The following is a 288,358-nucleotide window of genomic DNA, read 5'->3' on the forward strand; positions in this document are numbered from 1 at the left end:
ACTTGGCTTAAATGTTTGTAGAGCAGATGCCTGAATTCATTGCAGAGGCTGGCATATGCCTTCTGTCCTTAGGCCTGCAGGCTAAAGCAGGTGACTGAGATGTATGGCATGACGGTGTGGCAGAGCTGCAGTTTCCCCTGTGGTGCTCAGAGGAGGCAGAAGTTGCCCCTGCAGTGCTGCTCCCAGCCTGCTCTGCCCTGGATCTGCCTCCTGCTGGTTCCTCTCACTGTGCTGAGGGTCAGCAAGGGAATGAGTAGCTCTGCTGCCTTCCTTTTTTCTGTCCAAGTACTTCTGTTAACCAAGAAAATGACGTTTTACATTATTATGCTATTTTTATTCCTGTTTTCCTCCTCCAAGAAAAGCTATGATAATGAGCAACATTAATGCAGGGATAGCATGTCATCAAAGGGATGCAACAGCAACACACCCCTGCAAAACCAGTTGTGTGGTGCTGGGCACTGCTATTACAAATTCATCCATCACCATTGCACTCACAAAGTGTGATAACTGGCATGCAGTAGTTATTTTTCCAATTGTTGTAAAAAAGAACCTCCTAGAATTTGGCCTCTATTTTTATTATAATTTAATTAATACTTTAAACATTTATTTGTTAATAATCCAGTTGTTTTTTATCTGGAACAATATAGTCAATCCCATGAATTTTTATTGCACTTCGTTTTAATTAGGACTGCAGAATAATTCTGCAATTTCAGTTCAGCAGTTGACAAAAACTAATTACACCAAATATGTTAATTTTGGTGCCTAGGATACATATCCTGTGTTATTATAGGAAACTGAGACACCTCCTCCTTTGCTTAATGAACCAATAGAAAACTGTTTTTCAGTCAAAATTGCTTTGTAAATTTAAATAAAACTAGCTACTCTTTTAAATTGACCAGAACCATGATTTCTAGTGTTTTAGCTCTATATCTTCTGTCTCCTTTAGTTAAGTAACTATTATTGTAAGAATATCTCATTGTGATATTATTTCTCATTTCTAAAGAACAGTCTTGCCACATGGGAAGGACAATTAAAAACATTGTTATGGACATTTTAGTGCTTATTCTTCAAATCCTAGTCTTTGGAGGCTCACCATTCATATATAACTGCCTCATAAAATTACTTTTGTATAAGAATAAACATCTGTAATAACATACAGAAGAAGATTTACATGTAAAATAAAAACTTTTCACCTTCTAAAGCAGACTTTAGAAGGTGAAAACCTGCACTTTCATTATCTGCTTTGTCATTGACAGAGGGAGGTTGTAGTCATGCAGTTATTACAATACAGACGTGCAGCATTCACAACAATGACATTATAAAATAGCAATGTGCACAGACATAAAAGCAAAGGTTTTCATGGCAGTGTTGTAAAATGAAGCTATATTTCTTATTAAGTACAGATTTTGTCTTTTGAATTGTACACTGCAAAAACCACATAGAAGTTTCATGGAATAATTACTTCCAGATTATCTGTTTGGTTCTGCTTTTTTGTGTTTGCTGTGCATTCATTTTAAAGCAAGTGTTTTAAATTGCTCCTTACCTTCCAAGACAGAAACATGGCTTAGCATCAGCTCTCTCCTCTAAGGACCTCCACTTTAATACTTCTGCAGTTGGTGTTTTTGTTGTGGTTCCTCATATAAAATGTTAGAGGACAGCAGTGGGTTACTTTGTTCCTTTGTTCCTTTGTTTTTTTAAAGAATGGGTTTGATAATATAATTTTAGACTTTGACTATTTTTGGCGAGAGTCAGTTGGGCTGGATCAATTCAACCTTGTACCAGCAGCTTCATTCAACAGTCTTCATGAGCACAAATTCTCTGCTGGGCTATTTGGGTTTTTTTCCCTCTAAATAGCTGCATGCATTTTGCTAATTTGTAAATAAAATTATACATAGGTATTAAGTATTTCTAAGATTACAATTTAAAGATGCACCAAGCATTACTTAGTTATTGTTGGATTAAAAAAAAAAAACTTTAAAAACGCTCTTCCTCTCATTCATAGTGCTCTTTATTCTTTTTTTATTTCCTGCAGAATTTCAATGATTTTATAAAATTTGATGATGTGACAGGTCTTGCCAACAGCAAGTATTTATCGTATAAAAAATGTCCAAAAGCATTTAATTGCTTTAAAGTGAAACATGTTTTTTCTCTTCATAAAAGCAGCCTTTCTGAAGTATAGATTTCAGCAAACTCACCTTTTTAGCTGGAGCTCCCCTCAAGATCTTAAGGGCAAAGGTTGTGTTACCAGAGTGGCCTCAGGCACATGCCAGGTCACCAGAGCACATCTCTGTACCAGTCCCTAGGTCAGCAGGAGACCTCAGTGCCGGAGCTCGGGGACTGCCGTGTCCTCGGGCAACTTGGTATCCTTAAACTGTGTGACGTGGGGCTGACACCAGCCTCCAAAAGCCACTCATGACCTTCATTCATTAAAACCACATACAAATTTCTGTTTGTCAGTTTATGCTCTGTCACACCTGTAAAAAGGCCAATGTTTAACCTGAGAACTCATTTCTGACAGGGCTGATCCACTTTTGGCAGGAGCAATGAATATACCACAGAAGACTGCCTGCAAAAAGGCCAATATGTTTGGAGGGACATATCCTTCCCTTTCAAGTGTGGCTTCCAGCTGAGTTGTGCTCTGGGCTGGTGAAGTGCAGAAAATTACAACATTCTTGCAAGCTGATTCTTGCCTAAAATCTGATGTTTCCATGTCCAGCCACCTGGCAGCAAGTGACAGTATCCAGATCTTGAGGAGATTCTCTGCCAACTGCAGATGTGGTGTACCAGCTGCACCAAATCCATGGTGATTCACAGGAAGGTCAGAGCCACAACGGACATTCATGAAGCCTGGGATGCAGCATTCCACAGGGGAGAAATGCAGTTCTCCTCACCTCTGCAAGCAAACCACTCAATCCCTGCTTGATTGTACTTGGAGTCTCTTACACATTGCTGTCTTTAGAATTTATTTTGTGGCTTTATCTTCAGACATTTCAGATGTTTCTTTACTGCTTAATATCCCTTGTAGGGAGTTTTAATAAACAATATGGACAAAGATTACATCATCCTTTGACTGCAAGTACAGTGTCAGTTTGAGTGCACTCTCAGCAAAAGTTTTCTGGACTACTAATCTGAAAATATTTAATTTGATTATATGGTCTTTTATGTCTTCCTTTATTAGAGGAACTTTCTGTTTTTGCTAGCAGCTCAGTAGGACATAGCTGCCTCCCAGTTTCATCCCAATACAGATATTTCTGATTTTTTCATGTTATACTTAGGCATGTTAGCAGGAGCATCACCTATATATAAGGCTCAGTTTTTCTTAGTCCTTGGACAGTTATAATATGCTGGCTTACATCTCATTCTGTTGGCCAGTGGGACTTCACAGGTTTCTCCTTTTCTAAGTTATCACCTGAGGATTTTGGGTTGGATTTTATAGCGTCCCTTTTGACTGCTTTATTTTTCCTACATTTTATCTTAACAAGAATATCTGTTCAGCTGTTATAAAGTTTTGGAAGTATGTTTGTGGAATGATGGCTTTTTTGGCATTCACTGGGAAATCTTCAAAGAGTTCCTAGATTTTGTTAAAACTGCCACTTGCACTTTAATATCCTTTCATAATTAATTGCTTCAATAACAACATTAAGGAACTGCTTTCACTGTAATTGTCTCTTTGTAATAGCTCTGAAATGATAGTCCCTGTTTCTTTTCTGTGGTGCAAATTTCTCTTGCCTGTCCATCACAGCTGACATTCAGGAAGTGGTCATTTGTTCTGGATTGTAACAAAAAATGCTTCATAGTGGAATCAGTGTCCTCTGTCCACCCTGCCAACAACGTCTTTTATATATGATCTATGTTAGCCTGGGGAAGGGAAAAACTAATTGAACTCAAAGGTCAATTGATATTTTTATGTCTGCCCTATTCTGAAGTTATAGCTGTTTCATAAATGTCTAGGAAGTTGCCTAAAGGTTGACTAGAAGGGTGACATAGTTACTGAAAGCCTCAGAAGTTTTTTATATACAGTTGTAAAATAGACTTTGAAGCTTAAAAATATAACTCAATAGGTATAACCACAGGTATCTGTATATATTGAACACAGGGCTCTGATCCTGAAATTACTTCTTAATCTGGTTAAAATTTAGAACCACATCATGCCCTTGCTGTGTTAACCTTCAGTGAATGCTCAAGTACTGATTTCAGCTGGGTTCTTATACCCAATTCACACTATTACTGAAAGCTCTTCAGCACAGTTATCTGTGTAAGTGGTTATAGGACAGGACCATTTTTTAGCAATTTCTGATTTTAGGTAATTTGAATAAAACTTAAGCTGATGTTTTCAGAGATGCTTGGGGCAAAACCACCTAACTCTAGGGAACAAATTAAAGATGGCTTCTTGTCTTAGGTCCTCTCATCAACTTCATGTGTAATTTTTATCCTGGGTGATTAAATTTTTATAGCATTAATTATACAATTTAGAAATTATGTGGAAGAATATAAAAAACATTTAGCAAAACCTCCTTTTCCCAGTTGGGTAGGTAATAGTTTATTTACAGCACAATGGGAGATCAATGTTTTTTTTGACAGAATTCCAAGTTCATAACAGCTACATTTACAGTAACTTTTAAAAGGCCTTACTTCAGTTGCAATTGTCATCACTGGACTTCAAACCTCTTATCATCTAAAGTCTTTTCAGTATAGCAAGGAATGGTAATATATTTCTCATAAGCAATGTTTTAGCTTGTCCAGCTTAACTGGAATCCTGATGGTAGAGTCACATATTCAGCATGAAATTTTATATAGACTTGATGAGATGTAGCAGTAAACGGAGCGATGCTTGTATCCTGAAATGAAAGACAAGAAAAATTAAAAGCCTTATAGAACATCAAGATCCTTTGGCAGAGAGAGTCAGAGAGTTACAACTGAGGCACAAATTGGATCACAGATTGACAGTTATCTCAGTAACTGTTCTAGTTACTGTTGTTGTGTTTCTCCCTCAGGATATTGCAAATATTAAAAACACAAATACAACGAAGTATGGAGCAAGCTTGTTTGATGCCTCCCACTAGATGTCACTGTACGGTCTGAGTTGGAAGGCTTCTGAGGCACCACACGCCTTTTGCCTTCACTTCCACTCATCTGTATGGAATTCATGTCAGAATTAGGGAAACGGTCCTGTACATGAAAGAGTAAAAACTCCTTTTAAGCACTTCTGTGGTCACAGAGGGAAGGCACTACGTACCGTTCCACAGTAGGGCCCGGCGGGGGGATGGCTGGCGTCTGGCCCATTGTAGAGGATCAGATAGTTGCTGCTGCAGTCCCCTGGGTCATCGATGCTGATGAAATCAAAGTTCACTGTGACAATTCGTCCCTGGGGCACGGTAATGGCCCACTCGCAGTCAGTGTGGTTGTGGTAAGTCGCCGGGTACCTGGGGCTGGCAAACGAGCCGGTGGTGCCGTATAATGTTCCGCCGCATCCTGGAAGCAGACGCTGTTAATTGGCCTGGAAGGCTTCGTTTCACAAGGTAATACATGACGTGATACATTAGTACAATATCACTCTGAAAACCAGAGAGACCAGGAGCTGGGACAACTAACATGGCTAAGAACACTAATAAGGAATAAAACTGAGGCTCTAGCTTCAGCAGCCTAAGAATATGCAACAGGCATTAGACCACCACTGAATATTAAAACCAACACCACCCCTCCCAAATTCTTTGAAACAGGAACTGAAGTTTAAGTCTGTGCCTCAGTTCAGTTCCCAGCTACTCAACTGGAGCTGAATTCACTGTGACTGTTCTTTGGCATGAAAAGTAGTGAATCCTCATGGGATAGAAAAATACAGAGAACAACTCAGAGAAATTAGGCATATTAAGTAAATCAAAGTCCATTTATACCAAAATTCAGTCTTCAACAGTGGGCAGAAGCATATGACCTAGGAAAAATGCAAGTTTATAGAAGAAGAATGTGTAGGCCATGATCCAGATGACCCTCACAGTCTCCAAGAATTTTCAGCTTACAGCTCCCAGAGATGGCACCTTTCTATTTAATAATGTTTATCAGGTGAAATTGTGTGGCCCTTGAATCCATGTAAATTTGTAGCATGCTGTGGGAAGGGGCTCCACAGTTTAACTGCATACTGTATCAAGAACTGTTTTGTCTCGTTTGTTATGAACGTACGAGCTCCTGGCTTTATATGACAATTGCTAGTTCTTCTACGGGAAAAGTCAAAGAACAGTTGATCACTATTTATCATCCAATATCACTCAATTTTACAGACTTCAGTAGATTCTTAACCAGATTAAAAAGTCTCAACATACCTCATACAGAAGCCACTTTTAATGTTGAGCCCTTTGTTATTTCTGATTTTTTATAAGAAGAAGAGACCGGAACTGTGCACATCATTCAATTTGTGTGTAAACTATAGATTTATACAGTGGCTGTCTATTTCTTTTCTCTTCCTTTCCCAACAATTTCTATCATTATGCCAGTCTATTTGACTCTTAGTATACTTTTGTTTTCATGAAACTACTTTACTCCTAAGATCTTGTTGTTGACTACTGAAAATCAACTCAGTGCCCGTATTTTTGTAAGTAAGGTTAGGATTGTTTTTTTTTTTTACCACATTCTTTATTGACACTTTCCTACACTGAGCTTTCTCTGCCTTTCCATCACTGGATGACTCAGTACTGTATGGTTATTCTGCAGTACTTCTCATCTGAGCTTTCCTACCTCTAGTAACTCAGTGCCATGAAGAAACTATACCCAGCTGTTCACCATTTCATAAGCCATTCATGAATGTGTCCATGATATAGTCACTACACAGCATTATAGGTAGTTTATTTTCATGGGGTAGCTTCCTGTCCTCTTCAGGCTTGGCTGTGCCTAGCTCCTCTGGCATATCACAAGTGGACTACTGGAGCAAGCTGAGTCACCACCAGCACCACCACTCTCTGGATCCCAAGGTAGATGTTCCTGGTATTTTCCAGCCTCTCACTGAAAGAAGATCTTTATCTTAAGTGGACTAAATCATCTGAGGTTCTAAAGTCAACATCAGGAGAGGGAATTGCTTCCATCTCGTAAAACGCCTTGCCCCAGTGGCCTTGAGGAGCAGCTACCTCTCTCTAGTGACTGAATAATGTGGACTGTGGGCTCTAGGGAAGGTATAAAGTGGTGATGAGGAAGGATCCAAAAAGAGCTGAATTCCACATTGCTGCATTTCCCTTCTATCTAGCATTATTTTGTAGCTACAGTCTTACCAGTTGATGATGAAGTCCAAGTAATTTCATATCCATCATGAACCACTGAAAAATCGCTCTTGAAACGAAGGTAGACAACATGGTTTTGGGAGAAGATGGGACTGGGCACAGTGTTTCCACAGAACCTGCCAAGTAGTGGTGATTGCGCATCACTCCCATTTCTGACCTTCAGGGAACACAAAAAATACTGTCAACATTAAATTGCTATGCAGTTATACACCAGCACAATTATTCATGGATACAAACACAGCACAAACTAGGTAGTAACTTGCATGCATACTATAGCTGTCATTTTAATACTGCTATATTTCCTACCACACATTCTTGTGTAGAAGGAAAAAGAGGCCATTAACTGGTCTGAGTTTTATAAGTAATTGCACAGAACAAGCATCATCAGAAACAGGCAGCTGAATGTTATAGTGTGTATATGTCCTAACTGAAAAAATTACTTGACCAGTAGCTAAGATGTTCTTATGCAATTCAAGCCTATGTTCATGTTTTGCTTTTCATAAGAAATATTAATATTCCAGATGAAAATATTAGTTTTTTACCCTGCAGATTGCTCTTTTCCCCTGCTCTTTTCCCCTGTCACATTAAGACACAGATCATATTACATAGCTCAGATTTAATCTGATTTTTTTTTCTGCACTCCAATAATACAGGTGCTTAGATCCATTTCTTGAGACAGTAAAGAGGATATGAAAATAGAGGTAAATAATGATTTTGCCACAGACATCTGATTTTTGTCATCTGACCAGAGAACAGGGAAACGTGCAAGAATGAGGATTGTGTAGGAGGAAGATACACTTTTCACTGACACAAAGTATTTTGCAAGTTTCTTACAGCTGTCACTATAGTTTGGTTTCTGTTTTGTTGGGTTTTGGGTTTTTTTTTTAATTGCTTTTCTAGGAAAAAAATCTTTCTTGAGAAACATGTCAAGCAGATGGAATCTGATCAACAAAATCACTGATGCAACAAAACCACTCAGATATATGGCTTTCTGTTCATTCATGGATGTTAGTATCAAACACAAACTATTCCAGATGACTCTGTTAACTGGGTAACCTCAACAAGAGCTAGGTAAGGATAGGTTAGCTGATAATGAAACTATTTATTCACTGGGTTTGGACTTTCTAGGGTGTATTGTTTAGCTTCTTGCTATAACATCTAAGCACATTTCACCATAAAACTCTGACAATAATTAGTCCCTAATTCAGCCAGTTCAACTCAGACTTAATCCAAACTTGATCCAAACATACTAATATCCTTTGAACTTAGCAGTTTTTTACATAGGCTCACAAAATATATATACTTGCATGATACCTCTAGGAAATCATGTGAACAGTGGATGCTGTCTTCCAAACTGAAAGCGTGGAAAAAGAGAGATATTTTGTGATTTGGGGGAGCTCGAAGAATGATAGAACAATCCATATTATTGGGGTGAAGACCAGGCCAGCCAGGGCTCTTCAGGTAACCAAATGTCTGATTATACTCTCTGCTACAACCTTGAGACAGAAAACCAGAGACATGTAAGGATTTCAGCTCTCTGTATTGCATTTCAGTGTATGAAATAAACAAAGAGAATAGTAGGTAGATTTTTTGGGGCATTTCTTCAAGCTTACCTGTAGCTTGATAGGAAAATCTGACTCCATTGTTAATCATATATTCATCTGACTTGAAAGTCACAATGGCAGTACGATCATAAGAATAAAACTCAGGGACTGGAAAAGCTTCAGTGCCACAGAATCTATGGACTGACCCTTGGCTCTGCTGGAATTTAATACATCACAAGTTACTTAATGATATAATTCAGTTTTATATGTACTGAACTTAAGGTAAATAAATCTCTCAACACTTTCTATACCAATTATGAAATTGCATTTCAAATTTCTCCTGGAAATCACTTAATAATATCTCAACATTTCATGTTGAATTATTATTAGGAACAAATAGAATATAAGAGCTATTCTCATGCCAAAATAAGATAGTATGAAAGAAACCTTAGAATATTGGGGTTTTTTTCTTGTGTTTTTAACACTCTTCCTGGTATGAGTATTCATTTTTATTATGGTTCTTGGATGAGAGGAAGCACAATGAAAACTTGCTGTGGGACAGTTTTTTCTGTCTGCTTGGTTTGGCAGCACTGATACTTGATTCACCTGTGAAAAACTGTGTAACACTTGCCCAGGTCTAACTCCATGTGTGCACAGAGTGCTTCTGAGAGCTCTGTGTACAGTTATCACATGTTAATTGGGGCTCAGTCAGTAATGCTTTGGATGTGCCCCTCACAGAGGATCAACAATGAATATATTACCAAATAGTAGGTTTCTTCTCTCTTTCCAAGGAGTGAAGGGAGCTGAATGGGAATAGGAATGGTATCTCCTGTAAATTCCTTACTGTTGGTGAATCGTGGAGCTCTAGGTAGTTCTGAGAGCAGTCCTGGCTGGAATGGAGGTGGAAGGCCTCTACCACCACCCTGACTTGCTGTTGTGGAGGGGCATCAATGATCCAAGAGCAGAGAGTAAATGGTGGATATTCATTTGGAAAATTAGGAGATGTTGCAGTAAGGGATGTAGAAGTTGCATTATAGATTCCTCCACACAGGCCTGTGTAAAACAGTAACAAATGCATCACAGAGTGAAAACTGGGTAAAACTATTTTTGGAGTAAAACACAAATGGAGTTGAGTTTTGGATGGTATAATTTGTATTTGCCTTTGAGTGTCTAGAAGGAAAACAAAAAGCAAAATACATGCTAGTGGAATCAATATATGTCATCATACTCAAATAAATGTTTGTTTCCTATTTATTAACAATCTGTGAGCATTCCTGTTTAGTACTCTCAGACTGACAACCTCCTCCCAACCAGCTCATACCAAAGAGAATTGTACTGGGGTCAGGCTGTTTTTAGCTTGCCTAAAGATGCTGTGCTACTGATTATCCTTGCCCTTTCCTGAGACTTATGTCTAGAACAAATTTTGAGGTGGTATTTAAATAAGAATTTCCATAAAAGAGTTATAACTATGTATATGCATACATATATATGTATACTTACGATCTACTGCGGTGTAGGTGGCATTGAAACCCCTCCTTTCCACATAATTGTCTGTGATAAATTTCACTGTCAAGAAATTACGTGTAGAAATAAAAGGAGCTGGCACTGCAGATCCACAGAATGTGCCAACTAAATTGGCATTTTCATTATCTCCATCATAAATCTGAAAGAAGTAAAATATATAAGCTACCAATAGTTTAGGCACAACAAACAAATAAAGGGAAATAAAAGTCTCTGTCCTCTCCTTACATTACAATTTTGTTTACTTGAAAGTGCAGTGTGTTCTCTTGTGCTTTAACAGGATGTTCTTGATTACCATAATTATTCACTGCCGTATTAACTAATTCTGTTGGACAGGGTAAATCTGATTATGGAACATTCTGGTCCTGTCTCAGGAAATCTATCAAAAAATTATTACATTTTAATTTAGCACTCTCATTTCTTTATTATATGTAATCTCAAAGTGCTTTTCAGTGAGAAGATTGATTTTATTCATCAAAATGTGGAATGAATTCCTTGTTTCATTGAGTATATCCAATGTTCAGCAGGATCTATAACATTCCTTGGTGGAGTTTGTTTAGCAGCATTCTGCTATCTGATGGTTTGTATGCTTATCTCCAAGAAAATAGCTTCTATAGGTGAGCACTGAGCGCCAAGACTTGATAAAAAAAAAAAAAAAAAGGGAAAAATTCTATTAATTGTAGTCCTTTCAAGCAATTGTGCATGTATATGCATAATTTCCCTCTGTCTATGTCACTCCTCTCCAGAAGTTATCAAAAATAATTCACCCTTCCTCACTGCTTTGTCCTCAGTTTTTAATTTTTGATTTCTCTTTAGTTGTTCTGCTCAACTTTAACCTGATACTCTGAAGTTTTACTTTACACCTATTTGAGTTTTTTTTTGTTTCTATTCTGTGAAATAAATACTCATTAAATGAGCAGTCTAAGACCAGAAGTGTGTGTAATGTTAAAACTCTTACTGGTTTCCAGAAAGGCAGAATGACATCTGGTGTAGTAATCTAACCCAATGAAAAAATTTAATTATATTAAGGAATTTAATTTCTTCTTAGGATCATTTTCTATTAATTAAGTTAGCCTCATGGAGAAGGCAATGGATTGTATCTCACTGATATTTTCTTCTTAACATACTGAGCTGTCTTACTTTGACATAATCATATCGGCACATCCAAGCAGATTGTGCTTCAAGTTCAAATAAAGTGAAGGTGAGGTTGATCCGTTTGTTTTCAGGTGCAGTTATGATCCATACACATTCCAGATTTTTCTCATATTTTCTGGTCTCATTGGAGACTGGAGGGCCAAAGGTAGAAGCTGAAGAAGCTGAAGTTGACAAGTAACCACCACAGCCATTCTGAGATCCTGTTGAAGAAGCAGAAGCTTTTTAACAGCAATTCCTGGCATTTATTTAATCTCTAACTCTTTAATGTTAAGCCAGGAGCTTTTTATCTGTGCTACAGTATTTTACCATCCTGTCTTGCAAGGACTATCTGAGTGATTAAAAGATTTTCAACACAAAGAGAGACATGAATCACAATTAGATTTCATAGAATGAATTAAGAATGGCTCATGTCTTTTGTTGAATATAAAAACAGTATTTACTTTGAAAGTTTAGCAATAGAAGTTTTTAAAAGGGACTGTAAGAAGACAGAGGGCAGCAATGAAACAGAAAAGCGTTGGTCTGAGGGCCTTTGAACGGGATCCTTGCTGGCTGCTGAGAATATTTAGTCAGTAGGGGGCACTGAGCTGTTGGCTTTGAAAATGTGATATAAAATCAAGTTGATTCTTTTGGCAATACAGCCACATCCTAGAGGGATTGAATTTGGCAGCCTGACACTGTATTCACGAATCTAGCTAAAAGGGACTTCTGGAAGTGTTTTGCTTGGTGGGAACTTACAGCCCCTCTGAAATGCAGGCTGCTTTTCATTTGGTTCCCACAGACAGGGCTAAGTCCTTGACTTATTTACTGTGAAATTTTGAACTCAATAAAGTCAGTCACATTGAAAGAAATTACTTTTGGGGAAAAGCAGTTATTTATCACGTTGAATTCCCAACAAGCAAAAAACACATTATCTATCAGGCATGGGGTTTTTTTGGTTTTTTTTTGGTTTTTTTTTGGTTTTTTTTGTTTTTTTTTTTTTTTTTTTTTTTTTTTTTTTTTTTTTTTTGTTTGGTTTTTTTTTGTTTGTTTGTTTTTTTTTTTTGTTTGTTTGTTTTTTTTTTTTTTTTGTTTTTTTTTTGTTTTTTTTTTTGTTTTTTTTTGTTTTTTTTTTTTTTTTTTTTTTTTTTTTTTTTTTGAGTAGTTTGATTTCCAGAGGCTGGACTGGGCTAGTAAATGTGATCATCAATTCATTTTTTTCCTGCCCCAATCTCTATGAGCTCTCCTGGCCACTTATTTAACTCTGGAATTTAAATCCAATATTGTTTTACTCTTGCTTTGGGGTTAGAAGAAGGAGTTTTTGTAAACTGCACAGAGCAGAGGAGTAACTGCAAGCCTGTTGTCTCCTGCAGCAAATCAATTTATGAGCATTCAATAACAAATGAAGCTACAGCTGTGGCTAAGCAACACAAGAAGAGTTTCAGAATTTCATTTGTGTGTGTAAAATACACCTATCTGGCACATTCAGTGACTTCACCTTGACATGTTGATACATTTCCAGACATATAAAACTATGCCTTACTTGAGCTACAGTATTACAAAAGATCATGCTGGTGAGAAATCAGCACCCAAGCATCAGGATTGCATCAGTAACCCAGGGCTTGCGAGACTGTAGTGGTTAAAGCAGAGTGACTAAGGCTGAAAGTTACCCTGCTCTACCAACCAAAGCCAGAAATACCCCACCCTGCAAAGCAATTTGCTTAAAAACAAAATCCTCATAACATTAGATTTCAGATCCTTTATAGTTAAAAAACGAACAGAAGAGACTAATTACAAAGTCAAAAAGTCAGAAATTAATAGAGTATAGTCCAGTTTTGTGGGCATTTAATGAAGTCAGAAACTTGGAAAAGTGTTAGCATTCATTCCAGTGCCACTGCAGAAGGCGAGAACAACAGCAGGGGAAATGTGAGCAATAAATCACATTCTCACAAATAGTCTGGGAAGGAGGAAAATATCAGCCAGGAGGGTGCCTGGGCCCAAGGAGTGCAGTTTTCCTATATTTTAATTTGTATTCACCCTTCTGCGTGATTTATTCTATTCCTCTGAAACAATGTTATTGGGGCTGTCCCCTGCAAACAATTAAACACAACATTAAGCATATAAACGTCAATCCAACATCATAGTCTGACCATCCAGTCCTGCAATGTTGAGTCTGGACTGAATATATGGGTCAGACACTGACAAAGCTCCCCTTCCCTTTTTCAAGGGTAAAATTGCAGAGATGCCAGTCAGACCATAGCAACATGAGTCAGGGAATTGCCACAGACCCATGCAACAAGAAGGCTCTCAGTGCTTCAGAAGCATCCTTTTTTTGAATATTAAATGTCTGTACTTTTGCAGTAGTGAAATTCACTGCTAACTGTGCAGCCATAAAGACAGCTCTAATATAAAGACAAAAAATACATGTGGGTAAGCTCTGAGTGTACAGCATATGAAAAGGACCTGACAGAGAGAGAAGCAGGCCAAATTCCCATTATCAGAAAATTAATTCCAGCTAGTATAGTATAACCAGCAATATCATCTAAGGAGAGATAAATAACTGCAAATGTGATTTATACATAAAAAAAGGTGAAGTTTCACCTTTTTTTATGTATAAATCACATTTGCAGTTATTTTATGTATTTTTATGTATCCCAGCTGAGCAGGCTGTATCCCCAGCCTGCTCAGCTGGGATACAGTCAGATGCTTACAGGACAGTACATTGTAAAGAACAGCTAAACTGGAGGCTGACCAGATATCAACTAAACCTACATCAAGCCAAATAAAGAGGAGTCCTTTTTGAAAAATCCATCTTGGTGCTTTTCAGTGCTCATTAAAGTTACATCGGATTGCAGGCTCTAGAAGTTACCCAATAGTGAAACTATGTAGATGAAGGGAACACCCACAAGTAAATGAAGAACCAGCTGCTTAACAGGGGGGAACTAAGAGAAACACTATCAGTGCATTTTAGCCAGGACACAACACATTGCTTTAAAAATCAGCACCACTTCTGAACAGAAGGCCAAAGAGTAGCCTGCAGGTCATTTTTAAAGGAAAGATATTCATCCAGCCTGCAGGTCATTATTAAAGGAAATATATTCATCACTGGCTAACATAGCCAAAACCAAATGCAGCTAAAATCTAGGCAAAATCTGGGAATGAGAAGTCTGTTAAGTTGTAGAATAGACTCTTAGATATTAAAAGCTAAACTTGATTAAGAGAATGAGAAATGTATCTTATAGAACAATTTGTATGTCAGCAAATGGAGCAACTACATGGCTGTTTTGTTTCAGTCTTTGCTTTCTTATTTGAAATAAAAATCATAAGGCCATCATAAATCAGATGGCAATCTTGTTCTCATAAACTGCTTGCCAGAGAATGCAAATTATCAGAACTAGGGCACACACTGTCATCCCTAATTGCTTTTGGTGGGAAGCATTAGTGAAACTAAAAGGCTACAGGACTATTCAGAAAAGAAGGAATTGAAGGTTCCCTGTGGCAAATAAAAATCATTACAGCAGAGACCAAGCACATGTTTCTCTGTTAAGAGTTATGCCCTCTAGATATGGAATGAAGATGAAGATAAATCTTTGAAGCTTCCTGCCTTTGAAGTACAGCCAGGGGAAGGGTTCATTTATACAGGTATGGGTGCAATGAAAGGGTAAGTTACTGAATAGTTTGAAATCTATCAGAATCAACTACACCACTGACATTTCAAAAGACAACAAAGCAATTTTGGTGTCTTTCCCTTCTTTTACGAATGAGCACCCTAAACAACTACTAGAAGGCTGCAAAGTTAAAAAAATTGTCTATTTCTGCTTGACAGTAATGAAAATTCCCTCCAAGACTTCTGACTCTCTTTTGTTTTCACCTAGAAGCATTCCTGGGAACTCTTGACTTCTCTCTGATCTGAACTAAAGATGAGTATAAGCAAAGATTAGTTCAGTTAAGACTAATTATTCTTTCTTGATGGGTCTTATTTCCAGTGCATGGGAGTGGCTGGACTTACTGAGGCTGTAATAATTAGCTCATACCTTGTTTGGATCATGGCTTCAAGCAGTAAGGCTCAGAAGGACAGGGCTGGAGTGAGGAACTTTACTCTTCCGTTTTGTCTCATGCTGATATTGAAGGTTGGTGAACCTTCTCAAGCTGGGCTGTTCCCATGTTTGGCAATCATTGCACCAACGTTGTGATTTTGTGGGGCTGCAGGCCCTGTCCACAGAGCCTCTGAAAGCACAAGGCCCTTTAGAGTCCTTATCTAGCCTTTGTGCAGAAAAGCTTTTTGACTGGTGTGATGGCCTGGCAATGGTACCAGCAGTGACATTTAGGACTGTAAAGCCCCAGTATCCTGCTTTAGCCAGGTTTCACAAATGCAGTCAGATGAAATTTGTATCCTTAAGGTTCTTTGGACTGATACCAAATATAGCAGTTCAGACATTCTCTGTGCCAAGCCTGCAAAACTGTGATTTATGTACTGTCCTATCCATCTCCTTGATGCTTGTCTGGGAGACCAGAGGCTGACATGCAGTCTTGCCTAATTCCAATACTTACTAACAGTGAATTTGTGTTCACATTTGGCACCACAGCTACTTAAGCCTTTGCAGATCTCTCTTGCAAATGCGAAATGTCTCCTCAACTTTTTTTTTGTATGCACCAGAGGACAGATTTTCAGCTGAAGAAGTCAGTCAAGACACTTCATGCCAGCAGAGTTCACCCACAGTTTTGTGAAGCGCCATTAATCTGAATATCCCATCAGCTTTCAACCATTTAGTCACTACAAATATATGTAATTACTGTGTCTGAAAATAAGTTTTCCCCTCAATTTTTCAGATCACACAAAATTTTTATTTTAATGTCTGCTTTTCTTCTTATCTGTCCAATTTGAACATGCAAGCCCTTTCTATTTCTTTTGCTTCTTTTGCTTCACTGAAGATAGTCAAGCACTGTTTGGATGCAACCCTATGCAATGTGCTCTGGGATAACCCTGCTTGATCAGGGAGGTTGAAGCAGATGACCCACTGTGGTCCCTTCCAACCTTGCCCATTCTGTGACCCTGTGATTAATTAACTGACATTTCTGAGAGACATTTGTAGACTATCCCTTAGCTCACCAGTTGTATTCTTTTCAAAGACACCAAAGAGATGTATTTCAACACCACAAATGCTTTCTAAATTTAGTGAGATTTCAAGCTGATGGATATTTGAAACCCAAAATACATTTAGAAACAGTCTGGGAATTGTGATTTATGATCATATATTCTGATCTTGTCACAGATGTTCTTATTTTCCTAGACTATAATAAGATCAAGAAAAGATATGATTAGCCACAATTTATTCACTTATTTTAATACATAAAACTATTCATAAGTTATCCATGACAGTGTAATGAACTGTGTAATACTAATGGGTAATATATTTGGCAAAAATTGAATGAACTGAAAGCCCAAAGAAATTTCTGCCAGAAGATTTGTGACATTCAAACAATTTACTTCTCAGCTAAACAATCTGCAGCACCAGGTTCTGAGTTCAGGTTGTATACCTTGAGATACACCCCTGGAAACCAGTCCTAAATGGGATGTGAAATCTCTGCAAGTCACTGCTGCTTTTCCAAAGGCATGAGAAAATACAACAGCATTCACATGCCACAGTCAAGGACACATTCTTCTAAGATCTAAGATTTTTTTTTTTTTCTTTTTTTTGGTGCAGGAAGAAAAATTGGCAGGATTCAGCTGTGCTGAATGTTATGTGCTTTCCACACAACAGGCCATAACTGCTGCTGTCAGTGCAGGTGACTGGTCCCACCTACAGCAGGTACCAACATTAACTACATAAATCAGTGCAATGAACTATTTCTGGTGGTATGAGAATTTAAATATGACTCACAAAAGGACACCTACCCCTGGCCTATGCAACAGAATATCCAAAACAATATTTTCCACTTTATATTGTTCATTCAGAATTGCAAGGGCTTTTTCAGCAATTCTGAACAACCGAAAAAGACTCTGCAACAACTGTGCATGCTGAACACTGCTGGAAAAGTGCACCTAGAAACCAAACACAGAGGAAGCCGTAGTTTCAGTTTACAGGACAGAACATGAACTACAACAAAATGAGGCAATTATTTTTTGTTGATACAACAAAATAGCATAAAAATGCTTTGAAAACTCTACTGGATCAATTTTTTTTAAAAAGTAGACTGTAATTTCATTAAGGGAGAGCATAACAGTAAACCTGTTAGTGCCAGGCTTTTAGTGTATTCAATTCCACACAGGAAGTAATTCAATACACAGTAAATAGAATAAGAGAAGGCAGATACCTCTGGGTGATTTATCAGGTAAATTACAAATCATCTTATCAAGAAGAAAAGCATGTAGATTATAAACTATTTCTATTATATGCAAACTAGATTATTTATGTAAATTACCTATGAATGCCCTTTTCTGGTATATCAGGGAAGATTAATTTTTTCCAACCATTTTTCTTCTAAACTCTACTTGCTTATGATTATTTTTCTCATGTAAAATGATTAATATTCATTCAAAAGAAAGTATGATTTGTATAAAAAGAATGGAGAGATCCTAGAGGGAAAAATTGAACAAACTGAGGACAATGTAGAGGACGGAGTGTTTCAGGAATTAACATTCCAACAGCCTAATGGTTGCCAAAGGTTTAGGAGACATTTCTCCTGCCATAGAGCCAGCAACACTAGTCTTCTCATTGTGGCTGCCCTATTTTTCTTGCCTATCTATATCCACTGGGTTTTCTTCGTCTTGTGTTTAAATCATAATCTTTTTGTGGCATTAGATTGTAGCTTTATTCTGCCTGTGCAGTGCCTTCTGCAGTGGAATTGTGGCCCATGAGCTTATAAGCCCTAAAATAATGCAAACAAGGGATCACAATGATATTTATCCAGTACACAATGCTCATCTTTCACAATGCATAAACTTGGATTTCTCCTGCATGCTCACAAAAGATAGTAGAAAAAGGGAGGGGAAAATCAAGCAGAATTTAGGGCAGTAGAGAAAAAGCAGGCAATCTTCCCTTCTCCACCCCACCTTCTACACTGTCTCAACTGTTGCAAGTTCTACCTGTATTATGTGAAAAAAGCTCAGGAAGAGCCTTCTGACTCAACTCACTTATCTAACCATGTGCAACGCTTTGCTTCTTGTACATTCATGTGAATTCCATAGAAAGCCTCAGTGAGCCGCTCTGCATTTCAGAAGACCCCTCCATCCTACTCTGATGATTTAGAGACACTTTTCATTACTGGCACAGCAGAGCTATATGTACATCAGCTGAGAGCTTCCAAGGAGAAATTACTTCCTGTTAATGAGGTCATAGCTACATCACCCAACAGGGATTTCTGACACCTTAAATCAAGAAAAAAACCCAAATCTTTATGTCTTTTTCGCTTTTGTATCATATGCCTCAGGGGATCACATATTCAGATGAGAGGGTCACCCCATTACTGAATGGGAATAGGCAGAAGCTCCATTTGTCACCAAAGTGCTATTTGTGCTATTACAGCAGGGATGGCAGAGGTATGTGCAGGCTCTGTCCCTGCCAGCCAGGGTCAGCTAAAAAACTCAGATCTTCCCTTAGAGCTTAAGAGATAATCAGGAGATCTTTAGCCAAGTCACAAGCTCAGTACATGCCGATCTCATTCTTTGGGGAGAGATCTTAGCTTTCCTCCCTTTACAGAGACATCTCATATAACCAAATGCCTTAAGCTGATATTGATTTCTACCTTCTCATCCTTTTATTGATTGTCTGGAGGAGCACATGCTCACTGTGGAAAGAGTTATAATTCTCATTTTACAGACTGAAAAGAAAGGCAGAAAAAAGGTCAGTGGTAACTAAGGTGAGAGAAGTCTATCTTTCCACAAATCTAACACTTGGAGCAGGCTGGTATCTTCCAACCATGCCAGCTCTCCAGCTCTGCCTGAGAGTATGTCCAAGTGATTCCAAAAATGAGGCTGATAAGTGTCCAAACTTAGCAGCAGAAATAGTGAAAAGATAAACCCTCTGAACCACATCATAAGGGCCATATGTTCCCCTGCCTCAAGCACACCATCTCATGGAGCTATGACAAAGAATGCTGCATGTGAATTGGGCATTTTGTATTACATAGTGTATGGAATAGCACAGGGAAAGAAAAGATATTTTACAAGAAAAATGACATTGCTAAATGGCCAAATTAACACTATTTTAGACTTTCTTTTAGTGTCCTTTTTCTGTCTAGTGGGGGGACCTTGAATATTCTGTTGGAGTCAGGATCAGTGATGGAAACTAATTGTTTTGATAAAATCAGGGAAGGTTTTCTACAGAAATGTCAGGGTTTAACTCTTGGAGTGCCTGGATAATCCTAGACATAGGCAGTATTCCTCAAACAGCCCGATCAGGAAAGAAATTGGAAGAAAGGAACTAGTTTAGTTTACTACAAACAGAAACAGTACATTGTTTCTCTCCAATACATAATCAGGGTCACTCACAACACGAAACAGAGAGCAGTAATTACATTATCCAGTTGTGTTTCCCTGGGGCAACTAGAGAATAATGTGCTCGTTGTCATCCAACAGAGAATGAGGTTTCTTGTTTCCCTGCAGATACCATCTTCCTCATTCAAGAGATTTATCATTATGAATTGTCATCTGATTGCATTTTTACTCTTACAAAACCACATGGGTTTTATCTTTTAACAGACATGAGGGAGCTTCTCTAAAGCACCCTGTAGAATAACAGGCTTTTAGATCTTCATGGTTTTATTCTCTTTTATTTGAACCATAATCTCAGACCTCATAGTACAAAGATGTGTCATAGATTTTCCTGGCTCTGTATTTTAGGCAAGCCAAGCTGGAAACATTTATAGGATGTGACTCATGTTTTCCTTTTGTAATATGCTTTTCTCCTTTTTGGCTATTCTGTGTTATCATGGGACTGCCAAGATCCTTGCTAATGGCTGTGTGGTTTAGTCCCTGTGCCTTGCTTCCCACAATGAAGAGAGAAGACCTACCATTAAGCATCTCACCACCACAGGCTCTTTGTCACACAACCCATACCTCCACATGGGCATCTTTTATAACTTGCAACTCATAGCTCATAGCGCCTGAGGTACCCATGCAACATCTTAACCTTGTTTTCCTTGGGAGCCTCCAGAAATGTCCTTCCAAACATCTAAGAGATGTCAAAGTTTGTTCATAAAAGGCTTCTCCTCACTCTAGGAAATTATCAGGCATGGTACTGACTTGAAGAGCTTGGCTTGTATTCTGCTGTGTGCAGCAAGCTGCACAAATAAATCTAATGTCAGTGGCTAAAAAATTGATTAAATGCCAAGAGGAAGAGGAAAAGCTTGGGGAGTTCCTGATGATCTCACCCTGGAAATACTAACCCAGGCTGCAGGGGATCTATAATAACTGATACTTCAGCGTTTAAAGACAGCAGCGTGTGAAGCAGCATTAAGTTACCTGGAATACCATTCACAAGACTTAAAGACCATTCACAAGGTCTTAAGCATTTTTGTAGCAATTACTTTGAGTGAAGCAAAGGAAGAGTTAATAATAGTAATAACTATGAGGTTCTGTGGGAATATTTTTCTTGGCAAAGCCTGTAGAAGCAGTTATTTTCCTTATCTGTAAGTACTTTCTCAGACTATCAAATGAGAAAGTCACTGGCGAGGGATAGGGAGGGGATTCAGTGACTCAGCAGAAGACTATGTTTGTTCTGCCACAAAGGCCTTTCATTCTGGTCTGTCTGAGAGCCAGCTTTGCAAACCAGACAATTACTTCTTTCTAGACCACAAAAGACATGGAGTTAATTATACAGGAAAGTAGTAGAGATGACATGAAATCAATTTGCATGTAATAATAATAATTGTTTCTTACCATCCCTAAACAATTCAGATAAGGAGATAAAAATGTCCTTTTAAACTTTGATCTTTAAAGTAGAGTACTGAATTTAAATGGTTTTTTAAGGTAATAATCAAACTCTACCCCTTATTCTTGCATCCATCAAAACAAAAGGCATCCAGTGCCTTTGTACTGTGATCCCATTTATTTTATAGCCAGTTAATCAGGATGATCCTACAAATCAGTAGAAATCAGCACAGTGGTGCCTGGTGTGGAACCACAATCTTAACTGACCTCAACACTTTAGTTCTTTAGAAAGTGTGAGGGAAATGGAAAGGAAATAAAAAGTGAGCATAGATTGAAAGGAAGCCTCTTTAGCACACCACCAACATTTGACTACAGAAGAATAAGAATTCAAAGGTGTTGCTGTATTTCTGCCAAAAGAGAGGTCTTTTGGTGCTGCTAGGCTTTCAGTCACCCAAGAAACACCTTTACCTTCAGAGAGGCAGGGAAAGGGTAGCAAAGAATGAAGGGGATCAGTTCAGAACCAGACTGGAATGCAGGGGTCCCATAAGCCTAGTATTTAGCTTAGTTCACTCAATTTTCACAAAATCAGAAACATTCTTCTGCTTCACTCACCCCTGGAGAGGGAGGTCACAACTGCTCCTCGCCAAAAGAAATTACTTACCAGCAGATTAGGAATCTGATAATACACATACCTAAGGCTTCTCTGAAGGATGCTTTCCATCCCCTGTCTGCTCCATAGAAGTCAGTGCTAAACACCAGGAACAGGTTATTACTGGAGCTCTTAATATTTGGAGGCAATTCTGAGCCACAGAATTTCCCAAGGAGAGGAGCATGAGTATCTGAGCCATCATACATGGCCACATAATCTTTGTAGCAGGAGGGAGATATTTCAAGCTGGAAGCTGTTGAATCTGTAAAACACAGTTGGAGGCTCAGGTATCGCATTTTCAGTTCTTTTGCTGTGCTACGTGTGTTTTAGTGCTTGAGGAAAGGTCCAAGTACTTGCAGCAGTCAAAGCCATATACAGGCCAAACATGTCTCTTCAGAAATAAACCAAGCAACTATTAAATGCATGGCAAAAGCCAACAAGCCTCAAAGAAACTGGGTCCCTCACCCACTGGGCCTCTTGCAAGGCAAGCTGTCAGCACACCTCAGCTTTCCATGCAGCAGGAGGTCTCCCCTGTGCAAACACACCCTCTCTCACTTCTGCAATTTCTCAGGCTGCAATTTCCTTGGGCATGTGAGTGGCCTAAAAAATGCAGGTGCAGAGTGCAGGCCAGTGAGTCTTCCTCTTAGCTGGGAAATGTTCTCCTAATTCACAATCACAAGATGGAAGAACGGATCAGTTTTTAATTTCTCAGTGGCAAGATTTTGTGGCAATAATCTCCCTCTCTTAGGCAAGACAGCATACACTCAGAAATACACTATTTTTGGGTGGGTATTATTACTTTGACTATTAAATTATTACTACCCTTCTAAAAGGATTATTATTTTTCTGGTATAAACTATTCAAAGACTGACAGAATTCAACTAAAAAGCATGAGCTGCATTTTTACAATTTCTTAGTGTTATTGGTAACCAAAGTGGGAACTTAAAATTGTGATTTTGTTTCCTAACAAGTTAAGAAGAAAGATGGAAGGGAGCCTGAGGCTGATAAAAAGTGACTTCAGCAACCATCTCTTATTTCAGTTTGGCTTTGACCTTGGAAAAGGGGAGTCAGAGAAAATATTGTCAATAATTGCTGCTTTAATTGGAATCAGAGACCTCCCTGTTCCCTTACTGACAAACTGAACTTGGATTACTTACTTCAGGACCACTACTTTGTCATCTCCAACTGTGATGTGGTATGAGCAGTTCATGTTGTTGTGATAATCAAGATGTGAATGGCCTGGACTGCTGATAACACCATTAGAGCCATTGAAAATGCCACCACAAGCTGTAGAGGAAACAGAAAAAAGAGTGATTAGTTTCTGAGTACTAGTTTGGCCCTAATTCTCGTATTTATTTCAGGAGTTTACATGCAAGGAAAGAAAGACCCTTGATAAATTTCGAGGCATCCATTTTCTAGGCATCATTGTCATGCCTAGAACTGTTAAATGTGAGATTGTCAGGCTGTGCTCTGCAGTGGAAGACTAATCAGCATTGCAGTAACAGGTTCTTACTAATCCATACCAAATGGCACTGGCACTGTGCAGGAAAAGACTGAGACTGATTTCAAATGTCCTGCAGTAGGTCCAGGGAGCAGCAGGGAGGGATGGGTGCCTCATGCAGAAGCAGGAGTGAGAATATCTCTGCACTCATTCTATCTTGCCAAGAGAAACCTGGCTGATATGTGTGCAAAGACATTCCTTCATCCAGATCCTGGCCCCATGGAAACCTCTAATTAGCCACAACTGCACTCATAACCCTATCTCTGAAATTTCTGGTACAAATATATGCAGAGCCTCATCATCTGTCAACACCCTGTCAGAGCAGGAGCATTGCTGTAGCATTTGCTCTGCACAGAAACACATAGAGGAGCCTCCAGGTATCACTAATCCTGTTCCCCACTTCACCCTGGGCTGGGACTCACCAGCACTGTGGGGTGGCTAAGCTGGAGGATGGAATATTTGCTTTCTGCAACTCTAAACTCAAGGCACTGCTTGGCTTCTCAGGGTTTCTCACCATGGATGCAAATGAGGCCAGGATGTGGCTAATGTTTGTTCCCAGCTTCAGTGCTTCAGGGAACAAAACCTCTAATCTCCATTGTTAGCTTCAGCCTTCACTTTATAATCTTAAATTTAGGAGAAAAAAAAAAGTTTCCCCAAGTCTCCCTGCATCCTGTTGATAAGCTTCTGAACTGTGAGCCACACGCAGTTTTTCGTATTTTAAAGAGGATGCCAAAGCCCAGGCCACCACCTTAACAAAGACAGTCCCATACAGGGTGCTGCTGGATGCAGAGCCCCTGATGACTCAGGCTGGCAGCCTGGAGAACTGGCAGATAAAGGATAGGAGTTTGGAAGATAAAGAATCAGCATTATTCTACACTAGGAGGGGGGAGTCTTTTTTATTTTTTTTTGCAGCAAACAATGCAGCTATGAGGAAGAGGAATGTTAATTGGCAGAATCTGCTTTGTATACAACAACAAGCTAATAAAGCTCCAGTTATCCTTCTCAAATGTCAGAAGTCACAAGTCAGATAGCAGCAACTGACTTGAGTGAGTTATGGAGGTCTTTTCCATGAGTAACAGCACATTGTCATTTCTCAGTGCCAGTCTCTCTTTCTTATCTGTAGCAGACTATTCATTTCACATAAAGAATTTAGCTTTATGCTTTTGTGCTGTGGCTTTGAACATGAGGAATGCATTAAGGGAAACACCAAAGTTAAACTCACACTTTTCTTTGCAGTTAGAAAATTATGCTTTCAAATGTCAAACTGGTCTCTACCAGTTAAACCTAGAAAATATTAAAATTTGTTTTGCAAATAAAATCAATATTCTGGGATATTTGTGTAGATGTAAATTCTAAACTCAGTTGAAAATTTCTTTTTTGAATTCAAATTTCCTCTTTAAAACATAAGAGATCTCTTTTGAATGACAAAAGAGTTTTGGTGAAATAGTTATTATAAATAAAAATACATCTATATCCCAAGTTTTATTTACATTCATTCCTGGCACTGCAAGAGTGTCTACAATTGGAGGCATGTCAGTTTACCTGTTCTGTTTCCCATATTGTATAATGTAATTTTTGTATATCTGAAAATTAGACCTGAGAATTCTCCTGTGATAAAATCTTTTAAAATTAATCAATTAAAGTAATGTTTCTCCTTAAACAATGCAAACAACAAACAACCAACCAGCCAAAACCTTCCAAAAATGGTTGCATTTCTTTTCTACAGAAAGGGAAAATATTTCGGTTCCTGACAGTCCCATGGAAAGTCTAGGAATGAGAATCGTGAGGTAATACATCATTCAGGGTGTTAATACACACCAAACAGTGCCATGTCCTGGTCCTGAGAACTGTTATAAGCAAATGAAGTGGGAAAATGTACCATCTACACCCATTGAGGTATTCCCAAAATGAGGTACAGCTTGGCCACACAGAGCCATTATCCAGAATATTTCTCCCACCTCAAATACTGAACAGGGTATGCTCACCAATTGCTCTGTATCTGGCCTGGAATCCAAAGCCCACAATGTGGGAGTCGGTGTAAAAGTTGAGCAGCATGGGTCCAAAGACGCTGACTGGGGCAGGGAGCTCATTGCCACAGAGGGTGATGAGACGATGTGCGGCCGTGCTCTTCCCACTGAAAATGCTCACTCCATCATAAAGACAAATTCTGCTCAGGAGTGCTGGGGCTGCAGGGACACAGAGGGCAGAAGTGTTAGCAGCATATTTTACATGTGATTTACTGAGCACCAACTATATAGACCTAATCCAGGAGAAGAATTAAATTTTATATTACTTTCCATTTCCAGGGATCTTAGGATTTCCTTTGCTTGCTGAGGAAGCAAAGGTCAATTTTTAGCATGCAGTAAAACTGAGGCAGAAAAAGGCAAAGAGACCTTGTGTGTAAGACATCAGATTTGTCTCATTCAACACATCCTATGATCTGGAAAAGGCTCCAGGCCCCTTGAAATGTGGGAGTTCACAGCTGAGTGAGCACTATGAAGAGGTAAGAAGACCCAAAAAAAGCATGGATGTCCTCTGCAGATAAAAGCAATGCACTTTTTGTTACAAGCAACTAGCTACCTGGAATTTCTTTCCCCTAATGCAGAATTCAGCATTCAGTGCAGGGAATTTTAAACCATTTAGAGTGAGATTTTTGAAAAATCAAAAAGTAGTTCATACACCAGAAAGTTTCAGAGCTGACTTATTTCTTCCTGATTTTCCTCAAACTTTGGACTACCTAAACTCAGTGTCTTCAGCCTGGCTCAAGGAAAAGTCAAAAGGAAATTTGATCTTGCAGTGATTTCTAAAGGAATCTGTTTTGGGGGAAAACCAGTGCGGATATTAGGCTGAGTGGACAAAAAAGGAACACAGATATAGGGAGTTCAGCATTCTATTAATTTTTTTTCCCACTGTTTTAAGCTTCTCATTTGCAATCAGGTTTTCTGGAGGAATGAGCTGTTTTCTGCCCTACCTTCAGGACTTTCTAATCACCTCACTGTTTGCAAACAGATTTGACTAGGGTGAAAGATCTCAAAAATATGTAAGTCATATTAGTTTCAAATTAGTTTTCATTAGAGTGACAGAAAATGATGAGTTGAAAGGGACCCACCCAGATCATCAAGTCCAACTCCTGGTCCTGCACAGTACCTTCTCCAAGAGTCACACCATGTGCCTGAGAGCATTGTCCAAACACTTCTTGATCAGGCTTGGTATTGTGACCACTTCCCTGGGCAGCCAGTGTCCAACCACCCTCTGGGGGAAGAACCTTTTCCTAATATCCAGCCTAAACCCTACCTGGCACATCATCTCTGGAGGTTTAATTTTAAAAATTTCTTCTGTCTCAATGAAGACAATGTATGCTAAAATGCTTTGCAATTATGTCAGTACAGAAATATGACATGGTGCTTGTCTGACTCTAGTAAAAGTAACTAAGCTGATAACAACCAGCCACATCAGATAGCTGATTATTCTGTTAATAAAATAATTGATTAAAAACATTCTTCATTTCCTATACTGTTTTGGAATATTTGATAACATGATAATTTTTTAAAATAATTAACATGAAAATTCAAATAAAACAAAAAGAAATTGAGATGAGTATTTTCAAGATGAGAAAGATTTAAGAAAGCAACCTAGGTAATTTTCTGAAAATACCAGAGAACGGCATGAAGTGAAACTAATTTCTCAGCAAAGCCAAGGTTCCTAATATTTTTCACAAGTTGATTTGCAATGCTGCATTGGAAAAAATAAGATGGTTGACAAAAGATTGTGAAAAAAAGCCTTAATTTCTAGTTTTGAATCCTTATTGTTTGGGCCAATATGATTTATGACTCAAAAATTCTGGCAAGACTAGTCATTGTTTGATCTGTGTCCTGTACCTCGTTCTCTTGTTTACACTTTCCTTAATTTCTCACCAATCCAAATGGATTATTCTGTAAACATTCCCCAGATCCAGATTCTTCTCATGTCATACTTTCAGCCTCTACACATACTCAGCACATCATCCACAATTCTTCTCTGTGGTTTTATTTCCTCTAATCACATAATCTTAGATCTTTTCTAGACCAGTTTCTGTCCCTTACACTACAATGAAATTGCTTTCATGAGTCTCCAGAGATCTGTTCTTAGCCAGATGTCAGACCAACATCCTCTTTGAGCTGACAGGCATTTTCCACATAGTCAGCACTGTTTTTCTTCATAAAACTTTGTCTACTACGAACATTTGCTTATCCTTCTGGTATTACTGTATCCTCTGTTCTGATTCATCCATGAAGATTCAATGAGTATCTTCTGTCCTGCCCTCCTTATCTCCACATTAGCTCTGTATAATCTCATTTCTGAGGACAGATGCAACTGCTCTCTCTGTGTTGGTGACCCCACAATTTTCCAGTTTCTATCTTTAAGATAAACTCTTTCCTATCCTTCCACTGTACCATTCATTCCTCTAGCCTTGACAATATTTCTTCCATATACTTCTGGAGAGATCATTTATTTGGCCTGACATTGTGAACATATCCCTGTTTCTTTGAACTGCTGCCTGCATTTGCTTTCAAGGCCCTTTGTTATCTATCTGTGCACTATTTATCATCTCTTGGCACCATTCAGCATTGATACATTGACCCAAAGTTCACATGATAAGAGCCTCAGTTGTCCTTACATTACATTATTGTCCATAAAATCATTTGTTTGATATGATGCTGGCACAAAAACCTTGACCAAATCTGGGCCCCTGACTATGTGATCACTAATATCAATGTTCTCTTTCTAACTCTCTGTCTTTAGCCATAGATTCTGTTTCATTTAGCATTGAGGCAAAACCTGTCTTTTTGTTTAAAGGGTGTAAAACTTAAAATAATGGGTCTTTTTTTCCCAATAGCAGATTCTGATATAAATGGCAATACAATTAGGAATTACTAAAGTAGAAGTATTACCTAGAAACATATCACTGTGCAATATATCAACCAGCTCTGTAGCACAAGATATTGTTTTGAAAGCAAGGAAGTAAAATTCTTTCTCATATGTATTCTATTTCAAAATAATCTATTGCTAAACTTGTCTATTTTCTGAATTGCCTAGTAACAGTTGAGAAAGCAGATAGAGCAGACTCCAAAGCAAAGCTGTGACCCTATCCCAGATTGCAAAATTGCAGACAAGTTTTTTTAAAAAGGAGAAATAAACAAGTTATTAAAACATTCTAGATCAATGTGGTATAAACATAAAGCAGTTGTCTTGTATGGACAGAGTATAAATATTACAGAATTCTAAAAGCAGATACTGCAGGAAGCCTACATCCATTTTCCCTATTTTCCCATTATTTGGGTCTCTGACTTTATTGTGTGTTATACTCACACTTGAAGAGTACTACAGCCACTTAATAATACATTACTGTCCTAAAGCAGAATTTGTCAGGATGTTCACCTGAATAAATCTAATGGACAAGAAATTGAATGTGATTAATTACTTCTTAGACACTAAGTTCAACAATAAAGACAAATAAGGGTTTTCTACTAATTCTAATGTGTGATTTTTATACACTTTTGATCCAAGGAGGGAGGGCATATTGAAGACATTTATCACTGAAGAAGCTGGGCTGGGATAACAAACTCACTCTTATTTGTTAGGTTCTTTATAAAATAACCAAACACAACAATGCAAGTAGTAGTATAAGAAGCAAATGGCAGCTTATGCAACTTCCTGAAACTGGCAAATCAAAAGAGAGGTTCCATGACCATATTCAATTTGGCACAGGAATAAACACCCTGAACACTGTGAGGAAACCACAGAAGCTAAGCCAAACTCCATTCATGGGGTTAATCTTGCCTATGTTTTCCTGCCCAGATCTCAAGTATCTTGTGTAAGCTATTGTTTATGGCTTCCTGCAATAGTCAATACGTAAAAAGAATGAGAGAGGTTTCCAGAAAGTAACTCACTCCACCTGCACAATATTGTTGGTTCTGAGTTTATCTCCACCACTAGAAGATAAATCTGGGTGAATGTCTAAATTAGATATTTTCAGGCACTCAAAGTGAGGTTAAAATTGTTCTACCTACCAAGAAGCAGACAGTTTAAATTTTGATCACAACATCAACAAATGCAGTTTCCCCAAGTTCTCTCTTGCTCTACTTGTTGCTATATTTAGTGCTTAATACATATTTAATACTTAGTGCATGCATGTCATGTTCATTTGTTCCAGATACTGACATTGTGTCACTGCTGTGGGTTACCAGCCTCAGTCATTCTTTACAATCAGAAGAGGCTTCTCATCATAACTACTATTATGTTTTCAGAGGCAGAGATCTGTGACTAACCCATTAAGTCATTCCATTTTGTAGCACTGTGTCACTGCACTATAGACTATTAACTTCTGCCTTCTAATTTTCTGGAGTAGATAGCTCAATCTCAAGTCAATGAGATATGCATACTTTACAGGCATTATTTTAAATATTTCATTTCTCTACCTAAAAACTATAGGAAAAAATTAGATTTTTTTTTTGAGAGGTCAAATAGTTAATAAATTATATTAATTAGACATGCATTACATTATTTAGACTTTAAAACCCAATCTAGAACATCTGTAATAGCATGGTTAAAATTTTAAAGCAACAATCTAAGTAGGTGCAATGTTTCCTTGCATATGGAATAGCTAGAACTGTTTTTAACAGATGCTGCCAAACATTGTCCTGCCTTTGCAAAAGAACTAATGGAGCTCACACTAGAAACCCTTAATGTTAGATAATTTGCTAAATATATTCAATGTGACTGCTGAGTAATTTTCATTTCTGCAATGATCGTTTTCAAGATGGTGGTTTCAATCTTCTTTACAATTTAAACCCAAGTTATTTTTCATTACCGCGGGGTTGTATTTTAAGATTCTGTGAAAAATATTAGTAACCAACTACTGGAGTGTCATACTTCCTCTTTGCTAACCAGATGTCCACTAGATTATATCCACAGCTCTTTCATGTGACTAAGGACTTTTAGTCGGTGAAGCCTAAGGAAGTCTATAAAAATAAAGGAACAAATTGCCCTGTAAGAAACAGAACATTTTTAGTATTTATTTATATCCACGTTTATTATTATATCTGTGTCACTTATCTCTCTGCTTCAGCCCTCTTGAGAATAAAAGCTTGGATCCATTTATAAATTAACTGAATGCACAGACAGAATGTACTCAAAGAGTTGTCAAAATTGGCACCATGTGATTCAGCCTAATGTTTAGTGTGTTTGCTGAATAACAGTGTCTCCTATGTGAAGAAATTACATAATTACTGTGGTTTATATTTTATTTTAAAAAATTCTTAAAGCAGTGGTTTGTATTAGGGTATGAAAGAAAAATTTCAGATAAAATCACAGTCAAAAAAAATTTTTATCTCAGACCTAAATTAAGTCTGAACCAGAATACTTTTGAATTCAAAACAGTCTAGAAACTTAAAAAGAAAAGAATACTGTTTTCTGTCTTTATTGTTGGGTTTGAAGAAAAATCCAAATCACACAACCCAACTTAGTATCAAATTACTTACTATCTCTTTGACTAGTGACTTCAAGGGCACCAGATTAAGATGGCCTTAAAATATGTGATGCCACTCAAGTAGTTTGGACATACTGGTTCCTCTGTATTATCATGGCATATCCACACATAAAAATATGATCTTATCAAGCTTGAGAAAGCTTTACCATTCACACCAATGCGATCAGGGTACTATACTTATTATTTCTTGGCCAAATGCTGCCAAATTTGATTATCGCAAGAGGGACTTTTGTTACTGGTATATACAGGGTAATCACTTTTATGCATTTCCCACTGTTGTAGTCTTTCACCTAATTTCATATTTCTGTGTTCTTACATCCTTGTAAAACATCTGAGTATATTTATATCTATTTTATCTGTTAAGAAATAGATGCACTGAAAAGCAAAACAGTGGGCCTAAGATCAAAAAGACTGTAAGACTCAGTGGCAAACAAAGAAACAAACAAAAATGCAGGAACAAAGACCCAGATTAACCACAATCACTTTTATATTCCAAGAAACTGATAAATTCCCAAAATCATTTCTGCAATATATTCAACAGGCGAAATCTCTCTTCATTCTTCTGAAAGACTTCAGTCACTCAAAACCTGACCCTGAAAACTATAAATGTTCATCTGTAAAAGATTTTCTGAATGGGCCAGCAACTTGCACCATCAGTGCTTTTCAATGATAGAAGACTTGCATGTTTTCAAGTAAGAAATTACACTTCATAGTGCAGGTTGAAATTATGAAGAAGAAGTTACCTTCCAAGTCAAAAGTCTCAAATTCTAGGATCACCAGTGACTGTGGTCCCTGATCAATAATATAATTGCAGTTCAGGTTGTTATCATACTGACTAGGGTAGTTTGGAGAGACAATAAGACCTTCAGGGCCCGTGAAATTTACTCCACATCCTGCAAACAAATAAATAAAGCACAGTTATAATCCTGGTGATAATACTACCCTGGGTTTGCAGTAAGAAACCAATAATGTACACAAGGACCTCATGTCTCCTGGTGAAAAAAACAGGTAGAGTATCACATACCATGATGGCAAAAGCAGCTCTTACACATACCCAGAGCAGTGTTTTGGGAAGCATAGGGCCATCCCACCTAGAGTGTCACACTCTTGGGTAAGAGTAGCCCATAGGCCCACAGCCCTGACCAGGAGGACACAGCACTGCTGCTCCTGTGGGTGTGGAGCCTGCACATTTCAAAATCCCTTAGTAAATACCAAGGTGTCTGAATTAGAAGGGGTGTTACTGGGGCACAGGGGCCTTATTTGAAAAAGCCCACATTAGTGTAAGTGGTGCCATTCTTGCTTCATGCCTGACATCCAGGAGAATGCAGTCTGCTGTAAGGCCACCTCTGGATTGCTTTGCTGTAGGCAGAGGCAGGAAAGGTTTACCACCCAGAAGTTTTCAGGCACACAGAACAGTTTATTTTCATGGAGCTCATTTGGATCCTAATGACTTGCATGGTGTTTGTTTCTCTTTTTGAAGACAAAAGCTTGAAAGAATGCAGTGCACGGTGAAATGCTGGTAGAAGATTAGGAACCGGCATATGAAGCCTGTGACTGTCTCCACTAAGAGATTGTTAGATGTTACTGACTATGTTAGTGCAAACATTATAAAAACAAAAGTGGTTTCAATTCAGAATTCTGAATGCTTCAATGAAGTTTCCCTCAAAGCACTTAGTTGCTTGCTGGTTTTATCTGAATGCCGTGAAGGGCAAGTGGTTTCCTTTGGCACCATTCTACAAAAAACTCAAGCAACCAACAGCAGCTGAGCAGCGCCTTTTCTACTTCTGGTGGGTTTGACCATCACAAAGCATATACCATGGTTAAACAAATGTCTTTTTAAGAAAATTAAAGTATGAGTTTCCATACAGTTTAACTATGAATTTTTAAGATTTAAAGCCTATTCATACTTTTCAGCACACTGAAAAGGCAAAGGTGGCTGAGAATAACTACAAAATTAGAGCTGCATCTTGGGCAAGTCTGACACTTGAGTTCATTGCACTCAGTATGGAAACTCTTGCTTTACATATCTGGGCAGAAGCTTCAATGCCTTGTTGGACTGGGGTCTGAATTGCTACACACAAGTCAAACTAATCCCAAATGGACTAATTCAGCAGCCATCTGGCTTTAATATTACTTACTGCTTGTGAAGGATGCTGAGAAACCTGGAGCAGGAGCATCCTGAGACTGAAATACTGTAGTTATCACATTGTTTGGAGCAACAACAGGATCAGGAGCTGAGCTTCCGCATCCTGTGGCTAACAAAGCTGCTGCTTCTTCATTATTTCCTCTCCACACCTGGCAAGGACAGATTGGAAATGGTTTAAAGCTTTCAAAGTCTAAGTAGTTTGTGGAACCCAACAGGAATTACATATGCAGTTTTTCTTTCCATAGACTAAGGGTAGGATTCATCTCACAGTGAATCTGAGTGTTCTGAATTGGAGCTAATTACTACAGTCAGTGGAGACAAAAAGGTTCCTCCAAGGGGTGAGTCACAGTGAATAACTTAGGTTGCCAGGGACCACTGAAGTGCATCTGGGGGTCATTTACTTGAAACCTTGCTGGTAACAGAGCAAACATAGATCAGGTCCAGGGGACAAGAGAAAAATATTTTATGCCTATCATTACCTACTTTAATTTCATCTCTGCTTACTTAACTCCATACAACATATGAATATGCATATCTGTGTATACAAATAATTATTACAGGTAATACTTATGTTATTCAGTAAATAAAAATCAAAGTTGTCATGCTAGGTTAATACATAGGCATCAGATAATACCTAGTGTTGCTAATATTTTTTTAAAATTTATTTTGCATTTACTTTTTCAATGACAAGTATCAAATCAAGTAAAGGGTTACTATAATAACTCTTTCTAATAAAGAAAAAAACCATGATGTTTTAAAGTATTACTTCCATTGTACCAATAGCTAATCAAGCCATTCATCCTAAAAAGCACATGCAAGTTTAGGTAGGTATTTAAGGGAAATCCTCTTCAGGTAATTATTTAAATATCTGCTTGAGGTTCACAGTTTAAGTGCTGAATTTCAAGACAAATGTAAAATGAAACACAGATATAAATGTTTGATGTTTCTAAATATTTAAATATTTTTCTGAATCAGGGTATTTATTGACAGGATTTAAAATGTATGTTTAAATAATGAATTATTTACTCTAATTATAAAATTATTTTTGTTGATGTGTTTGAACAGTTTTTTACTGTAGTTTATACCCAAAAATATATAATATCTGATTTTAAAAATAATGTGTTTGAAGGAAATTGAGTGGAACTAGTACAACCACATGAAACTATGATTTCTCCAAGCAACCATGCCAGAAAAGAAAGGGTTAGCCAAGGGTTAGTTTGTAAGTGTAAGCATATGAATCACCTCATTCATGTGACCAGGTGTGTTTGAGGCAACAAATGCTCAAAGGATTAATTTATACAGTCTATAGCCAAGCCAAGGTTTTGCAAAATCACTATTGATTTTGGATTACTCTCTTTTGGCTGCTCAGTTTGGAATAAATGGAAGGAACTTACATTGTTCTGCAGCTTTGCAGACATATTCATACATTTCAAATTGCACATTGGGAAAAGGAAGTGGACATCAAAAATTTCAGATCTTTCTCTATGAAGAAAATCTCCAATTGACATAGTTCTGCTTATGTCATTCAGGGCAGTTTAGGAATTTAAAATTAAACACTTTTACTGAGTAGCATTAAGACTTTCATATTAGTGAAATGCATTGTAACATTGCATCAATTAATTGCTGGAGCAGGTTATGAAAAGACAAATGTAATCCCTCTGGGGAGTTTTTCACAGCCTTAAAAAATGAGTGCAACTGTAAGTTGGTTGGTATAGATCAGATGTACAGCTGCTCAAGCCTTCCTACAAACAAATTATGTTTGCCCTTTATTTCAAGTGGGAGTTGTATTGCTGGGGAGAAAATGAGCACAAAACCACTGAACATATGCCAAATTCCAGAGAAAAAAATGACACTGAAAAATGCAAGACATGTCCACTCTATTCCATTGCTTTGAAAACAATGGTTCTTGACAACATATTAAAGATCAGATTTCTATCTTTGTTTCTGGAAATTAAAAAAAGAAGTGCAACCTGGACAGTCTAAGTACTTATAAAGGAGTTTGGTAGAATTATAGTGTAAATTTCACAGGTTTTTTTCTTCACTGGAGTAATTGAAAAGAACTTATCTTCATTATTTATTTTCTCATTATTTTCTGATTCTGAAATAATGTATGTCTTTTTGATATTTTTCGGTTTTGAGGATGCATGTAGGCTGGTGGTTCCACCTCCCTGATGGAGGTGCAACCTCAAGAACCAATGAAAATTAAAATTTTATACAGGCCAGTTCACAAAGCACGCAGAAAATTGACTATATGATACAAGGACTTTAGTTTACATTTCCCAGATTTTGAGCCTTGACAGTCCACACCATAACAAATGCAAAACAGGGATCTGAAATCATTATTTTACCTTCACATAACTGGTCTGGCAGCTTCCATTGCTATCTGGGATCTGGAAGTTCCTGTGGAAGTTCACCTCCAAGTGTTTGCTTTCATGTGTAATGATGGTCCATGTGCATCTGCTGTTCATGGGGAAGTTTTGAGGCCAATGAGGGGACTTGATTGTACCATTATCTGAGTGAATGATTCCACCACAGCCTGGAAAAAATAGCAACAGATGGAAGAAATGTTCAAATATTTTTGAGTGGTGTTCAGCTTTGAATGGTTGTTTGCTTCTGTGGCTTCAAAAGTGAGAGAGAAAAGCCCTGATACTCACTGAAACTTCATTTACCCCTCTTGATTTTCTTTCTCCCACCCCTGCAGCAGGGAGGGAGTTACACTCTAGAGGTGTCTCTTTGTACTTCACTTTATTTTCTTCACAAGCTCATTCTTGCCACTTCATAGCCTTTTACAAGGTCCATCTATAAACTCCTGGCAATTTGAAGTGAATATTGCTTTGAAAGAGTGCAGGGGTCAGGAGTACATCTGACACTGCAGGTTCCCCACACTCCACAGCATGCACGTTGTGACAGAGCCATTCAGAAAAGCACTCTAGGGACAAAAAACAGTCTAGTGATATATCCTTTTTTCTTCTCACTCTGCAAAATACAAATATTGCAGTTCCACATGTGAATCTGATCAAGCCACATACATTTACCCAGGGAAAAATGGTGACTTCCCTGGCCTAGGCAGCCCTGTGGATTTCTGTGGAATTATGGGATGGGCTGAAAAACATGCCTTTAAAAATTGCTAACAGATTCATTTGTAAAGGGGGATAGCTGGTCATGGCTCTGTGTCAGCTCATGATTTTACACAGAATAAGTTTAGTTAATTTGAAACATATTTGCAAATACCATGCCAAGAATAATTTATTGGAGCTATGTGTACAGTACTAGCAACCCCTTTTTATTTCAGATACAGTGTCGTAAAAGAATGAACAAAGGGCAAAAAAAAAGTTTTCTAATATCCTAGTTTTTTCCTCTTAATTTAAAAAATACATAATAGCTTTAAAAGGAAGATGTTATTTTTCATTCTTCTCTGTTAGAAATGGCAATTTTGTTTAGAAGGATGTGAAGCCAAGTTTTGGTCACACATACAGAATGCAGACATGGAGATTCTCAGTGAACAAATGAGAAAAAAGCTCAAGAAAGTAAACTAGATATATATGTGAATGAAAACTCTCAGACAGAATACTGTCTATGCACATGGCATGTGTAGGCTAATGTCTGCTACACCATTGAAGAGTGGGCTTCATTACACATGACATCTCAGGGAACAGTGTCAAAAACTTGCTGAAATGACAGTGTATATTCATGCAAGCACAGACTATTGCTGTGTTTAAGAAGACACTCCATCAGCTAACTGGGTGAATACAGCTGCATCATTAGTGGACAGAAAGATGATCAGGATCAGCCAGAAGGTTTGCAGCTGGAGGCGACACTAGGAAGCATATGCCAGCTCTGTACTGAGCTGGCATTTCTGTCAGCTGTAATTTCTGCTGCAATTTCTGCCCTGCCACCATCTGCCACATCTACACTTACCTTTAGTCCTTTAATGACTTCCTGAAGTACACTGCACAAATGGTAAGCTACAGAGTGGTAAAAATTTCAAGAGAAGGAAGGTAGGTTTGAGAAATGTACCATTCAATCCTGTGTGTATACCACTTTCACAAGTGTACCAACATCTCCATCACAGTGCAAGAGTTCTAGGCTGTTGTCACATGTGCTCTTAGAGAAGTTCTGTTTGCCTCTCTGTTTTGGAACTCACTTCTTCCTAGTTTTAAGTGTATAAACCAAATCAAACTGTGGAACAATTGTTATTCATGAAGTGAAATGTCTCATAGTCCTTGACAATAGACACCACCGCTGGGAGCATAATGGTGATGGTTTCAATTTACAGCCATCAAGAAATTGCCAGCAGGAGGTTTAAAAAGTACAAAATCAATCCAAATTTGAATTCATTGTGTAAGATCAGAAAGCACTGGATAAATACTTAATTTTTTTAGAACTGGTTTCTTTCAAGGATCCTGAAGATTATGTCATGCCTTTCTTTTGTTCTTTAATGCAAACTTACCTAAAGATTCTGCTGTCCATGTTGCATAAAAGCCACCTCCTTGAACAGAGTGATCAGAGTTAAAGATGATGACTAGCTTGTTGGAACCAGACCGAATGATCCCAGGTGAGTTGTTTCCACAATACGTTCCTATGACAGGAGAGCCTGGAGAGCCACCATTCAGGATAGTAAGAGAATCCCACTTACAAAGTGCATGATTTTCAATGTGGAAGGCTGTAAAAGTAAGCTGCAACACACAAAGGTGACATTCAGTTGCTAAAACCAGTCATTCTAGGGAAGGGTTTAAAGCAATTCCAGACAGATCCTGTAGCCATTGTGGCACAAAGATTTCTGAGTACACTCAGAAATCTGACCCTCACTTTATGATGCTTTCCTGCAAATATGATTGGAATCTTGCCACTATAAGTAACAGCAGCTACTTAGCTTGAAGACAGAAGTGGAAGAGGAATTCATAGGTTCAAAACTGGCATCAGTGTGTCTTCACCATATTTTGAAACTAAGTATGTGCTTCAAAACGGTGCTGAGTATGTACAGGTGTTAAATCACTTTCCTGCATGCAAAGTTTCTGCTCATGAAATATAACTAGCTATGCAAGCAGAAAGCCTTGGATTCTTTTTTTTTCCTTCCTATTATTTTGAATCAATAATACACTAACAGTTGCTAAAAATAATGTTTATTTCCACCAAAACAGACACAGTTCTGTAGTTCATTCCCATGGGCCTGGATGCACCACATAAACAGACTGGGCTGGACAGGCAGCTCCTGACCCTGTCTACCTCCCACATTGATGCCATTTGTCCTTGGAGAGATATGCTCACACCTGGGATTTCCAGTTCAAACATTTAGATTGCTGTTTCTCTAAACTCCAGGATTTGTTGATGCTGAAATATTGATGTACACTAGTTACTGCCTGGCCCTTTTTCCATCAGTTTTGGATTTTTTAAAGTAAGTTTTAAGAGCAGGATCTTTGTAGAAAAGTATAGCAAACATACAGGATTTTTTCCTGTACCTTTTGTGTATCTTCATTTCCAAAAAAACCTGTCTAAGACTAAATAAAAATTTAGCTGTAATAGTTTAAATTCAGAACTTTGCCAGCAACTGAAACTGGCAGCTTATACTGGAAAAAATTAGTCTGCCTTCACTGAGTATGCTGCTACTCAGTCCTTTTGAAACAGAAATCTGCTTTCATCTGATTAAAATTAGTTCTGCTTTAAACTAGTTTGTGGATTAAATAGAAATCTTGTGTTCTACTAAAATAAGACTGTATTCCCTGAAATACGTACATAGGCAGGGTTCAGAATATCAAGTAGCAGAAGAATTAGGACTGTGGGTTTGCATTTCTAACCTTTGTAGTTGTAAGCAAGGAAAACATGATAGGGAAATTAATGAAAGACATTGCATATGAAAATCTGCAATGTGTTCCCAAAAAACTGCTTTTCAGATATTTTTCTGACCTGAACAATAAATGTCACTGATTATATTTGTGTTTGAAAGAATCAGTCAAATAATTCAGCGAATTAAGTTCTGTACTGCTTGGTCATAAAGGTGCTTAAATTGGTCTGTCAGGAGTTTGACTCAAGAAAGTTGCACATCAGGCAGACTTTTAATACTTATTGGGAAATTGGAGCAACATTTCCTTGATTTAATTTGTACCAGAAATCATATTATGTTCCAGACTAACCAGTAAGACACAAAAGTAACTTTCTAGCGGCATGAAACTTTCCTGCAGAGAAGAAAACTTTCCTGAACTTTCCTTCAGCCTCATGTTTATTCTCATGATAGTGAGAATATCCATGAACATCTAATTAAATTAGTTACTTCAGTTTTGTAAACATAGCAAGTTATTGTTTAAAGAAGTCAGTGCAATGTTTTGAGGTCAAGTAATACTAGGGTTCTTCTGTTTTTCAGGAAGGACAATCTTCAAACATTTTGTTGCGTTTTTTTCATTCCCTCTTTTAGTTAAAATCAATGGGAAGATATTTAATTATTCCACATTTCTGATTTTACAAATTGTCTCAAATCTGTTCCTCAAAACTCAGAAGGTACTTCTCACACTGTCTGCTGTGCATCCAATTGTGACAGGTTACTCACAGTGATGGTTTCGCCTTCAGGGGCTTCCAACACCCAGGAGCAGTGATTCAGACTGCTGTAAGGCTCTGGGTAGTTAGGGCTTGAGATAACTCCCCATTCACCTGACTGTACACCACCACAGGCTGCAGAAAAAAAAGTAACATTTCAATGCATTTTCAGAACACAACACCATAATCAAATGAATGGAAGATTATTCAGCTTGTAATAGTAATAAAATATATTTAGGATGTACTGATGGAGTTAAATATGAACAATTTATCTGGGAAATTCCAAGTTTTAAAATCTTAGTCATTGAATACTGAGGAAAAGGATGCAATGACTTTGAAACTTTGCATTTATTCTGATGCTCAATATATCTCTGCAAAACCTCTGCCAGCTGACACATCTGCCTCTTCCACCTTATCGTGCATTTGTTTATCTCACTCTTAAGCAAACCAGCACCATCCTTGGACCAACACAATGAAGTAAAAAAGTTTCTGATGGGTCTAGATAAGCCCCAAGACTAAATTCAGCTGTGACAGGAAGAGTAGTTGTTCTGGCACATAAATGGCAAAGTGGTGTAATTTGCACTGATGCAGCTTCAAGTAGATTTCAAAATGAGTGCAAAGGTTCAAGCAGCAGAATGCATTTCAGCTCTGCTAGCACTCCAGAGACCTATCTGAAGTAAGTCAAACTTGGCTGGTATTACCTGTTACATCCCCATTCCCAAGAGCAACCAGCTGCTCTGAGTGTTGCAAAATCTCAAATGTGGTTTGGGGAATGCTAACCGTGAGGCAGAAAATAAATCTGAGAGCTCCACTGCTAGCACATGCTTGCTTTAGAAGATATAAATAGCGGTTAGCACAGTGTAACTTTTGAGGACCTCTTTGAGAGTTGATCCCATCACGACTACACTCCACATCACCAAATGACTGGCAACATTCCCCAGAAGTGCCTCAGTCAGCCAAGGCAGCAGTCTTTCCAGCCATTTACCTTCAAAGGTGTAATAGGCCAAGAATCCTTTATCTTCTGTGTTTTCATCACTGACAAATTGTACCCAGACACGGGGGGCAGCTATAACTAGTGGCACAGATGGTGCATCCTGACCACAAAGTCTGGCTATTAGCTCTCCATCAGCATCCCCTAAGCAAAGGAAAAAAAAGAAACAAATAACCACAGCACTTTTTGAGTTCTGAAAGAGCTGCAATATCATAAAGGAATAGTGCAAACATGCAATTCAATCTGTTTTGACATGAAAATGGAGAAGAGCACATATCACACTTAGTAACTGGTTATTTCTTATGGATAGAAGAGGATGTTGCATTCATTGTTGGGATCTAAATCTTGGCAACAAGAAAGTTCTCTCCAAAGCTATATCAGTGACCCTTTTAATAGCCTGGGCTCCTTTTCTCCCCTCCCTGCCATCCTGCACACTTTCATAACAGACATATCAGACACACAAAATCCTCACTGCTCTGCCTCAAAACCACAGACCTTTTGGAGTAGAACAGTGGAAAGAGATGGTCTAAGGACCATATCACATGGACACCTATTGAACCTTTGTTTTTGTAACATCTTCATTAAAGTCAACAGGGACTTTGAGTTTTCTACTGTATAGGGATGTGCACCATCCATGAACTTAATAGTGAGCATCTCTTTCCCAGGGAACTCAACATATTGTTCTCTGTATGGCAAAAAAACCAACCAAAAAACAGCATTTGCTGAAATCTTTGAAGCCTAAAAGGAAAGCATAACACAGGCCACTGTACTTGAGTGACACTGAATGTTTGCTCAAGTTGGTGAGCTTCTATCCATCACATTGATAAAAGCACCAGTTTGTATTTATTACTGATAAATTCTCAGGAGAAAGAAAGTAAGTGAAATAGCGTTCCTCATGACATCCAGGCAATGCCATTCCTAAGTTCATTTCTCTAATAATAGCAGGTTGCTGGTCCTAAAAGTCTCCATTCAAAATCAACTCCTAGCTCTGCACTAAGTGGCTGGCTATTTTTGTGAAGAAGGCAGTAGAGCAAGAGTGGGAAATTTTGGGTGCTCTTCAAAGCCTTTTCAGAGTTATTCCAAATCATGGGTTGGTTGAGTAACTTCACATTTCCATCATATGCAAGGGACACAAGTCACCATTTGAAATGCCTTGAAGCACAAGGAAGAATAGGGACATATAATAAAATTCTATCATGCAAAGTATGCAGGGAAATGGTACAAACTGTCTTGGTAACATGCACTAAAAAATTATATTGAAGTGTACAAGCAGAAAACATTAATGATAAATTGTGTTCAGGAAAAAGTAGTAATAACTACTTTTAGCATTGGTATGTGAAATACATTTTCATTTTTGAACATTTTATGAGGTGCATAACTATGTGACAGATGTCACTCAGGTTACTCAGTCTCTACAGTGTGAAAAGTGATACCGATCATTGCTTTCATGAATGGCCAGCTGGCTGGAGATCTAGGCTGTTGATAAACAAAAAAAGAAAACAGAAATATTGTGCTGTCACATTTCATTCAAACTGAAGGGAATGGTCTGAAAGACAAAATGAAGAGTCTTCCACAAAAGCAAAAAGTTCGGAATATATTTCATTGTAGCAATATGCTCAGCTGTTACCATGTACAATGCACGTGCATGATAATTTCATAACTTAATACCTTACCCTAAATAATTATTTAGAAATACTTATTTTATCTATTTAGCTTAAATATTAGTCATTGAATTACAGTCAATTCTGCATTTAATTTTTTTTATTTGAGTGCCATGAAGTGTGCTGTATGAGCATCACAAAAGAATTTTGCACATTTCAGCTCAATTTGGGGTCTCAGGTAACTTGAAGTAAAATTGGTGTAAGTATGCATCTGCTCTGTCAAGAGTCTTCAACAGCACCTGCCTGAGTTTAGTGGCATTCTGCACTACTGCATCTCAGTGCTCATTAAATGTTACTTGTCAGCATACACAGATGAATGAAGGCATTCTGCTTTTGACACCAGGCTAGCTATGAAATTGGAGGTCCATTAGTAGTGCTGGAATGGAACTGGTATTTAGATGACAAAACTGTAGAACAAAGCAAGACCACACTTTCATCCTTTTTCTTTGATTGCATTGCCTGGAGGCCTGAGGTTCATGATAAAGTGAGGGTAGCAGGAATGGATGAGTAACAAAGCAAATATATTTTACTGTTTCTTTCTCTGAGTTTTTTTTCTATTATTCCCAGCTCCAATGCATACATGGGAGAGAACTGTTAGGCTACAGAGCTATGCAGGGTCTGGCTCTACACAGGACAAACCAATGCTATACAACCAAAAGCTCTTGCTCAAATGAGTGCAAATAAGGATGGGACAGATTCCTGCTCTCACCCTTTTCACATGTTCAGAAAGCATTTCCTGGTAAATTAAAACCTGCTGTCTCTGGGACTCACAGGTACAGCCTTTCCATGAAGACAACAGCTGCAGCTTTCATACTACATTTGGCATTTGCTGAGTGACTTTCATGTGACATTTCCACTTGCTTACTTTTGTGGCTAAAGTTGCTCAAATATGCAGAGATATCACTAGTGCATTAATCCTGTGATTTTTTTTTTCATTTAAAATGCTTTAGTCTGTGTTTTGCAACGTATTCTCACTGGAAATAAGGATTTCTTTATGGAGAGTCATCTTATAGAATACAAAAAATGGACGTGAAGTGGGTTGCAGTCCAGAGGCTATGAATAATTCAAACATTCTTTACTCCTTTCCTGCTGTCCCTGGAGATATTTCAGAACCAGGGAGAGAATGGGGAGTGGATCAAATAAATTATTTTTATTACTTCAAATGCCATCTCTCAAGGTAAATGAAGTGAAATTCCTACTGTCCCTTGTAAAGAGAGAGTCAGGTGAGTATTGCAAACACCAAAACTAGTTATCTCTCCAAGATGTCTATCCAGTTTTCAATTTTCTCCCCTGAAAGAACGTGTGACCAAATCCATGCATCAATTTCTCTGGTGATGAAATCCCACTTCTTCTCATGAATGCAACATGGAAGGCAGGACGTGAACACTCTCAAATGGACAGATTCTACAAGAGCTACTCCCTGCAAATATATATGAATGAGATTTGGCACAAACAGAGGTGGACAACCAGAATCCTGATAGGCTTCATTCATTCTCCTGCTGAACATACAAACCTATTCGTAGCTCTAGGTAGTCAAACTGGCAGTTCTGGTGATGCTCCAAGTGGAAATCCTCAAAAGATATATAAATGGATGAATTATAGTGAGAGGGATTTTCAATGATCCATTCACAGCTCAGGTTACTTGTGTAATTTCTGGTGCCATCATAACCAGGAGAAGAGAAATTCCCACCTGCAAGTGCCATCAGGATTCCACCACAAACTGCAGAAACAAAATATGGTTTATTTAAAAGTAGTAATAATTCTTGCATGAGAAGAATTCTTGCCCCTCTTCATTCAGTTATGCTTATATCAGAAAGCACATACTGATTAGATCAAAACCTTTTCCATCTTCTAACTTTTTTATAATTTACTGTACAAGAGAATTCTTCCCTGTTTCCCTGGAATTTATTGGCAAGCCTTTAAAAACACACATGTAAAGCAAAGAACAATTATTTACAGGATCAAATAAAATATTTCAGCAGTGCTATCAGTATAACAGGCATTATTTAATATTTTGATAAAATCTCACTACAGCTTCATTTCAGTATTGCTCAGACCTACCTCATTATCCAATTCTAGGCTCAAGAGAAAAAAATTTCATGGAAGATATCCTCAATACCATATTAGATGCTTGAGGTGGGAGTTGGAAAATAAGTTCAAAAGGCTCAAGGATGCAGTAGTAAGGCTCTGCCAGCTGCCTCCTCTCTGGAGGCTGAGCTTGCAGAAGTAGGTTAGCTGCACTCTTTCACAAGCTACAGTAAATTAATTACCCCCCTGAGTAATAAGGAAGCACTTGAATTATTCAATTTATCTATAGCACTATGCTTTTTGAAACTTTTAATGGAATAAGGCCACTTCAGACCATCTCTTACTCAAGACTCTGTACAAAAAAATAAAACAGTAGGGACAGCAGGGACTGTGATCCATATAAAGGCACATGAAGTCCATTGCTCACAGAGATTCTCCTTTTTTTTCCAAGTTCTTTCAGCTAATTAAAGATAAATACCTAGTCCACCCCAGAGGTGAAAGAGAAAAAAGGTAACAGAGATTTGTTATCTGTTTAGGTAATTTTCTTTATATGTGCCAGTACTCTAGCTATGAAATGACTTACCAGAGATCAATCACTTAAGTCAAAAACATACACTACCTGCATCTTCACTAGAGGTATATGAGACACTGAAGCCTCTGGCTGCACGGGACATATCTGTCACCAAAATGACTTTCATTGTGTTTCCAGTGGATTTCACCTCAGTGCCTGGATTTACCTCCCCACACAGCTTGGCCAGCCGGGGAGAGTTTTGCTCAAGGCCATTGTAAACCTGTGGAGATAAAATAAACTCTTATGACACCAATATACAGTCTTATGAGCATCTCCTGTATCATTTAAGAATGTTTACACTCTTTAATACAAAATTCACTGATGCCCCTCACAAGGGGTTAGTTCTCAAATCTACCCAAACCTTGCAAAAAACTTTCATTGCCTTGAGTGGATGAGGGCTTGAAATAAACATCAAAATAACTTGCTTATTTTGGTGAAATGCAAACACATTCTCTTCCTCTCTCTCTCTCTCCTTTTTCAAACAGAAATTGAAATTTTTTATTGAGAAGTATACTCTGGTTTAGCTCAATATTTATACATTCAATTACTTAATAATGCCAGCTACTGATCATATTAATTTCATTTCAAGTCATCATCTTTTAAAGCCAACATGAGCTTTATCAAAATCTTCTCCAGCATACTGAGTGCTGGTAGGTATTTCTGATTATTTCAAACATTTCACTTTTTGATGATCCAGGGATATTTTGCCCCTTTTCGTTCATACGCCCTTTAGCCTAGGAATTAATTTCCTTCTTTCTACTCTGCAGTGCAAGCAAGGCAGAAATTATGTTTCCCACTGAGACTTGGAATATATTAGAGTACTGAAGGCATAAAAGCCAGCAGGAAAAATTTTCCTTTAAGAGATCATTATCTGGTGAAAAGCCAGCTGCTAAAGGTTTGTCTAAAGCATGTGTGAAGAAAAAAAAGGGAAACATCATCTACAAACCTCAAGGGATGAATGGCTGCTTCAGCCCCCCATGCTTGTACTTGGATTGGCTTCTGATCATCCTGCAGTTAATTCCTGTGTTTGCACTGCTTAGCTGAACAAGTGGGAAGCTAAACTCTACCTCACATTCCTGCAATTTCAGAGGAATCATATTTTTGAGGCATTTATAAACCTGGCCAGGTCCAGGTCTGTGTGCCAGGCTTGAAATTTTTTTCTTTAAATAACCAGAAATCAAAAATAAACATGATAAAGTAACCAATATCTACCTTTTTTTCAAGATGGGGAGTGATATACAAGTAATGTTTCCTGGGGTTTCTCTATCTTTAGTTCAGAGCAGCCATTTGCTATAGTCTCTGTCTTTTTCTATGTTTTGGTTGGGGTTTTTTTTTGGTTTTTTTTGGTTTTTTTTTGTTTTTTTTTTTTTTTTTTTTTTGTTTTTTTTTTTTTTTTTTTTTAAATGAACAGCAAAAAGTAACAATAGCAGTAGATATTTCCTAAGTCAATAAAACCTGGAACTGACTGATGGATTTTGTTTGCCCAGAAAATAGACATTGAAGATGTCTCAAAAACCCAAGAATTTTTTTTTCATAATTGACATAAAGACAACTCCAGCAATTCCTTTAAGCCGTCTACTCTGCCTGGACCACAATTTCAAAATTTACATACCCCAAAACAAGGAGATGATTTTAGATGTTCTGCAGAGATGATTTTCTCTCATTTATCTGCTTTCCCCAGCTTAAATTACGATTTTTCTAAAAACTATATGTAGACCTGTAAGTGACTTTTCAGCTTTATTTCATCCATTAGTTCTTCATAAAGGGATTAGGAAGAGCAGTTTCTGACTCTACACCCAGTACTCACAGCCACATAATCTGATGAGCAGCTCCAGTGCTCTTCAGTTTTCATGTCATTAAAGGTTAGGATCACACGTCGGCCTTCTTCCACTGTGATCCTCCATTCACACACTCGGTTATGTGGGTACAGGTTGGGATAGTTGGGTGAAGTAAATGTTCCAACAGATGCAGTAAGATCCCCACCACATTCTGAAATATCCAAATATTGGTACACTTCTCAGAGTAAAGCATTGCTTACAGAATTGTAGCCAAAAAAAAAAAAAAAAATCAATACTGTGAGAAAAAGAGATCCTGAGAGGTTGATTTGATTGCCCTACCCTGTCCATATGTTACCCTGTCTAAACAGCCAAGTTTCTGCCAGTCTTTATCACTAAGTCATAAAAGCAGCTGAGTATTAACTCACCATAGCAACTCCTTTTAGTCTAATTGTTAATATTTCCTTCTCTGAAGAGCTCATCCCAGGCTTCAGAAGCCTGGGAGACCCAGAGGCTTTGATGCCATAAGATACAAGCCTCATTGTGGCAAGACTGAGACATTTCTGACTTTCAGAGTACTGAGCAGAGCTAGACAGAACAAGCAGAGTCATAGAGTGGCTAATGATGGAGGATGTATTTTTCCTATTCTGATTAACAGAGGTAGAGAAAAAGCTTTTAGGTATTTTAGGCAACACTTTTCACTACAGTTATTTTTTGCTTTTCCTATCTTTGTTATGAATATCAAACTGTGCTGTAAGGGAGGAACACTGAAGGTCTTGGATGTGCACAGAGTGCATTTTTTCTGAAACTTATGGTAGAATTTTAACAGCTTACTCTCAGTTTCCTTTTAAAATAGAGAGATATTGTTTAATGATATGTAGTGGAAGTCCCTTTCCTCACACTCACAGATTCTGCAGGATAGTCAGATCTCTGCATCCACCTGCATTAAACTTTTTGGTATTAGAGTTTCTCTTCTAAGTTTGCATAATAAGATCCTAGGCGTGGAATAACATTCTTTTGGAGTTTGTTTCCCCCTCTGTTTTATTTCAGAATCAAATATGAAGAAAGCTTTCAGCTTAACTTTTAAATGAGCTGGAAGAAGTTAAGAAGGGTTGACAGGACACTTTTCAACATTACTATTGCAAAGAATTTCTAAAAAAGTAACCATATTTTGGTAGTACAAGCATTGCATGGACATTGAAGACTGTGAAATAAGTGTGAAGCAGGAGTAGGTCTCAGTCCTGATTAGAGCAGCTCTTTGAAGTCATTGTGCTCAGGAAAAAGGGGCAATGAGCATAAATTGAAACACATCAAATTTCACCTGAACATATAACACTTTTTCCTGTGAGGGTCATTGAATACCAGAATAAGCTGATGTTTCTTATTAAGAGGGATATGGGGAGGGTATGTTAGGACATCCCTTGACTGACTGTTGAAGAAAAAAGTTGTGGAAAAGTGTGCTTCCTTGTGCCACTAATGGCAACATCCATTATAGCAGGAGATTGCTTCCTTCACCAAGATTCAGCTCAGCTACATTTTTGCCAGAGAGCTCTCTATTCATACTTCCCCCAAGTTTAAATTTAAAAGCAAACACCCATCACTTCAAGAATAAGTGATCTACAATATATGCTGTATTACTGCAACTGTGGTCTGTGGTATAAGTTGCTTCCTGAGAGCATATTTCAACCCTACAAATCCAACCTTCGGTACTGGAATCAAAGCGCAGTCTGAATCCCCGGGCATTGACTGATCCATCAGTGACAAACTTGACATAAGCAAAACTGTCAGAGGTGTCCACAGCATCAGGGAGAGTATTGCCACAGTACCTGCCCAACAAATTTCCTGCAAAAATCACATAGAGAAATTCATATCAATATATTATTTATATGTATATTGAAGGGTCACTTTACAGTTTAATTGGACAGGCAGGAGTAAACTAGTGGAATTGAATTATTGCTGGCAAATAGAAGGGGTTTTTTTGCCTTACTTTGGCCATCAAGCAAGGCACACACATACTGCACATTGAAAAAGCTCACATTATACCCAAAGGGAAATGCTTTCAGGAACCTCAGGTGAGGTTTCCTAGTAGTACTAGGGAGGGGAAGACAAACACTGAAATAATTCTCAGACCAGAAGCATTGTATTCTCGGATCTCCACGAAGTCATTTGTGCACTCAGCAGAGCTTTGAATGTCTAGGCCTTCTAGTCTGATGGTAAGATAGTGGCCCCTGGGACCCTGCAGAAACCATTCACACTGCAGGTTGTCTTGATAATGAAGGTCAGGATACCCCGTGCTTTCGATGATTCCAGTTTGTCCTATCACTGTCCCACCACAGGGAGCTGCAAAAGGAAGAATATTATTTGATTGACTAAAGAACGTCACAGAGATGATCTTTCTCCTACATAAGACTTACAGGTAAGGTACAACTGACTTGTTCTCTAACTGTGGTAATAAGACAAGAATTACCTTCCAATTAAAAATCTTCCATGTTCTCAATCTAATTCAATCAGTCCTGGTTGCTGTTATGTTTTATTTTTTTCACACCCCCCGATACCTACACACACCCTGCCATTGCAAACATCCCTTTCTCTCTTTCATATCTCTTATAATTTGAATAAACTCACAGTTTTCAAACTAATTCCTTTCTATGTCCATATTTACCAGAAAAGCTTGCAAAGATGCAACAGGTAAATTAAAAAGAAATGAAACTTTCTAAGTGTGGATCTCAATTTTTTTGTGACAGACAAAAGTTGACTTCTGGTTTAGGTCAACAGTTGTAGTTCAGACTCCCTTTTCCTTTCATCCCTTCCCATTCACTTCTTGTGATGCCTTAGTGAGTAATCACTGAACAGTGTGTAAAACAGCTATTAATTTTTAATTATCTCTCTCTGAACACTCATTTCTCTCCAGTACCTGCAAGCATAAATTTGTAGTAATAAGGCATACAGCAAACATGCTTACAGGCACATGGTTTGATTCTGGGGTTGGTCATACATAGGTCCAGGAGCTGGACCTTGATTATCCTTGTGTTTCCTTTCCAAATCAGGATATTCTATGATTTCATGAAACAAATATTCCCAGGTGGCTTTTTTTAGTGGATTTTGTGTCTGTTAGTTACAATCTTTCCATGGCAGTAACAGTTGTGTTCATACTGTCAGTTCTGTGAGTCATTAGTGCTTTGTTTCAGGATGACTGGCATTCAGCAAAGATGCTGTAAACCTGTTACAGTTAGATGTAAATTATGACTTCATATACTAATAAATATATGTATATATGCAAGCTTCTTCAGTTTTCGCATTCAGAAATATGACAGCACTCTATTTTGGCTTTAGTGTTTCAGATCTAATGCAATGAGCAAAATCTTGTACAAAACAGTATAGTTCACTACTTTGCCTTTGAGAAAATAACAGTCCTAAACTTTCCTATATAAGGGATACTAACTAATGGCTGTTATTCTTTGAAGATTATTGACATTATCAAACTCAAAAGAGTATAGTAATTCTGAATCTGATCAAGGACTATTTTTTCTCAAATTTAATTTTTTTCTAGTGCTTTCTAGCCCTGTTTTTGCAGCTTTAGAACAAGTGACTAAAGTATTTCTTTCCCAGATGGCAAATAATGGTTCTCATAGCTCATTCCTTTTCTAGTCCATTATTATGCTGCCCCTGTTTATCTAGCAGCTTTATTATAGACTGATTTGCATTTACATAGAGAAGCTCCTAATTTGTTCTTCTACTGCCAGTTCTCAGTTGATCTTCACTTTCCCCTTCAGAACCCTGCTCATGAAAGTGACACTAAGTTTGCAGGCTGAAAATCAAACCATGTTACGTGACTTTATCCCCACTGACCTTTTTCCTACTGCTCCTTTGACAGCTGGCTTTGACAAGCGGTTATCCAGTAGTTGTTTCTGCTACTGCTGGTCTATGAGCTCTTTCCTATTAATATTCCCCTAATTTTCAGCTCTTGCTAGATGCAGAACATGGTGATACTCTGATGCCTTAGCTCTAACAGTAACTGAAAGAGGCATGTTCCTGTCAGCCTGTCCCACAGGTCTCATTTAAGCCCTGTTACAAAAGTCTAACACTTGAAACCAAAATCTTCTCTAAAATCATAGAAACTGATAAATGCAAGTATTACCAATGGAGTATTTAGCATTGAATCCCACGCGTGTGGCACTGTTGTCAGACCTGAACCTCAGGTACATGACAGCTCCCGAGGATCTCTGTGAGCCTGGCACCAAACCTCCACAGAGCTTGGCAATGAGGGGGGCACTGGAGTCAGCACCGCTGCGCAGCTCTAGGTAACTGGAAGTGCAGCTGGAACAGGAGACAATTTTCTTTTCAGTGTATGGCAGTAGTGGTTCAAAATCATTCCAGTATATGCACAAAGCCATGAAGATCTAGTGAATTAGATTGGTTTCCATGCAGTGTGACCAGGACAGAATCAACAGGATCATAATCCATTGCAGTTATGTAATAATTGAATCAAAAGAAGTGCTAGAAACATTGAGAATGATTCATGTAAGACTCATTCTATGATCAGATCAGATCTGACAAGAGGAAATTCTGGGTAGGGATATGAACAGCAATAGCAAAGTAGTTGTGATCATCTTAAATGCATTTTTTTGGCAGGGTTCAGATTCAGCAAATATTCCCTATTAGTCTCACTAAGAGGTGTTGAATTAAGGGACAACAAGAAGAGAGATTAGGGGAATAAAAATTCAGTTCTGGGGTCTAATTAGGTGGGCATACAAAGACCCAAAATATCTTAACTATAAGCTTTGCCTTCAGAACGGTGCAGCGTCCTGGAAGCCAGAAAAGACACCTTTGGGATTCTCCATCCTTCACTATTTTTCCTGGACATGGTTTCACAGGCTCACCTTTGCCTTACAGCCCCTATCAATGAAGCTACATCAGCTGGAAAATAACCTTGGTTTATGATCCAGGCAGGGAGTACAAAATGTGTAAACCCTCTGCAAACGAGCTGCCAGGCAATGGAGGAGGGAGGCAAAGTGTCATGGTGGCAATCCATTAGCTTTAAAAGCACCTGAGAGTCCAAATTACTGAAAACCTGAATATGAAAGGACTACAGGGCACAGATTTAACAGAAAGAACCTTTCTATCATGGATGTTTCCACTTTATCTTTCATACTAATTTCGGTTATGCATTGCAATGTGCTAGGAATGTAAACCAGTGACCTGATAGCTTCTGTGATCTCTCAAAAATTTCTTAACCCCATTTGAGTTTAAATAGAGAAGTGTTTGTTCTCTTGGAGGAATTAGAGAAAGTAACAGAGAAGGAAAAATCAGAACGGAGTCTTGAAGAAAAATAGGCAAAACAATGTGGATGTATACTTTGGTGAAGGTTCAATGTAAAACTGATCTTCAAATTGCAGCTCTACTGCATGTCCATTGGGAGCAGTTATGGTCCAGACACAGTCAGCATGTGGAGGGTAATTGCTCGGATAGTTGGGGGAAGATGTATATCCACTGGGGTTGAAATCATTGATATAAATGTTCCCTCCACAGGCTGGGAAAGAAAAGATCACCAGTAAAAAACAACATGAAAAGGAAATAGGTGAGGCATCAAAAATATGACTTATCACTGTATTCCAACACAGTTTCCTTCTGATGTCATATATTCACATCAAAAAACAAATGCATTTTATTGCTTGCTGTGGGAAAGCATTTTAATGCACTAGAATCCTATATTCCTGTGCTCATTCTTACCTAGTCATCCTCATTTCCAAATGTTCAGGCTCCTGAATTGAACTGCTATTACTTCTTCATTGGATTGCTTATAAAACAAGAAAAAACCATGTTTCTTGCCTTGTTCCTATGCCAATTCCCAAGAGGTAGAAAGCCCACAAGTCAGATCCATTAATATTTCTGTCAATCATTCCCAACTTCTACTTTCCAAGAACTGAAATGCCTGAGATAATAATGAATGTGTGAGGAATGCCAGTCAGAGCAAACAGGAAGGTTTGTTCAGGTCCTTTACCTGACAAAAATATCTTTATTTTGACCAGGACCTTTCTGTCCCAAACTCCCTCTACATTCTAGCAATACTGGTTTAACCCTGGGCTTTACCCAGTTTCTAAGAATTGAAGTGGTAGAAATGCTATTGTACAGCTTCACCTATTCCCCTCATGAATTTTCTGAAATAATGCTAATTCTCTGGGGCAGCAGGGAAAATTGGCAGAAATCCAACACTTACAGATTTGAGCTGATTGACAGGTTGCCTTAGTTGTTTAGATATTCTGTTTAACAGGTCTCCAGGTGTGCCAAGTGGTGTCTGTTATGAACACAGTGAGATAACTGCAAAAGCCAAGTTTGTGATTTCCTCCTGGGACCTGGGTCTCTATTTTGTTCATTCTTTCAATGAAGTTAGCTTTGGCAATTCATGTTATTTTCTCAGTTAGGAGTCAAACTTTTGAGAAATGTTGCCACCTTTCTAGACACACTACCCTGAAAAGTTCCTGACTTCATTTAGTGCTTGCACTGGGTACTAAATATTCAAAACAAAGTTCTTGTTTCCAGGAGATTTTCCTTTCCTGTATGAATTTTTAACATCTCTTCCTAAATGTAGATGCTACTTCCCTACTAAAGGGTCTTGGTGTTTGTTTTTGTTTTTTTGTTTTTGTTTTTTTTTAGTCTATGTTTAATATTTCCAGGTTCTGTGACCTGAGCCTGATACTCTTTAAAAAGGAGAAATCTGAGTGTCAGATCAGAAGTCATACAGTACAGGACATTTTTGCAGACATCCGATTTTACCAGGGTTGGGACTTAGAACAAAAATATCCTTGGACAAACTCCAAGTTACATGTGTATAAGTTGCAGAATTTAAGTTTGTTACCTAGACTTACCTAGACTTTTAGCCTCATATTTCAGTTTGAATCCTTGACCCTCATTGCTACTGTCAGAAAAGAAGCGGACAAACAGCTGATTGTCTGTGGTGTACATGATAGAGATGGGGCTGCTTCCACAAAAACGTCCATTCCCTCTTGCAGACACCAAAGGTGGGGCAGCATTATCTAACCCATTCTTCAGCTAAAACAGAAATTGCTGATGTTACTCAAGCAAACAGCCTTGGAATGTAAACTTTGTGCACACACCATCTTAATGCTTCCGGCCACAGGGGAAATTAACTACTGATTAATTAATGCACATTAATAAAAAAGAGTGAAAGAGTGAGATAAATAGAAATATCTTTGGTATTTCTCTTTTGGTGATTGCACCCCATGACATTTTGAGCTGCTCTACTGACACAGAAATCTGTAAGATTCAGTAGCTTTAATAGCTTTGAGGATGTGGTGACCCAGCCAATAACCTCACCTCTATGTAATCTCCAAGGATGCAGGAAGTATCCTCGCTCTTAATCTGGAAAGGCTGTTCAAAATGAACAGCAATGATAGATCCAGTGGCTACCACTACATGCCAGGAACAATTTAGATTAGGAGAATAGTTTTGAGGGTAGTTGGGGGATGTTATCACACCCCTGCTTGTGTGCAAATAGCCTCCACAACCTGAAAAAAAAAAGCGATAAAAGTTGGAGCAAAGAGAAAGGTGTCAAATATTCACCTATTCATTTTGAGAAAAACTCTGTCTCCTAAAAGATGTGATGGGTTAAAATAAATTTTGGAATGAGTATATAAAGAGCTGTGGGGCATACAGCAATGCACATGATGAATGATCTCCCAAATCGCAAGCTTATAGATTTCAAGATGGCACACCAAAATTCCTGACCGTGAAACTGTTCTCAGACTTAGCAGATGAATAAGCAGGCAGCAATGTCAAGGACCTCACACAGCATGAGTTTATCATTACACTGTCTGAAGACATTGCTTCTAGCCATGGACTAAAACACTGCCATCTACTCCAGCTGCCAGTCAGAAAAATTTCCCCAGTCATCACTGTTGCCCTAACATTTTCTTGGTGCCTCAGCCCATTCAGGAATCTGTCATCATTCCTGAGTTCATGTGGGAAGACTGTTGCTGGAAATTGCTGACATTCCTGCTAGAATTTATACAGATTCCTGCATTTGTCTCTTTCTGCTTTGAGTCATTTATTTCTTTCTCTTAGTTGAGCATTCTTTTACCCTTCAGCTGAGCTGTTATAAACTTATGCATAGGCTTTTCTTCCTTCTGAGAAGTGACTGGCCAAGTTGAATCATGCTTTATTGCATTATATTGCTGGGAAAATAGCAAATTTTACCTTTGTAGAGTCAGAAATTTATTAACAGATATTAATGAGAGGTAAATAATTAAATGTGTGTGTAATTAATTAAATTGTAGACAGCTCTTAACAATGCCAGAATCTCTTACCCCATTGCTATCAGCAAGGCAGACATTTATCTGGGGGAGAAGAGAAACGAGTCTTACTTTTGTGATAAGAGGCATTAAACCCAGCTCCAGTGACACTTGCATCTGACGTGAAGTGGATGAGCATTGCGTCTCCAGTTGATCTTATTGGCCCAGGGGGTTCTCGTCCACACAGAGTAGCCAGTACTGGGGAAAGACCATTGTCTCCTGGGATGAAAAGAACACATTAGTGTTAAAACTGAATCAGTCCACATCTGCCTGCCTGTTGCTGTGGCTCACACTTGCAGGAGGGTGCTTTTCAAGACTTTTAACCCCTTACAGATTTAGAAATATTTTTATTGATCACAAAATATTTTGCTAGACTTTGCTAATTTTATTTTAATAAGCAGAATGTCTCAAAATACAGGAAAAGTACTGTTTTAGGGCATGTTTCCATTGCTATCTAGATTGCTTAAGCTCCATGGACAGAGAATTTGAGGTATTTGGACCTTGGGTCTCTACTGCACCCTGTCAGGGTAGGGCAAGACTGGCTTCTCACCATCTTTGATAATAAGTTTGTCGTAGTTGCATGAGCTGTGAGACTCTATGTCTAGTGCCAGGATATTGAATTCCACAGTGGATCCAGGAGCTCTGATAAGCCACATACAGTCCTCAAGATTTCTGTAATTCATTGGCCAGCTTGGTGAGAAGAGGAATGAAGGTGTTTCTTCAGTTGTTACAGACCCTCCACATGCACCTGTCAGGGACAAGAAGACAAAAAAGAAAGCATCCTCTTTTTAAACTGAATACATGTACCTCATGTAATATAAGATGACAGTCCTATAATAAAGCACAATGAGGGCACAGTGTGTGTAGTTACAGTAATGCAGGAATTCTTCAAAGCCAGTTTGGATTGGAAGTATAAAACTTGAAAGTCCTCATCCGTAAGGATGTTCTTGTGCCGCCTGCTGCAACAATGTTGTGACCTATTTCATCTTGAGGAATATCTAACAAAATACCTAAAAGCATCCACCACAGTTTAACATAAGCTATTGTGCTTGTTTCATATCACAATGGCCAATGATTTGGAATGGTTTTTCAAGAGAGGCAATTTTCCATGAAAACATAACAGATGTTTAGATTTAATTAAATGCCTGTGCAAAGAAAAATGATCCTCTAGCAACATGCTTATTTTTAGAACACTATAAATTAGTATATTTAAGAGTCTCTAGAAATTGTTTTTAAAATATAGTAAAATGCTTCATTAAAATATCACTGAAATCTTTCTCTCATTAATAACTTGGGCTTTCTCTAGAGGGGAAGTTTGTTTGGAATTCTTTAAGTAAAGCTGAGTGCATCACTGGCTGTACCACTTGTAGCTGTGGAACTCACTGAAAACCCACCTCTAGCAATGGTCTGTGTAACAGCAGAAGCGTCCACTGCATACCACTCCAAAAGAAAGCCTTTTCCAGACACAGACGAATCTGACTGGAACTGGATTGTCATTGAACTGCCAGAGGATGCAAAAGAGGCAGGGTCTGCACCACAGTATGTTGCAACAAGACGAGAATGAACTGTGGACCCATCATACACCTGCAGAGAGAAGAACAGTGCTGTTCCTCACAGAGCCAGATTTTCATCTGCCCCATACTCAGCAAATTTCCAAGGAGAAAATTACCCTCTTTAAGTGAGTGAGGGATCTTTTAACAAATCCAAGTTAGAGAGAAACCTCTCTTACAAAAAGGAAATAAAATCTCTCTTTCCATTATATGCAGTTAAAAGTGAAGCTTTCACAGAAGAAGGATCTGAATGGGAGTCATCAAATTCATCTCATTCCCTATCACAGGGCTGCTCTTTGGGGACATAGAATGACATCCCAGTTGAAAAAAGTCCAAAGGTACAATTTTTACCCTTGATGGGAAAAAAACCCAACAAACCATGATATGCAGGGGAAAGAAAAGGAATTACTTTTCTTTTTTTCCTTTATCTTTTTTCCACCCACTGAGGAACATATGTATTTTGAATTCTATCAGATAAATATACAGAAATATTTTATTTATTGTATGTATTTATAACCCAAAATCTTGTCTGGTTACAAGAAGTTTCTCCTTTGCCACCTTTCAAGCTTATTTTGTTCTTCTCATCTACCACCCAGTAAAAATGTCCAGTAGAGAAAGCTAGGAATTATTAAATAAACATTAACATTGCATTAATGATCTGATCCTTGAGTCAGATTAAAGGTCAGGCTGATTTATACTCACTAAATGTCTAGCTGGTTTAAGAAACTCATTTTGCATTCAGAGGGACAAAGAAAGGCAGGCTGAGTTAGGAGGAAAAAAATGCTGTTAATATATAACATGAGATGAAAGAAAAAGTTTTATTTCCTTTTTGAACTAATATTACATTTGAACATCAGTAAATTAACAATGAACTGAAAATCTTGAACTAGTACTAACTTTCTCTAATAGAAAAAAAAAAGGACAATTGATTAATTACCTGCTTTAAAAAAATGAAAGCAAGAAGATATTTACCTTATTGAATGGTTATGTTGGCTAAGTTCAGAAAGAAGTTGTATTCTCTATTGTTCATTTTCCTTAGCACCATGAGTGCTGTGTTGAAGATGACTCTGCTTATTGCTACTGGGGGGTTGGACTAGTTAAGCTGAAAAAGGCCCCTTCCAACTCCAAACCATTCCACTGTTACATTTTTTAACCTATCTAGACTGTATTACAGGGGGGTACAGAAAAACAATCAAACTGGAAGAGGCACCTTTCTACCACCAGCAGCCAAATTACTGATGCAGAGATCAAAGAAGGTGCAAGAATTACTCCTTGTAGGATTTAAAAAAAACTTTATTTTTAGAAGCATTGAGCAAATTTCACCAGCATGGAGCTGGAAATTTGCTCCATGCTGAACCAGCATGGAGCAAATTTCAGTCTGGTATCTGACCTGAAATTCTTGAATAGTCATATTCAGGATTGTACCATTGTGGACTTATTTTCAGTAAATCTCAAACTTACAGATTGGAAATATCTGTTAGGGAGCCAAACAGTATGTTGGCTATAACTCTTCCTATAAATAATAATCATTGAAAGGACAACACAGCAAAAACAGTAAGCCACACCCTCAGAAATGCTCTCCATTAATCTTGTAAGTTTCTCTATTTGTCCATTTTATTAAAGTTGATGGCAATAAAATAACTTTTCAGAATGCAATCACCTTTAGATTGTCATACTGGCACCGGTGATGATTTTCAATATCCATCTGCAGGATCCGGCCATGGATAACTTGGGAAGCATTAACGCTTATCCGCCACTGGTAGTTGGAATTGTGAGGATAACTTCTGGGCCACTGTGGGGAGGCTATTTGCCCTCGGTCTCCCACAATGTCATTTCCATACACTGAAAAACAAGAAAGAGACAACGAATGCCTCTAATTCATGTGGAGTAAAAGAAACACTGGGGGCCCATCTGACTTAATTTACTTAGGACTAGACAGTGCTGTCAGGCTCTAAGACATGTCTCAGACAGTTCTAAGATGCACATCTAATTATTACCTTGTTTTGAGAGAGGCAGTGTTCCCTTCCTGAAAGAAATGACCCATTTGAGCCATATGGGTCTACATGTAGGGGAAGCAGGAAAACAGCACACCTGGACTCCTCCCTGACTCTGACTAATTTATGTTCATTTCTACCCAAAAGCATTCAAGAATTTTTTTAAAATGCCTGTGCATGTTCTGATGAAAAATGGTTCTGACTTCACTGAGGTCTGAACTACTGATAATTCATTTTGAAAGGAGTTAAATCTCAAAAGAAGGAAAATTATTAGAAGTTCAGCTTGCATAATCAAAATGGCTGTGGATGTTTAGCTTCAGCAGTCTGTTCATGTAGCAAGTCAGACTGATGTTGGCAGCGATCCCTTTTGGATCTATAAATTGGCATAATTTCCTTTTTTCTAATTCTGCTCCCTGGTTGATGGCATCTAGATCCAAACCAGAAGACTGACACTGTCACACTCAAAAAGCAAAATGGAAAGCTGAGAAAGAAATATTTTTTCCTTAATTTTCCAATTGCCTAATAAATATGTTATATTTCTGGCATGTTTAAGAGTATTCCTTTACATTCAGTAGGTATTTCACAAAATATTTTTTAAATTAATTTACAGACCTTTTAACATCAGCAAATATTTTCTAATAGACTTCAGAGGGCCAAACAATCACTTTTTAGAATAATTTCAGAAGTACTAGGAAAGAACAATAGTTTTCAATCAATTTGCATCTACTTACAGTGAGAGAAGGTGGCCCTGAAGCCAACACCCATGCCTGAGCTGTCCGAGACAAATTTGACCCATAGGATATGTCCAACAGTTGATGTATAATTTGAAGGGAAGGAGCTCCCACAGAACCGTCCTGTCAGCGTGCCTGTGTCGCTCCCTTCACGAATCTCCAGGTAATCCTTGGTACAGTCGCTACTATCCTCCAGCTGAAATGCTCTGTTTCAACAGCAGTAGAAGAGCATTAGCACACACAGAGTGGCACACACTTCAGAGTGTGGCCTGCCAGGCCATTAATCCCACTGTAGATGGGGTATCCTTCTGTAAGGGTTAGGAAAAGGGCAGCAACAAAACCCTCAGCACCTGCCAAGGCCACCAATACAGGGCACTCAATTTCAGCCCCTTATTTTATAATAGAGTTTCAATGTGCAGAGTTACACATTTGAAAGAGTTCTCAAATGCTTTTAAAATTTCTTGGTTCTGCAAGAGCAACCATGAAACTCAGAAAGCCCTGAGATATAATCCAGATTTTTAATATAAATCCAGTGAGTGTTGGGTGCAGAGAATATTTTAGCCCCTTCATATGCATATTATTTCAGCACACTCTGTGGTGAGAAAACAATTGCTGATTTAGTTGCAGTTAACACCTCAGAGGTCAGAAATCCCTTAGTAGTTTCTCCAGAATTGTAAAATATTACTGTTTCTCTGGCCTCCCTGACTTTTGTATATCTGGGTGTGCAAAATAATAACAAGGATGGTTAACAACTCTTCTAAAGTACTTTTTACCCTAGAAAAGGAATGACATATAGTAATTAAATTATAAATTCTTAATTATTGCACCAAGCTGAATGATAAATATATTCTAAAAAATCATCTGTTATTCTAAGTGAATGGCTTTTATACAAACCAATATGGTTTTCAGAAGCAGGCTATGAATATATAGCAAAGATTCCAGAGAGTGCCTCTAATAACCAATGCCTCAAGTATTCATGCTTTCTGATACTCTGGTAACAACTTCTCCCTTTCAGATTTGAATATAGCCATATGTGTTCAGCATGTCATGCTGTGAAATGGTTCCAACCACTCATCTGGATATATTTCAGAACAATTTAAAGCTAGCCCTCACATTGCAAGATAGACATTGAGGAAAATTAATGCCTCATGCCAACAAAACTTAATAACCCCCTATCATTAAATTAAATTGAAAAATAGTGCTTTCTAACACAATTACTCCACAATTTCTGGTATTTTCAGCTTGCCTTTCAGCTATTTGTAACTGAAGATAAAGAATTAACATCTATTCAGTGTCATTTTAAATAAGGGAATGTATGTTCTACTGAAAGTTTCTGCTTCACACCAGAATTTTGGGTTGTTTCTGAAAAGTTACTGCTTATTTTGTGACACTTTGGAAAATGTTCTCAGGCTTTTGGAAAACATTTTGGAAAATGTTTTCAGGCTGTAGTGCTTCTTCTCTGCTTCAGTGAGTAGTGGAGGAATAGAATGCCCTTTTTACTGCATTAGTGAATCAGCACATGCCTAACAAGTTGTGTCTTATGCAGTCAGTGTGTTACCAGGAAAATTTTTCTTTTGTTCTGATTAATGGCAAATGCAGGTTTCAGAGTTAGTTTTCTTTTCCTGCTCATTCTTCGTAAGCTTTGCTAAAGGTCAGTGCTCTCTTTCTTGGCAGCAGCCACTGTTTGATGCCCAGAAACAAGGAAGCTCAGAAATCTGCCTCACGGGTAAAGAACAACCTAACAACCCTAGTAAAGGGCTCCTCATAATTCTCCACATGACTTTCTTTTCAGAAGTGTTCAAAGGAAAGTAAGTTTGCTAAAGGGAAAACAAAATTCTACCACATATTCTTCTGATTTCTGTTGTAGCCCCTCTGCTTTAACTGTTGAAGAAATTTTGAAAAATCTAACATCAATTTTAGAATCTCAGAATAGAATCATAGAAAGTTTTGAGTTGGAAGGGACCTTAAAGATCATGTAATTTCAAATCCTCTGCCATGGACAGGAACACCTTCCACTAGACCAGATTGCCCAGAGTCCCATCCATTTTGGCCTTTGCCAGGTTTGGGGCATGCACAACTTCTCTGGGCTATGTGTTCCAGTGCCTCACCACACTCACAGTGCAGAATTTATTTCTAACATCTAATCCAAACCTGTCCATTAGCAGTTTGAAGCTATTGCCTCTTGTCCTGTCACTGCAATTCCTCATGAAGAGTCCCTCTCCATCTTCCCTGTATGCCCCCTTCAGATACTGGAAGGTTACTAAGAGGTCTCCACACAGCCTTCTCTTCTCTTCTCTTCTCCAGCCTGAACTTTCTCAGCCCATCTTCACAAGGGAGGTGCTCCAGTCCCCTTTTCAGCTTTGTGGCTTCCATGTCTTTCTTTAACTGGGGGCAACACAACCATATGCAGTGCTCCAGGTGGGACCTCATAAGAGCAGAAGACAGGGGCAGAATCCTCCCCTGACCTGCTGACCACACTCCGTTTGATGCAGCCCAGGATTCCTTTGGCTTTCTGGGCTGTGAGTGCACACTGCTGGCTCATGTTGAGTTTTTCATCAACCGTCACCCCCATGTCCTTCTCAATAGGGCTGTTCTCAATCACTTCTCTGCCCAATCTGTGGGCATATCTGGTACTGCCCTGACCCAAGTTTAGGATCTGGCACTCGACTTCGTTGAATTTCATGAGGTTTACCTCAGCCTACTTTATAAATGTGTCCAGATCCCTCCAGAGGCATAATCCTACAATGTGTGGGATATCTAGGCCCTTTATATTAATCAGCTATATAACGAACACTAAAATGAATCTTTACATTGTAGGAATTTCCTTTGTAAAGAAAAGGCAGAGTGATGCTAAATTTCCTCTTCTTGTTTATAAGTGAGTAAGAACTGGCTTCTTCACCATCTCACGCTGCTCAAATAATAAACCACCTATTTATATAATGCTGAATATGCGTTAACAGAAGCAATGACTAAGACAGGGAAACACTGATTGCAAGCTGCCACTAACCCCTGCTGTGTTCTCTTTCCAAGTTACTCTAAAAATATGTTTCAGCTTTATCATTGAGTAATTACATTTCCTAACAAACACAGAGCATCCTTCCTTCAGGTCTGCTAAAGGCTGAATAATGACCCCTGGCAATGCATTTACATGAAGGACAGCTGGAGCCGGTTGCCAGGGGAGCTGATGATTGTCCAGACACACTCGCTGTTGGGCGGATATGGCTCGGGATAGCCAGGGCTGTTGAAAGCTCCTCTGTCCATGTGGAAAGTACCCCCGCAGGCTGCAACAAGAAAGAGATGGCAGAGGCTTGGAAAAGATAGCATAAACAAAAAACCAACAAAAAAACTCATGACAGAGACAGAGCACTTGCTAATCAAGAAAGCATTTCTCCTTGTCTCTTTGTTCTTTAGCTTGTTGATGTACTTGCTGAGACCTCGGCCAAAAAGAGGAAGGGCAACAGGGGAGGTTCAAAAATCGAATGGCAGAGAGAAAAAGAGGTAAAGGATCTGTTCTTTTTCTTAAAAGTCAGTGGCATAAGGAAGTAGCACCTCTGTATGGACTTACATGATGACGATGCAGCATAGGTGGCATGGAAACCCCTGGCAGTAATAGCGTTGTTGGAGATGAAATTCACCACCAAGGCATTACCAAAAGAAGTGATAGGATGTGGCATAGTAGTGCCACAGTAACGGCCTAAAAGAGAGCAGAACAGAGAGAGAAAAAGACAAGTGTTCAGCATGTAATTCCTACTGCTAATTTAACATTTGGAATTAACGCCTGACAAGCAGGAGTAATGCTTGTTGCTTGCAACTTTAGTTGTCAATTCAATCTACATAAAAAAGTAGTATTTATGCACAAAACTCAACTCCTGTGGCATTTTCTTTTTTCAGAAAAAGGACCTCCTGCACTCCAGACATCCTGGTCTCTGGCTATTCGTTTATTGAGTTCCCTCAAAAAAAATGAAAAAAATGAGGAATTACTGCCTAATTGGAAATGAACCCCAAGAAAACCTATCAAATATATATGACAGCAGTTTCCATTTCACTCAACTGGAAAAATAAGACCATATCTCCTGTAATGGATTGTAACACGGGGATTAGGAATATGAGTCATGATCTTCCAAAAAGGCATCTGCCAGTAAAAAGAAAGATAGCAGTTCGTATCATAGAACCATGGAATACTTTGGGTTGGAAGGAACCTTTAAAGGTCATCTAGTCCAACCACCCTGCAATGAGCCGGGACATCTTCAACTAGATTTTGTAGCTCAGAACCTCATCCAGCCTGACCTTGAATGTTTTCAGGGCATTTACCAACTCTCTGGACAACTTGTTGCAGTATTTCACCACCCTCATAGGAAAAAATGTTTTCTTTATATCTAGTTGAAATCTTTTAGCTTATAACCATGCAATCTCAATATGCCTTTCTAAAATGTTTTTCCCCATCTTTCTTACATGTCCCTTTTAAGTACTAAAATATCCTTTTGGCAAGTGAAAGCCAAGGATAGGAGACACAAAATTAATTCTGCTCCTAGTTACAAACCATTTAAACTGACTGCAGCCCCACTCCCAACAAAGGAGCATGTGCAAAAGTAAAGTAAGGGAGAACATAATAAGATAGCAATATTCTGAATTTTCCAGAAAGTAATTAGAGGCAGCCCTAGGGATACAAGGAGATTTGGGACCACCCTGTGACCAGGGCAGGGAATTTTGTTGCTTCAGGCTGCTCCTGGCACTTGAAGGGGATGGTACGCTCCAGAGAAGTCAGAAGAAAGCTATCGCAAACTCAGGAAAGAGCAGAAGAATTAGGATTTCCTTGGCTAGAGAAAAACCCATTTTCTGCTCCTAGAAGTCTTCAGCTTCCTTTCCTGTGTTTAGCAAGGACTGTGCTTATTTGCTGTGCTTGTGAGTTATGTTATGTTTTTGTGCAGTTAACTGGAAACTTGGTTAAACTGAATTGCTTGGTTCCCAATATTGTTCCTCTGACGAGGAAGGAAAAGGCAGCTGGAGTCAACACCAAACTGCAGGTTAGTAGGAGCACAGTCAGAGCCTGGGAGGACTCTGCCATTCACACTGAAGACTTATTCTCCATTCTCAATTTCCTCTGGCCAGAGAGGCCAAGGAGATTCTGTTATCAAATAAAATCCATGGAGCAGGAGACCATGAATAGAAAACCTTCTCCTGCTTACCTTGGGTGTAGTTCTATATATATGAAATACATGAGGGAAAGGTACAATACCTTGAAGAGGAGCCTCATAGTTATTCCCATCCAAAATCTCCACAAAATCTGTTGTACAGTTTTGTCCATTTTTTTCAATATCAAAGTCAGTGAATGAAAGTGTGACATGGTTGACTGGCAAAAGCAAAGAGTAAAAATTTAGGAAGAGGTTAGCAATTTCACAGAGAACTATTCACATGTAAACAAATGTTCTTTTTTTCCCCTGAAGTCAATCAGTTCCCATAAAGCATATCTGAAGTAGGTTTTTTTTCATTATATATTGAATTAATTTGATTTAAATGCATTAACCTTTAGTGCAAAGGTCCTGGTAAATCCCTTCAGTACCTTTCAGTACTTTCTAGTTCAATCAACATTAGAAGAAGAGGATTTAGCATATACACATGGATCTAAGTTTCCTTGTTTCTGAACAACTTCATTTTATACTGGAAAAAATAGCAAATAAAACATGGAAAATCTACAGACTTTCAGAAACAAAACTTATTTTGACACACCCATGACCTGCTGTCCCTTTGCAATCTATACCATAGATCTGAACAAATGTGCCCTGCTCCAGGCTTAGAGAGAGCCGCTTCTTTCATCATATTGCAACATTCCATATTCATCAATTGGACTGGTCAAAGGATCATTAACTACCCTCAGCTGTACTTGTACAGAATTGGATTTTCCACACTCTTGGACTGCAGGCTATATCATGAAAAAGAGGATTTCTGATTCAGGATATTTTTGACTCTCCTATTACTCTTGCTTGTCTGATATAAACAAAGGTGAAGTCACAGCTGGCAGAAGAGAGGCTGTCCTTGACACCAATCTGGGACAGTAGCTATTATTGGCCTTAGGGTTCCATGCAGTTTGAGTGGGTCAGAAAGAGTCTCATGATTTAGATGATAACTAAGTTTTCTCCCACACTGACCAAACTGAATTTGACACAAATATTTAGCTTCTCCCTGGGCCCCTCTTAATTGGCTTGAATAAGCTGAAATGACAGCCACGGAGCCCAGGCTGCATTCAGCAGGGTGCCCTGACTGGCATTCAGCTGCAGACGCATGCTCCACACTCCTTTGTGTCCCGCCTGGTCAATCAATTACAGCTATCAATGCAGGTCCTCAGGATACACAGCAAAAAGGAAAAACACAGTGGGTGGCCAGAGCAGGAGACTTGTTGGCCTTCCGAGTAAAAGCAGAGCAGGATCTCTTCTGTGGCCGGCCATTGGATAAATCTATCAGATTTATCCAATGGCAATGCAATTTATGTGTGCTATTTATTTATGTAATGCCATAAATAAATAGCATTACATACAGCGTAATGAAACCACGTGCAGCTGTAACGTGAGGCATGGGGTGGTCCTCTGGTAAGTGGAGAAAGTCACTGCTTCTCACACAGCATTCTTATGGTCTCTCATACTCATTTAATTCAGGAGAGAGCAGTCATGTATGGATTTTCAATATGAATCCAGGGAAAGTTTGTCTTTTAATATAAATGTTGTATAGGTTATGAACAGCTCAGATGATGTCCTTTTCATGGACATCCTATTTGTGCAAGTAACTATGCCTAAAAAAGAATTGCTTATCTCCTGATTTATGTTTTGATATTTTCTTGGCAAACTGATATTTGTTTTATAAACTAGCAAAATAAACTTATAAATATGATTGAAACATTCTAGGATTTTAACAACAATGTCTAAATATAATATGTACAACTGAAGTAGAATAGTTGCTATTTAAAACTGGAATACCAGGACACTATTATGAGATTTAATATATACAAATTATATTTAGGAATCTTATACAATGTAAAGGTAATAGAAGGTAGTAAAGGTAGTAGCAGTATCTGATGGAAAATATTTGGTGTTTTATGATCAATCATAAATCTGTGTAAAATTATTAATAGCTAAGAGTGTATCTATGCACATAACAACAGTTTTTTGGGTTTTTTTCTATTTGAAATTGAAATTTCTGTGTACCTTTTCTTATTATTCAATCTAATTTTTTAAATGTTAACAGCACAGATTTCATATAACACAACTCCAGGTTGAAAACTCCAGACCAAAATAAGGTCAGCTAAATACAAGTGCTTTAATTATTTGTAAACCCTTAGATTTTCTCACAAATTAATCCAACTTCACATAGTATTCAACACCTCATTTATAATTGTAACACTTGGGTCACAGTAAATTGGCTAAGATGACAAAGCTGTGAATTGTTTTCCTCACTATGCACTTAATCTTTTACAGTGAAATCTGACTTGTGACAGATTGGGAGAGCCACACTCACAGCTACCAGGATGCAGAACTTCCTAAAGAAATAAAGGAGGAATTTTGCATTGTTATTACAGAAAAGAAGATGAGGATGTTAGTCATCCCAACTAACTATAAAAGATGTTTTTACTTACATGGTTCCTGAGCCTGAATAATCCAGCTGCAGTTCTGATTGTTTGGGTACTTGGCAGGATACAGAGGAGAGGAAATTGCTGCCCCAACTGAATCTGACTCTATGAAACTTCCACATGCTTTAGAATGAAACACAAAAACATAGATACATATATAAATATTTATATATACAAATCACCTTGCTTAGATTCTGTAGTGAAAATGAATGCATAAAGTGTAACAAGGTACATCAGCTTGAAATGAGGATAAAATTTGCAATAGTATTTAATCAGAGGAAGAGACTTAAGGATTAGTTCCCAGCACTGGCTGCACTTTCTTGGCCACATGCCATGCTGCACCTGGCTGACCATCTGCAAGAAGCCAGAGTGACTTTAAACCTGATAGTTTTCATCTCTTCATAGCCCAAAGAGACACTTTGGGGCCAAAACAACTTGGTTTAAGGGTAATGCAATACACCCATTTCTCTGGTTCTTTGTTTATGTTGGCAGCTAGGAAGAAAAACATCATAAGTAACTGTTCACAACTTTCCAGCACCCAAGGGTGGCTCCACATTGCATTGGCAGGATCTTCTTGTGAGCTGTGTCAGCAAAGCTTCATTTGTGTGAGGTGTTGCACACACTAGAGCTTGACTGACTGCAGAACTTTGGCTGACAGTGCTAAGTGCTGCCATGCCTCATCTCTAAGCTCAATGAGCTCATAAACTGCCCAGGTCAGAGTTTAACACATGCCTGCTTTAAACTGCAGGGTGAGGAGGTGAGTACCGAAGAGTGAGGCTCATTTATTGTGCTGTGCTGCTTAAAACACCAAACAAAAGATGGGACTTCGTTAACTGAGTTTTCTCAGGAAGAGGGAAGCTGGGTTGACAACATCTTAGGCAGGGAGCACTCACTCACCAGACAAGGTTTGTGCAGTATTGAATCTAGTAAATGCATTCTGAGAAAGATGAACAGTTTAGGCTCTCACAGCTGTTAGCCAGAAATACCTAATTAGGTACCTAACTAGTACCTCAGTAACTGGGGTTTTTAAAGTTTTTGTTGAAAAATAAAAAAAATCCTAATTTTCTTTATAATTTTTCACAATATTTTCAAGAAAGAAACATTTCTGGGAATATAGTGAAAAGAATCCTGAGATGAAAATGAGAGAAAATGATTTTCTCTGCAAAAATTAAGTGTCTGTATCTTGGGGGAAAATTGCTTCCCAAATTATTGAGAAAAAGTAAAAGCAAATCACCAGGTATCAAATAGTATGTAACTTCATGAAAAAAGTCTGCCCAGTTGGCGTCATTTTTCATTAAAAAGGAAACCATGTAAAATACCAATTAGTCTACCACAAATTGGATAGTTGATGTTTGGCAGGGTATGCAAGCATGAATCCACGGACTTCATCAACAGCACCACACAGAACTCTTTTATAGCTTTTCAGATTCATGCGCATGGATGGACATACAAAATGTTATTTTGTCACTAGGTCTGTGGAAACTGCCAGTTGCACATTTTTCTCAGGACAGTTATGGACAGCTAACCCTCAAGGGAGGAAGAATAAGAGGTAGCTAATATGTGCTACCTATAGCCTTGCTATAAAGAGTATGGTTTCTTTTTTCCCAATTGAAGAATCTAAGTTGATCCTCGGACTTTAAAGTCTTTTATCTATAATTTGGAAAAATTTGTTCCTGGTAAAGATACACACTGGTGTGCTGCATGAGTAGAAATGACACTTTCCATTATCAGCTGTGCTAAAAGACTGTGGTGCTGAGATAAATATGCATTAATGTAAATGATGAAATTACCTTCCGTGAAGCGAGCACTGAAGCCCCTGTGCTGGATGCTTGTATCAGAGTGCAGTCTGATGTACATCAGGTTCTTGGAGGATGTGATAGGAGGAGGATGCTCTGTTCCACAGAGTTTTTTAAGAAGTGGTGCTTCATTGTTAGGACCATCAAATACCTATTATGGAAAGATCAAATTAAATATTTGGTTTCAATGGGAATAGTGAGAAGACTTTAATTTCATTCCCTCTCTTATGTTTCATAAATTTTGATCATTATGTAGTCCTGCTATGGGCTGTGCAAACAAACTGTATATTGCCTATCTTAAGTGGCAATTTCCAAAAAATGCATATATTTCAAGATGAAGCTACTGTGACCCTTGTAACTAAATGCAAACAAAATGCCCCAAGTACATCTTCTTTCATGTGTATTGGGTATTGAAGCAACACTCATTTAACAATCCAGATGTCCCCATATATTTGCTGGTTTTTGCTAATGGCTACCATGAGCTCCTGTGCAGCTTTCATTCAGTTACACCCTACATCTTGCCCCAGTAAATATTTATAAACTGGCCCTAACATGCAACGGGTGCATCAGTGACTCTGGATAAAAGGTCACTAGGATTTTAGATCCAGCATCAAAGATCGGAGTCCTATAGCTATGTTTTATAAAAGCTTCAGAGTGCTGAATTACACACAAAGACATGAAGTGCTATTTAAGCAAAGGGTAAAGAAAAGTTTTAAAAAAACCAAAAAAGGAGGAAGAAAGTAGAAATGTTTACAAAACTTCACTTTTAATTTTACCACAAAAGGCTTCCTTCTCTTTTTTTTCCCCATACAGCTGATAATTTTGTTTCCTTCCTGTTTCACAATCAGGAAGAGAAGGACAGAGAAGTTATAACCAATGAGTCCATAATTTAAGCAACATCAAAATTTTGACAAGAGAAAGTACAGAGAGAGAAGAATGGCCAGAGTCTCAGTCCCTCATTAATCATTCCTAGCACTCCTGCAGAAGTGATTTGTTGCTGCTGTGTTTGGAGCCATGGGGCAGTCTCAGAAGTGCCTGCCTTGAACAGTACAGAGCACTGGAGCTCCCCACACAGTTGCATGCATGACCACAGAGGAGGAGCCTTTTGGCTGCAACAGCAGTTGAATTCAGTTCCTGTTTCAGCATTAACATCCTGCCCTGCCATAGGCACATCATTTAATATAACGGAGAAAAATATGGATTAAAATATGCATAGGAGCACCCAAAAATGGAGCCAGGAGGCTGAAAGCTATATAAAAGCTATACAAATGCCACCAGATTAGAAGACATGTACTTTTTATTGAGAATATCTTCCTTTACTTCAAAATGCCTCACATTCTAGCAAGTCTGTGCAAGGCAGCACCAATGAATTAGAAATTTTTAACTAGACTGTGTAACACAATGCAATGTTTCTGCCTCCAGTATTGAAAGGCTTTTGAACAGACTAGTGAAAAAACCAAAAATCCAGCAGCTGAGAGAAAGATGACCTGTCTCAAATAAACCTCAGAGCTAAGAAACAAGGGACAAAACTCCTGCTTAATCCCCTGACATACCCTACATAGTCAATGCTGTACTCATGAATTAAACATTTGCCTGTGATTCTGTGAACACTAGCTAGCTGTGTGGGATCTTGTGATGGAGCATTAAGTCTGCAACGCCTGTTAAAATGAGTACCTGGTAAAGACACCCAAAAACATCCATCCATTCAACCTTTTCTTCTCTCTTGGCAGCCTGCCACAATCACCCTCTAATACACAGTGTGCAGTGTTTATTCTTCCTCCGCACATATATTCTGTATATAAATCAGATGGCCTGGAGTTAAAAACCACAAAACCATGGAATGTGGGGGCAAAAAATAACCCTTAGGAATTAAAGCAGTGTCTTTCCCAGACAGTGGTGAGAGGATTTTATCTAAGAAGAAGCATTGCATTGACAGGGCATAGAGAGAGGGCCTGACTACTCCTGGTAAAATGCTGGCTTTGATCTGCGTGCTGCTTCCCAGCTAAGGATACAACCAGGAGGATTTCAGGCTTGCAGTTAGATCAGAAACCACAATATTCACACACTAGATCGGGAAAGAGTTGAGTCTCTGCAGTTTCACAAATTTATTTTAAAAACTTTTGAGATATGCATTTTTGTGGCTGCAGGGCTAAGGAAAAACAATGCATCTGCTTACTTAAAAGCCAAGTTTTCAGTTGCATTGTGCATAGCAGCAATTCCCTTTCCACAGTGAACATAACTGAGTGACTCATTGCCTTCTTCTTCAAATGTGTCCTGAATTATGCACATACACATGACAAAAAGATGTCAATTTTTGTTTTCTGAGCCAAAAAACCTCCACATATTTCTGACTGTTCTCTCTTGAAAGATCCTCTTTGCCAGCACCTGGAATAAATGAGTTCATTCCTCCTCTCTATCTCCCAGAAGCTTACATTTCTATATTCCTGTGTTTTACTTGTCATACTGCAACAGGAAAGAAAAAAAAAAACCAAACCATTTACTTAATCAAACTCACTGGACAGAATAAGCTATTTCTCACTCCCCTTTTCAGGACCTTGTGCTACTGCCTTCTGAACCATGTTCTCCTTCAGTCTCCAAACACTTGAAACTCTTGCTGACCTGAGCTCCTGGCATAGCATCAGAAACATTATTGGCTAAGCACAGTCCAAAAATGCAGCAATTGATGCATTCATAATTTCTTTCTGTCCATTTTCCTTCAAATAAACATTTTTTTTGAATCACACTCTCCCAACAGAAGTACACAGGGGTGGGTACACAGAGACGAATTGAAAATTTACTCAAGTATGGTGACAATGACAACAAAAAACTCTTCTCAAAGATCTTATGCTTTCTACATAATACAACTGAGTTAGACTTGAGATTAGAGAAAGGCTAGACACCCTCATTTAACAGATGAAGAAATGGTCATCTGTTCTCAGAACAAATAAGAAAGAAAACTGAGATGCAGAAGCAGAGGACTCAACTAAATTTAGAAAACTAAACTAATTAAATATGTGCTCTCTGCACTCCCTCCATTGGCTCTAGAGGGAGCTCAGGGCAGTTATCCCATGATTTACCATCACAGGCTCAGAATACATTTGGCTGAACCTAGATCTGTGCTCAGATTCACATGTGAAATCACTGAGCTGAACAGAAAAATGCACCAGGCTTTATGGAGTTGCAGCTAAGCCAAGAAGCAGCAGACAGAAGTATTTTCCCCCCTCCCACTTTGCTCACATAACACACGTGCAATGGAAAACCTTAGAGGAAAAAATATATTTTCATGTGTTCCCCATAGAAAGGAATTTATGGGAGAAATATTTGAAAAAAAATTCTTGAGTCATAATGCAGGGAAAAATGAGTGGATCTAGAGGGGGGAGGGTGAAGGAAAAGACCATTGGTACACTCGAGGGTGGAGGGAAGCCCAAGAGAACTCACAGAGCAAATAAAATCCCTACAGATAAGTAAAAATTCAAGAAACAGAAAAGGGTGGAACCTCTGTGCTACTCATACATGGTAGTTGTTCCTCTATTAGGGAGAGAAAAACAACCCACCTGCTTCCTTAGCTGCCTGTATTTTCCATTTACACAGCTTTTGGAATGCAATTCCTACACCATTCACAGTCAGACATCTACTTACATTTTCCAGCCATTCTCTGTCCCCTCACTCTGTTCTCCTACGTGTGAGGCATATAGCAAGTCTCGAAACAAGGTGAACACAAATCACATTTAGGTGTTGGTAACAAGTGATTCTCCTATTATTGGCAAACCAGGAATGAAAGAAACCTTATTTACTCCTTTCTCTCCCTGCTGGTTCCCTTACATGAGCACTGAAAAACTCTACCTCATACACCAAGGCCTCAGACCCCTTTATTATCTCTTGGCTTCAAACCAGCATTCCCCCTCATGAATTTTCAAACCACACTCTACTATGTGGGCAGTGATTGATTTCTGCATCAAATTTGAATCTCCCATTGTGTTTGCATAGCTGGGGCTAATGGGCAACTCCCTTCTTCAGGACCCCCAAAAACCCAAAAAGCAGAAGAAAACAACAGATACTCCTATAGCTTTGGAGGACAAGGGGTGTCACTGCACATGGTCTGCAGACTCTGTTCACACAAAGAGCTCTGGCACAGCCACCTCCTCTGGCCACTGAGGGAATGACTCTTCTCAATGATTCAAAACTCAGTGTCCTATCCAGCCTGTAAAGGTAATGGGAGACTTGTGCTTGTGACAAGGGACTCATGGAACTGAGCAATCCATAAAGAGTTAAGATACATACAAGCATCCCTTGGCATCAGGTCTAGAAGAGAAATTGTAACATCAGGCCTTTTCAGAATTTAGCCCTCAGTTTGTGACTGGTTTGCTTGCATTAATACAAATACAACCATCTCAGATAGACTGTGTTTCTGTCAGGCATTTTGACTTTCTACTCCTGTGTCATAGCACAGATTTGAAAGCTCTTTTTCAAAGATCCCCTGATGTAGCTAATAATTTAAATTAAAAGACATAACCACATTTCCTTATGCTTTATAACCAGAAGGAAAAAAAAAAAAAAAGGAACAGTCATTGTACAAAGACGCTTTGTGGGCAAATGAAATCTTCAGTTCTGCTCAGAAAATGGGGACACATTTCCTTTTTTTCTAGTTCAGTACAAAAAAGCTTTACGAGGCAATGTTGTTAAAACCAATGCTGTTTTCAAAAGAATCTCAGCTCCTGCCAAATTGAGTTCTTTGTGAATGACAGTTTATCAAGGAGAGGAAAGCTGGATTTTGGGCTACAGTCACTGTGCTTTATCTGACTAGTACTGATCACACATGCCTTTGTGCTGAGTGAAGTGCAATCTGACATCGAGGGCCAAGATTTCATGTCCCTGCTCCCAAAAGACCAAGAGGAGACTTGGAGAGTTTTTCATTGTTGTGCACTGATTGAGCAGCAATTTGAGTTTCTGTGACACCAACAAAAGTTCACAAACCAGAAGCAATGTGAAGCTTTAAAGAGAGCAGTGGGTCTAATGAAGCAATTAAACAGACAGCTGCAGAGCACCTGAATAAACAGTGCATACATAAAGAAAATCAGCCAGCAACAATTCCCTCTGGATGCAGACTCCCTCTCTCTTGAGTTTGTAGCAGAGTGTGGGCAATCTGCTATATGTGTCAGCAGTTCATCCTATGGCTTGGAGCAAGCTGTGGTAAACTGCACTATAAATGGGAAAGGGTGTCATCATAACAGTTATCTATGTATGAGGTTATTTTGCAAGCATTTCATCAGACTAATTAAGGAAAATTTGAAATTTCTTTTGTTACTTACTTCAACATTGTCATAGTTACATGAATGGTGATTTTCAATGTCAAAATCCGTGAAATTCAATAGGACTCTGTGGCTGCTGTCAACTTGGATAACCCAGGAACAATCAGTGTTGTTATTATAAGGTTGAGGATAGTTTGGAGAATGGATTTCCCCACTGGTAGCTTGGAAAATACCACCACAGCCTGAAAAAGACATAATCAGTTTTAATCACAAGCTCTTTTCTTTCATACTTAGTGAGAATCCAGCCCTATTTTTAGGGCTATTTATGAACACCTCCTTCTTTATATTTCCTACATTAAGGTTTGTAGAGATGAGTGCTACAACAGTTGAAGTGTGCAACAAAAATCAATGGAAATTCCTTTTAGGAAAGTATAACATCATTATAATTGAATATGTAACAACACTGTTCAGAGTAATGTAGCCTCAAACTGGCAGTAGATGTTGTAAAAGCTGAAGCATTAGTGCTGGTATTCCTCTATCCTAGATACTGTAAAAGCAATCCAAAATACTGTTCATATGAATGCCAGGGACCTGGCATACTGAGAAAGCAATAACTAGGCCTAGATGAGCATAGGGTGAGAAAATGAGTTTACTGAGAGAGCTGGGAGCTCCTCATTGCTCATGAGCAGTGCAGCAATTGCAAACCTCACATTTTTACTTCTCTACCCATGAAGTTGAGGGCTTCCTGAGGACTCCACCCTCAGGTACTTCTGGTCAGAACAGATCTGGTGCTTGTAAATATCTAAATAGCCTTGAATGATGAATTCTGTGTGGGATATACCAGGGATTTCAACAGGACTAACACAAACAAAGTTTTACATCTTAAAAAGAGATGGAGGAGGGAAAAAGAAATACAAGGATAAAAAAACTATATGTTATTGCATTCTGGTGAGTGGGTATTTTAGAGGCTAGAGGAGGTTGGAGTACAGCAGGCAAGACATTGTAAGGGATAAGAAAGCTTCAGGGGGCCTAAGTAGAAAAAATAAGCTGCCAGATCTCAAAAGGGGATTAATTCAAAGGACTATTGTAGACTCCTTTTATTAAGAAAAAAATCTTGTTCCTTTCTCATAAAACTTGTGAGAGAGGAGAAGTATAAACCTTGACAAACTAATGAAGCAGTATGCTTAATCAACCAAAACGGCAAGATTTAAAATTTGTCTGTCATCACTTTTCATTGCAATTATTTTCCAATAATTGGCTTTTTTATAAGAACTCCCACATAGAGACATGGTTGAGTCTTTTAAGCATATCTCTTCTTTTAGTGGTCACCAGTAAGGCTATGAACAAATAATCACACTGGGGATAAACGTTATAGAGGTCAAGTATTTACTAATCACTCCAAATATTTTTGGGGTCCAGTCCACTGAGTTCTTCAAGCTAGTGTTCTCAGCTATTTTTCACCAATTTTTACCATTTAAAACCCAAAGCACCATTCAGTGAATAAAAGACTCTGTATGGGTAAGTGGGTGGGAAGAAGTGGTAGTATGCAAAATCCTTTGTTCATTGCAGGAATGTCTTCATTAATTATGCAGGGAAGAAACTGAAACAAAATACATTACTAGGCCTAGATTTCAGATAATTAGACAATTTTTAACTCTGTGTGGTTTTCAGCATCTCTTAGTGTTACCAAATTCAGTACCACCCAAATTCTCTTTCATCTTTCAGCCCTTTGCTGTTTGACTACTTTGAATGCTTGCATCACTGATCTTCAATTCTCAGACTTCCTGAACTTCTCCTGATGTTAATCAGTATACTCACCACCTGGATTTTCTTGCCAGGAGGCATTAAAACCTTTCCCTGTCCCTGCTGCATCTGTCTCAAAACGGACAATGGCTGAATTGCCAGTGGTGGAGACTCGCAGTGGGTTCTGTGCTGATCTTGAAACACACAGCTGGGCCAGCCTTGGAGAGAGGAAATCTGGACCACCAAATACCTAGAAGTGGAAGAAATATTGTCAAAGTTTTCCAAAGAGAGTACCTGTCACAGAGAGTACATGAGAACTGTTTAGTTTTTAGGAGGAAAAAAACAATCTATAAGTATTGAAAAGGATTTAACATTTTAAAATATAAAGCAGCTAATAGAGTCTTTTTCTCTGCAGAATTTGTTGGTACCTGAACCACCTGTAGTACAAACCAAGTTTAAAATTCTAGATGATTTGTAAACAGCCTTGCATTAAATAGAATTTTATGTTTGGGGACTTGGCCAGATTCTTCTTCCCTTTCTCTCCAGAATTAGCACCTTTTTTTTTTCTTTTTTTTTTTATGCTTGTGCAAAAAAACTGCTTCTTTTTGCAGGAACCTGTGCTGACGATTTGTGATGATTTGCACCACTGATATCTAGAAGCATAGTTAAAAATTATTTTTAAACTGGGGACAGATTTCATAATTCCTTCTGATAAAACAAAAAGCATTGCAACTTTATTTACTCCAAGGGCAGCATAAATATCCAAAATACTGGATTTGGGTCAAGTAAGCTGCATTTTAATGATGTTCTTTGGAAGCAAGGATATATAGCATATGTATTTGCCACAAAAGATGGGTTTTGGCCTTTAAGAGTAATTGTTTCCTACTCAGAAGAGTGTGCCTCAGGCAGTCATAAACCAGACAACCACCACTCCCTTAAGCATCAGCAGTATTATGTACTTACAATGCATTTTTAAACCAAGTGAAGTGAATTATGTGGCAGTGCTGAAGCCCTGTTAACCCTGTTTCTCATTTTCAGAAGGGATGTAGGATTATAGTTTGAACTCGTTTGTAACTGCTGGAACTGGCTCACCTTCCCTAGTCTTCCCTCTCAAAGCTGAAGAAAACACACATGCTCAGGGCAATTTCCAATTGACAATGTGATTTTGGTGCCTAAAGCCCTCAATGATTGGATTTTCTTGGTTCATCATGCTAATGAAATGGCACCTGATACTAACAGTCTGCCACCTTCACTGTATGTGCCTGGCAGAACTGCAGCTGCAAAAGTCAGCTTGGCAGTAACCTTGGATGTGAAAACTATTAAAGAGATACACCAAATAAAGTGTCCTGCTGTCTTTCAGCAACTGAACAATTAACAGAAAAATTATAATTCTACGCGTATGCTTGTTATTGTGTATAAATCCCAAAATCAAACTAGATAACATCAAGTTCTAACAACAAAAAAACCCCAACAACAAAAGCAAACAAACAAAAACCACCCAAAAGCAGAGAAAAAGAATATAAGGCAACAAATCCCATTCTCCAACAGTAGCACATCATGTCCACTCCAAAAATTAATAGTTTGGTAAACCTAAAAAAAGTTAAAAAAAACCAGTCTATGCATCTTTCTCAGAAAGTGATAGTACTGTTAGAAACAGCTTTATATGTGTCTTTTTTTCCTACGATCACTTCAAGATGAGAGGAAACTCAATATTTTAATAAGCTCTGTCAGACACTTTTAAACCCCAGAAGTAGTTTGGGTTCTCTCCAAGCTAAATATCTGAGCAAGTCTAACAAAGAGCTGAGCTAGTCCCCCCACATTCAGGGCTAAGTGTACTGCATTGTTACACAATTTGATTAATTGTGTGCTCACTAACTACTTAGAGGGCCTGACACTGCTGTGATGTTAGAGATATAAGAGAAATTGGTTTTAACTGGAAAAAAATTTCAGTGACTCCAGGTTAATGTGAGACCTCAGGAACTGAAGCTTGCTTCCCCAGAAGAAATAAGGAATTAATTTTTCTATAAACATCATAGTCAGTTAGATGTTCAAAAGACAGTATTTTGCTTTGGTGGCTGGTAACCCAGGCTTAATAGGTTTAACATTTTTATTTTGACTGAGATAGCACTTTTTTGCATTCTGTAGGGAGGCTGCATGACTTGAATGGATAATGGCTCCTCTGTCCAAACGATCGTCTCAAGGCATTCAAAAGAAGTCAGTATGGATGAAATCACAGCTCAGATTCAGAATCTGTAATGAAGCTGTCAGGGTCTGGGGAAGAAGCCTGTTTGTCTGCTGGAAGCTCAGTGTCTTCAGAATAATCTTGCTGCTTGGCTGCTTGTGAGGCCCAGTGACTGCTGCATTTGTCAGAAGTCTGTTCAAATATGAATTTTAAAATGTGTTTGTGGTACATTCCCTGAGTCAGAGCCACAGCATGAGCTCTAGCAGGAACACACATGCTCTTAATCATCTAAACCAGCCTAGGGAAGCTATGTGGCAAGGAAACAGCAGGAGTTTCTAATATGCATCTAATAAGTCTCATGGACCAGCCTCTCATATCATCCCTGGTGCTCCTGGGGCTGTCTGCCCCATTGGCAAGGGAACCAAACCCAGCTCTGACAGAAACCCTGCTGATTTCTGCAGCATTTCCTCAGAAATTAACTTGGCCCAAGCCAAACACTTCGAATTGACCTATTGGGAAAGAATTAAGGATGGGGGAGAAATACTGATGAAAATCTGAAGTTTGTGGGTCTCCTTTACATTGTTAACTGTTCAGCAACAGCTTCTGCACAGTTTCAAAATAAAAAGCAGTCAGAAGCATGCTCCTTATAGTTATGAGTGTATTTTCTTTTCTCCTTTAGACCAGTTCAATTAATCAGATGCTTTCATAAAGGCTGGAATAAAAACAAGTTTGAGTGTTTCCATGACAAAAAACAATAAAATATTACATTTGGCTACTAAGAGAAAAACCAATAGTTACCACATGAAAAAAAGAAGAGGGAAAAGAAAATGGATGGAAAGAATGAATTCAAGGGTGTGGTTCATAAAGAGTGATAGGATGTCTGAGCTGAAAAAAAATATAAACATCTAGTCTGACCAGATTATCTGATCCCAAGATAAAGTGGTATTGGATCTCATAGCAGGGCTGCAGGACACTGCAATAAAGCCCATGGTTTTAATCTGTTCTTATCATTTGCTTCTGCCCCGTTAGCTCCATTTAATGTTAACAGTCAGCATTCCAGAGTTATGAGCAACAGAAAGCTGTTTTTATGCAGTTGGTCACCCTCATGACACAGATTTTCTGGGAATAACACTGATGCCTGCCCAGATATAACTTCCAGCAAAGAGAGAGCCTGGTTTTGACAGAGAATTAAGAACAGTGGTAATACCTGATGTTTCTTTCTATTTAAATGAGAACACCAGAGCATCTGACTTGGAAGTGAAATAGATTGACAGTCTTTCTTCCTTTTCTGCTCAGGGCTACATCTTGCTGAAGCAGAATATATTTATAGTTTGTAAAAATCTGGTCCATGCTAAAGGAGAAGATGTCATCATTTATCTGTCATAATTTATTCAAAGCAGGCATGGTAATTTTCCTCTATGAATGTAACTTCAATAGAAGCCATTTATAAATTATTTCAATTATTTCATTGTGTCCAAAATAACATCTTCTATTTCCATTAAACAGTTCTAGAAAATACCTTTAAGAACAATTTAAATTTTCTTTCTGAATGTTTATAAAAGGAATAGAATTTCATGGGGAAGAAAAAAAAAGACAGACTGCAACAGTGCCATAAAAGAAACAGGGAGAAAGATTAAAGGAGAATACATCAAACCTTGAGCCATGGGGATAACCTGAGGGTTTCATAAAAAAAAATTAACATAACTATTATTGCACAGTTTTGGTGAAACATATGGCAGTCCTGGGATACTGACATGGAAATGACAGCTTGTTTAAGAGGCATTGTCAAAGGAAAGGGAAGGGAGATGCTGCCTTTTACAAGAACAAGTATGCTTCAGACAAATGTGCAAGGGTGAAATATTCAAGAAGCTATGGTATAAAAATGAAGTTAGCAACAAAGTAGTTGCAATGAGAAATATTTCAGAATTTTCCTAAATTCACTGTCAGGTCAAAGGGATGAAGGTGTTCCTAAGCAAAAGCTAAATGCACCCAGGACAGCAAGTTTTGTGATAGCTGGGAAATATTCATTACAGGACATCTTATTTCAGGTACCAAACTGAATGGGACATGGAGGGACAGCAGACCTCCTTTGGCAGTGATTTTGGCTTCCTATTAAAACCAGAAAATTGTCTGATGTCAAAGAAAGCAGGAAGCAGTGGAACTTGGTACTCAGAGATAAGGGAAATGTGAAATCAGGGGAATAACCATGAGAAAAATTAGACTTCAAACCCCAAAGATACTTAGACAGGATACTTTTGGGAAGATAATGTGAGAGTGAAAGATCTTTGGAACCTTAGTGATCACTGAAACACATGGTATCAAAAGCTCACCAGTAACCTTTTTATTTTAGACCCTGCAAACTTAAATGCATGCGTGGTTTTCTGCTTGGACAGACATAGAAACCACAGGAAAGAAGGTGGCAAGATAAAGCAGCTGCTGAAAATGGCTAGCCATGTTCTTTTTTTTTCCCCACTAAATCTGAGTCATACTTGTTCTGTTCAGACTATGTCAATCATGGTATGAATGATTTTTATAACAAAAGCAAGAAAATATGTACATGGCAAAGTACACAAAGCTCCACTGCGTGCCTGCAGCTTGGCAAGGGAACTCTATGCTGCCACGCAGGACCTTTGATCATCCACTAAGACATGAACCAATTTTCCCCTGTAAGCTGATTTATGTTAGATTATCTGCCAGCAGATCAGAGGCAGGTGTTGGGAACTGGATGAACAAAGATCAGGAGACAAGTAACTCAAAGCATGCCAATTCTGAGGGCAGGAAAGCAGGGGAGTTCAAGCAGCAAGGTGAGCATCTGTGCAGATGAATCAGTATGGTTGGAATGAAGCAAAACACAGCAACTAAGCTGCAAATGCCAAAAAAAGGATACCTGAAACCTAAAGTGAATACCTTGCTCAGGAACACAGAGCAGGAACTGCAGGGTCCTGTTAAATAGTATCTTTAAGCAGTCGGTGTCTGCAACCCACTCAATTGGTTTTATGCCTTCCCAGTCAAAAAGTTCTCAAACAAATGCTTGCCAGCCATCTGTACTCTTGCTGGATCATGATAGCTCCTGAGCAACCATCTGCAGATGTAGGTATTGTCCTTGGACTATTCAAGAAATGGTTATCCACAGCAAATTTAGATTTGGAGGCTGTTTAATGGATTCCTCTGGGCAACAGAGGCATAATGGAAATTTATAGGCAGATTACCTTCAGTCTGGTAATTCTGAGCACAAAGAGCAATGAAGATGCAATGCAACAGACTTCATCAATACCCAAACCAGCCAGTACAGGTCACCTACTCACAGCCTCTGGTGTCAGTAATGTGACATACAGGCATACTTGCCAATGCTTCTGATGGAGAATTCATGGAACAACTTCCTTACACCTAGATCATACAGAAGTTAGAATGTGGGAATGGGAAGCAGAGCATAAGTGTGGGTGCTGGACAGACAGTTGCCTAACTGCATGCTGTATCACATCACCCAGAAGAGAAGAGAGGCTACAGCAGAGTGGTACAAGTTCTCTTAATCTGTCTTTTGCATTCATTACAAAAATATTGACAAAAAGTCACAACAAGTGTACCTCCATTGGTGATCTCAAATGTCTCTAGTGAGAGCAGTTTAGAAAGTCTATAATTCTAAAGTTCTTCCCAAAATTATTTTCTGTCCTTTCTTCCTGTACTGGAAGTCTATTCAACTCTGTTAGTGAGAATGGTCACCTGGTTGCTTACCAACATGAGTGAAAAAATGTCATATATAAAGGGTCATTCAGTCTTATGAATCTGTTAAATGTCAGAACATCCTTAGAGAGGCCCCTTTTCTCCTTTTTCCACCACCCTAAGGTGACTAGGATATTTCCTCTTTTTGGGGTTTTTTTTTGTTGTTTTGTTTGTTTGTTTGTTTGTTTTTTGTTTGTTTGTTTTGTGGGGTTTTTTTTTTTTTTTTTTGAGCTCTTCATAATTTTCATCACTTAGGGTTATAATCTCCCCACATCCTTGGAAGACCCTACACAAGATCTCACCTGAGTTATCCCTCGCAGTGATCCATCATCTTCCTTTACATCAGGAAATTATCTTCATGGTACACATGGTACAGCACCCTACACTTAGTTCTTTTTAAAAGGTGGAGTTTTTAAGACTAAGTTTTTGAAAGCAGTTTTGTCTTTTGTTAGGAAGCATACAGTGCCTAACATCATAACTAATTAAGGTATACAGTCACTAAAGACATAAAAGCAAAAGACAATAAGAACATTATGGCTTCTGTGACAATACCTGTTGAACATAACTGTAGCCTCAGCAGAAACAGGAAATTGTGGTAGAATTGTTTGTTCTGCATCTACAGTTCTTGGAATTATCTGTTCCAGACAGAAATGAATATAACTTGTGTATTTTAGAGGAGTAAAACTAATACTCTTACCTCCAAAACATCAAAGCTGCAGTTTGGGTGATACTCAATGTCGAATTCCTGAATGGTGAGTTGAATGCTGCTACCAGGAGCTGTGTGGATGTACCAGATGCATTCCTTATTGCTTGGGTATGTGCTGGGGAAGCCAGGGCTGTGAAATGAACCAGAAGGGCCAGAGAGCTCTTCTCCACAACCTGACAACAAAGCAAAGCAGTCTGTCAGTGAGGAGGTCTGGAAAAACTCCCTGGCAGCTACGATAAGGACAGGCAGTAGCACCCATTTCATTGACAAATGTGTACTCTGGGCTGGAAGGTCTGCTCTGCCACAGGGAACCCGGGAAGAGAATGGCAAGCTGCAGATGTTTGCACTGCCCGTGCAGGAAGTACTTCACCTCCTGTTTTGATACATTTTGTACCAAACCTCTGCATCTGCTCTGACTGCTGAGACAGAGAAAAAAAGTTGGTTTTTTTTTTTTGTTTTTTTTTTTTATTAGCTTCTAACTTTATCAGTTCAAGAAAGCTAAATCAGATCCATTCTCAGCTCTTACTGACTTCAAATAATGCAAAAGTTATCATAGGGAGGTCTTTCCATTGTAAAAATGCCATTTCCCAGTGCTTTAGAAATCATAAAATTAAAGACAATGCAATTTGCCTCAGCCTACTGAGCATGATTACAAGCTGCCAGATCACAGTGGATAAACCAACTTTCTGACACTTGGTGTGTTTAATGTTCTTTTTTTTTATTCAATTGTAACAGCACAATTGTAAAACAAGCTGTGTTTGAAAGGTTATGTATTTTCTTTTCAGATAAGAAAGTATTGTCCTAACACCACTCCCCACACCCTGGGGTTACTAAGTTCTTACATACTGTGAGCTAGATTGAAGGAAAAAAAAAACAAAACAGTAGCAAAACAATGGATGAAATGCAGGCTCTGGTTTAACACGACAAAGCAGCTGAACATCTGAGAGTGGTTTTATCATTGCATTATGGAGATGTGCAAAGTGCAGCACTAGCCTTTCTTTAATGAATTCCTGGGAAGATGCTATTCCTGACTCAGTCCTCAAGTTCAGGCATTAATAGGGCAGGAAGGCACAGCAGCCCTCCCAGTATCAGGGTAGATTTAGATCAGTTACATTCATAGTGAAACCTTACCTTTACAAAAGCCAGTAGGTGGCTATATACCTGTCACATGCAAAAGAAAGAAAAAGAATTCTGCGTTTGATCTGATTTTGTGTGTGCCACTCTGCCTTCCAGCAGCAATTTTTCTTTGCTCTTTACATTACAAGCCCCCCAAGTGTTTCATTTAGGCACTAATATTTTGCTTACACAGAATTTATAGGGTCACTTGAGCTTTGTAATGCCTACACTCCCATCAATCTCTTTGGCTTCATCTCCAGAGAAAAGGTTCTGTCACATTGCAAAGCCCCAAAATACTTAATAAAACCATCTAACAAACTGTGAGCTCTATATTCCCAGAGGCAAATACTGTGGTATGTCAGAAGTGATAAATAGCATCTGTATCAGAGCCTTTATTTATAGGAGATATTTTATAACATAAACCAAATAAAATACTCCTTTGATCTGCTCAACATATACACACAGATGTGTAAAACTCCTCTAATCTCTATTAAATCTAAGAATAATTTGCAATTTGAATAAGCTGTCTATGGTCATTGCTCTGCTTTACACCATATTTCAGGAAGCTGTAGATCAAGATCTTCAATTAAGTGCAAATATTTTTCTTAATGTCTTTTATGCCAAACTTGTGGCTGCTAAGTCTCAGAAGCATTTGCCATCATTTCTACCATCAAGTCTTTCAGCTTCACACAGAAAATCTGACTTTGGCTTCCTCTTAGTTTGCTATAGGACTTCTAGGACTGCAAAACACAAATCTATGAGGGGAAAGCGCAGCAGGTCTGAAAGGGAGCAAAGCTATAAGAATCTATTTTAAGCTAAAAAAGGAGACATCTAAATACCGATGTGAGGCCATGCCAGCTATGTAACACTGATCTCTCTCAGTCGATCACACAGTATCCACCAGAAAAGCACCTTTTAAACAAAAGAATTCCCACTAATCCAGGTAAACTTTTAAGCTGAAGTTGTCTCACAGGTGAATTGGCACAACCTTAGCTCTTCTCCCTTTTCCCCACCTTGCTGCACATGGAGCAGCCAGAGGTGGCTTGCCCTGCTGTCACAAAGCTACACTGTCAAGCTACTGGGCATCTCAATTTAGGAACTGAAGAAGTTTTTAAGTGTATTTTAAACCAATCTTGCCTTTGATACCTATGGAGAAAAAGGCAGTGCACTTCTTCCCCTGAAGCTGTCAGCACAGGTAAATGTTAAGGCCCCTGAAACATAGATATCCATGATTCATCAGTGAGATGGAGAGGAAGAAAGCTTCAGTGTAAACCACACCCCTTTTTCTCCCAGTGCCATTAGAAGATGGCCTGGTTTTCCTCTAAAGAAAACAGGCTGCTGAGGTTTTACAACTGGAGAAGAAAAGGTGTCATCATTAGGGAAGCCTTACAGTGGAATTTGCAGCCTTTCTTTCCCCTCTGCAGCCAAAATTACACAGCCACTAAGGACAGAGCTCAGGAGGAAAAAGGTGCTTTGCCAGCTTGGGAAACAGAAAGATTTCTCAACAACCAGACTCAATGTCTCGGCTCCTGAGGGGGTGGGAACAGGGATCAGGGGAGTTCAGCAGGCAAAACAAAGCCAATTGCTATTTATCTCAGCTCAAAGAAAGCTGGGAACATTTTAAAACCTAACACGCAGTTATGACTCAGCTTCTGCTTCTAAGGGTTTCCTGATAGCCACAAAAGACATTTTTATTTAAACCTGAAGTGGCTCAGAGGAGAGGAAAGTTTGTGTGTTCTTCTTTGAGGCCCAGACCTTTCTTCCATGCAACCCTTGCAGGTAGCATTCAGATTACTCACACTCCCTCTCCAGAGAGGTTTATATTTCCTCTGAGCTCAATCAGCATTCTCTGGAAGCACATGAGTAAGAAGGTCAAACTGTTTTTAATGTCCCATTTCTTTTCTTCCAACTAAAAATGTTCCCAGAAAACACTTTTTTTTTTTTTTTTTAATGGAATGATTCTTTTAAAGTGCTTCAGTAAAATGGATATAAAGTTTAGGTCTCTGAGATTAATTTCTTATAAAATGCTTGCAAAAAGATCAGAATTACTTGTGTTTATGCCTAAGCACTCACTGATTAATAGCAGAAAAGAGATCACTGGTGTTTGCAAATACGTGAACTTCACACCTGAATTTTTTTGACTGACCAGCATATGCCACAAGAAACCTCCACATCAGAGCAGAAGCACTATCTCTGAACTCTCTGGTCAACTGCCAGGAAGTCTGTGCATGATGTTTCTGTTCTTTATAAGGAGGTAAGAGTCAATTCTGTTACACTTTGCTGAAAATACAGATGCTAGTTGAATTTTTAAATATATATATGTAAATACTTAAGAGATTAAAACATATGTTCCCAATTTAAACTCACTTGCTCACTTGTAGGATTGCTCTACAATGCCAAAACGAGAAAACTCAAATAATGAACTTTTTAAAATGCTTATGAAACTTTGATTACAAAGTTACATGAATACAAACCTTCTCCCAATGTTTGTGTTTGTCTGCAAACATCAAATAAAATTTTGATTCTATTGAAAAACTGGAATTTTTGCTGCTTATAGCAAGGAAGTAAAAAACGTTGATCTTTAGGGATAAACAAAAATGCAGAAGCAAAAGGTAAAAATAGCAGCATTACTTCATCTATCACTGAAATAATAGTGATTAATACCAAGCCATTCTGCTCCTAGTGAAACATCTTTAAAAGTTTTCCTCAGCACAGAAAGATATGGTCTTGCTGTGTGCTGTGAAATGCAGACAGCTGCACTGTGGAAAAGTTGCTTGCAGCTGAACTGCAAGCATACAGCATATGACCAGTTTGTGCCAACCTCCTTGCAGTAATTTTGGACATTCAGCCCTGCAGTTAAACAGACAAAAAAAATTAAGAAAGGGGAGGTACTCTTTTAGTAGTGTAAAGGTCCTGGAATTCCCCTGAAAATGCTGAAAACTACTACCTACTCTGGTGTTAGTTGCTAGGAAATGAGACAACAAACAGAAAACTTAGGAAATATATATTTGGTGGTTTTGCTTTCCTCTGACTAAAATTTACGTATTCATTGAAGATTGTGCAAGCAATGATTTACAGATCTTTCCATATTACTGCCTGTCTGGTTAGCAGATGGTGTTCATTAACCAAAGAAGAATCCCTATTCTCATAAATAATTACAGCTGAACAGAAATGTTGTAATCTGTGGAAAACACTATTATTTGCTAGGTTTTCAGATTTATTCACGGGTGTGTTTTTAGCCACATGTTAGAAAAATCCCATCCATAAAGGTTAAAGGGAACTGGCACTGTTCCTGCAAAACCAAAGTTAGGGAAATGAAAGGAAACAGAGTTTTCCAGTTGTGGTACTCATGGTGAAACTTTTCAGTGAGCGTAAGCTGACTCTAACTGCAAGGAGCATGTACTATAAACATTTGCTTGTACTATAATAATACTTGTGTGAAGTATAATTTGGATTTGATTCTGAAAACTTTTGCTCTCTTGGGTAGGTTTGGTTACAGAATATTATCCAAAGGATGAAGTAGAATAATTTATGTGATAAGGGTTTATCCAAGAGAGTAAAAATTCAAGTGAGATCTGTTTCAGGTTTTTCTCTGCTTTCTGATTTGTTAATAGCAGACCTTGTTCATCCTTAGACTTAATGTGACAGAAAGACACTGAAAAGGAATAGCCATTTTTGGAAACTGAAAAAAATTGCAATTTGTCAAAGATTACACAAGAAATAAACAACAGAGCTATGATTCAGGCTTAGAAAATCTGGACCTCGGTTCCTTGCTGACCTGCAGGGTAATAATCTGTTCAGCAATCCTAATGGATACCTGAAAAATGTCTCCAGTGAATGGCTTCTGCATCTTCATCTAACCTCTGTTTCTGTAGTGCTTCTCTGAAGAACTAACAAATTTTAACGTTTGACCTGACACATATACTGACACTGTGAAACAGAAAGCAGAATCATTGGTGCAAATTGGACTGAGAAATGCTGAAAAGAGACAATCAAGTTTAAAAGGTTTATTGACAATGAAGCAGCCAAATGAGTGAGCTTCCAATGCAATGCAGATTCTATGAAGCAGTGAGGTCCTACATGCACATTGCTTAATAAGGTAAGTGACTGGTGTAGGAAATATGTGTCTCCTCAGATATGACAGTTGTCACTGGTGTAATTTTGCACTGAGAGACCTTTGCCCTCTTAGCCTCCTGATTTTTTTTTTTAGGGAAAGCAATTTGATTGGCATTCCATCTTTACAATATCCAGACTGTTACCACAAGTTTGTTCTTTCTCCAAGGGCCAGTATATGTCCCATATATATTTGTCTATATTAAACTTCCTAAAACAGAGTAAAAGTAGAATAAGCACCTTGCAGATTCAAGCTTTCCATTGGCAAATAATCCTTTTGAGGTCTTGACTGCAGAAGAAAACATTAGCGATTTAGCCAAATAATTTCTAAATCCATCCTCATCAATGAAACTCCCTTAGAGAAACAATGTTATTTCAGAACCAAAATAATTTTTAATTTGACTTCTCTGCACTAGAACTTTCTACCCAAGTTAATATTACATAGGACATTCTTAAGCATAAATAACAGCATTCTCTTAAGATTAGTCTTTGTAAAAGCCTTTAGATTTTCAAATAAACCACTTTTTAAAGTAGGTTTCCTCAGCACATGGGAAGATCAGTTGCAAATGTTTTAAACCATTTTGCTTCATCTGTGGCAGGAGGGGCTATTCAGATCAGCTATCAATGAGGTAAGCTTTTGTTTTTTTTTTGACCACCTCACAACTGTGAAAAAGCTGCTGGGAAGAGTATCTGAAGCAAACTCTATCAGACACATGGAAAACATAAGTGCTGCTTTCTTTACCATCAAAACGTGTGAATGTCTTTGGTATATATCTCATAGAGGCTTCACAACTGCCAGTTAAGGAGCACATGGACAGCCTGAAAAATAGTTCACAGCAGCTTGAACTCTAGAGCACACATTTGTCACTTGAGCAGAAATAAAAGCCCTTCTCTCAGCAATATGTGTAGCTCTGTTATTTTCTTGTCAGGTGAGATGTTACCAGATCTGGATGTAGACTGCCCTAGGAATTTGCCCTCAGGGAAGAAGGGATCCAAATGCTTCACTCTGATATACCCAACTCAAAGGCTGCATCTCCTGATCAGCTCTCCTAGACATGGAGACTTTTTCCAGTAAATTTTTTTTTTATTAACTTGAAAGATTCTCAGAACTGAGAGGTAAATATATTACCCCAGCCACATGGACTTATCTAATTTAGTTACTCGAAGGCTACCAGGCAATGTAGCCACCAAGAGTAAGAGGAATAGCTGTATTTGTGCATGACACCAACAGAGAAAAGAAAAGGAAATTTTTGGAATGAACAAAAAGATGACAACTGTGGCCAGCTCTGGAGGAACTTACACTCACATTGCAAGCTGTCAGAAGTCACAGCTGTGACGTTCTGAGCCAGCAATGACATTCCCCGAGAGCCAGGTCTATCTGACCCCACAGATCCTGGTCTGTGCTCAGACACAGCCCACATTAGCAGTCTGGGCCCCGTGCAGCATCAGGGTGGAGCTCAGTGTACGGGAATTAACAGAAGGGCAGTGCTGTCTGACAGAGAAATGAATGTCAGTGCAGCAAAGGACTGCAGAGGGGTGGGAAAGGAGGGAAAGCACAAGAGTGTTTACCATGCAGGCAGATTCTGGAAAGCTTTGAGAGCTTTAGAAAAGCAAGTTAACCCAGCACCATGGCTACTGTATGGAACTGATGTCATCTGGCTGTGCATAAAAGCCTCAGCTTTTTCTTCTTTTGTGCAGCTCCAGAATGACATCAGCCCACAGCACAAGAAGGTACCTTTGTGCTGGGGCCCTTCCCCTGCTGGCTCCTGCTACACGTCCCACTCCCAGCGTGTGTCCCTCCCCTACCCAGAAACGCTCCCTCATTCTCCCACTGAATGCAAGGCACCTCTGAGCTGGCAGAGGCCCCTGGGAGCCTGCAAGCTCCAGCAGTGTGTGGTAGAGCAAGGAGCTTCCAACCAAACCGTGTTCAGCCGCCTTGCACCTCAGCAACCTGCAGCCCTCTTCATCTGCTTCAAATGCAGTCAAACCTGAATGCTGCTGACTGATGAGACAGACAGGACAACTGGGGAGATTTCATTATTTTCAAGGCTGGAACCCCTTTGGCAGGATGTACAATAGCACACGATTTAACCATGTCACAGTACACAACTGCTGTTAAATAAGCAGAGCAAAAAAAGATGCATGAAGAAACTGCAAACACAGTTTGCTGTTTTACAATCATTAACAGATTTGTTTATAGTTGGCTTGCCTGCTTGTCTGTTTAATAAGGCCTGTGACAGTTTTCATGACATGCAAGAACAAGAGAACAGACACCCCATGCACATCCTGGTCAATGTTATTTCATGCTGAGAAATGGGGCAGGGCAGCTGGAAGTGGATACTACCACAGAAAACAAGTACCACTAAATTAAACTAGAGAGAAGCCTGCATAGAAAACAGAAGTCTACAGAAATGGGGAAAACTGAGGGCTGAATGTTCCCATTAAAAAGCTCAAGTCACTCAGTTACCCATGACAGCATCTATCTCCTGTTCATTACAGAAATTCTGGACACACCCCTCATCCCTGTGCCTACTCCTGGAAATGAAAGCATATTTCACTAATAGCTCTCAATCTCCAGTCAGCTGATCTTTGATGGTGTACATGTGCAGAAATACCCAGTGGGAAAGTATGTGGAGAATTATGAGGAAATGCAATGGATTTAGAATTGCAATGGGTTATTTCCATTTAAATGGCATAGAGCGGCATAAGCTGGAACTCCATTACACATCCAGGGAAGGAAACTTTCCCAGAGGAAACCTGGCTCACTTACCGTCAACATGCCATAGCATCTGGAACCCACTTTTAGCATTCAGTCCATCCGAGTAAAACTCCACATGAAGGCTGGTCCCTGTAGTGCTCCCTGCCAGTGGAAGAGACTGTCCACAGAAGGTGCCTATCAGGTTGGAATGTGCATCAGGCCCATCATAGAGCTGAAATGAAATTTTAAAAAAATGCCAGTAAGTAAAAAGAAGCTCCCCAGTTAATCAGCTTCCCAATGTCTTGGACAGGATTAAAAAAAAAAAAAAAACCAAAAACCACCAACAAAAAAACAGTGACACTTCTCCTACTGGCCACCCTTGAGCCGGGGGAGCATGGAAAGATTTGGGTAAAATGATGAGTAAATACAATGCCAATATGTCTTTAAACCTGGCTGCACACTGTGTGCAGTAGGAAGGGTTTGCTGTTTCTGTTTTGGTGTGTATTGGGGGTTGCTGGGGAAGAAGATAAAGGGCAAGTGGCAATGAACTGAAATAGAAAGAAAAAGAGGATGTCATGGGTCTGATTTGCCCATGCACCTAACACGCTGAGTGCCTCCAAACCCCTTGGTGACAACTCTGTTTACATCTTCATCCCTTTAAGGCTGCAACCAGGTGATATGAGGACTGCCTGGGCTTCTGATGGAGAAAATCAAGCAGTCAACATTATGATGGCCTCCCAGAGTAGTGAGGACAAACTGAAAACCTGAAGTAAATTTTCAAAAACACAAGGAAATTTCATGCATTTATTTATGGTTTCACAATCTCATGCTAAAGCCTTGATTTGGAGGAAAACTGTACTGAGCCATGCTACTGAAATTTGATTTCCTTGTCATATCCTATGTGCCAGTATTTTGACAATCAATGTTCAGTCAGATATAGCAGCCCAAAAACCTTTCTGTTATCTAAACACAGCTGAGGAATCCTCTATCCCACTCTTAAAACATTGCCACTTAAAAAAAAATCCAAAATCAACCAAACAATCAAAACAACAAACTGCTATGGAAATATTTCTGTATTTAAATATTTAAATGATGTCTGAAGGCAGTCATATACTCACAATTAAATGAAAAGGCTTAATACATATTTTGATGGGGTGATAGTAGATGCTTAGAGCTTTTTAACTTTACATTTGCTGTCTCCAGACAGGTTTAAATGGTATTTCAAATTCTAGTTTTTTAATGGTATTTCAAATTCTAGTTTTGGAAGTCTGGAAGTTTTTTTCAAATCCAGCAAATCACACTGAACATACCTCTGTATTCTCACCAAATACCCCATACCCAGTGTCATTTTTCAGGCATGAGGAAAGTAATTTTTGCAAAGCTAGTAAAAATGAAACATTTTTGCTAGAATGCCTTTGGTTTACAATATCAGATGACTGGTTATTTTCAAGTTAGGTCTTGCTTTATTATTTCTATCTTGGTTACTATGATTCTTAAAGTTTAGGAAAACAGCAACCCTTGTCCTTTATTATCACTTTGTGACAGTTCATCTGATCTTTTGTCTTACAAAGCATATCTTCCTAACACAACCCAGCAAATTACTGGCACAGAAACCATGTCTGAACATTCTCATTGTGCATTTTTGGCATGCTTCCTTAGAGAATTTCAACAAAAACTTTTCTCTCATCTGAAGCCATTACCGTAAAGTTGTCTCCATGCAAAGAATAAAATCTATAATCTCTAGAAAAACAGCAAAGGTTTATTTATCTTTGCTCTCCATTCAAATCTCTTTTCCAAGTATCTTTGATTCCACTCAGAATTCTGCTATGTTCAGTCCATATAACTCCTACTACGGAAATACATTTCAGCAAATATTGATTGACCATGCTAGCTACTAATTTTCAGGGATATTTTCTGGCAGACTTGCATATGAGAATAAGTCATTAACCCCCAGGCTTTCTGTTAAAGATGCTGGTCTTGCAGAATCTTCAGAAATCTCGTTACATTTAAAACAGAGTTGGGGCCAAGAAATCAACTTGAATGGTTTCAAATCCTCTAGCAGACAGTCCAGTTGAAATTTGTTTGTTTGTTTGTTTGTTGGTTTTTGTTTTGGTTTGTTTTCATTTGTTTTCGTTTTTTTGGTTTGGTTTTTTTCTTTTTTTAATTAAAAAAAAATTCAGTTGGATTTAGTTCTGCCAGAAGTGAGGGTCAAATTGCAGGAATAATTCTATGATAATATTCCATGGCCTATTTAATGACTGGTGACCATCAGCCTAATGCAGTGAAAAGCTCAAAGCAAGCTCTGTATTGCAAATTGAGAACTATCACTCTACTTGGTATGGTTTCTCTTGCTGAAATCAGAAAAGACTGAAAGTTTCTAATTGCAGAAACATTGCTAGTAGTGATCAGATATGTTTGAAAATAAATATGAAATTGTCCTAAAGATTAGATGGCAATATGTTGAATATCAATCTGTATTGTTTCCACATATAAAATTTGAAGGGCTATCTGATAGACAAATGAACTGTCCCATGCCCAGCATTACAGTTATGACCTTCTTCCAAGCCAGGGTGAGAGCTTTATGCATTATTTCAAGGCATAAGTTCAGAAAAATGAAATCAAGTCAGATCCCAATTAGATTTTTTAATAGTCCTTCCTTTGATAAATTTGTGGTGTATACAACTCATATTTCTGTGGCTTCAAGTAATGGAAATTTTACACCAGAAAAACATGAATGGTGAAGAATGAATCAATGTGGAGATCACTCCGAACAGTAGCTAAAACTATGTCAAGATACATATTTACAATGTGCTGTTAGCTCTATTGATTACAAATGAAAACCCATTCTAAAGAATGATGGACTAAATCATACCTAGAAACTTCCAAATCCAAACAACAACAACAAAAAAGCTTCATGCGTCTCCTGCAATTTGATTCATCAAGAGTGTATTATTTTTATCTAAGACAGAGAATGCCACATTTCTATGTCATTTCCTCTGAAAACAGTCCATCAGTTTTTCTAGTCACAAAGCATGGTTACTATGGCAATCCCTTCATGCCGTGCTGCCCCGTGGGTTTGAGTTCATAGCAGCATTTCACAGAGAATTTGAGTGCCTGGCCAGCTGTAACTCATTGAGAGAGGCAGAACCACGACTGCTAGAATTACAGCTGGGTTTTTTGAGCTGTCTTTCATTTCTAAATGAAGGGAACAGCTGTGTGTTTTCACAGGGCATTTTGAACTTCTCAAACCACCTTTTGCTCTCACACAAACACAGGCAAGGGAAACTGAAGCTGAACACAACTCTCATGAGCCATAATTTCTCTCCTGATATCTGAGATAATGTTTCTTGTGTCAGGTCCTGCTTTGTCAGCTGTGTTATCTTAAACTGCTGCAAATAGAGGGAAGGTTCTTCTGCAGTCTATATGAGACAAGATACTTCTTATGATTGTGCAAGACAATTGGATTTTGGGGCAGTGTATTAGTCACTCCTGCACCATACTGACTCCAGGAACTGGTAATTTGAGTCCCTTCCAGCTCCCCATTGGGAAGAAAGTTCTTGTTCCCTTCTGTGTATATATTGGTTTTATAATCTATTTATTTGTTCAGACCTTTTAGCCTCCACCAGAAAATCCAAGCACTTCATAATGATTTTGGCAGACAATTCAACCAGCAAAACAGGCAAACACCTGCAACACGCTTTCAGATCCTTCGCCTCTCCTTTTTAGGAAAGCAATTTCCCAGCAGCAAGCAGAACGCTGCATTTCACTGGCCTGCACCCCAGCACTGGGTCCAGGAGGGATGGGTTACATTCAAATAAATTATTTGGCATGGCTCAATAATTGTTAGAAGAAACTCCTTACCAGGCTCCCTAGGAGCAAGTGTATAGGTTGACATGAAGGTAAGACAGGGAAGTACCAGCTCTCTAAGGGTGGAATCAAGCTGTGTGACTGCCCCACAGCAAAGCGGCAGCTGAAAACCATCTGCTGTACATTAGAACAGGGTTGGGAAATCAGCTAGCAAAAGCTGCAGGAAAGGTTTGGCTTGGGTAGCTCTCCTGGGGGACACCATGGTCACCAGTATTGCATTTTGGCTCTTCTGACTCTTCAGCCTGGAAAAATGTCACTAACACCAATAATGATGCCCTGGAGGCCACAGCTGTTCGCTTCTCTTTGGAGGAGCAAAGCAAAAGGGCATGACCTGTGTCACAGAAAAGCTCATTACCAGAACTGGAGCAGGAGCTCAAGGACTGAGCTGACTGGAAAATGAGGTTTCCTCTACTTGGAAGAAATAAAGATCTATAAAAAATGGGGGAAATAACCTTGCAATGTGTTCCATTTGGACATACTCGAGGTAGGGACAATTTTCTAGCCGACTGCCTTGTCAAGCTTACTCTGTCTTGCAAAAGTGAGCCTTTTAGACTGGTAGTAAGACTCCATCTGTTCAGTTTTCCTGGCAGAAAACTAGGGGGTAGGGAACAGGGAGGAAGGGGGGGAGGGATTGTTAAGGCAAAATATCAGTGTTCTCCTGAAGAATGTTATTTCTATGAAAAGGCATGGGTTTGTTTTGTTTGTTTTTTTTTTTCACCAGGAAAAACATGCTGCTTATATACACTAGTTAGTAATAACATATAGTCTTGATCAAGAGGTGATAGTCTTCAAAAACAAACTTTCAGTTTTTTATGAGAGGAAAATCTCTTCTATGAATACTGACAGTTCTCTTTCATTGTACTGTACATAATACTGTCATCAGATGTCATGAATTCATCATAATAATGAGCAATTATAGTAATAATTGTCTCCAACTGAGTCTTGAAACAAACTATTTGCTGTCAGAAAACCTTTATGCAGGACCAGCAGTAACAATCCTGGGCTGTATTTGCAGAACTCAGGAAAGGAGGCATTGCCTTGGACCAAACCATCAGAGCCATAAGTGCCCCACCCATGCCCAGAGTCTCTAGGGCAATCTGACACATGCAAGTATCCCTTTCCTCTTAGAAGAGGGAAAGCTGATATGGGATTGTTTGGATCTAAACACCAGAGGCAATGATTACAGGTTTCTGAATAGCTCTTCCTGAAAGGAAATGAAAGGAAAAGAAATTCTGGAAAGGAAATTTTGACGGCATTGCCACAAATGTATTACCAGGGAAAAAAAGAAGCAAAAAACAGACTATATAATCCTCATCCAAGTAACAGAATGCACTCTAAGGAGAGATCACCATTAATGGTTAAAACAAGAATTAACACAAACAAAAATAATTGATTTCCAAGCAACATATTTCCTTCCAGAAGGGCAGAGTGCAAAGTTAAGAACCTGCAGGTCTGTCAGCCAGAGGAAAATCCAAACAAATTAAAGCACCAGGATGTGGCCCAGTGTGCTAGCTGAGCACCACAACGACATTGTTTCACAGAAACAAAAGCAGTTTAAGACTTTGAGTGACTGACTGCATGGAGCCTTGACACTTCTGCACAAACAGGAGAACAAAATAAGGTTATGTTTGTGCTTGGATGATGAGAAGAGTTTGCAATTGTCACTAGAAAAAGGCCCTCCTTAAGAGCTCGTTCTAAATAATATTTCAATATGATTATTTAAATATGTTTATGCCCTATGATGAAAGTTCTTGCTCTGACCACCATACACACCTTTCTTGTCTCGACACAACGACACACTTTCACTAATGAACCATTTTATTCTATAGTACAATGAAATTTGACCTCAGGCATCACTTAGACATGGAGGCATACTAGTTAATATGCTGGGATTTATCTAACATACGGAAATAAATAAATGTCTACTTTTTTAAATAATGAGTCTATGTTTTGCCTTGTAACCTGAGCCTGAAATAATCAGAGCCCTTTGACAATTTTGAGCAATGTTGAAGTCCACATTACATTGGAGTGATTTTTATAAATAGTTTTTAACCTCTTGAATTAGCACGTACTTCCTTCTCAAAGAAAACAAAGACATTTAACTACAGTCATATCTGTCCATTCCTGTCTTTCTAGGGAATGTTTATTTCTTGCCATTACATGAAACCAGTATTTTGTTAGCGATTAATGAATTATAAGAATCTAAGAAATACAGGGTGTATCTTTGGATTAAAATTTAAAATTGTTTTAGATACAGGAGTAGAAAATAATGGCTGCTGAAGAAAGGAATGCCTAGGAGACATCCATCTAGTCAGTACATCCCAAAATCTGCACTCAAAACCTTATTTGTTCAGCATGCCATTCTAAATCTCCAAAGCTCTATGGGGAAGGCACCTCCTCCCAGCCAGCATGCTGTGGTGGACAGAATCCAGATGGGTCCCTAAAGTGTCTCTGCAGCTTTTGCTGACCAAGGGACTGCCTGGGGATCCACGCCTTTGTGGCAGTGGGATTACATTCCTGGTGATGAGGCTGTTGCTATTTTGGTCGAGTGACTGTTGTCCTCAAAGCCGAAATTGAGGCAGTTCCTTTGCAGCAAGAATCGACTCATGGTGGAGGGAACAGGACTGCTTTTAAGCTTGGGACAGTAATATTCCCAAAATTACTCTTCAGCAGAAATCTGTGTGAAAATCTCCCTACAAAGGGAGGAGCTGTGCCTAAGGGGGTGGAGAAGTGTTCCTGCTCTGAAAAACCCAGGGTGGCCTGAGCAGTTTGCAGCACTGCTGATTTGTGCCCAGGGCTCTGCTTCTCTTCCTGTGCTTTGCCAGCCCAGATGAACTGAACTGTAGGTGGAAGGAACATTACACTGACACCATAAAGGGCCAGAGAGGACAGGAAGGGCTCTGGGAATTCCCCCTTATTTGAGAAAATTTGCATCATGCATATCTATGGACACTAGGGAGAGTTGCACCTTGGTGTCAGCAAATGGAGACAGATAAATATTCCTGCCTCTTAGGCTTTCATGCTGGTTCATGGGAATAGTTCAGGGGGTGAACATGACCTTCCATAAAGTCCACTGTGGCTTTTTCTGAGCTGTCTGGGGTCTTCCCTGTGATGAGGGGAATCTTTGACTGATTTAAATGGAGTTTCTCCAGCCACAATATAACTTTTTAATGCAATGCCTGTGCTGAGTGTGATAAGCAGACAGTCTCACAGGTAATGGCCAGGCTTTCCAGCAAAGTCTAGCATACAGAAGAAGAACAGAGGCAACAAGAATCCAGCTGAAACTAGATGAGTCTCAAATACTCTTTCTCCAAGAAGAGGCATGCACACTACCATCATGCGGTGGTATTTCACAGGCATTTCATTGTAGCACGCATTTTTCTGAAGGAACAGGCTAAGTCACATTGCTGTGAGCTGGCAGGGTGTGGAAAATGCCAATTCCATGAAGGTCTGACTCATTTTGAGAGTCCAAAAGAGGAGTCTGTGCTGGCTTCACTTGTGCTTCTTGTCATCTGAGGTTTCTGTAGGCACCAGGCAACACTGTCATCACTACAAATTTAGCTGTTGTGAGGGGTCAGGGGTTTTGTGTGCATTTGTAATTTTGCTTCTATGTAACCATTCAAAGAGCAGAGCCAAAATGTACTTTGATTCTGGCAATGCAGGCAATTAGAAAACCAAAAAATTGGAGTGCTGAGCTGATCCTGTTTAGGGTGGACAGCTTTTTGGCCTGACACTCTCCTTTTAAATATCCAGATCTCTCACTGAAAATCAGTGCATGGGCTAAGATTTCATTGTATACCGATGGTGAAGCCTGGAACAGAAACCTGAGAATTGTCACTTTTATCCTTACAGTCTTACACTGAAGGAATTCTTGTGGAGCCCCATAACCCCCTGAAGGAATTCAGGGATGTGCTGCTGTGCTGCCAGCTTGCATGATAAAATGTTAATGGATACTGCTGCAGCATGGCCAGCAGGCTGTGATTTGATGTCTGGGTACAGGACCTGGGTGGGTCTATTTCATACATCATCTGCTTCTCCAGGGAGACATACTACCAGTGACATTTTGTAAATCAATGCATGGCCATAAGAAAAGCCATTCCCTGTGCTTGAAGAATTCCTGCAGCACTTTAGAAAGACACACTCATAAATAAAATGTAATAATGGTAATCTCCTAATATAGTTTAAGCATATTTACTAATTGCAAGAGGGAGTAAAATAGAAACAGGGTAAGATATTTTTATGATAAGCTAATAAAAAAAGAGAATGACCAGATGAGTGTGAGCGACAATTATCTAATGCAGTATTCCCAGATGGAGAAAAAGGATATTATGGTACATCCCTGGAATGCTACTGTGGTTTAAAAAAGGAGGGAAAAAAGACATATCCTGCTACCACCAGAAGGAAATGAAACAGTTCTCAGGAGCAGATGCTATATTAATTACTGTATTCATTAGATAATATTCCTCATACAATCATGCAATGGTATTTTAACCACTTTGAGCCTAGTTGCTGAAAGGGTCTGGGCTGCTTAAGCACACTGACTGTAAGCAAGCAAGGCAGTGCTCTGGTCCAAAGTGGAACTCTGTCCTGGCGTGCAGCAGAAGAAAGGCATTTGTTGTTATCAGGCAGTTGTTTGCCTCATAGGATGTTCTTTTGCATTAACCCAATGACAATTCCAACACTGACAGTAGATGCACAGACCAAAGGGGTGAAACTTGGACAGAGAGCTCTGAAATTTGTCTTGCTGCCTGACACAATTTTGCTATCTGTTTATCAGGCTGCTGGCATCTTGCAAAAGGCTGGGAAAGGTCTGCTCTTGTCCTGTTTCTGGCTCATAATTTTTTGCAGTAGGTGGGAGGGGGCATGGCCAGGACACAGGGGTTGTTCCGTACCCTGTCATTTCATTGCCAGGGGCAGGGGACAGGGCCAGGAAGAAGGGGCTCCTTCTGTCTAGAAAACCTGGCAGAGGGAGCTGTCTGGTATTGTCTGTTACAGTTTGGGGTCTTTTTTGCCTGTATGAATAATTTCTTTTCATATACCCTCTGTCATTAGTCTTGTTGCTGATACTGTTAATTTTCTTATGTCAACTCTTGATCTTTGCCTTTTGTGCTCCGGTTGGTGGGGGAGAGGGAAGCAGTGCATGGCTTTTGTGGGAGTACTAAATTGGAGAATATCATTCCTAATCCATGACATCTCTGTAATTAATAAAAGCAGATGCTAAACAGACTGGACGTCAAGTGACAGTAGTGCTTTCTCAGCAGAAGAACATAGAGGGGCATTGTCACGGAAGGACAGAATGATCAGTGGTTTTCAAATAATGTTTTTCTTGTATAAGGAAGGAGTATATGTCAGCTCTACAGCAGGACTCCAATCTTCAGGACAAAACTATTATATACTTCCTACTTTGCCTCCCCAGAGATTATGTTCTGCCACACCAAATAAGAAGGTAATTCATCATTAAGGATGGGGAATTAAATATGTGCTTGTTCAGCTAATAATCTGATGCATGTAGAGGAAAGAATGACATTTCTGTGCCATTGCCTGCAGTATCTCACTAGTTACAGCCCCACGACTCCTCTAGAAAGACTACTGTCAGGTTATTTAGCCAAGACACAGCAAGCAATATAAGTTAAAGACCATCCACTCTAATTACAGTTAGTGTAGCATCACCAGTAAACATTCTGCTATTTGATATGTCTTGTATCTTATTATTGTCACTTCTGTACATGTCATTATCAGAAGCAATTAATCTCATATTCTTGCAACTTCACTGCAAAACTCCTTCCAAAATGTCACACATCCTATGAGCATTACTAGTGATGAGCCAACATCCTCTGACAGGACATGAAACACTGCACAGTGCTCATTTGCTGGGTAAGTGCTCATATGACATTCATCCTAGACACTGACATAATAAAACCTGCTTCCCTCCCACATTGCCCCTTCTCAGTTTCTGGCACCTACACACAGAGAATTGCCCCAAAGTCAGAATAACAGAGTTTTTTACTTCCTACTTGACACAAGTATAAATAGTTGTATATGCTAAAGTGGTGGAGATGCAGGTCCTGCCCAGACCAGACAAGCTGGAGTCACTCAATGCTCCCTGCAGAAAGAGAATGCTGCTCACCATGAGTAACACCTGCCAGATGGTGGAATGGTGGCCTAGCTGACAAGAAGCCTCCCATGATCAAAAGAGGAAAGGAAATATGTAACACAATACACAGCTGTCTTCTTATTGTACATATGTGACTGAATTTCAGTCTGGAAGAATCATGCACTGTACTTGTACTTACTCGTACTCACTGGACAGGTGACTATATTTTTCCTGCCCTTAATGTGAAACAGTTATTTGCTCTATGGCATGATAATATCTTTGGTAACTGAAAATCACTAGGAATACCCATGTGTAGAAAATTTTGGTTTTGACATTATACATAGAACTTCTGACTCACATGTGGACTAAGCCAGGTAGCAAATAGCTAATTAACTGTATATATCTGACTGAATTAGTCATGAGGCAAAATGTTCTTTTTATGTGGGTTTGGGTCAGAGTGTCAGCCATAACTAAACACAAAGCTGAGGAACATGCCCTTTTCCAGTATAAAGACTGGGACCAAAAGCATTTTGTTCAGCAAGCAAGGTTCAGCAGTACTCAGGAAAACAGCTTGCTCAGTCTAGTTGTCCCCACCCCACCAAGCACCATCATTTTCCCCTTCAGAATTCAGCAAGATTTCAAAAAAATTAGAGCTTTAGTTTGAGACTATAAAAATATGTCCACATGTCCATAAATCTGTTTCTCACACTAACTTTTAAAAACAGCTTTACTACTTCTGGGGTGTTTTTTGCAACTGCCATTTCTTGACTGTGGTTTGCTAAGGCAGGTCATGCTTCTGCCATAACACCTCTGCAACATTTAGTCTTGTCCTTGCATCATATGCCGCTTTTCCTTACTCCTTCTGCCACTACAGCTGTGATCATCAGCTAATCCAACCTAACAGCTAACTCTTGTCCTTCCTGTCCCCAGCCTCCCAGCAAGTAGGAGGAGATATTGTCACCGAGCCTGCCATCTGCTAGCTGCCACGGAGCAGCATGCTGCTACTGTCCGAGCTGCCACAGAGCTAAGAAGACAAAGTGAGTGTTGCTGTCTGCTCAGGTAAGTGCCTGAGGTGGGAGAGCTGCTGCCACAAACCCTAAACAAGATAGGGGAAGGGACCCTTAAAAGCTCCCAGGGAAAAGAGCGCTTGATCAGCACCAGCAGCCACTCTGGTTCATGAGTGTAGCTACATGCAAAGTGTCTGAGCATCAGGTTCCCATTTCCTTCAAGAAAATGGTGAGGGATTCTGGTCCCTGCATCACCAGCTTAGACCACAGTGAACAGGTTTATGTCTCTGTTATACTCAGCAAGATCATCAGATCTTTCCCCTCTTAGACCTCGCTAAAATAAAGGAATCTCAAAATTGACATGTGGCAGAAAAGTAATTTAGTTTCGCTGAATGACTACGAGGTTTCTTTTAATTATCCTTTTTTTCTTAATTTGCAGCAGTGTCAGACTCCACATGGATTTCAAACAGAAAAGTCCCAAATATCTGCAATCTGCTTCGAAAGTGAACTGTACACTTGTTCCAGATGATTCCCCCTTTCCCCTACACCACAGCACATTCCCAGCCTTGCCAATACGTTCCCCTTTCGCAAGATGCAGGGTGGGAGCAAACACTATTCAATTCCCTGGCTGGTTCAACCTTGTTCTCTTTTTACACTATGGCACATATTTGTGCAGCATGCAACAACCAAATGAGAACATCTTTTCCAAGTGGTATTTCTTAATTTGGAGAAAGATTTGTAAGTAAAGTTACATGAATTGCAAATAAAAGCCTCCTTAACACACTTCCATGACTTTATTTTTCCCTTGTTTTCTCTTTTTTATACCTCCTTCAGTCTGTATTTTCTTTGATTGAAAGCACTGAAAATTGTTAAGCAAAGAGTGCTCCTGTCTCCTTACTCTCTCCAATATGTTTTATTTCTGTTCTTTTAAGTGCTTTGGATCAGATCCTTGCCCCTGGCACTATTCCTCCACCCTTGACTTATGACTACAATAGTGAATCTGGCAAGCTTCTTGCTCCTCACAGGCTGGCTACTGTGTGCAGGGCTCCTGCTTTCCATGGGTCAAGGCTTTAGGCATCTTGAGACTAGCACTGGCCTCTCCACTTGGCTCCAATGTTTCTTTTTCAGCCTCCTCACAAAAACAAACCAGGGCTTAATAGTTAGTTAGCAATACAGTGCTCCCTTGTTTATTTTCTTCGCATGTCTATTCTTTCTTTCCATTCCTGGCCACAATCAGAAGAAAGCTCGAAGAACATCACTTTTACCAATTTTCTACCAATTTTGAGCTGTGAAAGCTGCCATAGTACTGAGGTAGAGGAAGTGAGAGAGGACATCTAGAAGGAACAGATTAGACCATCAACCAGTCTGTTGCTGAACCTTCTGCAATACCTGGGTGTCAATATCCCCAGAAATACAGGTATTATTCCATAGTCCTCTCCCTGGCTGTAAGCAGTCTTCTCTAAGATTTCTCTAAATTACAGTTCCTCTTGTGCAAACTCCTAAGTAGAGCACAGGGGCTGCGTGCGGGCATCCTGTACAAGGGTGAGATCTGAAGGATGAATCAGTCCAGCAAAATTGTAGGCAGGAGATTATATTCCACAGTATAGAGTGATCATGACTACCCTCTATATCCTACAGTACTAAGTACAAAATTTAAAGTAACTTTTCAGCTTTCCTAGAAAATTTTGAGAAAACTTTGTTTTGGTCCTTGATTTTTTTTTTTTTTTTAGTAAATTAAAATAAAGGATACTTGGTTTTAGATTGACTCTATGGTTTCATTTGCCTAAAAATGTCACATTTTGTTTGTGGGTATATTAATTTTCTTTTAGTCCTTTTAAAGATGCAGATGAATTATGTAAAATATGAACAGGAGACACAGGAACTCTCCCTTTAAAAATGTAGACATTTATCAAAGTTTTTGAACATTCCTCATTCCTTCTCAGATAAAAACAAGAGGACAATAATTGGGCTCACTGCCTTTATGCAATTCATTTACTAATCCCAGGATTCCCCCTTCTTTGCATGAAGCTGGAGTCATGACATCTCACTTTGCCAATAAAAGCCAGTGCATCTAATCTAAGGTGGAAGCTAGACTGTAGAAACCTAGGCACCTGCAGAGTGATTCCTCCTCTCAGAGGCACACACCTGTCTTGAGGTAGCAATTCTTCACTCCATACTCATTACTGAGGAAAGAGGGTTAAATAATTTGGATTTAACACTTAAGCTTTAATGGTTAAATTTAGATAGGATAAATTTCCCCTTGCTCTTCTGCAATCTTATTCTTTTTCTTTTTTATTAAAGACTTGATTTTTCATATTTCTAGAATCTGGGCACATACCTTCAAGAAGTCACGATCACAGTCAGATCCATCTTCTAAATCAAAGGCTGTGAAGCTATAGTTGAGGGTGTTCCCCTTGGTGGTTTGGATAGTCCAGTTGCAGTGCTCATTTAATGGGTAATTATTGGGATAATTTAAACTTTCCAATATGCCATGGCTACCATTAACAGTCAACACTTCATGGCAAACTGAAAAAAAAGTGGTTATAGATAACTTTTGTTCAGTGTTATTAAACCATTATCTCAAAAATTACTAATTGAAGTTATTGATAGCATTACAATGTAAGAAATATTTTTTTTCAGATTAGAGAAGCCATGCAGAAAGAGAATGGTGACCTCCTGGAAACATATTGTATATGTTTCAACCAAAACTCCAGCTATTGAAACTTGAATCTTTCAGCATTATTATGACCTTCTTTTCTGACATTTGCAGACCCATCAGTACATATTTTTGAATACACATATTTTTGGGCAGTCTTCTTTAAGTCTAAATACATGGGTAGTCACGAAACACATTTTCTTTTTTTTTTTTTTTTTAACTAATCATAAAATGTACCCTGTCATTTGAAACAATTTGGGGAGGTGCTCAACAAATATTGACTTATCACTAAAAGTGGTTTATTTCAGCTAACTAGGAAAAAATTATGATCCCTGCATAAAACAACCAATGGAAATTACACTATTAGCATTGGGCTTTCTAGCCCCAGGAAAAGCATGTGAAAATGAAATTTTTAAAAAGAAGCCATGATTTTCCTTGTGAGACATTTGATAACATCCTAGCATAAGGACTGGACACTCACCTCGAATAATAAAAGCTTTCCTTGAATTGCAGAAAAAAATGAAAATAAACTGAACTAGATAAAGAACAAAATTACAATTATGGCATTAGGTCAGTGAGTCTCATTTTCCAGTATTCACCTTTCCCTAAAGACAAAAAATATCAGTGTGGGCAATCCCTTGTCTGGAGAAAGCATACAATGTGTATTGGGAGCACAGGCTCCCAAATGTGTAATTAGCGCACTGGCCAGGGGGCAGGGAGCAGACCAGGCTGGTTGGTTTGTGCAGCAAATCTGCAGTGTTTGAACAGCAGAAATAGCTGAGATTCACTTGCATGACTGTTCTATTGTCTGTCACCACAGAGAGTACACCTACCTCCTGCACATTTTTTAAATTCTAACCAAACGATTTAAAGGTCTGTCTTTTCAATATTTCAGAATGCTTGGGATACAGCTGAAGGTCAGGGTCAGGTGGAGTGGAGTGGAGCTTGCCTGAAAAGCTACTCTGAAGCGTATGACTTTTTGAAAGGGCAGGACAAAGAACACTAAAAGGGTTTTGAAGAATGCAAAACGGGTAAAATCTGCTCCCCCCTGCCAAAGGGATTTTATTAGAAACATATCAGGCACAGAGGTGCCTTTGAATGGTAACTTGATACTGTGTTTTCCTTTGCAACATTTTCCAATTAATCATTAAATTTCTTTCATGTACATGTAAATGTATCTGGTATCTAAGCATCCTTATTTTACAACATACTGCCTACATAATCTAGCTTTTGGGCAAGACATTAAAAGCTTTCTCTGATGCATCTTCAGGAATTAAATATGAATGTAAATCACTTTATCTGATAGCTCAGGTTCTACATCTGAGTGCTCTGAAAGTGCTCTTTCTGTTTAATTAATGAAAGGCAGGAGGAACCTTTTCTAATATATCCTCTTGACATTGCAGTCAGAAAAATACATGGCAGTGATATCTGTAAGGAATGAAGGAGCCAAGGCTTCCTCCCTCCTCTAATTACTGCATGTGTCACACATGGAAAAATAGCTTTGGTTTTTTGTAATCCATTTACTATTGTCCAAATCCAAGACAACTTCACATCTATAAACCTACAACAGTCCTTGTCACTTGGGCATGTCATATTTAGAGTACACAAACATGCTTGCAAATCACTTTGTATGTGATGAAATTACATATTTTTCAATGTGCATTTAATTGTTAAAAAATATAAAACATTTAAAGAGAAAAGTAAACACTGGGACTATACTCACATTATGACTGGGAATCAAATAACTTTGTCACGTGTCTTCTTGTGTTTTCTCCAAATATATTCTGATATTATTCTGATATTTCTGGGGTAGTACTATTTTACAGAAGCATGTTTGCAAGAAAAGTATTACCCTTACCACAAGATATTAAAAATGAAACTTTTTAAAATGTTCCCGATAGGCTAATTTATCCCAAGCACCCACAATGATGCAGTCTGGCTGACAGAAACTCAATTATCCTTTGTCATCCTTCCTCAAAAGCAGCTCTAAGATCAGAGAATCTTGCTATATCTGCCTTCTCTTTTAAAAATTCAGGAGTCTGAAGGAGCAGAAGAGCAAGAGCTGTCAAATCTACCCAGTTATGGACTTCCAGCATTTGTTATTCTGAGTAAATCTGGAGTGACATATGCCACTGGTGCAGGTAATAGAAATAGAGCCACCTTACTAGCTTTCTCCTAAGAAGGAGATAATCTCCATCACAGGTAAATGGGCAGATAATTTTTAGGTCTCTGTGTTTTGTAACTGTACCAGAATAGAAAATTTGGGTTGTTGGTATGCTCTACAGATTTTACTGTGCTGATAAATATGTAAGATCATGGGCTGTAAGCACCTTCACAGAAAACATGAGCTGTAGAAACATCTCATCTTCCTTTACTTACCCTGTTTGTATTTGGCTAAGAAACCTCCACCTTGCAGACTGTTGTCTGTCCTTAGTTTTATATACACACTGTCTCCACTGGAATGGATGGTTTGTGGTATCTGATCCCCACAAAATTTACCTAGCTGTCTAGCATTGCTGCTGTTGCCATCATATATCTAAAAAAAAAAAACAAACCAAAAACAAAAAAGAAAATATAATAAAGCTGATGACATTACAAGTCAGATTAATTTGCCCCTGACAAATGTCTGCTTAGGGAAATGTTACTGGGTATACAAGAGGTTAAATTCCATTTCTGCTCAGAGGAAGCCTGGCAGGCATTTCAGAAACAAGCAAAAACAGGAAGCCAGTAACTGAATACTAGTGGGTTTTTAGGGGCTTAGTCACCAAGAGGGGAACACAGCACTCCATTTCAATTTAATTAGAAATATTCAAATAATTTATGCAACAATTCCAATGAAATACCAATGAAATTTGGTATTAACAATATGGTTATTGACAGCTTTGTGCTTTGTTCCACGTAACTTACTAAGAAAGCCTACTAAGGCCTTGGTTCAAAACACAGAAAATTTAAAAGATACAGATATTCTTGTTTTATTTATCAAATTCTTTCTATCTAGACATAAATGCTTTTCTTACCAGCAGCTAAACAAACACTGCCGCCTTGCCTCTCATGGCCCCGTGAGATGAAGGGAGCACATCAACATGGAGGTTTTCTATTCTGAGTCTGTTCACTTAAGACCATTTGAAAACCAAGGCCCTGTGTTTTTCCTGGCCTTTGTACTCAGCATACTCATGTGCCTTGTGTGGAGCAAAGTGTCCCAGGGCACTTACCGCAAGGTAATCAAAGCTGCATTTCGGGTGATGCTCAAGATGGAACTGCTCAAACTGGATTTCAAACGGACTTCCTCGGCTTCCTTTGAGCAGCCAGTAGCACTCTGAATTGTGGTAATATGGCATAGGGTAGTTGGGAGACATGAAGATGCCAGAAGCTGTTGTGAAAGTCCCACCACAACCTGAAAATCACAGAGAAAGCAAAGCAACATTTAACAGCTAGAAGAGGGGAGAATTAAACCTGGTGTGTGCGATTCCCACTGGTGACCTCCTTCACATGCCCTGAAAAAAAGCTTCAGTAATGCCTCAAAAATCTGCATCCAGCCACCAAAGTTGTAAGCAGAAGACAGCCCATAGCAAACAGAAGTATTAACTATCTAATTTGAAGGGTGCTTCTGATAGAGAAGAATTAGAAATTAGAAAGCCCTTTATTAAATTTTTAATTACTGCTTTCCTAAACCTAAGAGAAAATTGAAGCTACTTTATATCTAGGGAATAGTATGCTCTTTTCTGTGGAAAAAAGAAAGCCCAAGGACCAAGAATTATCTTTGTTCTTAACAACATACATACATGTTGTTATACATGTCACTATATAATTAGCATACAGACTTTAGGATATTAGAAGCAGAAAAATTAAGGGGAAAATAGTGAGAAATTAAATAAAAAGATCAAAACCAAGATGTGTAAAATAGTTTATACTTGATGCAGTCATTTTACCTGCTGAGGTACCATCCCACTCTGCTGAAAATCCCTTTCTTGTGCCAAACACGTCACTTACAAACTTTATCCACAGCTTGTTACCATGAGAGATTATAATGGGAGGCAGGTCTGTACCACAGTATTTTCCAAGAGGAGGAGAAGTTTCATAGCCTCCATCTCTAGAATGGTAAAGAAGAAAAACCTTTCATCAAAGAGAGATACCATGAGAAATGCTAGCAAATAAAAAATCTTGTGATTCTTTCCTGCCTGGGAAAGACTAATCCTGGCTCTTCATCTTCAACAAAAATACTCCTACCAAATATTGAGTCTTGCTACTTGCAGAAAAAAGCCCTACCACAACCACCTGCTTGCTGGGTATGTCACTCTCTCATCTCAGCAGCCTGAGTGTGTCAACACAAGCTTGACAAGCTTGAGAAGTGTCTCAGGTAGCCTGTATTCTCTGTATTCTGCAAGGTGACAATCATTGGGGTAATGAAGGTAATCTTCAAATTTGAAGTAGTAATTTTCTCACTCCTCACTCTTTAGCCTGGCGCAAACCTAGATGAGCTGACTTATTTAAAAAAAACATGTTTATTTGCCACCATACAAATGGTAATTCTTTCCTGAATTAATTTCACTGATGTGATGCATGTTTTGTAATATTTTCTTAGTCTTCGGAATTGGTTCTACAACCACTTACTTTCCTGTTTTTAAAATAAGTCATGTTTCCAGCAACATTTTTTTCTTATTGAAATCAGGATTCACAGCTAATGTTCTGTTTTGCCTCCTGCACATGCCTTATGGGAATAAAAAAGAGGGTGACAACCTGCTTATCAATTGCTTCCTTGCCCTGTCTTTAAGCACTTTCACACTACAATCAACCTACAGGTCAGTAGGACAATGACTGATAATTTATACCTATATATGGTGTGATGTTTCTATGATGCTTTTTAAGTGGACAGTAAGACTTTCAAGTGCATATTCACAGGTTTACAGCTGCTTTTGAGAAAAAATTCTACTTGGCCTTTGCCACTCTGTTTTCTTGTCATCCTCCTAGCTTAAACTGCTTGCTGCTGTCTCATGTTACTGGCAGTTGAAGAAATGTGCCAGAACCTCCCCTCAATTGCATCTTGGCCTCTGCAGCTGTGGTCAGATGAACAATTTTCTTAGTTGACTGAATGCAGTCTATCAGAGGACACCTCGGGACAAGAAATGAGAGTGGCACTTCTCCTAAGACTTGTGTAGCTACCCCATTTAACAGGATCAGCTTTGAAGAGGCTTTCTAAAAATCCAGTTATGGCAGTAGCAATGTGCTGAGTTGCACTTAGAATGTTCTGTCCATATCTTAGAACCTGTTTAATGCTGAACTCTTCACAGTGAAAACTGAGTTAGATTTATGCTATAAATAAATGTTTCAGTTCCTAAGGTGAAAAAAGTGAAAAAAATCACTTTTGGGTAACCCCAAATTAAAGTCTTAATTGTTAAAGTAAAGTTAGATTGAATTTAATCTCAGATTGTTTTTCTAAAAAGAAAAAAAAAATGAAATGCTTTACTTAGAAAATATTGAGAAAGCTTTTCAGGTTTTTATTACTTTCTCTGGTTGGCACAGCTGAAAAAACCCAGCTAATTCAGATGGAATTCAGAATCTCAATACTTCAAGTTCAGCAAGCAGATTTTTGTCTGTTTTTAAACAAGATACTATTTACCAAGGAATAACCCATCCAGAATATCCGGTATAACATTCAGGATGAGCTTTATCATGGTTCTCAGTGAGGTAATGGAAACTCTTAGCATGTTCAGACTGAAAAAACACACTGCATTCTTCAGATATGGTCCACCCAGAGAGCTGGCTCACGAGGACAGGAATGGGTGCACCAACACTGCAAACTGTAAATCCATCTGCAGCCACACAGCAGAAAGGATATGCACTTGGTGCTGCTGTACTGTGAGCAGGTAACCTTCCTGCAAATATTCCTTTCTTCTATTTGTCCCTGTCATGTAAAATTTCCTAGAAATCACTAGGTTAGTATCCTAAGTTTAATGGTGATACCAGTACAGAAAAATATAGCAGATTATTTACATGCTCCTCGTGTTATCTCCTAGAGTAGCTGCTGTCTAAAGACCATAAACATAAAATAGAATATAGAATACATAGAATATAGAATACAGAATATAGACTATAGACAAATACAGAATATAGAATACAGAATATAGAATATAGAATATACAATATACAATATAAAATATAGAATAGTTTCGGTTGGAAGGGGCATTAAGGGTCATCTATGCTACCCAACTCTGCAAGGAACAGGGATATCTTCAAATAGATCAGGTTGCTCAGAGCCTCATCCAGCGTGACCTTGAACATTTCTAAGGATAGGGCATTAGCTACTTCTGTGGGCAACCTGTTCCAGTGCCTTACTACCTTCATTATAAAAAGTTTCTTCTAAAAAATCCAAACTCTCTCATCATGTCTTCATATGAGAGTCCTCCAGCCCTCTGATTTTCTTCATTGTCCTCCTTTGAACTTGCTCCAAGAGGTCTTATGCTGGAGGCCCCAGAGCTGGATGCAGCATTCCAGGGGGGGTTTCTCTCACCAGGGCAGAGCAGAGGGGCAGAATCACCACCCTTGGCCTGCTGCCCATGCTGCTTTTGATGCAGCCTAGGATACAGTGGCTTTCTGGGCTGCAAGTGCACATTGCCAGATCCTCTGATTTTTCATCCACCAGCACCCTCACTATTCTCACCTCACCTCTCCCCTGGGCTGCTCTTGATCTGTTCACTCCCCAGCCTGTATTGATACTGAGAGTTGCTCCAAATCAGGAGCAGGACCTTGTACTTGGCATTATTGAAGCTCATGAGTTTCACATGGACCAATTGATCAAGCTTGTCCAGGTCTCTCTGTATGGCATTGTGTCCTTCAGGTGTGTCAGCTGCACCACTCAGCTTGATGTCACTCACAAACTTGCTGAGGATGCACTTGATCCCACTGTCTATGTCATTAATGAAGATGTTAAATAACTCTGATCTCAGAACAGACCCCTGAGGGATCACTTGTCAGAGTTCTCATATGCACATCAAACCATAGACCACTACCCTCTGGTTGTGACAATCCAATCAATTCCTCATCTTCCAAACCATCCACCCATCCAATCTATCTCTCTCCAATTTAGTGACAAGAATATTGTGGGGGACTGTGTCAAAAGCTTTACAGAAGTCCACAGAGATTACATCTGTAGCTGCTCATCCATCTACTGATATAGTCATTCCATCACAGAGGGCCACTGGGCTGGTCAAGAATGCCCTTGGTGAAGTCATGCTGGCTGTCTACAGCCACCTCTTTGTCTTCCATATGCCTTAGCAGAGCTTCTAGGAGGATCTGTTCCATGATATTCCCAGGCACAGAGGTGAGGCAGACAAGTCAGTAGTTCCCAGGGTCCTCTTCCGTATCCTTTTTAAGAATGGGTACAATGGTTTCCCCTTTTCCAGTCACCTGGAACTTCACCTGACTGCCACGACTTTTCAAATATCATGGAGAATATGTCACAAAACAGACAATAAAACTCCTTGTTTATGCACTAAGGAAAACAACCCAAATGCAGGGCATGAGAACATAGTCCACACACTCCACTTCCTCTCAGAACTGGAATTTATCAAGTGGGAAACAGAGCAACAGAGCAGGATGAGGTCAGGAAAAGGTAGCCTTTAAAGCTCTCTGGTAAATCCTTTTCCCACACTGACAGAAAGATGTATAGTTAAGAATAAAGATTCTGAACACGTTTAAGTGGGTTTGGACAATGTACAAATCAGTACTAAGGACAAGAGAAATAATTAGCCTTGCCTGATTTCTACATAATCCTCTGTGCAGCGTTTATTCCCTTCCAAGGCGAAGTCGGTGAAGGTCAGCACGATCTGTCTGTTTATTCCCACTGAGATGGTGTAGATGCACTCAGTCCGGACAGGGTAGTTATTGGGGTAGTTTGGAGATATTAGCACGCCAGTTTCATCAGTGTAGTTGTGCGAGCAAACTTGAAAAATAAAAGAAACAAAGATGAATTAATGTCATATGTCTGCTAAATTAACAGGAAATTTCTATTTTCAACAGGCAGAGGAGCAAACATCCTGTGTTCCTGTGCTTTATAACTCTTCCTGGACACATCTTACTGCTGAATGTCAACAGTATAAACTAAAACCAGGATCCAGCTGTTTCATGGGATTTCTTACATTTGAGTTGATTTGTTCAGTTTTTACCAGAACACTGTGTCTGTAATAAATAGGCAACATAAAAGCAGTTTCACCTGCCTAGGTGGCTCTGTCCTAAAGCCCAAGTAAGCAGAGAATGGAAACTGAAAGGGATGTCTTGCTGAACATGAAAGGCAGGATTCCTGAATTTCTGAAAAGCAGAAACTAAATACAGTTTCAAGCTATGAGGAGAAGCTACATTGTTTTCAAGCATTCCCCACGGTCAAAACTGTTAGAGGGGATTTTATATCTAAACTTCTTTCCCCATTTTCTGGGCTATAAGGGACAATAAGTTAGAAAGTGGTATAATCCCTAGAATTTGAGGACATGAGAGTTTTACTTAAGGTGTTATATTTAAATGAACAACTTTTTGGTTGGTTGGTTGGTTGGTTTTTTGTTTGTTTGTTTGTTTTGTGATCAATGTATGAGCTGGGAAGAAGAAAACTGTGTGAACTAAAGCTGAGGTAGATTCTAAGCAATAATTAAAAAGAAGCTCTTTTCAAAGCACAGACATAAAGTCTAGGAATAAAAATATTTGCTACAAAATAGTATGAAACTCTGTTTGGAAAGAAGAATTGTTGTCTATTAGTTGATTACAGTCAATGAGTAAAGTTTGTGATATGGCTGTAAAAAGGGTAAGAAGAAATGTGAACTGTGCCAGGTGTTTTCAGGCAAAACAGGAAATCCTAATGCCACAAGGCAATGGTGACATGTCACATGGAAAAAATGTGGATAACCATGGGCACTGAGGTTCTGAAAATCAAATGGGAACAAGTAAGACAGAGACTGTGGAGAGAGCAGGAAATTAGCAGACTGGTAATCAAGAGACACCAGAAGAGCTTAACTTGTTTGGCTTAGCAAGTGCAGATAAACATCAAGAAGCATGAAGAAAGGAAAAATAGAACACATTCTCAATGACAGGACAAATTCAGAAGTTAAAAAATGTCCATGAGTACAGATACATAGAAATTAGGAGAAATTTTTATTAGGAAGTTAGTTTCTAGAACAATGATCGAATCAGCATAACAGATGCAGAAAGGAGAAAACAGTCCACTGGTTCTTAAGATACAGTTTGACTAATTTAAGGAGGAGTCCACATTATGTAGCTTTTAGCTAAAAAAGAAAAAAAAAAAGGGCGAGTAAAATAAAATTGTGGACTGAATTTGATGAGCCTGGAAACACATTCTGTTCCTCCATTTCCCCATTTCAGGTCCTACAGGTTGCAAATATAAGAAATTAAATAGTTCCTACCAAATAGGCAGGTTTAGACTAATTATAAATAGAACTGAGAGAGCAAGTAAAATAATAATTTAAGCTGGTTACCACAGTTCTCTGAGATCTGCTTTCCAGCACAGCACAGCTTCAGTGTAGCAATGTTTATGCTTAACTCTTTAATTGCATAACAATTTAGGGGGATGGGATGGAGCTTCAGGCCCTTCATGTCAAAGGTAGGTCATTTCCATGTCTGTTCTCTAGCCAATCTAACTACTAAAACACTTTTGATTTTAATTGTGTATTTTTGATGGTGGGTTTTTTTCATTCTGGGTCCCCTGGAAGGCCTCAGTTGCAAATATTTTCTGTGGGATAAATACTCCCAAAGCTAGCTCCAGACTCATGTTGGGGAGAACAGAGAAATAGGATACAGAAAAAGGTCAATAATTTTCTGCCATTGGCTTGTGCTTTGGTATTGACAAATCAAAAAAGTTTTTGTGCACTAGTTTACCTAAAATCATTATCTATGAAAGTCTTTATTTAGAATTTTAATAATTTATGTGTTCCATCACCAGTATGCTTAAATGTATGCATATAACAAACAGCTTAGTCCTGGTCACCATAAGAGCTTTGTGCTGCTTTGAAAATCCTTATAATGGATTGTTGGCTGTGCTGCCAGCTCCCATGGTGTTTTGTGATATGTAGGGCTTATCATCAAACCCCAGATCCTCAAGTCATGTGTTTTCTTGAGGATGCTGATGAAGGGTTAGAAATCTGACTTAGAAATGTGACCCAAGTTTTCCTAACAGACCACTAGAGAAAAAGCAGTAAAAAATTAAAAAGAAAATGTGTGCATATTTATTTTCTGCTGCTCTTGGAGGGATAGGTGTCTGACTTGTGTATGCGTGATGATTAGAGCTCTTGCAATACTGCCATTACTTACTCTCTCAGAGACTAAGACTACCAGCTTTCAACCTGTAGAATATTAAAACTGGTGTATTAGATAAGAACCCTTACAGTAAAATTAGCACTAGAGAAGCCAATTTTTTTTTTATCAGACCTTTTAATAATTTCCACAGAATTGTCCAGGTTCCCTCCCTCACCAAAGTTTTTCTTCCTGGGAGGAACCCAGACAGAAACTTATATCCCGAGTGTGCTGTTTTGAACTGGATGCTCTGTACTGCATTATATTTCACTCACCAATCTTCTTTATGAGCTCAGGGATAATAAATACAGAAGATGGAACAGTGACTTCCTTATAAATGTTAGACTTCTGGCTACAGTGAAATAAATCCAAGTATAGATGGAATATGCTGGCTGCTATGAGGATTTAGAAAAGCATAGATGAACCCACGTTTTTTGACAGCCAACTCTTTTCTGGTAACTGGATTAATTTATGGTGTTCTACTGTCAGCAGGAGAGCTGGCATTCCCCTTTAGCACTCACCTCACTAACAACATTTGGGGGTGTGCTTGGGCAATAACAGATACTTCCATGAATACTTAGCAAAGTGAGCAGGGGAAAAAAGTACTTTTACTCCTTTGCCAAAGTTCAGAATGCAGTCTAATAGTATATGTGATTATTATATGTCTGGAAAAAACCATGAATTCAGTTTAGTTGGAAGACACTTATTACAGCTCATGAAAAACAGGAGGCAATTGTTGAGGACAATCACACATCTTGCTTTGCCCAGTGTATGAGATTTTGAGAGCTATTCAATCTGCCTTCTGATTTTTGTACTGAATATGTTAGCTTTTCTGGAAAAAATGCCATAAATGGCAGTACCCCACTGTAATAGCCAATAGCAGAGAAAAATGCCAGCTTTTGTACTACTCATTCGTGCAATCACGCATAATGTAGAAAATTATATTCAGATATTTTCCCCCCTAAAGAGATACCAATCAGTTGCCACAATCCTAATTAATCAAAAATCAAGCAATAGTGCAGTAAGTAACATGGCATTTTTCTTTCAATCTCACTGTACCAAAGGAAAACTGAGATCCCTAAATATTCACTCTTTATGTAGTACCATGCATACTTAGGAAAAAAAAAGAAGAAACTATCACAAGAAGTATATGCCTCTCCACAGGCAATGTGAAAGCACATCTGCATTTCAGGGCCTTGTTACTGCTGCTGGCAGATGCAGGGAAGTGAGGAGCTGATTTTTAACTTGGAGGCACACAAAGGTCTTTTGTAGCATGTTAGACCCAAACTCCCTCAAAATACTGGTTATGATGGTTCAAACAGAATCTCTGTCTGCCTTCTGCTGATTTACACCTAAACACTGTGGAGTTGTACTGACATATTTTGGCTTTTATAGGCAGACTAACACCCTGATCAAACACTGCCAAGTTACAGCAGCCTAACAGTTGTCAGGTGCCAGCCAGTTGAGCCTTTTTCCTGAAACTTGGGGTGAGCTGAGCAGTTGCCCAAGACACATTTAGGAACATCAGTTTTATTTTCTGTCTTAGGTCAACCTCATTCAACCATTCTCTGCACATCTCTGCACACACCCATTTGTCAGACATTACTTTCCATTCTCATCCTTGCTTATTCAGCTGAAGACCAGAGCCAGGCATCATACCCTAACAATTGCTGGGTTAAGTCAGGAAGATGGGAATGAAGATCTCAACTTGTTCTCAGCTATCACGGAAGAAGACACAAATCTATATTACACTTTCAGGAACACTTTTAAGTTCATGGATTCACAGATGTTTTTCTCTTTCCTTGTCCTTCTCAAACTCTGGCTTCTCCAAACAGTCATTGTAAGTAACATATAATCTGCAATGAAGCTTTTTAAAACCAGATTACCTATCCTGATAAATAATATTCACAATTCAGGATGATAATAAGGAAAAATTATCTTTCACCAAAGCCAGAGAAAGACCAGGAATAAAAAGTACATCAGGAAGGCAATCTGCTAAAAATTTTGTTATGGTTAACTTTTCCCAGCAGAAAGACTGAAATTAAGCATCTCTAAAAAAATACACAAATTTTTAAACCCCAAACAAACAGAAAATCAATGAACAAACCAACAAAACACACTGCTAAAACCTCAATTCAAAGTAAAACAGATGAATTCCCACTTATTTGTGAAAAAGTTTGAGGGGGAAAAAATAATAGCACTGACTCCACTACTATTCCTATAGGAAAATTGGGGCCTGTGTCTATCAAGACCCTGAACGAAAGTTCCAGGAAGGACTAAAGTCTTTCAAAGACTTTTTTGATATTTTTACATGGGTCATTTGTGATGTGGTTGGCCAAAACTGGCAGAAGAAACCCCTAAATCTACCATAACACTTACATGGCTTTTGTGACATTAATCTATTTGGTAGCTGAGACCTGGACTCTTTGAAACAAATCAAAGTATTACCTTGCATTCCATGTAACCTTCTCTTTTAAATGACAGAAGAATGGCAAACAACTAAGAGTCCAAGGTACCCATAGTTGAAGTGGGTGATACACATTTTAAAATGACTACTATGAGGGCATGTCTGACTGAAGGATTTCCATCTGTATTGCTGCTACATGAGCTATTCACAGCTACTGGCTGGCAGACTGCTAAAACAATTGTTTGCACTTTATGGGCCATGGCTGCATCTTGTGGCATTCAATTTTTTTTTTTTTTTTTTTTTTTTTTTGACAGGAAATATAGCTTTGCCATTTATTCTTTTCAGGCTACTTTTCAAGTATTTAATATATCACAGATAAGCCATGCTAACAAAACCACTGTTTACCAAGATGCATGGAGAAGAAAGTTGGTACCATTATGCATTTAAAAAAATTCACCCCTACATATCCTTCTTTTTTTATCTCCAATTTGTTTGGCAGGGGGAGGAGGGACAATGTTGTCCATGTTCTCAACAGCTCATTCTCTCTGAAATAACTCCAGGCAAAAGACTATTGAAATGTGTAATATGAACCAGAACATCTTTGACAAGTTCTGATATTGGTTATGCTCTAGCTGGCTAAAAAAACACAACTGAAAAATATGAAGAATTCTTATTGCACAAGAAACGTTATTAGAACCATATTTTCTTTAGCAGAGAAAAAAAAAGTCTAAATTAGCAGCAGATGTAAAGAAAAAAAAATTCATAGTTTTAGTATATCTCTCAGACATTATTATGCTTAACAATTTGCTACCTTAGTGTAACTGGATATACATGATATGAAGATCAGACCTAAACATCTCACAGTGGGAAAACTAAACTTTATATGATTGCAGGGAAGTGAGGAGTTGCTTCTCACAGCAAAATCCACATACCCATAGGTATTTGCCTTCTCTCAGACCACAGAAATTTCAAAACACTTTACTCTTAATAAAAATGAATTTTAGCTCTCCAGTATTTATGAAAACTTTATGATACTGCTATGCTTGTACTGGACCAAAAGAAACAAATTTTTGTAAAAAAACCCAAATTATAGTTTCAGCCTCTTTGTAAGTTTATTACTCTCAGTTTCAGCTGCTGTCTCCCACGTTACCATATTTATACAAAATGGAGTGGTTGAAATTAAAAAGTATTTATTCAAGCAATTGTTCCAAGAGTGAGAATAAATTGAGAGTTGGTGCAGATTGGCTGAAGAGTTGCAACGATATTTATGTTCATTAATGGAGAATTTGGATTAAGATATTACATAGCACTCATTTCATATATAAATATTATACAGTTGTTAAAAGAATTTAAGAGATGTGCATTTTAAAGGCATTGTTTGAAAACATTACAGGGACAGCACTGAAGCTGTTGGAACTCCACATGACACATATTGCAGTGCTTTGGATGAAAGATGAGAAAACCAATCACATGGTGGTTGGAGGCGAATACAGGAGAGAGGAGGCAGAACTGTGAAACTGGAGAGCATTGAAATGACAGAAACAGATATGGCTACAACAGCAACAGAAATACAGATTAATGTTGAGTAAATAATACTTTGATCTTGATGGACTCTCAGAAAAGTTGCCAGAAGAATATTTAGGAAGGAACCACCCATGAAACAGTAATCTGAGGTGAGTCAAAAAGAAAAAATATATAAGAATATTTAGGAAGGAATCAATCCACCCATGAAACAGTAATCTGAGGTGAGTTAAAAAGAAAAAATACCAGATTGAAAAGCAATAATTATATTTACAGAAGGTTTAGTTTGCAGTTGCAAACAAAGGCTAAAAAAAGACTTTATAAGGATGAGAAATTCCCAGTTTCTCACTAGTAAGAATTCAGATTTCAAACTACAGAGTTTTCCTGGAAAGATTTTTAAAAGTAGAACTTGTTTTATTGCCTATTACTTTCTAAGAAATAGAAATTACCTCCTTGCAATAGTTCTCATTAAATCTTAATAGTTTGTACTGGCTTTTTGATTTTGATGCCAAATAACTCAAATACAAATGAAGGCAGCTGAGAAAATTGTTTCTTTGGATTTGTTATCTTGTAGTGAATAGAACCACAGTAGCAAAATCTGTTCTGGTCTCACCTACACACATGTTGAGAGACAAAAAAATAGCCAATTTTCCCAAGATGTCACCAAGAAAGCAGTTAGGAATTGGAAAATTTGCTGCTTTTAAACAGGTTTAATAAATTCAAGAATTAGGAAAAATAAAGAAACTAAGAGCAAACAATGAACAGTAGTTTATGGCTGCATAGATGAGCACTGTGAGTTTCTGGTATTCATCTAACAAATCCTTTATAGTCTGCACTCACACACAGAAACCACATATAAACTGGTTAGTGATGGATAACAAACATCCCAGTTACAATGTTCCTACTTTTGCTTTTTTGTTTCCTTGTGCCACTCTGCCTCTTCTGTGGTTTAGTTCTGCTAGGCAGACCCTGTCCCTCTACCTTCCATGCACTAAGTGCCATGTCCAGTCATTTCTTGAACACATCCAGGGATGGTGACTCCACCACCTCGCTGGGCACTCCATTCCAAAGTTTAACCACCCCTTCTGTGAAAAAATTCCTCCTGATGTCCAAAAGAGAAGAGGACAGAGAGAATGAGCAGCCATTCTTCCTTTACCTCACTGATCTAAGTGTTGGCCCTTTAGAAAATACTTAAAGAAGGGATTTAATGCATAACAGGAGCCTTGAACTCTAGTGAAGACAGAAATGTTGCACTGGGTCTAACTCTTGAACTCTAGTGAAGACAGAAATGTTGCACTGGGTTGTAATGACAAAATCTCTTGTGCCTTCAGGTTATTTTTCGGCTTTATCAGATCCTAATTGTCCTTTCCCTACCCACCATCAATATTGAACCTTACAGAGACTAAATTAATTTTTTATGGCACCCAAGAGACTCCCATCCAATTGAGTTGTCCATGATCACTAAGTTTCCTGGATCACACATACTCAGTTCAGAATGGACAAAGAAAATTCAGAAAATACTTTTCCTAAATAATTCATGCAGTTCTGCCATGTCAGCTCTTACTGACTTTTTAAAGAAAGCAACAATGCTGCTTACAGAAATTGCTTTCCACTTTCCTAGGGAGTAAAAAAAGCTTTTGAATAAAGTAGAATGAATAAGAAGGAGTAGAAGAGGCACCAGGAAGTCTTCTGGCAACACAGAAAATAATGTTTCTGTTTCTTGTAGTGGTTATTTACAGTGACAGCTGAAAACATTTAATTTGCATAATGAACAGACTGACATATTACCTTTGGATGCATCCAGGGAGATATAATTAGCTGAGAAACCTTCAGATGCAATGCTGTGATCTGTCATGAAGGACAATGTCATCGTATTGCCACCACTAGTGAGAGATGGTGGAATTGATCTTCCACAATATCTGCAGCAAAAAGATACCCCAAACTGAATGGCAGTAGTTTATAAAGCATCTGTATCACTGGAAGAGAATTCAGCTTTGCTGGGAAGTTTGAATAGCTACACATACACAATTGTCTCCTTTGGATGATACAGATCCCAGGCATATACCCTGTATCGTGGGACTAAATAGCACACTACATGTACAAAGGTACAAATCTGAAGAATAGCAAGATCAGAGAAGAAACTCTGGCTTACATCAATTGTCAAATTCTTATTGAATTTATACTGTGCTGTACCTACAAAATACTCTGCTCTTTTGTAGGAGTCAGAGTGGCTGGCCAAACACTAAGATTGCAAAATGTTCTTCATTATGAGAGTCATTTGCTCCTTATTTTCCAAAATACTACCCTGTCAGCCAACTAACTATTTTCAGTCTATAGCTGCAGCTGGATACTCTTCCCAAGTAATTCAAATGTTCTTGAGTTCTAGGGCAGCAAGAAAACCTTGTGTATACACCAACTGAAGAAGTGATATAAAAGAAAATATTCTTCCTTAAGATAAAATCACATATCAGAAGAAAATGAAAACTAAATCTCATAAAATGCATGTTGTGGTCTAGTTTTTGCAGATATCCAAATGTACAGCCTTTTAAGTAATCTTTCACTTCTGCAAGTCTTTAAAATCCTGTCTTTTCTAGGCAAAGATATGTAAATGCTTTTCAATTTATTTTCCATAAATCAAAATGTTAATGGAACAGGACAAAGCTAGCTATTGAAATCTATCCTTAAAAGAGCTATCCTTTAGACACAACTTAGTTTCTCCCAATATATTATTTATTAAATGTGCTTCTCCTTCCATGGTCAAGCAGCAAGCTGCCCTTGCTATCCTAGCAGAGAAATTGCTGCTATTCTTTCTGTGATGAAAAGAAAATAATCTATACACAAAACTTAAGGAAGCAAATTGAATGTCAAGACCTACAGAGCAGTGCTCACTCCACAGAAACACAGGTCTGTAGGCTAATGGACGTATTTACCTTCCCAATTTTTGCACAGTGTTGTTGTCATATATTTCAAGATAATCCTTTCTGCAGCTATAATCAAATGCCAAGTTAAATGAAGTGAATGTCAGGCGGATAAAGTAGCCGGGTTGAATGTTGATAGTCCAGGTACAGTTAATACCATGTGGGTACACATCTGGATAACCAGGACTTGTAATGGTTCCTGATGGTGCAGTGAGAGTCTCTCCACATACTGCAGAGATTTAAAACATCAGGTTAAATTACATGTTTATAAAAAAACAGTTAGACACTCATAAAATTAGTTAATTTTCTTTCTGAAATTTCATAGTCCTTCTTTCTCGATGCATACTACATGGTAACTGATTCTGAATTTACTTCCCATCACACCATCCTAAAACTTGATTGACAGTTGTTTTCAGTTTGTGGGAAAATTTGCAAAGTCCCAACAGTCTACACAGACAACAGCAAAACAATCCTTACCTGTATCTAATGGCCAGTACTGCGCTCTGAAGCCAAGGTTGGTAAGTGAGGAAGCTCTGAATTTGATATAGAGATTGTTCCGTGTGGATTGCACTCTAGAGGGTACAGCTGTACCACAGTATTTCTCCAAAACAGGAGAGTCTCCATTGTTGCCATCTCTGACCTGAAGAACAGTGTATTCAAAATATCCTACAGAATTTTTTAATACATTCAAATATTAAGCATAAAGTAATTCATAAGAACTATATAAAAGAGATCCTTAGGAAGTCAACTCTACCCTTTCTTCATGTGGCTTCTACTACAGGCACATAAAATATAACCTTATGCCTATCAGAGGAGGAGAGAAAAGATGAGATCTTACACCCTCAGCAGTAAATGGCACAAAAACCTTCCAAACCAGGCCTGTTTAAAGAAACCTGATACTTGTCTTTGATTATCAAAACAGTCATGACATCTGTGGAAAACCAAGAAAACTTTTGGGACCCCTTTATGAACCTGGAAAAGCTTTTGTGACTGCTGGAAGGAGTGCTCACCTGTCAAGAACTTCCACTTAGGTGGAGATGAGTATTAGAAGGAGCTTGCAGATACGTATCTGCTATCCATAGTGCATGTGCATGGCTCCTTACCTCGATGTAGTCCGAATCACAAGTGGTTGTATTTCGAATGTCAAAGTCGGTGAAGTTAAGAATCACTGCTTTGGTAGCTGGCTGGGAGATGATCCACTCACAGGTCTTTGGGTGAGGGGAAATCCTGGGGTAATAAGGTGAATGGATTGTGCCTGCTCCAGACAAGGAACCTCCACAGGCTGCCAAGAGACACCAAGAATCAGTACTTGTGATGAATGATTTCAGGGAAGGTATCATAATGATGATGTATGATATGTATCAAGTAACTATGAAATTAGAAGAAAACTAACCCTAAATTATCTTATTTCAGCAGATTTTACAGATCTCTCAAGTAGTATTAATAACATATTTAAAAGAACAACTTACTGTAGGTATAGCATAAGTATGCTTCTACAGAAGACCAACATGAAAATAAATGGATTTGACTCATTGACTCATTTGTTTCACAGACACAGATAGGCTTGTTGGTGGTTAAGAACTTAAAGACAGGCAAAATGAAAGTAAAAAGATTTAGGCAGAATTGAAGCTATAACATCTTTGGTATGTCAGCATCAAGTGATAAATCATTAGTATCAAATCACAGAATCATTATTATCATATCACAGAATATTCTGTGTTGGAAGGGATCCACAAGGGTTATTGAGTCCAGCTCTTAAATGAATGACCCACATGAGGATCAAACCCACAACCCGCACCATGCTCTAACCATCTGAGGTAATCTCAAGGTCAGAAGCAACAAAGGGCCTGTTTCCAAGCATGCTAGGAGTGCCTACAGCAAACCCACTGCAGACATCTTTTTAAATAAATAAATTGACTCTGTTCTGTTCATTCCTTTCTTTTGAAGTTTGTCTTCAACCTATTATATGAATACTATATCATGGAAATGACTGAAAGTGTCCAAATTACAGGGAAGTTCACTGTGCAAATGACCAGTTCCACTTACCAACTTGATAAATAGCCCTGAAGCTAGTTCTCTGCACAGAAGCATCAGATTTGAATTTGATCCAGAGACCATTGCTGGTAGAAGTGATTGCAGACATGAGTGTATTATGACAGATTTTTCTAATAAGAGGAGACATCTCACTGTCACCATCTCGAACCTAGTCATTATAAAAAGGAAAGTGTTAGATCGTAAAAGCACAAGGATCTGATATCCAGATAAAACTATAATCTCCCAAGAGCTGCCACATAACAAAAGGAGTAGCTGTTTTACATATTTATGAGAGGGGCAAAGAGCCATCACTGTAACTGGCACAAGCACAGGACTTATGAGAGCTCAAAGGAACAATCTGATGATCAGCACAGAAGACATTAACACATGCTGCTGCCACAGGACATTAGGATTAAATGATCTTCTCTATGAACCATGGTTTTAGCACTATTTGGGCTTGTGTTTGCAAAAGTGACACCTTTAGGATGAAAGAGACAGGTAGGGTGCTCACCAGTGATAGCTGTGAAATTTTTGCCAGCACTAATATCTGATGGGGAAAAAAAATGGTATTTTTTATTTTCTTGCTCTGGCCATGAAGTTTCCAGTAATTTTTCAATGGCACTTCTCCAGAACAAGCATCTGCATCCATATATCGATGCAGGCAGACAGCTCACTAACAGGAGATGCAACTCCAAGTTCCTAAAGCAGTAAAGAGGGACACTGACATCTTTTCACTCTTTTAGCTGAAGGGTTTGATGAATGATAATGGCAATGAGTCTACATCACAGAATCCAGCTTTTACCTTCTGCCCTGCCTTTCTACTGACTTCAGTCAATTTGCTAATCAAAGGAGAAATGTATCTTATATATTTCCCTTAAAGTTGATTATAAATCCTGATTATCAAGGGGAGTAGATGGGAAAGTACCTCAAGACTTCAGACCCTGGATCCATATTCCATGAGTAAGAATACCTACATCCAGGGATCCAGGCAGAACCCTGGTATATCTCTGAGGTGCCCATCTCATTTCAAATGGGCAACAACAACCTGAGGTCCAAAAGATGGATCCTCTGCTCTCTGCTCAAGCAAAAAAATGCAATTGTTGTCCCAAAGATTCTCCCCAACACAAAATGCCTCTTTTCTGCTGTAAAAGTGGTGGTAGTTCATGTAGATGGAACTGCTTTTAAATGCATCTACATGCTGTCAAAGACAAAAAATCATTCCAGTGAGTTCACTGGCAAACCAGGGACATTGAGATTTCAGGTCCCCTCTCATCACTAATTCTTTCTTCCTCAGCTGTATTTATCCATGGGCTGGGAGAGAAGGTGAAAGGAACCCTCATGAGTGCCCTGGTGAACTGGCAGTGGCTGGCCCGCTTGCCCAGCTTTGCAGTCTATAGCTGGTGAGATGGCTTTCTCACTAACAGATATTTCCAATTTCCCTGGAATTTGAGTTTAAGGTGACAGAATTATTCTGGATTTATGGCAGAGCAGCTGACATCAGAATCTGTCAGAAATAAATCAGAAATAAATATTCCAAAATATTTAGTAAATCTTTGTAAAGCAGTGAAAACTTCCAGAGTGGTAATTCATAGGAGTTCACATGTTTTTCTTGAGCTGATTCTCCTTACATTTTTTGTTTATATAGTCAACTGAGTAGTGATAAAAATAATAGGTTCTCTAAACCATGTATGTGAGTAATGTCTCCTATTGCCAGCTAGAAGGACAGCATGGAAAAGGGACTGCCTTGACTAGCATCTTACCTCTGCATCATCACGTCACAGTTTTTCTCAAATAAGTTTTATTGTCTCTATTTTCTTATTGCAGATGCCTTCCTTAATAAGCAACTAAACATCCCTCCCTGAGCAAGTGCTCTGAGCTGTGTCTGGTCCCTGTGCAAACTCTACAGATTTCCTGATTTAGCCAGGGAATGGAATAATCCGCACCTCAAAGTGAAAAAAGAGTTGTTGGAGAGTAACTTTTAAAGTAACTTAAACACCCAAAAGTTGTTTCCCTAGATGAACCAGTGGGAGAGTATTTTATAAAAGAACACATGAAAAAATCAGGCCTTAATAACTGAGCACGGTACAGAGTACGGTTTTACTGACTGTCCCAGCCAGAAAATGTCGGTCTGATTTCTCTGCTCTGGGCTGAGCCACAGAGTGAGGGGGCAGGAAGAAGAGGAGGGCAGAAGCACATGGAAACTGAAGGGCTTGTGACTGATCAGAAAACAGTGAGGTAAATGCCTTGCTGAACTAATACAAACCGATGGTGTTCAACAGAAATGGTTTTGTTTTTGTGGCTGCTGTGAATTTAGCTGCTGTTTTGCCAGCAATTAGGCAAGACGAGTAGCAGGCCAAACAAACAAAAGCTGTCTGTTTTCATTAAACACACTTCCCCTCTCATTTCAGAAACTAATTACACTTCATTCCAACCTAGGTCTTTGAATTACAGGAGGAGAGAAGGGAACGATGACAACACAATAACATCTTTTAAAAATAGACCAACAGCATAGAGCTCAGAGGGGCCTGTTCCTCACTGGTCAAGAAGAGATTAAATACAAAACCCAACCTGGGCAGCCACTGAGCTGCATGGCTGGCAGTGCTAGACCCTGCTCTGGGGCCGCAGGGACGGCTCCCACCTGCTTCAGCTGCGGCAGCACCTTCGCAAATCAACCACTGACTGTGCCCAGCTTGTTTTCTTCCGTTTAGCTCTGCACAGCACAGGCACAGTTTTATACAGGCAGCAGTACCCAGCAGCCATCCCACGTGGGATGAGGTGTTTGTGACTGTACAGAGAAATACAGGCTGGGTACGACAGCAGAGGCCTTGAGACATGGCGAGTCGGGGCACGACACAGAGAGCAGGGATGCCGTGATAGAAGGGACAGAGGCCATCAACACTGAGAGCTTGTCAGGCTCTGAGGGCACCACCATGACTCACTGGGGCCAGCCTTGCCTCCACCAGGGCCCTGCACCTGCCACCGTCCAGGAGCCATGTCAGCCCCACAGGGCTCAGTCCCTGCCAGCAAACCTGCAGCCTGGTCAGTCTCCGTCTCCCCACAGCCCGGCCCTGCCTGGCCACGGGCTCTGCTGAGCCAGGTTCTCCCCTGTGGCTCACATCCTGGCCTGCCTCTGCCCCATCCTGTCCCTGCCCAGCCCAGCAGGTGCCCGTGGCCCAGGGCTGTCCTGCTCCCTGGCCATGGCGCTGGGACAGGCACTGCCCTGGCCTGCACCAGCCCTCACCTGTGGCCAGCTCCAGCAGGGCAGACCAGAGCTGGACAAAACTGGGCTTAGGGGTAGAAAAGAAAGTTAATACCATGGTTTTCACGTACTCATGTACTTAAAAGGCACCCTACAGCTGTAAATTTGTATGTAACACAACATTGCAAACCAGAGAAGAGAGAGCTAGAAGTAAAAATCACCTCAAGTGGATCGCACTAAGTACTGACATTAGTATTGCATTATTATTACACTTTTCATACAGAAACATTCCAACTGTACCATTTTGTTTTCTTTGCCAGTTAGATTGAGACTAAGAACAATTCTTGAATTGGACTTGTAAGATTTCAGTTATGGCAACAATAAACTCCCAGCTTTATATATGTATATAGAATCATAGAATCATTAAGATTGGAAAGGACTTCTAAATCTTAGAGTCCAACTGCAAACCGAGCTTGGCCAAGCCCACCACTAAATCATGTCCCTAAGTGCCACTTCTACACATCTTGTAAATACCTCCACGAACTTTCAACCACTTTCCCTAGGAATATGTGTATAAATATTTATATGGTGTGTTTCCTTTCAGTGTCAGATCAAAATCTTCCAGATAACACTTTGACTCCAGAAAATGCTCTATAGCAGCTATGGCATTAATATTTGTTTTTTCTTGCAGTTGGCATTCATTTACCAAATGGATATCAAACTCCCCCTTAATCATGTACAGACTATTAACAATTAATGTTAAGCTAGACAGATTTTCTCATTCTCTTAATCTTTGCTTCCCTCCAAATGCACCATCCTGCTCTTTCAGCCCCTGTGATTTTTGGACCCTAGTAAATTCGTATAGTTGTTTAATTAACACCTATTTCTGCAGTGGTCCTTGGGACAGAAGTTATACATGCTCTTGTACACACATACAATCAAACTCTCATATCAACTGATTAAGGAAATCACCTCTATATAATTTGCTGAACAATCATTATGACTCTCCAGCTCCATATGGGTGAAGTTGAGGAATATTTTTTCATCCCCTGGCTGTCGGATAATGTAAACACATTGACGGTTGTTGATATAAGGGTTTGGCCAGAAAGGAGATGTGATAACTCCTTCACTCTCTGTGAAATTTCCTCCACAGCTTGGATCTGCTATATTAAGAAGAAGAAAACAAATAGAGAGATTATTAAATAGAGTAACTCCTTCTGAGACTGCTTCTGTACAATGTCTGCAAATCAAAAAGAATTACTATATTATTGAAGAGCAAGTGTTAATTACATCTATTCATATGTTATCTCTATCTCAGAGACTTTTAATACTATTTTACCAACTTTTAATCCTGAGTATTTTACTTACCAGGAGATGTTGTGTACACAATATGAAAGCCTTTATCAGTAATTGAGTCATCAGAGTGAAAGTGAATAAATGCATATGGACCAGTGGTTTGGAGTGGGGGTGGAGATCCAGTGCTACAGTATCTACCAAGGACAGGGTCTTGTGGAAGAAGACCATCTCGAATCTAGACAGAATGACAGATCAACATTTAGGATTATTGTATGTGTGCCAGTTGTGAACAATACCAACACTTCTTAAGTTATCTCTGAGGCCCCAGAGGTATTATGGATGGTGGGTGGAGGGAAAGCTCATAGGAAATTTCCTCCAAACACAGAGTAACCAAGAAACAGATTCACCAGCATAGCTGTGATGCTGCTACCAGGAGGAGTATTTTACCGACTTTTAATCCTGAGTATTTTACTTACCAGGAGATGTTGTGTACACAATATGAAAGCCTTTATCAGTAATTGAGTCATCAGAGTGAAAGTGAATAAATGCATATGGACCAGTGGTTTGGAGTGGGGGTGGAGATCCAGTGCTACAGTATCTACCAAGGACAGGGTCTTGTGGAAGAAGACCATCTCGAATCTAGACAGAATGACAGATCAACATTTAGGATTATTGTATGTGTGCCAGTTGTGAACAATACCAACACTTCTTAAGTTATCTCTGAGGCCCCAGAGGTATTATGGATGGTGGGTGGAGGGAAAGCTCATAGGAAATTTCCTCCAAACACAGAGTAACCAAGAAACAGATTCACCAGCATAGCTGTGATGCTGCTACCAGGAGTCATCGAGGGTTTTGTGAAAGGGAAAGTGTCAGGAGATCTACTGTTGAACTGCTTTCTTGAAATCATGTTCTGCATTGCACACAACATGCTGTTCCAAACTGGGTTCTCATTTCCATGAGAAGGTATTGCTGAATTCTGTAAGCATTATGTCACACTCAACAAAAAGCCCTAAGCTCATACATCAAGTTGTGGATGGCTGTGTAAGCTACGATATGATTCTATTAGTCTTAGATCCCTTTCCTGGATAGTTTCCCACAGGCTCATGTATTCTCTGTGGGTTGACATTTAACAAGGAGTTTGGAGACTGAACTTTGTAAGAAAGTGAAAGCTTCCCATCAAGTATTTGGCCTGAATCCCATCCTTTTTTTCACAGGACTTCCACCGACTTCAGTGAAGCAGGTTCTTGTCCCCTTTCTGTCCTATTGTCTCTGATTGTGCATGGATGGCTGGAATATGTAAATAAAAAAGAGCTTTTCAACCTAGGGTTAAATTTTCAAAGAGTCCCCTTCTGTACATACAAAAGTTTCAAAATATCTTGTTTTGCAATAACATATCCACAAAATGTTGTCATAATTCACAATTACACTTTACCTCTAAATAGTCATAATTGCAGCTGTCATGGTGTTCCAGGCTCAATGTGCCAAAAGCAAATGTAATGAGGAGGCCAGGACTGGTTGAGATGGTCCAGAAACAATTTCTGTTTACAGGATAATTACCAGGATATCCTGGAGAGCTTATCGAGCCATAAGTACCTGTCAGCTCACCACCACATTCTAACAGAAAGAGACAGAGAACAACAGAGTATTTATCACCACATGTCGTGTCAGAAGATGAACTGTCCTGTAGTGTCAAAACTACCTACCACTTTGGGGTCAGAATAAATTAAAAAGCAAAGACCAAGCCAAACAAACCAGCAAGTTTCTTCTTCCTTTAAATTTTGCAGTTAATGCTGCAATTTTAAAAGCTGAACTCCAAATATTTCCTGATTTGCACAGTAAAAGAAAGATTGTTACCCAATCATGATGAACATGCCTTAAGAAGAATAATTAGAAGCACTGTGTTTGGATTGGATTTACAAAATTAATCTGGATTTCTGTACTTTGTAAATAGTCTCCATTTTTTATCCTATCACGAGAGTAGTTCCATTAAAAAAAAAAAAAAAGGAAATAGCTAGCTTAATCTCATCTAAAATGCTCTCTTTGGTTTTGGTTTTTGGGTTTTTTTTTCCTTTCCCGAAAGAATTTCCATTAAAAAAAAAAAAAAAAAAAGGAAACAGCTAGCTTAATCTCATCTAAACTGCTCTCTTTGGTTTTGGTTTTTGTTTTTTTTTTTTTTTGTTAGCGCTATTTTTTCCTCCAAAATATCTGCATTCACTTTTCAGTACTCAAAGTATTAATTCAATATTTGTCAATTAGTAATTATCGATCTAATAATGGCAATTGAAAGAAAAAACCCCACCAAAAATCATATTAAAAGCACTTCAAGAAATATTTCTAGAAATAAGGGAATGGCATTTTTTACTTTATGGTTCATTCAAGACACAACCCAATGCACTATTTTGTTTCTAGATAATACACAGAACACTGAAGTGATCTTAATGTTATTTGTGATGATTTGAAATTTATCTCTGGGAATGCATTGCCAGACCATCTGGAACAATCACCCAATTAGCATTACCAAGAATTCAGGCAGAAATGTACAACAAATCACACCAAAAACCTCACACATTCTTTAAAATCCAGTTCCCTATAATCTCTCATGTTTGGAACACTTAGGCTGTTGTAAATTGTCAGTGGCAGAACAAACCATTAACTTGCTTGCTCGAAGTACCAGATATTTCTGTGACAAAAGAGAACTGACTAAATGAATGTTCTCCCCAGAAACACATGCTCTTTGGGGGATTCCTCACAGGAGGTGTAAAGCAACCTTAAAAAACAGCAGAAAGCTATTCACGCAGAGGCCTAGAGCTAGAGTTTGAAAGTATCTTCAAGTGATATATATTTCGGCCTCACTCTCTTGAAAAATACTGTCCTTCTGTTCCTATAGTTTCCTAATCAAAGGAAATAAGTAATTCATTTTACTCTAAAACCATGAAGATGCTTTGCATTTCTTCAACTTACCAGGATCCTGAGATTCCCAATGAACAGTAAAACCTCCAGTAATGGTGTGGTTTGAGTACAACCAAAAATACAGAGAGTTGTGGGAACTGAGAAGCTCTGTAGGACCCGGGAAGCCACAGTATTTTCCGAGCATATGCATTGATACTGAAGGCCCATCATGGATTTGAAGGAATTCAGAGTTACACTGATTACTTGTCTCTAGTTGGAAGAATGGGAAAGTAACACGCAGAATCTAATAGAAGAGAGAAAACAAAATACCTCTTTTCTCCATTCTGAGACACTATCTATACATAAACTTTATAGAGCAGCTATGCAACTGTGAGAATCTATGAGCTTTTATGTCATTTCCAGGACAGAAAAGAATATCAAAGAATCTTAAGGGTCAAAAGGAAAGAAAGAAGATAGACAGATAAGAATTTAGTCAGTGACATTTTCTGGAAAGAGCATTACTTCTATAAACTAATAATTGAGACCATTTGCCTGTGTGTGTTAAATGTGCAAAATATATATATGTGTAAATGTCAAGCCACGTGAAAAGCTTGAAACACAGCATAATATACTTTATTCCAGGTTTCCCTTGGAAGTTTTTTTCATCAGATAATTAGTATTTTTCACCCTTACTATGGTTCAAAGGGTTGTAATGGGAGTTAAAATGTTCAATGATTTTGTTTTGCACAAGTAAAATCAGTGTTTCTAAATCCCATTCTGGATACTTAGTGACATACTTAGTGACATTCAGATTCTTCACTGGTATGCTGTAATATGCTCTGCTGAAGACAGTAGTGGTCCCTAGCTTAAGGCTGAGGACATGTCACATACATACATACATACACATATATATATGTGTGTGTGTGTGTAATGCTGTATAAACCACTGTTAAGCACTGGTTTATAAAATTACTTCATTCCGCAAAATGTCAAAAATACATCAAATATTTAGATCCCAGGTAAGAAATTTAATGCTAAATTATGGAGTAGCACATTTTGTCGTGGTTATTTATATCACAAGTGGCATTGTTAGTTGCAGATCAGAATCAGAATATACATTTATGTGCAACATTAAAAATCAATCCTTTTAAAAAAATCAGATGCTGTTATTACACAAAGGCATTGACAATATGAATTAAGCATTCTACATTTCTGTATTCAGATATCAGAAACATGAAATTGTTTTGGGGTCACAGAATCACAGAACAGTCTGAGCTGGAAGGGACCCAGAAGGATCATCGAGTCAACTTCATAAGTGAAGAGTTGGCCGTGTGGGGATCAACGCCACAGCCTTGGTGTTGTCAGCACCAGGCTCTGACCAACTCACTTAGCTCAGGAGCTACCCATGGAGCCCACCAGAGCAGAGCTTTTCTCATCCATCCATTCTCAGATCACCTTCTAAATCAATGTAGAACATTGTAGCTGGAGTAGGTTAATAAACTATAACTCTCAGCTGCTTAGGAAAAGCTTGGAAAAAGCAAATCATTAGGCTACGGAACCTGAAGGCTTGTAAGGATCTAAAATATATCCTTTTGAAAAACTATTTATTCTGAGGGGATTGGATCACAACATAGGAACATGTAGCATGACAACAGTCATGTTTGCTCTGATAAGCCGAGGGGTCCTACAGACTGAGGGTTTCTTTAACCTGAAGTCTACTTTACCTTGTTGGGAGTAGTTTGAATAACCCAAGCACAGCTGACCCCACTGTTGTACCACTGGCTGTTTGGGTTGTTAGGGTAACTGAAAGTCCCACTCAAGCCTGAGAGGTATCCTCCACAAACTGCAAAAAGAGAGAGAAAATTAAACAGATTTTGTGCTATTACTCTACAGACTAAAACAAAACTTTTTTTTTTTTTTTTTGCATAGCTTTTTCCTCTTAAACATTTAAAACAATGTTGAAAAATACTTCTATAAAAGGATCTTTAGGACTTCCTCTCAAGTGGAATGATATCTCAGAAAAGCATAAATTCCCTGAAAGAAAAAATAGTTATTGGAAAAAGAACAAAGAATGTCAGTTGGAACATGTGGATACTGCCAAAAGATATTGATTCTGTCTCATGATAGCGTCCATAAACTGCTTTGCTTCCAGAAGGATAGCTCCAGATTGAATCTCTAGATTTTCCCCTTCAATGAAATAACATTTTGCATTTTGAAGTTAACATGATGTCAGGTTGTCTTTCTCAGAAGTGCTACACCATAGAAGATATCCTCAGGAGGTTTTATTGTTCTGTTTATTCTTTTTGGTCAGATTTCTGGGCCTGATAATCCCTCTCATGATACACCATGGTCTCTTCTCTCACTGAACCATTCAATGACTGGGAACTGAGAACTCCAAACAGCTACAGAAAAATATGTCTGTAAAGCAGCCAAAATACAATATATATGCAAATATAGCTACAATGTGCACCAAGCACCCGTAGTTTAACATTGAACTGATTCTAAAGAAATAGCTAATTCTCACCAAACTCTTTTGTTTCAAGAAGGGGTAAAAAGAATATAATTTTATCTCAAATGTCTATCTAAAACATCTCACCCTTTTTCAACCCGATTCAAAATGACCATATAAGAAAATGCATTATTTTTTCCTTGATTAAAAACTAAAAGAACGGGTGGTACAGTATGATTCCTTACTACATAAAATCTGGGTTTCTATCCCTTCATTATAAATGGCTAAAAAGAAATTTTCCCCCCTGTGGACTTAATAATAAAATATTAATAATTAATCATGATAAAACATTACTAGTTAGATACTTCAGGAAAATAGAAAAAAGCCTAAAATAGTTCTAAAACAGGGTGGATTTCACAGGTGTTCAGTGGAACTTTTACATACTGTATTACATTAAAATGTAATTTGCTTTCTTCTTAGCAATGTACAATAAAAATGCGCCACTGTTGGCACAGGGACACTGGACCCACTGGAATGCTATCCTGACCTTGATTAATTAAAATTAATGGAAAAAAAAAGTTCTCAAACAAACGGAAGAAATTATATTAGGAGGAAAAGGGAAAACTTTGAAGTTGGTATAAAACTGAGATTCCCCCATTTTCATACCTAACATTTCTTTCATTACATTTCTGTTTGAAAACCTCTTCTGGCTTTTCCTCTTGACTAAGGATATCAGGACCTTTCACTTCATAACAGATGAAATAATATGCACAAAAAAGAAACATCAATATATTCTTTTGTTCTCCTTATACTGGATCCTCTTTCCAACCAGCTTTCCAGACAACTTTCTCGGGAACAGAGATCTGATTTCAGGATGTCTGGCATCTAGCCAAGGCCAGTGGGCCTGCAGATCAACTTTTCATTGTTGCATTCCTACTGCTAAACAAAACAGCGATAAACAAAGCTCATGGAAAACTCTGACTTGGAGGGAATTTGGGTTGGGACCTCTAATCCACCAAACACAGGGCTGTTTTTCACATCATAACTCCATTCTTATTCACATGATAATGGCACCAAGCATCTACTCGCTGAAGCCCGCTGTCCCATTTCCCAGGAGGGCAGGAGGGGGAGGAGTTCAGCTGTACCTTGCTGGGCAGTCTGGCACTGTGGTCCTGTCCAGGCACTGGTGCACTCGCAGGAGTAGCCATTGACCCCATCGGTGCAGGTGCCCCCATTCTGACACGGGTTGCTGATACATTCATCGATGTTCTCTGTACAATTAGGGCCTGTCCAGCCTGCATTGCACAGGCAGAAATAGCCAGAGGTCATTGCCTACAGATATAAAGAAATCAAATAAAACAATGAGCATGAATCACCTAAAGAAATCAATGGAGTCAGCAGAAAGACTGATGTTTACACTTATTTTATGAGGAAATATTGGAGTAAAGAAATAAAACCTTTGAATTTTTTGGCCTTGATGGTTACTGGTGAATACCAAAATAAACATAAAGCCTAATTAGATTATCTATCTTTTTGGATTTTTCTATTAAATTATTTCTTAGCAGGGCTCTTTCAAATTACTTTCTTAAAAATCAAAATCCGTACACTTCTAGCTATTCAGAAAACTGTTTGATCATGCTAGAATCAAGTCAATCATATTACCTAAACCTTATAAATAGCAAGGCAAGATAACTGGTGTATAAGTAATTTCTCACAAGACCTTTCTCCAGGAAGTCTGTGCTGCAGCTATGTGGGCTGTTAACTTTCATTTTCATCCCGAGGAATGTTAAAGGGGAAAAATTTCACCTTTTCAGCTTTTTTCCTTATTCTATATGTCTCTTTTCCATTTCCATTGTTGCAACCCATACTACTTCTCCATATCATCAAGTCTTTCCATATCTGTAACTGTTTTAATTTCGTATGTTCTCTTACCTTCTATCTCTTGTTTTATAGGCACAATCTTTAAAGGTAAAGCAGAACATGGTCCCAGGTACCAGTTACAATCCCATCTTTGATGACAGTGTATTGCATTCTCTATTTGCTTTTCTGTTATCTATTCATGTCCTTTGTGTCCCAAAGAGATTTTCAGTATGATGGAAAAGGGTTTTGATGTGTATTTAGGGCTCTGAATGTCATTTTAGAAGGTGTTTTCTGATCTGCATTGTCTGATATTTAATTGAAAAATTTTATTTCCTCTGTCATTATGCTGGCCAAATATAGCTCTGCAGTTTCTCTATTTTATTAGATGCCTAGGTAATCACATTACTTAAATATCTATGTTATTATCTTCAGGTACTAGCTTGTAGTATTGCCCATTGTTGTATGTGAGAATATATTTAGGGGAAGATGTCATAGCTTTTAACAGAGCAAGGAATGCTGGTAAGAAGTGGAGTGTGAGAGGACCATCACATTTCACACAGAAAATTGAAAAAGCAAGAGGGAATAGACCAAGGAATCATAGAAACATTTAGCTTTGGAAAGACCCTCAAGATCACCAAATCCAGCTGTTAACCTAACACTTCTAAATCCATATCTTATCTCTCATTTTCCCTGTGCCTCCAGGGACAACCAAAATGAGGACATCTGCAGCCTAATGGGGATAAATGGGGAAAAAAAACTCTACTGGAATAAAAGAATTAGCATTTGTGAATATTTCAGCAAAATCACCATCATAAATATCCTCCACAAGAAAAACCCCAGGTCTGCAGAATGGGCTTTCCAGGACACAGCACACCTCACTCAGGAAGCCATAAAAGCCTTCATAGGGTCCATGAGGTTAAATCAAATGTTCGCAGTGCATGAGAATGAATTCATACCACCAATCAGTTCAGGTCCAAAAGACTTGGTTACCATCAGTGCAACCAATTCCTTTGAAACACCCTTTCCATGCTCATATAAACAGCCTGAGACTCCAGGAGTGCTCTCACAAGATCAGACTAGGAACTCATAACTAACTCTGCTGGATATTAACAGTCTGAAGGTCAGCAGAGGTACTGGTTCTGTTATCATGGGTAATTCCTCCATGATCCATGCTGGTAAATTACTTTCTTGTGCCACCAAGAGCAGTTCTCTCCCATCAGCATTCCATTGGCTAGCACGGGCTACCAAACACAATTTCTCATGCCATTGGTGAGTGCCAAGATTGCTACCTCTACTTCACACACAAAGCAATGGCTTGTGTGCCCTGAAACTCACTTTGCTTTCCTCAGGTATATCCTTTGACCTTGCAGTCCCCAATAACTTTGCCTCATTCCCAGCAGTATGTCTGCACTCAGCCTTCAGTCTCACCAAGGCTCCCTGGCTGGTTATAACTACACAGCGCTGTCACTGTGTGTGAGGAGCCCAGCACTTACCAAGCACTGCCCGTTGACACAAGGGTTTTGCAGCTGACAGATATCACTGAGAGGAGAGCACCCATTCGGCCCATATCCACTCCCAGTGAACCCAGATGTGCAGGAACAAAATGGCATGGGCCCTTGGGAGATAAGACAAGATATAGAACATAATTCTGTTACAATGACAATACTAATGTCTGTAAATGTCCTTGACATTTTGAAGGAGAATCTTAATGTAATTCTAACTTCCTTGACCTTTTGACACCTTCCCTGGTCAGTGCCCAGTTTGAACATGGAAAGAGCCCTAGTGTTGTTTTGCTATGGGTACCTGAGAGTTCAAGGTCTCCTTCATGGGAAGTGGTGGGGTAGTTGAAGGGTATTTATTGGAAGGGGGATATTAAAAGCAGCTGTATATTTGGAAAACTGCATGAAAGAGAAATGGTGAACATCTCCACAGTTTTAGCATAAAGACTTCTTTTTGGTGGAGCCTAAGTCTACTTCTTTCAGTGTTTGTGAAAAAGTCTGCTGGCTTTAGCTAACCTGCCAGTAAAATCTTTTGCATGAGGCAAAGCTGACTGTGGTGAAGGGGCTGCAGTGTAGATATGTTTGTATAAAGTGGATTTATCCTAACCAGGTCCTCCTTGAGATTCATGCTGATATTACCTTACAGTCTTTAAGAAAGCATCATACCTGGAGCTGAGGTACAAGTAGCCAAAGGATGGCACCCTCCATTATTTATTGAGCAGATATCAACCTGGGTACATGTTTGTCCATCTCCCTCATAACCTGTTCAGAGGTAAATCTCAGTTAGTCTGTAACAAACCATTTTCTTTGTGAATTGACAGCAAAACAATCAACTGGTGAGCAAAACATTAATTCATGGTGTAAAATCATAGTCTTCTGCAGTTAAAAAGAAAGAATTGACATAGCTGCTGAAGTAAAACTGGCATATTTATTGTGGCTCCTTCATGCAGGGATGGATTCTAACTGTAAATAAATCCTTCCATAGTTGCAGAAAAAAAAGATATATTAATGTATATCAAATATAGGTAAAGTCAGTGAGGCCATAGAAGCCCATGTCTCTCAGCCACCATGTGTTGCCCTCCCTGCACATCTGCACCCAGTCAGCCCAAACCACATCCAGACTTTTTCCTCCTGCACACCAGAACAGCCCTTGGATCTCAAACACAACACCCAGATTCTCTCAGGACATTCAGGAGAACCAAAGCCCTGCAGCTCAACTCCTTATGGCCAGAGCTGACATCACCAAAACTTGTCTGAGGCCACATTTCCAGCATGGTGGTATCCCTTCAGCACTCAGTAATTGGGACCCTTCATTACCTAAATAGCAATCAAAAAGTCAATTAGAAAGACTTTTTCCTGCTATATTTCTAGTATTGACCCCATATATTTCAGAAAGCATTTTAAATCATAAAGCATAAATTATAAAGACCTAAGTTGCAACTTCCACTGCTTGAGCTGTATTGCAGTGGAAACACTGCCTCCTCAGACAGCATTCAGAGCGTGACAATTATCAAGGCTTTTTTTTACTGCAGACAATACAGTCTGTGATTTATGGCACACAGGACACTCCTTCAATTAATACAGACAATGAAATTACTACCATAATTACGCAATCCCTGTTTCCCATTAATGATCTTGTAAAGGAAGTACTTCACCAAATCCAGACTATAACACTGAAAACAGCTACCTAGTACAAGAGAAACCCATTTCAGAGGATCCTCTTTAGAGGCATACTCTATACAATGTTCATTAATAGCTGAAGCAATTTGAATATACTCGGACTCTGCATTCTGTATTACAGTATTGTGTATGTGATATTTCTATAAAACCAATTTCCAGCTTCTTAAATCTACACCAAAACAGGCTTGTATGTGTTGAATTTTCATCTTTTAAGCCCTTCCATAGTATTATCAGCAAGAAATCCATTTTACCTGGTGGACAGAGCCCACAGCGAAATGATCCAACTGTGTTGATGCATTGGACCATCGGTGCAGTTGAGCAGCCTCCATTATTACTTGCACATTCATCAATGTCTTGGCAAGTGTAGCCATTTCCTTGCCAGCCTAAAAAGTAGCGCAGAAAAGACATCAGAAAGAAAATGCCTGGCCTTTTTGGTTTCTTCTTTGACCAAATATTTTCATAGAGTACAACTGAATTGCACTTCATTAGCACAAGAGTAGACCTGTCTTCCTCATAACTGATTAAAATTAATACTGGTCTGAAAATTAGATTTCAAACACAACAGTGTGGAGATGTGAGTAAAGGAATGTTTTGTTTTAACTGTATTCTGGATATTTCAGATTCAAACACACTTTTACCTAAAGAAGATGCTGTTCTGGTCTAGTGCATATATGTATATTTTGCAGCAAATCTTCATTGCAACTTCAGTAAAATATTTTAAAAACTTCTTCTACAGACACCACCTGCCCAGCTCAGGAAGAGTAATCATAGGTTATATGGTCTGAGGGAGCAATCAGATTTTTATATTGCCTTAGGGCAGGAAACATACAGCTATGAAAGTACTGCAGACATTATGTGAAGGTGACAGGACATGATGGACATGAATGTACCTGTGGACATGAGACTTATTTAAATGATCAGTTTAGGATGAGATAAATCATGCATTAGACTCCACTGCCTGTGTTACCTATATAAAACACAACCCGCATTTATTCTCTAGAACACAGACCAAAGCATTTAATGGAGTTACGCTCATCTGCATCCTGTGTCTGTGCTTATGATACTCAGGCAATAGTACCTCTGCCACCCCATCCAGCCTGAGAGCCTGGAAGGACAAGATACCTGTGGGGCAGGAACCACATCTGTAGGAGCCTAAAGTGTTGTAGCACTGCACAAGTGGATCCTGTGAACACGGAGGATTAGGGAGGCTGCATTCATCTATATCAGCACTGCAGGCAGGGCTGCCAGGAGGGGACATCCAGCCAGCATCACAGAGACAGTGGTACTTGGGCTGCCACAGAAAACATCACATTGCATGTTTAAGGCATTTGCAATAGTCAAGAAAAAGGCAGGAGGAGTTAATTTCATAAAATGACTTTGAAAGTATAGCAAGAAAGATTTCAGAGCATTACATGGCTTGTATGTTTTGTTTTGTAAGTTGCTTCAGTAGTTTTCTCAGTCTATTTCTTCCTCTGAATTTACTTCTTCAGATTATGGAAGCAACTCAGGCTCATTCATTATGTTCATAAAAGAAAACTGTAATTTACCCCAAAGCTCCCAGAGAAAATAAGATCAATTATGAGCTGTACATAACCATAATTAAAAGTCATCAACTTGCTTTTTAACCAGGGCAAAGAGATCATTGTAAGCAACCTGAAATCATCTTGGCTCTTTTCTTTTAATCAAATTATTCAGTAGTCTAGGCAATGTGCAGCACTGACATTAAAATGCAAATACATGTTTTCTTTTAGGAAAATAGTTTTCTCTCTAGTAAACTTTACTAATGGCCAGATTTCAGCATTTATCTAGCTTTAGTCCAATTAAAGCTAATGGGAGCTTTATTGTTGATTGTCACAGGAGCAGACACTGTTAAGCCAACACTGAACTGTTTTGAAAAATGTGGGCAGAAAATAAATGATGAGTTTTGAAACTTCTAAAAATTAAGGAAAGAAATTATTTTATAGCAAACCACAAAAAATATGTGCTGTGACTGGAATGGTGCGTGGGTGTACCGGAGCATTAAGGAGCACAAGCTTGGCTGGGTGGTTTTGGAGGGCTGCTCTGAGTGGAAAGAGCCAAAGCTGGCATGGTCCATCTGTCCCTTTGGAGTGAACACCCTGTACCCAGATTCTCTCCCAAATGGAATGAGCTGGCTCGCTCCAGAAGAGCACTCAAGTGTGCGCTAGCATCCATCCACTGCAGATGCTTGGAAAGACTGGGCCTGGAGTCAGAGCTCACATCCCACTGACACTGAGGAGCACCAAAGAGGAGCAGCAGCCACACAGTCACCATGCAGCCCTGGCAGCTTCCAGGCCTCTGGCACTAATGTGCCACTAGTGTGCCACTTTTCCCAGGAAAAATAAGATTCATGATGTTTGTCCTTCTCAGTCATTTAAGCAGTAAAATACTCTAGCAACTTAGAACTCCCAAAATAATGAACAGTATTATATTTTCAAATAAGACTTCAAATTAGAAAAAAATTATTCCCAACTCCCTACAGATGCAGTAGTAGATCTAATACTGTGACAAGTACCTCTAACAAGACATAAGACATTTCTGATTCTTTCTGCCACGCTTGGCACGACAGAGAGGCTGCTATGTTGTGCAGTGGCCTTTCTTGTTGATTTCAGCAGCAGTTTGTGCTATGCAGTTTTGTGATGCTCAGCAGAATTTGCTGTTTATTCATGCTGTGCCGTATGTTGAGGTTTATGCATTGTTCCTTACCCTGTTGGGCTGATCCCTTTCTTCATCTACACAGAGGCCATGCTCACAGAGTCTCTCAGATCCTTCCTGGCAGTCATCATACTTCGAGGCACAGTGACGCCCATAGGTTTCTGGAGTACAGGAGCAGCTAATAGTGAAAGTGGAAAGAAAAATCAAAACTTTGTCTTTCTACTGCTGTTAAAGATTGTTCATTTCCATTCTCCACTTTATGGGGTGTTCCTTACAAAATACATCTATTTACCTGTTATGACAATCCTGCTAATAATCATGCAGAGAGGCAAATCTCCTGTTCAGCAGAGACTCAAGAATCATTTAAGACTTGTGCATATTCATGACTGTCTGGCCCTACGGAAGAATCTACAGCCTTTTGTTACATTCATAAGCACTAATTAAAAAAAAAATTTAAAAAAAAAGGAAAGTCTAACATAAGACTTAAATAGAACATGAGCATGGAAACCCCATTTCAGTCAAAGAGCACCTAAATTTCCTTTTGCAGTTATGACCATCGTATGATGCCATGTGCAGAAATGCCATGTCTGGCCTGACCTAGAGATGGGGTACTTTCACCCCCACATCACAACAATGGACAGCTACTGTCTCAGCAGCTTTTAGGGATGTGTGGTGGGCAAGAGGTGGCATTTGGAGTTGGTGGGGTAGGAGGAACAAAGCAGTGGGTTGAAATAAGGCATTCTACTGGGAGGATCTGGTTTGAAAGCTGCCACATGCATCACATGGTCATTTATAGGGCAGAGTTAGTTACAGCATTATACATATGTGGTGGAACTGAAATTGGGAACTTCTAAGCCATCAGATAATATTTCCCTTTTCTCTGGCTCTTTATTTCCACATAGACAAAATGTGAGGCTCTGAAATACAGCTGAAACAGATATAAATGTACAGAAAACCTCCTGTCAGACCACTAGCTTCTCAATAAAATGACAGTGAGACTCTTATTTGGATTCAAGTTATGTGCTGCAATGTTGCAGCTTGCAGAGACATATGGCAGGTACACACCCTTCTTGGATTGCTTTTAAGCTGCCTAATGAAAAGTGCTCTGTAAAAGCATTTCTCTGCAGAATTGGAATCAGGGTATTCCAGTGCAGCTGACCTGGACCTTGAAGCAATTTACATAAAATAAGCTGCTGCTGTCCCTTCCACCGTGTCACATGCTCAGCTGAAATTGCAGTTTGATAAGCCAATTGCAGGTAACTAAGGAGTGCACCCAGGACAAGCAACCCACATGAACTTAGGCTTCAAAATCCCACAACAGCTTAATGCTTAACTGCAGTCTGCAGCGCAAGACAGCGTGTTCATTATTGTAAGAGACAGCAAGCAGAACAGCACCTTCCCATCAGTGCAGCAGCTCAGCCTGGCAAGCACAGAAGCAACAGGTCAGGGAACCAGATGACTTTTATATGTCTAAAGTACAATCAGAGCTTCATGCTCATCTTCAAAGGACACAACAAGGTAATGTGACCATCTCTAAAGGAGGAGAACAATGGCACTGTCTCCTGTCGACTCTGGCAAAGATTAATCTGCTACCCCTCTGAAGTTTCTCAGAGAAGAGCTTCCAGAAGTAGGTCACACTGCAAGGCACTGCAGCCAAAGCGTGATGCACTGCTGCTTGGCACTGCCGTGGTTCCACCACATGACTCATGGCATGTTGTGATGAGGCCCCTGTTATTTTGGTTGTGACACAGAAGTCTGATAGACTTAGGGACTTTCACATCCTTTCTTCCAACTGATACAATGTTCCCTTAGGATTCTGATTGAGGAAGATGTTTCTGGATACCTGCTCTTTTCCCTCATATTTCACCTTCCTGAGTTACAGGAAGACCATGCAGATAAAGAATATGAACAAGGGGTGAAGACTGCATTATGCTCCAATTCATGGTTCCTAATCCAGTATTTCCAATCACCTGGTACTATCTCTTCAGGCTTTGGAAAGTCAGATATTACCACTTTCTTTCCCTGCAGTCCACAATGGTGTATATAACTATGCTAGAGCATTAGTGGGGTGACCTGGGTTGTTGAGCCCCAGAACCCTTAGCTGCAATGTCCTCACAGTTGCTGAAAAGAGATGTCATGTTCTGCCTGGGGATGGATTTAGCATTTGGGGAGCACTCAGAAATAAGACAATAAGGTAGACTAAAGATAGTACAATGGACTTGGGAAAGGACTATGTAATAATCCTGAGTGTGTAATGCAAAAGCAGTAATATTAAGGTTTCAATGACTTATGAAGAGGTCTTAGTTCACTCCATGAAGCACTGATTCAGCAAGTACTAAGGAGGGCAAGCAGTACACCAAGGAAGAACCTGGGGAATCATGACTGTATTAACACAATGACAATGCTTGCAAGAACAGCAGTCCTTAAACCTTAATTTAGTCACACACCTGTACCTCTCTAAGCACAATAAGAAACAAATAAAGGCAGATTGCTTTGTTCTTTCCTTGACAAATATCTGTTGCAGACAAGCTAGAACATCCCTTAAAATAAAATTAAATTATAATAAAAATTTTAAAATTAAAGCTTACAGGAAGTATCACACAGCAGTGACACCTCAGCAGACTATGTGTTAATGCTGAAGCATGAGGAGCACTACAGGAGAACTTCCTTTGTTTGAGGTTCTTCCAAGAACTGACAAAGCACTATAAACCAGTGTTACATCAAGCAAATATTTGTGGGGGCTAAGATTTCTATGCTGAAGCAGGAGACAAAATACTTTGCAGAAAACTGTGGCATGCTCTCCAGCGTGTGTGTTCCCATTGCACAGGGGTAGCTTTGTATTATATGTGAGAGTTATTTATTTAGCAGATAATTTGACATTTTGGAGAATGAGACACAAAATGTTCAGGCTGGCTTGCCCTGTAAGCAAGAGCATGTTTCCTAAGGAGCTGGGCACAGCCAGAGAAGAATATGCTCCAGAAGCCTGATGTGTGTGGGGCCCAGCACACAGGCAGCCCAGGCACCCCCCTGGTTGCAGACAGCACTTTGCTTCCTTTCTGCCTGGCAGCACTGTGCATTCCTTGCTCTGCTGCTGTCTCAGCAGTGCCTTTGTTTTTGGAGGGGATGAAGGCATTTCACAGAACTGTTTCTGATTTCACAGAATATTCTGAGCCTGAAGGCACCCACAAGGACCATCAAGTCCAAGCCTTAGTGAATGGGCTGCATGGGGATTGGACCCATTATCTTGATGTTATTAGCACCCTGCTCTGACCAAATGAGTGTGCTGGGAATGCCAGTGATCAAGGGTGATCAGCTCCTTCATCTCCCTTTGATCTCAAGGGGTAGGTGATAGCAGAGGGAGGGTAAGGTGGCTGTGCTCTGTGGGCATGTTGGTGAGTGCTGGTTACAGCTCAGCATGGGCCTCTCACTGCCCCAGCTACACCCCATGGTGCAGGACATTTCCACTAAAGCAGCTGCACCTACAACAGGGGGCTGGGTCACTGGAGCCAGCCCTCAATTTGCAGCCTTTTCCCTGATATGGCTGTGGGATGGATCTGGTTCCTGCTGCTCCTCTGGTGCAGGCAATGGCTTTGGAGGCCTTTGTGTGTCTGGAGTGGGCTCAGAGTACAGTGCAGTAAGGGTTTTACTTGTTCCCAGATTGCAAGGGGTTATAGTGCACAGATATTAAACAGACTTAATTCTAGAACTTGTGCTGCAGGCATGATATGGGGTACCAAAATAGCAGAGTATTCTACACGGGATATTTTTGGCTAGTTTTGAGAAGTTACCTGTAGCTGCCTGGCGTGTTCACACAAGTGGCTCCATTCTGGCAGCTTAATGCTGTTCCAGCAAAAATCTGGCATTCATTAACATCCTCTGAGCACAGGGGGCCCTAAGATGAAATGGAAAACCAGTTTATTTTCCAAATAACTGAAAAATGAAGCAAACCATGGACCCAATGTTTAATATAGTTTTCAAAGATATACAAACCATGGGCTGTTATCGACACAGATTCTCTCATGAAACACAATAACAAAACTTTATTTTTCAGCTTTGTTTCTGTGACCCTTGCTATCAGTCAGATGGGGATAAAATATCTCAGATGTAGAAAGCATATGAAAAGCACATTTTTGCCAACTCCTCACTTTCCAACTAGAAAAAGGCTCAGAAAATTTTCTTGTAAACAGTTTCTATCAGAAAGCCCATAAATTTTGACCCAAATCTTGCTGGGATAACTTTTAAATTTAAATCCTTTGAGAAGAAGATATAACATTTCCATCTCTGGTGCACATAATACCACCATTAAAGTATTTTCTAGTCTCTGGATTTAAAAAATTCAGAATGGCACTGATTAGTTACACCCCCAGTTTGTGTTACTTGTTTAAGACTGAATAAATATCCATCCCTTCCCCCAGCCTCTCTCTATCCTTGTGTAAGGTCAACAGCAAGGCATGCAGTCCAGTTCAGTGCTCAGCAAAATCCAGACTAATTCTCTGCTGTGGGAACTGCCAAGAATCACTGACTTCATGGGCCACTGCCTGCATGTAACAGTGCAGGGTCTGGCCCAATGCTTTGGGCTTCTTTTTTTACACATATATATTGGTATTGTTGAGAAGCAAACAACCAATGAGTGATACTGCTGCTCTGCTGCTCAGTGTGCCTCACTCTGCCCTGAGCAGCCCGAAGTGCTGTGCTGCATGGCAGTCACCCTGAGCTAGATGCAGACTGACAGCTGAAACACACACTCTGCAGTTGAGGCTAAAGACTCACCTGCCAGTCGCTGGGACAGAGGCAAAAGAAACCATCCAGTGAGTTCACACATGTCCCTGAGTTCTTACAGGGGTTACTACTGCAGGCTCTCCTCTGGATGTCCTGAAATGCCAGGAAAAAGTAGAAAATGAAGTTTCTGCTTAGCTGGTGTCCCATAAGCATCAATTTTCAAGACAAACCTTCTTTTTTCTCTTCCCCCAAATTCCTTCTTAAATTGCTCTCCAATTTTTTTTCATCAAGGTTGATTTGTAAATGTTTTGAGCTATTTCACTTATCCCTGTACAAAACAATGATGCTGTGATTGCTCATAGACAGAATGGCCAAGCACTAGTATGAGAAAAGACTTGTAAAAATTAAATATTAATAGAGACTGTTCTTCAGCAGCAGACTGGGAGTCTAGATGGAAGGTTATCTTGTCTTTTTGATTCCATGGGTATTTCATCTGACAATTGTTTTTACTGGCACTTGTAGGTGAGGCTTGTCACAAGTTCAGTGGAGAAGCAGGTGACAGCTGAAACTTAGTTAGTTCCAGTACAATAAAAATCCAGTTTGAGTTTCTGGTCTTTATCTTGACAGACCAGCAAAGGAAAAGTTTACTTCTCCTTGGTATCTACTTGCTGTTCTTGAATGCACAACTGTTTTTCTGATAAGAAATGCAGTCTCCTACACAGCTCATATTTTGTAAGAAAGCATATCACCTCCTCCACAAATCTTGGTGCTTTTTTTTACCTTCTGTTACCAAAAAAAGTTTTCCTGAGGAATGCATGAGAGGAAAGAAATAATTTAGCTGTTTAATCATTGAAACCTCACTTTATTTACTTGGGTCTGAGATTTTCTTTTCTGATCTCTAGTTTGCTTCCCATTTACTTACCTGCTGTAAGCTTTGAAGTTTGTTATCGAGAGTCAGGATCTGCAAAAGAAACATGAATTACATTGTGCTTAGTATGAGAGTCACCACAGAGGTACTTGCTGGATACTGGTAAACTCACAAAATACTTTCCTCTGAGAAAAGAGAATAGCTGGTATGTGAAACCAGATCTCAGATCCAAATGAGGCCCCGTTCACTGAGATTTTGGTGGGTTTGGCTGTTCAGAATATGACAGCTTCAATATGTCCCAGCTTGGATCCACAAGGCAAGACTCTGTCTTGCAAAGATGTATTCAGGTGCTGGAAACTGAGAATGTGAATATTCCTGTGGGACTGCTTGAGTCCTCACATGTGTGACAAGGATGGAGGTCTGGGACAGAGCACTGAAAGCCAGGAAAAGGGTCTCCACATCTCAGTGGGTTGTAACCACAAACAGCAAGCTGACACTGAATCAGAGAATGTGATGGATATATATTGGCCCAATTTCCCTAAAGGAAGGTCTCTTACACTATAAAAATGTTTTCCTATAAGGAACTTGTGGAAACACTGTAACAAAAGACAATTATATCAGGCAATCATTTAAAAACTTTTTCATGGAAAAAAAATTCAGGAGCAGGGAAGTGACAAAACTATTGCATTGGTCTTATCTTTCCACTGCAAACCCCTATAGCCCATTTCCCTATGGAATGGCATGTCTGTGTAACAACTATGAAAACATATATGGTCCGTTTCCAGAATTTATTCACAAATATTAGAGGACATTGGCCCATTTCCCTATGGAATGTATGTGTAACATTTCCCTATGGATGTCTGTGTAACAACTATGAATACATATATGGTCCGTTTCCAGAATTTATTCACAAATATTAGAGGACATTGTCAATACAGATGCTGACAGTGAACAAAGAAGAATCACAGTGACTGGAAATTTTGGGGGGATTTACAGAAATATTTCCATTGTCTACAGAGTTACTGAATAAGTATCTCAAAATTAAACACAGACTCCAGGCTGATATTAAATAGGGACTCTGCTCCAGTTCCCTAAACTGGGTGCAGAAATATTAAAATTAATCAGATTGTTTAATATTAGTGTGAGGAATGGAAATGTGGGAATGCTGGAGGAGGATAACATGAAGGTATGGCTCACCTTGGAGGTCAGCAGAGTAATCTGCTGGGATACATTCTGCAAAGCACCACTGGCTTTTTTCAGTTCTTGAATCTCTGTGCTACTCTCTCTAACCTAAAGTTAAACAACAGAGATAATGTGAAACAAACTTTGACTTTTCAAAAGCTTAGGAAAGTTTAGTCCTTGCATAACTTTACTATTATAAAGTCCACTTAAATACAGAGAGTTCTACTACATACACAATTTAACATTTTCATTATCTTTAGTGATGACATGATTACTTTACAAGTGTGCAATGGCTTACTTTCATATTAGACTGCTGATATAGATAATATAAAATAAAATAAAATACAGGATGCATCAAACACTTGTGAAAACAATTTAACTATTAATATGTAGAAAATTAAAATATATTAAGGGAAAATAACTGTATCACCTGACTAAAAAGTCCTGAAAGGTCTTCTTCATTAATTTTTACTTTCCCCAGTGGTCCAGTTCTAAATTCAATATTTTTGCTGGAGCCAGCATAGAACACTAAATTACCCTGCTCGGAGGATAAACGAGGCCTGTTGTGTATTGGAAAAAGAAAAAAAAAAAAGATAATTTAGTCACACATATCTGCCAAAGAGTAAGTAAAATAGAGCTGTTGTAAAGCCATTCCATCCCCATTACCAGCACTTATGGGCCATCATACCAATAAATGCATTTGCAAGCAATGGTACTTACTGCTCGTCATAAGTGGCTCTTTTCTGCCTCTTTTTTTCATGGTGGTTTGGGTCACAGCTCAATCCAGTAAGTAATAACAGCACAACCACGAGCAGAGGAGCAGGAGGAGCCCAAAGCATTGCTCTCCTCCAGCTGTCCTTGCTTGAAGTGAAACCTCACTGCTGGACTGGGCTGTTGTGAGCCCAGGTGCCCTTTGCTCTCACACAGCTCCTTGTTCACAAGGTGCCCATTCTGCTGCCTTGTCTTGCAAGGGTGAACTTTATCTTGGATACCTTAATTAAAGATTGACAGCATGCAAATCCCCTAGACATTAAATGCATTTTTCTCCTTTTGTCTTTTGGTTTCAGCAGCTTTGAGAGATCATTAAATGGAATCTGCCTGTACTTTATCACTATGTCTTTGCCCTTTGTACAGCTGAGTACCCCTGTGTCCCTGAGCACCTTGTAATCTGCAGAAAGTGCTCTCCCACGTGCTGCATCACAGGAGCGAAGGAGAGATTATTTGGCAACACTAAAGGACCTAAATTGTTACCAAAAAAATCCCCTAGCCCAGACGTAAAACCCACAGTGGCTGGCAAGGAATATTTGTATTGAAAGAGAAGCTTCCAGTCAGTAATTTACTGGGCAGATGACACGAACAATTCAGCAGTACTGAACAGCATGCCATGGATTACAACAGCAAAGTACAATTTTAACCAAATACGGTTGCTCTGAATCAAGGGTGATTCAGTCCCCGATGCTGGGGCTCAGGCTGTTGCTGCTGAAAGCCATGAGAGGTTCCATATCCCATCTCCCATTTGCTTTTGCCAGAGTCTCCATATTTCCTTTGCACAAGACTTTGCTGTGCTTTTTTCTTCCTGCTTAGAGGAGCTCTGTGTGTGTTTTCTTTCCTCATGCTAGGAGCTTCCTGATATCCAGGTCCACCACCATTTTCCTTAGTGGACATCAGGTTGCTCACAAGTCAAAACTTTACTGAGAAGAGTAGCAACAGTTGTAGCTGCTCTAGCTTGTAGGTAACACCAGCATCCCTTTGAGAGATCATTAAGCACCAGACCTTCCTGGAGCTCCTGCACTTCCTAACCCTACCCAGTCTTTCTTTCTGTTCCAGTTCACACTTGTCACCTACAGATGTCCCACAGATATGTGGAGCCTTCCCTGGAGCTGGGGGATTGAATGAAGTCTACAGCTTTCACAGATGGAAGCATTATGAGCTCAAAACAACCTGGTAGAAATTGAATGTGGTGACAAAAAATACTAATGTAATCTCAAAAAGAGACAGATGCACACTGAGGACATGGATGTGAAGTCAGGGCAGCTAGTGTTTGTGGAGTTGCCACAGATCATGGGATCTTCACTGTGAATACCTTAGTGTCTTGGGCTGTATCAGCTGTATCCCACCATTTTCCCAAAAACTAGATTTGTATTATATTTTATTATCTGTGTTTTCATGAACTTACCTTGGAATTCAGAACAGCACCAGCCTGCTGACCATGCCTCTTGTGCTCCCACTGGCTGTGATGCAGGAAACCCAGCAGTCACTGCTGCTGCTGAGGGATCTGGAAGGGCGGCGGTGAAGCTCCTCCTGAGCCCACGGGAGACAGCCCATCCCATGTACCTACTGGTGAGGAAGAAGGACAGCTCTGTGTATGTTCATCTGCTCTGCAGCAGGGAGTCTATCAGCTGTTCCTGCCTGAACAGAGAAACATAAGGAAAGTTTTCCATGTGATGTCCTTTACCAACACGAGGGACAATATTTCCATAAAAATACAGAATTGTGTTGTAGGAAATATGACTGCTCCATTCAATCCACATGAGCTCTGTTTTTTTATATCAACTGAGAATCTGCCCCTCCACCTTTTTTATATTTACTATTATGCTTTTTGCTCTGAAACATCTGTTCAGGAACAGGACAGTATAGACAAATTATCAATATTTCTGTCTAGTCGACCGGACACCTTCTGCCTCTGGGTATCCTGGCACTGTCCATTAAACTGGTGCTCATTAACATTCTTCCTGTCAATTTTGAAGTCTGTCTGGTGAGGATTTTTTTCTCTTTTTGTTTTGATTTTCTTTTTGTTTGAACAGTTTACTGTCAGTTGGATGTCAATTTGAATAAACTCTGGGCCAACTTCAGCCACACTCTGTAGCAGGCTGGCTGAATATCTGTGTACTCCAGGAACTTGCTTTCCCAAAGTCCATTGTATGCTGACAGTTTCCATCCTGGCCTTCAGCTGTGGCTCACAAAATCCTTCCTTTCCTCTCTTCATTTCTTTTGCATGTTGAGCATGCACTGCCCCTGTCTGCTGCCTGTCAGCCTTTGATTCAGGCTTCTCTTTCCAACTAACTAACTCCAATAAACCAATAATCAGTGAGCAATAAACCATTAAGGATGAAGACAAGGCTGGTAATGCAAGGAACAAGAAGAAATTCACCTTCTCTTCCTGCAGGCTTTATAGCTTAGAAAATGGTTGGCCTGAGGACCAGCTGATTTTGACTATGCACTGATTATAAGATGGAAAGAGAGGGTTGGACACCCACCTATTTGCATGACACACTATTTTCCATTTCATTAGACCTTCCAGATTTTAGTTAATTTAGTCTTTATTCCTAGTGAATGCACCTCAGGCTGGCCAAATTGAGAAATCTATAAACCTTCTTGAGGACAGAAGTAGATCCACACCTTCTAATTTTACTGTAATATATTGAATTGAGACATCATTTTTGGAGGAACATAATGGAAAACATACAAAATTCTGGCACAAGAATGGGGCTGTTCTTTCTAACAAGAAGAGCTGGCATGAACCTCTCCTCCTGGGACAGGTCATTCATTACCTCCCTAAGATGAAGGCTCAGAAAACAGCTCTAAAGAGCATAGGTTGTGTGCAGATTTGGCAAGAGCGATGGAGTGTTTGTCTCTAATTCTGGTTGAAGTTCATCCTGTACTAGCAGGGACTACAATTTATCACCATCTTGTGTAGCTGTGTGAAATGAAATGGTGGTATTCCTCTATTTCTCCAGCAGTACGTGCCTGCAATGCAAAGATGTTGGTGTAGAAGACAAGAGTTGATTCAAATCATGGCCAAAAATTCAATACACATTAATTACTCCTAGGAAGTAACTCAAATTCATGGACATGATGAGAGTTTTTGACAATGTTACCTGTTTAAATGAAGGAAGAGCAGCCACGGGTGTGAATTCAACCTGTGAATTCAAAAATTCAATTTTTTAATGGAAGACTAAAAACCAATCATTTTTTTTTTCCTCCCTACAGATGCAAAAAAGAAGAAAATCCCTGCTATTCAATGTTATCACTTAAATATTTGCAAATAATTATAAATCCAGTCAATTGCTCATTAAATTACAAGTAGAGCACATTTACAGGAGTCTTTCTTCAGCTGTCCTCACATCTCCCAGTACTTCTGTCTTCAGTTCCCTGGATCCTCCTTCATCTTTCCTCCATCTAATAATACTCACACTCTAGAGTTCAAAAGTGACACACAACATAAGAAGTCATCCTGTTTCCTCCACATAACTGTGCAAATTCATGGTGTAAACCCAGCTCCATATTGAACTCAGCATTTCCCATGTGTCCCTACAGCTCTCAGACAACCAAGCACAAAGTTGGTAGCAGGCCCTGGGCAATGGATCAGCAAACATGGGGTTTACATCAAACATGGGTGACTCTGAAAAGTAACATTCCCCTTGCTGTTCCTTACCTATAAACACCTATCATCAATGTTTCCCTCTCTTCATGAGTGTCTTGAGAGTTTTATGGCTACAGCACCTTCCCCAGGGGCTGCAGCTGCTGCAAGCCTCCATTTCTCACACCCCTCTTAAGGATTTCTTTTCAGCAATCTGCCCTCTGCCACTGTTTAAGATTCTGCTTCCTCAACACAGTTGATGAACTTCATAAATTAACTGCTAATGAAGTTAAACTACCTGGCCAGGAAATTGAGTTTTCCAGTTTTTAATAGCAAGTGACAAAGATAAGAGTCTTGATTTAGTTAACTACTTAAGCTGAAATTGATCTACTGTCCAAATTCTCCCTGGATTCCTTTATCACAAGTAAGATTTAACACATTAGTTTTTTGCTTTCCTTATGAGACTTTTATTTTAGTTCTTCTGTCTTTCTGGTTTTTCTTCCTGAACACTGTTGTTTCTATAAACCACTTTGATGCTTCCTATTCTCCATTTCATTCTTTTTTGCAATTAGGTTATTGAAAAGCTTCCAGTTGTTTGTATTTGCTTTATTCTTTTCTATTGATTATTTCAGTCCTTTTAACACATTCCAATTGCTTTAACATACACTGGAGTTAGTTTTAGGGACTTCCATTTGCATAGCACCCTTCTTCACTAATAACCCTAAAGCCATCAATGGACCTGGCTGCACAATCCCCCTAAGATTCATTCTGTTCTATACTGCTGGCTTTCACCAGGCAGCTCAGTCCAAGCTATGTCTGTAAAAGCATTTTCTGTGTTCTGAGGCTGTGCTTACAAGTACTGGCATTCTGTCACCATGCAAAATAAGCAGTAAGAGTCATCATCCTGCATCAGAAAAGATCTCTCCAGGTCAGTGGATCATCCAGGTCATCCTCCACTGGTGGCCAAAAGCAGATAGGAAATGAAGGGTACACAAAGGGGTGAGCATATACAGTACCTCCCCCAGGTACTCTCTTGACCTCCAGTTATTTGCAGCTCGGGAACTTCTTCAGTCCGAAATCTACTTACTCAGTATCCTCAGAGGATTTTTCTTACATGAACTTGTCGAATCTTCTCCTTCTCCACAAACTTCACCTTGTAACACATGTGCAAAGAATGAGTAATGCCATATGTTAATTGTGGTCAATATACAGTGAAAATGCCTATAAAAATATTAATTCTGAGAAGAATCCCATTTTAAGTGTATTATTTATAAACAGAATGAGATTCATTTATTTTTTAAAATATATATGGGCAAATATTTGAACTAATCAAAGTGTTGTGTTCCAGCTGATTCAAACCCTTCCACCTCTGCTTCTTGTTTCACCAGAGCTCTTACCTGAGAAGGTTCCTCATGCAGCCTCCTCCCACTGTCAACAGGAGCAGGTGGAGGAAAGTCAAAGAGAACAACCCAGTTGTCTTGCCTTCACAGATGGCTGCCTGGCCCTCTTGGGCCCCTATTTATTTTCTTTAATGGCTATATAAATTGCCCAAATTTTACAATCTACTAAAGACAAAAACAACACAAATCTTGTCCTGCTCTTCGCAATAACATTTAAATTGACACACTATCACTATTGTATTTCATAAACTTCCCCTAATGAGGTTGTAACAGTATAATACTCGTATTTGCACAGGCAAAGGAAAAATGCCTACTGGAATTAATTTTAGGCTCTATGTCTACTTTCTCATGGTTTCACATCATTTTTCCTTGGGTATTTCTTTGATCAGTTCAATTTTATACAATATTTACACAAGACTGCTCAGAAATGCTCGTGCTCTGAAACAATTATTACTCAATCTCCTCTAAATCCTTACTAATATGTCATATTCTTTAAATAACTCACAGAAAAAATAGAACACTTAAGTGGTTGTAAACACATAGAAGACAAAATATATTAAACTGCTAAGGAAAAGAAATATAATTCAGTATTTATACAAGAATCCAAGTGTTAAACTTTAATATGAACAGGAAGAAGAGGAGCCAAAGAATGAGCTGAGAAGTGAATAATTCATTTTTGAGATGCAACAAATATTTTTTAAATTTTCCACTTATTTTTAGAAATGTGTGACAAGTGCTAAAACAAATTGTACAGTCACTGAAGCACTGGGCCTGTTCAGATTTCTATTGAAATGTCTCTGACAAAACCAAAATGGGCTTTCCCTTGTTTAAGAAATAGCTTTCACCAATCAACGTTTTCCCAGACTGTAATACAGAGATTCCTGAAAATCCTTATAATTCTCCCATCAGTCAAAAGTGAGATGCTCTGGGCAGGAGCCTTACATTTACTGCATGGAAGGATGCACTTCCACTTTAAGCATCAAAAACTACAAACTCACTGTGTTTAAAAAAAAATGGTATTTTAGTAATTTTGCCACTAGACAGGTTTCTTCATGAGTATAGGGAAACCCCAGACTAACTCAGATAAAAACTAGCTGGTATAGGGAAGATTTTTGTACATCAATCTGCAAGCTTCAACAATGACTACATAAACATATCACCAAATAGAACAGTCTTTTTCTCAGTGGAAATGTTCAAATTTAAGGGAACTCAGATAATGAAATGTAATTGACATGTGCAAATGAATGAGGCACAAAATAAAAAATCAGATTCTGGGAATCTCCCTCCCTTTCCAAAGCTGTTTTCCAGATTTTACTTCACCTTTCAGTTGCTTTTGCAATCACATTTCGTTGCTGTGAAAATGCTTAAGCTGAAGTTGCAAAGTACAGCAATGATGTACACTGCAAAGTACCTAGGATTAGAAGACTGCTTGGAAAAGGAAGCAACATGATCATCAAGTGAGGTCAAGCAGGTACAACCCAACAGAACTCAGTAAACCAGTCTATTAATAACAAACCAAGGGGATAAGCAGCAGTCACTCAATTTAGCTGCACCGGTATTACAGCAGGGCTAAAATACACAAATATGTATTTACAACTCTGAATTATTGAAATTTTTTTCCTTCAGAAACAGCTCAAATTAGCAAACAGATTCAGTCTTCATAATCACATTGAATTAAAATTCACTATCCATATGTAACAGACTCTGTATTACTGCATCAGTTTTAGGTGAAGCTAGGTACATTTCAACTTACACTTCAACACTGCTAACTTACAAGAGGCATATAAAACATTAATTTATGTTCTACACATAAAGGAATTGAAGATTGTTAATAGTAATATTTTCCAAATATTACTACAGTGAAGCAGAATGAACAGACTACATGAACTAGCAGAAGGAAATTCCAATTTATATATCAAATTGATATCCTTTGTTTTCATACCAATATTTGGAACATATTAGATAGCAGTAGATCTTCAAACTACCACATTTCTCCCAAGAACAAGACCATACAGCTATTAGTTATTGATGTGGCTGATAAATCTACACAATAACCATTGTGGGTATAGGTAACCATGGTTCACTGTCAAAATAACACCTGCTCTTTGCAGTTTAGTAGCCAGCACAGAATTACTTTTTTGCCATTTCAGTACTACAAGTGACCAGGTGAGAACAGAGGCCAACCTCATCCTTCTCTAGGGCTTTATCCAGAGCACTTTCAGGAGAAACCATTTCCATATCTCTTTTACAGCTGGAACATCCCAGGTGCTCAATATGCTCCCGGAGAATCAGACAGGCTGAAGTAGGTCAGCCCAAGCTTTTCCTGGTTTACCAGTCCACAAGCAACATACAAATCAAGACTGAAGAAGAAATGCAGGACCCAGCATAAGATAAAGCTGTGTGAATTTATCTACATAAATTAATTTTTAAATTGTTTTCAGGACTACAGCAGATGAAAATAGCTACAGTATCTCTACAGCAGCTTTGCTCTCTGTGGTCTTCACTTTCTACTGCACTACCAAACCCAGATGGAACATACCAAGACTGTTCCTGTGTCATCCCATGGGTGGGGGGAAGAGGGGGAAGAAAACTCATTCATTTTCAGGAGTGGCAACTTTAGCTCAGTGCTTAGGTGCACAGGAACTATGAACAGCTACAAAATCCTTCTGTCTTCTGGCACACAATCTCCCTAAGGATGCTTACTAAGTATTATCTTGTCTCTTCCTCATTCAAGCTGTTTTTAATCAAGATAGCAATGGGAAAATCCCAAGGAAAGATAACAGGAGCACATGCTTTTTCAGAAGGCCCTCAGTTTTCCCATCATTTTCTCTATTATTTCAGAGGTACCGAACTCACAAGGCTTGATTACAAACCCACTGAGTCCAGCTCTACAAGGCACTATGCAGCAGTGGCACTTGGGACAGCCACACGCAGTGGCTTCACCTCAACATACACTCCTAACCCCAGTACTGCCACCAAGATCTGTGAATTTTCAGAAGAAGCCCATATAGTTTTTCTCCAGTTTTTATGTCACAGGAACCTAAACATGGAACTTGAAAATTTTTTCATGTCTTTTACATGTAGGTCTTTGGTAAGGAGCAATGATCTTATCCTGAATAATATGAGAAGAGAAACAGGGAAGTTATTGTCAGGCCTGCGATAATCTTGAAATATTTTCATTCAGCTGCAACTAAACAAATCATTCCAGACAAATACAGTTGGGTTTTAGAATTCTACAAGTATTTAAAGAAGACGAGACAACCATAAATAACAACACTACATCTTAAAAATTGTATATAAAATACTGAATTTATTAGTTTCATGAGCTAAAAAACCACATCAAAACTTCAGATCATATATACAGTAAGTCTTCTCAGAATGGATCACTTATGTTTAAAGATGAACATGTTTTACACATAGAACTTGATCTCTGCAGCTAATTGAAACAGCTTTGACAGTTTCACACAGTACTGAGAAAATGGTTTTAAGATAAAAATTAAATAAAGTAATATAAAATAATCTTATCCTTTCTCATTGAAGTATTTGCATGTGCTACTATTTTTCATTCTGCAAACTAAAAATGACATTTAAATAAAGCAATTAAGTCCTGCAAACTGCCGTTTAAATAAAACACCTATACAGTTTAAATCCATCATGAATGTAAGTTAATAAAATATATCAAAACTGTTCAGCAATATGTCTGGACAAGTATCTTGATAAGCTCTGGTACTTGTCCAGGTTCCATCAGCTTTCTCCTAAAAGATGGAAGTATTTTCTGTCACCAGTCCATATGCACCAGTTTCAGGTTCTAAATTATTCAAGTAGAATGGAGATCAATTTTGCCACCACATGTACGTTGAGGCTGTTTCCCAGAAGACGATAGCATTGCTTGACTGTTACCTTTTCAGGAAAACCTAAAACAAAAACATATAGTGCAACATCACTAGTCTGGGTTTGTTCCTACTTTTTAGTCTATTTTTTTTTTTCAGTGAATATTTCTTAGCGCAGTTATCACAGATTGCAGCAGGATTTACCCTCCCTCCAGCTCCCCCCACGATTCACGAGGTTACAAAACCAATTCACAACCAATTCATTGGATTTGTATCAGTTCTTCTGTTATCAATACTGCCATCTCTAAGGTTTCACAAGAAGCTTCAAAACATTCCTCTATTGTGTAACTACTGCTGATCTACCTTCCCTTCAGAGAGCCCAAAACATCCAGCAGTCTCAGGGAGGGGCAGCAGCACTAAATCCCTGCACAACTGCTACTCTAGATAACATCCACAGAAGAACACAAACACAGCAGAAAGAAAATGTGACACTTCTGCAGATGGACTAAACTGCACTTCTCCATAAGCTTTATATTGTACTTCCCACATGATCCCCTCTAACAGCTCAGGCACATCCCAAGTCTCTCAGTGCAACATATCACCCACACAGATTAAACGATGAGCAACGCTTATTCAGTGAGTGACCAAGCAGCTGAACAATTTTCCATGTAGTTCAATGCTGACCCCATTAAACACACTCAGGTATACAGACAGCATCAGAAATGTCCTTCCCATAGTAAGTGCACGGCCTGGCAGAAAGGAGAGCCAGTAAAAATGACACCAGCCCAGGTATTGTGAAAGGGCTGTGCTGTGTACTGACTAGCAAGCTCCTGAGAGTGAAGCAGTTTCAAGCAGCCAGTTGGTCTGGTCTGTCCCTGTTTGCACTCTTACCTTACTCCAACTGTGAGGTAAAGTACATTTGCTTCATCCTGAGTGAAAGATGAACAGCAGTGGTGACTTAACTGTTAGGGTCATACAGTAAACTGCTGAAACCTGGCCCCACTCAATTATTTCATCATTCTCTAAGAAGAAACACCTAACTTTGACTCAGAGGTCATCACCACCCCAATTAGCTCAGATGCACAAGCACATTGTGAGTGCAAGTAGTGATATGTATGATCTGAAATTTTCACAGCTCTTCAGAAAAAATTCTGCTCCAGAGAGAGCTCAGGAGAGAATGTGGTTGGATGGTTGGACAGTTACTGAGCCAAAGGAGGTTCTGAGGAGGAAGTGGTGTCTGGGAGGAGTTGTTCCATCCTTCTCTGCCAGTTACTAATGCCTCAAATGTGGACTGCTTTGGTAAACACATCTTCTGCCAGCTCCATCCACTCTGCCCAGCTTCCTGGCACTCACATTTGGGCAACCGTTCTTCTGTCTTTGGAACAATCACTTGCACTCCCACACACACTTCCTTAGATGGAGTTTTCACATTCCATCGATGGATAAGGTATAGAATAAAGGCATTTTAGAAGCATACATGAAAATAAGTCTGTATTTATGCACACACACACACATGCACTTACAGCCCAAGAAGCCTATCTGAATCTTGAAAATGTCAGAATTTCTCCTTCTACCTTTTGGCAACCAAAAGCCAAGAATTAATTTCCAGAACTCGTGATTTCCTTTATGCCAAGCCTCCTCCCTCTGACTGTTAACATTGTTTTGCACTTTCTATCTTCTTGGCCCCAGACTGACCTACATCAGAAGGTCAGATTCAACAACTTCCAGGATGCTGGCACTTGCTGCACAGCTCTCACTGTAGCATTTATGTCACATACAGTACCTGAGGACATTGAGGTCTTAACAGCACATAATTCCTCACCATGCTGGCTTTTGTTTCCTAAAAGCTTGCATGCATCACTAATAAGAAAAATGGAAAACACATCCTGACATCACTCTCATGAAAGCAGGTCACAGGTGCAAGAACGCTCTGTTCACTTTTAATGATATTGCTGTGGGACCCACCAGAGTGACTAAGACAAATGACTGCAGTATTTCATTGAACTATAATGCAATTACTATTTATACATTTTGATGTTAAAAGCACAAATAAATCTGGTCATGTTAAGAACGAACAATGACTTTAACTCTGGACCTCACATGTTAGAAAAGGCCATCAACTTTTTAAAATGCAGAACATTTAGACAATCACGTTTCTCCTGATGATACTTTAGCTGAACTAGTAACAGCATCTGTTACAAAGCTGCTGACAGTCTGTTCACACGGTTTTCAGCTTATAGTTTCCTCAGTTTCTTCAGTTTCTTGGACCAATAACATATTTACAGTGGGTACAATTCCAAGCTTCCTGGTTTTGAAAATTTCAGCCTAAATGTTGCTGTCACTACAGAACACAGTAGCAGAGAACTTATAACACATTTTGCTCTGAAAATACCATATTTCACAATAATTACTTCAAGTTTGGCATGGGAGAAATGCTGTCAGGGCAACACCCTTTGCTGCAGCCATAAATATATCCACTTTCAAAAAAATATCCAGAGCTTGCAAATTCTCAAAGGAAACTGAGATAACAGCACCTAAATTCATTAAAGATTTCTATCAGTCTAGAGTCCAGGAACACTTTTTTAAGCAAAAAGTGGGAGAAGTTTTAAACACAAAGAAATGTCAGAGTTGTGACTCAGTGTAGGGGAAATGCATGTTCTGCCTATGACTCAGGAGTATATGCCAGAGAAAACCACTGAATGAGAGAGAGGCTTGCTTTATGTGTCATCAAAGTTGGAAAAGCAGTATAGAGAGGAAGGGAACTGCAAGAACTGTAAAACAGTTATAATACTAACTGCCATAATTATGACAAAAGGGTACTCTCCTCTGAGATGCAGAATCCCAAATGACAAAAGACAGGTCTGCTAAATGAACACATTGTACATGGTGATGATCTGGATGATCCTCAAATTCAGAAGCCTGACTTCTCTTCAGAGTTCAGTTATGGTTTGCAAAAATATTGAACCTCACAGGTGTCTCTGCAGATGAGCTCTGAACAGAAAGCACGGTATCACTCCAAGCACTATGAAATTATAAAAGTCAGGTTTCGTGAACTGCTCACCCCCAAGTAACGGAGTCTTCCAAACATAAATCTCTCCATTGTCTCAGTTCTCCCTTTGTAAAATACAACATTAACCCTATTGCACCTCTCAGTAATGTTGCAGAGACTGATTTAACAGTGGAAAAACTCCAGCTGCATTTAAAAAAAGAGAAAATGGGCAATTTTGTGCTCAAAAGAGACCTTGAGCAGCATGATAAGCTTATACAAGCCCAATCCAGCTGTGTTAAGTTCAAATATCTTGACATCAGCCTACATGAATATGAAACAGAGCTGTGCTAAGAGGCAAATAGAACAGATCCATTAAAGAAGAGAGGCTATGAAAAAACACTGCACGTTGGTATGTAACAACACAGCACACACTTGCAAATACTCATAAACATGTAAACTTAGTGCTGGCAATTCTAGTTTCACAGTGGAACCTTGATAATGTTCTCCAAATGTAGCAATTTTGAATATAACAAGTAATAAATGAAAAAAAAAAAACAACCAAACTAAAACTGTGAAAGAAAGAAATACATAGAAACAAGTCACATTTCTCAGAACTCTAAGTCACTGAGGTAGTCAAAGCAAAATATAACAAATTACTCAAGGTCAGTGATGTCTTATTTTTTGAGCAATCTGGTCTAGTGGAAGGGGGTTGGAAATAGATGATCTTTAAGGTCTCTTCAAACACAAACCCTTCCATGATTCCATGGATGCTTTTGTTGCTGAGTGACAATAAATTGATCTGATGTGATGTCAGCAGGACAGTTTCTTAGCAGATAGTAACAGCTACACTTTCACATTTGCCCTTTTTTACAAGGAGAATTCTGATGACTTTACTTCATGTTTAATTATTTTTGATGTGCATCCAGTGTACTGATACTGCTGAGTCTTGTTCCTCGACTCCTTCTTCAAAAAAACAGCCAACTAGAAAATTAAGTACCTGACCAAGGGCTGCCCTTTCTAGAAAATAGAGATGTCTTAATAGATTTGTTACTCCTCAACAAAGAACTATCTGTACCATCTGAAATTCCCTGTCAGCAGCTGTAAATGTGTGGAAGGGAGAAAGCAAGCAGCTCAAACACTGAGAACCACAGACTTCCTAAGCTAGCAGGATATGTTGATTTACCACAGCTGTGAGTAACACTAGCTGTTGAATAAATAGTTTCAACTTTAAACAAAGGTATTCCTTCACTGCACTTCACTAACAGAGCATTTTGCAAGACAAAACCTTCTTCTTAGCTTAGGAAGATAAACCTCATCACAGAAGCTGGCTCTTACAAAACATGGAAAAAAAAACTAGTGGAAATGTAGACAAATTCAAAGTTAGCCAAACAACAAGAATCAATCAATCAAAATAACTGAGTGGTTTGAAAAGAATGCAAAATAAAAAGATGAAGATAAGATTAGATTAGTACCATTAAAAAAATGCATTGGCATTTCTGAAGAATAATGTAGAAGTGTGTATTTTGCAGCACATACCAAATTCCAAAGGGAATCCATGAAGATTTGCTATTTCTCTTGGAGTAAAGTACCTCAGTTTTAGTGTTGACAATTTCATAAGCTTCTCTTCTTCCGACAACTCGTCAATGTGTTTAAACACAGATTCAAGCTATGAAGAATATCAAAACCAAGAAATGTGACTGATGCAGCCCAAATATGTAAAATTTACAGACACATCTTAATGGAATATTTCCTTAATCATCAAAGTGACAAAGACAATAGGATATTTTGCTTGAAAGTGTCATTTGCATTCTGGTTTTGCAGCAAACATCTCAACTCATGGATCTGCAAGAAAGAAATCAATGTTGCCATGAGGAAATTCATAATTTCTTCCTCCAGTTCCAAGCTATACCAATACTTAACGGGGCAATCAAAGAGCATATATTTGGTAATGACAAAGGACAGTGCCTCAGTATAACTCAATAACAGACCATTCATACAAATTAACCTGCGTGGATGCAGCTGTTTTAATACTCTTGCTTTGAGATTATCCTGAATTCCAGAGCTGCATTCCTCTTATTCTTAGAACCACCCTATAATATCAGTGAATAGAACAGAAGTGCAGGAGGAAGGGCTTGTGTACAACACAGGTTTTGTGAAAAGTATCTTTGAATGCTGATTAACCAGTACATTTATTACCTTCCCCAATGCCCAACACTACTTGATCATGAACCTATTCTACTATTCTATCAATAGTAGAACTTTTCAAAATATTCTTTGCAAATAAATAATAATTTTGAAATTCAGAAATGTTAAACATCTGACAATATTTACTGAATTATATGCATACAAAAAACAGCCCTTGATTCATAACACTGTACTGTAGGTTCTCCATGGAACTAGTATTTTTTTAAGGTTTTCACATACCTCTGTGAAACCTCTGTATGACATGACAGATAAAAGTAATAGCAACTTATATTCTTATAGACACAGATATAATTTTGGTCTAAACAAACTCCTGTCTAGGAACACAAACTGGAAACTCAGTTGCCATAAAATGTACATTTAAAGGATTATTTTCTTATAATATTCAGAATAACAAATGACAAGACAGAAAAAACCCCAAGCTTTGAAACAAGTCTCAAGTTTTAAAACAAGTCATTCCAAAATGTTAGACTACACACTTACCTGTACATCTACTGCTGTCTGCAGAACTGAGCCGGTCCCTTCGACATAGTGTCCATACCTTAACAACAACAATAACAATTTAAATTAACATTTTCACTGTATTTCATGGCATTGACAATTGCAAAGGTGCAGGGAGGTTACTTAGGTTTCTTTCCCTTGATGAACAAACAGTCTCTTGGATAGATAAAGCAGAGAGCCTTGTTATAAATGCTGCTAACCCCTGGAGTGCAGTACCCTCTGAATGTGCTTTCTGGGGATGGGTCTGCCCTTGGTGCTCAAGGGTTTAGCCACACTAGTGTCCCATACATGGCAACTACACAAAGCCAAGGAATTCAAGCATAGGACCACCAAAAAACCCCCCATCTATAGTGCCTAAACCAATTTTACATTAGGGCAAAATGTGTTAAAGGTCAAATGGTCCCAGGGGTTCAAATTAGCTCTCCTTCTTAAAAGGAGGACCACTAGTGTGAGCCTGCAGTTTTCATGTCAAAGCATTAGGAACAAAGTGCTTCAGTCAGGTTTAACTTCTGGTTGCTTGTGGATTTTACACTGAAGGAAGGAAGAGAGAAAGAGAGAGAGAGAGAGAGAAAGAAAAGAAGAAAGAAAGAAAAGAAAGAAAGAAAAGAAAGAAAAGAAAGAAAGAAAGAAAGAAAGAAAGAAAGAAAGAAAGAAAGAAAGAAAGAAAGAAAAGAAAAAAATTAAATCCAAGTAAACCGTAAGTAAACTTGCATACTGAAACCTAGATAGCTGTTCTGCATGCTTTGTGGTTGATTGCTTAACATGTTTACTCTGTAGTTTCTTCAATGCTATCATTTAAATATAATTATGGGCTTTCAGAAACATGCTCTGTTGGTCTAACTGTGGCAGTTTGAACATTCTGAACAGAAAGAGAGTGAGTCAAGACAACAGATGGCTTTGCCCTGTGGAAGAACTTCAGAAGATTCCCTGCATTAGAGGGATGTGGTCTGCATCAATTGTTAACAGACACTATTCTCTAGTTTTATCTGTACAACTGTAAAGACAATTATAAAGGTCTTTTGTTCCACTTGGGACCCATTCCTAAAGCATGGCACAAGTTATGTTTCAAACCTCTCTAATCCCACAGTGAATAAAAGAATACTCTCCCTTCAGCACAGACACAATGACCCAGCGTGGCTCAATCTTGAGTACTCCAGTCTCGGCTGAAAAAAATACAATTGGTTTTGCCTGAGCAGCACTCATTTTAAAAAAGGGGCTACAGGATCAGAACACCTAAACACTGTTACAGATTAAATACACATGGAATCTGTTTTGTAAATACATCATCTTTAACTGGTTTAATCTTTAATCCTGCAAATTCCCTAACACAAAGTTTAACGATGTAATACACACAGCACTGAGGAATCCTCATCCTTTTCCTCTTATATAGCACCTGGTAATATTTCAGTTTCATATAACTGAGCCAAAATGAATAAATGGGGTAAAATTCAGAGCGGTATTGAAGTGTTTTATTTGGAAAAATAAATATTCCTGTCTAAATAACTGGCACTAGGGTACAGAACTCCTCCCCCCTGCCAAAAAAAATCCAGTTGGTGTTCGTGTGCATTGAAGGCCGTGTGTGTGTGAGTGTGTGTGTGAGTGTGCATTTCAGTTTTTTAATACAAATGTGGGCATACGGCTACTGTAGTGTTAGCTGGATTGTTATTTATAATTATTGAAGGTGCTGACTACAGAAAAGCTAACATTCCTACCTTAGACCTGGAACATAATTAAATTTTGTCACAGTAAAAAAATGATGTATTGATTTTCTGACAAGATTCATTACAAGTTACAATGAAAGAAGCTGGCTTAAGAAATTACAGTCTTCAATTTTCATCTGATTCAAGATTCCCCACCTCTTTTATTTCTGTAAGCTTTAAAAAAAATCTTTTCATTTCATACATGTACTTTTTCTGGATATATTGTACCATATATTATGACTGGCAAAAAGTAATTTCCACAAAGTGAGAAAGCTCTACTGCAATTGATATTTGCACTGTTTTGAAATGTATTGCTTCTCTTGTCAATACCATATCAAAATGTCCGGAACAACTACATCTAGAGAAGTTAGATACGATTTTCATTTCCTCTGTCCTTTAAAATACTCAACTTCCTTTCAAAACTTCAGCCACCACAAACACACTCCAAAGAGAAAGCATGGTGTTGGCAGTCTCACAGAACCCAGCAATCATTCACTAAGTGCCCAGGAAATCAGTGTCAGAAGGGCACACAGAATTACCTGCTTATCTCTCATGCATTACATTTTGTTGTATACTCCACCAAAGCTTTTCAAAAGACATACTGGTATAGCAACAATCACTGATGAACTATCTGTGTTTGAGGTCCCTGAATTAGAAAGGACTAGAGAAGGCATAGCCAGATTATTTCCATCACGTGAACGTTGCTAGAAATACCTGAAAACCAAAGAGAAAAGAGGGAGATTTTTCTCCCACTCTCAAAACTGATGGGTCAGTGCAACTTATAAAACAGACACGAGACAGGCACAGCAGCAGAGGGATTCTCTAGTACTACCAGGAGTGCTGTTCCACCCACTCCAGGGGTCTCTTTCCTAGATCTCATGCTTCAGAGAAATATAAAAACAAGAACATCTGGAACAGATACAGCAGGGACTTATTTTTGGCCTCAGAAAGTGACTTTAATGAGATGTAATTATAAACCTTCTCTTAATGCAGAGCTGTAAATGAGGTGATTACATTGAGAAACATGTTGGCAACCTTCCTTCCCAAAGGCTTTTGAAAAACAGAACAAAGATGGTAAATCAGACAGAACTACCACCACAACTACCTCCATATCAGCAGAGGGATAAGAGTCACCTTCCCTCGTGTCATTTCCCACCACTACATACAGAGACTTGATTTTAACTACCCAGGAGCCTCCTTCCGTGTGATTTTGATAAACATGACCACAAACTACTATGACATATTCTAGTGTAACCACAAGTGGCCAATTACTTTCAATGACACTTAAGGCATATAGACAATACATCAGACACCATTCTGGCTAAGGGTTTTTTTGACTATTCTAGTTTAGAAAGATATTCCACGAGATACTGACTCCCCCTCAACTCAAAAGAGTGAGGGCAGCAAAGGCACATACATATATATCAATGAGAGCTGAGGGAAGACCTTCCCCATTGCACAAATTTCAAACTTTTGAAATTCCTTTTCTTCTTCTTTATAAATAAAGTTACACTTGGCTTTACCTCATCATCCACGACATCTTATTGAAACACTCAGCAAACTCAAAAAACCAATCCAATTAGAAAAATTTATCAGTATTAAAAATTCCCACAAATTTGCAGGCTCCAACTGAAATGTTTCAATACAAATGCACTCAGTGGAAAAGTTCCTGACCAGTTGTCCACAGAGTTTCAGAACACTCACCAACTTCTAGAAGTCGAACTTAAAATTGCAAGGTGCAAATCAGAAAACTACTAGACAGAAAAGCACTGATGTTCTGCCCCACCAAATGATTTGTAATGCAGCAACCTAACTGGTTTCATGACAATCCACAGCTATTCTGATCTATATAGCTGAAAAATCCAAGAAATCAATAAAATGTACAGTGGAGACAGATTTAATGAGGAATGGATCTGTCATGCATGACACTTTGTAACTTCATTGAGCAATATAAAGAAATTCATTAATGAATCAGCACTATACCAGTCTACTGGAACCATATTTCCGCAGGGGTAATTAAGCTTCTGTGAAGGTCAACAACAAATGGCAACTGTCTTTTGTGAATGCCTTTTTGGAGTGGGCACATGATGTTCTGCCAGACAGATTCTCATGCAGGCATTCCACTGGACCAGCAAGCACACTATATAAGGAGATTTCTTTTAAAGGCCTAGGATTTTTTGATGAAACACCTCTCTGTGATTTTACAGGACAGAAGCGAGAAAATACACTTAAAATTTCAGGACATGATTTAGCAAAACATTTTCTTGGCACCTTACCCTTTTGTAAAGCACGTGGATCTCCGGCAGGTGGGTTTGACAATGTCTAACAAGAGAGCATAGCGCAGTAAGGATTTTGGTGGCAAGAAATATTGACTCATTTCTTCGTTTTCCTCTTCCAAGAAGTCTTTTAGCATTTGAATAGAGCAATCATTATCCTGATTATGCTTCCTTTCCATCTCTTCTACTGTTTCAAGCTTAAACAGAAAGGCCCCTTTTGGTAAACTCTTCTTGCTGCTGCAGTCTGGACCAGTGTTTGGATCCAGATTCTTCTCCTCAGAGGACAAAAAAGAACTAGTTTCACCCACTTTGTCAGCACATTTTTCCTTGAGTAAATCTGCTGGATCCTGATCTGGGAATCTTGTTAATATCTAAGAGGAAATGATGACAAAAATAAAATTAAAGAACTGTATTTAATAAACAACTTGATAGCCAACCATACAGAGAGTAAGAATTCCTTCCAAGATGCTCACAATAACTTTTAGATGTTATTTTCATGAAGATTTCAAAAGCAGTAGCATCAAGATTAGTAGACCTATTGGCAATGATGTCAGAACAGCCTAAAATAATTGCCTTTGCAAAAAGACCTTTTCAAGTGTGTAAAAAATGTAGCAATATGACATGTTTCCCAGCCCACTATCAGGCTAGAAAATACATCTCCCAACTGTTTAAAGCCATCTAAGCCACAGGCATGCACATCAGTCCTTACAAAGCTCAATATCAAGGCTGAAAAAAGGAGACAGAATTTAACTCTTCTGTTGGAATCACTCATTCTTCTCCATTCATCAACACACACCACTAAACTGAAAATTTAACCATCAATCTTCATGAAATGAAGCAAATTCAAGTATTATAAATAGACTCACTTGTCCAGGAGCTTGAAAGGAAAACGGTTCTTGGTGAAGCTTTGCAATTAGAAAATACCGCAGCCTGGAATTGGGAATGCCAAGCTGTAATCAAAATTCAGAAGCCTTTAGTCCGGGTGATAGTAGAGAAAAAGTGGTCTATTGCATCATACAAGTTATCTGCCATTACATGCAGTAACAGAACTATGACACACTAATATATTTTATTACTTCAGAGATATCAGTATTTAAAGAATCAGAGATTCATAAAATGGTTTGTGTCATCTAGTTCCAAGCTCTCTTTCACTAGCCCAGGCTAGAAGGCTGCAATTAGGTCACCCTGAAGCCTCCTTTTTTCCAGGGTATTCTCTTGGTATTAGTTGATAATACCTCCACACACTTGTAACTTCCATACCTAGGGACTTACAAAGATCCAAGTGATCCAATTATTCTCTGTATCTCATAGTTTTGACTTTCTCTGTAAATTAATATGAATGTAAACAAAATTTTATGTGATTCAAGTAGAAAAATGTACATGCCTCACGATTACTTGGGACAGGTACTATCTGTTTCCTGTTGAAAGCAAAAACGTCTCTCTTTGCCTTTTTAAACAAGAACTATAAAACACCTAACAATTAAATAAATCTACCACAATTGGTTTTCAAGCTACATTCTATTAGCTTCTCTCAAATATTTATGGTACTTCACTGATTCCAGTTAGTCTTGCATAATCTGAAATTTCTCTCAAACTTTTTTCAGTTGCCAGGGTAACACAGAAACAAAGCTCCTCCTCCCACAAGAAACAGTCACATTTTCTGTGCTGGGAAATCCAGAGGCACAGCACTTCTGAAGCAGTGAGGCTCCTGCAGGGAAAACCACCTTCCTGGTTACAGTGGAAATTCATGCCTTCTTAAAAATATCAAATGGCAGCAAAGCAACATGGGACTATGATCTGAACACAAACAGCAATATAACTATGTCAGTATGAGAAACTAGAAGTCATGTCAGTTGGTTTTCTCATTCAAGTGTATGCTTTGAGCATGACTCTCTTTTCTAACATGGAAGAGAATTTTCAAATGTTCTTGGACTCGGTGCACTTCGACCTATTAAATAATATTAGAGCAATTTTAGTACTCACACAGGTTGGAGACAAGAGAAATTCCTGATATTTAAATCCACATGTTGCTAGTGTTTGCAAAAGTTCATTTCTGAAAGGAATCAAAAAGCAATTACTCCCTTCACGTAGTCTTTAGCCCATTTTTTAATCCTAAAGAAACACAGATTAAATTCAACATCATATTTACCAAAGCATTCATTGAAATAATTGGACAGCAAATTATTGATATGTCATCCATTACTGAATTTGAGAGACATCATACGAAGTTCAGTGTTAGAGACTATTATACATGCGAAGGCACCTCACTCTTACTACAGTGCAAATGCCTCTTCAAAAAATGTCCCATCTCTAGGAAAGTAATTGTGGTGTGTCAACAAGGAAACTAATCAGAGGGCAAGATACTCTCTTTACTGGGAATCATAAAACAGGAGATTAAAACCACTACAAATAGCTCACTACTTCCTTCTGCTCAAATACACAGCACTGGCTAAGCCTAACAAAAAGGATAAATTGAGGGATGACAAAAATCAGTGGCTTTGATTATAAAAATGAGGTTGGTCTGTGTTTTATAAACAATGGAAAGAGACTGTAAGGGAAATAATCTTAAAAAGACTTTTCTTCTGTATTCCATGCAGACTGCACTAGGCTGGAACTTATACAAAAGACAGGAGCTGTGACCTGTACCCAGCATTGCATGCGAGACTGCATCCCAAGTGTCTTAAGAGAAAACAAGTGTCCTAACCAGGGTGATTTCTGAGCACAGCTTGTCCCAAGCACTGGCCAGGAAGGCACAGCTTAGGGAATCCTGGGAGCTACAAGAGAAGACCATGAACACCGAACCAGCTGAGCATGTCTCCCCGCTGCCTGCCATTTGGATTAAGAGCGCGTTATGCAGGATGGCAGCTGGTGCTTTAAGGAGTGCACAGGAAGATCCCACTTTATTCAGCAAGAACTGAGAAGGAAGATAGCAACTCTCTCTCTTGCTTTGGTCACAAGAGAGGAGAGTGCTCTTGCTGTCATTAGGTAACTGTAGTGACACCTTTCCTCTTCCACATTTCAGACCAGGACTAAATACTTCTTACTGCATCTCTGGACCATTTGATAGCAGCCCTGAACCATGGATAATCTACTATCAACAGAGGCACTCAAGAAAGCCCCATGGCTATTCTGTGACCATAACACAAGATACCATGGGATGCTGTCATGAATAAGCCTCCGAAACCTCTGATTGTAACACCTATTACTATTTTTCTTTGAAAAATGATTCTGACCTTTTCTAAAGCAAACATGATCATCAAATAAAATCAAATCAAATACTCACCAAATAAAATTAAAAATAAAATACTGTTGTGTTTTATCCACTTAGAGACATAACCACTTATCTAGCAAGTTCTTTTCACAACCTAAGATTTTAATTCCTGTCCCATCTCAAGCTATTTTGTTAACTCCAATTCTAGGAAAAAAAAATCCCTTCTAAAGAATAAATCCCTTCTCCTTCTGAAGAATATACCCTTTTTGCAAGCTAATGCCTGCATATATTAATTACAGTTTACCTTGCAGAAGAGGATTCAAATCCTTTAACATTTTCTAAAAGTAGGTATTTTGGAAGCTTTTGAAGCCTACAAGGAAAAAAAAAAACCAAATCAGTGTAACAAGAGTTAAAGTACATTATATTCATCCACAGATCTGTTTAGCTAGCAGAAAGATCAAAGTATTTCCACATCATGCTAGCTGTTAAAGTTTAGCATCCTTAAAAAACCAACTGAATTAAAAATGTGGACTGCTGGTAAAAACCACAAACTCCACCCTATGTTTGGATGAACAGCTGTATCCTCTTGTACTCCATGAATGTACTTTTGACAATGTTTCTCACTTTTCATTTCCTAAAGCACAATAATATTATTAAACAGATTCAGTGTATAATAGGAAATATAATTGCTGGGGGAAAACCAGCTGCTACTTAGCCATAAAACAGTTGTTTTCAAGTGCTTATACCTGAAATCAATGTCAAAGTGTCACAAGAACCTTACTGATAACACATGAAAAACAGTATTCATTTAACTGATTTAAGTACACAACATATTTAGAGTTCAAACTGCAGATATTTTCATTTTTCTGAACTTGACTTTTTTATTTTGATGGGAAGAAGGAGTTGTCTCAGCTTTAGCAGTATCAGTGCAAAGGTCTGGAAATAGGCACATTCCAAAAACAGCATATTAAATCTCTGGAGAAATGAGCATGCCCAAACTGTGCCAGGGACTGTTCCAGCAATTTAGAAGCGAAGATGATTCAGATTCAGGTGTCTGGGAACATTCTGTAGCACTGATTAATTCTCTAATGTAGACACACAATGTCTGTCACACACTGGGACCTCAGAATCACATACACATATTGGATATTAATGTCCCCAGACAGCAGCTTCGTGCTTATTGAAGTTAGTGACTTTGAACTTCCATTGGAACAAATCACAGCAGAAATTGTTTCAGTACATTTTTAATTTTTAATTAAAGAATGAATTAAAAGAACCAATGCATCTCACAAGAAAATGGAAAATGTTCAAGAAACTATGCCAAATTTAAAAATAGTAAAAACAATAGGGAAAACTTAAAATAATGGGGAAAAAGTAATACTAGGCTAAAAAAAAGCAGCATCAGCCAAATTCCTAGCAGAGGAATGGAGAATATTCTACTGATATGTCTACCCACACTCTTCATCACTGACTACTATGAAACTTGTTTTTCAGCAGTGAATCCAGAGCACAGCCTGAAATGCAACCACTCATAGGGGATCGACAGATCACAAGGCAAGTAATCACTGTACAAAAAGGAAGTGTTAAGTACTTGACAGGTATTAACATTAAAAATGTTTCTGTAAAAGCAGCACTTGGATGTTTTAGCATTGGATTTTGACGGGTTATGGCTTGGACACAATAAACAGACAGTACCTAGACCATTTGGGTTGGACTTTTCTGGCTGGGTGTTCCAACGATTTCCCATGTCTTTCCAGATCTTGAAATTGTCCTTTCCATTATCTCTAATATTTGTCATCCCAGACTACCTCTGAGTCTTATTTCACCACTATTTTATTATAAAAGACTGAGCAAAATCTAACTACATCCAAGGGATGATAAATTATTTTACACTTTTCATAAACTGTATGCATACCATAGCAATTTAAAATGTAAAAGGATAATTCCTACAGTAAGAGTTTCCTTTTTTGAGGCTGAAGTACTCCATACTCAATGTCTCACAAAAGTATCATATTCAAAAAACACATAAGCGCTATCTTAGTAAAACACAAATCCACTGGAACTGAGAAACTCTACAGAAGCCATCATGTTGAACCTTCTAGTGACTACTTAGAGTAAGTGCTGCTTCAAGAACCCTCCCCGAGGAGATAAGGGACATTAGCAGTGTCTCCTGGGGTGTTGAGATAAAAGCAAGACAGCCAAGCCCAGGTCCTTTGCATCATCGTGATAAAAATACAGGTCCCGGAGTGTCTAAAGCTTTGGTTTTGAGAAGGAAAAGCTTCTGCTGTTTATCCAGCTAAGTCCACAGCAACTGGGAAGCAGTATTTCCATATTAATGCACTATAATGTCCAAAAGCAGCCAGCCTCTTAACCATGTTTCAGTTTAATGAAAAGGAATCCCCAGGTCAGGAGATGCCTTTAAGTACATGGAAGATACTATTATTCTGACAAATTAACTTACTATCTGCCAGGTTTCATTTTTCATTTTAACAGAGCAGTTGGAAACCTGTGTTACATTTCTCGTTCACAAAAGTCATCCTTCGTAATTTCTAAACAACCCACATTCTCTCCCTAATTTTGTGTCTCTGACAGAAGCAGGGGAGTAGCAATACCCATTCTTTTTTACCTAGAAATTGTCTAACTTACTGGGCTACAGAATCTGTGTTTTGTTCTGTGTTGTCTGCCACAGATTTCTTATGTATGGTCCTGCCAAGCCACTCAGCCCTTCTGTGTCATTGCTCTCTCTCTGCTCATGACAAGGGCAAAGACACAGTTCCATTTAATGTTGTTGGCTGCATAAAGTTTCTAGAACAAGGATGAAGACTCTTTTCTCCCAGTGCTAACAGCAGTTTGAAAGAAAGGCTTTTTGGCACTGACTTACTTCTATGTTGAAAGCATTCATTAAAAAAAAAAGAAAAAAAAAACCAAAACAAAACAAAAAAAAACCAAAAACCAAAAAAACCCAACAAAACAAACAAAAAAAAACCCACCAAAAAAGTAAAAGAGATGCCAAACATTCATCTGTTCTCCAATCCTGACAGCAAGATGAACTAATGGAGGAATACATCGGGAAAAGCTGTCCTAGTCTCCAGGTGAAGCAAGACTGCCACTAATACAAATAATTATGGCTGTTTTATTATGAACTGGGATCTGACCAGGCAAAAAGCAGATGAATTCAATGACAATGTCCAGACAATGCAGTGCTATTCAAATTCTTTAGTATTAGTACTCCAAACAAGAGACGGTACTACAAACCAAAAATACACAATCTGCCCCAGTATATCTAGAGGCAGCACCAAAAAGAAGAGACTTTAAGAAAGAAGTGGTTGCAAGATGCATTGCATTGTACAGTCAATAGCATACTTAAACCAATTTTCAAATGGTAACACTTCAAAAGATGACTATATGTTTAACCTAAGCTTTTGTAACCCAATATTTTAAAAACCTTTCATGTTTCCATGAGTCCAATAGACAAACGATTATATTACCTACTCCTGTTTCTATATAAAATCAATGCAAATTTGATGTTGAACTGAAAAAAACTCTTTCTTTTCAGTTATTGTGTAGGCACAGCTTAAACAGACATGCAATGAAAAGGAAACCGGATAATGAAAGTATATACAGCAACAATGAAGTGATTAGAGCATTAGTAAAATACAAGTATTTGTAAGTTACATACGATCATGTGAAAACAAACACAGAATACAACACAACAGTAGTAGTATCCCTCTAAAACATTACAGATATCTTGTCTCAATGAAATATAGTAGACCTAGTTATAACAAAGCCTAGTTATAAAAGGGGCTTTACAATGGAGGTAGAAGTTTCTACCTTGGGAGAATATCCAGGATATAGAGAAAGCTCTTAGTCCGTGGATCAGACACGTCACCTTGCCGGCCAATTCTATGAAAGAATAAAGAAACAGCGGTGTATTACTCAGAGCAAACTGACATTGGAGTTACATCTTTCTACAGAATGCAGACACTTTGATTTGAGTTTCTAAAGGGGATTCTGCAAAAGCCTCACGTACAGACAGGAGGAGCTGCTCACAGAGGCAGTGTCCTGAGAGATGCTCTAAGGAATGAAAGTCTGGCCCTGCAATCCATCAGCTCACAGCAAGGTTAAAATTGAAGCATTCAGTAATGAAATCCACTCCCCAGTCTGCAAAGGCTTTAGCATTCTGGTCTTGTCCTGCAAAGTCTTTGAACATACTTGGCTCTGAATGAACAAAAACCCCCCACTGGGTTTCTGGGAATACCCTGCTATTTTGCACTGAATATATTAAATTATTTCTACGAATTAAAGCCTCATTGTTCACCATTTAGCAGGATTGAGCCCCACATGAATAACTTTGGAATCAATTGGTAATACTAAACTGGAAAGATTATGTAGGTTACAAAAATGATAATGATACCAGGCCTGTGTTTCCCTAGCTTATACTTGTATTACCTCATAAAAAAAGAATAAAAGCTTTGCAGAAGAGCTTTAACATGTATCTAAATTAATCAGTACTACACAGATTTTTCTTTTCATCATATTATAAAGAAAAAAATCTGAAATGTTTCCTATATACATCATAGGTTTGCACTAATTCATTTTTACAGATCAGCAACACTTTACAGGGATTGCTTTTCAGTTTAGAACATTCAATGAGAGATACTTTCTTACACAACCATTATTATCACCATCAACAGACTTTTTTAATGAAGCTACTACTTTGCGTGTGTACAGTTACTAGAATCTCACCCCACTGGTCACTGCTGTCAAATGAAATGAATTACAAATTAATCTGAAAAATAACATCTCAATAAACTCAGTCCTTAATCAGCAAGATATTTCTCTTTATCATCCACAAAATAATTTCAAAGCCATTATCCTTCTGGTCTTGGCTAAAATAGAAATATTCTTCAGAATAAACTGTCTGTGTGCATGTGCAATTTTCAAAGTACAAATAAAACCAGATTACACTCTTAAGTCTCAGGCAGAACCAAGAAATTCCAATCCTCCTTCTGGAGTTGCCCCAGGAAAACATTAGATTGATATCCAAAAGGAAAGGCAGGACTCCTAAACACTAAATTTTACTATTAGAGGAATAATACAGTTCACAAAATTGGTGCTGTAAGAGGCTTACTTCACTTAAACTGAATTAATATATACATATGCAAGAAATGTGGTCAACAATTAAGACGCAATTTGCTGCATTTCTTTCACTTCAGTAAACATCATGGTGAGCAGAGCTACAACACATTTGCTTAGGAAGAGAAAGATACACAGATCACCCACACATAGTGTCACTATGTCGAGATAACATTTCTCCTTTGACCACATATAGCACAATAACTGCACTTTTTCCCAAGTGTGCGTACCTACCTTGTAAAAGGCTGACAGGGAGGACTCATCAAAATCATATCAAAAGATAATCTGTCAAATTCTTCCAGTGTTATGCCCTGAAAACAGAAAAAAATAATGTTGAGTGTTGTGAATTGTATGAAATTCTCAAGTCATCTTTCAGACCAAACTACCCCTCTTACTTCCAGTATCCTTCATTTAGCAAAAAACGACCCCATCTCTCACTTGACATAGTAATTTTAAAATCTTTTCTACTCTGGCAAACCACAAAATGTAAATATGCACTCACTGCTCTTCATATGAAACAAAACACTAATACTAATAAGTACATTATGTAATTTATACATAATCTTGAGGTTTCTATCTGCTCATTCTTTGAGGTGTGTAGTGGTTCTTTCAGTACATACTCACCTATTATTTGTCCTGAAAATAAAGTGTCATTACTCAGATTTAAGCCTTTGTACATCAAAACCAGTCTTTACATACTCAAAATATGTGTAAAAACATCTGAGAAGTAAAGGAGTTCAAGAGTAAATATGATAATTTTTACAGGTCCAAACTACGGGGTTTAGCTCTTAGGAGCTCACTGATAATGCACCCTATAAAGTTTATTTCATGGTTTTTCCTCTATAAAAATTAGTCAAAGGTACTGTATGGCTGAAATTCTCCTCTACAAAGCCAATCCTGCTTAGAAAGAAAGAATTAGTCTGTGGTAGGAATTAATTACACAATTAGAAATTCCTCTACACTAAGTTTTCACCAACACTAAAAGATGAACACATTAAGGGGCTGGGAGGAAAGAATGATCAAGTAACTATGGCTTGGACAATGAAATCACTCCTTACATATTCTGAGGGATACCTATACAGCAAATGTAATGTAGCTACCCAGAAAACTAGACAAAAGCTGCTATTTTTTTCCATTATATTTGAAGAAGGTGTTACCGACTAATAATCTGCTCTTGTCTACTATAAAATGATACAGGCAAAGATTAATCTTTTTTTTCCATTGTAAAACTATCATTTAACCAGTTATTATTGAGTGCTGAATAAGCATTTAACCTTTAGCCACCTATTTAACTCTCACTTAAGCTGCCGTCTTAAAACAGACACAGCATCTTTTACTGTCATGTTGTAAAACCGTAAAAGCAGACTAAGAAGCATACAGTAATTTCTAACTCAATCCAAGCAAAACCATGCCTAGCTTGCCTCTCATCTATTAAAACAGATTATTTTAATCCAATTTTACTTATTTTTCAAATAATTTGGCAAGTGACAGAATTCCTAAAACATTTTATCTACTGAGCCCATTTAAAAAGATTCAAGAGTGATCAGTTCAGTATATTTTGTTGTGTTTCTCTGAGCCCAACTATAACTTCAAAACAAAGGCATGCCCCCAAGTAATTTAATTTTTTCGAAGTACATGAAAATATTTTTTTTAATCTAAAAATATGATTTTTGACATTCCTTTACTGATGGTAAGCATTCCCCTAGACATTTATATAACCTTTCTCCATGGTACCCACAAGAATTTCAGGAAAAGCCTGCAGTATGAAATCCCTGTTACTTCAACAAGCAAACAGCACAAGCAATCAAAGTTATTGTAAAACTGCTTTATTCATAATAACATTTCTGTTTCTCTTGTTACTAATAAAGACAGTGAAAGCAACTCACATCTTACAAATGCCAGACTAGAGTAAAAAACACATTAATTACTCACCTCGATAGTCTTTGCCCATAACGGCGTGCTGGGAAAGTTGTGCTTATAAACATCATTGGCAAGAGTGTTCACATCAACAGCAGCTACCACTTCTGCATATGTGCAGCTTTCTAAAATTAAAAAAATAATTTGAAAACTCTAGCTTCTCTTCACTATTCTTAGAAAAATATATTTGCTCAGTTGTGTTACAGCATCACTCAAAAACAAAAGGCAAATTACACAATCAAATTCTGCTGTGTTGTCTTTTGAAACTTTGTATAAAAAACATACTCTTATTCTAATCATAAGGGCAATACTTCCCTTCTTTATATATCCAAAAATGGAAGCTAAAGTAGATTTAAAAAGTAGATTAAAAAATTCCAAACAGGGTGCAGCTCTACAACATTTTCACCTCTGTGCAGGTCTCTGTGGCCAGCAAGCTCCTGGCTACAAGAATCCTAAACCAATCCTACCAAGCCCCACTGCTTCTGCCTTGTCCTCTGGCAACCTACAAGAAATAAGCATCTTATTTTAGATGTGTACTACTTCTCATTATGAAAAAATAGCACCAATATGTTTGATGTATGTCTACTCTTCCAATAAAAACTTAAATTGCCTGAAAAACATTTGTGCTTACATTTCAGTAAAGCCTTAGGCCTCAAACTCAACTGCTGCCTCATTTGAATTAAAGGTCCCAAAATACCAAACTTGGCAGCTCCTCCTCTCTTGAACAGAGGTGTTATTGAAGAGAGGACAGTGTAACAAACTCACAGCTAAAACCCTGAAATAAAAATACACTAAAAATAATGTAAATAAACAACTGTTAATTTATAAAGTAAGAAAGTAAGAAAGTAATAGGTACTACAGAAGCTAAAGAGATAAAAAGAGCAGTGTTTACTTCATTGCTCATCATGTCACACTATTTATTATTACTAAACACAATACCTTCACTGAGGCTTTTTATCCAAGAAGACAGACTGTGGTTACTGTCACAGCTGCAGGCAGAGAAGTGACCCTACCTCCTGACACCCGAGATCAGTATCAACCACCAGGATATTTACATTATGGTCGGCATTACAAAGCCTCAGATGAAACACAGGCAACTTTAAAAAAACTTTTGTAAACCAAAAGAAACAAGGCAAATAGCCACATGCCTTTGAATAATCTCACAATATGCTCAAGTAACACATTAACAAATGACCTTATGAGACACCATATGAATTACTACTAGTCAGCTAATTATTTACAGTTTGAGAGGATGAAAGCCCAACTGGGATGATCCCAGTGGATTTAATTTTGAATAATGCAGTTACCATCCACCCACTATCTTTCAGGCCTTCAAGGCTGTCTTAGTCAAAACTAAGATGAAAGAGAAATCTGGGTACTGAAAAGATTGTAGCAGACATTCTAACAAGGACCAAGCTGGTTCTTCCAGGTTTACTTGATGCAATCGAGGGCAAAAAGATAAGGTTTTTCACAAGATAAATACTTACAGACCATTAAGAGTCAACACACAAATCATTATTTGCCATTACTGTCTTGACCTTTTGACCAGAAGTTGTAACTGAGAACTAAATACAGGTGCATCCACAAGGACAATAGCATGACTACACCTGAGATTACAGAACAGGTAAGTTAACACTGACACCTAGCGTGAAAAGAAAGCTGGATGAATGTCTCAATTTACAAACGTATTCAAGAACCAACACTCTCATCTTCCTAAAACAAAGCTGCAGCATCTAAGTAACAGGAACAAACTTCTGAGACTGTTAAAGAGATTGCTTTTCTCACTCACTCCTTCAGTTCTTAAAACACATTGTCCTAACAAGCTAACCCTTACTGTGTTTTCCAAGTACTCCAGAAGAAAAATAAAATTAAAAAAAATCAAGACACTCAAATTATTATCTAAATTAACACATAGTTTTAAAAGGGCAATTGGGAAGGCAAGCTCTGTGCTTTCTCTCACAACTCACAATTCAGACACTTGGTTTTTTACTGCCATCCATTCAATATCTCCCTGCATACCTACAGGAAAAAATAGCAACTGAGGACTTCACAGGCCCAAAAGCCTGGCGATAGGGGAAGAGAGCACACATCTAACAGTAACCTATTGAATCCTCTTGCAATACAATGTTCAGTCTAAACCAGAGACGTAAGCCAGCATGGAAAAAGGACAGGAGCTTTTCCTGAAGTATTCCACCTGAGATCCTCTCTTCCTCATTCAAAGACCTGATAACTTTTTCAAAGCCTCTCCTCCTTTTCATTTCAAAGTTGCAGCTCACTTGGGAATTCCTGTTAGAGAACAGACTCCCTCTAAAAGCTGATTAAGCGTATTTGTGTGGAAATGCCCTGGAAACGCATGAAGGAGCTCGAGCAGACAAGCGGCTCTCACACATCCAACCTAACAAAGAAAAGCTTGTCTAAATTTCAAACAATGTGAAAATGCAACATTTTTAAAGAACTTCTCCTGAAAGTTAAATAACTTTACGTCAAACTGTAACAGTCTGCTTTCCTATAGCAATTAAATTTACTACTTGAAAATTACTATAAGGAATGCATCATTAAAAAAGCCTGAAAGCAGAATTTAAGCTTGTTTAACTATCAAGTGTGTTTAACTATCCCCACTGACAAAAGGCACAAAACCAACTCAGGAATCGCTGACTTGGTGGGATGTGAAATCAACTCCCCAAAACACACAGCAAAACTTCAATACAGAAACAGACACAGCTCTGGAGATCTTTTTATCCCCCTCAAAAAAGTACATCCAATTTTCAAAACACAGATATTTAAGAGAATTACAAATGCAGGAAACAGACCGGCTGCTGGAATACATCATTTGTAGGATTCCTCCACACCAGTTTTTCAACTGACACTTCATTTCTGAGCAAGATCACATGGTTCAAATGGAAGTCACAGATATGATAGGGAAGTTACTGAGGGAGGCATTATGACATTTTCAGCAGACTAGATTGTAATATTTTCTGTTGGCTGAAAGCAGGTGAAATCAAATTTGTATCATCCTATTAGTAATGTACTGATTTCACACTTAAAGCTTAAAACCTCTTGGACCCAGACAGCAGAAACTCTTTGCCTGTTACTTAAACTGCCTAAAGAGGCAACAATCAAACTTTGGGTCGCAGATCTCTACTTCACTGAATACACAATGCTTACAAGCCCTCCCAGGTATGGAGTAGTCATTCTTGAGGAAAAGGGACACTGCTGTAAGGATTGGAAGGAGATGCATTTGAAACAAAGAAAGCCAGGATGTGTGCATTAGCTTCTCATTTGAAAAAGTAAACCCAAAGTGTCACCTTCAAATGCCAGAAACAAAACTTCTAACATTACAATATCTGTCCTTTTCCTCTTTAGAATTGATTCCTTTGTCATGTGTTTCTGCAGACCTTAAAATTAACATAGATCTGTTTATATTCACTACTGTACTTTTGCAATAGAGTCATCAGTGTCAACAGAACACATGAAATACACTGTGTTACAGCAAGGGCGGTTTGGTGGATTTCAGAATATTGGAAAATAGGAGCCAGAACAATTATCTTTTCTGACAGGTATACGGAAACAGATGGAAAAGAGAAGATTAGTCATAAGTTTTGTCAGTCCTGTTTCCTTTTAAAACAGAGAGCAAAGATTTAATTTCTGAGTTGTCAGCTCTTGGCTGAAATGATTAGGCTGAACTGACCATGGCTACAGTCAATATGACTATCAGTAAACTTGATACTGGGTTCCTGCAGGATACTTAGCAACTCCTTTCACTGCTTTATTTGTAAAGGATTCAATCATGTGAAGCCATATAAACTTTATAAACTTACATTATAGCACAACTGGTACACCCCGTGCTACAAAGAGCTATATTTTGGAGAAGCATTAAATTGTGTTTAGGTGTAAAAACTTGCTCAAACCAGCAATATTTTTGTTTTGCATTGTGCTGGAAATCAAGGCCAGTTTTGTCTCCTTTGCCTCTCCTGATGGGATAGCTTTGCCCAGTGTAAATACACACACCAGTTTACTGTGCTGTGCAATTCACAGAGACAATCAAATACAATGAACAAACGTGCATAACAGAGCACAAAAGTTGTTACCCTGTAAAACTGAAATATAACAATTGCAGAGGAAAAATATCACCAACTTCATCACTGCAAACTTATGGTATTTTTTAGAATATGTCCTTTAGTGTTTCCTGCAAGAGGACTTTTTTCAGGAACCTGACAGATTACAAATGCTTGTGGCAGAGACATGGAACCCATTTTTCATGGGAAAACTGCCTAAATTAATAAGCCAGTTTAGGTTTGTTTTGGTTGGGAAGGAGGAAGAGCGGGCTGTTTGTTTCATGGAAAGTTGCTAAGGAAATGGATATGTAGGCATAGATTTTCCAAAAATAAAACTATTTTTCACCGCAGAAACTCTGCACTTTATAAAGAACAAATTCACTCACACACACAAAAAATTATCATATATTTAGATGTATTTGACTTAAATATCAACCTTTATAAATCCAAAAGGCTTGGGGTACAGGGTGGGAAGAAGAAAGAAAAGCACTTTGATCCCTTAGCTGCATCAATCTTTCAAGAGTGTGAATATGAACAGACTCACTGATTTCTGACTTCAACTAAGCTCAACTTTACCATCTTTTGATGGTATCTTTATCAAAAGATACCATCAAAAGATGGCATCCTTTTGCAGGTCTTTGGTGCTAAAATATTATTATAAAGCATTCAAAATCTAAAACCAGAAATTCTACATGTGCTGAGATAGCTATAGCTAAAGTACCAACACAGAGCTAGACAACCCCCAAGATTTTTCTTTTTCAGCTTTAGACTGAAACCTAAGTTCAGAAACAGCCTTCTCTCCATTGTCAAAAAGAATGTGATTAAACTATGAAACCATGTACTCACAATTTCCATGTACTCTTTAGAGAGAAATACTTACAAGACACTATAAAATTCCATCAATACATGAGAATTCAATTATTTTTTACTGTTGACAAGGACAATCTCAAAACCAATGGTATACTATTTGGTGCCAAATGCATTCTATGTTAATGACAGCTGCCAAAATAACAAACATCTTCATCCTGCAAGCTATCCTCTAACTAAGTTTTTGAAAGATCACAGCCAAGAAGGGCATCAAGGTAGAAAAGTCAACATCAGATTTCCTGAGAAATACCTATCTGCCAACTGAAACACAGGCAATTTTACAGAAAAGCAGAAAGTTGGACCGGCTGAATTAACCATAATTGACCCCATTACATGGCCAGGTACTACCCTGCAAGAGTATCTTGCAGAATCCCTGCAGAAAACTGCAGAATCCCTTTTGTAGAACAAAACCTTTCCCAAGATGCTGCCACTGAAATACTACATGCTCCCTCTGTTTTCTACATATTCCAATTATTTTTCTTGGCTTATAGATTCACTAGAAACCACAAGAAGATAATATATTGTTATACATAATCTTCATCTGTCGTGCATCTGGCTTACAGAAGCACTGGAACAACGGAAGCCTTTCTCTCAAACTTCATATTTATATGGAAAAAACCCCACAACCCTTCAATATTTCTATACTCAATTTAAAAGAAGATGCTGAACAATTTGCCACATGCTAAATGGAGGACAGGATCAGAGACCTTTTCAAACAGCAGGGTTTCATGTACACATATAGGCCAAAAACATGTAAGAAACACATTATTAAAGTACTCACAGAGGAACATTCACTTCTTTTCTGTTTTATTTGCACGTAAAAGCAAACACTTCAATGCCCCTTGACTTTACTTTGCTTCTTCATACACTGTGTAAGAAAACTGAATCCAGATGTGCAAAGGACTTTAAAAACTAGACAATGCCCCTTGACTTTACTTTGCTCCTTCATAAACTGTAAGAAAACTGAATCCAGATGTGCAAAGGACTTTAAAAACTAGTAGAAATTATCACATGCCCAAGTATGTCTCTGCTCCCAAATGAAATCCAATTCATCAAAAACAGTTTTATATACCTGTTATCAAATACTTAATTTAGTGCAAATTTTGTAGGACACCTTTTAATCAAATTGCCTATTACTTCTAACAAGACTCTGACCAGGATTTTCATCGAGAAGTGTATGGTTTAGACCTCTCCTGAGACAACACAATACTTATGGGCTGAACTCTCATATGCTTCCCAGAAACATAAGCACCTAGATTGAAAAATGTTATACCAACTGTAATGCAAACAGCTTTGTGTCTATTCACTTTGCAAATTTCATTTGGTACCTGACCACTCTGAACTAGTTAGGGTCATTTACACAAATAATAAATTAAATGTCCTTACTTACAGTCCCTTTATCTGCTTTGGCTGATACCACTACAGAAAAATCTCAGTCCCACTGTTCATACCTATTGCAATTTCTTCAGTCAAATGCAAACCCATAAGAACAGAAATTACACCAAAGAGAGACACTGTTGTGTTCAGCAAGTTCAGAAAAGTAAACATGGAAGTAAGTTTACCTTTTCAGGAAATAATACAAGGGGTTTAGTTAAGTCCTTCATTCTCCAAACTGCACCATTTTGTGACATGATTTCAAGGCTTCATATTTGTAATAATTGTCCACTAGGGCATCACTAATTCCGTGTATCTTTTGGATAAAAGTTTACATTCTTCTGATAATCTAATGAGGCATTTCCAGTATTTCCACCCTTTTAAGTATTCACTGAGTTGCAAGTGATGTTTTTGCAGGTGGAAACTCACAAGACATCACATCTAGCATCATAATTTACTAAACATTGCAGCACACCACTGAACTGCCCCAAGACATCCATTATTATAGCAAGAACACAGCCAGGTAATTCAGTAAAGAGTGAAGGAACCATGGTGTAGGCTAACTTTCAGGAACCAGTCAACTTTCTATGAAAATATGGAAATTATTGAATACAACAAACATAGATAGCTTGCCATCACTTCAGGAATCTGGTTACCAAAATAGCAGCATGTTACCATTACTGTGTACACTATACACAAGGCCTAACATGCTGTTTTCACTCTACAAAAACTCAAAAATGTGCAGCTCCGGACAAAGCTATACTTGCCTCTTAATACTCTAAGAATGTCTCTGGAAAGAAGGAAATTACATCCTCAAAAAAGGTAGTGAGGAACAATGTAGGAACCTATTTTGTTGTGCATTTATATATACATAATAAATACATTAAAATATATTTTATATATTTATATTCTCAAATAAAGCAATTAGATTCAAGCAAAAATAGGGCAGTAGGAAGAATGCCACTCTGACAACTGTGTGTTTTAAGTAAATAAATGATGCTAAATTGATTTCACTCTGTAAGCATACTCTTAATATTCCATAGCTCCCTGGAAAAATAGCAAGTTAAGGCAAGTTTCCACCTGATGTTTTTATGGAAATCCTCCCTGCTAATGCTCCTGAAGACTGAAAGATTTGAAAGATTGTAGTTACAGTTAAAATTATTATGGTGATTATCACAAGTTATACTAATGTGTGTTGAAACATGGACTTCAAAGTAATAAGGTCCAGGGTACTTTATCATGGAAATCAATAGCCCTAACTCAATTTTTAATTTCGGGAAGCCAATTCACAGAGTCTGCAGGACCTGCTGAAGGTCACCCAGGCCGTGCCTTAACAATTCAGCAAATTGAGCTCCAGGGTTCCTTGTGTCAGATCAAAAACTCACCTGGGAACATGGGCTGGTGTGAATTCTCTGTACCAGCTCAAATTCCACATTTCATTTTCATGTTTATAAAATGTTACCCCAGCCTCAGATGGTCAGGCTTGCTCAAATTGGAACATGGCTCAGCTGTTCACCGAACTACGGCCTATGAAAGCCAAGTCCACGTGCATGCCAGTGGGAAACCCTGGCTCATGTGGCTGTCATCCTGGGCATCTCAGCGACTGCCATCCCACCTGCAGCAGGGCTGCCTCTGTATTGCACACAGCAACAAACACAAAATCACGGCCTCTCCAGAAGCAGCTGCCTGGGCCAAACAAGGAGCAGAGACCCCTAATTTCTGTCCCAACGTGCTCCGGGGTACCTGGTGCCACACACCAGGCTGGAGAAGGGGCTACGGGAGAACAGGGGCCACCTTCGCCCGCCCCACCGAGAAGAGGGGCACCCTGCATTGCCCCGCCTCGAGCAGACGGAGCCCCCGAGGGCGGGGTGTCCGGGGCGGGGCAGGCAGCCCGGAGCCCCGCGGGACGCGCCGGTACCTCTGAGGGCCTGGTGCATGCCCCCGATGCCGCTGTACAGCTCCAGCACCCGCAGCGCCGCCATGCTCGGCCGGCCGGCCCGCCCGCCCGGCGCCTCCCCGAGCGCCGCCCGCCCGTTCCGCCGCTCTTTCGTTCCCCCCGCCCGCCCCGGCCTGCGCCGCCCCCGGAGCGGCGGTGGCTTGGGTTCCCCTCGCTCGGGGAACCACGGGTGGGATCGGTCCCGCAGGACGAGGCTACCCCGGCTCAGCAGGCCCTGCCGCCCCCTGAGGTGTCCGCGGGGCGGCTGCTGCGCGCGGCTCCGCCAGCTGCGCCCTGCTGGCAGCGAGGGGCGGGAGAGGGACCCGCTGCCCGCCGTGACCGCCGGGGGGGCCGGTCAGGCCAAAGCAGTGCGGGCGGCGCAGGCAGAGAATGGCCGGGCGGGGTGGCAGAGGGGCTTCTCCTCATGAGGGGGGGGACATGTGTGCTGGCCCGCCGGTGGCAGCCGGTGCCAGTGGCCTCGGCGGTGCCGTGGGCCCGGGCGTTCCGGGAGTTCGGCGTACGGTGATGTTTTCGAGAAGTCCTCTCAAAGCCCGCGCAGGAAAGAAGGAAATAACTGATGAAACTGCCCTTATTTACCCCAACGCTTCTTGCTAAATTGAGAAGGAAGAGACTACTCAATGCCACTGTTGCCACACAACAGTCCGGTTAAATATATATATGTGTGTGTGTGTGCACGTGTGTATATATATATCTCTATATATATATATATATATCTCAGCCAAAGTAAACGCATCGCAGACTGTTACATGGGTTACCCACCACAGTCAAGCAGACACCTACGCTTCAGTTCGCAGATTCAGAGTGTAAAGTGAAGAAACATAAAAAAAAAAAAAAATTAAAAAAAACCCACCCAAACCAAACTTGAACATGTTTCTCCACTAGTTTCTTGATTTAATTATATTGTTGTAGAGCCTTTAAGGAACCTGTCAAAAACAAGGTGGGTTTAAGAAATAGTTCTTTTTTCCAAAGAAGCTGCCTCACACATCATGTCATAGTAGCTCCCATCTCCTGACTTACAGTGGGGGAAGAATTTTTAGCTAAAACTGGAGGGCAGAAAGGTAAATATGCTGCCTTTCAATGCACTCCTCCAAAATATAGGATGCATGACCTGTGGAAAACAGTGGAATTAGAAACAAAATTTCAAAGTAAAAATATCAGTCCTTGCCAGTTTTTTTTTTTTTTTTCAAAACAGTGCTGTCATTCACCTGTCATTCACCTGGATCTTCATTATCAGAGTCTGGAGCTGCTGCTTTATTTGTCAGCCATGAAAGGTGAATAAAACAAGAAGTCCAAGTCTATGTCACATGAAAGAAAGTGCAGCAGAGGAGAGCAGCAGGCATTGCAACCAGCTGCATGCAGGTTTCCTGCGTTGCTGGTTGATGGAGAACTGAGAAAATGGAATCACATGGCACAACAAAACTAGAAATGTGCTTGCTGGAGAAAAGAGTCATGGGACAAAGATGGTGAAGACCCTGAAGAAAATTGGTCAAGATGATGAAGATGGGTTACAAAGAGCAAGGTTATTATCAGTTAAGAAGATACAGTTTAGTAGAACCCCTTCAAAATATAGATGCAAGGTGTAAATGAAAAATTTTAAAAAAATGCAACTTTTAGACTTTTGAAATCAGTAAAGCTGATGAATGAGTTTGAGTTTCTTGTCCTACTATTCCCATAACCTACAGTTCACAGCAATGCCAGATACTGTGATGAGTGAGAGCTGTAGTCAGCCAGAAACAGTTAATTTATTTGGAGCTGCCTGGTACCTGCAGTGATTAATATCAGACAGGAAGACAGGGCTGAGACCTGGTTTTCCTTCTCCTTTCCCTGACTCCAAGGTATTTTTGCCATTCATACATAGGAAAAGTGGAGTCAGATGGAAAAAGCAGCAGACATGTCTCTGCTGTGCTGGTTGGTGGCAGTAGAACATCCCCAGCTCAGGGGAAATCCTCCACCTACTTCCTCTTCCAGTGTAGTAAACTGGAGAATATGATGAACATGCCTCCACTCTGGCAACAAAGAAATTAATAAGCTTGATAGGGATTTTATTGGCTTCCTCTTGTAAAGAATGGGAAGCACCAAAACTTCCCTAGCACTCATTTTTTAACAACTGGCAGCAGTCACTTTTATAATTCTGTATAACTGTGCCTTCCCTAACCTGGTTCTCATTATTAATTGACAGCTGCATAAAAAACTGAAATGAAAACAGGGAATCTGGAAGCAGTTATTTGTAGTGTTCTTCACTTTAAAAATGTAAAGTCAACAAAATAATAACCATACTTTCTGGATCCAAACTTAGATAATAGTATTTAAAGCATGCTGCTTATTTCAGACAGGAGCAATGGCTCAGAAGTGCTGAGATCCATGGCCACTCATATCTTGCTTCTCACAGGAAAACTCAGAATGATGGCAGAGGGAGGGTGAGCCCTGTGAAAGCATTTGTTCATACTTCACTCAGAAAATCTTGCTAACATGTGCTGGCATTGCCATGGAGCAAGCTAAATGTTGCTGACACTTTGTCTTGTGACCCCAAAGCAGCCACATGTCTGCAAAATTTCCCAATTGGAGCTCTCTGACTTACTAAAATGTGGGTATTGTGACAGTCCTTTTTACTCTTCTACATGCATATAAGACGGATAGGATTCCTGTAAAAGTCCATGAACATCAAATTTTATTAACAGAGAAGATTAATAGCAGAGTTGGAAGTCCAAATTCCAACTCTGGACTCTGCATTTTTAGGACACAAGTATGGGCTGTTTTTTGTATCAATTATGGCTCCTCAAGGTAGTTGGTTTTAAGTAACAAATGAAAGGCTTTTCTAAAATGATGTTAATTTATTCTAAATGGGCACATCTACAGAACTATGATAATGCATTGATGAAACAGCTATTTGCTTGACTCTAATATATTTATAGTAAAATATATTTTAAGCAGACTGATCTTTTAATGATATTTTTAAAGTTGTTGACATAAGCATGTGATATCAGCATTTTCACTGAAACAGTTTTGAAAACTCCTGCCTCCTACCAACTAGCATCATTTCCTCAATTGAGAAGTTTCTGGAGTTTGCCCACATCTCTGATGAGTGGTATGATACAGATAATCATGCCAGGTCTGAAACTGTTGCCTTGGTAATCAACAAACATCCAGTGAAACAGCTACATGTGGTTAGAGGAACATGAAACCACTGCAATATTGTCTCTTCTTAAAATGCTTTAGAATTGTTAAACGTTACAATTAGCAATGCTGCACAAGAGCATCACAGAAATAAGCTCCCTTCCTTCAGATTCTGCATTGTACTTGGCAACTGAAAAGCAAAATTACAAAATATGACTGGACCATGTAATCTTGCCCTCAAAGTGAGAAGGAAAGATTTTCACTGCTCTGTTTCTATAATTCAAAAAATGCACATGAAACTCCATAAGCAGTTACATGTAGGTCTCCTCCCTGCCCTCCCCTTTGCAGCAGAGCAGAGCCAGCAGGGTCTGTGCTCGCTCCCAGCTGTGACAGGAGGCTGCTGGTCTGCAGTGCCTGTCACTGGGCTTTGTCAAGGCCATGAATGTAACCCTCAGCGAAAGGCTGGGTGATGAACGGTAGTGGACTTGAAGCTGGGAAGTGTTTGTGAGCATTTCCTCTATATTCAAACAATGGAGAGAGGGCAGGGAAAACCTCCCTCTGCTCATACACCAGATATTTAAAAGTGCCTTCACAGCAATCAGCCAAAACTTCGTACAAGCAAATATCAATGTTGATGGCTGAACAACAAAAAATGCTTCTTCTCTCCAAAGGTCCATATAACCTACTAAATACCTAAGTGAGGATCAGGAGGAGTATGCAAACATCTCTGCTGTCTGGAAGGGAATCTCATATTCTGGGTGAGAAATCATTGTGGCCAGGAAAGAATGTGAGGCATGTCATACCCTAGCAATGCAACCAGTGAATTGAAAAAATCACTGAGGGCGTATGGCATCAGTTATTTTTTCCATAACCATTGGCCCAGTAATTTGCTAATAAAACTGAAAACCTTTTGCAGTTTATCAAAGTCAATCTTTATCGGATGTTATGTTTCAGAAGGGTATTTATCAAAGTTGATTTCTGCTGAAGTGCTGCTCAGTAAAAGTAGCTGTCAACCACAGAGGCGGTGCTTCCAGGAAGCGGCTGGGCTGTGCCTTTATGGCTAAGGAAGCCTGTGATTTTCATTTATAATGACACGCATCTGCAAGGCTAGAAATGAAAACCACACCAAACCAGGTCTGTCAGCCTCTCTCAATGCATTTTCTAAGAACTCTCTACTAGGAAATTTATGTAGCTGAAATTATTTGGAAGAGTGATCAGACACAAACATTTTTAACCTTTTGCTTTTCAAATATATTAATAGCTCCATTTCAGGATTTTATTTTCGGGTTTTGTGGCTAGGTATATACTCTGTAGGGAGTAAGGAATAAAAAGACATTGCTTCTCTAATTAAATCTTTACTTTTCTGGTTTAAATACATTTAAATCTAAATAAATCTGGCTTGTTTGTTACATTTGGCCTGCAGTGGTCACCTGGGCTGGATGAGAGGCATATGTTTAGATTATATTATTGACTTTCTTGAACTTACACATTCCAGTGCTTGACAAAAAAAAAAAAAATACATAAAAAAACTATATAGTCATTGGATTGAACAAAACAGACTCAGAACTCTTTTAAGGCCCCTGCAGTCAGGCAAAAGATTGCTGGTGCAATGAATGCGTTTTGACTCAGACCTTTGAAGGGTGACAGCAGGCAGGAGCCAGGCATTTGTTAAAGGGGGATCAGTTCGGGATGAGGTAATGGCGTGGGAGATCCCGGCTGGATTGCAAGGGCAGGAGGAGCCTGCTGCTCTCTCAAAGGGAGGGGAGGGGAGGTGAGTGGAAAGAAGGGAAATTCAGCCAGCGAGGCTGGATATGCCTATTAACTTCCTGCTTAAAGCAAAAATTTTCACCCCCAGTATCCCTGTATGATTTGCACAACTTACACTGTGCAAACTGAAAAAGACTTGTAGCTGTATGTCAGTGTCGGTCACCCCTTCTGACCACAAGGCCATCTAGTATCACCTCCAGCTTTTGTACACTGCAGTTTTGTCTTTTAAGGAGTTCAGCCCCTGCCCAAACTGTTGGGGGTTTTTTGGTGGTTTTCTTTTTTTTATTCAGTCCATGTGGTGAGTTTAATCTCTGACTATGAGTAGCACAGGAAATGAGATCTGCCATGGTGGCAGGATTTCAGCAGAAGGGTATTTTCTCCACAGAGAAAGAAAACCTTTAATGCAGCCATAGCAGAGCTGTAACTGTGGCCCTTCTCAGTGACCTTCAGATTAGATTAAACCAAAATTGTGTACAGTGAGTACTGTAAGATCTGCCCAAGAAGCTGAGCACTTGGTGCCTAGGCAGCACAGAGATGCCTTCCAGCCTGGTTCTATGGCTAGCATTTGCAAATGAGTTACTTTAAAGCTAATATAAAACTGTTTGATATCAGTTATGGATTGCAATTGCAAAAGTTACTGTACTTGAGATATTCTCTTTCTGGCATTGGAAATGTCTACAGATATCTGTCAAACACACCAATATAATATCTACCCAAAAGTCTCTTGGAAAATAGTCTATAATAAAACAACAGAGTTGAAGAAGTTGTGAGATTTTGTAAGGATAAACTGAAATAAAAGAAAAAATTGAAAAGTTATTGTGAAAGAAATCTAGGAAAAATATAGCAGTGTGATTTTTGGCTGCTTTTGGGGCCCCTTCCCCTTTCTCCTTTGCCTCAACTAAGAACAAAAGCTTTAGGTTTTTCTAAAGTTGAAAAAACTTTTTTTAGTAAAAGGACTGTGACATATGAATGTTATTTTTTATCAAGACAGCTTGGAGAGAGAAGCCCCAAAAAGCCTAGCCTAAAAGAGCCAAAAACTTCTAAATAGTTATTTCTGAAGAAATCTTGCACAAGACATGTGCCAGAACGGACTGGCAGTGTCAAAATTCAGCGGTAGGGAGTTGGGCTTACTTAAAACTCCAGCAAATATGTTTCACATAATTCACCAGAAAAATACAATGGGAGATTGTTGGAATTGTCCATTGGGAACCCTGCGAGTCAGATGAAGTCCCTGAGGATGATTTTATCACAGTTTTGGTGACATCTCAGAGGTAGCACTCATCTCCAGCAGTATAGGACACGGTTGTTCAAAACCTAACAATATTGAACTCAGGTAATTAATTAATCTAAACTGTGAATAATTCACATTGTCATTGGCAGTCCAGGCATCGTGTATATTGTAGTACAATAGTATTGTGTCCTTCATCTGTGGGATAGCTCTCAAAGTTCCTCTTGATATGACAGAAGTTGATTATTTTCAGAATACAACTGCAGGTCAGTGGCATTACCATTTCAGGGAAAACCATGCCTCTCCCTGTGAAATATCCTGATATCTGACCTGTATGTTCTTTCATCCTGATGTACTGGACTTACATGGTAGGCCTAGGTAAATTCTGTCATGGAGTTTATAAAAATGCCTGATCCATGTCAAATAAAGAGCTACAAATACTGGCAAAAGTCTGAGTTAGCAAAACTGAAACATCTACAAAGCTCCTGAATAGTTGTCAGGTCCTTCCTCCTGTCATCCTACACATGCTCTCTCCTGCCTATTATGTGTATTTGACCATATACAAGATCAAATTCCTAAGGAAAATTTCGGGTAGACAGTGAATTGTCTTTGTGTTGGGAAACAGGACACTGTTCTACCTGAAAAGACACGGACACCTCTACTCTTCCAGACATGTAGTCTCTTCCTTCTCCAGCCATATGCATCATCTCTTCTGTATTTAGCTAATTTTCAATTCCTCATGGCCCACAATATATTATGCATCTTAAATCTGGATCATCTTCCCTCCTTAATCCCAACTGGACAGAGTATATTTATTCTTGAAAGTTAGGCATAGAGCTGGCATACAAAAACAGAATGTCTTTTTAGAAACTCAGTCTTCTCAGCTTTGGGGTGTGTGCAGCACTGCCTCTTCCCTTTGAAAGGAGCCAATTAATCCCAGAATGGCTAACACAATGTATGCTCAGTTTATGAGTCTCATTGGAACAAGGATTTGGCACAAGAACTTGGACTGAGGAATCCACTAAAAACTTGGCCTTCAAGGAGCTAGTACTGTTCTGCTTGTCCTGGGCATCTCAGAGGAAGAATGGAACAATTGCTGCACACAATTAATGTTCCATTGCTGTGTTCTGCCTCTTCCTCAGAAAGATCATCATTTCCTGGTATATCATGGCAAGAAAACATTATGCTGTTTATGCTTTGTGTAAGTGATGGAACTGGGGAAGAGAAAATAATTAAATCACTTCTCAGATTTAATTGTTTTTTGGCTAGAGGAGCTCTTTAAGCAGGTTGAGTTGAAAAAACTTGGCCAAAAAGAAGTAGTAAGTGTTTAACTGACAGGGTTCATTAATAGTGTACAAGAATCACTTCCTTTCAATTTTCTCAAAGACAGGATGGATAGATTGATGGATGGATGGATGGATGGATGGATGGATGGATGGATGGATGGATGGATGACATCCTTGAAAAAGTCTGCAACCTCAAAATTTAAAACTGAACCAAGACAGTGCTTCCTATTGTAATGTGACAAGTAACTGTTCATCCACGCTGTTGACTTCTACCTGAACCAACAGTTTGCTGCAGGAATTGCAACCTAGTGCTGAGCAAGGCCAAGATGGCCAGGTCAGCAGTGTGGCAAAGGACAGAAAAAAAGCTAAACTATGCATTTTGCATAGATTCTCCTGAAAACTTGAGCTGCTTAATTCAAATATTTTATCTGATATTTAAGTTAAATGGTCCTTATAAAGTGCCTATCATGATCCTTGAATAATTTCTTGGTCTTTGATAATATACAAATTTCATGAAACAAGGATGTGGAGAGATAAAACTTCAGATTATCTATGTTGGGGCACCCAAAGTCAAGAATGAGAGACTTTGTGTATTCTGAAAATTTGTTCTGCTTAAAGAGTTTCAGGTTGAGCACTGAGCCTTAAGCCATGCCAAACCTCTTCTCAGTTTGGAAAACCTCATTCTGTATGTCCCAGTCATTGCTAACTGTATTGCTGCCATTCAGCAGTCAGTGCTATTGCTGTTAAATAAAGTGAGACAGGGTGTCATTCTTAATTTGTTTGGGGTTTTTTTATTTTTTAAGGGATGGATTATATAAATTGCTATACTTGTGATAGAGCTTAAAAACTCTTCTCTTCTCTGTTCCTAGAGGTGTGCATGGTGTTTGAGACAACCTCAGGGCACAGGACTGTAGTGGCATTGAAAATGAGTACCTGATTTGGTACAGAAATGTCCTATTTGATACTAAACACTTCCTATTCTGGCAATTAGAAACCATAGTAGAGAGGCACTTCATGCACAACAGTAATAATTCTTTGGAAATGTAAATTGTGCGACAGGGTGGCTTGACTCATGTTTAAATCACTTCCTTAATGATGAAACCCCTACCAGCCTCATATATTTATTATACATTAAAATAGAATATTTTTGACAGACTTGGTTAGTTTTGAGTATAGAGCCTAGTCATTTACTTGAAAAAATCAGCAGCTAGTCATACCAATTTGATATGCTTTTCAATGCTGGCAATGACAATAGGTAACATAATTTTAAAAATAAATTTCATAAAAGAATTTGCCAGTTTCTTTATCAAGACAAAAATTAGTCAAGGGAGTTACTCACAAGGGGAGAATTCAATGCTGGAACATTTAGATGTTCTGCAGCCTGGTTATATTCAGAAATCCAAATCAGCTTCTCCTAGTCAGAATGCAGGGAGATGCATTATCGGGGTTCAGAAAAACCATCACTTCCCTGGATGCAGTGGCCTTTTCTTGGGGGCTTCTCCTTACACTTGGCTCTCAGCTAAAGGGAGGGACTTCTCCCAGCTGAAGATTACAGCCAGAATCCTTTTTTTTTAACAGGGACCTTTCTGTTTTCGAAATCATAGCAGTCTTTGTGTTTTTAGACCATGGCTGAAGATGTTCATAGACAGTGAAAGCCACCACAGTCACTCAAGTGATAGGCCACAACACTTACTCTGGCTGAGCACTACAGAGTGTTCCTCCAGTCTGTAGAGTGTTAAGGCTCTTTTATTTCCTCATGTTAAAATGTGTCCCTATTGCCCAGAGTTTGTTTAATAGTCATAGTGCAGGGGATGTGTGAAGGAATGGCTCTGCAGCCCCAAGCATGCCTGGGCTTATGGTTGCTGTATGGTACTGACACAAAAATTATTGTATTTGCATGGCAGGATGTTTTTTCATGGGTATTTAATCTTTATGTGTCTTTCTACAGCTCCTGTAAGCAGAAACTTTAGAAAAAGGGCATAAATCTGATTAAGAAAAGCATTCACATCTGTTTAGTCCAGGTTTATGTAACTGGAAAGCACATTCAATATTTGGACTAAATTACTCTAATTTCTTACTGTTTAAATTAAATGGTAAATTTTAAAAATAAAAAAATAAGTGAATGCCAGTCTTTCCAATGATGTTTTCAGACCAACAGATATTTTTGCAAGGAAATAACAGAAATTCTGTTATATGGACTTTTTAATTCTTAGTACAACTGATATGTAGTATAAAGCCATTCAGGCATCCGTACCTTCTCTCTACGCATATCCACTTTCCCCATTAATGAAAGTTACACACAATACAGGTGGCTTTTTGCTAAATTTCTAGGACTTGATTCCTTATTCCATTCTTGGCAGTAAACCAATACATAATTATCTGGGGGAAAAAAGGCCACAAAAAAAAAAAAAAAAGGCATAAAAGAAAATTTCAGTCTGAAGTGAAACTCTTGTGATAAAAATACCTGTTTGTTTTTTCAAGAGTGCCATTACCTCTGATCTACTTCTGTAGAGGTAGTACAGTGTAGTGCACAACAGTGTACTTCTGTTGTGGGCTGACCAGGCAGCTGCATGACTGCACACTGGAATTGCAAGGGAAGGCATTGCAGTAAACAGCACAGATGACAACCAGTAGTTTATGAATAATCCCCAACGTGGTGCTGAGTGATGCTCTTAGCTGTCTGTTCTTCATGTCAGAAGTGGTCAAGATCTCCATCAGCCACCACCTCTAAGAGTCGCATAGCATTTTCCATGAAACTGGACATTACTGTGATTTCATTTCCATTCAAAATACACTCTCCTTGATGTTTATGGCTATACTGAGACAGAGTCTCTTCTGAGAAGGACAGTAGAGATCTTTTTGCATTTCAAGGGACATGTTTTAATCCCCTTGGGGTTTGCGATGCAAATGTGCGTTAAATTTATTGCAGCTTACAAGAAACTTACAGCTTCTTCCATTTGTGCATCTGTGTAAGTGCCAACAAGCAAAAGGCACTTAAAAGGTTTACTGTAGTCCCAGCAGCCAACAACATCTGAACATTTCATAGTGAGACACAGAAATAAGGCAGGTGGCCAAGAGCACATATGGCAGCAGTGACATAAACATATGGAAATTACACTTGAAACATGAAGTGGGTGGGTCATATTTACTAAAAAAAAAAAAAAAAAAAAAAAAAAAACAAAAAACCAAAACAAAACAAAAAAAAAACAAAAACCAACAACTTGGATTTTAGGGACAATGCATTTTCTGAACGAGGAGGATTCTTGCATATGTATGCCACTGAAGATTTTGTGAAGTATAAGTTGTGGTCTGTTAGGAAGAACAGATGGGGCACCAGCACACCTTTAAAAAACAAAAGTCTATCAAAGCTATCAGTATTTCTGAGTGCAGCATCTTTAATCCGTGAGATTGTTGGTTATGTGCTGTTTTGCTTCTTGCCCACTCACAGAACGAGTATGTACTTCTGTGCCAGGGCTCTCAAAGGCTTACAGCTCAAACTTGATGGCTTAAATAGAACTCTGAGAGGGCTGGGCAGTGCAACAGCATCCAGGCTGGGCTTTGGGAACCCTTAGCTTCAGGAATGCTGTGTGACCTCTGCCTCTTATTCAAGTGGGTGAATGGAATGAGCTGTAGCCTGGGACTTATACTGAAAACACTTCAGTAGCTCAACCTTGTCAGCTTCCTTTGCTTGACTAAGCTTCAGTGAACAAAAGAAATTAAAACCTCAAGGACTTACATTTAGATACAAACTGCATTCCTGCACTTCTGGTTGCCAACAGAATGAAAGCAAAGCAGAATTTCCTTCAAAAAATCAAACTCTTTAATAAAATACATAGGTTCACATTCTTCCTTTTAAAGTACATTACCTGAAGTACAATAGCTGACTACTGTGAATTGGGGTGTGAAGATTACCTTTTTCTCTACCCACTGTTCATGTTCAGGTTTATCAGAACTTCCAGTGAAGATATTTCTTCCTGCAGAACTGCAAGCTAAAAAGAATCAAAAATCAATGGTAGTTTTGCATCCCCTAAGTTCTGAAGCAATACGTTACAGATAATATGTCTACAATGTATCACTCACCTCCCATAGCAGAGAGAAAAAAGATGTCCCTTACCTGATGCATCAGTGCAGAATTTCAGAATGTGAGTCGTGCTTTGGCCACTCAAGTTTAGAGTTATCTAAATGCCAGAGATTCTTTCATCTTCCTTAAGCAACCTCTGCATTCATGTTAAAACAATCTGCTGCTACTCAAAGTTTTTCTCTGTTAACTTTTATGCCATTGCTATTGCCCTGTACTACCTACATCAGTCTTTTCCATTGCTAGTAGTCCCATTTTGATAGTAAAATTGCTCTGAAAACACTGGGATTTTTGTCTGGCCTTTTATTTTACACACGTATTTGCAGGTCACAGTTAATGAACAATTATCATTTTGCCAGCTGCTCTCCTAAGACTCTGACCATACGCCTACCAAAATTAAAAGCAAAGTCTGTCGGGTACAACAGTGGAGAAGCAATCCTTTGTTAAAATCAAGCCTGCTACTATCCTAGGTATTTTCCAGGAGCAAGATCCTGAATTCCAATAATGTACTGTCCATACAAAAGAAATCCCTAAACTATTCCTGGGATCACTGTTACAATAATGGCAGAATTAAGCCTTAGGCATGTAACTGCTTCGCCAGATACAAGGAAAACATATTTAACCTGTAAAGTTCATGTCTTAATCATAGGAGCTGAGATTGCTATTGTGGGAGGGAGCTAAAGATAACACATACATTATTTTTCTGGCTGTTTATTTTGAACACTTGGCAGCCTTTTGTGAATAGTTAGCATAATTTTTCCCTGGTCTTACTCTTTCAGAAAGGTCAAAAGGGAAGGAAACTTTCTTAGAAAGACATATAGACAAATATACATCATACCTATAGAGGGGTCTTAATAGGTTATTCAGAGTATTTTGCCAGGCCCGTGACATTAAACTTGCCAACCCCTTCTTGCAGTCACCGCGCTCACTCTGGAGGGGGACAACGAGATGAGAGGGGGAAGCCCAGCGCCCATTTCCGCGACGCCGAAGATGCCGCTACTGTCACCCCGTCCTGCTCCCCGCGCCCCGTGTGAGACACCGCCCTGCCACGTCCCGCAGCTCCGGCGGAAACCTGCCAGCCTCTGGGGAACTCAGTCACAGCAGAAGCTACCACCCACCCTCCGCGCCCCGGCGGCCGAGCGGCCCCGCTCGCCGCCTTTGTGTCCGCGGCCGCCGCCCCTTCCCCGCGGGCGGGGCGGAGCGGGGCGGACCGGCGGGGCGGGTTCGCGGCGCCCATAAGAAGGGGCCCTGGCCGCAGCCACCGCCCTTCTTCGCCGCACACCCTGGTCGCCCCGCTCCGCTCCCGGATTACAAAGCCCGCTCTGCCGTCGCTATGAGCATCAGCACGAAAAACTCCTCGTACCGGCGCATGTTCGGCGGGGGCAGCCGCCCCAGCACCGGCACCCGCTACATCACGTCCAGCAGCCGGTACTCGCTGGGCAGCGCCCTGCGGCCCAGCAGCGCCCGGTACGTGTCCGCCTCGCCCGGCGGCATGTACGCCAGCAAGACGACGTCGGTGCGGCTGCGGAGCAGCATGCCGCCCATGCGGCTCCACGACTCCGTGGACTTCTCGCTGGCCGACGCCATCAACTCAGAGTTCAAGGCGAACCGCACCAACGAGAAGGTTGAGCTGCAGGAGCTTAATGACCGCTTCGCCAACTACATCGACAAGGTGCGCTTTCTGGAGCAGCAAAACAAGATCTTGCTGGCCGAGCTGGAGCAGCTCAAGGGCAAGGGCACGTCCCGCTTGGGCGACCTGTACGAGGAGGAGATGCGGGAGCTGCGGCGACAGGTGGACCAGCTCACCAACGACAAGGCACGCGTAGAAGTGGAGCGGGACAACCTCGCCGACGACATCATGCGGCTGCGGGAGAAGTGAGTGTGCCTGGGGAAGGCGGGTTCGGGCTGCCGCCGCATCCCGCTGCCTCCCCGCCGCCCTGTCCCCTGGCGCGGAGGCAGCCCCTGAGCATCCCGAGCGGTACCGGGCGGGCCGGAGGCTGGGCGGGGGCATTTGGGAGACCCCCGCTCCCTCCTCACCGCCGTCTTGCCCCTTCTAGGCTGCAAGAGGAGATGCTTCAGAGGGAGGAGGCCGAGAGCACCCTGCAGTCCTTCAGACAGGTTAGCGGCGGTGGAGGAGGGAGGGGCCCGAGGATGTGGTGGCTGTGCCTGGGGCGGAGGGTGGGAGTGCAGGAGTTTGCTTTCCTTGCACAAAGAGGTTCCGTCAGTTCTCACGCAAGCCCTCCGTGTTTTCTTTAGGGGGATGCTGCAGTCTGAGGGGAGGGGAGGTAAACCATTGTCCTGCTTTATCCAAGTCTAGCCCGTTTTACAAAAACCATCCCAACGTGGAATCACTTTCCGATCCAATAAAAGTGAAAGGGGGCCATCTGCTCGCTTGGCTGAAGGGTATTAATGGTTTCTATGGGATTCACCATGGAATGCAGATACAGGCATTATGGCAAGTGTGGTGGCAGCAGATTGAAATAATAGATCCCTTTGTGTCGGAGGGGAGGGCGCAGTGGGCTGCATTCTTACTAAATGTGTAATGGTGCGGGAATATTTCTAGCGAAATGTGTCTCTTATGGGCCAGTTTTTGTACAAAGCAAAACTCCTTTTTGATGAATCACTGGTCAGTGCATTACTGGGCAACAGTTTCAAATTTAAGTTTTTTTACCAGGGCGTTGTCTGCCGACGAGAAGTAGACAATATGTTCCTTGGGACGAGGTCACAGGCTTGAGCTTGACCCACTCCTCTGGGTGTCCATTAAGAACGTGGAATGTAATCCTCTGTAAAACAAAGATGTTAAACTAGGAAACAAGTTATGTTAGAGTTCAGTCTTTGTAGGATGCTGTGATGTTATCCAGACAAAGTAAATCTACATGACAACCAGAAACAACTGTGCAAACAGTGTTCTAAAATTCTTAAGCTCAAGTTTTCACTTGTGCAAAACCAGCTTTCAACTTAGATTAAGCCTTGTTTGGACTAAGAGATATTTAGGAATGTGCCTTCTCAAAACAAGGTCTCTTCCCTAAAACTCCTGGTGTAAAACAGCATTGCTAGCATTCTTTCAGACTGGAAGTGACTGCCCTTATCATAAGCCAGGCAGCTGGGTACAGGCTGACTTTGTCCCAGAGCTCTTCATAGGCAGTAACACAAGTCACTGTTCAGGAAATCAGCAGTTGATTGTTAGCATTTCCCTGGGAAAGGCTTTTGTCTGCAGTATATTTACAGTCCTTGAAGGAGAGCAGGTGTGTTCAAGAGATAGTGTGGGGAAACTGAAACACCTACTCCCATTCAGAGCCTGGGAATTCAGTCTCCACTGGCATTCTGGAGACAGAAGTTTTAAACAACAGTCTGAGATACTGCCTTAATTTAAGCTTATGGGTTTTGTTGGTTGTTTTTTTTTTTGTGTGTGTTTTTTTGGTTTTTGTTTTTTTTTTTTTTTGAGCACTAAGACGATTTAATGTAGTGTGAAATTCTATGAAGGAGCATTTAAGTTTTAGAGAATCTCATCTACTCTGATTCATTGCTGAATTCAGTTGAAGGATCAATTGACTTAAGGTTGGCTTTTACAGAATCTTTCATGTTTAATTGGTGCACTTTAGGCATGTCTGTATTTCAATCCAGTTGAATCTTATGGAGGCTCTGGGCTTTAAAGTGAGCTTGGATTGGTGTGCATACCCTACACTCATTATCCAGCTCTTCCCTGTATTTGGAAAGGGGTCACTCAGAAGCTCAGCCTCCAGCAGATGTGTGCATGCAGGACAGTCAGAATTGGACCCATTTAACCTCCTAAGCTGTAGCTTGTGCATAAGAAATGCAAATCATTCTCTATGGGAACTCTACACTAAATGCACTCATGACATAACGGGTGCATGCTGGTGTGCTTGATTTGACCATCAGTCATACCTAATTTTTCCTTACTGGCAAGGAGGGAGTTAACACCGGTTTTGAAACCTAAATCTGTTTCAGTGCAAGTTTTGTTCTTCTGAAAGTGAAATTAAATTCCCACGACACTGAAGCTGAAATATCCTGTTGTGCTTTCCATTTTAAAGCAATGCACAGCTTTCTATTAAATTATTGTATTTTTCCACTGGAAAGTTGTATACTTGTATAGATTTGGATCAGTTCAGCAGGTGCTTTGCTGTTCTGATGTATCATCAAAGACACTTTTTACTTGATGGAGCAGCTGTGTGCTGCAGTATTTTAAAATAAAGAACGAATATTTGAACTTAAGCTTTTATTTCCAAAAGCTGCCTGTTTCAGAGACTGTTCAGCTCATATGTACTGAATTTTAATTTATTTCTTCTGGACAAAGATATGATTTTACTCATGTGCTGAGGGATGTACTGCAGAGACTACATGTGCAAGTTCACTGAGGACTTTCCTTTAGCAGCAGGACAAGCATCACAGTGAGAAAGTTACTGCAGCTTTGCCAGCTACTCTAGCAGTAAGGAATAGGTCCTGAACCTGTGACAAGCCTAAGAGGTCAGGTCCTGGCTAACATGAGGTTTGTCTAAAGAAAACATATATGCTCAACCCTGCAAAGTGTGTGGCTTGCATTGAAGAATCTCCTAGGATAAAATCCATATGTTCTCCAACTGCACGTATCTACGACTTCTACTTGTTTGTTCAGGCTACAAGTAGCCAATTCATTTATGGGGTTCTCCACACATCTGGGAACTACTGAAACACTGAATTTTAGTGATAGGGAATACATAAATGATAGCATATAGTAAAGTACATAGCACATATTGTGTCTTCAATTTAAATTGCTTTCAATTTATTGTAAGGTCCTGATAGTAAAGTACATAGCACATATTGTAAGTGTCTTCAATTTAAATTGCTTTCAATTTATTGTAAGGTCCTAAAATCCTGTAGCTATTCAGTTGTTATTTAAAAAAAAAATAGCCTTCAGGATGAAGATTTCTGCAAAATCCTCTGGAAAATCTTTGGATGTCTGGCCAGTTATGTAAACATGTTGGGTCATAGCCATGTCATTTTCTGCCAGAATGATCATGAGGGGTTTTGGAGGGAGGAGAACAAATTAATTAGGAAATTCTTTTCCCTGAACTGAACTGAAAAACAGAGCTGATATGAACTGTGGGGGTAAAACTGGAATTGATAGAAAAGTTATGGAATGATGCATGAAAGGGATATTTTGCTGGATAAAGTAAACAGAATAATTCTTCTGGAACAAGGACCTTGCCCCAGAGTAGGGGTGATCCAAGGAAAGGCTTTCTAGGAGTCTAAAGAAAACACTCCTTATTTCAAAGGTGCCATAATAGAGAGAGCTGCTGATTAGGAATGCTTATGCTTTGGGCAATCCAAAATAGCTTTAGAGTAAGCTGTGAGAACCTGATATGTTAATACCCTGTGAGCACAAGCATGTGGCTGTGTATGTAACTAGCGTGAAAGAAACAATCTTCCCCTTTGCAAACTAAATGCCTTACACATTCAAAATGTAAGAAGTTGCCAATCAATGTTTAGTCCTATGTTTTTGAACTAATTCAAGTTGTTCCCTTATAACATTCGTGACGTGTCTTCTGTTATGCTCTAAATGAATTTTTGCTGTTGATTAAGACTATCTCTGTCCAGCAAAAGGTGGAGCCTTTGCCAGCAACTGCGAAGGGTGTAGGCAACGATGAGTAGCTCAATTTGTGTTTATGCTCACAACCTTCTTTTTCTCAAGGGAGATCTGTTTGCCTGCATTGTGAATACTGCAGTTCTTATGCATCCCTCACCAGCTTTACAAGTATGCTTTAAAAGTGTGGTCTGTGGACCTAAGGGGCTCTGTGCTTTTTCACCGAGGAGTCCATAAGTTAAGCCCACTGACAGGCCTGACAGCACGTGTTGGACTTTTAAGCCCCACTGAAAAGAGTGGAAGTTTGCAAGGTGCAACTCTTTGTCAGTGTAGTCAAGCTAGAAGCACTTAGTGTAGACTTCTGACTCAAGTACTTGAAGGATTTACACCCACTATGATCTGTGTGCTCTTGATCATGCTTAGCAGCAGTTCAGCAAAGATGTAATCAACATATGTGGTATAGTTTTCAAATTCACAATAAAGGTGCATATCTAAGGTTGAAGGCTAAGGTAGGAGGTGGCAAAAAGGTTTTTTACAGCTTTTGATTTCGTATTGTCTTGCCAAAAAGCTCAGCTGTAGCATCAGCCTACATGCTGCTGAACTTGCTGTAAGAGACTTCTCTACATCAGTTTTGTAAGATTATTAATTGCTCTTCTTTCTGTTCAGGATGTTGACAATGCCTCTCTGGCACGTCTTGATCTTGAGCGCAAAGTTGAGTCCCTGCAAGAGGAGATTGTCTTCTTGAAGAAACTTCATGATGAGGTAAGCTGAGAAATGAGGTCTGTGTTTAGATGCAGACTGTCTAGCAAGGAAGCTCTTTGCTGGCTCTGTCCCAGAGTCCCCAGCTGCGTATGATCTGAGTGCTTTTGTGCAATAATGTTGAGTGTCTGCTTCTCTCTAAGGAAATCCGAGAACTGCAGGCCCAACTCCAGGAACAGCACATCCAAATTGATATGGATGTTTCTAAGCCTGACCTTACTGCTGCCCTGCGTGATGTTCGCCAACAGTATGAAAGTGTTGCTGCTAAGAACCTTCAGGAAGCTGAAGAGTGGTACAAGTCCAAAGTAAGTAAAATGCATCAGGCACTGGGACTAATTCTGTTTAACACCTTTGCTGTAGCACTTGCTGTTCCCTCTGTCTCTCTAATGGACGTGAACATAACCGTGACACAAAGTCTTTTTTTCAATCCTAGTCTGGGAAGGGTACAACTGAAAACATTCTGTGCCATAACTATAGCAGCAAAGTAATGGGTGCACACTGGGAGTCTTCCTTGTCTTGTACCTGAAAGCAGATGTTGGATGAAGTACTGGAGAAATCAGTGAAAAAATGGTGAAAAGATGGGAAACATACAGGTGGTTTGCTATGAATTCCAATATAACATTTAGAAATAGAGAGGCACTTCAAGAGTAATACTAATATTTAAGCATTTCAGGTGCTAACCCTTGTAATACCTTCAGTTGTCCTCAACTGCTGTGTCCACAGAAGGTCTGTTTCACCATTTCTGTGGAAGTGTTATGCTAACCAGACTGGGGTTTTCCAGTTTGCAGATCTCTCTGAAGCTGCTAACAGGAACAACGATGCCCTGCGCCAGGCCAAGCAGGAAGCCAATGAGTACCGCAGACAGATCCAGTCTCTCACCTGCGAAGTCGATGCTCTTAAGGGAAGCGTAAGTGGAAGACAGCAATTCTTCTTAATTGCAGCTTTAAGCACTGCACTGCAGTTTAATTGTTAATTTGGATGTGAATGCAGGTAATCTGCCATGCAATTCAGCAGCATATTAATACTTTTTGAAAAGGATGCTGTGGGCTCAATTTGTGTGTATGCACAACAGTGCACTGGTTAGATTGATGCAGTGAATCAGTCTTAAACTGTAAACAATAAGTTCATTCTCTTGCTATAATCACTGTTTATTAGCACTTTCTGAAAGTGTTCATGCCTTGTCTGTCAGGTACAGATAAAGTTATAAAAAAAAGCCTGGAGGAGCAGTGAAAGGTGCAAATTTTGCTGTTGCTAAAACATGACTGCTTTAAAGACAGGCTTGAAATGGATGTAACAGTATTTAGCACACCTGCAAATCTCTACTAAGGACTGCCTGCATGCTGACTTGAACTGCAAGTGTTGGGCTTACTGTAAAGGATGGCTTTTACCACCTGGTACAACAAATATGTTGCACACCTCAGATCATGCCACAGAATAACTATCCTTGACTTTGCAAAGGGAAGATAAGGAGGTGACAAATTTGGGATATGTCTGGGCATTTTCAGAAAGGATGCTAATGTAACACAACTTTCCTTCTTTAAAATGTTGAGGGTCTTGAGGGTGGGGAAGAACCACTGAACTGCAGCAGGGCATGATTTCACTATTCTCTTCCAGAATGAGTCCCTGGAGCGCCAGATGCGTGAAATGGAGGAGAATTTTGCTGTTGAAGCTGCTAACTACCAAGACACTATTGGGCGTCTGCAGGATGAGATTCAGAACATGAAGGAAGAAATGGCTCGCCATCTCCGCGAGTACCAGGACCTGCTGAATGTAAAGATGGCTCTTGATATTGAAATTGCCACCTACAGAAAACTGCTGGAGGGTGAAGAGAGCAGGTAGTCACATGCAAACACTTTCCTAATGCCAGAAATTACTAGAAGACACTTTATACCCGTATCTGATTTTCTGATTTTAACAGTTTCTTTTTTCCTTCAGGATTAACATGCCTATTCCAACCTTTGCTGCTTTGAACCTGAGAGGTAAGCTGTTTCTGCTATTTCAGTTTAGGCAGTTGCTCTACCATTAGCATGAGGGCTCTGGATGGTTCCTTTTATGCTGGTTTTTGAACTTGTATAAGTGCAGTTGGTTGTGAACACTCTTCTTGGATCGAACTACAGTATTTGCAACTACTTAACCTTGGATGGCAGCAGCTCTTTTGTTCCTGGACACATATTTTTAAATATTGGTACATAGCAAGTAATTAGTTTGGATACGTGCTGAAAGTGCTTTAAGGGGCACAGAGAGAATAATGTAGACCTGGCTTATTCAGAGCAGGAGACTTCTTGGTAAACTAAATTGGGATTCTGAAAGCGGACACTAAAATTTATTACACCTCATTTCTTTGAGGAGGCACTTCATCTAGACTATTGGTAATAATACATCTTCTTCTGCAGAAACCAACATTGAGTCTCAGCCAATGGTTGACACTCACTCAAAGAGAACCCTTCTAATTAAGACCGTCGAAACTAGAGATGGACAGGTTGGTGGTAACTTTAATTTTATTTATATCACAGCTGGTAACCTTAAATTCTTAAGTTTGCCTAGTGCTTACTTCAGCTTGTATGTGGTAATAAGTATTGAGTAGAACAGTAACTGGCATTCCAAGCTGTGTGAACAAACAGGTTTCTTTGGGGGAAAAAAAAAAAACAAAATTCATCTGATAGTAAAACTTTAAGTTGGTGACTGTTACCTCTGTATTGAGTATTTAAGTTCAGCTGAGATACCAAATTCTCGGTAGTACAGGTATAGCAAACAGGTTTCTTTGGGGAAAAAAAAAATCAAAATTCATCTGATAGTAAAACTTTAAGTTGGTGACTGTTACCTCTGTATTGAGTATTTAAGTTCAGCTGAGATACCAATTTCTCGGTAGATTTCCTTAGGAAAACATGTGACAGAGATACTTTACTCGCTTAGGATAAGATGCTGTTGTTGGTGTAAGTAAATAAAACTTCAGTGGTTTCTGTATGCTGTTTACAAACTAGAATTTCTCATAAGTGAGAGCTGATACCCACTTGTTCACATCTTGGAAGTGGATGTTCCACTTCTAACTCTTAAAAAACCCACAAAAATCTTCCTATTAAAACTTAATGCAAGTGTTTCTGTTTTTCATTAGGTTATTAATGAAACTTCCCAGCACCATGATGACTTGGAGTAAAGCTGAAATGAAGATGCATACCTACTAAAGGAGAAATTCTTACCAGCAAGATTGAAAAAGTCCATGTCTTAAAGGAAGAAACAGCTTTCAAGTGCCTTTCTGCAGTTTTTCCATGAGCGCAAGATGATTATGCTAGGAAATAGGTCTTAGATCTTGCAAACTGACTCTCCCTGAAGGATTAGAGTTTACAATGGAGTCTAGTTTACAAATAGCAATATCTTGTGCTGCAATACTGTTTTTAAGTATCTGAATTCAATAAAACTGCTTTTTCCAGCACAGTATGAGCAACCTGTCGCTACTTCAATAAATCTTTGGAAAATGGCTCTTGATGTGTTGTAATTTGTTAACTTCATGATTTTCTGGAAAGCCATAACATAATGCTGGAATTACTATACGGTTGACATCTCTAGTACTGGCTGTGTGGAATGCTGTTTTTTCAGTTTAACTAGATAAACTGTCTTACTTATTTACTGCTTAGGTTTTGGAACCAATTAAAATGGATTATAACTGGCAGATGCATAATGTATTATGATATCACTTGAATAAAATATGATACTTCAAGCTAATAAATATTAATCTTGCTTCCATGTACTAGTTAATGCAGTTACTAAATGTCAGAATGCCTGAAGTACCTTAAAACTTGGCTTTATAAGACATAGTACTTATGTAGCAGAGAAATAGTTCATGTGAGCCCTTATCTCAGACAGCACCTTGCAAAGTTAACAGCTGACTTGGTGCATTAACTTATTTTTCCAAGAAAAACTAGTTCCCAAAGGCTTGTTGGTATTACAGAAGCTACATATAGACTTTGGCTGGAGTGGGGGTTAGGAGAGACTAACTTGCCCATTTGCTGACAATTCCAGTATTTAAACTCCTTTTAAAACAGGAGAGCCACCATGCTTGTGTGGTCTGCTGAACATCAGTGTAAATGCAGCATAATGGGAACAAGGATGTTCCACTCTGCCTTGCCATAGTCTTTCAGGAGGCAGTAGTGGAAGTTGATGTCCTCTCTGAACACTTAAGTTTTCTTCTGCAGAGCAGAACATACTTCTCAAGTTTAAACACAATAAAGACCCACATCAGAGCCCAATGGAAGTAGCTACTGTGTTCTGCATTACTTCTGCAAAGCCTTCTTCCTGTAAGCTTTTACTGAGATGCAGAATTTCTGGAATGAGGAACTGCAAAGTGAAATTTTTCAGTTCATATAATAGCATTCAGAGTAAGGTTAGAACTTCCATGTTGTACAGATGTGCTAGGTATTTGGGAACTGATTTCTAAGAAAAACTTACTGTTCCCTCCATCTGGTAGGAATGAAAATAATTTACTCCTTTTCCATCCTTGTCCTTATCTTTGCTCAAGCATGTGACTAACTGGATGTAGTGTAGGTATTAGAGGGGGGGTGGGGGCAGTAGGAGACTGCTTTTTGCTTGGGGTGTGCTGAAACCCTCTGCAGCTCCAAGACACAGGTGCTTTATGTGCTTCCCAAAAGTCCTGCAGCTGGTCCAACGTTTGTTCTGGTGACTCCCTTCATGCAAAAAGGGACAGAAGTGACACTGAGGAGAGTGGCTGCACCCAAGCCTCAGCCACAGCTTTTGCCTCAGCAAAACAGAACAGACTCAACCTGGTCCATGATATGGTGGGTAGGATAGTCTCTCTAGAAACTGAGAGTGAACCCATCCTTTTTCATGTTGCAGAGATTACAGACACCAGGTTTTCTACTACCTTTCAACATCCAGACTGATTAAAAAAAAGCAAAAATGAGCTTCCATGGGAAGAATTTTCTGTGATAATAACAGCTCTGAGCATGTGTAATATCTAATTTTGAGCACTTTATAGGCATGAGTGTCAACAACCTTTCAGGACAAGTGGAATAAGGGGCTGATGTCCTTCCTGTTGGAGACTGCTTCAGTCTTTCTCTGGATGTAGTTATTGAAAAAGTTGAGCCAATGCTAAATATAATTTCTTGTCCCTAAAGCAATGTCAGAGCCCTGGCTGGTGGCATCTGGCAGTCTATGGGTAGGAGATGGTGGGCACCCTTGGTGGCTGTGGGCAGAGACCCACAGCACAGTGTATTTTTTGAAATGCACATTAACCTCTGGAGCTGTGATAGTCTTTCAAATATTGTTTTCACTCTGCCACCAGCTACCTGGCTCAGTGTTTTCTCTTGTCTCTGATTATTTCACTCAGTAGATAAAAGAAATGCCTGTAGCAAGCACTGACTGCAGCAAAGGAGTTATTCCTGGCTCTTCAGTGTTTAGGGTTACTCAGAACACAGAGAAGCATGTGGCACAGTTCTCAGTCCTGGGAATAAATAGAAAAATAAATATAAATAAATAAACCTAGTTGCTAAGGGGATAAGAAAATTGCAGGAAACCTCAAAAACCTGCACTGCTGTAAGAGCAAGAGCACCCTCATGGTGGAAATGAGAGTGGACAGTGGCTGTGTAAACTTCTCAGGGTTTGATCTAGGAGCCCCAGCCTTATGCTCGTATATAATTACTGAAAGCTGCTTAGTGCTGAGCCAGCAGCTGACCTCAGAACTGTATTCCTCATCCTAATAACTGCAGGCAGCAGCTGCTCCGAGTGGGGCAGCCCCCATCCATGGCCAGGCACTTGTCCTGCCCCTCAATGAGCCCCACGAAGCTCTCCATGAGCTTACGTAGGGACTGCCTCCAAATATGTGAGCTGTTCTCACAGTAAACAATAATAATCCTCCAGATGACTGAGAAGCCTCATATTTAGTTTGTTTTTTTCATGCAGCCAGAACCTTGTTTTCCTTTTTTTTTTTTTTTTTAAAGACCACGGAAACTGTTAGCAGAGACTTCTTATTCCAAACCCCTGGGAGCCTGTAGCTAAATGCAATTCTGCCATCCAGTCGGTCTGTTTTACTACACAGTAAATATACTTTTCCCTCCCTCCCTCCCTCCCTCCCCTCCTCTCCTCTCTCTAATATTCCATTGCTGAACACACTTACCTGGCTCACACAGAGCTCACAGTTCTGTCCCTTCTCTCTTCCCCTGCCTGTGGCGGCTCTTTTCAGTGTTACATCAGTAAATGAATCTGCTGCTTTCACTGATGCCACACTGTGCTGGGTGGGAACATGCATATTTTTAAGCGCATGGAGGAAATACCTACAAGACTGCTCTGAGGCTCTGAATGTTCAGCTGTGAGGTTAAATTGCTCAGGACACGTTGGCTGAAGCCTGCTGAGAGCATGGTAGAACTTGTCCATCATGGTGCTGGGGGCTGGCCTTGCTGGGCCTCAGGCTGCAGGGTGCTGCCCCACAGACTGACAGGGGCCTGGGCAAAGCCACAGAAGCATCTGAGGAACTTTCAGGAAACTGCTGATAGGAAATCACTCATCCCAGCCTGCTGGGAAACTTCCCAGTTGGGGTCTGGGCAAATCCCAGCAGCGCAGGCCCAGCAGCTGTGATCAGAGCCCTTGCAGGGCTCACATTCAAAGTCCTGTCTGCGGTGCAAGGTCCCACATGTGAGTGGGTTACTGGGCACTTTGAGACTGGTCTGTTTGCCCTTTAGCCAGTCATTTAAACATATCCTGTGAGCTCTCATCACCTTTAGGTACCCATGGAGCATGGAGACACTTGTGGCTGACATCCCAGGGCAGACACCGAGGACCCAGTGCTGTGTGGAGATCATGTCTGGCTGGAGCACACCTGGTGTTGGGAGGGACCTGATCCTGGCCATGACTTGCTTATGCCAACTGCTAGAAGGGAAGGCATCCAGAGGACATAAATTCCCATGTTTGGAGAGGATGAACAGTTGAGTGGCTTGATACAGAATTTTGCTGGTGCCCTAACAAGTATTGGAAATTTTAATTTAAAAATCCTTCCACAGGGGAAGGGAAGCCTGGATATTGCCAAAAATTTGTAAGCAATTTACATAGAATAGACTGCTCTAAGAGACATTTAAGTGCAGTCACACATGCAGAACTAGGAAGTGCCAAAAATAAAATTATGTCTTCAGTCTTCATTTGGTCTCTGCATGCTCATGCATAATCCTGAGGATTTGAGCTGCAAGTTTTTGTCTTATTGCACACACCCAACAGCACTTCAGGAGCCACTACTGCTCGCTGCTGGAGCATGTCAGATCTCCTGCATTTGTGTTTCCTGAGTTTATCTGCTTTCAAGAGTCTAAATTTTTAATTTCCTCTAGAATACCCTGTTTGAAACGTAGGGCCATGGAACACAGCAGTCAAGGTCAGAAGTGGAAGCCAATCTCAGGGGTCCACTGAGAAGGTGTTTAGCACTGTATACTTCTAAGGCACTTAGTGATTTCAGGTCCAGGTGTTTTCCCAGTCTAGATTGCAAATTAAATCCCCACAAAATGAAGTTCACATATTATGTAAAGCACAATTCAAGTGGAGTTCTCAGCTTCAGCCAGGAAAGCTATAGCACAAACACAGAAAAATCGGTGTCCCCAGCAGTGTAGAGTTACCTTAGCCATAGGACTCTTTCCGGTCCACAGCATGTCGGACATTCCATGTTCCATGTTCATTCCACGTTCCCTCCTTCTACACTTCAGGCAGCAGTGCTCTGGCTAACAGGGCCCCTCTGATCCATTCCAAAGCCATTCCCTAGGCCCATGAGCTGGCCAGAGGGAAAAGTTTCTTGTGGGCTCCTGTCCACAGCAACCAAAGTCATTGCTTCTGGAAAGGGCAAGTCCAGCACAGCCACATGTCTGCACAGTGGTCTGTCATAGTTTCCCTACAAAGGCCTCAGCCTGTCATTTTGGGCTGGTTTCTTTTCCAGAGATGTATTGCAGCTGTCTCCCTGTGGTGGGTGACAAGAACTGCAAGGCAGGGGCAGCCTGCAGGGAGCCTTTCTTCTGGCCTGCAGGAACCCTTTCTTCTGGCTGTGGCTCCTTGCCTGCAGTGAGTGCCACAGGGTGGATGGTATGGCTGCAAAGGGAGACATGCTGCTTTCTCCAAGAACTGCCCTGCAGTTAATTCTCTGTTACTGTCAGCGAAACAGGAAGATGTCTCAGACTTGACAGACAGCATATAAATACATTTTCAGGATGGAGAAGTGTGGTGGGTTGAACTCGGCCAGCAGCCAAGCGCCTACAGAAATGCTTGGTTCTTCTTGTCCCTTCCAGTGAGATGGGAGACAAAAAAGGAAAAAAGCAAAGTAAGAAAATTGGTGAGTGGAGATTAATAGGTGAAGAAAAAAGTGGGAGAAAACTCCAGAAAAAATAAAGGTAATCACACACTATGCCCCACAGCCAGATGGAGGCCCAGCTGGTGTCTGAACAATGACCACCTTGGAAGCCTTTTTCTTCCTGTACCTTCCTTTGTTGCTGATGATTGAGCTGATTGAACATGACATTGTATGGTATGGAATATCCTGTTGGTCAATTCAGGTAATTTGTCCCAACTGTGTTCCTTCCCAGTGTCTTTCCTACCCACAGCCAGACTTGTTGATGGGAAACAAAGAGAAAGCCTTGATGCTTTGCAAACACTGTTCAGTCAAAACATCAGTGCACCATCAACACTGTTTCAGTCACACATCCTAAGCACAGCACTCCCAGGGCTGCTGTGAAGATAGTGAACTCCATCTGGGCCAGACTCAGTCAAGATTCTTGCAGAAATTAAGATGGGGGTGTGTGTCTCTGTACCTGGCATTGGGGTGGAAGCCACATACAAGATCTGAGAATGACCCAGATTCAAATCCCATATTTTCCAAATTAAGGGGAGGGTTTGAAGTCCAGATCTCTCAACTGGAGACACCTTATAGAGTTTATGGGTGTCCAAGAAATTTATGAGCTAGAAGATCTCTGCCCTTTTATGCAAACAGCTTTATAATACATAGAAAAGTGAGTAATATGGGGAGGTTTTCCTGTCTGAAGCACACGATGTGCAGACCAGTTTTCCATTCCCATCTCTAGCTGTTGTTTAAATACTGCAAACATAACTTGGCTCCCACCTACTGTAAACCATTACAATCAGATTTTTAAAGGTTATTTTGCAAATTGGAGATGTTAATTGCAAACATACTTTCAGCTCCAGCAGTCCTTCTTTGATGATGTTTGCTGGAGTGCATGACAAGTTTGCTGTCTGACTTTTCCTCTGAGCTCTACAGCTGGGTGAAAGTAGAAGTGTGTTTCTGTACCACACAAAGTACTTTCCCCAATCCTTTAGGCTAAAAAATACTGGACTGTGATCTAGAAGGGGTCTGCAGTGGTAAATTCTTGCATTGATAATGTATGTTTCTATCATGGCCAAATCCTGTTCAGTATTCAGTTACTCTCAAAATGAAAAAGCTTTTTCTTATATGTTAACAGAATTTCTTGCTTTTAGTTTCATGCCCATTGCCTCTAGCTCTTCTCCTGGACAACACTGAGGAGAGCCTGGCTTTGTCTTTGGTATCCCTGCCACCAGGTATTTATGTGATGTAAATTGATGTGATCCCCTGAGCCTCCTTTTTCTCCAGCCCAAAGAGTCACAGCTCTCTCAGCCTCCTCTACTCGTATTTCAGGTACTCCAAGCTCTTCCTTGTCCTCATGGCCCTTGGCTCAGCATGTTCCAGTACATCCATCTCTCTCTTGTACTGGAGCCCAGAACTGGACATGGCACTGCAGAGGGTCTCACCAGGGCTATGCAGAAGGGAAGGATCACCTCTTACAGAAAACTTAGCTTCATCGTATCAAATTATATTGACTGGTCATAAAAAGGATCCATAGAAAGTGGTGGGCTGGCAGATGGGGGCGAAGTAAAGGCCAGAGCTCCACAACAACATAGGAAAAGCCATTTTTGGGTCAGGCCAGTGATCTGCCTGGCCTCCTACAGAGCTTTCTGGGAAAAAGGGCACAAGAAACAGGTCTCGAATTCCTGGAACAGCATTTATTTTAAGGTAAAGAGAAATTCAAGGGCTTTTTGAGCCAGTGGCTTCATCCAGACTATTGATGAAGTTGTCTGACTTGATTTGAATAGTTTTATATTTTTAGTTTTTAACAGAGTGTATTTCATAATACACTCTGGGAAGAACATTGCCTTTTGATTATTTTATCTTTATTGTCTGATCATTTTGTTGACTTTCCAAGAGTTGTTATGTTATGAAACCTGGTAAATAATCATCCTGTGCTCAACCCCCTCCATGTTATCTCTCATTTGATAGATTTCCCTTCCCTGAAAGTGTTCAAGGACAGGTTGGATGGGGCTCAGGGCACCTGGTCTAGTGAAAAGAGTCCCTACCCACAGCAGGGAGGTTGGAACTAGATGATCTTAAGGTCCCTTCCAGCCCAAAACATTCTGTGGGTCTGTGATTCTCTACTCACTCTCCTCCAGCACATTTGCATGTTTCAACATCTATAGTGCCTCTCATGAGGAATCCATCCTGTAACCATAAAATTCTCATCACTCTACTTCTCATTCTAGTTCTGCTGTGATCTATTTAAAACAAGGTGACTAAGGACATGTGATCTTCAAAGTATGTGCATTGGAGCAGTACAGAGTGACATAATGAGAACTCCTGTTTTGTCCTCAAAGTAAATAAAAATATCCTAGCTACATTTTTGATCACTGCTCTGTACTGGGCTGATGTTTTCAGAATGTTATCCAAAGTGATATCCAAAGATCTGTTTCCTAAGGACAAACAGCTATGAGTTATTTTCCCCCCTACTTTACCATCACTGACGTTAAATTTTCGTTCCCTGTTTGGTCACCCAGTTATCTAGGAACACAATACCCTTCTGCATCTATGAGCTCAGCATTAACATTGATTGCCTTTTTTTCTTTTGTCAACCTGCTGGACAGCCTTGGCTAGGTCCCTGGGGAACATATTGAATGGTAAAGTCCAATGTACAAATACTTGTGGCAGGCGACTGGCAGCTTCCTTCCACAGTTAAGGCTCTCCATTATTTCTGTCATTTCCTGCCCTATAGCTTAAAACTGGTAGAACATGACCTTTGTATCTCTTTGTATCTCTTTGTACTCTGATTTGTAGAAATCTGAAGTTACATAAGTTTTTTTTTACAAAATCTTCCATCTGCACCACCCTTATGCACAAAGCTTGTACAATACAACAGATGTCTCCACCATATCCATGAAGCGTGACTTCCCTGGGAAAAAATGTGTGTGGAATCCTACCCAGCACAGCTGCTCTCCCAGTTCCTCCTGATCTTTCCAAGTAAAACCACTAACATTATTGCTCCCTAGATTTCAGCATCACCCTGTTAGCCTCTTTTTGAGAGTCTGAAGTTATACCAACCATTGTCTGTTCCTCTGACACCAGATGCATTGCAGTTCACAAATTAGCAGCTTCATGCTGAGTTGCTGCAGAGCTGCTTGATGGTTGCCATTCTGCCTTCTTCTTACCTGTCAATGTATTGATTTGTTTCAAAACCTTTTCAGTTTGAGATTGTTCTTCATCTGTCTCAGGGGGCTCCTTCACCTTTTCCTTAATGAGCTGCATTCATCTAAGTTTTTTCTTATTTTTGCTGACTAATCTTTCTACTTCTTGACTATCTCACTTGAAGCTCCACTAAATTTCTGGCAGACATCATGGTTTGGATGTGCCTGAAAGTGCTTTTTATTAGCAGCTTGGCACTTGAACAGGTATTTGATCCATATCATTAGAGATCTGCTTTTCAACTGCAAGATTTTCCTGGGTTTCCCATTTGGACATGACTTCTGTCAAAGTCTAGTAGCTCCTTTCACTGTCCTTTTAAACTTGGGTGGTGTTGTCTGTGGGTCTTTTCCTTTTCCTTTTCCTTTTCCTTCTAAGGCTTATCAGCATGATAATGGGCAGTTCTCAGTCTAATATGGTGTCACGGTTTAAGCTCAGCTTGTAAGTACATGTCACACAGCCACTTGCTTGCTCCCTGCCCCCTCACCCCTAGAGGGATGAGGAGAAGAATCAGATAAAATAAAGCCCAGGAACTGAGATAAGAACAGTCTAATAATTTATATAATGTATAAACTATTACTACTAATAATAATAATAATTAAGGCCAAAAGGAAGATTAGAAAAAGAAAAAGAGAGAGGAATAAAACCCAGGAGAAAAAAAGTGATGTGCAATACAATTTCTCAGCCCCTGCTGACTGATGCCCTGCCCATCCCTCATCCCTGAGCTCTGCCCCTCTAGGTCAACTGCCCCCAGTTTATATCCTGAGCATGAGTTTCTGTGGTGTGGAATATCCCTTTGGCCAGTTTCATCGGTTGTCTTGGCTCTTCTCTCTTCCAGCTATCTCCTCACTTTCAGAGCATGATACACTGGAAAGTCCTTGGCTCAGTGCAAGCACTGCTCAGCAACCAAAATATCAGTGTGTTATCATCATTATTTTCATCCTACATCCAAAACACTGCACCGTACCAGACACTAGGGAGAAAATGAACTCTATTCCCACATGAAACGAGGACATAAAGTGTCCCAAAAAATATCTTTGTGTCTAATCAGAATTTTCATTTTTCTGGCTTCTAGGGTTTGTTGTGGCTTTTTGGTTTGTTTTTGGGGGTGTTTTTTGTGTGTAGCCATGCAGCTGCTATACCCACCAGTAACCTTTCCACTTTCCTCACAGGATGTAAATTTCTTGTCTCTCTCTGCCCTTTGCAAGATATGTTTTCAGCTTTTCTGTTCTTTAACCCATAATTCTCTATCTGCCTTTTCCTCTGTAGGTAGTAGAGCTCCTATGTACCTAACTGAATTTAGAGCAATTGCTTTGAACTTTACAGCATCTCTTTCAAACATGAAGAAAAGCTTTCAGATGAAAGTTTGTCATTTTCCCCCAACTTGAGTAGGTGGACTAATGAAACATAGGACTCCTGTCCATAGACCTTGACTTACTGTCATCAGATGAACAAGCACTGTGAATGCTCCCCACATGGGCTGACAGGGAATGATTAACCACCATGGACTGTCCCACCTCCCCCAGCCAGGGAACAGGGCAGGCTGCTGTGGAATGACAGATGCAGCAGCCCCAGCCCAAGGTATCAGGCACCTCCATGGAGAAGGAGGTGCCTGATGTAGAGTGTGTCTACTCTGATCAGGAAAAACAAGTAGATGAGGCCTTTCCCATCCTCCCATTCTCTGGCTCTGGTCCTCACAGCAGAACGTAACCATACCAATATCTGCTGGAGGAAGAGCACAGCCTTGGAGGTTCCTGGAGAGCATTGATGAAAACATCCAAACCCAGTGATAGAGGAACCAGTAGGGAGAGGTGCCCCATTGGACTTTACACTTATAAAGAAGAAAAGGCTCCCTGAGCATGTGAGAGTCAAAGGCTGCCTTGACGGAAGTGACCAAGAGATGGTGAAGTTAAGTATCCTGAGAGGAGACAGCAGGGCAAAGATCCCAACCCTGGCCTTTAGGTTTCTTCTGGGATCCACTTAGAGAGTCCCCTGGAATAAAAGCCTAAAGGAAGGAGAGGTCCAGGAAAGCTGGTTGATATTCAACAATCACTTTCTTTATGCTTAAGAACAATCCCTCCTGAAGTCAAGCAAAAATATTGGGGGCCTGCATGGATTGTTAAGGAGTTCCTGGAAAAACTCAGACCTCAAAATGAAGTATGCAGAAAGTAGAATTAGGGTCAGGTAACCTGCGATAAATGTAGAGATGCCTTTTGAGCAAACAGACATGGTTAGGAAAGAGTCAAAGCCATCCGGAATTTACTCTGGCAACGAATGTCAAGAGCAACAAGAAAAGCTTCCAGAAATACATAAGGGGCAAAAGGAAGACTATTGAAAATGTGCACCTGCTGCTGAAAGGGGCAGGTGTTCTGGTGATGCAGGGCATGGACTGTGCTGAGGTACTTAATGTCTTCCTCAGCCTCGAGGAAAAGAAAAGACAAAATTCAGGAATCCTCAGAGACCAGCATGAAAGATTGGAGCAAGAAAGTTGTACCTTGGTGGAAGAGAATCAGGTCAGAGAACACTTAAAAAAACTGGACATACATAAACCCCTGAGCCCCAAGAGGATGTGCCACTGAGTGCTGAGGGAGCTGGCTGATGTCGTTGTAAGGCCACCTTCAATTTTTCCGTCCCTTTCTTCTGATGGTTCTCATATTTCCATGCAAAACAATAGCCATCAGACTTCTCACTTCCCCTGTAATTCCCCTGTATTCCATATCATCAGCCTCCAGCTGGAGAGTTGCACTTAACTGCTTCAGAGATATGTTGACATTTAAGGTAAGGCATTATGTGGGTAAAATCCTACATGAATAAATTCTGCATTCTGTGGTCTGAAAGGAGCCTGCTGGAGCTGTTATGAGGGTAAGAAAGAGAAGCAGAGATGGTAAAAGTGCTGTAGGATGAGAAAAGGCAGATTTGTATAAAGGTTATAAAGGTTTGGAAAACCACTATTTTATGCATGAGACAAAACAAAGTACTGAACTGGGTTTCTACCTTTGTTCAAGCTCCTTTCCATGTGCACAAAGCAATTTCAAATAGAGGATTTGCTTTTCATCTCTCAAATATTATTTCTGTTCATCCAAGAAGCCCTTCCCCAAATGGACTGTATATCACTGGGGACCTGCTCTACACTCCAAAGGTTTTTTTCATGTAATAAATACTTGACATTTAGAAAAATCGCTTCTAAATTTACACAGTGCAGAGCTCACAGTTTGTGATTACCCTCTGAGCACCCTGAAGTGCCCGGTGCATAAATAAATATCTTTGCAAATAGATTCTCATTTATTAGTTTTGCAAGAGTATTTTCACTTCTTGGAGATGGATGATTACTACAGGATGAAAGAAGCACTTCTAGTTTAAAATTAATAGTAAGAAAATGGAGGGGAAAGACTGATCAAAAATGTTAAATCTCTCCCTAATGTTTTGATGTTTTCTATCTTTGTAATTTGAATTTCATAATAATAGTACCGTATGTCTAAACGGTCCAGTTGTGCTTTATGTCATAGCCAACCAAGCACAGACCTGTGAGAAACATCAGCAAGAGATAAACTGCCATTATCAGGGACAGGAAATACTGTCTGTCTGCAGGTCGTATATGGTCTCCATCACACAGGACATAAATAGACTTCAAGATGTACTATCTACTTCCATAACACTACTGGGAGATGAGCAAGCACTACTGTCCCCATTTCAGAGAGGGAATAATATAGGATTAAGTGCTTTGCCATAGAGAAAGCCAGGGATTGCTCTCTACTCCCGCTACATAAAAGCTGAAAAGTTCCCTACAAAGGCATCCTTCCATCTGAATTGCAATGCCACACCTCACTTCCAGGTGTGTGGAAAGTGAGACAAGATTCATGATGGCCATGAATTGCTTGGCACCTGTTCTCACTATCACCTGTGGATAGTGCCTGTGTTGTACCAGTACTGATGCAATCGATGGTGCCATGCAAGGATACAACCTTAACCAGTAAGTAAGGTGATCTTTTCACTTACTTTTGCTGCCAAAACCCTAAACCTCTTGTTCAAACTGTCTCTCTGCTGTCAGGGGGCGAGGTGCATAACAGCCTAGTGATAGATGGGATAAAGGGCCTGTTTCTGACTACAGAAGGCAGCCCAGATGGTTGCCCTGGGACAGGCTGGATAGGCCAGGCTTTTCTTCCATACAGACTGAGCCTTAGCAGCCAAAACCACAAGGGGTCAGAGATCCTTGGACAAGTGTCCAAAACCCTTGAGCCCAGGGCCTTCAGCTCAGGGAGTGCCTGTGTTTTTGCATGAAGTCTGTGAGTCAGTAGCAGTGATAGCCCTGATGATTCCAGCCCTTTGTTTTGGTTTAGGTGTGCCAGAACATTGTTTTTTGGCCAAGTTAACACTTTAGTGAAGCTAAAGATGTTTGATACTTTTTCTAACAAATGACAGATGAAGCCATGTGGAACATATCGAGGAAGGGGGTGTGGGGGGTGTCCCTGTTAGCACAAAGTCATGGTTTTACTACTGCTTACCTCTCCTGAGTGTGGCTATTCAGATTCAATGAATACTGCCCAGTCAAGCTTCATGACATTCTCTTTGCAGCATCGTGTTACACTGAGAGCTGGCCTCCAGGTTACTGTTGATTACCTCCAGGTTCTGGCACTGTCAGGAAGATCTCCATGGCTCCCTAAGTCCCTCAGACTCACAGTTACTTTATGCCCGGCTAATGAATTTATCCAAGTGAAGCAGTGAAAATCCCTAAGTGAAAGCTGTTTGACTTGCACTGCTAGATTGACAAACTAAGCTAAAGCCAAAGTACAATCGGATTAAACCACTTTTAATGTGTCTATTCAGGCTGCACAGCAGTTGGAGTACACAAACCCAACACTGATTTCAACAGTGAACATTTGATAAAGAGCTTTTACATTCTGATTAACTTTTTTGTGACTGTGAAAATTGTTTTAGAGGTCAAAGAAATTAAGTTCACTAGGTTTGTTATTCACAAAGGTTAATCTATACCTTTTTTCTTTCAAAGAATCCTTATCAACCTGATGTCATTATGTGCTGTCTCTAAGGGATGTTATATATTCTACTTAGCTACTCTTTCCCTGTTCATGAGGTGTGATGCCTCAAGGTAATGATCAGGCTTCAGTCAAGTCATGGCTGTGTGTGAATAAGGAAGGTGGTAACTCAGGCTGGGGTTGTGCCTGCATTTCACCCACTCCTTTAGGGTGGAACACTGAACTATGGGCCACTATAGCTACTCTACAGTCCCTCTATAAACCAGAGAATCTAGGATTTATCACAAGCTAATTTAGACACCTAAAACAAGCCAGTTGTATTATACTCCACTTCTCTCCACGACCATAAATGGAATCCACAGTGGTGACTCTGAACTGTAGTGATAACACCTGCAGTCAGTTCCATGGAAACCCCCTTTGGTGTGAAAATGCATCTACTTCAGTTCACTGCTGGACAGCATTGAACTCTTCAGCTGAACCATGCTTCCCTCTCTTCTTTTTCTTTTATCCTAGTCTGAGGTCACTTTGCAGTGATTTTTCATCTCAGCTGATCTCTTGCTGTCCGACTTTTGAAATTATCCTTAGCAAATCATTCAGCTCCTGCAGAGCACATACAACACAATCAGTATAATTACTTCATGTCATACCTCAGTTGTCTCTTCACTTTAATGGACTGCAAGTAAGATCAACTCAAAAAATGCTCCAAGTTAATGTTCTCATAGTTTCTGTTTTAGACTCTTCTGAAAGATGTTAAATGTATTCAGAAAAAGAGATTTCATTCTAGAAATTATCATCTGTATTACGGCAAAGCAAATAGGGCCAACTGAGTTCAGAGCTCTACGATTCAGGCACTGTTGAAAAAACCTTCAGTGTAGATAGGGAAAGTGTGGGACATGATGGGACTGACCAAGTAAATGTAGGTGTTTATGATGCAGAAATTTATATATAAAGTTGTACTCTGACTATGAAGAAGCCTCCTGTGCTTAAGGACCACGGAGCTGGAAACTGTGCATGGTGAGAAGAGTCTAGGGCGGGCTATTTCCTCCAATCACCTCAGCTTTACGGCAAGGTGAGGTGCCCATCTGCCTCCCACTCTCACCTATTCTGTGCTTCAACATGTTTGGCTTTTTAAAACACAGTTATTTTACACTAGCATTTGATGCAGACCTGTGAATTCAATGTCAGAGTACTGCAATCTTCCATTTTAGGTCACTCCCTCTGCCACTTAATAATTACACCCCCTCACCTTTCTTCATAACCTTTCTCCATGATGTATCACACACAAGCCTATCCAGAGTATCTTCAACCTTGTCTCTTACTCTTCTACTCCAATGCCTCAGAAAACATCATTGTTTTGGTGGTTTTTTTTTTTTTTTTTTTTTTTTTTTTAAGAGAACAAACTAATTTAAAATCCAGCTAGAGAGGAGTCCTTTGCTTCTCTTTTATGTCATAATCCAACTTCAGGACATTTACTGAGGCAGCATGCCACCACCCCCCTCAAGTCCTTCCTCTGCTACAGGTGACTCAGACCATCAATCATTCCCACCTTCCAGGCAGGATCCTCAGGGTGAGGTTGGTAGCAGCCCAGAGGCAGGAGCTGTGGCCATGCTCTGTGCACACAGTGGGAGGCTGCAGCCCACTCCTGGTGTCCTGCTTGGGCTCACAAAAGTTTTTGCATATTGTTCAAGAGAAACTATCAGTATTAAAGGGGCAGTTCAAGCTGAGAGACATTTACTGAGTGATTTTACATTATTAAAACTCTGCACATAATAAAAGAGCAAATTTTGTCCTTACAAAGATTAAAAGCTAAACAAAAACAACTAATGTCCCTGCAGGGTTGGATTTACACAAGCACCACTGGGCTTAAAATTCAGTCAGAATATTTTTGCCTTAACAGTCTCTCAAATTACCTAATAAAAGTAATTTAGATTATGAAAGTTATTCCATTTCTAATGCTTACATAATTTTCCTAGCACACACAGCATTTCTTCCTCCGATGACAGCAGCAGTATGTGAGCTCTTGGACTAATTCAGCTTTGCTTCCCTGTGCTGTAGAAAACAGCAGCTTAAATTCAGTCCTCACTGGGGTCCCTTTTTTTTCATTTACATGATAAAATATCTGCAGTGCTATACTTAAGAACTAATGCTTTCATTATGGTATCTCCATTAACCAGATGGTTCCATCTATCAGTCTGCAGCGGCCACGAGACCTTAACATTCCTATTTAGTATTAATTTGGTCTGCTGCAGAGTGAGGATGACACAGACACTTGATACAGGATGGAAGAGGCAAGCTAAAACTCAGGCATGTATCTCAAAACTCAGGCACATTTACTTACCAGAACTCGGGCACATTGGGATCCTTGACAAGGAGGCAATCTCTCCTCACCTTTTAAAATGCTGATATCTTCCTCAGCCTATTTGTGTATTTTTCCAGCTGCTGGCTGGGCTGCGGCTGTGATTTCCTAGCCCACTGCCACAGCTTTTAGCTTGTGGCCATGCTCTTCTTCTGGACTAAGCCAGTGCCCTCATGTTGTAAAATCTTCCCATGACATTTTTGCTTAACAAAGGCAAGATGAAAACCTCACCTGGTCTTGGACCATATAATTGCCCCTGGGAACATTCCTTCTAAAACTCTTCTAACACCAGTGACTGTTTCCCACTGCAGGAGTGCCATCTTGGACGTAGGTGCTCTGCCCCCAGGAGCGTGGTTTGAGCTTGGTGTGATCCAGAGGTACAGCAGCTGCAGGACAGGCACAACCTCAGAGCACAACCACTTCCCTCCCATTCCCCTCTTGTCCAGCTGACTTTTCCCAGACTGCCCCCCTTCTAAACAGCTGATAATAACAAGGTAATGCTTTGTCTGGAGCTGCACTCAGTTATTCTGTACTTGAGCCAAACAGGCCGAATCACCTGGCAGTGCTGCTCTTTCAACATTTGGCTGTTCATAAATATTTGAGATGGCTAAATTCAATCTAAGACACTCTCCTCAGCAGAAATCACACTTCTGATTTAGAACCTGCTCTGATTATGTGGACACATTTGCATCTGCGTCACTCATATATGCTATTCCAGCTGCCAGCACAGCAAACAAAGGAAACCCTTTGGTTCTCATCATCAGTGAAAGATTTATGCACTATGAGAAGGAGGTAGGCCACAAAGATCCAGATCTTAATCTTCAGGCAGAAGCCACTTGATGGTCCATGAGGCCAAATAAAAGCTTTCAGTTCTAAACCTCTGTTCTGCCTGCAATAAAATTTGGCAATTGCAGTTCAGTCCCTAGAGGGCCCTAAAGGATAACAGTCCTCCTCACAAAACAGCTGCATGTACGTATTTGACCTGATTTAACGAGGCAGTCAGCTTCTATTTGGAGAAGTCACAGTAAGTGGCACAGAAGTTCTATGACTGCCTTCTGCTCAAAAGTAAAAAGTAAATGCTTGGAGGCAAAATTCTTTCTCTGAACTCTATCTGTTTGAAATTCATTCACTACAAGTATCTTTGTATATGACCAAAACCTATATTAAGAAAAATTCCCAACATAAGTGCCTAAAATATGCATAGTAATCTACTAGATACACATCTATCAGACATGTAGTCATGGTCAGTATTTTGTATAAAAAAACTTTTGCATCTGTTGTTTAAACATTTTCCATTAAACATTGTTTTTGAAATGTTTAGTTATTTTTAGAGATATTTTCAGATTTAAGAGATATTTTCAGAAGATGGTAACAACTGTGTTTTCTTGCTTGGTTCCTTTCCATGTTTGATGTTTCTTCAATAAATAATTTTTGAAAGTATTTCAAGTCTATACTTCAAGTATTAGAAGTAACAAAAGAAGATGGTTAATTATGTTGCCATTCAAGAACAGAAAAGACTGAAATCACTTAAAGGTACCATTTAAGCAATAGATATTTACACATGCACCAGTGCCCCAATCCCCTATACTTGCCTTTAAGCACAGCTTGCTTTTTTCCTTGCACGATTTTAAGGAACTGTCTACATTTCTACTGTCAGTTGCTAATACTGTTCAAGAGGATTCAGACTAATTCATTTTATATGCTGCTGCCTCAGGAGACATATTTTTGGTTGTTTAATTTCAGGAATTCACAAAAGAAAAAACCCACCACAATTATGCCTAATAAGTCTTTATTTCCAAACGTAAATTGCAAAAATATTCTATTACAGAACAGGTAACAAGTACAGAATTCTAAGTATGCCTTATAACAATGAAACCATTGCCTCTTTGACCAAAAAAATCATCAGGCACTTAAAACAGGAAAACAAAGTACAAATTAAACCAGCTGTAACAGATGACTCAACGATACAACTTCATCTTGGTTTTCTGTAATAAAAGCACAGACATGGCTGAGGGGCTCCTGCCTCCTCCTAAACCCTGCGCAGAGACATTTCTATGTTACACTGCACACATTCTACTCAGACAATATCAAGCTCACATCTGAAAACATAAATAAGTTCAGCACTGAGAGAATTTGAGGAACCTTTTTGGAACAGCAGTAGCAGAGCCTACACTAGCAGCTTCAGAGAGCTTGGTGCATGTGGAGGAGCACAATTATACCAGCCCCACGGGGGAGTAAGCTCTGCTTTGACAATTGCATTGCAAAGAATGGAGCTGAAATGAATGCAAACAATACACATTTTAAGAGACAATGAAACCTCTGGGCAAAAGCTATCATGGTTACATTACATTTTGGCACATGGACCAGTCTCTGAAAAGCCACACATTTGCCATCACAGAGGAGCAGCCCTGTGCAGGACCTCTCCATTCACCTGTTTTGTCCCTTGCAAATCTGGAACTAAATCAGAAGCAGAGGTTGCCTATTAGGCCTGTCTTAGAAAGGTAAATCTAAGATGCAAGTGTCCAAATGACTAAAAAAAATACTCCTCCAGAAACCAGTCAAATACACTTAAAATTATTTTGGCATGTGTGACTGTTTTTTAGGTGGCATTATGTAACTTCCCACACACTTTACTCTGGTGGCATTAAACAAGAAGAATATTTAAAATTATTTTAATTAGGTACTCAAAAGAATATCAAGGACATTAACATAAAGAATACATATGAAGCCTCTATATAAATAGTACTTATAACAATGCAGAAATGTCAGCTGTTATACTTCAATGTCACAAGATATCAGGAATGGGTTAGTATTGTAAACACTGACAAGAAACAGACCAAGGAGGAAGTGTTTTTAGGGAAGCCAAGTCAAGAGGTGAGAAGCCTAGCATGCTGTTGGCCTACAGACTTGCTGTGAACAATCTCCTCTTGTCAGGGACTAAAATGAACAGTGAGGAATTTAAACCCAGCAATATTGACAATAGGCTATCCTGTCACAACCATTTGCATTATTCATTCTGATGGGCTCTTGCCTTGAAACCATGATGGGATCATTAAATACTTCCATCATGCACTGCTAGTTTTCTCCCTCACTGGAGAAAAGAGGGATGAAACAAAGACACAGAAGTACCAGGTGCAACAACAAACACTGATGTATTGCTGAAGGTACACCAGAATTAGCAAAAGACAGACTTGAATGTTCTTTTGATGGCAATATGAGGATGCTGGCTCCAGTCACAGCCAGTCTTCACCCTTAAACCAGCATCTGCCAGCACCTGCCACCCAAGGGCAGTTACTGCCCGTGCTCAGAGTGATGAGAGCTCAATCACCATCACAGTGCTACGCTGACTCCTTGCTCGATGGCAAACTCAAGCTGATGTTCTCCCATCGTGTTAAGCTCTTGCTGCACTGCTGGAATCTCATCACCGAGAGCACACTGACACTTACTCCTGTAGCTGTAACCCAGTAACCCCGGGGCACTCCCCTGGTGAGCTGTGTTCCCAGAATAGGAAGGTATTCTGAAATGTGCCCTTATGAAAGGAGACCACTACATAACAGCAACAGTCCCTTTGTTCAGTGGCATGCTGCAGAGTATTTCTGCTCTACTTGATCATAATGATAATTTTGAGCCAATTAAATACTTTATGAAAATCTGGAACAAAGGTTAATAAATATAAATCTGCCCACTTGTTGTATGCTGTGGGTGAAAAGCCTTAAGGATTTCCCCAGAGTACCCTGAGAGATTGGCTGCATTTGAAATTTTTTCTGTCCAGAAACTCAAAGAAGGATGATCCTGTCTAAAATAACAGAATTCAAAATAAGGAGAGTCAGACCTTCTAAAGTAACTACATGCCCCCTTATCACTGTTGTTGGTGGAGATTAAAGAGATTAAAGAGATCTGCTGCTTAAGTCATCACCACAGGATGAAGGATTACCTGGCTTTGAATATGTTCAGCTAAGTTGTCTTTAACTAAAAGGCTCACGTCTACTGCTTCAGAGCATGCAGCAAGTGGCTATCAGCTGTTTGAGTTAGAGCTGTTGCAGAATAAAGCACTCCACAGAATATTCCTTGGGTTTGATCTCACAGACTCCTCTATACAGGTGGATGTGTGCTTTGTGGACCTGAGTGTCCCTGGAGGAGCTAATGCCTGGATATTCAGAACCTCCCTCCGCAAATTTGTCACAGCAGTGCAAGGGACAGGACAAAAAAAAGATCTGTAGGTCAAATGGATTTAAACCTAGATTGCTGTGTTAGGCTGCAGCTCCACCAGAGAGTCTGTGCAGGCTCAAGGTATACATGCTCAAATAACCCAGATGAATTAACTGATCCAGATATTTGCACTAAATAAAATCAACTAGTACCTAACAACAGGAATATTTTGCTAATAATTTAGAGAGCCACAGAAGGTCAGAAGTCACCTAGATAATTTAATTTCTTTTCCTGAGTCACTCAAGACAGACAATTTCATCTTTTGTCAAACATGGTGGTATGTAAGTCATCTCACTACTGTACAAAGGAAAGAGAATCAAAGTGAGAGTAACTGGTTTCAACCCCCTCAGACCTCGTTCACCTCTGTTCTCTGTAGATGCTGTTTTAGATGCTGGGATTAGAAGAGGCTGAACACAAAGGAATGCTGAATAACAATCAAGTTTATGCAAGTTTACCACCAGTGAACTGAGAATTTTTTCTGCTTGTCATTTCTGCATCTGCTGGGGTCACCAGCTTGCTAAAATGACTGTAATAGGAAAGAGAGAATGGTGAACAATAATCAGCAGTGTAGGCACTGTAGTCTTTAGTGTAGATGCCTTAAGCACATTCTAGCACCACAGGGAGAGATGGGCTCCAGCCCACCAGAACAGCTGCTGTGCTGCCAATCCCCCTTGCAGGGGCCCATCTCTCCCTTCTGACCAGGCAGGCCCTCAGAGATGTTACCTTCTGAACTTGGTCATGCTTTCAGGGGACCACTGGGTCTGTCCAACAACTGTCAGATGACAAAAGGCACCTGTTGTGTCCCTACAATCCCACCTGCATGGCCTTACCCCCTCCTTTGCTTTGACTGTGAAATTCCCCTGTCTCTTGGCATGAACCAATTTTCTCATTCTGTTGCCACGGTAGGGTTTTGCCATCTCAGGGTGCCAAAAGAGCTCGGTGTTGGACAGACCAAGGCCAGACACAGGGAAGTGGGCAGCAAAAACATGGGGACTGGACCTTGCAGCCATTCCAGCTTAAGTCACTATGGAGCTACAGACCAACTTTAGTACCTGCAGTTAGGCAATGTGAATATCACACCAAGCTGCCTCCCTTCAGGTGCAAATCCAGTCATTTACAGCACGTTTTCCTATGCTGCAAGCATAGCAGTGTTTGACTCACAGTCACACAAACTCCCTAAGACACTGAACAGGGCTGCATAGCACTCCACAGGGTAAAGAGACAAATAACCAACTCAAGGCAGCACTGGATCCTGAAGGAGGATGCAACATTAGAGATTCAGAAGAGAAAAAGGAATAAAAGCAGCAAGGCAGGCTTTAATCTAATGATGCTGTGATGCAGTCGTGCAAGGACACTGTCAGCTTCTGCAAAGGTACAGTGGAAATATTAGCACACTGTCAGTGTTTCTATCTTTAGAAAACTATTTAATCTCAACATTCATTCCACAGTGTGTGACAGCACTGAAGGTCCACAAACCCTCAAAATAAATATTCCTGATGTGAAATAGAGGGAACTGAAAGGTCCTTACTAACCTTTTGGTCAAGAAGCCTTAATCCAAACTGATGTTGGCTCAGTCTTGCAAAAGTGGCATAAACATTCCCAGCCAGGTACAAAATCCATTTATTATTATTAACCTGGCACAGGTGTAAAATAAATGAGAACTAATGCATTCAGCTACCCAAGACAACATCATTTCCCACAGTGAGTGTACTTCAGCAAGTCTTGATCAATCCGATGGTACCCTGTGATGCAGAAATGCCACTATTAACTTGCCCAGGCTGCATCCGAATTAACGTGACCCAGCCACTGGGCACACAGCACCAGTAGCTATAACAAAGCTGAGGACAATGTCTGCTCTCCTGCAGAGGGAAGTGGATGCAACTAACATCTCCTACTAACTTCATGTCTGGAGCAAAGCCTGAGGATCTTAATCTAAAGTTTAATAGTGTATATTTTTATTCTATGGAGAGCTAAGAGCATTTGTAGGAGAGAGTAGGAAAGGTCAACAATTCCTTCAAGCATTTCTTCTCACCCCTGTGGTCCACATAAATCACTGAGAGCCCTGAGAGCATGGAAGATCAGGTCTTCAAGTCATTGGCAAGTTTAAACTTTGCATAAACAGTGCTAAAATGAGTGGCTGTCCATACTACAGAAATTTCCATTTGCTCTCAATTGTGAGTGCTACATCACATCCCTTCAGTTAAGACCTCTTTTCATCAAGGAAGCCAGAACAGATTTCCTTTTTTTGGCTAAACCTCTCTTAAAACCTATTCTGATGATCTTTCCGGTAACGCTAACACATGTTTTTTTCAAATAATGTAGCTGCACAGAAATAGTTCTGATACACAGTAACTTCAGCTCTTTGTGGTGTGTCATGGCACACTGTTTACATTTATTCACTGAGACAGTGCCACATGAAACTAACAAATGCTTTTGAAAAAAGTTGCTGCAAATAAATTTGATTTTCTCCTCTCCCCATCTTCTACTTCACACAACCAGGTTTTGCCCCTTTACTCAGGCTGAGTAGTTAACTGAATTTAGTCTGAGCAAAGAATGATCTTGCATTATCTCTATGTGCACACAGAGCACTTGCAATTGTTCCGAATACTATGTAAGAACCTGCAAAAGATGTATGCATTTCCCCAAGACAAACCATGTAGCTGCTACACAGCCAAGATCACCTCACTGCTCTACACCAGACCGGAGTAAGTCACAGTCCTTACATGAACACATGTGTGCCTTTGTCTGCCTGGATGAAATGCAGCAGGGTTGTCCTCAACCTCAACTGTTTGCATCACCCAAAGGACAACTACATCACTTTGCACAGCTTCTATTAAAAACACTCCATGTGAGCGATTTTTAGCAGAGGAGATGCTCTTTTGGGAGCAAATTTGTCTTTCATGTATAACTAGGATGTTGCAATACGCAATCATCCATAACACTCATAATGTGGGTGCAGGTTCTTTCAGCAGCCAGCTCTCTGCACAAGAACAGCAGATACTGTGGCCAGAAAATGGCAAAAATCTCACAGCTGGGGAAGAAAAAAATGTGGATTGTGATGCTGGAACTAGAACAGATCACAGTCAATCAAACCCCTGTGCTCCCCTTTTCCAGTTACCAGCTGGTAATGCAGATGGACTCATCAGCTCAATTCTGCTGTCTTTGTTTCTGTTAAAGGCTCTACTGACACTCAGAGGTCAGTAGTAGTGGCATCAGTTATTGCCTCAAAGCACTGTATATTTTTTACCCCTTTTTTCAAAAATGGACTTTATTGCTCATAATTGCAGTCAGAATTTATGAACACTTCTGCTTGGGTAGGAGTAATACTGGATTCTGATATCATTATTTCTGGAAATGGAAACACATTCAGCATCTGGAAATCCAGATGCTGAATGTGTTTCAATCAATAGACCTGTAACCATAATGATTGATTCTAATACTTCCAGGAGTGTTTGTGTGATTATAAAACTCCTGCAAGGTAAGCATTCAAATATTACAATACAGTAATGCTCTTATGAAGTATAAATTTAAAAGGCTTTTCTGAACCTTATTTTATAAGGTCCAATTCATTTAAGTGGGATTTTTTTTTTTTTTAGATATAATCCTCAAAGAGTGAATACTGAATGCTCTTTAAATCAGTTGATTTGGGATTTAATGTTGCAGCAGAAAAAGGAATTTTACTAAACAAAATACCTGATAGTATCTGAGTGTAAAAGAAGGACACTCTATGTTTGAACTAACCATTCAAAGGACTCTCAAAAGAGTCGCTGAAACTCTTATCAGAATCTGGTTATTACCATTTTTAAATTTTGTTTGCTTGCTTGGCTGGAGGTTTTTTTTTCTGCAGTAGAACATATAAGCATATAAGGAGTAATAATTAGGGTACAACTGCTTGTCAAAGCTCCTGTAAATGTTGAAGTAATTCTTTCCACTGGGCTGATATTTCACTTTCTCTCACTGCAGGATGTTGCTCCATATGTGTTCTTGGACCATATGGAAAATTTAAAGAACTACACAGGTTATAAATTAGGGGAAGTAGTCAGTTTTCTCATACATCCTGGTGTAGAAGAGCTTGGGGTTGATGGTAAGAGGAACATTCTTCTAATAATGCTTAGTGTAGTTTCACTGTCTGTAGTCCCATATGAATACAAGCTATACTACATGAAAAGAAATTGAATTATAGGCTTGGTACCCATCATCTTTCTAATGGAAATTCCATCTCATGTATGAGCCAAGACACAGAACTGGAACAGAAGAATGTGTGCAAAGTCATGCCCTACCAGGACCCTGGGGATTTTAGTGTGGAACCAGTTTCACTGTCCTCATTTGGAGCTTAACTGGACCTTAGACTGGAACACAAGCAAGTAGAGTGGTTATAAATAATTATAAAGCTCTGGTCCTTCATATACTTGTTCTCAGAATTAACATCACTCATATGAGTGATCCCATTAAATCCACAGCATCATCTATTGCTCACAAAATGAAAGCACATTAAATCCACAGCACTACTTACTGCTCACAGAATGAAAGCCCATAAACCACTTAACTACCTCTGACCTGAGGGATTTTCTCATCTGTGCACCCTGGGACAAACTAACAATTCCATGGCTCTGAATTAATTACTCCTCTGCAGCTCTTCTCATCACTTCTCTCATGCAGAAAAATGCCAGTATTTACAGGATGAAGTTCTTAATTGAAAATGTTCACTGCCAACTCATGCAGCCATCATACAGAGACTATTGCCTATACTATGTGATATCAACAAAACCAGAGATCTTATGTCAAAATATTTTAATGATCCCCTAGAAGCAAAACATGATGAATGTCACATATTGCCACCATCCTGAGATTGTGCTTTGCTACCATTAAGCCAGCAGTAAGGAGTTTCAGAATTTTTCAGATAATTGTTACTTTTTATTTTAAAAAATGATCACTCCAATTTTTTTTAAATGTAGCAGTCACTGTGTGAAAAAAATCACTCCCTTTTCTCCCCAAGTGTAAAATATTTCTCTATTGTAGCATTATTGTAGAACTGTGTTATATGCAGTTAATGCTCACAAAATCACATCAGATCAAATCCAACACCGAACTGCTGAGATATACACAAATTGTCTCCTTAGGATCATCACCCTGAAATTAAAACAATAAAATATGTTATTGGTATTTCTTGTTTAGTAGAAAAACCTGCTTGTTATACTTGAAATAAGCCAATAGTTTAGTCTTTGTATGCACTACACCTTCTGCATCAGCTTTTCATCTGTATTTCAGGCTGTGAGTCTGTGAGATCTGTTATACAGAATCGCAGGCTCTCAGAATTCCCCTGGCTAAACTGGAATGCTCGTGCCTGGTCTAACTTGAGCATCTGCTCTTTCTAAAGCAGGACTCCTTCATTTGGATACCCCCAGAACCACTCACACTTATCCCAGCTGGTCCACACTCTTCAGGCTTCCTAAGCTAACCAAGGCCAGGTCTAGCCAGTATCGTCATGGGGACACGTCCATTGGTAATTTGAATACGGATATGCTCTAAATTATATTATCTTACTCATATTTTGAAATCGCCAGAGATTGCAATTATTCTGTTTCCTCAACAGGATATTTCTGCTGTGGAAAACCAAAACAAAACCCTATTGAAATCTTACAAAAATTCTCATTTGATTTAATCTATACTTTTCTATTCTGATGAATTTTAACGAAACCAGAAACAATTTATCTCCACTTGTTTCATTACTGACATTATTCTTAACAAGTAAATTTAATTCACTGAATGCGAGAGCAAAGTGCCCTTAAAAGTTGTACTGCAGGTATTCTAAGGCATAAAACCTTTCTTTCAATATCTACTAATTTCACATTAGATAATATTTGCCCAAGTCAAGAACAGTCTGCAATTTTGCTGCTTGACAGGAATCCAGAGGTGTCCTTACTTTAAAATGTGGTATCATTTTGCTCAAGGTAATTATAACTGAACTGTGGGTTAGTTCTGATTTCTCTAGCTACACTGGGACACCACAAGCACAAAAGACTTTCAACAGAATTTAAGCTCATGTTGCCATTATAAATAGGTTATGTGTAACAGTATTTATCACATACTTGGATTGCAACAAATTCCAAGACTGAAAAAACATCACATACTGACAGAGTTTGGAAAAAAATTTATTCTTTTTGATGTTAGCTGCTGAGAAGAAAGTAAGCAGGTATCCCCTTGCTTTAGAGGATGCTGCTCTGGCAGCTCCACCTTGAGTGGAGGGAGTCACTGCTGCTTTTTGTCAGAAATAGATCACATTTAATCGTTTGGTTGGAGTTAAAAAAGTCATACCTACTTTTTACTTTCCAGGTAAGATATGCAGGGGAGAGTTCAGCAGTTTTTACCTCCTAACCACCTGCACACCTCTGCTCAAGCCCTCCTCCCTCAGTCCTTCTGCTCAGAAAATTAAGCACTATTTTCTTCCCCAAGCTCAGTCTCAGTTTCATTCTTCCTTTCTGTGTCTTTTTTTTTTGTGTTGACTGACTCCTCTGGGCAGATACTTAAAAGTTACTGCTTTGTATGTCAAAGCAACACATACTCATCTGCCCTGCTGTCTTTTCCTAGCAAACAGAAAACCTGATGGATTCTCGGTCAGACAAAATCTGCATTTTAACCAGGCTTCTGGGCAATCAAATTTATGCCAGTCTGATTAATTTATCATCTGACAATTTTTCTAATCACATTTTTTTTTCTATTTTTAAATGTGAATTAGATCATTTCCCCTCCTTGAACCTACATTTACTTGAAGCTAATGACATGCCCTTATCAGGTTAAACCAATGAACAAGTAAGATTTCCTTCAGCTGCACAGCAAAGATGATTTGGTAATCTAATGTAAAATAATAAATATCATTAATTATATTTCAAGATTTTGCTCTTACTGCATTTTCTGCTTGACCATCTGTGATAGGTGGGCACTGACTTTAGTCACAACCTGTACATGTCTGTTGAACATAATCATAAAGGTACAGGAGAGGATATTAAGGCAAAAAAAAATTCCACTGGCAAGGATGGTGTTTAGGAGCAGTACTGCCAAAAATTATTCACTGGGATGCAATTACAATCTCCCTATAGGTGCTCCCAGCACAGAAGCTTCCTTCACTCCTCATTTACAGCAGCAAACTTTTGTGTCCCAGTAATGTGTGTGGGATGTTCTGCCTGAGCCTTCTGTGGGCACCCACTGGTGTAAGGAACCTACAGCTACCCACTAAGAGGAAAGAATATAGAGCATGGAGAAGAACATAAAATGGAAACTGAAAAGAGAAAGGAGATTGTTGAATTTTTAGAAAAGGTTATCAGTAAAATATACTCATTATAGAATTTCAATTATCTCTAATAGTTGCTAATACTTGCAGAATGGTAGCTCATACTGAAAGCATTTATTTGGTTTTCTCTTTGTAAATATAAGTGTAAATAGAGCAGCACAACTTATTCTTCCAGTGTTTTGGTTTTTTTTCCTTTACAGCTTATTTGGCAGATTTGGCCACAAGTGGTTTTCAGTCTGTCAAGCATGGACAGCATTTAATTAATACACATACAGATACTTAAACATTTTTGTGGCTTCTATCTTCTTCTCTCTAGAGTAAATATTTCTAAGGAGGTGGCTTTCGTTTTCTTAGCTCATGTAGTTACTACAATTTAAATTACACAGTATGTCTCCAATGATTTATATTATAGGAATAACAAATACAATGGAAACTGCTGGATATAAACAGCTTAGCCACCAAGAAAAAATACATTATGTATTTGTTAACCTTTCCAATATGCTGCAACCTTTTACAAGCAAAAAATGAAAGTGCATATATACTCAATTCAATTCCTCCTAGGTAATCTCCTGCCATGGACTAGAGAATGGATTCACTATATGGATTCTAGATCCCTTCTCACAGGTTTTATATTATTTTAATAATCTGAAAGCCATTTATTTTTCTATTTCTTAAAAAAAACCCTTGAAACTGAATAAAATTCTGCCTTCCTGGTACTAACAATCTGCTATTTCAAAACTTAGCATTCTCTGATGATAAAGTAAGTGTGCACATATCTTTGACAACATGTTTTCTAAATATTAAAAAAGGATATTTTCAAATACATTTCAGAACCCAGCCAGAAGAAAAGTGCCTTTAGCTTTTAAGCTTGAAATTTCTGGCTTGAACAAGATGATGCTATTTATTTAACTTGAGTAATACAGTCATAAGCTTACATCAGTCCAATTAAAGTATATAGTATACAATGGCAGTTCTACTGTACACTTCACTTAATATTATATTAACTTGGACCCCGTGGAAAAATAGAGGTCTGTGAAAGGAGACTCTGACAACAGTATTGTGAGCTCAGGAATTTCTGAGTTAGCTTAAAAGATGAAGAAGTATTTATACAAATTGGTCCTACTTTGTCAACAGGGCAAATCAAGATTGAAAACAGGCAAACTTGCATTGAAAACAAGACAAATCTTTTCAGAGTCATCTCTAGGGTGTACACAGTAAATTGGCTCAAGGTCAGAGGCCAGGCTGTGCTGCATTTCTCTGAGGCAATACACAGAAGGTAGAGATCCAAAGGGTTGGGACAGATAGAACAGAGGGAAAAGGAATGACACTTCATGCTATATTTATAACTCCCAGATTCTGAGCTGCCTTTAGGTAAAATGCTCAGCAAGATCTGCTGTATGGCAGCTCCCTCACTGCTGTCCACAAGCTGCTGTGCAGCCCTGGGCCATGAGCACACACTGCTCAAATCTTTACCCTTTAACAAGAGGCAAGGAGGCCAGAGATGCATGCTTCCCCTTCATGGAACAATCCCCATCCTTACTCTGCTCTCTGTATACACATGGAAAGGCTGGGCCAGGATTAGGTGTCTCCTGGAGATCACAATGTATGAATGCCTTTAATAAAGCGATTCGTAAAGGAGGCTGGTACCTGGGAACTGATACCAAACCAAAGTTGGCAGAGACATGTATCTGAGATAAGGAGACACTTCTGATTGGCTATGATTTATGGGGATAATTTGTACTTAGCTATGATCCCCTTCTAATATTCACAATTAGAAAACATTTCTCAACTCTGTGATTCATGTTTATTCAGAAAGATTCAACCTTTCACTTATTTGGAAATACAACATTCATTGAGAGTAAGGTAGAAATGTCTCTCTAAGGAAGAACAGACTCACACTTTGTAAAACAAGTTTTCCCTTGGCACATTAGCGAAATAAAGATACTTCATGTGGTAAGAATGGGACCTACCTTTTTAGTCCGATTCACATTTACCAAACTGCAACTTCAAAATGCCTTTGCCATGAAGCTCAAGGATCTGGTTGTATTCTTTGGGCATTGCATGGAAACCTGGCTTAGGCAGCTGGTTGTCATAATAGTGGTGGCTGATTGGCATCTTCTCCATGGATTTTGAGAAAGGCCAGAAGCCATAGAGCTTCACATTCTCACACAGCTCAAGAGCAGCACTAGTGATCATAAAACCAGATGACAATCGGTAGGCCTTCACACCCTTAGTTCTCCAGAACTGGGCAAGACTTTTCAGATAAGTGGGGTGAAAAAATATTGCCCTTTGGGTTGCTTTGGACTCTTTCAGAGTGTGGTATACTTTAAAAGAAGTGGCTGTGTTGCTTCTGAAGGAAAATGCCGGCAGTAAAAGAAAAGCATCTCCATAGACCGCAATGTTTTCCAGAAATTCTGTCTTCTTTTCATTCAGCTTGTTGTATCTGCAAAGTACAAAATTTTAGGAATGGAATGTAGTATTCCTACATTACAGACCAGAACTGCACAACTGCACTTGCAAAGATGTTATGAACTCTGCGACAGTCCAGCCTGTCTACACTGCAAATTTATATCACCTATTATATGTTGTCATATGTGCAGCTATGAAAATCTGACTCTTGTATAACAAGAACACACTACATAGGATTGAGCTGGCAACACAGGAGACACTGAAGCAGATCAAATTCACTGCTAATGAGACTAGGACATGTTTACAGAATTGATCAATTCAAGAAATTAGGAAGAATGCAAAAAAATATTGTGCTCATATTTTCTCTGTTTAAAAATACATGCACTACAATATATACTGTATGTGTTTGTGAAACGTGTTTCTTACATCAACTTGTATACAAAAATCTCTCTTCCAAATCTCTGTGTGTCCTGTGTGAAAATCCAAGGATGCATGTGAGCAGTCTTGGAGTGTTAAAGATTAGTGTGTGCTCAAGTGCAGGATATAGTTTTAAAATAGCTAAAAATACAGGCATCCCTGTTTATGTCCTTCAACTGCACAGGGAACACAAGGAGATTTATAAAGACTTAGAACTCTAATCACAAATGACAAGGATTTATTCTCAGATGCTTTCAGTCACCAACGAAGAGTCTTAGCTCTCACCACTGTGTAATTCTGAGCTCCCAAATACTGACTAGTGAAATTCCCAAGTCATTTGAGAAGTGATTCAAGCAAGGGGGTCACTCAACTCATGTCCTCTATAGATCTGAATTTTCTGAATCATCTAAACATATGGAGCTTCCACCCTTTTGGGACCCAAAGGACTGAGTCCTCTTTTGTAGGTAGCTGTCTATTTGAGCAGAGTATTTTCACCTTTTAAGGCTATCAGAGTCCACTTTTCACAAACGACTCCAGCAGAAGCTGGAAAAATTGGTTTCATTTCCCTTCACAACTTAAGCAGGCTCAAAACCTTTCATGCAGCACTTTGAAACAGAGGACAGCAGCCACTGCCATTTCCATTCAAAGCATTCATGGAAGAGTTACCTCTTGCACAACTACTGCAAGGAGTGATACACCTTTCTCAACTTGAAGGGGTTTAAACTTACAGCTTCTACTTCCCAGGAAAGTGCCATTACCACCAAACTCTGAAACAAAATGAATGAGAGGGACTCAAGGCCCTCCTTTTGACCCTGAACCTATGTGCATGCAAGGGTCACACAGCCAAAACAAGCAAGAAATGCCTGTGCCTATGTCTAGGAAATGTGGTTGAAGGGTGAATTTCTGGCCTCTGCTACAAGAATTTTCTCTGTTTTTACTCACTGTAAAATACTGAGCCTCCAGGACAGAATTCAAATCTCTACTCTTCCTTAGCTAGAAACCTGGACAATTCAACAGTGTCTCAATCTCCTTTCTAGCTCTGCCACTGTAAGAAGTGTAGGCCAGTTTAATAGGACACATAAGAGCTGTGCTTTTCTTCAAGAGAGTTCACCTGCATTTTACACCCTGACACAGTTCAAAAGCTGATTAACCTTAACAATAATAACATCAGACTAAGCAGTATGCAAACAAAGAATTAGAAATTACAGGGAATAATGTTGGAATAGGTCTTCTGAGAGAAGAAACAAACTTGGTTCTGCTAAATGGTACCAGGCTGCTTCCTCCTGCTTCTTCAAAAGCATTTACAGTTTTCTCTGAATATTTAAATAAATACTTTTTTAAAATCATAAGTCCTCTTGGACTCTCACTTAATCCTCCCACAAGCTTATCTCCCATTTTCTTCAGTGTAACTCCTATTAACCCTAGTGTGACTTGATTTGGCTAAAAAATGAGTGCAGCTGTGGCAGAACACTTTGATTACACCCAGAAAAATTGTGGATCAGGTCAGAAGTCACCAAGGATGCTGAGTCATTGGACAATTTCCCTTCCTCATATCCCTGTGCAGCCCCACTAACATCAATGAGCTAAATCTAGTTTTGGAAAAGCAATAATTTGCCTTCATTAAAGTCAAAAAGGTTTGGGTAAGCATTAACATAGTACTCATTGCAAAAAATGAAGTTCTGTCCCTAAATCAATGAAAAATGCCTGTTATTAATTTCTATGTACTCACTGTACTTTTTCCTTCTTCCTTTCAAGGAGAAAAAAAAAAGCTTTGCCTTATGTTGTCTTTTTGACAATACAGTTATGACAGACAATAAAATACAGTGAGATTAGCAAGCAGTAAATAACATGGCACAGCAGTCCTTTTCATAGATAAGCTGCAGTTCCAGCCTGCTGAAGATGTCAGATTAGTCAGGCTGGCCTTATTAGATTTTCTTTTCATCAAGAAGGTGAAAAAAACCCCACCTCTGCTGAGAAAAAAGTGTGTGAGCAAGCAGCTTTCATATGGATTGAAAAAATGGATTACAGAAGCTGGGGCTCCATTCAGGAAACAGTCTTCATCAGAACAGCCTCCAAGCACATTACCTAGGAACACATTCTCACAGTCCTACTGATAGAGTCAGGCACACATTTCCAGCTTTCCTGATTTATGATTACAATTCCTTTCTAAATGCTTGGGTTCATGAGGGTCATGGAGGAAAAAGAAGAGGCTTGGGCTTACAATCACCAATTTTACTCTGCCATAAATTGCTGACGAGTATCAGCCAAGGTATCTTGCTGATCTGGGTATTGCTGACTCCTTTATGCTACAAAAAAAGCCAGGTTTAGAAGACTTCCATTTAGACTGGTGCATATTTTAAATGGAAACTAAGGCTTAATGAAGTAATCTACCTGCACTTCTGTCTATGCTGGTATCCCAATGGATTTCCATGAAAATCTAAATCATGTCAAACAATTACACACCATTGCACAGAAACAGATTTCCAGTAGTACTCACTTCTGAGCTATGATACTCGGATTAACAGTCACAAGGTTTGTTTTATTGCCAACATCTTTGCTAATGTTTCCTGTGGTTGGAGGCAGGTTACACCTGAAATTGAGAAACATTTGCTTAAACAGATGTGCACCAGAAATGATTTACAGTTACTATTTGCAAATTCCTCTCTTGTGCAATGACACTTTCACGTCAGCTCCCAGGGATGTCTAAGCACTTTACAAATATTAAATAAGGCTTACAGCACTTTTAGTAAAGATATTTAATCTACAGTACAGATGGTTAAAATAGGGCACAGAGAGCTCATTTTCATAAATCGTATCACAAACCAGGAGCACAGTCAAAATCTCAGGAGTCTATGAATGTCCTATGCTGGCTGCTAGGAAATATTGCCCCTCTTGCCTAAACAATGCATTTCTGCTGAAAGTCTTCTACTGTGTCTTCTAACAGCAGCATAACTTGCCCTATTGCAGAAACAGTGATTTCTGTAAAATGTAAAGAAAGCATTTTCTTAAACTCAGTCACTTAGTAAGTTTAGCATCTTAGTACAGAGAATTCCCATTTTTATTAAAACAATTATCTAACTGGAAAGACCTTTTTTTTTTTTTTTAGCTTTTCAGAAGCCCAAATTTTAGGAAAAAACAAAAAAAGGAAATGACATCCAGCATGCTGTGTGATTGGACATCACTGAGGAAAGAACCCTCCCTCTGTTGCTCTGTGTCTTTGCATGAACTACAAACTGTGAGTCACATACTGAGAGAGTGGGCAAAATTACACTCTGAGTGTGCCTGGTTTTCTCCCAGTCTATCCAGGGAGATTAAAAACACTACTTAAATAAATGCTTCATTTTTTAAATGAGTAACAGATGAAACAAATATTGGAGCAATTGAGTAGCTACATGGGTGAGCCAAACTATGGCTAATTAAGTGCTTTGTTAAACCAGAGATACACATGTGACATTTAATACCAGTCGCCTAAAGGATGTTAAATGACCAGAAATGTCAGGTTCTCAGATAATCACATTTCACATCACTGCAAGGTGACTTAGCAATCACAGATTACACATGTATCATCCAACATACTCTTTAATTAGAAAGCAGCATTCTGAAAACAACAAAGCAGAAGTATCCTTAAAGAGGCAGAAATAATGAATTGTCTAGATTCTTCCTCATTGCTAAAAACTGGTATTGGCACACTTCCAATCCTGCCAAGTTTTTAGAATGTTGGACACACTTCAAGAAAATGAAGCAGCTCTTACCTGAACACAAAGTCAGAACTATCAATTTCAGCTCCACAGCTGGAATTTTTCAGAATGCCTCCATTTCCAACCACAGCACAGTTCTTGAAGGGATAGACTGAAAGAGGAGAGGACTGCAAACAAAAAAAAAGATGCAGCCAATTCTTTATAAGTGTTTTGATTGTTTCTTTGTGTCTATTTGCTCTTGCAGGTTTAAACTGGTAAATCCCAGTAAAAGCATTCACCATTTAGCAGACAGGATTGCCAAACCTGGACAGCCAAGAGCCAAAAGTAGGCACCAACAGACAGAGAACTGTTACCTCTGCCATCAGAACTTTGAGAGAATAACACTGGATTGTTAAAACTGGGTACCTTTTAAATACACTTAACACTAAAACTATCTAGTAGTGGATTGCAACCTTCACAAACTAAGGAAATAATTTATACTGAAGATAGTTTAAAGTAACCCATTTTCCTCTGCACTGTAACAGACTGGGGGTTGTCATACAGTAATTTACTTTTTCAGGTAATAGAAGGTAACTTTGTAAATTCTCCACACTTTTGTCATCACACAATTACATCTGAAGCAGAATACTGAATTTAGGGGAACCTGAAGATGCTGTAAATTATAATGATGTGGCCTGGCTTAACTCTTTGTGAATGTGAGGCCTCACAGAAGAGGTTACTGTTTCTGGCTGTTCACCCTCTCTGCTCCTCTTCTTGTTACAGCTTGCTGTCTTGCAGTGGGGAAGCTGAGTGGGAACTAAGTGCATCCACTTGAGAACCAGCACAGTTCACAACATAGAAAATTAATGCAAATTGTTGGCTATTTAGGCTGACGTTAATATAGCTGGCTGTTATCCCAGTCTCCGAAACTTTTCATATATCTTGCTCAACATCTTCTGCTGTGGGAGCACTGACATTTTCCAGAGGCCAACAGCTGGGATATTTTGAGTGCATAAATTAAACCCAGTTGTAAAAGTGAGTCAAAACTTGCTTATGGAAAGCATTATCCTTCTTTCTTCTCTCATCAGCATGGCCAAAGAGAAGCAAGAAGGGACACTGTTATGAACAAGGCAAAAATTGTGGGGAGAGTGGCAAACATAATATTTGCCTGGCAATATATTACAGAGCAACATGTTCAAATATTTTGTTCCATTCTGAAAGGATGGTAGGAGAACACAAAGGCCAGGCAATTCTGGCTGCCTTAGCATGTGTATGTGCACATAAAGTATACTACTTTTTCATTTCTCCAGCTCAAATTTGGAATGACTATATCCTCTATTTCAATGAAGTCAGTAAAGACTGATTCACAGCAGTGTTAGAACGAACTAGACCCATGGTAGCTGGGATCTCACAAATCAAGAATGCCAGAGATGGGTAAGAGGGCTCCCATATGGCCTTAGCTTCAAGAAACCAAATACAAACTCTTTGTCTAGTCTCAAGATCTTGTATGTCTACCGTAATCCTGAGGTACAAAATCTGATTCCTTTTCTCAACCTGTGCTTCTTGCTGCAAACACCCTCCCCAAGTGGGTAACTAAGCTAATGAAAGGGCTGGAAGGAATGTCCTGTGAAGAGTGACTGAGGGCTTTGGACTTGTACAGGTTGGAGAAAAGAACAGATAATCTCATTGCTCTCTGGGGAAGGGAAGGGGAGAGGAAGGTGCTGATCTCTTCTCCACTGTATCCAGTGACAGGACACATCAGAATGGCTCCAAGCTGCACCAGAGGACGTTTAGTCTGCGCATTAAGAAGCATTTTTTTACCAAGAGGATGGTCAGTTGCTGGAACAGACTTCCAAGAGTAGCTGAGGTCCCCAGATGTCAGTGTTTAAGAGGCATTTAGACCATGTCCTTAATAACTTGCTTTGACTTGGTCAGCCCTGAATTGATCAGGCAGTTGGACTATGTGATCATTGTGGGTTCCTTCCAACCTAAATTTCTCTGTTCTACTTTATTATGTTCTATGCTATTCTGTATCAGGTTTACCACCAAAATCTCTTTCATAACTTACATGCCCAAGCCTGCACTCGAAATGGCATGGGCATATGAGGAATATGAAATGATCTTCCAGATTGAAATGCCTTTAAAAACGAGAATGACAAAAGCAAGGCAAACATTTTCAGAGTATTTGTTCCTGAATCCTGTGTTGTGCTACAGAACACTGCTCCAAGCCAGTGTTCTGTAGCAACTCTACCTCCAATCTATGATCTATGATATCTGTAAATGCCTCTACCACTGCAGAGGAAGGGGAAAAAAACCCCAAAAAACCACCTTGCACGGTGAATAAAGTGCATACAGGGGCTGATGGGTCTCTTCCAGAGGCATCACAGGATCTCAATTACTGACCCCAAATATATATAACTGTGATTATAATAACAAGAAAAATATACAGTTCTTACCACAGGTAGCATCTTAAAAATGTCCTCTGTAATGAGGATAGTCTTTTTACTGTCCACTTCATAACTCATGTTACTTCCCAGTGGGCTGTTGTTTTGAGAAGCAATAAAATTGTGAACTGCATCACAGCAGGAAGCTAATTCTGACCTGCAAAAAACACAAACAAAACCTGCTCAAAGAGAGGCAAATAAGTAGAAAAGCAGTGCTAGAGAACCAGATCAATAAACACTAGTTTGAATTAACTACCAGCAAAAAGCTATTATTAACTTTCTATGACTTCATTTCCTTTGACTTTGCTAAGCAAGTCCATTTTCACAGCAAATGTTCAGAAATTAATCAGAGCAAGAACTGATAACTTTTTATCTCTTGGCGTCTTTTCCCAGTGAGAAAAAGTTGTAATCAATCTCCTCGGTATTATTAATTGCTAAGATCAATATAGAAACACCAAGAGACTTCAGTCCCCAAAGAATTAAAATTTTGATTTTCACCAACATCAAACAAGTGATTGTAAGAAATTAGAAGGCTGAAGAAGGAAAAAAAAAGAAAATAAAAGAGATAGAGATGGAAGGTACTGGCAGTGGTACTCAGTGAACATCTAGATGGTTGTAAGCCAATTAATTATTAACTAATTTCTGCAACTGCTCATCACAATTTTCCTGTGCACAGTACCACAGGTGTCAAATAAATTACATCACAACTTGCACATAAAAAAGACAGATGTGCTAGACAGACAGCCTAGCTGCTCCCCAAAACACCTAGCAGAAGTCCTTAAATAAATAAAAATGGAAGGGATTCACTCACACCTTTTGTGGGAGTGAACACTGTTACTCATCTTACATTTCCTGTTACCTCCAAACTTATAAAAATATCATGTGTGCAAACATTCTACGCTATTAACAGTGAAATGAAATTAACTTAAAATCCTGCTCAGACCTTTGAAATCAGACCCAAAACACTGTAATTAATTTTGCTATAGGCAACAACATTCTCTCTGCTGCCATGGGATCTGATTTTCTAAGGCTGAAATATTCATGGACAGACATTATGTATCAATTGCTAGGACACAGCTTTCTCATTAAGTGCGATATTAAGAGAACCACTAACAATTTAGAGAAAGTACTTTTATGACAAAATTTCCCAGAATTTTGAAAATACCATACTGAAGGTTAATTGAGAAGAAAGAAATTTACCATTAGAGCCAAAGGAATAGAAAAATTTTGTTTCATAGTGTTTCGATGTGTAAAGTAAAACAAATTGTTGAAACTAGTTAAAATATTAGAGGCCAAATTCTTCCTGAAAGTGAGCTGACTTTAACAGGGCAAGACACAGCTAAGAAAAGTTGTTTCATTTCACTTTATCAACAGTGTAGACAGAGAAAATACAACAATAACAATTATTATAAAAAATAATTTAATGTTTCTGATGTAACTGAAGCATAGTCCAGCATATAGAAGAACCTAAAGATTATGTCTCTTGCAAGACAGGTTAAGGTCTGGGATAACTCTCAATCTCACTTTTCTTGGAAAAAATGGTCACAATGAGGAAGGAAGGAAGGAAGGACCATTTCAGCTGTCAGATGACTTACTGATAAATATTAACACATTTTGAATACTGAGTTTCAAAACTCCTCCAGGGCAAGGTTTCCAGATGTGTGAGGAACACGGAAAGACTGAGTGCTGGGATGGCACAGATCTGAAACCACTAGGAAAGTAACCAGGAAATGTCACTCCTGAGAGAGGAACCACTAGGGTTCAGATTTCCATAAACTGCATTTGACTCCAATCCCTGAACATGGTGATTCCCACTGCCCTGCTCAAAGCCTTAAGGGGCAGGGAAGACCTGTGGCTAATGAAAACCATGAGGTCCAAGGCCGCGGATGGAACTGCAACTGTGCTGTGTGGTCAGGAGATATTCAATGGTGAAGACAATTCTCTGTGTGTATATAGTATCCTATTTTAAATATACGGCAAATTAAAAAGGGTGCAGTAAGGCAGTAGAGTCAAATGACAGTGTCTGGGAACACTGGATGTGTTCAATAGAACCACTGGTTTTTGACTGAAGCACACTTGCTTTTCTTTCTTGTCACTTTTTGCTACGACCAGCTCATTTTAATAAATACTGTAGCAATAAGAGGATTCAGATCTCACTGTCAGGTCCTGAGGGCACCAACAAGCCTCACTACTGTCCAGCACCCTGGAGCTGCCCCTATCCTGTCTAGGGTTCAAGAGCCTATTTCAGTCTTTCAGAGCCATCAGTCACTGCCCCAGCAACACCACAGCAGGGCCAGTCTCCAGCTGCGTCCATCCTGTCCCAGGGAGGTGCCCACACCTGGGCAAGGGCTGGCCTATTCCTGGCTAGGGGTGGGATGAGCCCAGCTACCAGTTTCTGCTCTGCTGGCCAGGTTACTGCCTTGGGATCCCACACCCTGTCCTCAGGAAGCAGCTGTCCTTCACTGCTCCCTGGCACTCACATGGAAATGAGGAATCACATAACCCTTAATGTGGATTTCCCTGTTTATTTTCTTGAAGCTAAATGAAGCAGGCCTAAACATTATCTGTGTCAACCACTGGACATTCAAAGGAGAAGGAAAATGCCAGAATATTCCTGCCAACTTTAGTAAAACAGCTCTTTTGAGTGTGATGGCTACCAGAACCTGAAAAGGCACACTGATAACAGAAACCATCCATTAATAGAGATAACATGTTTGTGCTTTCTATTACTCATTCCACAAGAACAAGTGCTTCAATAAAAGCAGAAACAGTGTGAAAGAAAAACAGATATCAGAATTAATAAGAAAGTAAGAGTTTAAATTACTATTATGGATTCACTGAGGAAGTAAAACAGAGCCAAGCTAGTCCAGAACAAGAGAATACAAACTGAGTAATGACAAATATTCTTAGTTCATCCATGTTAAAAATTTGGTGGTAACAATTGAAACATTTTACTTATATCAAATCATGACACAGAATCCCACTGTGCTCAAGCATCCCTGTAGAGAGCTCCAGTGGGAATGCAGGTAACCTGCAGACAGCAATACCCACGGCAGTGTGTTCAGCAATCTGCTCACACAGGATTTTGCACAAGCTCTGACACATGGTAATCTACAACTGGCAGCAAACGATGAGGAAGGGGTAGAGACTGGGCAGTTCAAGCAATCTATTACTGCAATTTCATCAGAGCATTAATGTCATTCATATGTACTCTGTCATGAGGTGATGACTCACTGAAGAGAATTTACTTCCTAAGATTAACACATGTATCCTACAAGAGCTGTATTTGAGGAGTTGCAAAGCCAAGACATTTTAACTCACGTATCATGCCACCTGGGGAGAGGGAAACTTAAGATGGTGAGATAATAAACAAGGGTCAAATCCTGCACCAAACAGACGTAACTTTTTTTTTTTTTTTTTTTTTAACTAGAAAGTGATACACATTGCCTGTTCTGACTGGGAGAAAACCCTGAGATATGGAAGCAGCTCTTGGAAGATAAGATGCTGCTATACAGGCTGAGCATCCATCTCATAGCTTTCAGAACATGAATGTTGCTTACAGTAAGAAAGTTTAAGTTCAGCTTTTATCAGAGACTGTGGACTTGCCTAGAACAAAGGATGTTTATGATCCTGTCACGCATGACAAGTCCAGACTGAAGGTGATGCTTAAGTCAAAGTACCCAAGTTTTGTAGGGCACTAGTTTTGGAAAATATCTCCTCTGTACCAGAGGTTATTACTGACAGTTTCTTATTTGGAGAAGCCTTTTCCTCCAGCATTTCTCCTGCTAGGATTCGGAAGCTGAGTGATATCTAAGAGTTATTTTTAAATCCGGAGGCATAACTCCAAACACAGATATTTCTTATGCCAAGATAAGCAGAAAGGGTTTTGACTGTATTTTCTAGAACAGTCACTTGTAATAAGTGAGGAACAGGACCAGATAAAAGACTACCCCACTTTGACTGGTAATACATATCTCATAGGATCGAGGAAGTACAGTCATAACCTTAGACAATATCCTAAGTGAAGGAGTGTGCTGCATTTGTCTGGGAAGTTTTGATCACATTAGACAACAGAGTCACACACAGCTGCACTGAAAAATGTTTTTTGTTGCTCAGCATACACTTTCACTGAATTTTTTCCTTGGTGGCTGAAGGATGCAGGACTCAAGTTTGTATTGTTTTTCAGCTGGTACAGAATTTTGAGCCTATGGCATCCAAATAATTTCTTCAGGTTCATGGCCACTGAGACCTTATGGAAATCCTGGTTTCTTGAAGAAACTTACAAAAATTGTATGGCTTGTGAGACGAGTCAAATAATGTTATTTTCCAACTGCTATGCAGTTTTTCCATGTTGTACTGTTGGCACTAACAGAGGGGCTGTTGCCTTAATGACATGTTTCCAAACTTTTCTGCATAACAAACCCTTCATATGAATAGTGCACTGTATTTAGTGGAATACATATGCTCTAAATATGCTGATAGAGTTTTTTTGCAGCTCCTGCAGTTGCTCTGTAGCCAAGATAGCAGCAGAATTAGCTACCTTGGTTCTGTGCTAGTATGAATATATGCATTTTAGCTGATTCAGGCCTTCTGTACAGGCTGCACATGCCCGTTCCAAGTCACAGTGTGCACACATCCTGAAGACACTGCAAACATCTCAACATCTTCAACAACTCAGGGTGGACCAATCACAAGGGCTAAAACAATCAATGGTTAGTCAAGGCTTAGCAGACTCTCTCAGATGGTTCAAAAGCCAGCACTGCCCTTCCTCTGAGTGATATTGGAAGAATCTATAATGAGTGTGAATTTTGTCTTTATGTAAAAAGCTTCTGCAGAGTTTAAAAACTTCCCATTTCACCAAACTTTTTCCATTGAAAATGCTTCATTATGATACCAATGCCTATGGATCTGCGGCCTGAGGGCATTTGTCATTGCTGAGAACAGTGTGAAATATTTCACTGTTGTTATGCATTGGACTAAACTGGGGTGGGAGGAGAAAAATGGGTGGAGATAGATACTGCCAAAGTTTCAAAATATTCAAAACATTGTTAAAATAATAGATGCTCAACTGTCCTTTAAGGCCATGGTGGAAAGAGTGAGGAAAAAAATTTAATTTGCTCTAAAGAAAGCTTAAGTTCAGTATTAGGAAACACTCTAACAGAGGTTGCCTAGGCAAGGTGCTAAATTTCAACAACTGGAATATTTTAATAGTGATGAGGACAAACTTTTACCAGTAATGATGTAAACCATTTACAAACATCTATAAAGTGAATGTTTGCTTGCAAAAAACAGTATCATATCAGTCCTGTTATAAAGCACCTGCACATTATTGACACCAGCAATGCTTACATAGATGTACCTCCTTGTGGATTTTTAGTTACCCTAGACACAAAAAATAAAAATCACATAAAAGAGAACCAAACACAAATTAAAACTAGAAAATATTTAAAGCTGTAACTCCTGTGAGCTAAGTGGACATCACAGCACAGCTCGTAAGGTCATTTGAACAAAGAGCAAAGCATTCAAGCAACAAAAGTCCACGGATTACTAAAAACCAGAAAAAGTTTTGTTAAGTTTGTTTTAATAGTTTACCTAGCTTGGATCTTCGTACTCATTAGTTCATGTGAATTATTGTGCTGTACATGTGAAGACATCAAAAACTTGAAGGTTTCATACTGCAGAGACTGTTGTGACAGTAGAAGAACCCACAAAAAATTCCACTATGTAACAGCAAAATTTCAAGGGTACAACTTACAAACAGGAAGACTACTTATTATCTATGTCCATTGCTGTAATATTTTATAATGAGCAAGCAATTATCTTATTGTACTGCACTGGGGGCTCCAGACAATGACACAAGTTTCTCCAGGCTCTTATCAATCCAAGTCAATGAGTCAATCAAAGTGCAATGAGGCATATTATGACATATTCCAAAATTCAGAAAAAAGTAGTTAAATCTGATATCTGAAACAGAACAAGTTGAAGGGGAATGCTATACTGACAGCCCTTGAATTGCCTACAAATGAAGTAACATCATAAATGTCTAAGACAAAGAAAGCCAAAAGGGTTGAATCTGAAATCAAGGCTGAATATGTAAAAAGTGTAATAAAATTTTCAAACCAAAGACTATTTAAAGAGTCTGCCATGAATACATAATTATCTCAGACTAATCCAAAATTAGATTCTACTTATAGGAATCCTCCATCCTTTAGAAAAGTATATAATAGTCTGTAGACCAATTAAAAGATTCAAGCCTTGCTTCAAACTGTCACTAATCACCATCTCTTCACCCATCTTTTTCTCTCCTGAAATAAAATGTCTTTGACTATATACTCATTATTCTACATATCATCTATTTAATCTGTGCAGCAAATGTACTTTTAATCTCTCTGCAGTTTGAGTTCTGTGTACTTTCTTGTAAACTGGAAGATTTCAGAGATTACAGCAGAAATATTGATCTGTTAAGTGTTAGAAAAGCTATTGATTATGTGGTGGTACGAGCTTATATAAGCATAAATTGACCTTGCAGTGTGTTTTATTTGTGTTTCAGCTGGGGTTCATTGCAGCACACAGATGTGATAAGCAATACTGTTATATGGATTTGAATGTAGTTTGCAACAAAACTAATCTCTTCAAGAAGTGGTATTCTATAATCTGCAGGAATGTTTAACATACACTTTTGAGAAGAGATATTGAAGTGGGAAAAGGGTAATAGAGGTCAAGTGGAATAAAAAGGAAGAGGGAAAATAACAGGACACTGAAAATGGTGGATCTTTTATCTCTTCTTTTCAAGAATACATGTTCTTTTTTAAAGCAGTAATGTTCCTTTAAAAAAGAGAAAAAAATAAAATAATTTGGATGGGGGCAGAATTCTCCCAGATAGACTGCAGTGTAACACCAGGAATTTTAAAACTGTGTTTTACACCTAGGAATATCCTTCCCTCTTCATTATGAGATGCAAATAAGGTTTGTCTGGAATGGTCTTTCTATGGGGAGAGGGCCCAGTACCCACAGCTCACTATTTCAGTGTGACACCACTCCTGAAGTGCTATTACATCGCTTTGATAGGCTTCAAGCTCAGACAGCCCAGAAATACAATGCTCAGAGGCTTCTCTGAAACACAGCATCTGCTCAGCCTCTCCCCTCATTTTGAAGCCTGTTTTAAATATTTTGTAGCTTTCTGCAAAAGCTGGAGTCACAACTATTTTGAAAACCTCCAGATTATTTGATACCATTGGTGTATAGCCCAAATGACAGCAAATTAAGCTTAAAAGTCTGAAAAGCAGAGAGATGTGGAGGTGTAAGAAACAATTATAGCTTGCACTTAACTGGGCTCTGTAATTTGTTGCAGCAACAAAAACATTTCTTTAAAGCGGGAAACCTTTGAAGAATACTAATATAATAATTAATATTCAGGTTACCTAGGGAACTTGAGACTCTGCTGACTGTAGCTAGAAGATCCTTTGCAGAGGAAGCTACTCAGCACAGCTTTTTTCCCCCTAGACCTTTAAGGATGCCCCTTCCAGGCAGCTGTGAGATTATTTCCCCCACATTTCTAAGTATATACCAAGTTTCTTCCTTACACACAAGAAATCCAAGGACTTGTTCTGTCTAAAATTTCTGAAACAAATTTTTAAAAGATCAGGAGAAGATTAATTTTATACAGGAAAAGTCAGAATAAAAACACAGCTTTCTCTATGTCTCTAGAAATAAATGTTGAAGAAGACTCCAAAAATCACTGTTAGCAGGATGCTACTTACACCACTCTTTTAACAATGACTGACAAATACTACTGTGGGGCACAATAAATCTTAACTAGATTTCAAGAGCAATGAACCAAGCACTTGCACATGCTCCTCTGAGGGCAGCCTGTGTCTGACAATGCTGATGTCACCACTACAGACACTAAAATAAGTGAAATGCCAGGAGATTGGTTCCCTGACAGAGTCTGGACAAAAATCAACCACAAAAGAGTGACTGTGGATATGGAAGGTATTAAAGAGAACATCATGGCTTGTACTCGCTTCCTTATTCTTCTTGATTTTGAGAAACACATGTGTAAACATCACGTAGCCATCAAGAACCAGTGAGAGCTGCCAGAGAGCAACCTAGCCAAGAGCATGTGAGCCAGCACAGCAGAGCAGCTTTAGAGGGAGCCATCTGGGAAAGGGCAGCCCTCTGACAACAAATGGACACATTTTGCACAGCTGCATGACAAAGCTGAGCCAGGTAGTAGAGGGTCAGCCCGGAGTCCTGCACTCTGCTCTCCGACAATGAGTTGGCAAAAACACTGTAGTTTGTGCCAGACACGGCTGTCAGCTGTAACCCTTTTGCCAAATAAAAAGACAAGTATTTCTTTCCTGAACTGCACTTCTAATTTATATTCTTTTATTTGGCCTGGATCTGCTGGGAGAGCAGCTTGCAATGAGAATGGATGTGTACTCCTTGGCACACAGTGCTGTCTTCTAGGAACACAGGAGTTACTGGCTTAGATCTCATATTCCTTCACTCCTCTAGCAGCATGATGGAAGCCAGCAGCAAAAGCTGCAAAGGAAAACACAGGAAAGCTTCTCTGAAAAATTAACTACCCAGGAGAAGCTGCTCTTGAACCTTTATTAATTAGAGGTTAGTGTACGCCCTGAAGCATAAGACATTAAATCCCTTATAAATATGCATGCCTGTTCTTCAGAACTTCAGGATAATAGAGAGATGTCATAAAATTGACGCCGTGCCTGAGAAGCATCTAAGCATTCACTGCATTTAACAGATGGACAAACAGGAAAAGAAGTCAAGCAGCTTCTCTGCAGTCTCATGAGCAGGCAGACTTCTGGTGGCACTGGCAAGTGAATAATGTGACACAGCTTCAAGCTTCTCCTGCTGAAGGTGGCTGGTTGTAGTACCCAATTTCTGCTGCACAGCCCCTCAGAGATTAATTTCCTCTTCTGCAAATGGGCGTGTTTATCTACCTATTTAATGAGATTTTCAGACTGTAAAATATTTGTATTATCCAGCTATTACTGACACTAGGCTAAGTCAGAAAAAGGAAGAGATCTACTGCCCAGTGATTATTAATTCATCTGTTTCACTACAACTCTAGTACTTTTTCACCCCCATAGCTCCATTAATGCATCATTTCTCAGCTAAAGTTCCCTTCCAAACTAGTTGGAGGCTTAAGTCTGACAAATAAGCCTGGAAGCGCTGTAAGCATGGAGATTTATCCAGCAAATTTTATATAAAATTTGGTTTCCTTTTAAAGACTCTATTGACCGACTGCTAAGAGCCTTGAAAATCTCCGGTATGGTCATAGATTAAGGACAATGGTAAAATTTTAATATCCTATTTCCAAAAAAAAAAAACCAATAGAGAAGAATGAAAAAAGAAAGAAAAGACTTATGCAAAAGCACCCATCTTTTGTAAAATAATCATTCACAATGACCTACACCAAAGCACTGGTCCTTAGTCATGTCAATGAAAATCTTTGATGACAATAAATCAGATCAAATTTCAGGAACAGAATACATAGTACTGTCATCAGAATTGCAGCATGGGTTATGTGCATATGAACTAGCTAATACTCCAGCTAGTTTGGATGTTAAAAACCAAGACAACCATAACAGCACAGCCCTTGAACATAGATTCACTAACAAGTTTGTCCAACCGTGCTGAACCATGGATTTTAAAAGAAGGTTTTCTGCTTAGTATATGAGCTAAATTAAAGCTAGTAAGATCACCTCAATGTATACAGAGTCCACACTTTTTTGGTGGCTTAGCGCATCCGACAGTCTTGTCTTTTGAATTTTTCCAGTTTGATCACTGGTTGCATAATCCACCTTGACTGCTTATGATACTCCTTGCTGGAAGCCAAAGAAGCATGAGGAACAGCAAGCATCCTGTACTTAAAGTCCAGTCCTATATGATGTTTTGGATGCTTGATTCCCATAGGCCTAGAAGATCTAGAAGGTGGCCCAGTGGAGGGGAGATTGTATAAGCAATAAATGAAAAAGTCAAGCTGGACAAAGGAGTGGCTACAGTGACACTGATTCAAACAGTGAATCAGTGGCACTGTACAGCAGCGTACAGCACAGCAGAAGCAGTAGCAAATAGCTGCTATGTGGTGTCCTGTCCATTGGAAGGAAGGGAAGTTAAAAAAAAATAGATTAGGAAACAAAAAGCCCAAATGTAGCAGGGTGAAGAGCAGGTGAGAGCAGCTTCATCTCCTGTCAACTCTGCTGGAGACACTTGCTTGTTCTGAAATGGAATGGGCTGCTTTACAGCTCCTTATGGCGCTCCATAGCTCTGTGCACAGTTGAGGCCTGCCTGAGTCAATACAAAGTTTCTTTAACTCTCTGTGTACGGCTACCTCAGCTTTGGGAAACACCGTTAGTCAGTTGTTATACACAGCAAACACAGCAATTTATGGTGCACAAAACCCTTTACCCTGTCCCTCCCCCCCCACCAAAAACCACTTCTTCCAAAGAGATCATGCTAAGCATGTGGTTATTAAGCTCTCAATGCTAGTTAACTCCAAAAAGTTGGAAGATAGGTCAGTTTATTTTTAACAATCATGACAGAATCTTTAATTATGATCCATGTAAAAATGTAAATTTTTCCCCGGAGAAAACAGAGATGGCACAGTGAAGCTGTTCTTTAAAACCAGCATGATTTCCAAATGAGAGTGTAGGCTTTTCAGAGCTCACCATCCCTAGTGAGCATGTCCTTCTGTGCCATCCCAAACAAGGACAGATGGAATCACGTGCTGCCATGCTCAGGGGCCATCACATGCAGTGACAAACCCAATGAGTGCCTTGGGCACTTCTGCAATAGAGGCAATAGTTAATTATAGCCTTTTATCAGAGTGCCAGTTCAAATGGACAAAATAACATTATCAGTACTTTTTTAACACTGTAGGGTTTATGCCAGGAATCTTTTAATTCATTCTACTTAAGTTACTTTACTACTCATTATAGTAAAGGTAGATGAAATTACTTATGTAGTTCTTTTATTCTACTCAGTTTGCAGTTAAATTCCAACAAACAAGAAGAGCCCCAGCATCAAAAGATTGATAGAAATTACTACAAGCAATACAAAACTATCTGTTTTAATGGCTTGTTAAAAAATTTAAGGTGAACAGTTTTTTTTTAATGAGACAATGGAAATTACCTGAATTTTGTAGATTCTTCTGGTTTCCTTACCCAGGTGCAGTTCTGCAGTTTTGTGACTATGTGAAGATAATAATCTTCTGAGTATCTAAAAAAAGAAACAACATCAAACACTAGAATACATATGTATGTATATTTAGAAACAATCTCTAAAAACATTCAAATGATGCATTTATTAATAATAATGTGCATGGTGCATATATAATAGATTGCTTTTAGAACTCCGTGACCTATTTTATTTTTATAATTTGTAACAGCACTATCCTCATTTAACTAGCATGACCTATTAAACATCTCTTATTAGTACTGGTGTCCCAATGAACTTCAGAAACTTTCAAAAGAACATTTGTTTCAAACTTACATAACTAACCGTAAATATTTTGAAGTTATTAAAAATCATCTCAAATGCAAAATTCCAAATAGTATAAATAATTCTCTTGTACTTGGTGGTTTAAACCTTAAAAGTGGCTCTTGCTAGCCAAGATGAAACATAACATTTCTCATGCCTTTTCTTTCATTTACTTCATAGAGTCCCCAAAACTCAACCATCTAAAGATAATTTAGACCAATATTTACAGATGTAAGTTTTTCTTTAAACTGTCTGCAGAACAAAACAATATGTATGCTATGTTACATGATCCAGGTTACATTGGTTACATTGCTACATATAACCAAAAAGCTCTCTGCTCTTGAAAATACATGCAATCCATTAAATTTGTTCATAAGTGAAATACTTTGTAACATGGAAGTCAAAAGAATGAAGACATTTTTTGCTTTCATGTTCAATGTTACTACTTCTCCCATTTGTGCCTGGATTATAATACAGGTTCTTAAAAAAACAATAACTGACTTAAGATAACTGGGGGAATAGGAAGAAAAGTTGGTATGGATGCCATGACTAAAATTCTATGGGACTCAAGTCTCCATACAAGATCTAACTTGTATTATTTTAACAAAAATAGCTTAGTGTTGACCCAAACAATCATGAGTGTATTCAAGCTGCCCCTTAGAAGCATCTATTTGGAACAGTTTTACAAGAGTTGGGATGGCAAGAAACGTCACCTCTTTTTAAGTGGAGCATGAGGATGGGCAAAAAGCAATATATAAAAACACTCTACTGGTTGCAGCAGCAGAGCTCCATTATCTGAAAATTCCTTCTCGCTGTTCCACATTTGAAATAAACAGATCGTCTGCTTCATAAAAGTACTGCAATTGCTAAAAGTAACTCATTTATCCTACCCCAAGTAAAATCATGTCCAATTTCCACATGGAAAAATAAATTATAATTTTTAGAGGAATGCTGCATTAAAACTGGTTTCTGGCTCAAGTTTGCACCTGTGACACGTACAAGTTTCATCCTCCACACTTAGCAAGCTCTTAATGGAACTAGAAGATTATGACTAAATTGATTCTACTGAGCCCTTCACAACTCAAGAGAACTCAATTGGCAGAAGTAGGAAAAGAAAAACCTAGTTTCATTGCAGCTGTAGCTTATCTGACCTGGTGCAGTATGTTCTTCCTTCTTCCAGTCCACCTGCCTTGTGTCACTATGGGCGTTCACCTGACTGCTCCCCTGTTTTTCTTTTGCCAGGTTTTGTACTTGTCAAATGCCTTCATAGGCCATTTTTACTACCAGGGCAAAAAAATAATCCAGAAGGAAAAGGATATGCATACACATTTTCTTCTTATTGTGTTAAACCAGATAAGAAAGATTCTATTTAAGACCATAGCCAGTATAAGCAAAGAGTGATGGAAATGGACAAACAGGGATCAAGGCCCTCTTATTTCATCAGCTGCCTTGGAACTCCAGCCATAGAAAATGGAACTACTTTGCTGCTGAAGCTGATCCCTAAATTGAGTCACTATGTGGTCAGACAAGTGCCAGTAGGAGGGTAGGGCAGGGAGTGTTTGTGGGGTCAAAGTGAGATAAAAGCACAAAATCAAAATAGCCAATTCTGATATTGAATAACTAATCTGATTTCATTCCTTAATATAAACAAGAAATCACTCTTAGATGCTTGGACTTACAAAAAAAAAATCAGAAATTAATAGGATAACAGACCACGAAGAGTTACTTATGCTATCGTTATCCAGGAGAAAAAAAAATCTAGAAAAAGCAAATTCTAGCCTAAAGACATTGATAAGATGAAGATAAAAGTCAGAAATTAAATGAAAAATTACCATCTATTCAGAAAGACATTGCATGGACTGACAATTTTTTAGTAAATTAGAGGGAAACGTTTGCTAGGGAGAAGAATGAAAGCATCATCCATAATGCTAGTTCTGAAACCTCATAGGAAACATAGGCACTCACTGTCAGATACTGTAGGGCCCTCTCATACCTGTAACAAAAAATGCACTTAGGCTAAAAACGCCAATTACAAAGCAAGAACACTGCAGCCTTTCCACAGCTGTGTCTACTGGATGGAATTGCTCTTGCTCAGAGGTATCCAAGCTTGCCAGCTCACATAGAAAAGCACCATTTCCAGGTCTTACATATCAGAACACCAACTCTGCTCGCCCTATGCATCCAGTTTAGCTCTTCTTGTGACTTACAAAGACACTCTGGTCAGTCAGAACTTGTCTTTACCAGCTGGCACGGCGCCACAGGCAGCACAGACATCCCAGCACGCTGTCCTGGGGGACAGGAGCTCCCAACTGTTGCAGTGCTGCAAGGCATCTGCTCGCACCAGTAAAAGGTTTCTATGAAATGAACTCCAATACAGACAGTATTCCTAGAAACAATTTTTTAAAGACTCGACATCAAGCTCTTGGATTTGCTGCAGCTGGGTTTACAGTCCAGAAAACTTTGTTTTCCTCTCAGAAAGCCAATTTTAGCACTTCCTGCTTTAAAGGAGGCTTGGGGACTCACTCCTCCAAACGAATCAGTTCAGGTTATCAGGGAATAATTTCATGACTGTGCTGTAACCCAGACAGCCATCTTCTCCACTCTTCCATTTTAAAGAGCTGGCACATTACATATATTTCCACTGGCACTCAGGAGCCTACAATACATATTCACTGATGCTAAAAGGGTTTTATTATTAAGATAAAAAAAGCTCAGGTAAATTGAGCTATAAAAATACCTGGACAACACAATGATTACAGTGCTGAGAAGAGTGAATGAATGAAACGTGGGGTCTTTTTGTCCTGTTTTTTTCTGCTATCTGCACCACAACCTTTATAATTTTTTGTCCTAGGAGATTCACTTACACTATATGAGCCTGCCTGACAAATAACACCTGGAAGATTTTGTTTGGTTTTTTTTTTTTTTTTTCCCCCCCAGACTATTTGTCAGGTAAGAAGTGACTTCCTATGTTAACTGTGGCAGCTAAGGTGGAATTACTATGCACATTCAAAGCACTGACAAAGTATTACTATCTTCTAATTTTTGGCAGATATCTAAAGGACAACAGCAAGGACAAAAGTGTAGAGACAGTATGGAGACAACAGGCAAAATGTCAGAACAGACAGATGCAGTCTCACTGGTTATTTGCTAAAACTAAATACCAGCTTGTAAAAAAGGGTATTTGAATTAGAAGGAAGATTGAGCAGCAGGAGTCAAAAAAGGACACATTTCTACTTGGCAGTTTATGTTCAAGAAAGAAACAAAAAGAAAAGCTGTGGCATGAAATGCAAAATAAAGGAGGCTCTGTTTTGCCTATGGACACTTTAACGCTACCAAAAAAAAAAAAGAAAAAATCAGTTTTATAAGCCCTCAGGAGATTGTACACAGGGCTTGCTCTAGAATAAAAATGGAAAACTGCTAGCAAAACTCAGCACTGCAGGCTCTTTGTCACCACCAGCACATATTTGCTATAATAATAACAACTTCCCACTTACATAGCATTTCTTACTATCAAATCATTTGACAAGCTTTAAATTAGTACTTTTTTTTCTTTCTTCCAATTTAAGTGGCAGAAGTGTCCAGAACGTCCCTGCAAGTCTAGAACTGCAATATAAAGCATTTATAGACCACGCCCATGGGTCACACCTTGAAAAGGTAACAAAATCCCTGCAGCTCCTCTAAGTGAAGGTCAATAGCTGAAATATTCATGGCAAAAAGCAAAGCAAACCCCTGCTCTTTTTTCCCCAAACATCTGTTTCTCTTCCTACTTACCCAATTCACCTTCTGCCTCATTAAATGGTACAGCCCCAACCAAAGAATAAAGTACTTGTACTTTGTAAAGTTTCTCCCATAACCTCAGCTCCAAAATGTTCTCAATATGAAGAGCTCATCTCCAAAGACTGTAAACCTTTGCAATGTGTGGGATAAACAACAGCATTCATAGTGCTGTAAGTAGATTTTGAAAGCAATACAGTGACTGCTTTTCCTTCCCTTGGCGGCAATCACTCAAGTTTTCAGTCAACTGCATTCTTTTACCTCTTCCAGTCTATGTTTCAGCTCTCACTATGAATGCATGAGTAGCATACTGGTCTAGCACCTTTCAAAAGAATAAAAACTTCAATGATAGTGTTGCTGAAAGAGGTGGAATACTGATGAGAGAAGAGATTGTAAAGAAGGGGAAAAAAAGAATAAATAAATAAAGAAGTGATAATAAGAGCAAAGATGAAATGCTGGATATATGACTTAAAGAGAAGTGAAAAACTTTTAAATGCAATAAAAAAGTGAGGAGGGGCAGAAAAGAGAATAAGTTTTCAAATAATAATTTAATGTTATTTTGGCATTAAGGAAAAATTTGAATTCTCCAGTACTTTCAATAGGGAAAGGCATATAATTATTTTTATCTCACCTTTTGTTTCTCGTTCCATTTCTTTTCCCAAATGGAGGGGAGTGGGAAGGGAAGCTCCCAGTTTTAGACAGCATGGCACCATTCACTTTAAAGCTGCAACTCAGTCCTAATGGGAAGCCTTTCTTAATTTCAGTGTTTTATTTATTGGTGCATCCTTTTGTTTATTGGTGCATTGATATAGGAAAAGATGACACAAGTCAAAAACAATGGCTGCTTCTCAGGTTTTCACTTTGGAAAGTGACAAGGAATTTCAGCAGGACTGAAATCAAAGTTGGATGTTTCTTCATGCCAGAAAAATACAGAACAGCAAGCTGAAACCCAAAACTAACTTGGGGTGTTTCCCCAATGTATCTAAAATTGGACTGTCAGTTTCTTGTGGACTTGTTATTATAATGTAATCATGTGACTAACCAGCAGGTCCTTGTACTAGTACATTTCCAAACTTCCTCTAGTCAGCAATGCTGAACAGAATCATTAACTGAAGTTGCTCATAAAAGGAGGAGTGTTCACCAGTCAGGGAAAAGACACTCAATAATGAAATTATACCCCACACTTCTACTCAATATTTTTGTGAATAGCTTGGAATTTAATGTTCCTAACTGACAAGAAGAAATCTTGTATTGTGAAAATAAAAAGTTAAAATCCCACCTCAGATAAATCTTATCCATGTTAAAGAAAAAAATGCAGGAAACATTGGTTGAACAAATTCCGTTTTCTGTTGTATAGCTCCACGTTAATAAACCAAGAATTATGTAAAAAGGACAATCTTTTACCCTACTGTTTAAAACAAACAAAGCAGAAAGGACAGCAAACACCTACCTTTTCTTCTTGATAGATGATGACAAAATGTTGTCCTGAATTGCCTTACATTTTGAAGCCTGTTCAAACTGGTAAATTCCATTTTTATTATGAGTTGTTCTGTTAAAAGGAAACAGGAGGAGAAAAAGCAATAAACTTTTAAAGAGAGAACATATTCTACCAATGTTGTCACATTTACTTTGCTATGACAGTAAGATTAATAACCATTGATTTCGCTGAAAACATTACTAAACAACCCTTATGGACTTCTATTGTGAAGCTCCTGTTATTAAAAGAGAGTTTTCTGCTAGGGACTATAAAATATTTGGTTCTTTAAAATAACCTTATTTCATAGTCTGAATTATATTTTCCACTTTTCACTGTAATCAGCAAATGTAATTTTAAAAAAATAAATGGAATTGAAAGCCTCTTGAACATTAAGTTTTGAAGATTTAAAATATTCACTAGCAAAATATTTAGCAGACGTGATTTCTTAAAATTGTTGATGAAATGCAATATTCAAAGTGAATATAATATATACAGGAAAGTTTATCCTCAGGTGAAGTGGATCTTTGTACCTTAACTTACTGATTCAAGCATAATACTTCCTGCCTTGTTTATTCTTTATTTACACAGAAAGAACAAATATTTGCAAAAGGAATCAAGGCAAGTGCCAGATAGTGATCTTTAATTCCTGTCTTACTTTCACCAAACTCCTGTGTGGTCTTCTTGCTCTGGCAGCCTGGCCTTCTGAGGCCCATCTCAGAAGACTGAGATGTAAATTAGTAAATGGCTGAGATACCAAGATCTTATTCCATTCACCTCAGTTCATCCTCTATCTGTGTCCAATCTCATACAATCACCCTCTTCTAACATTAGCCTTTATTCTGTGGATTGCCATTTGTCATAAACATTTTTCCTCCGGCAATATTTTCCCTGCCACTCACCATGTTCTTTCCTACCACCTCCCCCTCCTCTTTACTTCTTTCCACTGATTCACTACTTACAGAGCCCTTGGACATTGCAGCCTATTTGTCCAAACCAGAAGTAGAAACATAGAAGACAGAGATGCTGTGTGCTGTTCCTAGAGAACAACTGAAACATCTCTGCACAGAGGCGCTCACACACAGAGAGGCCTTCCTGCTTTGTGCTTCTGAGCCATCACTGTTTTTACTGACAAGCACCAAAACTCCATTGCCTTCACCTGCTACAATATGGAGACCCCTTAGCAACAAGATTTCTGACAAGCTGATTTTGAAGACCTTGCTTGGGAAAGATGCAATTTCAAGTCACAGAACCACAGAGTGGCTGAAGTTGGAAGGCATCTCTAGAGCTCATCTAATCCAAACTCCCTGCTCAGGCAAAACCACCTAGAGAGGATGAGCAAGGACTGTTACCAGATGCTTTTGAATATCTCCAAGCACAGAGACTCCACAACCTACCTGAGCAGCCTGTGCCAGTGCTCAGTCACCCTTACAATGAAAAAGTGAGGCCTGATGGTCAGAGGGAACTTCCTGTGTTTCAGTTGGTGCCCACTGCCTCTGTTCTATCACTGAGCACCACTAAGAAGATCTTGGTTCCATCCTCTGCACCCTCCCTTCAGGTATCAATAAGGTCTCTCCTGAGCCTTCTCTTCTTAAAACTCTTCAAACGAGAAGACTGACTGAAGAAGAAAGAGAAGAATAAATGCTTCTTTATTTCGCTACTGAACTGACTCTCATGGTCACAGCTGACAGGGAAGGAAAGAACCACCTTTCTTTTTCTTTCCATTGCCCATGGATTTTCTAGAGTTAGTCACCCCTGGTAGAAATTTCTATAGGATGCAGGCTGCCAAGGAGAGAGAACAGCCATCTTCATTTCTTCCCACCACCAATAAATTCTTCCCAGTATACATTCAGTGCTCCTGAGGAAGTATCCATTCTGTATGCCCCTTGTTGAGGAAAACAGTAAGACAACACAACATAAACCTCTATCCTTTCAGTTCTGCAGTGACTTCAATAGATGGTAACAGCTGGCACTGCCTACTGAGAGCTCCTCGGCTGCCTTTGCATACAGCTCTTTATCTCATTTTTTCTCAAGGAGTGAAATACAAATAGCAGAAGGCTCTCAGAGCACACAGTTCAGAACTAAAACTCTGCAGATCTCACATAGCAAGTGCTAGCAAATATTCTGCCTACAAAACTTATGTACACAGGTTTACTGCAGCTTGGTCTGAATGGTTCTGTCTATGCAGAACAATCAGGTAGGCTCTTTCCAGTTCTCAAACAAATTTAGTTAGCACTATATTATGCTTCCCCTCTCTTGCTTCTTTAACTTGTAACATCAAATGATTATTCTCCAGCTGCAGCTTAAAATAAGAGAAATGGCTACAGGAAAAAGTTTAGCTGCCTGAACAGCATCTTAAAGAAATAGAAAGGAAAAAAAAAAAAAGGCACTATTGATATAAGCCAAGTGCACGTTACTGCTGCAAATAAGCCTTTCATTATAACTAAAACCTAAGATGCTGGATGCTGATTTGAGAAGTGGCCCCAGCTCTTCTGAGCCACAGCTGGCCAGAAGAGACCCTGTCAAACATGTGAAGAAAGCCAAGCGGATGACCAAGTCAGAGCAGGCAGTTAGGTGTGACCAGCTCCCTGCGAGGGGTGTTAGAAGAGTGGCAGAGCACCAACATGCTTGCACAGCTCTGTGCAGTCCTTACATTACAAATCCTTACAGCTTCCTATTCATTTATGCCTTGAGATCTGTGGGGCAATGATTAAATGTCCTCTCAAATACAAACGTTACTCCACAGACTTTCAGTCCTTTAAAAAATTCATAAGATCAACACAAACAAGTCGCCTCATTTTTTAATATGCAATTGTTTTTATGCAATCATTTTCAAGACCTGAAAAATTCAAAAAAGAGGAAGTCAGAGAAAAAAAGAAAGAACAAAAAAAAAAAATCCCCGTTCTGTTTTGTCATTTAAATTAAATTCTGTTTTGTCATTAAAGCCTCACATTTACTTTTACAGCCACATGATAGATAACCAAAATGCTTCTTCGTGGCTTTTTACACATAAAATTTACTTAACCCTCTTTACGTGGTGCAAAAGGTACAAAATTAAAACAATGTATTTGCAAGAGATGTAAAACAAGTACTCATTCCATTAGAAGTTAAATTTCTGAATTTCTGTTTCACTGTCAGAGTGGCCTCTGCTTCACGAGTGAAATCTTTTTGCGTTTAGATAAAGATGGGTGTGCAAGAGGCAGTCCAGACTTCTACTGCATTATTCATGGCAAAGTTGTGCAGACATCAGACTCAGATTAAGTTTCTGCTCATTTCAGACAACTGTGCAAGGCAATATTTACCACTAAATGAATTTACCTGACCTAGTGGATGACAGTCTTTGTTCACTACTTAGAGCAGCACTACAACTTCTGCAATGAAATCAATAACGTGCCTAACAACACAGATATCAGGCTACATTCACCTAATTTTGTGAACTATTAAGCTAAATGAGAACTTGAAGTAGAAGCATTCTGTTGGCTTGAACTCATAAAACTGATGATACAGGGAAATTTCAGCTGTTTTTCCCTAGGGCTTAGATGTTCTCAAAGCCAATCTCATTGGACCAAATCTGAAAAACAGGGGTTTTTTTAATCATATACAAACAGCTTGAGGACCACATACTTCCTATGGTAATTCTAGAAACTCAGGAAGTACACCATCTGTACTTTAATAAATCCACAGCAGATTAAGACCATGTGTTAAGGCCTTATCTATGAGCACGTTTTATTCTATATCTTGCTCTCAGGAAGACAGCAGATCCTCAAACTGCAAAATTGCTTAAGACAAGGATTGAATCTTTAGACAGAAACTATATGGGAAGTCCTTTTTCTGCTCCTGCAGCATTCAGTCCTGAGACAATAGGGAAACCTTAGAGCAGGGAATCAGCAGACAGAGGGGTATATCAGGTAAGAGCATTCTGGGGGAGCAGAAAGGTACAAGCTACAGGAAAAGGAAAGGCACACCCTTTAAAAACAAAACAAAACTCAACCCAGTTATCAGAGCAGGAAAATGGGATGGGCATAAGATGAAGTAGTGATAGGGAAGAAAAGGAAAAAGGCAGATAGAAAAACTGATGCTGTGAGTTATACTGTAGCATGAAGATTAAAAGGTCACTCCTCTAAATATCCCTCAAAATCAGGTAGAAACAAAGAATGTGGGATGAGATATTCAAAATTTCTCAGAACTGAACTGTCTGGCAGCAGTGAAAGCAATAAAAATTTCACCTCCCTAGTAAGTCCACACTGAGAGTAAGGGAAAATCCCACTCGTTGGCTATTCACTCTACACCCAGCAGAACAAGTTGTTGCTCTTTTCTACAGCTGCTTGCTCTTGTCTGTCAGAAGCAGCACAAGAGCTCTAAACATGTTCCAGCTGAGCATCTCCAGCTAAAAAAGATAACTTCTGTATGCAAAATTGCACATTTTTATCATTCTACCAAAATGGCACTGAATAGCATTATCCAGATTGTGAATATCTTCTGTCTTAATCTCTCCCGTGAAGGGACTAATTTATATTTGAATCTCATCATCTGTTAGTTGAATACTATTAAAAAAACCACAATCCATACTTCCATAGGAAGGGTGCTGTTAAGTGCTGTCTTTGACACTAATTCAAATTAATCAGATGATAAGAATATAGTGATGTTTTTAAAGTTCACAACACCTTGATTGATAAGGCGATACACAATTTAAATTCTTGGTGAAATGGACTAAAAAAATTGCTTTATCAAACCACAGGAGTAAGAATTTGTCTTGTAACATTAATCACAGCAACTGTTGAAGGGACTGATCCTACTATCTTTGTTCAAGTTCCTATAGAGGTATTGCTTATATAAGGAATCTGGTCTTTAACACAAACTGCACCTTTAAAATATTTGAAAGACTATCCAGTGCACTCTCCAGGGTTATGTATAACATCAGATACTTTTTATTTATAAAATCTATAAACTGCATGACAGGTAACATGACAAACAACATTCAGACTTTCATGGTAAGTGAAGTGAAAAGAATAAGGTACTTACACTAAAATCATGTTAAAAGGGTACACAATAGAATGACAGAGCAGTTTCACTTGGACCAAGTAAACAGAAACCTTTCACCACTGTCAGAACACAAATGTGTCCTGGCAGCAGCTTTCAACTGAACACCTATTCATTTAGACAGAAGTAATACACATGACATGGGTTCAAAATGCACTCCTAAAATATGTCTGCATGCATCACTTGGGAATGAAGGGGCAAAATATTAAGAGAGTAGTAAAATTAGTGAAGTGGACCCCCACTGCTGACTAATCTAAACCACAGCAAATTATTTGTGCAACATACTAGGCTACTCCATAATTGCGATATTACCCTGTCTCTTCTTTCCCTTCTGACTGCCTGAATGCAATATTTTGTCAGGAGACAGAATGTACAGGTCTCTACAGCATTGTTAATTAAGTATAGCTGTTTATTTCCTAGGCCTGCACACAGATCTGCTGCTGAGAGAGGAATTGGAGAAATCAACACTATGGAACACAGTATTAACACTAACTTGTTTACCCATTGCTTCTCAATCACTTCCTCCCACTGTTCAATTACCTCAGTGGTCTTTACACTGCGCTTGCCTTGGATGTGGAAAGACAGAAAGCAAGCTGGGGAAATAGTAAGTGAATGCCTTAAAACTGGCAACACAGACTAACAGAGTAATGGTGGTCAGTTCTTTAGGGCACTGCTGCCTTGTTACTTTTATATAAACTATACATAAATAGTGCTATCTTGACTTCCCTTGCAGGACCTGGCATTATTTACCTGCTACATATTCTTGGGTACTATAATAGGAGTTAGAATTTCTTCCTAAATTTAACCTAGCACACGCTGGGCCTCATAACAAAGAAAATACTACCTAGCTTCTCTTACTATTTTCATTTTCCCCTGATAAGCACTAGAAGTTCTACTATTAATATAACCACTAAACCAACAAATATGCCGGCACAAACAGAGTCGGGGAGAGAGGAAAGAAGAGAGGGAAGACCAAGGGTCTAAAGGTGGGAAAAATGCAAGACTTCTTTTTTTGGTTGTACTGTTGACAATATAAGAAGGTTGTACTTAAGAAAATATATATTGTCTTTGCAGTTACAGCTTAAAATTTGAGAGGACAGTATGAAGCACAGATAGGAGAATTTGCCAGAGACCATACTATTGCAGTATAGTGATACTGGTTCCATGAATAAATCTGGGGACTAGTAGACATATCTTACTAACAGCAGCCTTTCTTTTCAGTAAGAAACCCTATTAAGAGGCATAGTAGGCAGTGAAATAAGCCCAAGACTAGATGTGCAAGTTGCACTGTAGAGGCAGTCCCATTGCTCCAATTAGCTAAGGGTTAACAAGAAAAAGGGGTAAGCAATGTCCTGTAAGAGACAAACCATATCATCAAGGTTATTTACTAAGACACAGAAAGAGAACCTTAGGTGCCTGGTCACCATGTATTTAAACACTGCTGCACATAATAGCTGCCTAAATATCTAAGAGAGTCTGATCCAATTCCCTGATTTTCATCCTTCAGTTTCATCCTTTTAAAAGAATTACGCAAAGTAAAAGAACAGATTAGCTTTCAATACTGCAAGGCAACAGAATAATAGGGCTTTGGAGATTCTTTGGGAGATGTCTGGTTACAAATATGCCTCGAACAGCAAAGGAAATAATGATAACAAAAAAGATTAGCTTGTGACTGTGAAGACTGTCTAGATTACTTTTACGTAGAGGTCAAGGATAGTGCCTAGGTTTTTTTTCTTTTTCCTTTCCTGGAAACATCCATGCACATCCTCATACTCTTATGCAGGAAAGGACACTACTGCCAATAACACAGCAATGCCATTCAAATGATCAGGGTTGTTTAGGAGAACCACACTTTTCCACAGCACACTGGAATCTAATTCCTATTGAGCAGACCATCCATCTCCATCACTGAGGGATTGGTCTGAACCTCCTGAATGAGTCCAGATGCTCTCTGGATCAAACGCCTTCAGCATGGCCCTTAGCCAGGCCCAGTCCAGCTGCTGCCTGGATCAAACCCCTCCAGCATGGCTCCCTGCCCAGTCGTGCTGCTCTCTAGATGAAGTAACAGCTCCTGGTCAGTCCAGTCCAGCAGCTCTCTCTCCTTTCTCATTAGCCACACATATACCACACAAACTCCTGTCAGGCCAGCTTACTGAGCACAGTCACTCAGGTGAGAAAGCACATCCACTCTTGGATTCAGCTGGCAAGACATCTCTCCAAAGACACTACGGTTACAGGAGCTTGAGTATATTGAAACTTTCTTTGATGAATTATTTACTTGACACACTTTTGCAGTCACCCAGTCATGAAGAAATACAATTTCAGGCTGACAAAAACTAGCTTCAAATTGGTGCCAAAATCCTCCAAGCAGAATAAGGAAAAATACATATTTAAAATCACAATCTCACTTGCCCTATTACAAAGATTAAAAAAATGACATGGATTTTCAGACCTCTTTGGTACGTGTTATTTCTACTTTCATTGCTCCAGTTGTGAGTGTACTAACAGCAGATGGGAAACAATTAGACTGTTCTCTGAAGTGCTCTCTGCCAGCATTTCTAGTCAATTCAAGTCCATGGTATAACATAGATGCAGCTCAGAAACTAGCAGGGAAGAGCGTGAGGAGATAGGCCAGGGGGAAACCACAGACAGCCCAAAACAGATTGGAGAGAAGAATGGAGTAATGGCTACAAACAAAAGCAAAGCAGAACAGTACATACTGCAAAAACCAACACTGAGAGGGGGAAAGAAGGGAAAAAAGAAGAAAGGGAAAAAATGAGAACAGGAAAGAGAAGCAGGCTAGAAGCTCATAACACCAGGTACGAACATTTGCAGAATTCTGTTCCTTTACTTTCACTCTAACTTTGAAAGACACTATAAACTTATAGCTTGTGAGAGTTTTAAATATTGAGGGAGAGACCACAAGGGTATCTTATCAGAAATGCACTGTTAGGGTACACTGCAATCATTACTGCAACTAACATCACTTGCAGTCACTCAGGGAAAGCATAGGCTGCCAAATTCAGCTAGATTGAGTGAGATGGTGGCCTCAGTAAGGTTAACTGCACTGTCACCATTGTCTTCAACACAACCAGGACATCACAGTTTCTGTGAAAGACCCAATTCTTAAGTTCTTTCTAATTTTTATAATGCATTTTTGACCATAATGTATATTAACATATAATAGTTATGCTAACTGTAAAGGTAATAATTCCACAAAAAGTAAAAGAAGAAAGCAAAAATATTTCAAAACTACTTCTTACATAGTATTGATCTCATGTGTGGATTACACCACCATCTTCTGCTCTCTTAGTTCTCCAACAGTGTGTGGGGACTCAAGAGCATGAAAACAACAGTCATTAGTATTGAAGTCTGCACGTAAGGCACAATGTTTCACAGCTGATTTTAGAAACTATCTTCATATTAAATTTCATGGTATAAAATAACAGGCTGTGAAGCAAAAATCTACGCTGATCTAGAAGGTCAAGACAGAGGATCAAATGAATGGGCTCCCACAAAGTATAATGCCAACCCAAAACGAAACAGGCTTCATCTGTCTTGCCTTCATCCTATGGATTGTAAACGATACGTCTGTATTTTTAACTAAATACAGATTACAAAAACAGTGACAGCATTACCCAGCTCCAGCTCCACCTTCTAGGAAAGAAGAATAAAAAGATACCTGGAATGTGTCATCCAGCAGGCACTTTGTTCATCGTACGCTAACAAAATTGCTGTACGCAATATTTTATTGGGCTCAAAACCAACGGCAGAGTGACAGCCGTCAGTAAGAGGGCCCATGAGCAAATAATTGATTGTAGTTAAAGCAAAGTGCCATTTGCTCTAATAATCTCTAACGCTCTCTCTGATCAAGCTACCGAAACAAAAGCAAGAATGAACCGGAGCGAAGGCGAATTTCTGCTTTCGTAGACCCGACCTCAAGGACCCACCTGCGGGCGTCCAGCCCGTACCTGTTCTCGGTCGGAGGAAGGGGCGTCAGGGGTGACCTAAGGGCTCGCACCACTTTAGGCGTGACAGCCGCTATTCCGGCGTCCTCCTCCCAGCCCCTGGCAAGCGAGACGGAAAACAAAGTTGTCAGGACCAGTGACCGAACATCACCCGGCGCCGCTCTCCTGCCCACGACCCGCGCCGAGCCCAGACCGAGCCGGGGGCACCGCGCCAGGCTCCGCCGCGCCCCGCGGGGCTCGCCCCGCTCCTCCCGCCCTCCCCAGCCGGCTCCGGACCGCGGGCGAGGCCGCCCGGCCGCCCTACCTGGCGCGGAGGGGCTGCTGGCCGCCCAGGCGCAGGAGGCAGCCTCCCAGCAGCAGGCTGCCCAGCGCCGCGGCCAAGGCGATGACAGCCCGCATGGTGCGCTCGGCAGCGGCGCCCGTCGCAGCTACGGCCCCATAGTATTTAAGGGAGGCTGCGGGGAGGGGGAGGCGGCCATGGCAGCCACAGGGTCTCTGCGCTCCGCCCCTCGCCCGCAGCCCTGCGCCGCCGCCATCCGCCCCCCCTCCTGCCGCGGCCGCCGCGCGGGCCCGGCCCGCCGGTGCTGGCGGGGGGCGGCCGGGCTCGGCAGGCGTGAGGGCAGCACCCGGGCGGCCTTTGCTAGCGGCCTGTGCCGGCGGCCGCTCGGGGCGCTTCCTGGAGCGCTTCTCTGTGTCGAGGGCGGCGGAGCGAGGGAGTCGAAACTGCCCAAACTTTAATGGGGGAGAGGGGCGCCGTGCGGGACGGCGGCGGGAGCGGGGTGCGGGGCTTGCTCGGCGAGGGCAGGCAGCCCTGCCCCGTGGCTGGAGTAGTGAAGCCGCTGCTACTTCAGTAGCTCTTTCTCTGAATTAAAAAATAACAGTCAATGTGTCCTGTGTTTTGTCTTATAAAAGGTATGTTATAAAACTATGCATATTATAGTAAAAATGACCCCACGTGGGACACTGTGTGTGTGCAGCTCTGGGGCCCCCCAACATAAGAAGGCTCTGAACCTGTTCAGAGGAGGGCTGTGAACCTGACCTGAGGGATGAATAGCCTGTCCTACCTCTGCTGTAGGACAGGCTGAGAGTGCTGGGGTGGCTCTGGGGGAACCTCATCACATCCTTCTGGTGTTTGAAGGAGGCTTGCAAGAAAGCTGGAGAGGAACTTTTTAACAAGGACATGTAGTGATAGGACAAGCAGGATGGCTTTAAACTGAAAAAGGGTTTAGATGGAATATTAGGAAGATATTCTTTACTGTGAGCATGGTGAGGCTCTGGGACAGATTGCACAGAGAAGCCCCATCTCTGGAAATGTTCAAGGCCAGCTTGGATCAACCTGACCTAGTGGAAAGTGTCCCTGCATATGGCAAGGGGTGGCTGGAACTAGATGATCTACAACGTCACTTAATTTGGAGTGGCTTTGTTAAAGAAATGTTTCTGTAGTAAGCTTTTATCTTTCTACCTGATGGTGCATTCAGTGTTGCTTTCACAAGCCAGCCATTGGTATGAGAGTCCTAGTGAGGTGACAAGGGGCCAATAACTAGGTCCCCTTTATTAAAAGTGGGTAGAAGAGATGCTGTGACTTACAGCAGCCTTTCAGTTGTGAGCTGACACCTTGTTTTTGCAGATTCTTCCCTATCCTTCATGTTTTCTATATCTGTGAGCATTTCCTTAAGCCTTAGAGCTGCTGCTCATCAAACAATGGCTAGAAAGTCTCAACGTAAGAGCTCTGCTGCAACTATATTAATGAAGTAACGTGTACTTGATATTGTGAGTGGTTAGATATGACAATAAGAAGCAGCAAGCCTCTAAGAAGTGCACGAGAGGAACAGCACAGCACTGTCTGTCATTGTGGCGAGGTATGCAGGGAAATATTTAATGATGTTTTGGGGCATTTGTTCGCTTGCTGGTGAGCAGGGCTGTGGGTGCTGGCGGGAGGGAGCTAGAAGCAGATGGCTGGTGTCCCAAGGGGTTGCAGGTATCTGGCTGGTGCATTGCACAGTCCCCCAGGGGCACAGCTCAGTTGTCTTCTTGGCTTTGAGGTACTTAATTGTAATAGCAAAACAAAGCTTGTGTGAAGACTTCTGAAGTCCTGAAGAAGTTTGCTGGTTCAAGATTGTTGTGAATCTCAAACCAGCAAACTTCTGAATTGTTGTGATTGAATATAAATGGCTGGAACATGAAGGTGATTCATCCCCATTTCCCAAAAGCTTGCTTTGGGCCTATCCTATAAAACCAGTTGACACTGTATACAAATAAGTAGGGGGCCAACTGTCAGGCGTTTCAAGGTATGTGTATATTGATCAGCAGATATTAGAAATATCAGTCCCATGTCACCTCTGTAAAACATGATGGATCCGGGTTATGTTAGTGGATATTATCAGCTATTTTTTAATACCCATTAAATACCCTATGTAAAACAATAAGTTTTTCATATTAAAAGCCTAGTGGTATTCAATTCCAGCTCTGAATCAAAGAAGACTAAGAATTACAGTCCAGAAAAAGATTTGGCTTTTGCCCTCACTGTTATTTCCCTCTGCAATACAGTTTTCCTGTGAGTCCTGAGGTATCATTGTCAGCTAATCCATGGGAAATTTAGTGACGGCAGTGAGGACATAATATTTCAAGTTAGAGGTCTGCTGCCAATGCTAGTCTACAGTACCAGTAAAGATTTTTTTTTTGAGATCAGAAGGTTAATCTTTGTGTCATATTAAAAAGTTCTTTCAAAGAAAATGGGAAGATTATAAACGGAATGTGTTTAGATTAGACTGGGCACTTGATGCTTGTTGTTTACTAACAAGTTTACAAACAGGTATTGATTGATTGTCACAGTATCTTTAAATGTTATCAGCCTTAATTTTCTGGCACAGCAGCTTAGTAGAAAGGTTAAGTGACCCTACTAAAGGGTGAGATAAGAATCAATGGTGAATCAGAATTCAAATTTAGGATGTTGGATTCAAAAGACCAAGTTTCTCCTGCATGGTGTTGCCATATCAGAAGTGATGGTGTCAGGTAATGTAATGCAGAGGGTCAAAATGATAAAGGTACAGGTGCCAAAGATGCCATACAGGAAAAGACAGAGACTTAATGGTGTACATAAAGTCTGTGTCCCATCTCGTCATCCTCCTCACAGCTGGAAGCTGCTGCATTTTGGCAGCATCCCCCATCCTCTGATTCCCATTAGCTTCTGAAGTCAGCAGGAATTGATAATTGCTGGCTTGCACAGAAGGAAGAGATCACTAATCAGCCAGGTGGTATCATCATGACTTTGTTACTGAGCTCCTACAGCCCTACTTAGCTGCTAATTTGGAAAAGCAAAATGCAGCCTTGGTTATCATCCATGAAAGGCTGCTGTCCCCTAGGTCAGCAGGATTGCATCTCGAAAGGAGTCTGGTGGAGGTGCCTGTAGGGCTGCTGGTCACATGGAGCCAGCTTAGCCTTCTTATTTCCAACAGCTAAATCATATTAAAAAGCAATTAATGTTCATTAAATGCTTTCCTAGTGCTGCCTTCTCATCTAAGCAATGGCTGTCACAGGGATATTAGTTATTGCAAATAGGAGGAGAAATGACTGTTGCAATTAGCAAGAAGAGAAAGGTACTAAAGATGTTCAGTTAAACTGGAGTCCCATGTTCTGGGGAAGCATGAGAGGCCCCAGAGTGAGGTGTTGGAATGAGACAACCATTTTGGTGTTTTTAGTGCACTCACAATGTGCTTTTAGCAAAAAGAAATTTCCAGCAAATTCACAAAACAGGCATATGTGTTTCAAGCTGGGAGAAAGTCATTGCATTTCACAACTTCATTTATTTCCACCCATGGTTTTGGGCAACATGGTTTTACATAATGATAAACTGCAAGAACTAAGGTGCTGTCTGCCAGACTCCAGGACATCAAATGGCCCCAATCATTCCACTAAAGGAAAATCACAAAAAGCAATGAATTCCTGTACCCCCTTAAAATAAAAAAAAAAGTCCAAACTAAATAATCATCTTGTGTGGCTGTTGCTGCTATGCTTTTTATCTTGCCTTAATGGGTTTTTCTCTGTTTTTTTCAGGACAGAATTTTGTGTCCTGTAACTTCAAAATTAGGCTTTATTAAAATAATAATTTAATAACTAAATTCAGCCAGCAAACAGTCTGTTGGGATCAACCTAAACCTAACTAAATTATTAGGTGTTTAAAAGGTGTTTAAATGTACCATCACTTTGAGATGTTCATCAAATGTGCCAGTGATGACTCATCCAGTCAAGCACCATTCACTCTTTGGAGAAGGTCAAGGTGAAAAAAAATCAGGGCACATCAAGAAGTTTTCAGGATTCTGAGTGTCTCATAAGATGTCATACTTACAGAATCACAGAATATTCTGAGTTGGAAGGACAGACAACGATCATCGAGTCCAGCTCTTAAATGAATGACCTGTATGGGGACTGAGCCCATGACCCTGGTGTTATTAGTTCCCTCTTCTAACCAACAGCAGGACTTGCTTCTTCTGCACAAAATTAATGATTTTTCACTGTTGTAAGCTATGTTTCTATATCCATCAGAGTAAGATATTGTGTACACTTCACCAGATCCCTTTATTTAGTTTAACTGAGAAAGCAGCTTCTCCTCTTTAACAATGATGATCCAGCCCAATGGCAGATAAATACTTGTTGCCAAAAATGCATCTTGTAGCATAAGCAAACTTGAGGCCGGTAACTACTGAAAATGAGTGCTCCACTGCCAGCCTCTGTGTGAGCCTTCATCCAATTAAGGGCACCGCAGGCATGTGCCCATGGCTGTGGTTCAGTCCGGTGTGTATGCTTTTCCAAAGGCAGCTGATGGGTCAAGAGGATCTGAATTACAATAAGGTACAAAGGAGGATTTTAATTCAGAAACCTAAAAACTTGCAAGTTGTTAACCTGAAGGGAGATGATTTTTTTTCCCATTCTCTTTTCTTCCTAAAAGCTCTCTGCAAGACGTCTTAGCATGACACTATGTGAAAGCCATACTGGGTCAGACTAGAACAGCGTGTTCTTCAGCCTGTGCCCAGCAGCACAATCCCAGGGAAGAACTGTGCAGTGATCCGTCCCTAGGACCCTTTCTCAGCTTCCAGCAATCAATGGCTCGGGGAATTTCTGAACTAGAGTTAGCTGTGTGTTTAGTTGTCTTTCATGGATTTTTCTTCCATAATTGTGTCTAATTGCTTTTTGAAGCCATATAAACTTCTGGCATCAACAGTAGCTTGTGCCAATGATTTCCATCCAAGACGAATCCTTCCATAACAATTAGCCCAGGAACAATTTGCAAGTCTCTGTTGTTATTTGGAACTCTGATCTCCTTTGCTGAAGGAGATTATATGCTAAGTATTCTTTTGCAAAGAATTTTACTACAGTTGCACAAAACAGCGCTGCTGTTAATACAAATTCACAGCATCCATTGCTAGAATTCAGTGGGAGTTATTACAGAGCATACTGTGAATGCAAATTAAAAATAATGCACAACACTCAACCAAATCCTAATGGACCAATGGCACAATGTCAAATACATCAGGAGCAAAGACTTCTAATACGATTATTAAAACCCCAAGCAAACAAACAAAGCAAGTAAATTAGCACTGACATAAACTGTTGGAGCAACATTTACTTGCAATAGATCAGCATGCAGGGTGACTGTACAGCTCCCAGAGGCTTTTGAAATGCCTGCATGGCTGAAGGGGGAATATGCCCCCGGGGATGTCACATAATGGAAGGGTTCTCACTGGGCACTGTGGTCAATGGTTGAGGTAATTAAGTCAAACTAAACATTTCTTTCCATCACTGAGTGTAACACAGTGTGTCCAGCTGGCCATCTGTAGAAAAATTCTATTTGGGATCATGTGTTTGTTGAAGTGTGCATATAAAATACACAGTGATTGAAATGAGAGGCCATAGTAGAGTCCAGAATCATCCTTTATGATGACAAGTGATGGGGTGTCAGGGTCAGTCAGCATAATTTATGTTTATGAAAAATCAGAGCAACAATTCAGGGAAATAAAAGCATGATATGAGCAAAAGGGGCAGGTGTATGAAGGCCTAATCTTGGGATGAGAAGATTATCCACTGAGTTTCATCCAGGAGGGTGGCCTGACTGATCAGCTCCAAATGACTTTTTGGGATCACAGTGTACTAAAAAAGCTAGAGCCATTTTTCCGGAGTGTGGGGATTGACTACTTCATTGCTATGGAAGAACACCATAGAAGTGGTACAGAGCACCATGAACTCCTGGATTTGAGGGGTTTGGAGGAAGAAAGACAGGACCTCTGTCTTTAAACTGGGGAAAAGCCATTAACCTCATAAAATGGAGTTAAAAATATAACTGCCCAGATTGTAGCTTAAACATATTCTTACATAATAGTGATTTTCACAGTCTCTTCTGCAGTAAAAATTGTTGAATGCTCCATAGAAACATAACAGCTGCAAATCCTAGATTTTCCTTCTTCTATCATCAGGTACTTAAGCTATTTGCAGTGGTGAAGTTAATGCTGATAAGCCTGTGATACAAGGGGGGTGCCAAAGGGGTACAGGTGAGGGATGTGGGTGTTCACAGTGGGATCAGCCAGACGGGGCTTGTGACTGGGATACCTTGCTGTGAAAAGGAGATCACCTGGAGGAGAAACCATAAATCATGGAGCTGTGTAGGAAATTAATTGTGAGGGTGCTTGAGAGTCAGGGTTTGACAAGGTCCCTTAGCTCAGATGCAGCTTTAAGCACATGTTGATCTGGGGCCAGACTTGAGCTTCTGGTGAGGCACCTGCCAGAGTCCTCTGAAAGCTCAGTGTGTCTCCGAAGTGAAACATCAGTGTTTACTCAGGGCAGAGGGCATATCCATGCAGTGATGAGGAAAAGCAAGACAGTCACTGAACCTTCAGCACATCTTGGGAGAGAAATAGCATAGGAAAATAAGCCATAGGAAAAAAATCTACCTCTTAGCATTAGGGTGGCTTTCTGTTTCAGAATCATCAGTGAAATCAAGGGGGAAAAAAACTCTACACAATTCTTTATTTCTGTTTGCTTAGTAACATCTTGAGCCATTTATAAACTGGAACTGAAAGCCTTTACCTCCAAACAGAAATAAATCCAGGTTACTTTAAGAGCTAGCAAGATATACAGACATTTGGGAATGTGTGCTGCAAACCAGAGTTGTCTCAGATGTCTTTTTTCCCCATTCTGAAGTAATTCGCTGTCTAAATGATGTTGGTTGTAGACTAGAGTCCAAAATGGGCCAAAACATGATGGGATTCGTGCCAACATATGAGAGAGCCATCTCAGCCAGGGCATGGCCATTGCTGTCCTGCTGGGGAGAGGACTGGCAGTGGGGCAGCTGGATTGGTGCTGTCCAGCAGCACAGCCCCTCTCTGGCATAGAGAGAAAGTGAGAAACCTTGGCTGTGCCATGGCCAGGGGCGTGGAAGGTGGCAGGCAGAGGCCAAGGGAGAGCGTTAGGACATTTTCCTTCTCACAGCAGATCGTCATCAACTGGGCTCAGCTCTCTCCCTCTCTCTCTGTCTCTCTTCTCTAAACATGTAGTGCTAGGTATGGGACTTCAGTAAATATGCTGATATCCCTTACCTCAGTGACAGGCCTTGCTGATTGTATTGCAATCACTTTCATTAGGCTCTGCAAATATACTGCCATTCCTGCAAAATCTGTGTGCTGGGTAAGCCAGAATCTCTCCTATGGTTCTCAGATAGTCACTTATCTGTCTCCCTCTCAGTTACTGTACTTCCAGAGAGAGCACATTTTAGTTTATTATATCCAGTGCCTTTGATGGCCTGGCAGACAAGAATTAAGGTCTAGCAGAGGGGAAACCAAATGTAGCTTTGGAAGAGTGAGTGTCATCTGAACAGAAGGGATCAATAACAACTATTATGTTCAGCATTGTTTTCAGAACAGGCATTTAGTACCTAGCTCCCAGGTGAGACTTACTGCAGCACGTTGTCATTTTCTTCTTACAGATTGACCAAACTCATTTTTAACCTTGAGACCTTTAACACCATACCACTTATTTGGACATCCCCTACAGTTAACAAGTCCATCTAAATAGACTAAGTTGATAAATATATGGTTTGCATACACCATTTCTGAGTCTTCCATATTGAACAGCCTTGGCATCACCAGTAGATCTGAAGAAATCTAAAAATATATCAGTGTTTGGGAAGAGGACCCAAAAGGGAGAGCAGGAGCAAGAAGAGGAGGATGGAGGCTCCAGGACAGGGAAGAGGTGCATGGGGAGCATAGGGGCTCGGTGTGGGGGACAGGATAGCGTGTGAAGTGTTTGGAGCCTGAGCACTAAGGGCAGAGGGGAGGGAGGGTGAAGCCATTTTCAGCTGAAAGGAATGCTGATGCTTAAAGTATCATTATCATGTGCTGGGGAGATGTGCATTTTAAATACCAGCATTTAAAATCCTTCGCCTTTAATGTTGTGTTTGCATATTGCATGAGTATGCATTTGACCGAATAGCTGAGTGTGTGTAAAAGTCAATTCTAAAGCAAGGAATCATCACTTGGAACCTGCAGCTGGAGAAAATTTATTCAGGCTCCCCAGATGCACTCAGGCTCAGCTTGGCTGTCCTTAAGAGCACACTGAGAATTTAACAAGTAAGCAATATGTGAGATGTTTTTGATAACTGTTGGGTATGGTCATGAAAAACTGAATGAACCCCCTGCTGACAGCTGACCAGAGAGTACCACAGAGAGCAGCAAGCAGATGCTGCAGCACTTCCCTGAACTGCTCCAAACCACATTACCTGGATCTTCTTCAAGGAGAGACAGTGCTTCAGCCTTTACACCACCTTTCCATCTTGTGTGACTCAGTGTCCAGTAATGTGTATGGTGGAATAATTTCCCTTTTTGGGGAAAAACCCCAAAAACCAATTATCTTTTCACCAGGGATGAGACTGAGACCACAAATTCAGTCCACATGGGAGAAGTTGGATCTAGCTCCCTTTCTTAACCACAGTGAACCAGATTTTCAGCCCTGAATTGCATGTTTGCATTTCTGAGGCACGTTAGCATTTAGCAGAGGATGATTTGTACTGGCACGTATCTGAAAGATCTGCAGCACAGGATATTTGCATGTAGCCTACTGAGCCCTGTAAGACAGGAACCAGTCATGGGGCCCATTTCCTGTCTGGCCCAGTGATGCATGTCAAGATCTGAAGCAAGATGATCTCTGAAAATTAAAAGGTGCCAAGTAATTCAAAATTGTGACATATTGATTTCTCTGTTCAGACACCATATAATTCATAAAGCTGCAACACAGCACTATAACTCAATGTTTGGTTTTTAATGGCTGGCCCAGTTATAAATACTGTCCTACCATTTACTGACTTTTACATTTATTGAGCATGTATTTTATCTAGACTTATAACAGAGTGCAGGCCATTTTTAACAAACACAAAAATATTTCAGGCTAAACAAAAGCAAAAATGGATTACTACGAGAGTACACTTCCAGTGCACCATGAGAAGGTGTTGCCAGATGTTCTGTAGGAAACTAGGAAAAGAGGTGTGGGCCAGGGAGATGTGAGCAGAGCAGGGAGAGTAGCACTGGTAGAATTCCAGTAGGAACCTATGCCCTGGGTACAAGCTGACTGAAGTCCTAAGCTGGATGTGACATGAGTGGCATTGCTTTGAGCTGCACACTCATTTTCCATACACAAAGCATCATCCTACCACAAGCTGCAGCAGCTGTTGGAGGGGACAGCAGGGAAGGGAGTTGTGTTTCCCCCAGGCTCTGGGTGAAGAAACACTGAAGGAGCTCTGTGGTGGGCATATGAAGATCAGGTCTCTCCTGAGTTTTTTTCCTGGTTATAGCAAACAGACATTATTTTCTGTAGACTATAGCATGTGTGCTCCTCTGTTCGGGTAACATAACAGAAAAAGTGACAGAGCTGCCCCTTTGACCTTTGACTGTACTGATCTATTCTGTAATCAAAAGTGTAAAATAGTATAAAATTTGGAAATTTAGGTTAGATTCCTGAGTCCGTAGGGAGTTCCTTTTATTTCAGTAAAGAGAACATTTTTAGGAAATTAAGTAAGTTATGAAATACAAAGTTACCTTGCCATTCACAATTTGTTTTTAAATAGTCTATAGATACTGTGTTTACCTAGACAGGATGCAAAATGAATGAATTATGTACAAACAAGCTGGTTTTGCCCGTTATAGATACAAAACCTGTACGGGCTTCTGGTTTTTAAAGGAACTTGAAATGATACATTTTTCATTGAAAGTATCAACCTCATTATGATAACATCTATTTATGTAAAATAAACATCTATTTATGTAAAAGATCCTTGAAATAAAAAGACAGAAAAGTTTACTTTTATAGGACACAGATGGCACATCATGGCTGGGTTTCATATTATTGTATACAGTCATATGAAATATATACATCCACATCTGAACCATTCACCCTGGTTCCATTTATACTTAAATGACAAATACCCACTGCTGGAGAGAAATTTATCTCATCCAAAAGTGAACATATTTAAGTTGATATTTATTATCATGTGTGTAAAAAACCCAGAGACACTGTTTCAACTACAGGTGAGGTAAAGCCATCTTCTCCTGAGAAATATTTAGGGGAATTAAAAGCATTGCTGTCCTCATCTGAAAACACTGATTTTTTTCATGTATTCAGACGTATTATTTTATGAGGTGACGACAACCTTTTAAATTAGTATTACTTAAATAGCCTAGCACACAGCTTCTACTAGAGATACAAAGCTGAATCAAGTCACATTTTGACATGGACTAAGCTTGACAGATATAAGGTTTAATTATACTTGCATGTTTAATTATGTAGGAAAAATAATTTAGAGACTTGGTATAGTGCATGTTCCAATGCAACCGACTTCCTGAAAGGTGGGTGTAGTCAGGTGGGAGTTGCTCTGTTTCTCCAGGCAGCAACTGGCAGAATGAGAGGGCACAGTCTTAAGCTGTGCCAAGGGAAATATAGGCTGGATATTAGGAAAAAGATTTTTACAGAAAGAGTGATCAACTGCTGGAATGGCCTGCCTGGGGAGGGGGTGGAGTCATCATCTCTGGAGGTGTTTAAAAAAAGACTGCATGTGGCACTCAGAGCCACAGTTTAGTTCAGGTGTTAGGGCACAGATTAGACTCAATGATCTTGAAAGTCTCTTCTAACCTAGTGATTCTATGATGTTCTCATGGCCTTATTGATATGAGTTATCCTATCAATGGACACCCTGCTATATTCACTATCTACTTCAATTTCTCCTGAATTTAGAGCCAAAATTAGCCTTTATCCTTTTCATGTAGAAGACGTCTCACGTTCACCTTATAGGAGGTGGAATTTTACAAGCACTTGCCACAGAAATCAAAGGTGGTTTTGCTGTTAAATTCCCCAGAGAGCAGCATTAATTGGTAGGAACTATGCAGAGAAATCCTGCATCCACCAAAATAACTCATCCATCATCTGAAGGGCTCTGGTACCCAGACTGGATGGCACTGGTGTGCAGAGCACTACCAGGGTTGTGGCTCACGCTGTTCATATTGAGAAAGTCACAAAGTGTGCACTTGCTTTGGGAATTCAACTATCAAAAGTCCTTTCTTCTCAAATTTATAAGAGTCTTTAAAAGAATATTGGGTTGATTTTTTTATTTGCATTCATGAGAAAAACAATAATTAACAAAAGTCTAGGTTCAAGTCGGTGAACCATAGGGTCATTTAAGCTGGAAGACCTCTAAGATCATGGAGTCCAACTCTTAACCCAGCAGTGCCAGGTCCATCCCTGAACCATGGCCCTCAGTGGCATGCCTACATGTCTCTACAACTCGTATTCCATCAGGCTGAGCATGCTTCTTCAAGAAAAGGAGCTGTCACAGGTTTTAATGTACTGAGCCATAAATGTGCCAGGTGAATGGGCCTGGGCACAAAAAACCCTGAGAGCCTCAAAACATGGTGAATACAGACACAGCCCAGCCATGCACGAGGCCTTCCTGGGTGACAGTGCAGCTGGAGTATCTTAGTGAACAAAGAGGAGCTAAACGGAGCAATAAGTCTGCTCCTAAACATCTCCTGTGAATGTTTTAAGACATTTTGTCTGCTGCTTTTAAGTCATTGTATTGAATTTCAGAAGTTGAAATGTTAAAAGAATTTCCATCATGCAAAACATCCGGCTATTCAATAAAAAGCTATTTTAATTTTGTAAATTCCTCCTGAAGAAGTGACTGTTATGGGGAAGCGAAAGTAGTAGATAATGTAGATGGTACTGCCTCAGAAGCATAGTGAGTTTGGCTACACAAAGATCTTGTTTTATGATTATTCAGCTATTGCTTTTTCTCAAAAAATATTTACTAAGGAGTCCTGTTTGTTTGAAATAATAGTCTTCATAGGATTTCTTCAATGCACTGGCTATTTTTCATTTGAACCAAACAGATATTCTTTGAGTAGCTGTTTTATACTATAGCCTAGCTTTATGTAAATAAATTGATAAGTAATTTATCCAGGATACAGCAGTGTATTATACTGCCATGGAATTAAAAAGCAAACAGTTTGTTCATGAGTTAGCTTCATTGTCAACCCTAGATTAGATTAGAATAGATTAGGGGTGGTTGCCTTTCCCTGGCCAGGATTAAAATGTTAGCCATTTTGAAGATTGGGAAAATATTCTCAGGACAAAAATCTCAAAAAACAGAAGTATACCTGTGATTTAATTAGGTATCTTATGTCATTTAGTGTTTCCCTCACTGCCTAGTCACTGGAGTCATGAGATTCCAAAAAGACAAGCTTTTCCTTTAAAGACTAAATTATTAGTCCTTACAATTGCTGAGGAGAAAAAAGTAGAAAGAAAGCTTCTCAGTGCTAAAGAAACCAAAAAGGGGGAAAAAAAGTCTTTTGGAAGAACTGGTGTGTTCCTATGCAGGCTTTTTAAAGCTGTGTTTGATAGTATCAGCGATTAGTAAGCAACTAATGTGGAACAGAGACTATATAGTTCACAGGAAAAATTTTTAAAACCATTTTGCACTTCTTGGTCCTTAGAAGAAAGTCCCAAACAATTAATGATCAGGCAGAAGAGCTCCAGCCTCTGTTGGAGCATCCTCCATCCCAGTGCAGCAGACGGCGAGCGGCACACGGGCCAGATTGCTCCTGTCTGGCACAGCTGGATCTGCTGCCTCCTTCCTGGCAGTCACTGACATTCACAGTGCTAACAACTCAATAGCAACGACCCTCAATCAGCCTCAGTATCAGTGGCTTTCTGCAGATCTCACAGCCCTGCTCACGCTCTGGGACTCAATGCCAGACTGTCCTGAAGGGAGCGGAGGGATGTGGGGAAGGGGCCCCAGGGCTGATGCGCACACCTCCCATACCAGGTGGCACCGGGTCTCTGCCTCCAGAGCGCAGCCTGGGCAACCCCTGAGACATTTGAAGTCATAACAACCACTGTGTGTGTTAGGGCAGCCTCAATGCCTCTCTCCAGCCGTGTCTGACAGGGAAAAAACAAAAGAAGAAGGATGCAAACAGTAAGCTTTCCTTTAGTGTAAACCCTCAGCTCTGTGAAATCTCCAAGTCACTGGTTATCTCTGGACTGTCTTGTTAAAAAACCTAAGGTTTTTTTCTTCCAAGAATTTGTCTAAATTCCTCTTGAGCTTCCTCGTTACACAGAATTGAATTTCTCAATTTGGTTGGGAATTATGTGAAAAAAAAAGGAAATAATTCTCTTATTTCATTTGCATAGGATATCTGATAATTTCACAACTTGATCATTATGATGCACAAATAGTGGCTAACATTTTTCTCATGATCTTCGTACCAAACATTGATTTACATAGTCGTATCTTAATTGTTCTCAGTTTATGAGTTCTTTCCAATTTTTTTACATTTGAAAGCAATTCTCAAAAGGTTGAAAAAAATTAGGAGCAGAGCTTGTGAAAAATCCATGTTTTCCAGGATCTGTCTTTAAGACAGATAATTTGGCATTGTCCTTGGTAATTAATTTGCCATTGTCACATGCCATATTTCTAACAAGGTCTTTTTTGCACAAATTCAAAATACAGGAATAATGAACTGCCATCTTTTACCTACTGCTGGATCAAAGCATTGAAAAATATACAAAATCAGAACAACAACATTAATGCTTTATAAAGGAAAAACTGTGATACGAGATTGAATCCTTTACCAGCAGTATGAAGAAAAAAAAAAAGAAGAAATATTGCTTCAAGGTTTTGTAGAAGCCTAATTTGAAGGAACTATTAATAGATGCTGCATATTATGTTAATTTGGCTTCTCCTGACACACAAAAGCTTCCTTTGAGAGCTTTTGTAGTAAAAGAAGGAAGAAAGCGAGGGGCCCTCACAAATAGAGGTATGATAAAAGCTGCTGTCATTATAACAGATCATCAGAAAGAGAGGAGGCAATGCTGAGACACCATTCATCACTTTGAGAAATGCTCACATTTCAGCTCACATTTCACAAACAGCTCCTGGTTAAGTAGGACTAGCTGCAGTTTTTATGAAGAGGGATATGTTATCAGAAAAGTGCAATTTTCCTTTTTTGCAGGTTGTTTAAAAACTCATCCCAATTTCTGCCAGTGTTATTTGCAAGAATTCATTCAAATGCCTTACACAAAACAGCAAGAATTAATTTCTATTTGAAAATAAATTTCATTTCCATTAAATGTTTTTGGGTTGTTTTTTGGTTTTTTTTTCAGAAATGGGATATGAAGATTTTAGCTTCTAGACTGTATGCAAACAGTCATTTTAAATGGGTTATTTTCATTGTATTGAGGTCATTGATCACACTATTTTTTCTACTGCATGACTGTAGGCATGAAAAACAAGATTTTTGACATGGGAAAACAGACCAGAACTAATGAACTATTGACAGTGCATATGAATAATAGATAACAGCCAGAAATGAGCTGTCCTTTCTATTATTTCAGCTTATTTTTTATTTTTGATAATTTAAAGGGAATATTGGCACCGTGGCCACCTTCACTGATTGATTTACCCATAAAAATGCAATTTTTTCAGGAAGAGAAAAAGAAAATCTTTACAAATGCATGTCTACAAACACAATATTGTTAGGACATAAATGTCATGTTGGAAATTACATGTCCATGGACGCTGCTTTGTGGCCAAGTTCTTTCCACTCTCCTGCAGACAAACAGACATCAGTGGAGTGAAACCCTTTGTACGGCGAGAAAGTCCACTCACAATGTAGACAACCTGTAGAAATGTGGTGTTGGATTTATTTAAAAATATTAACAAAACACAAGAAATCATTCACTTGGAGACTATTCCAACTAATTTCTGTCTAGTTGGTTTTCCATTAGTCTGTGCCAGACACTAAATCCCAGCCACTTGGGCAGTGTTCAAAGAGAATCTTCTGTCCGGTCGATGGCGCAGCAGCCCCAGCCCCATACGGCTGCTCTGTGCCGCTGTGGGGAAGGGACGAGGCAGGAGGTGGCAGGCCAGCTGCTTGCCTGTGCAAAAAGTCCATCCACCAGCTGCTGGGAGCACCCTGGAGGATTTGTCTGGTGTGAGCAGGCGTGCAGTGCTATCCCAGGGAGGGCACAAACTGCAGAGGGGCTGACAAGGTTTTAAAAATTAGTTGTCTGCACTCCAAAATAATCAAGCAAATCGCATTTTGTATTTTGCCCACATAACATGGACACATAGGTTAAGCACTGAGGCTCAGAAGATCTGATGCCTGTGCAGGTGCTGCTGGCTACAGGGGTTCTGCCAGCTTGTGCAGGGATTTTGATGTGGTATGCACTACATGGTGTTGACTTAACCTCATCCCAGATATTACTTGAATGAACCCACACCATGAAATAACATCTTGGCCTAGGAAATCTGTGTCTTGATCAGATGTAAAGATGTAATTAAAGCAGTCTCACCATCTCTTATAATTCTCTCTCCTAGCAGTATTCTGTAGTGAGGCTGGAAACATAAAATCAGGAATCTTGTCATTTTTCAGGTCAGGGATAGCAAGTGATCAGTAGCCTGGAAGCATCACCATCACACTCATCTCCTTTGAGGTAGCAGCTGATACCAAGACTACAGAATCAAAATTCATCCTTCTGGACATATGGTCAAGTCAACAAAATTTCTCATCACCCCATTCCTCAGGGATAGAGGCAGAGATCATCCAGACCTCCTGCATCCTACTGTTATAGATGTTATTATCATTACTTGCTGAAAAACAATGTAGACCAAAAAAGGAACACTTCCTTCCTGCTAAAGGACCTACCTTTTAAGTTTTATTCTAGCATTGTTCAGGGTAGGGGGCGTTGCTATTAAAATGGGCTTAATTCTGCTGGGATAATGAATTCATTTCTATTCTTCTACACAACTGTCTTTCCCACACTAAGTCACTGAGCCACTCTGAATTTTCAGTTGATGCAACCAGATAGGATTCCTTTGGAAAATGCTGACATTTCCAAAAGTGCCCAAGTAGGAAATGATTCAGTCGTTCCAAGGAGTAGAGCCAACTGTAAAAGACCATTTGTAATATGATACATCTGGAACCCTAAGCCACCCTTTTGTTTTACGAGCTTCTAATCCTACTATTTTAATGTGTGGTACTTTCCTTTTCCATAGGAGGATTTTGATCCCATGCTGGTTTCTTTTGCATCTACTGTGAAGAATTTACAGTGTAGCTGTCTAGGGAAACTCATCATAGGGACAACCAGTGGTCCCTGTCCTCTGCCAACCGCACCGGGTCCCAGTCAGCCCAGGGCAGGCTGTTTATGTAGGGTGAAGAGTACATCTAAAGAAATTAGTGACTGAGCCTTTACCATTTTGATGATTAAACTTTGACCTTGGATTCAAAACATTCATTTGCATTTGTCACAAAAGTGGTCACTGAGGTATGCAAGTTGTGCTGGCTCATTTTCTAAAAGCCTATTTTGCAGCATATTGAGGTATTGTATGCCCTGAGAGAACAATCAAAGCTTGTTTTACCTAATAAGGAAGCTGCTGAGCCATATGAATTACCGTTCTGTTTTCCAATACATTTCACACTGATTAATTTTCCAGTTTTATGAAACAAGCTGCAGTTATATTTGAGTCAGGTTCAGCGAACCAGTGCTTGACTTTAAATAGAAAACTACTGATGTCGCTGGACAGATGTGCACAGGCTTTCAAAAGACCAAGGCTCCCATCAACATCAAATGACACCATCCGCTTCAATCTCCCATGTGCTTGCTTCTCGCTGCAGCAACACTGACTTCCCTTGTAACTGAAGTATATTTTTATTTGATACTTGCAATATTATCTTGTAACAACTTGCAGAAGTTCAAGTTTTATAAAAGTTAAAAATTAAGTTCAGTTTTACTTTTCTATAGTTTATAAGTTTTTTCTGAATCGGGTACTTTGTGGTAGAGAAGCTGAAGAAGTATTTGGCCGGCTGGCTGAATGAACAGCTGAACTGTTTGCTCCTCAGATGCTTTTGTGTTGCAATTCTGTCCATGAAGAGTGTTCCGTAAAATATCAATATTAAATACTTAGTCTTCTTTCTAACATTAATGCTGCTAGGCACCACATCCCTGAGAAATTATTTCACGCTTCTAAGGCAGACAGTCAAATCTTGCTTATGTTAAGCCAATAGGAACAGAATAAACATAAAGCTCATGTCACTTACCTTTTCATGCTCAACTGCCTGGATCTCTGCAGCATGCAGGAGACCCCTGGTGTGCTAGAGGATCAAGCTGTTGGCACATTAGGAGGGATGAGAAGGGGTGCCTGTGGCATGGCTGCAGGAACCTCACCAGAGGACAGTTCCCTTCCATTGCTGCATGGCCTAGGAGCATCATAATTCCTTGTGTAATGCTTGAGCCTGCCAGCCATGTCAGAGCCTCACACACAGATCCTTTCCAAGGCAGTAACGAAGGGTGTTGAATCCTCACGCTGAGACCTCCTGGTCTGTGCGTGTAGAAAGGCTCTGGCATCGTATTGACAGCACAGCCAGCAGCCAGGGAAGGATTCCACACATAGGTTTAAACATTCCTATCATGAAAGGTGCCATTTAAGCATCAGTCATCATGTTCGCTGTTGGCAGAGGGCTAGGTGACTCATTTTATCAGCACGGCTATTCCTAGAAAAGAAAATGTAAGTGCCTCAGAAAGGCAGAAGGGCTCCAAGTACATGAAATCTTATAGTCTTTATAGGAGTGCCCAAAGTATGGCCATTAAGCACCAATGAAATCCTGATTGATTAATGATCAGAGGAAATAGAAATGGGTTTGTGTTACTGGCTATGCAGCATCACCCCAGGTCCCACCATGGGATCAGAGGTCTGTGGTGCCAGAGACCAGCGACCAAGGCACAGGTGATCAGTGTTTGCTGGAGTTGTGGGTCTGTGGTATTTTACAAACTGTTAACAGCTGCGTGAGAAATACTTCAACATCCTAAACAGAGAACTCTGGAACGAGCGCTGCTTTGTTTCCCATGAGTATTAGTTCACCTCTTAACCAACCTTTTTCCTGCCCATGGGAATGATTTCCATTCAGGTTATTATTATGTATTGTTAGAGAAATGGAGAGGGTAGTACTCTCAGGGTATGTTTTTAAAATCAGTCACCCTATCAATCCTCTTTTTGTTTGCTTTGTGGAGTTGTCTCAGGGTACACAAGGTGGCTTGCTTTCAGATTAGATTGAACCAGAAGACAGGCTTCTGGGTTGGGTTGTGTCTAGTGGGCTGCAACCACTAATGGCATTAACAGCCTCCTCCATCCCCCTCCACATCCCCACCCTGGATAGTGAGGAAAGTGGATCCCCAGTGGCAACTGTTTCACCCCACAGACCCACTCCTATTGCAAACCACTACTCAGTAGTATGAGCATCCATTCAGATGCCCCACCCAGGTTCCTGCTGATCTGGACAGCAGCATGGGGTCTCTAAAGCTTTCAGTTCAATTGGAGCATGCCATCTGCCACATCTTCAGCCTTGCAGGTTGTAAATTTCAAAATCTGTAGACTAAATTCACTGACTGTATGTCAGGGTGTGCATGCCCTGTCCATGTCCATGTCCTCCTCACAGAACTCCCAGCCTCCAGGTCCTTGGTTCATATTCCTCATAACCTTTCCTTATCGCTTTTTTACCCAGGTAGATGCACCAGCTCTGTTCCTTCCCTGAAATATAATTTGTAGTCATGCAATGTTGCAAAGCACAGAGAAGTTAAAATCCATTGAGTTAGCAGGCTTGAGAGAGGGTATTATGGAAGAATGCATTCTGGATATTGCTTAACAACTCTTTTACCTATCTCAGTGTCCTGGTTTCAGCTAGAATAGAGTTATTTTCTTCTCAATAGCTGTTACAGTGCCGTGTTTTGGATTCAGAATGAGAGAGGTGTTGATAACACACTGATGCTTTTTTTTTGCAAAGTCATTTCATTCTAAGTCAAGGACTTTTGTTTTTCCTTGTCTCAGTGAAGAGATAAAAAAAAAAAAAAAAAAAAAAAAAAAAAAAATGGGGAGGGAGCATAGAATTGAGGGGTGACCCAAACTGGGCAAGAAGATATCCCACACCACAGATCATTCCCAGTATATAAACTGGGTGGAGTTACATGGAAATGTGGCCAGTCTGGGTTTGGGAAGGGAGGTCTGGCACTGGTCAGCAGGTGATGAGCAATTGTACTGTGCGTCAATGGTTTGTTTCATTTTTATCATCATTATTTACCATCATTATTGTATTTTACTCTATTCTCAATTATTAAACAGTTCTTGTGTCAACATACAAGTTTTATTCCAATTCTCCTCCCCATTCCAGCAAGCAGAAAGGGCACTGAGTGAGCAGCTGAGATAGTATTTTGTCTCCAGCTGGGCTTAAAATCATGACAGTCCTGTTTTGGCAGCTAAACAGGGGAACAAAATGTTGAGGTAAGGATCAGAGTGTGTTAAAAGAAACATTCATTGGATTGGTTTAACAATAAGTACTAGTTAAAATGTGGACTTATTTGCCATCATATTTGTGGTGTTTTGTCTGAGTTATACCTGTAATACCTCACTTGCAGTACATGCTCTCTGTGGTGTATTTCATAGGATGGGTTTATGATGTGACAGTGCTGCTTGTCCGGACACAAACCTAGTGGATGTATTCAGTATTGCAGGCACCTCTGTGCTTTGGGAGTCATCTAGAACAACTAAAAATCACACCTTTGGCTTTTTCTCTGTTTTCTCAGAGGAGCAACCTATGGGGGAAGCACCTTCCTATTTTTTTCTCCCCTCCTTTATTCTTTCCTTGTCCTCCAGGCTGATTACAGTAGTCAAAAATTTCAAAGATTTTGAATATCCTGTGACTACCCTTGAAAGCAAACTGGTCTTTTTGCTAGGAGCCAGCATGTTGTTGCATATGGCTCAGACCTTCTTTAAGGCCAGACA

The 288,358-nt window shown here is 39.5% G+C and overlaps 4 protein-coding genes across 9 annotated transcripts; 1 reads left to right on the forward strand and 3 right to left on the reverse strand.

Moving 5' to 3' along the window:
- Positions 1-4,538: 4,538 nt before the first annotated feature.
- On the reverse strand, positions 4,539-148,177 carry CUBN (cubilin). The gene is made up of 67 exons (XM_041408539.1): positions 148,059-148,177; positions 147,769-147,898; positions 147,354-147,446; positions 146,211-146,249; positions 145,340-145,441; positions 144,358-144,461; positions 140,621-140,747; positions 139,019-139,187; positions 138,148-138,279; positions 136,883-136,978; positions 136,211-136,332; positions 134,003-134,189; positions 132,133-132,251; positions 130,482-130,713; positions 128,953-129,134; positions 127,997-128,159; positions 127,197-127,387; positions 123,038-123,194; positions 122,095-122,273; positions 121,469-121,631; positions 121,004-121,220; positions 119,862-119,992; positions 111,608-111,794; positions 107,785-107,945; positions 107,068-107,249; positions 106,235-106,391; positions 103,538-103,725; positions 90,304-90,463; positions 82,296-82,477; positions 75,772-75,946; positions 74,014-74,195; positions 68,699-68,855; positions 66,915-67,031; positions 64,527-64,640; positions 62,856-62,984; positions 62,439-62,571; positions 59,291-59,496; positions 58,226-58,407; positions 56,410-56,599; positions 55,566-55,763; positions 55,088-55,234; positions 54,042-54,232; positions 53,573-53,756; positions 52,062-52,236; positions 50,845-51,023; positions 48,837-49,046; positions 48,408-48,548; positions 46,739-46,920; positions 44,980-45,151; positions 43,846-44,052; positions 40,666-40,815; positions 39,694-39,815; positions 37,603-37,828; positions 35,501-35,688; positions 33,145-33,301; positions 31,750-31,899; positions 25,464-25,664; positions 23,135-23,264; positions 22,022-22,239; positions 11,468-11,682; positions 10,307-10,469; positions 9,651-9,859; positions 8,876-9,023; positions 8,577-8,758; positions 7,254-7,419; positions 5,237-5,472; positions 4,539-4,838 (listed from the first exon to the last, which is right to left on the reverse strand). Exons 1-67 carry the CDS (start codon positions 148,175-148,177, stop codon positions 4,731-4,733), a joined length of 10,911 nt encoding a protein of 3,636 aa, XP_041264473.1. The 3' UTR covers positions 4,539-4,730.
- Positions 148,178-156,388: 8,211 nt separating this feature from the next.
- Positions 156,389-197,715, reverse strand: TRDMT1 (tRNA aspartic acid methyltransferase 1). Of its 5 annotated transcripts, none has more exons than XM_041408880.1 (12): positions 197,425-197,715; positions 196,421-196,497; positions 176,876-176,985; positions 175,178-175,254; positions 173,639-173,710; positions 170,112-170,177; positions 168,580-168,649; positions 167,463-167,546; positions 166,597-166,967; positions 162,603-162,660; positions 161,454-161,583; positions 156,389-157,012 (listed from the first exon to the last, which is right to left on the reverse strand). In XM_041408880.1, exons 4-12 carry the CDS (start codon positions 175,213-175,215, stop codon positions 156,912-156,914), a joined length of 990 nt encoding a protein of 329 aa, XP_041264814.1. In that variant the 5' UTR covers positions 175,216-175,254; positions 176,876-176,985; positions 196,421-196,497; positions 197,425-197,715; the 3' UTR covers positions 156,389-156,911. The 5 variants fall into 5 exon arrangements, with proteins under 5 accessions (XP_041264814.1, XP_041264815.1, XP_041264813.1 ...); XM_041408881.1 differs by having other exon boundaries at positions 196,375-196,497; XM_041408879.1 differs by having other exon boundaries at positions 196,375-196,497; positions 196,623-197,715.
- Positions 197,716-197,795: 80 nt separating this feature from the next.
- Positions 197,796-206,401, forward strand: VIM (vimentin). The gene is made up of 9 exons (XM_041408876.1): positions 197,796-198,461; positions 198,644-198,704; positions 202,834-202,929; positions 203,070-203,231; positions 203,708-203,833; positions 204,541-204,761; positions 204,862-204,905; positions 205,320-205,405; positions 206,039-206,401. Exons 1-9 carry the CDS (start codon positions 197,920-197,922, stop codon positions 206,078-206,080), a joined length of 1,380 nt encoding a protein of 459 aa, XP_041264810.1. The 5' UTR covers positions 197,796-197,919; the 3' UTR covers positions 206,081-206,401.
- A 17,159-nt stretch (positions 206,402-223,560) lies between these two features.
- ST8SIA6 (ST8 alpha-N-acetyl-neuraminide alpha-2,8-sialyltransferase 6) lies at positions 223,561-268,542 on the reverse strand. 2 transcript variants are annotated; one of them, XM_041408629.1, is made up of 9 exons: positions 268,301-268,542; positions 268,000-268,095; positions 258,965-259,063; positions 253,393-253,479; positions 242,245-242,389; positions 239,864-239,976; positions 238,609-238,701; positions 235,256-235,728; positions 223,561-231,127 (listed from the first exon to the last, which is right to left on the reverse strand). In XM_041408629.1, exons 1-8 carry the CDS (start codon positions 268,393-268,395, stop codon positions 235,260-235,262), a joined length of 1,197 nt encoding a protein of 398 aa, XP_041264563.1. In that variant the 5' UTR covers positions 268,396-268,542; the 3' UTR covers positions 223,561-231,127; positions 235,256-235,259. The 2 variants fall into 2 exon arrangements, with proteins under 2 accessions (XP_041264563.1, XP_041264562.1); XM_041408628.1 differs by having other exon boundaries at positions 267,979-268,095.
- Between the last annotated feature and the right edge of the window lie 19,816 nt (positions 268,543-288,358).

The sequence above is a fragment of the Onychostruthus taczanowskii genome, unplaced genomic scaffold (assembly GCF_017590055.1).
Source record: "Onychostruthus taczanowskii isolate IOZ18803 unplaced genomic scaffold, ASM1759005v1 scaffold3, whole genome shotgun sequence".
NCBI lineage: Eukaryota > Metazoa > Chordata > Aves > Passeriformes > Passeridae > Onychostruthus > Onychostruthus taczanowskii.

Bases quoted from the DNA above. Each gene is read 5' to 3' on its own strand.
- CUBN (XM_041408539.1), bottom strand. From the start codon at position 148,177: ATGCTTTGGGCTCCTCCTGCTCCTCTGCTCGTGGTTGTGCTGTTATTA. The intron at 147,447-147,768 runs GTGATACAGTTA...GTTTAACTTTAG, and splicing joins TTTCAGGACTTTTTAGTCAG to GTTAGAGAGAGTAGCACAGA. The intron at 68,856-74,013 runs GTAAGTAACAAA...TTTCCATAATAG, and splicing joins GTAACTATGACAATGTTGAA to GTATTTGATGGTCCTAACAA.
- TRDMT1 (XM_041408877.1), bottom strand. From the start codon at position 185,138: ATGGCGGCGCTGCGGGTGCTGGAGCTGTACAGCGGCATCGGGGGCATG. The intron at 170,178-173,638 runs GTAGAAACTTCT...TTTTCCTTGTAG, and splicing joins ATCCTGGATATTCTCCCAAG to GCTTCAAAAGCTTCCAAAAT. The intron at 161,584-162,602 runs GTAAGTGTGTAG...TATTCTTCATAG, and splicing joins AGACAGCAGTAGATGTACAG to CTTGAATCTGTGTTTAAACA.
- VIM (XM_041408876.1), top strand. From the start codon at position 197,920: ATGAGCATCAGCACGAAAAACTCCTCGTACCGGCGCATGTTCGGCGGG. The intron at 198,705-202,833 runs GTTAGCGGCGGT...CTTTCTGTTCAG, and splicing joins CCCTGCAGTCCTTCAGACAG to GATGTTGACAATGCCTCTCT. The intron at 204,906-205,319 runs GTAAGCTGTTTC...CTTCTTCTGCAG, and splicing joins TGCTGCTTTGAACCTGAGAG to AAACCAACATTGAGTCTCAG.
- ST8SIA6 (XM_041408628.1), bottom strand. From the start codon at position 268,395: ATGCGGGCTGTCATCGCCTTGGCCGCGGCGCTGGGCAGCCTGCTGCTG. The intron at 259,064-267,978 runs GTGGGTCCTTGA...TCCTTTTAACAG, and splicing joins TACGGGCTGGACGCCCGCAG to AACAACTCATAATAAAAATG. The intron at 253,480-258,964 runs GTAGGTGTTTGC...TTCTTTTTTTAG, and splicing joins TCATCTATCAAGAAGAAAAG to ATACTCAGAAGATTATTATC.